Source organism: Elgaria multicarinata, chromosome 13 (assembly GCF_023053635.1).
Source record: "Elgaria multicarinata webbii isolate HBS135686 ecotype San Diego chromosome 13, rElgMul1.1.pri, whole genome shotgun sequence".
Classification (NCBI taxonomy): domain Eukaryota; kingdom Metazoa; phylum Chordata; class Lepidosauria; order Squamata; family Anguidae; genus Elgaria; species Elgaria multicarinata.
In genome coordinates, this window is record NC_086183.1 from 13,385,617 (window position 1) to 13,673,974 (window position 288,358).

The window sequence follows — 288,358 nt, forward strand, 5'->3', positions numbered from 1 at the left end:
TGGGCTCTCCAGCCAGGAAAAATCGCCGTGCCATTGTCAAGACAGTGGGAACCATCCGCAAATATTGAGGGACCCAAAACTGAAAACCCCTTCGTCGTCGTCGTTTTCTGGCAAAACGACGACTTTGAATTTGTGTTATACATCATAACTGCCCCTTACTTTCGTTCCCCAGACTTTAATATCGCCATGACGGCCATTCCTAGGTTTGTTGTATCAGTGTAAATGGCACGAGTGGGTAGTGATGCTCTTGAACTAGATTTCAAGTTCCTTTTATCTTGCACAAAGGGAGTCCTTTGGATGGGGCTAGCAGACAGAGCAGTTGCATGGCATGGGTTAGAATTTTCAACTTCTGAGTCATTCTTAGGATTACAAGGGGTTGAGGTTGGGAGGGTGCCTGAGCATGATGATCTTGGCTCCTGTAGCTTCCCCCTTCGTGACACAGTTGTGACACATGTTCCCTACTCTTGTGTTTTGAAAACTGACATTAGGAAATACACACACGCACAAACACACATCCACGCCCTGCGTGCAGGTGCATCTTTATTTTGACTATTGAAGGATTTTATATTTAGAATCCACAGTGGGGCAATGCCCTTTATTCAATCCAACCAACGTTCCACAAAAATGTGCAAGCTTCCGAGTTCTCCGGAACTCTTCATGGGAGAAAGAAAAAGTCCCCAAATTGGGCCAGGCGCTGCAGCTACGAGGTCTGCAGTTTAGCTAGATCCAGTCTCAAACTGGCGACTGTCTGTCTGAATGAACCAGTTGGCTATAGGTGTTGCAGGTATTGGAATCCACCTAGTGATGCATTTTGGTAAGGTGACCATATGAAAAGAAGGACAGGGCTCCTGTATCTTTAGCAGTTGCATAGAAAAGGGAATTTCAGCAGGTGTCGTTTGTATATATGGGGAACCTGGTGAAATTCCCCCTTCATCACTACAGTTAAAGGTGCAGGAGCTATACTAGAGTGACCAGATTTAAAAGAGGGCAGGGCACCTGCAGCTTTAACTGTTGTGATGAAGAGGAAATTTCCCCAGGTTCTCCATATATACAAATGACACCTGCTGAAATTTCCTTTTCAATGCAAGGAGCCCTGTCCTCCTTTTCATATGGTTACCCTAATTTTGGGATAGAGAAGGAACAACGGATCTCTCTTTCTGAAAGCACAAAGGCCAGCCCGCCCCCTGCTTTGAACGAATCACATGCATACGTGCATGTGACCACACAGACACACACACACACAGAGTTAATATGGGTGTAGCCAGATCAGACCATAGCCCAGGTCAACTTCCAGAAAGATGCTGTGTTAGCCAGCTGCAACAACAACAGTCTTTAAAGATGCACAAATATATAGCTGCATAATAGCTTTCATGGGTCAGAGTCCACTTCAATGCCTGCATGAAGGAAGTTCTAGGAGCTTTGCCAGATGCAATGTTTTGCTCATGTCTGACCATACACTACAGTCATAGCTCTGCAACCATTTTATGTACGCTTGTTCAGAAAAAGATGAATCGGGTGTGGGGACAGAAAATAGCTCTGGAAACTGCCCCATATTCCTCAACCAAATATTTCAGTGTAGGTCTTGCACATCTAGTCAGTGGCTACATTCAGACAAAATGCCAAACTATAGTTTGGCTTGGCATTAATGTCCGAACCTACAAACCATGGTTTGTGGGGAGCTGCCAAACAATGATTTGAAGCTGATTAGCAAACCACCCAGTTTTTATGTCTGAATTCACAAACTATTGATAAAGCAACAGTGAAGGCCTGTGCTCTGCCTTGTGGCGGCTGCACCCTAAAAACAGGAATATGAAGTGGAGTTCTGAGCAGATCAAAAACAGATTCAGGCAAGCAGCTCTGAAGTACTGTTCACCAATGGCAACTTTCCCCAACTTGACACCCTCCAGAGGGGTGTAGACTACAACTCTCTCTGAATCGCTACCGTCTTCTATTTGAAGGGCTGAGCGATCCAAGTCTGGTTTAAAGACAAAAATCATCAGAACTGTTGCCCATCAACAATTAGTACCTGGACAGCAGATGAAACAGGTAGGCCCACAGGTCTCCTGCTCATAGCCTTTCCACTCAATGATGAGATGTAGTGATGGCCACCAATTTGGATGGTTTTAAAAGGGGGGGGGGTGGATAAATTCCTGGAGGCAAAGGCTATCAATGGCTACTAGCCCTGATGGTTGTGTGCTACCTCCAGTATTCGAGGCAGTAAGCCTGTGTGCACCAGTTGCTGGGGAACATATGTGGGAGGGTGCTGTTGCACCATGTCCTGCTTTGTTGGTCCCTGGTTGACAGCTGGTTGACCACTGTGTGAACAGAGTGCTGGACTAGATGGACCCTTGTTCTGATCCAACAAGGCACTTCTTTTGTTCTATTTAAATTACAAAAAAATATTTCTGAAGTTGCCTCTTTACATATAAATTAGCAGATGTGCATTTTATGCAAATTGCTCCCTCTTTTTGTATTCTCCCCCCCCCCCCCCATGGCACATTTCCTCTTTTGTGGAGTGCAGTTCATAAATGGCCTCCTTAGGGCCAGTCCTAATTTTGTATACACTTATCCTGCAACTGAGCAATGGTCTCCATCCCCTCTGGAAGAATGCCAAGGACTTGGAGCACATGGTTTGAGGTGGGAGAGGCGGCTGTAGTACTTCCACGCTAGCTGAGATGCCGACGAAGTCGTGAAGGTATTGGTGGAAGGCTCACTTGCCATTTGAAAGCTGCCCATGGCTTTGGGGGCTCCGTTTCCCAGCAGGCCGGTCCAGAAAATGGCTGCTTGTGTTGACTGGTGCTGGAAGCTGCAGATGATTACAGGGACCAGTTGCAGGTGCCAGCTTGCAAAGATTCTCTGCCCTCATTTCTCTTGGTTGCGGGAGTTGTTCAACACCCATTTCGTAAGCGCTCCTGGGATTACAGACTTTATCAGTGGTGGGCAGCACAGAGAGAGACAGGCCGAGGACGTTCCGTGCTCCAAGGGAAAGCACGGCTGGTGAGCTGCAGATAAGAGCATTGGAACCTCATGTGCAGCCCTGGGGAGGGGGACTGGCTACTGCCCCTTGTGCTACATCTTCTACTTCCCCAGTGCTAGGGTGACCCTATGGAAAGGAGGACAGGGCTCCTGTATCTTTAAATGTTGTACAGAGAAGGGAATTTCAGCTGGTGTCATCTGTATGCATGTAGCACCTGGTGAAATTCCCTCTTCATCACCACAGTTAAAGCTGCAGGAGCCCTGCCCTCTTGACCAGATGCATTGTAGGAGCATCAGAAGCTGTTTTATCCTGCGTTTGTTCTGCACTGTTTTAAAGCCAAAGAGCTTTCGATTTTTGCTTGCTGTTTTATTTATTTATATATTTACAATACTTATATGCCGCTCTCCATTCAAAATTTCGGAGCACTACAAAATAAATAAAAACATAATAAAACACTTTAAAATAGATTTTAGACATTACGTCATCTTTTAGATATACAGCCTCCCAGAGTGGTTTTCAAAGTGTTGGGGGTGGAGGGGGGAAGGTCAGCATGGACAGTCTGAGCTACGTAGACCAAGGCCTGACACCATATAAGGCCTCTTCCTTCTATTCATGATTCTGCATATCTTTCAGCTGCACGCCTGCCTACAATTCTGATTTGTCTTGGCGATCGTGCTGCAAGAGGAGCTGAGCTCTTGCAAGCTTATCTCTTGCTTTTTCTTCGATGCCGTGAATAAACATTTGAACGCTGCAGATGAAATTCATCAGGGCCAAGACGCAAACTTTCGCAGCGATAAGAGCCAAAACGGTGCAGTGCAGGTCATCAAGCAGGTTCACCCGTGAATGTGGCCGTGGTATCATAGTGATAACTGTGTCAACCAGCACAGATAAAATACTGCAGAGAGGGCATTAATATCAATTTCAATGCCGCGGGGAGGGGTGACACTTCTATTTTGGGCCGACTTCTCGGTTCTGCACACCGAGCAGAGTGACAAAATATTGAATGTACTAGATATGTAAATCAAAGACACACATCCATTTGCCTGCAAGAAAAGTCTGATGCTGTTTTATTTTATTTTACTAGCGTAAAGCCTACAGTCCTGCTCCTTTCTCACTTTTTTGGCCCCTCAGTCCCCTCACCACAGAGGGGCTCATGAATAATGAAGATGTGGCTCATGCATAGTGAATCCCCCCCCCCAAATTTGAATGTGCTGTTGTCCCTCCCTCGCACCCCTGGACTGGCTGCCTCTGTACCTTTAAAGCTGCTGGAGCCCTGCTGTCTTTGGTATCTGATCACTCTAGCTAAAGAGGGCAGGGCTCCTGCAGCTTTAACTGTTGTGATGAAGAGGGAATTTCACCAGGTGTTGCATACCTACAAATGACACCTGCTGAAATTCTCTTTTCTATACAACTGCTAAAGATACAGGACCCCAGTCCTCCTTTCCGTAGGGTCACCCTACCTGCATGGTCTTTCTCCCCTTGGCAGAAGTTGGAACGTTTAGTTTAAAATATATATATTTTGATACTCTGTTGTTAGCCTTTCTATCTTTCAATATATGCAGATTTGAAAATAAGTTCTACAATATTGGAGAGAAAGAGAGATGCAAATGTGATATAAATCCATGTCCCCTTTTGCCCATTTTTGGTGATGCATTTCTTCTTTCTGGGGGTCTTGGCTCCATCATCGCCTCTCTCCGGTCACGCACACACGAGATAAGAGTAGTCCACCTCCACTTAGCAATTCATTCAACAAGGGCAGCCTTGTCTCCTGTGGTCAGCGACTGTTTGCATGTGATAAAAAGGTGACTGCTGACAGAGGTTGTACGTGCTGGAAGTCTCAAATATTACCAGAGGACCACCGACTTGTTCTGATCGGCACGTGACTCCACCACTCATCAGCTCTAATGCCATGGGTGCAGGAGGAGGAGGAGGAGGAGAGCACCCCTCTCCATCAATGGACACCTAATCACACGTTGAGCAACGAGACCTATCGGCAGATTGGGATTCAAAGACAGGAGACCTAATCTCAGCCTGAGAATTACTGTTTGCGCTGGCTGATTTCTGCACGTGCGGAACCTTGCATCGTGATGGCTCAAAAGGAGGCTAATAAGCTAGGGTGGCCATGTGCCCTCTTTAACAGAGGACTGCCCTCTATTTGGAGGCGTCTTCTATTTGAGGGCTGTCTGGTCCAAGTCTTCCCCACTAAAAATGTCAAACAAATAAAAATAAAAGAAACAAAGGGGGTGTCTACCTGATACATCAGGTTATCCTTGTCTATTCATTCCCCTTCTATTTATGAGTTATTAGAAAGAGAGCCAACTGGTATACACATTATCAAAAAGAAGAAGAAGAAGAAGATGAAATGCATTCCACAGAAGTGGACAACAGAGGACCCAGATGTGGATAAAACATACATATGCTCAGATCAATAGATAAACAGATAGATAGATGCACATTTCTGACTATTAGTGAGACCACACTTAGAATACTGTGTACAGTTCTGGTCACCACACCTAAAGAAAGAGATTGTAGAGCTGGAAAAAGTGCAGAAAGGGGCAACTAAAATGGACAAGGGGCTGGAGCATCTCCCCTATGAGAGAAGGTTACAACAGCTGGGATTGTTTAGCTTGTGGGGGAAAGGAGGGTAAGGGGGGGGACATGATAGAGGTGTACAAAATTATGCAACGGGTGGAGAATGTGAATAGGGAGGCATTTTTCTTATATTTCTCTCAAAGTACTAGAACCCAGTGGGGTCCTCCCATGAAACTGATTGGTAGGACATTCAGGACAAATAAAAAGAAGTACTTCACACAGTGCACAGTCAAATTATGGAATTTTCTATCATAAGACTTAGTGATGGGCACAAGTTTGGATGGCTTTAAAAGGGGATGGATAAATTCCTGGAGGAGAAGGCTCTCAACGGCTACTAGCCTTAATCACTATGTGATACCTCCAGTATCAGAGGCAGTAAGCCTATATACACCAGTTGCTGGGGAACATGGGGTGTGAGGGTGCTGTTGCACTCATGTCCTGTTTGTGGTTTTCCATCAACAGCTGGTTGGCCACTGTGTGAAGTGAATGCCGGACTAGATGGACCCTTGGTCTGATCCAGCATGACTCTTCTTATTTTCTTTTGTACTGGGTATGGATAGATGAAATCCATTTGTGCAGCTGATGAAGCAGGCCCTACTCCAGCCTTCCCCACCCTGATGGTCTACAGATGTGTTGGACCAAAAGCCCCTTGGAGAGCTTCTTTGAAGTTCTGACTGGCTCTGGCTGAAACCCAGAATGGATTCGCCACCCCACTGACATCAGAGCCGCCAGCCTCCACTGAATCCGCCCACAACTGAGGCCTACTGGGCTTGTCACCTACCAAGCCGTGCTCTTCTTGTTTCTGGGATGCCATCTTCCTAGCCAGGCCTGTTCCACAGCAGCAGGAGAGCACTACCAGCATCCTCTACTGCATGCCAAGGGGAGGAAGGGTGTCTCTTGTTTGCTTCACGCAAGGGAGCTCAAGGCCTCCTTAGCAGCTTGGTTTCCCTATCTCCCTGTTGCCTGGGACGATAAACAGCTTTGAATGAAGGATTGTTTGCCAAGAGTTATCTCCTGTGGGTTACTCATCAATCTTCGGGGAGAGTCCCTGGCAGACCAAAGGGGCAGGTGCGCGAGAAATGTGAGGGGCAGGCAGGGAGGGAGGGGACAAGCTGAGCTTTAGGAAGCTGTTAATTATTCAAGGCACATTGAAACTCTTTGTAAGGGCTGGAGCTCAGTAGTGGAGCACCTGCATTGCATGCACGGCGTCCCAGGTTCAGTCATCAATGTCTCCAGGCACAGCTAGGAACGGCCCTGTCTGAAACTCCGGAGAGCCACTGCCAGTTAGACTAGCCTTTCCCAACTTGCTGCCCACCAGATATTTCGGACTTCAACTCCTCTCAGCCCCAGCCAGCATGGCCAATGTTCAGGAATCCTTAGAGTTGTCATCCAAAACATCAGTAGCGGAGGGCAGCAGGCTGGGTGAGTTTGTTCTAGACTGTGCTGGACTAGGTGGGCCCATGATGTGACGGAAAATAACACATACTCCTATTTAAGTCAGCCCTTGACTCAGATCCATGAGACTGGAGTCTTAGTTTATTTTTAGGGGGGAAATCATAGCTCAGTGGAAGCGCACCTGTTTTGCAAGCAAAAGGTCCCCAGTGAAAATCACATGCCTGGGAATACGCCGGCCTGAAACCCTGGACAGCTACTGCCAGTCAGTGTCAACTATACTGAGCTAGGTGCACTGATGGTCCATCTGAAGTAGGGCTGTGCATGGACACCCCCCCCCCCCAAAACCGCTTCGTGGCCTGATCTGGAACTTTCGGATCAGGCCTGAACTGCTTCGGGTCGATCCGACCCTCCTCCGCTTCACTCCGCGGAGCAAGATCTGGAGGGGCAGATTGAGATTTTGCCCCCTTCCCTACTTACTTGCCTCTGCAGCGGGCGGCGGAGGCAGGTAAGTAGGGAAGGGGGGACAAAATGGGGGCTGAATAAGCCCCCCTGCCCCCTTACCTGGCTTCGCCACCGTCGCTGCACAGACTGCAGCAGCGGAGCCAGGTAAGCCCCCCTCCCCCCCACTTACCTGCCTCCATTGCAGTCCGGCGCAGGCTTCAACTGAGGCCCAGGCCTCAAAGCAGAAGCAGGCTAGTTCAAAATATAGCAGCCAGGTTGATCACCGGTACACCTAGGGGTGACCGTATTACACCAACATTAAAATCACTCCACGGGCTGCGAAATAGTTCCTGGGCAAAGTAGAAAGTGTTGGTTATTACCTTTAAAGTCCTATGTGGTTTGAGTCCAGGTTAGCCGCGGGATGACCTTCCCCCATACAATCTGCCCTCTGGGGAGAATTTACTCCAGTCAGCCAAAACTAGGCTAACAACTGTTACCCAGAGGACCGTTTCTTCTGCTGCCCCCAGACTGTGGAATGGCCTGCTGGAAGAGATTCGTCAACTTAAAGCTCTCTCCAATTTTAAGACAGCCATAAAGACTACTCTCTTCCAGCAGGCCTACCCAGATGAATTTTAAACCTAAGAATTTTAAGATGTTGTGTTTGTTATTTTAATATTGTATTGGTTTCAATCAATCACTTTATTACGGTCTAAGACTAGCTCTTTTAACCAGTTTTATGTATTGTATTGTTGTATTTAATGTTGTTTCCCACATCAATCCAGAGGGAGAGGCAGGTAATAAATAAATAAATTATTATTATTATTATTATTATTATTATTATTATTATTATTATTATTATTATTAAATGGGCAACCTTTCCCTAGCATTGAGTGGAGCAGTTCTCTCTGTTGGTCACCATCCGCTTCACTGATTGTTCCAGCTGTTGATGACTCCCCCTCCCCAATATTTCATGGGAGAAAATAGGGTCATGCCCATAACACCAGTTCTGCCCCATATGCTGCAGAAGGCTCCTTGGCTTCAGCCACCAAAAAGTTGCCTGACTTGAACGGAAAAGTTTGTCCATGTCAAGCCATAACAAAATTCAGTGCAAAATATAGCTAACATGACTGAGTTCCTTGTGATGTGAAAATCCAGGCCACGGAGACCAAATCAGATGGCCTTAACGATCCCCGCCGCCCCCCAGTCCGGTGGAGTGTTTTGAGGTGGTGTGGTTTTTAGCAGCAGTTTTGGCATGTTGGGCAAATGGAAAGTTTGACGCCTACCTTTCCAGGAGTCATGCGTGCTTCTAACAAGGCCACAAAATGTCAGACGTTCTAGAGCGGTGCGGTAAGGATTATGATCAAAACTGAAAGGTCTGCTGCTCCCCGGTTGGGAGGCAATTTATAACTTGGCAGTTCTTAATCTCAGCTAGAGCCTTTGGATGTTAGCGTCATCTCAATATTGGCTGCTAGACCCTCTTAGTAACGGGCCTTTCCTGACTGTTAGGGAATACACAAACAACAGCTGGACAACCATCTGTCAGGTATGCTTTAGGGTGGATTCCTGCATTGAGCAGGGGGTTGGACTTGATGGCCTTATAGGCCCCTTCCAACTCTACTATTCTATGATTCTATGAACACATCCCATGTCCTCCTGGGCTCACAATTAATCTGCCTGATGGGCTTTTGATGTGCACCCACACACATGTGTGTGTTCCAAACCCCTCTGCTTCTGGAAAGAGACAGTGTCATCTGTCCTAGTTGGCCCAGAGACCATCAGCTGCACCTCTAAGAGGATTTAGCTGAACGTCTTGTTCTTTTTCTTGCAATCTAAACAAGTATTCTCAGCAATTAAGGCAGATTTACACTACATGGCAGACACCTTTGCCAGGTGTATGTGTGGGGTAGAATTCGCCGTGGTGAATAACATAACAGCATGTTTTGGTTTTGGCATTGTTGTGTTGTTATACAGATAGGATTTTATGACCCTAAGGTTCTCTTGTTTCTTTTTTTGAGGAGGACCAGGATACTGAATGTTTAAAATGAAACGTTAAATATGGATATGTTACGGGAGTGTGGGTTCCAATAATAATAATAATAATAATAATAATAATAATAATAATAATAACAACAACAACTAGCTGTACCTGGCGTAATATACGCCGTTGTAGCATATCAGCCTTGGGCCGGCCGCCCAGCTCGCATGAGATTAGGCCAGGGCCGGGGCTCGCAGCAGGTGAGCGGCCTCCCACCTGTCCACCAAGGACCCCAGCCATGCCTCACTCATGTTCTGGACCGTGGTGCTGCCCCCTTCATGGGGCGGGGGAGCGAAGAGGCAGAAAGAGGAGTAGGATTACCTTGGAAAGCCCAGAGCCAGAAGGGCTAGAGGGGGCGCAGGCTGCTTGGAGGTCGCAGATACAGTGCCGTCTGGCAGACCTAGGGGGCAGGGACGTTGGAAGGAGGGGGAGCAGGTTTCTGTCAGCCTTGGGCCGCCTGCCCAGCTCGCATGAGATTATGCCAGGTCCTGGGCTCGCAGTAGGCAAGCGGCCTCCCACCCGGCCACCAAGGGCCCCTGTCGTGCCTCGCTCATTCTATGGACCGTGATGCTACCCCCTTCGTGGGGTGGGGGAAGAGAAGAGGCAGAAAGGGAGGTAGGATTACCTTGGAAAGCCCGGAGGGGTCGGGCAACGGGCTTAGCAACCTGTATCAGCTGACGTTACACGTTGTTACTGTTCCTTAGCAACCTGTATCAGCTGAAGCCTTTACGGAAACATACGTAAGCGTTTTATACAGAGAGATAATAATTATTATTATTATTCAGGTGCTTTGTAGTGGGGCTCAGTAGTGCAGCTAGGGCTACATTCACAGTCCAAGGAGCACAGAACATGGCACATCCGTTTCCATGTCCAAAAGCCCGCTGGACTTGGCAGAAGGATCTGTCTTCAACTCCGCTGTTGGGGCAGCATCCTCGACTGCACCAGGAGACATCAAGGTAACAAACTTAGGGGGCGGCACAGCAGGCCTCACAGCACATGGGTTTCTCCTCCAACACACCTTGCTGCTACCTCCCAGCATCTGCTGCCTGAGGTGGCTGCTTCGCTCTGCTTATTGGCAGGACCAGCCCTGATACATAAAGTGACCACACATAAAGTACATGCATGGCCAGGGGGCAGCTGGCCATGCATGTACGTGGTTACACATGCTCATTTTATTATGTTTACTTAGAATAGGTATTACCCTTTTCTGCAACAAAGTGGTGCTTATTCCCAAGTCCATGTGTTTCATACTGGGACAGCAGGAAGAAACTCCATTTGATTCTTGTAGTCATGATGGTTCTTTGATTTCAGTGAGTTTAAAATGTGCAGTTGCACATGCTCAGAGTATTATCAGGATTAGTAAACAGGGTTTGTTTGATTTGTTGCTAAAACAACAACAACAACAATTTGGAATGTAGAAGCGGTTGCAAAACATGGAATGTGGGTGGGGGTTGGGCTGGAGAAAAGAAATAATAGCTGAATGCTTCACAACTGAAATATAACGCATGGCCATCGAAAGACCTCCCCGCTTTAAGGCCATTAAGTCCAGGGCCTTGATGGACTAAATGTCACCACTGGACATTTGCTAGTGTAGTGGTTAAGGCACTGAGCTACGGAATCAAGAACTCCCTGAGTCAAATCTTACCTCTGCCCTGAACTCACTAGGTGATTCTTAGACAAGGCAAGGCAAGACAAAGCATTCACACATCATGGCATGCTATGAATCATGGCTTATGAAACCACTGTTCTCTTCCAGCAGGCCTGCCCAGTTCAATTTTAAGATGCATTTTAAATAATTTCCTGCTTTTAATAATGTATTAGTTTTAAATGTTTTAATTAGTTATATGTATTTTATTGTGTTTGTATTTGTGTTGTACCCCGCCTCGATCCAGAGGGAGAGGCAGGTAACAAATAAATAAATAGATGATGATGATGATGATGTACACAAGCAACAAGCTGGTACATGCATCCTATTCTCTGCCACTTTGCTCCTCTCTTTGAGCGAGCACATAAACAAACCAAGAAGACACAGTTAAGCATTGTTTCCATTACATCTGAATTTGGGACTATCGTTAATTTCTCCAAAACAAACCAGGATCAGAAGCCAGTTTTAAATCTTGGTTTAAAGCCAGCTCATGAGTCCTGGTTTGTTTACCTGCACGCACAAGGGAGGGGGTGAACAGGTCATGTGCGGCACCACGCTGCTTGTGCACATCATGGCTTAACACGCCAGTATTCGTGGCTTGCCGTGATGTACAAATGTAGCCAGTCTCAGTCTCACCACCCCACCCCATCTGCAATAAGGGGCATAATAACACTGACTTCCCTTACCAGGTTGTTGTTAGGATTACAGGTAGAGATTGCATGCGAAGTACTCAGCATATTATTATTATTATTATTATTATTATTATTATTATTATTATTATTATTATTATTTCCATCTGCTTGCGTTTGGATATTATGCCTAAGGTGCTACATGCTGTACTAATTAAAAAGAAATCAAGACCCTACCAAGGTCTGGCCTATAAGGATGAAGAGGGTATACACAATAGGAATGAATGAATATGGGTTCAATCCTATGCATGTTTAGACAGAGAAAAATCCTATCACTGTCCGGCTGCATCATCAGATGAATGAAGTATGTCAAGAAGGTTGGCGGGAGCTGAGATACACTTGAAAAGGGTGTAAACTAAACATGGTAAATGGGATTTGCAACAAAATGTTGCAGCGAGGAGTGGTCCTGTTCACGGTGCCAGCCAGCCAGCCTGTCTGTCTCTTTTCCGAAGGCAGAAAAGGGCAACTCAGTGTGCAATGCTCTGCAAGTTTAGACAGGAAAAAAAGTCCTACAAGCCCCAGCATGCCCCAATCAGCCATGCTAGCTGGTGCATGCTGGGAATTGTGGGGCCTTTTTTCTGTCTAAACATGCATAAGATTGCGCCCTAAAATACGAAGTCATTTTTAAAAGTGTAGCTAACACAGGCGGGGGCCTTGATGAGATCCAGCCAAAGTGATGTAATTGACCAGTCTTTCTGCTGCAGGTCTCTTTGGAAACAGTTTCTGCAGACATGAGGCATTCAGGAATCCGTGAAGCTGATAAGAACGTGCCCTCCTCCATTACTTGCTTGCAGGCTCCAAGGTGCTGTGCGAGATTATCCTTCCTTCTGGGTCAGAGAGGGGCAGACAGCTCTCCCCAAGGACAAAGTCAGGAGTGGTTCCATCATTTAGTGAAGAAGGCCATCCCGGTCGCTGCGTGACTAGAGGGGGGAACCAGTCTTAACACAGCTGTTTGTCCAGGGCTGGCCCAAGACGTTTTGCTCCTGGAAGTGAAAATGCTACCCTGCCCCAGTTCCATATATAGAAGACTGACAGCTGAGTCTTACCTTCAGCACTGGCATTGGGACAGCGTCGGCCACCACTCCTGAAGGCCGGAGGCTAGCGCAGGGGTGCAGGGCAGGCTGCATGACACACACGGCTCTGTCCTAGGGTAGCCTCTTTTCCAGCTCTCTATTGGAGACTGTCAGAGAACTGGCATCCTCGATTTGAAGGCATCCTCAATGCGAAAGGCTATTCTGTTAAATTCTGGTTTAAAGATAGAAGAGAAACGTGAGAACGGTTGCCTATCAAGAGTTTGCACCTGGGCAGCAGATAGGCAAGCACACAGGTCACCTGGATACACTCTTTGAGCACTATGGTGAAATGTACTGTATTTCTATTACAATGATTATTTCTATGTTTGCATCTAGACATATACATTTGCAAATCAGTGTTCTTTTGATGCTGCTGCTGCTGCTGCTGCTGCTGATGATGCATTTCCCTCTTTTGGGGTTATTCATAAGTGGCCACCCTACCTCTAATATCTTGCTGCCAGCATCTCTGCCTAACAGTAGGGCCGGCCCTGTCAGTGTATCTCTGAAGTTTTCAAAAATGAGCAGACAAAGACATTGAGGAACCTGGCTTGAAATACTGAAGTCTATTCTCTATGTCAATGGTGGCCCTCCAGAGGTTCTTGGACTTCAGCTCCCATAGGTGATAGGTGTTGGATCCCAACAACATCTGGAGCAGGCATAGGCATTTTGGGCTACAACTCCTATCAGCATCAGCCAGCCTGGTCTTTGTTGGGATTATGGGAGTTGTAGTCCACCGGGTTGCCTAACCTGCCCTAGATAGTATGAATTCAATAGGTCCTAACTTCTCTGGTATTGCATTCAATATCCTGCTTTATATATTTTAACTCCTTGACCTGTTAGTTTCTTTACTTTAAAGTAGGGGTGTGCACGGACCCCCCGCTCTGCCCCGCGGGCCGATCCAAAAATTTCGGGTCAGCCAGCTCCGCTCCGCGCCGCTCCGCCCATACTCCGCTCCTCTTCGCCGCGGAGCTCCGGCTCCGAATCGGAGCTCCGCAGCGGAGGGGAGTGGCAAGTAAGCCCGGTAAGGGACCAAGGGGGAGGGGGGGCCTTACCTGCCTCCGTCCGCGGTCCGTCAGTGTCTTCAATTGAGCCCGCGGTTCAACCAGGAAGTCCCACAGGCTCAATTGAAGACGCCGACGGACCGCGGACAGAGGCAGGTAAGGGAGAGGAGGGCGGGGGGGGGTTGTTACCGGGTCCTGCCGCCGTCGCTGCCCATGCGGCGACGGCGGCAGAGCCCGGTAAGAGACCAAGGGAGAGGGGGGCCTTACCTGCCTCCGTCCGCGGTCCGTCGGCGTCTTCAATTGAACCCGCGGTTCAACCAGGAAGTCTGGGCCGCAAGACTTCCTGGTTGAACCGCGGGCTCAGTTGAAGACGCCGACGGACCGCGGACGGAGGCAGGTAAGGGAGAGGAGGGCGGGGGGGGGGGTTACCGGGCCCTGCCGCTGTCGCCGCATGGGCAACAGCCACAGCGGCAGGGCTCGGTAAACCCCACTTACCTTTCCGGCGGAGCTCCGGATCGAGGCGAAGGATCCGCCTTCACCTCAATCCTCTTCGCCACGCTCCGCCGGCCCCCCAATCCTCTTCGCCTCCGCCTTAAGGGCAGGCGAAGCCCCCCACTCCGCTTCTAATTTGCCGGTCCGATTAGAAGCGGAGCACATCCCTACTTTAAAGCTTTACCTATTACATTAAAGAATAAAGTCCATTTCAATTTTTGCAGTGTTCACCCTGGGAATGGAGTGGGCCAAGTATATGGCAGCTGCCCCAGGCACCCAAACGGCTAGTTATGGCATCCATGGTGGTGGGGATGTTGTGAGGGTGGGGTGGGGGGAGATGACCAAGCAGCCTGTGTTTGTTGGTTCTCCCTTCCCTAAGACAAGCCTGGCCCAAGACATTTTGCCTGAGGCAAAAGACAATATGGCTTCCCTTCCCATTCCATGCACAAAAGCTGACTGGACTGGCAGTTGAATCATCCTTCAACATCCTCTACCACACCTAAAAGCAACGGAGTAGCTTAGGGGGTGCAGGGCTGGCTGCACAGCCCACAACTCTCTCCTTCAATACTTTGCCTGAGGCAAATGCCTCACTCTGCATAATGGTAGGACTGTCGCTTCCCCCCAGAACCAAGAGCTTTAGAAGATCCAGAGAGATGGACCATTCTTTTATCTATATCTGTCTTGCTGTGGAGTGTGCAGGGTAGGGGTGGGGGCGGAAGTTAATAGACAGGGACGGACCCCCCTTTTGCTGGGGACTTGACAGTATGTGGCTTCTTATTTGACATGGTTTGTTTCTGCATCCCATTTTATAAAAGCAGTTTTGAATCCTGACCAATAGCCAGAGAGCTTCAGCTATTGGGCGGTATGCAGATGAAATAAATAACTACAAAAATAAAATGTAGCTGGGCAAATTCAGTGCTGTTATTCAGGACGCATCTGATGTGAACTCTTTTCTTCAAAGACTCAAGTCCAACCACCATTCTGTGCTGAGCCGCCACACAGGCTTCCATTTCAAGAGGGCTCCAGCAGAGATTCTTTCCATTTTCTAGAACGTCACACTCCAGTGCCATTTCAGATTTCAATGGCGAAAGATTGTAAAGAGATTCCAGGAGCAGTGGCACGGTGGCGGTGCGCGTGCATGTGTGTAATGATATTCACAGCCCAGTTCAAAAGCTGGCTCTTGGATGTACTCAAGGTTGAACTGGGGTGGGTGGGGGGGAAAGCAACAACATATTTTATAGAGCGTTTTTATTGTGTTTACTTTTTGAACCACATTATTACGACAGCAAGGTCATTTGCAGTGCATGACTCAAACACACTTTTTCTTTTGAAGCAAAAAGTTTGCTTTCTCTCTCTTTGGCAAATATACCTAGGGCCCCAATCCAAGAGCAATGCAACAGCCTGAGCTCTGCATGAGTTGTCAGATAAGCTCCTGCCGCCCTTCCGCCACCCCCACTGAAAAGCTGATATGGCACTATCTGCAACTTATTTGACATGGCTAGTTACACAACTCCGGCTTCCAGATCTGTCTGGAGAATTAGGGCTGTGCTCCACTTCGCTTTGGTTCGTAGAATCGATAGTGGAGCGGCCTGATTCGCCTCCAACAAAGGCGGAGACGGATTGGGTCGGGGGAGCTGCGGATTGAGATGAAGCAGATCGAGACCAAGTGGATCCTTTGCCTCGATCCGGAGCTCCGAAAAAAAGGTAAGTGTGGCAGGAGGGGGGCTTGGCGCCACCGCAGTCCGGCGGCGGCTTCAACTGAGACCCAGGCCTCAAACCAGAAGACCAGGCCGCAGCCTGGGCCTCAGTTGAAGCTGCTGGCGGACCGCGAAGGAGGCAGGTAAGTGGTGAGAGGGGAGGGGGGCCTTTGATTTTCAATCCCAAGTCTATGGGGGGGGGGAACACGGAGCTCCGATCCGGATCTGGAGCCCCGCAGAAGATCGGAGCGGAGCATAGGCGGATCAATGCGGGGCGGAGCAGATCCCATTCAGAAGTTGCGGATCGGGGTCCAGAGCGGATCGGGGAGGTCCGTGCACAGCCCTATGGAGAATCACACGTGCAGCATCCAACTGCATTGTCATGAATGGTCCTGCACACGTACGCCTCCCCCCCTTATCTGGATTGAGTCATCAGCCCACTCAATTGTTAATAACAATAGTTGGTTTATAGAAGCACTGAGCCGGCCCCAGCCCCCCAGGTCCCTCCTGATTAAAATTCAAATGGAGCCTGAAACATAAAGGTACCCACCCACCCACCCACCCGAAATGCTGTCCCTGATATCAAATCTTATTTAAGATATCCAATCTTCTTTTCTTTTCTTTAAAAGAAAAAGAAGCTAATGTATTCAAGGAATTTTCCTTAGTGGTGGATAATCAACATTTCAGGTACATAGTTCAAACCAGCAAGAGTTTTTCCCATAAGGAAGCTTTCTCATAGCACAGGTGATACGTTTTATTGGAAAACAAACTATCTGGAATATATATGTAGCCGTTACCTTTCCATTCTGCCCAGTGAAGAATTTTGTGTGACTCAAACTGTTGCATATTCCTGCATCCACAGAATTAAGCAAAGGAAGTAACTTTTTTAAAAATATATTTTACATTAGTCTTTAGTTGAACCAGCATAGAAAACCTCTACTCTGTTCATTTTGGTTGCCCTTTTCTGTGCTTTCACCAGCTCTACAATATCCTTTTGGACCTTCTCTTTGGGCTGGAGTGGGAGGGGGGATGTGCTTTTCACCCGGAAAAAACTGTAGTCCTCGCTTTTCACTCATCAAAACGATATTTCCTTCTAGGGTCACATCATACGATGAAGTGAGCGATTCCTAAGTCCAGCTACGAATAGATCCCAGATGTGAAAAGTGCAGTGCGTTTGCTTCCAGACGGGCAAAGGTCACCAGCTGTAAAGCAATTCAGCTGGTTCCAATCTTGCCATAGATGTGGCAGTGTACAGCGGGTAACAAATGGCTTACGGACAACATATGCAAAAAGCTGCCTTATATTGAAGCCATTGGCACAACTGTCACTTTTAAAAACAGTTGCTGCCTTAGACTGAGTCAGACCATTGGACCATCAACTTCTGTATTGTCGACACTGGCTGGCAGCAGCTCTCCAGGGTTTCAAACAGGAGTCTTGCCAGGAATTGATCATGGGACTTTCTGCAAGCAAAATGCAAAAGAGGCAGGGCCAAAAGATACCTGAGAGAGCACCTTTCCCCTTACCAACCTGAGATCATTGGAGGGCCATGCTCCTAGTGGTTCCACATGAACTTATGGCCCATTCGGAATCCACCCGGAGAAGAGCCTTTACTGTGTTGGCCCCGACTGCGGTATATCATCCCTTTGTTCATGAATGACCCCTAGATGTCTCCATTTCTGCACTGTGTTCAATCCAAAGCTGTACTATGGCAGTATTTGTGCCACAGTTTTTATATTGTGTCTAGGAAAGCAGAGGGAGATTAACTCTGGTTTAACAGTGTCCGTTTAGGAGCTCAGCAGATGACGCAATTGTTAAAAGTCTCTGGCCAGCCTTTGGCAGGGAAGAAGGCAGAATTGCTTTCTCTGAGGCACTGCCTTCAAACCCCCCCCCCAACCTGTACCCGCGCCCCACAGCTGAACCTAAGATACCTATAACTGCAGAGCTGGCTGCAGTATTGGTGGCTGTAAGGTACCCTTGTCTGTACCATAAAATCTGGCTGATAATGAGCAGGGAGCAATAAATCACATTGTTTCTGCAATTACACTCGATAGAAGTGGGACGCCGAGGAGATAACAAAAGATAGGCTCCTCCAGTTGCTGTAATTAAAGGAGAGCATAAAGGCAGGTCACTTGAGTTGTTCAGGATTTTAACCCATCAGGCTGTAATCTGGAAGTTCATGGACTCCGTGCTAATAGGTATTGAGGATTCTAACAACTATATGGGCTTCTGCATTCAAAGCACCGAATTCATTTGGAGACCCGAGATGGAAACCTGGGGGGTGGATCCAGATTTATTCATACTTAAGAGCAGATTCACTGAAACCAATGGGGACTTGATTTCAATGGGTCTACTCTAAGTATGAATAAATCTGGATCAAACCCATGATATCAGGGTTAAAGGAACACAAACTCCTGAGGCTTCTAGCCTATGTTAGAATGAGGAGTATCTCAGCAATGGGGTTAATTAATACTACTAATGCACCTTCAATGTGCCTGGTGTTTTACTAAATCTAAGAGCACAGCTCCCTGCCCTGAGGAGCTTACAATCTCAAGTTCAATTCAAGAGAGACAGCAGAGGAAGTGGAAGGAGATGGAGGTGGGGTAGACAGGGGAAGAATGTGCATTCATTTTAAGTTTCATGAGCTTAGTTACAGTAAGTTAGGGGAGTAAGCAGGGGCAGCCCAAGACATTTTGCTGCCAGAGGTGAAGGACAAGATGGCCTCCCTCTCCTATTCCATGTGAACAAGCTGACTAGACTGGCAGATGGTTCTTCCTTCAACACTGATGATGGGATGCCCTCCGCCACACCTCAGGGCAGCAGGCTAGCTTAGGGGCAGGCTGGCACACATTTCTCTGTCCTCCAACACCTCACCACCCCTCAGCTTCTGCCGCCTGAGGCAGGCACCTCATTCTGCCTAACGACAGGGTCAGACCTGGGCTATAGAGTTCCTGAGAAAAGCAGGCGGAGGCAGGATCAGATGGAAGTAAGAGAGTTTGCGTCACAAAGGCCTAGCTAGACCTAAGGTTTATCCCGGGGTCATCCCTGCCTGCTCCCGGGACATCCTGTGTGTCATTTACAAGAACAGGGATGACCCCGGGACGATCCTGGGATAAACCTTAGGACTAGCTAAGGCCAAAGTTCCAGGCATAAGGGGCAGCCAGGCAGTTGGAGGAGAGGAATTTGAGGGAGGAGATCTCCGGATGGCTGGAAGCAGTGCTGGCTTGAAGTTTTGGGGACCCTTTGGCAAGATATCCTCAATGCCCTCCCTCCCTCAGTGAGTCTATTTCCACACCACCATTGTCACCAGCTGCGTTTGCTCCTCATCCTCTTTCTCAACATTGCTACCACTTGCTTGCTTGGCAGGCAGAGAGCCAGTGAGTGAGTAGGCTGTGGCATCGCCTCCTCCTCCTCCTCCTCCTCCTCCCCCCCACCTCCTTCATTGTCTGGACCAGAGTGAGAGGCAGGTGAACAAGCAGGTTGCAATGGTAAAGAGGAGGAACAGGTCCAAGGGCTTTTGTCAGCAGGTCCCTGCTGGGGTGTAGGTCCCCCTCAGGTGCCAAGCCATGCCTATTCTTGATGCTGACCCTGGCTGGAAATGGCAGAGCTGGAGGAGTGAAAGTCATTGGCAGGGATGTAGCAGGGTATGAGAGTGAAGAGATAAAGAGTGAAAGGAAGGCGGCAGCGGGGGTTCAAGGTACAGAAGAGGATGAGGAACTTGTGGTGGGATCCAGAAGTTGACAAGAAAGCACTGAAGGACTAGCAACACATGACCAGGGCAGAGCCAAGAGACTGGTTTGGGTGTCTACATAGAGGGAAATAAATAAATAAATAAATAAATAAATAAATAAATAAATAAATAAGAACCCTCTGCTTCTCAGGGTTATAATGGAGAGAGATTTGGAAATTTAATGGTTTGGGGAGGGGAGGGGGAGGCCAGAAACCAGAAATAACCTTGACTTGTGGCATAGCCGGCTCCTTTTCCAAAGGATGTTTCAATGCAACCTGGAGTGCTTTGAAGGCTTCTGATGCGATTCTACCCACATTAATTGGAGAAACACCATTCATGCATCAAATGCTGTTTTTGGCTTTGTCAGAAAACACAAGGCACTAAAGGATGAGAGAAGTTGCCACCCAGTGGACTATTGAAGCAAAATGTGGAATATAATCACCCAGCAAAGATGCCAAGAAACTACAGCTAAAGGACAGCTTGTCGTAATCTGGTACTGCCATAACATAGCAATCTAGGACAGAGTCAGACTATTTATCCATTTTACATACAACTGTCTACAATGAGTAGCAGTGGCTCACTGGGGATTCCAAGGGGAATCTTTCTCAGCCTTATCTGGAGATGCCACAGACTGAACCTGAAAGCTTTTGCCTGCAAAGTAGGAGCACTACCACTGAGCTATGTCCTTTCCCTTAAAAATAAAGAAAGGTTCCGGTCCTCATGGTTCAGAATAAAAGGGGTGATTTAAATAGGAATATGGGAAGCTACCTTGTACTGGGTCAGACCACGGGTCCACCTAGCTTAGTAGAATCAGCACCAACCTTCCCCAACCCAGTGCCTTGCAGATGTGTTGGACTACAGCTCCCAGGATTCCTGGCCATTGGCCATGAAGGCTGGGGCTGATGGGACTTGAAATTCAAAACATCTGTAAGGCACCAAGTTAGGGAAGGCTGGTCTACACTGACTGGCTTACCAGGGTCTCATACAGAACCCTTTCTCAACTCAATCTGGAGAGGCCGAGCACTTTTTCCATACATGAACTACAGTCCTTCCCTTGGTTGCAAAAATGCATTTCTTGCTAGTTGCTCAGAGGCTGCTGACTGATTGCTGAATTTCAGGAGAACTGGCCTTTTGAAGCTGTGGAAGCTCTACACAAACCAGTCTGAGCTCTTCTGAGGAAGGGTGCAACTTACATAATAAGCAAACTAATCCTCGTTCTGAGTCAGTTATTTTCTGCAATTGCTTTGCAGCCATTTGAAAAAGGGATGATTCAATAGCTCGTGCATAGTAATCTTCTTCAGTCAGCACTAAGCAATAGGCAAATTGTTAACCTCAAATAAGATGTCTTGATGCAAGACAGAATTAAGCACAAGGTAGAATTAAGGTGCTTTAAGATGCTTTGTTGTTTTAGCTATTCTTGTGGCTTTGGCCTCACAAAGACACCACCTTCCCTGTATAGGCAGGGTAGGCAGACGTCTTTGTTCTTTTGCTAGAACCCCGAAAGCCACCAACCACAGCCTAGTGCAAAAGGCACTGTTTGTTTGTTTGTAGTACTTGAATTTCACTGAGCTCAGTCTTTCCATACGAAGATCCACTCTTGGTAACCTTCAACCCTACCATTCTTTATTTCAGTGTAATATAATTTGGAGCAGGGAATGGGGGGGGGAATCATTTTATTGTTTCCATTGTTAAATCACTGGGAGCCAAAAAACCTTGCCATTCTACTTCAAATCACTACCAGTTGGTTCCAATCTGCCCTTTATCCACACCTGCTGTAAAGTACTGCTCCAGCCCTGCCGTTTTTGTTCACCCCACTCTTTCTAGTATTATTTTTAAGTTCGCCCAAACGTTTATGGTTATACATCCATGGATGGGATGCAGTACCATAGGTCTGGTTTGGAGCTAATTATTACTTTAAGAGCAGGTTATCTTTTTTAAAAAGCCAGGATGAGCCATTTTGCTGCTGGAGTTGAAATACAAGTTTGCTCGCCCAGATGCCGTATGTCAGACGCCTTCTCCAACCTGATGCCGTCCAGATGTGTTGGACTACAACTCCCAGCATGCCCAGTTGTACGCCAAAACATCTGGAAGGCATCAGGTTGGAGAAGGCGTCTGACGTACGTAGTTTCAACCTAATACATACTACCAAGGCGGTCTCTGCTGCTTTTTGGAGGCGCAAAGAGATGACATCACACGGTAAGGCGCTCTTCTGTCGCAACGGAATTCCCTTCATGTAAAGCGCCATGTTTCCCCCTTTCGGGATAAGCTGGAAGACAAACGGGAACTTTCCGTACGGTGACGTCAGAAAAAAAGATGGCGATCCCCATCAACAACTTGAGGGGAAATACGCATGCGCGTATTATCCGGGTTGACGAGAAGCTGTAGCTCGGAAGCAGTGAGGTGAACTGGGCTGCAGGTAATGTGTCTTTTCAGCCTCCTGGAGATTTTCTCTCTCTCTCTCCTGCTTTATATATGGCTTTATTTTCATAGGCCGCGCGCACATCCACCACCTGAAGTGGCTCGTGCAGCCCAGCCGGAGATGAGGATATTGGGCTGCTGGTACTAATTAAGCGCGGGGCTTTTGAGGCCTACACAGAGGGTTGAGACGCACTCTGTTAGGTGATTATAATATTCCTCCATCTCCCAATCCTCCTTGAAGAATGCAGGACTTTACAGGAGATGTTGGAGGTGCCTCTTCCACCCCTGTCTCCATTCTTCCATGAAAAACGTGCTTTTGACACAAAAGGAATCCTTTCTGGGGGTTGAATGTATGTGGGGAGGGGGGTCGCTGGGGCTTACTCGTGAGGAAATACAGAAAGCCCACAAAGTGGGTGCAAATCTAAACAGGCTTCCTTAGCTAGGGTGATCATATGAAAAGGAGGACAGGGCTCCTGTATCTTTAACAGTTCTATTGAAAAGGAAATTTCAGCAGGTGTCATTTGTATATATGGGGAACCTGGGGAAATTTCCTCTTCATCACAACAGCTAAAGCTGCAGGTGCCCTGCCCTCTTTTAAATCTAGTCATTCTAGTATAGCTCCTGCACCTTTAACTGTGGTGATGAAGGGGGAATTTCACCAGGTTCCCCATATATACAAACGACACCTGCTGAAATTCCCTTTTCTATGCAACTACTAAAGATACAGGAGCCCTGTCCTCCTTTTCATATGGTCACCTTACCTTAGCAGAAGGAAATTCCACTGAAATCGCTTGGTTAGGAGTGGCCTGCATATGTGTCACAGACCCCCAAAGCTTGTGATATTCTTGGTGATCTGAACTGAGCAAATTGGCAGCTTGTGGAAATTTCACTGAGGAATTACATGCATACAGACAAATATCCCTGAGTGGGTAAGGACTCCTCAGAACTGCCTTGGGGAATTGGATTTTACGCTGAAGTTCTTATGTCTCTGAGTAGCCATGGCATATGCATATTTTATGAACGGATTTACTTTTGGACGACTCCTAATTTTAAACGACTACTTTATCCCTTATCTGGGTGAGAAAGATGCTTGTAGAGCTCTTCCATAGAATGTCCCTTGCAGTGCATAAGTGGACTGCACCTATATGTCTAAGAGCAGTTCTCCCTGCTAATCTGAGCATGTTAAGTGAGTGATTCATTATTTCCTATATTATTAAAAAACAAAGGTACCCATGTTGAGTACAACCCAAATTCCAAAATCCATATCAGTGTAATACCTTTATTACACCAACCAAAGGATCACCCCCCAAAATGTGCAAGCTTTTGGGAGCTACAGATCTCGTCATCAGCTTGAGTACTGTATTTCTTCAATTCTAAGACGCACACTAATTTCAGTACCACCAACAGGAAAAAAAGCTTTGATTCTAACAAATAATAAACGCATCCGCGATTCTAAGACGTACCCTGTTTTTAGAGATGTTTATATGGGGAAAAAGTGTGTCTTAGAATCGAAGAAATATGGTAGCTTTTTGTAATGGCTTGCCTAGTAAAGCTATTATGCTAATATGGATTTTGGTATATTACTAAAGCAAGGGTTGAGAATGCAGATGCAGTGGGCCCTCAAATGCTGGGGAGGACTGAAGAGAGGATGAAGTAGAGACCCTTACACAAAAATGTTGGGGGACTGAAATACTACCTGCCTCTCCTAATCTGCCTCTAAATGATGGTAGCTGAGGTCTGCGCAACAGCTCTCATGTTGCTAAGGAACATTGGCAGCAGAGAGCAATGTGCATGCACTGCCCTCAACCAGATGGGGCTGGGAGAAAACTAGTTCCTTCCCTTCATCCTGAGCCTGAAAAGGTCAGAAGGCAGGGTAGTCCTCTTCAGAGTTTATAGATCTGCAGGAGATGTGGTAATCTGGCCTCATCTGACCCTACCCGGCGCCTGTTTACACTTCCCTGTGCCTGTTTGCATTCTCCTTCCCTCTTTATTGTTTACTACAACTTATTAGATTGTAAGCCTATGCGGCAGGGTCTTGCTATTTACTGTGTTATCTGTACAGCACCATGTACATTGATGGTGCTATATAAATAAATAATAATAATAATGCTTCACCTGTAAAATCTAGCGCAATGCACACACACTGTTAAACCTGTCATGATGCTGTGCTTTTTTAAAAATAATCTTTTCTCAAGATTCGTTGTCCCATATTTATTTATTATTTATTGCACTTATATCCTGCCTTTTTTCCTCCAAGGAAGAAGTGGTCTTTGCGTGGTATTACAATGTATACAAAAGGCATAAAGGGAAAGGGGACAACAACTGAGTTTAAACTGGGGACACATCCTTGCTCTGTGTTGCAGGTTCAATGATGTTTACCTTGTGGTTGTACCTGAATCACTAGATTCTTTTCTTTGTCGAAACTGCTTTTTGTAGGGAAGGCAAAACCATGGAGGCCCCTCCTGTCACTATGATGCCAGTCACTGGTGGTACTATTAACATGATGGAATATTTACTTCAAGGTAAGTCAGCAGAGCCAAGGATTAGCATGACTGTCTTATATCTGATTCATACAATATGATCTTCTGCCAGAAGAATGTCGGGTTCTTGAGTAGTGCGGATGCATTCCTTTTATAGCTGCAGGATGTTAAAGAAGCAAGGCAATTATTCTAGGCAATGAGGTGGCAATCCTAGAGCTGTTTCACACATTATTATGCAGCAGCAAACTCAGCATGTTACAGGAGATATTCTCAACAGTGAGGTGATCCTGGTTCTTTGAGTATACTTGTTATAATAGCAGTATTAGTAAACATCTGATTTGTATGCACACTATTTTGCTTTTTGGATACACATTTAAAAATGTAATGTGCAAAAATGCCCATGGTGCGAAGAGGAAATCATAGCTGTAACTTTTGTGGTGCTTTGATCATGACCTGCTCTGGGAGGCTTTTGTATCATTTGCATCATTTATTATTTGATGTGTAACCCACCTGCCCACCAAATAAAATGGCGCTCAAGGTGATTAACAGTAAAAACAAACACCAAGTTTAAAACTATCATAAAAACAAATACATTAAACTTAGGGTCCCACAGTTTCCTTGATATTGGCAGGATGTTACTGGGCTGTTTGTGTAGGAGGATGCTTTGCTTTTGTTAATGAGGATGGTACATCTTTGGTCACGTAACTCACCTTGCCTTTCATCCCAAGGTAGTGTTCTGGACCAGAGCCTGGAGAGCCTCCTTCATCGACTCCGTGGCCTATGTGACAACATGGAACCCGAGACCTTTCTGGACCATGAGATGGTGTTCCTCCTGAAGGGACAGCAGGCCAGCCCATTTGTCCTTCGCACACGACGCTCCATAGACAAACCTGGTGCTCCTTGGCACTTGCGGTATCTCGGGCAGCCTGAAATGGGAGACAAAAACCGCCATGCTTTGGTACGGAACTGTGTTGATATTGCTACCTCCGAGAACCTGACGGACTTCCTGGTGGAGATGGGCTTCCGCATGGACCATGAGTTTGTTGCCAAGGGGCACGTATTTCGCAAGGGCATTATGAAGATTGTGGTGTACAAGATCTTCCGCATCCTGATGCCAGGAAATACCGATAACATTGAGCCCTTGTCTCTCTCCTACCTTGTGGAGCTCAGCATTGTAGCACCAGCAGGGCAGGACATGGTATCTGATGACATGAGGAGTTTTGCTGAGCAGCTAAAGCCTTTAGTTCACTTAGAGAAAATTGATCCTAAAAGGCTGATGTGAGTGAGATGGCCTGCAGCTGAAGCTGGATTCTTTCTGGAACAGAGATAAAGGATTTCAGAAACTTTGAACAATGCAGATAGATAGATTTATCTGGGTTGTACCTCCTTTAAGAAAACAAAATTAGGACAACTTGGTTGTCTTGTAATAATTCACAGATGGAGTATTTTCTAGTGATTCGTAATAAACAGCGTGACTATTCCTATTGACATCATTTTACTGGATTCTGCTGGTAGAGCATCTAGCTCTTGAGAAGTGTATTTAAATTTTTCCTCAGGCAAGTTTAATCTTAACTACTCTGGACTCTTTTCTTCTCCCTGTCTTCAGAATCACACAGTTGTGTGGCTCGTGTAACTTGAAATATTTCCTGCTGATCCATTTTTTAGAATGTTTGTTTTGTATACTGAAGCACATTATGCTTGCATTTACTAGAAAGGTTCATTTGAGTTTACTTTGTGTCCTGATAGTCTTTTGTTCAGAAGAGAATAATAGAAGGGTAGAAGCATCAAATATCCCAAAGGTGGGGAATTTTCAGCAATCCTATGTAGTTATTCTTTTTTTCTTTTTACAAGAATCACTGAGCTCCACCAATGTGTGCTAATTTTACAAAGCAAGAGTACATACTTAGGATCAATACGCAGTTAAGGCATAACTAATCCGTGTTAAGTAATCTTGAATAGAAAATCTTGCTTAATTTTATTTATTTAATTAATTTAAAACATTTGTATCCTGCCCTATATCACTAGGATCTCAGGGTGGTGTACAGATAAAATCATACAACATAAAACAATAAATGTACACAGCTAAAAACAAATTAAACCATAAGCAAGAAGTGTGTTATTGGATCAGATTGAAGTCCACTGAAGAATCCAGGCCTGGTGTCAGCAGACAAGATACAACCAAAAGGTGCACAAGGCACACAACTACTATAGTATAGGAAAATACAATCAAAGAAGGGGTGAACAGTTATAACAAAGCAACGTTTTATAACAGGAACAAAAATACGCCGATATAATGACACAAGCAATCATTGGTCATTGATGATTGTAAGAAATAATAGAAAAAGTTAACCCATTGTCTTAATTCAGGCAGGGGAGGTGGAGTGGATCAGCATGGCACCTGGCCAGTAAGGCACAGGGTGGCATGGGAGAACAGGAACAGGTAGCAGGTTCTCCCCAGGTTTCAATCCAATGAGAATGACGGAAGTTCTCACGCTTTCTCCTTACTGTACATTGTTTCAAGATGAGTAGTGATGTCCCGTCTTAAGGTGTTGTCATTGGAATGCAAGTGTTGGTCCAGAGGCACTTTAATGACAGATGACTCTTGGAGAAGCCCTGCTTCTCCAAGGTGAGCTTGCACTCCAGCGTGGCTAGTCGTGTGCTTAATTATTTCATAGGAACAGAATGTAACTTTGCCTGCAGCATCCTTTGTACCACACAGAAGGATTACACTGCTGTTTTCTTGTTATGTCATTGGCGTAAGACTCATCCCTCTCTTTCAGTGTGGACTGTCATCGTTTCATGAAACTCCTTCCATTGTGTTGACACTCATCATAAAACACTCGTGTAATTATAGCTAAGTGGGTGGTGAGTGGTTAATGAAATTTGTTGTGCCAAAAATAAATAAATAAACCCTACCCTTTTTCTAACTGTTCCCAGGTATTTGAAGCATGATTTCCTAGTATCTGTCCATGGGCTGCATGTTACTCTTGAGGATAAAAATCCTGAGAAAATAAAAAGGTCTTCATCTTGTGCCACAAAGATATTAAAGTAGGTACCAGGCGAGGTTTTCTGGAAAGAGCAAAAGGCGGGAGCCACCACTGATGAGGCTCTTTCCAAGGGCCTGTAACTATGATGTCAGAAAGCAGGCAGTATGTGTAGCAGGTATAGCTATAGGAGAGCTGATATGAATCTATCTGTCCACTACAATCAAATCCAAGTGCCTCCTCTGATGGCAACAAAAGAGAAGGCCTTCTTAGTGGCAGCCCCCCAACTGTGGAATGTCCTTCCTACTGAGCCCCACCTGGCGCCAACTTTGTCATCTTCTTGGCACCAAGTTAAGACTTTCCTCTATTCCCCAGGCATTTGATGGCATATGATGGAGCTTTTGAAGTCAGTTGCTTTATCAGGTCCTGGTATTTTATTGTAACTTTTATTCTGTTTTAAATTGTTTTATGTTATATTTTTGTTATTATGTTGTAGTTTGACTTCTCATTTTTGTGAACTGCCCAGAGAGCTTTGGTTATTGGTTGGTATAGAAATGGAATGAATGAATGAATGAATGAATGAGTCAGTTGGTTTGAAGAAGAAGTAGAAGAAGAAGAAACAACTTTAAATGCTGCATGAAACATGAAAGAACTTGGGAATGTTTGTGTAGAACATTCAATAATATTTCTGCATTCTAGTGGCAGGTATGTTACATAACTGCAGTGTGCCATTCATGCCTTTTTGTCACTATAATTGGCAGCAATCAAGAGTCAATTATCCAATTCCTCCTACATCGACTGAGAAGACTGTGGAACCGTGTGAAAGCTGAGCCAGAACTGATTCACAAAACTCTCATCACATTGCAGTGGATGATCCTAAACACCGGGCAATCCTTTGTCCTTTTAAAAAGCAATCATAATTAGAACAGCAGCAAACCATCTAATGATAATTTGTACTAAGCTATACGTCTCTTCATTGTTGTGCATTTGTGATAGGTTGTCTGCTTATGAATCACCCAAAAAGAGCACAGTGTTTTGCAAAAAATCTGTATGTTACTTTATAGATAGAGATGCAAACTTAGAAATAATAATTATAATTTAAACAGAAATATAGTACTTCTCACCATGGTCTGGAAAACTGTGACCAGGGTGACCTGTATACCTGCCTGTTCAGTTTGCTGACCAGGTGCTAACTGTGGATGGACAACAATTCTTACGATTCTGTATCTGGACGAAACAGCACTTCAAACAGAGAACAGTCCTCTGACAGCCCTTCAAATACAGGACTGTGAAAGAGGACACATGGCCACCATGAGTCAGTTGGTGGTGGTTTGGGAGGATCTCAAAGCTTTAAAACTTTAATCTTTTAAATTGTGATGTTTCCTTTCTTCCGGACTTTGGAAGCCATGAATTGGTGGCATCCTTTGTGAGATGTTAGTGCATGTATTTTTCTGGTTTTGTTGTTTATTTGTTCAGTCGCTTCCGACTCTTCATGACTTCTCTCTAAATTTGAATCCGGGTTGCTTGTTCTGGAACTCAGAAGCCAGCACTGAGCACTGCAGTTTTCCACGACATGCTTTTGTCACAGCTGCAGGTTGGCAGGTGAAAAGATGACTTCTGACCATGTGCTGGATGCATTTTCTTTTTTGCATTGTGGAGCTTTTAGCTCAAGGAGGCAGGGTTAAGGGATTTCAGTCTGGTGTGCGCTGCACATAGCTAAAAAGGTTGCCCACTCTTTGCACTAGACAATCAAAATTGTGATGGTTTATGTGATCATGTTGTGAGCCTGATATCGCCCACGTCTGCCAAGAAGCTAATAATTGGGAAAGACACTCAAGCAAACAAATGCACCCTTCTTCAACTTTACCTAATGGGTGCTAACAGGCTTTTCTGTAAGAACCGGTGTGACATGGCTTAGCACTTTCAAAGTAGAATACAAGGTCTCCCCTTGAGAAGACATCCCTCTTCGAAAGCACATTCCTCCATCAAAACGCCTTGAACTTAAGCAACCCGTCTTCTTGGCTTTCCCCGTGTTCCGTTCCCACTGTATTGCTTAAAATTCTGGCACTCTGTTTGCCTCTTATTCTTTAAATAGCTTGGCTGCTTTCTTCAAATCTGGTTAAGCTGACCCTTAGCACTATGTGTTGTCAAGAAAATTGGCCAAACTAGAGGATAGTCTTGCCAGCTCAACAGACACTGGCAATTACAAATCAGAGGAGTCTGAAGTGTGGGAAGGGAGTAGATGGGCGCAGACCACCATGCGTGTACTGGCTGCGGCTGATGGCAGTTGTAGTCCAACACATCTGGAGGGCACCAGGGAAAGCTGTTCAACACAATATTTCCAAGACAGCGGTTTTGTGGGGAAGTCATTAATTAGTTTCTATATGTATGAAACTGACTTAACCTGGCTCAGTTTTGAAATTGACAATGGGTCAGGTAGGCGTGTTTTTCCAGCCCTTCTCTCAGATCCTTTTCAACTAGAGATGTCAGGGACCCCATTGGTGGCCACAATTTTATGATGAGAGGCCCTAGTGGGGTGGGGAGTTACCGCAGAACAACCAGAATATAAATACAGGTCACCTAATGTGTTTAATGTTACTTAAATGTGTTGCTGCTTGATGAGCGTTTGAGTAGCATCTTGCCTGCACACTTCTCAGTACATCCCCACAAGCAAAATCATGCAGAAAGTCCCAGGTAGGGCTGAGAAAGACCCACCTGAAACCCTAGAGAGCCGCTGCTTCTTGGTGCAATCGATCATGAGCCAAAAAGATCAGTATGCCTTTGCATAAGGCAACCTGTTATGCAGAGGTTTTGCAGGTGTTTTATGGGGAACAGCCTTGGCTCAGTGGGTAGAGCACATGCTTTGCGTGGAAAAGATCCCAGGTCCAGCCCCTGGAGAGCCATTGCTGTCCATCAGTGTAGACCAGCTTTCCCCAACCAGGTGACCTCCAGATGTATTGGACTACCAACCCATCACAAAGGGAAGTTGTAGTACAAAACATCTGGTGGCCCTTGTTTGGGGAAGATTGGTGTATACAATACTGAGCTAGGTGGACCAGTCAGGAACAGCTTCCTATGACCTTATTTTATTTATTTATTACATTTCTATACTGCCCAACAGCTGAGGCTCTCTGGGCAGTTCCCAACCATTAAAATCATAAAATACAATATAAGATGCATTATACAAGTTTAAAAACACAAGATAAAATAGAAGTAAAAACAAATAAAACCTAGCAGCAATATAAGGATGTAAAATACAGTAACAGATTTAAAAAAACAAAATCCAAGACTAAAATGTCTTAACTCGGCGCTGAAAGGAACACAATGTAGGCACCAGGTGAGTCTCTCTGGAAAGCTTATTCCACAACCAGGGTGCCACAGCAGAAAAGGCCCTCACCTTAGAAGCCGCCCAACTCTCTGGGAAGGGCTCCTGGAGAAGCCCAGCTGAAGATGATCTTAAAGTCTGGGCAGGTATATATGGGAAGGGACTATCCTTATGTGTGTCAGGTATGTTGTCTGACACGGAACTAGGGACCCTTATGGAATTAGGAGACTGCCACCAATTACAACATGGGACATATTTTCTCTCTCTCTAAGCATGAGAAAATGTTTTTGATTGTTGGGAGAGTGAGGAGGAGGAAATGCCTCAATAAAGATTTTCAGACTGGTGTATGGCCTGCAAACCATGGCTACCCGCAAAGGTTTATGGGTGAATGGCTGCTTCTAAGCTAGCAAACTGTTTCCTCTGTCCGTGGGAAGATGAGTCAAAGCACAGTTCTCATGGAGTATACTAACAAGCTTACATTACAAGGTGGTTCAGTTGAAAAGCTGGCCGTAACACCCATGGAAACCCAATTAGCGGGTCTTGCCCGTGCCAAAGAGATGTCCAGAAGTGCCTTACTATCAGTAGGTTCATTATTACTAATGTTTTTCTATCCTGAGAATGGAATACCTTGTTAGTAAACCTAGTAATCAATCACTTGCTTAACTTGGCAGCAGTGCCAAGTCATGCTGTAATTATTCTTGCAACCCAGAGGTGGGGGTCCAAACTGGTCGAAGGGTCTTCTGTGCAGGAAGCTTTCACAGACTGGTCCACTTTTATTGGGATATGCTTAATGGGCTGTAAAATATGCCAATAAATTAGTCTCCTAAGCAAACTTGTGAGTCTGACTACTTTTGTCTCCTTGGTAACCCTGAAAAAAACTGCAAGCCCATGGCTGGGGCATACAACTGGATAGCAAATGGATGATGAGACATGACAAGATAGAGGGATATCTCACTCTAAACATGGAGTCTGGCTCCATCACTGTGGTCCTCTCTGCAATCCATACCAATGTGGAAGTCTATTGTGTCACATTCCTTTATAGCAGGGGTTGGCAACTTGCGGCCTTCCAGATGTTGTTGAACTGCAATTCCCATTAACCCCAAACAGCATAGCAATTGGGAGGGATGATGGGAGTTATAGGCCGGAACATCTGGAGGGCCACAAGTTGCCCACCCCATGCTTTACAACTAACCTTTGTTAGCATTTATGTCTGAATTCTGCCGGCAAAGTATCTTGGAATTAAATTGTGCTCTTTCCCTTGTGTAGTGCAATAATAGCGCATTATGGCAATACAATACCAGAAAAATATTACGGTTTCTTAAGTCAACAGAGCCACCTTCTGGATGTTGCCAGTACTTCCTTGCAGCCCTCTGAAGTGCATTCATCAAAGTTGCTGTTGTTGGTTTAAATGGTCCTACACCTTTGCTGATGTAAATGGATGCAAGCTTTCAGGTTACATAGAGCTCAACAGGTGTGTGGCAAAGCTCTCTGTGAATGCAAAGACTGCACATAACTGGGGTCCTCAGAAGTGGAGCTGTAGCCAGTTGCTATCTGAACCAGATGCTGTATGCCAGGCATTGAACCTGGGATCTTTACCCTGGCAGCTTTGTCTGCTATTGTGTTTCGTATTGTTGTTTCGTATTATTGTCCTGTCCACACCCCTTAGAGTGTGGACAGGACAATATGGGAGTAGGTGCCCTGTCAGGGACTTGGGTCCCCAACCATTCAGGGCTTTCAAAGTAAGCAATGATGCTTTCAATTTGGTCCAGAAGCAAATAGATGTCCCCAGTTAAGTTCTTTTAAGATTCAGCAACAACCAACATAAAGGCAGAACTCTTTAATAGGTGCTACATTTTGTTATGCAACAACTTTATTGCAGTCAATAGATTGAAGCGATAGGGTCTGAACAAGACGTCCCAGTCAACAATCTGGCAGCTATATTTTGCATTTGAAGAGGCTTCCGAGCCATCTTCTATTGCCTCTCCACCTGTAACACACTGGCAGTGATGCAAATGGGACGTTAGCAGAGCATGGACTATCTTTATCCAGGTGAAGTTTGCACTTGAACCTCAAGTGACCGTGCTGGATATGGGAGGACCCCCCAAGCGGCCATCCTGGTTTTATTTTTTTGCAGAGAAGGTCACCCCATCCAGAACTGACTGAATACCTTCAATCAGGATATTTAAATATTCTTATCCTATGTACTAATAGAAGACTCATTCGCTGAACGCAGATCAAATGAAGCCAAAACAGCACCACCCAAGCAAGAGAGAGCTATCAGCACGCTTAGGGAAATCCCGAAGTTTGTAGGACTACAAAAACTCGTGGTGGTGGTGGGGACCCTAATCCCCCTGTAAAGCAATGGAAAATGGCAGCCATCATCACATCTTGTGGTAGCGAATTCTAATTTAGCTATGCACTGGGTGAAAAGGTTCATCCTTTTTAGCTTTCCTGAATCATTCCTGCTTCATGGAATGATCACGTTGGGTTCTAGTTTTTCTAGGGAGAAAAACATCTCCCTATGCACTTTCTCCACACCATGCATAATTTTGTACATCTCTATTGTGTCCCCCCTTATTCACCCTTTTTCTAAGCTAAACAATCCCAGTTGTTGTAGCCTTTCCTCATAGGGGAGTTGCTCAGTCCCTTGATCATTCTAGGATGCAATCCTATGCATGTTAAAAAAAAAAAAAGTCCTACAACTTGGAGCATGCCCCAACCAGCATGGCTGGCTGGGGCATATAGGACTTTTTTTCTGTCTAAAGATGCATAGGATTGCACCTTTAGTTGCCCTTGGAAAAGAGCCAGACTGGCTGGCTGGCACCCTGAGCATGAGCCCTCTACACTGCAACATTTTGTTGCAGGACCCGCTTGCCCTGTTTAGTTTACAGCCTTTTCAAGTGTCAACCATCATAACCATCTTGATGTACTTCATTTATCTGATGATGCAGCAGGCCAGCATTCTCCAGCCTGGTGGCTTCCAGATGCTGGCTGGTGGGAGTTAAAGTTCAACACATCTGGTGGGCACCAGGTTGGGGGAAGGATATAGTAGACTGTGGCCTCTGGGAGCTCAGTCCACAATCGATCCGTGACCTCCGCAGCATCAGGGCACGCTTCGCCTTTTTGGCGTTCAAGAGTTTCTAAAATGTCCCCACTGCCACACTATTTGCAAAAGTCATCTCACGGCTTTGTGTGTTATGTCTCTCGGTACAACCTGCTGTGCTGTTGTGCAAATCAACAGCATTCTGTTCTGCATGAGCAAGGTCAAATGGTCTGCCTGACTCCTAATTTTGCTAACAGCAGCAGGTTACTCATTGACTTTGTCCTCCAGCGAAAGCTCCTGAATTTTCACTGCTCCCGAAGTTCACCTTTGTTAGTTTTCTGAAGCCAAAGAAGCCTATTTTGTTGTTGTTGTTGTTGTTGAAACCATGTGCTTGTGTGTTGTGGTAGGCATCACCTTGGCTGAGCCTATTCCTCCTGTGAGATAGAAGGGGGGATGCCTCTTCTAAGATGCTCCGTGCCATCTCTGGGATTTAGTTTTGTTTCATGTATTTATGTATTTACTGCATTTCTATACCACCCAATAGCCAAAGCTCTTTGGGCGGCTCACAAAAATTAAAACCATAAAATACAACATAAGTTTAAAATTTAAACCACAATATAAAAGTACAACCAGAATAAAACCAAGCAACAATGCAGAGATATACAATACAGATTTAAAACAGCAAGTAAAAAGACTAGGATGGTAAAATACTGGGAAAATAAAAAGGCGTCGGGAAGAGTATAATGTAGGTGCCAGGCGAACCTCTCTAGGCAGCTCATTCCAATGCCGTGGTGCCACAGTAGAGAAGGCCCTCCTCCTGGTAGCCACCCGCTTCACCTCCTTTGGCAGGGGCTCGTGGAGAAGGACCCCTGAGGATGACCATATGGTACATATGGGAGGAGGCTTTCCTTCAGATAGCCTGGCCCCAAACCGTTTAGGGCTCTGAATATTAATAAAAGCACTTTGAATCAGGCCTGGACCTGGACTGGCAGCCAGTGAAGGTAGAAAAGTACTGGCATAATGTTGTCATTAACAATCTTGCTGCCCTGTTTTGCACCAGCTGAAGTTTCCAGACCGTTTTCAAAGGCAGCCCCATGTATAACTTTGATCCTGCTTTTCTCCATTGAAAGTATTCACAGTGGCTTACAAAATAGAAGGTAAAATACTTGGCAACAAAACAAAAACAAAAAAGAATTAGCATAAGATTTAGTGGCATTTCTTAATATATACTAATTCTTTTTTATTCTTATTTTGTGTGCAAATAATCCAAAATACAAAATCGGGTATTAAAAAAGTCAATCAAAATTCAGAGCCAGCAGAAGCATATTTGGAAACATGGGCAACCTCTGTTTTAAAGGTTTGGTCCTTTCTCTGGCAGCCTCACTGGGCAGGAAGAGGATGGTGAAAGAGAAGGAGGTGGCAGAATTGGGAGCAAAACTAGGGAGCAAAAGAACTAGGGAGCAGAGAGAAAAAAGCAATGCTCCTGCCCTCTGCTAGTATGTGGCCCCACCCACAGCTAGCATCCGGCCTTGTCCACCACCGGACATGCACTTTCCAATAGAAAAATGGTTTCCCACCATGCTTTAAGAGCTATCTGGAACACAAAGGTCTGACATAGTACTGGCCCAGCCAGAGGGGTGAGGGATTTGCTCAGCACAAAAGGTTAAACCCCCTCCTCGTTCTAAATCTAGAACTTTGCAACTAAGAATCTAGTACCTAAATTTTCTTTGCACCCCCCCTTCCCTCCCCTCCCAATCCCCTTTCCTATTTTTTCATGTTTTTTTTAGATTGTAAGCCTGTGGGCAAGGACTGTCTTAAGAATTGTTTTTGTAAGTCGCCTTGAGAGCCTTTTTTGGCTAAAGGGTGGGAGAAAAATACTATAATCAATCAATCAATCCAGATCAGCCTCTTGCACCAGTTGCCTGTATGGCTTCACATCTTGTTTGATCCACAGATCACACTGCACATTACATAGCTAGTAGATAGCCCTGCCTTCCTCAGCCTGGTGTCCTTTAGATGTGTTGAGCTACAACTCCCATCATTCTCAACTGCATCACCCAAATGCCCTGTCACAAATAATCATTCTCTCTGCACATGCTTACAATCTCTCTCTCAGGATGATCAGGGGTCTGGAAACAAAGCCCTATGAAGAGAGACTGAAAGAACTGGGCAAGTTTAGCCTGGAGAAGAGAAGATTGAGGGGGAGACATGATAGCACTCTTCAAACACGTAAAAGGTTGTCACACAGAGGAGGGCCAGGATCTCTTCTCAATCCTCCCAGAGTGCAGGACACGGAATAACAGGCTCAAGTTAAAGGAAGCCAGATTCCAGCTGGACATCAGGAAAAACTTCCTGACTGTTAGAGCAGTACGACAATGGAACCAGCTACCTAGGGAGGTTGTGGGCTCTCCCACACTACAGGCATTCAAGAGGCAGCTGGACAACCATCTGTCAGGGATGCTTTAGGGTGGATTCCTGCATTGAGCAGGGGGTTGGACTCGATGGCCTTGTAGGCCCCTTCCAACTCTGCGATTCTATGATTCCCTCTCCCCAGCTTGGCATTATAAAGCAGCACAGCAGAAGGAACAGGACATCTGTGAAAAATGCTCTTGAGCCTCCAGATCTTCCTCTGAGGAAGACTCCTCCAGTGGGGCCTTGACAGATATGTATAATATTCTTAGTGAATTCATGGCAGAAGCAAAATTCCAAAGGGGAACTTCCTGATTGGTTAGTTTCTTAGACATCAATGCATACTTGCCTTGGAGTAACCCCAATGGAACTCAAAGAGGATAACTTCTGAGTGAACATCCATTGTGCAGTTAGCTACTCTTATACAGAATCATATATCATTTAGACTGCAATCCTGCATATACTTACCTAAAAGTAAAGCTCATTGAACTTAGAAGTCCTACTGAGTAGATATACCTTGGAACTGCATAGCTAAACAGTAGTGCTAAGTACTGTTTAGCTATCATGGCTTGCCGTCTAATCTTTGTTTTTACAGAGAAAAAGAAAGCAAGAAAATGGAAACCCTGAAGGCATCATTGCACCTGAGTCATACACTTTTTAAAATTCACAGTTGGCAATGATTCCTCAGTATTCAAAAGAGAAAGTTCATTTGTAGATTTGTTTGTTGGTTTTTTCTTGGGTGAAGCAACTATGATCCTCCCAACTCAACTGTGGGTGGAAGATGGATAACCTGCGGCTACTTCTTGGAGCATTTCTCACTGAGGACAGGAGTGTATAATTTAAGGCTAGAGTTATAAGCCTTGCAATAGCTTCAAAGAGAGGGAGATGCCCTTTGTCTCCATATATGTATATGACCTTAATCTGGAGGACAATTCATAACCATTATACCACTCAGGCTTCTGTTTTTCTCCTTCTTAGGAATTTTAATAACGCAGCATTCCAATCTGCCCATCTTGGTATTCATTTAACATTGCAGCTATTGATTGGGGCAAAAGCAAAAATGTTAAGTGCTAAATATATTTTGCAATTACTTTGTTGTTAGTCTATCTTTCATACAAACACATTTTAAACAATCAATTCCTGTTATTAGCAACAGGCTAAATTATCCTAAAAAAATTAAAGAAAATGTAGTTGTATTGCGTCAAACAACGTGATCCCCCACCTCCCACCATTTCCCCCTTAAAAACAAATAACCACCTTAAAACATCCCCTTAACTTCTTTATTTAATCCTACGCCCACCGACCTGGGAGTAAGCCCCATTAAACTCCATGGGACCTACTTCCATAAACATACTTGCCAGGGAGAAAGCTCCATTGAATTCTGTAGGAGTAGCTATATAAAGCCTGCAACGCTGCACATATTCATTCATTTGTATCCCACCTTATATCACTGGGATCACAGGGCAGCGTACATAATGGTCTGGGAGGAAGCAGCATTGAACAGCATGAGATTTACTTCAGAGTAAACAGGGATAGCACTGTAATTCATAATCCACTAATAAAGAAATCCTGATGAAGGCATGTTAGGCATTTACAGCAAAAAGAACAATCAGGAGTCCTGTGCTGCGTTGAAGACCAACTTATTAACCGTGGCATAAACTTTCGCCACAACAGGTGCCCACGAAAAGCCTATGCCACAATAAGTTTGCTATAGTTTGGTTTTGTTATAAGACTCTTGGTTGTTTTAACCCATGATGATGATGATGATGATGATGATGATGATGATGATGATGATCTTCTTCTTCTTCTTCTTCTTCTTCTTCTTCTTCTTCCTCCCCTTCCCCTCACCATCACCAACAACAAAGACATATGCAATCTCCAGTGTGAGCCAGTGTGGTGTAGTGACTGGCAGATCTAGGTTCTAGTCCCCACCAGGCCGAGGAAACCCACTGGGTGACTTTCGCCAGCCACTGACTCTCAGCCCAACCCACCTCACGGGGTTGTTGTTGTGAGGATAACATGGAGAGGAGGAGGATATTATGTACACCGCCTTGGGTTCCTTGGAGGAAAAACGCAATAAATGCAATAAATAAATAAATAAATAAACCGCTGTAACGCATCAATAATAAACACATTTCTCTTTCTTTTTCTCGCTCTCGTTTCAGAGTCGGTCCCGTGACGTTTTCGGACAACCCAGTAGCCTTGCAAACACCACCCCCTCCCCTTTCTTACACACGCCGACAAGAAGGCATCCTTCCTCCCAACTCGTCCCTCCTGAGCTCACCTGTCCCCTGCCCCGGGTGCCCCCGCGGGGGGCGTGGCCTCCACGGCCCCCTTCCCCGTGGACTACAAGTCCCGTCAGGCCGCGCGCGGCTACCCTCTCCCAGGAACGGGGCTTCCGGTGGTGGTGGCGGCGGCGGCGGCGAGGACCTTCAGCCCCAGAGGGACTCTCAGAAGCAGCAGCAGCAGGAGGAGACGGTGGCAGCAGCAGCAGCACGACGGCGCGGGGTGAGGTGAGCTGAAGGAGAGAAGGAAGAAGAGGCCGGCCAACCAGGAATCAGCCAGGTGGGGAGGTTCACCTGGTCCCCCCCCCCGCTCAGGTGTGTGACTGGTGAGCAAGTTTAGTCGATAGTTACCTCTCACTAACCCCCCCCTTTCCCTGCCCCCAATACACACAGAGGGGGCTTTCGCAGACCCCCTCCTTTTAGCCTCTTTCCTATTTTAGATTGCCCCTCTCGGGGGGTTCTCACCTACCTACCTGTTCATCCTTTCTTTGCAAGCCACTTTTTGTTCGCTCCCTCCCCTTTCAATTTGCTCCCCCCACGATTTAATACTCTTCCACTCTTTTCCTTCACCACCTTTTCGCCCCCCTTCTCTTTCAATTTGCTCCCCCCCCCCGATTTAATACTCTTCCAGACTCTTTTCCTTCACAACCTTTTCTCCCCCTCCCCTTTTAATTTTCTCCCCCTCCCAGATTTAATACTCTTCCAGACTCTTTTCCTTCACAGCCTTTCACATTCTTGGAAGCCCCCCCCTTTTAATTCCCTCTCTCAACTCTATGCAGCCCCCCCCTCGTTATTTTCGTTTCTTTCGCCACCTCTGTATTTATCTATCCCATCCTCAATTTTGAGGGATGGTATAGCCCCTCAGTGCCTCATTGACATGAGGTGGTCTCCCCTCAACTGACTTCTGGTTGTACAGCTCCCTGATTGCTCTTCTTCCACCACCACCTGAGAACCGCTTTGACTTTGGCTGTTGTATTTATCATCAAGGATATGGGTCGTCCCCCGCCCCCCAAGGACTACCCGATTGAACATTCATCAAAGTGTTACGTGCAGCTGAAGAGTTGCATCCTCTTGGATTTACTTTCGGAATTGTGCGTGTAACTTTGTGTATCCGCTTGTGCGAGATGAGAACCGAACAGAGAAATTACTGTGCAAAGTCTCCCGAGCTGAAATTGCATGGGGTGTGTTGAATGCTGGTTGATCTGTGGTTGTTTTGTCTTTTTTTTTTTTTAAAGCAATCCTTTTGGGGTGGGAAGGGGTGCCTTGATTTTTCCCTTTTCTTTTCTGAGCTAACCTGAGCATGTTTCTAACTCGTAAGTAAATGATGAGATGAACCTTGAAGGGAAGAGTAGTGGCGTGGTTGAACTTAAGTGAAAGAACCTGTCTGAGACAATCAAGTCGCAGGATACTTCCTCTCTGCTTAGAGTAAGGAAGGAGGTTATAAGCTGCCTCAGGCCTTTGGGAGAGGCAGTACATTAATTTTTAAAATAAAATCCCTATAATGTTTGTTCACGAGGGAGTGCTCAGACTGTCGTAAAGTGATTTCCTAGTAAAAAGTTTATTTTGATCTAGTTCTTACATGAAAATCCACGTGTGCAGGTGTATTATGCCCCAACGGGTTTTAGAGAAACCATTATTTTGATCAAGGGATTTCCTTCTGTGGTTTTTTGGAAGGTTCCCTGAGCTGTGAAGGTCTAACCAGTTGTACATCTCTCTCTTTAAATGTTTGGCCTTCTTCTCTGGCTGTGTTTCATCCGCCTTTGCCTAGATCTCCATAAACTCAGAGGTTCCCAACCTTTAGGACTGCTGTATTACCAAAGTAGTCTGCCCAGATCCCAGTCCACAGTTTGGGCATTGCTACTCTTACGTCACTATGGAGGAGCTGTGCCTTCCAGGCATGTGTATCTAAGATTAGTTTCCTGCATTTTTTTCTCTCTACTTGGGGAAGTGTCCTCATTCTCAAAGTGCTGAATTAGGAAGAGTATTCTAAATGTCTAAAATGGGGTCACTTACTATGAGTTACTTGACGTAGCTAAAGTTAAGTTTCTACTTTTCTTAATGCAGTATATTTTGATCCAGTTTTGTTGTTGTTGTTGTAAATGCTCTTATAAATGTATTGCTAGTGACTGTCTTTGTATGCGTTCTTTCTGTCCGCCTGATTATTTCACATCTCATCTGATTAACTTTTACTTCCCCCTCTCCCTGCCTGTTCTACTGGAATTATTCAACTCTTTTTGGAGTACCTAGGGTTGGGTCCATGTACCAGCTGCGAGTTGCACTTGAGGTGTCTCACTTGTGGAGTGGAATGAAAAGGCTGAGCAGTTAGGAAGAATAGAAATAGTGTCAAGGGCCCCCTTTCAGGATACATTGGATATATGTTTCCCCCTGATCCCCACCCCTGGGCTTTCAGCCTATTGCCAAAACATGGGAAGTGAGCCAAAGGAGGGCTAATGCTTACTGTTTTATGGCTTATAACTTTGTGGAAGAGGAAGTAATGGTTTTCTATAAAATGAAGAGAATACTTGTGAAAAAGGTTAAATGGATTGCCCAGCCAGTTCTGAAAATCAAGATTGTAAATTATTGTAGTGATTCTCCAGTGGTTAGTGGAGGCTCATTGTAGTTTTAACTAGTAAGAGAAGGATAGAATCCCAGAGGAACAACTCAATGACAATGTGGATTTTTGCAGAGGAGCTCATCTGGACTGAATACGTTGTGATTGCATCCTTGTTTCTATGCTTTCGGATTAGTAGTCTGTGATTACACAGACTTTCCACTTCATTCAATCACCAAATAAATTAATCCCTACTTTAATTTGGTAATCTTGGGAGGCAAATAATTTCTACTGAGCTAAATAGATCTATGTCTTGGTGGTATGCTGGGGTCACTGCCATTAACGATGTTGATGTGTTAGTCGAATGGTGTTACTCAATTGCTATTAATTTGAGAGAAGTTCCAGAGGGTTATCTGTGTTAAGTCTGTAGCAGCAGAAACAATGAAGAGTCATACAGCATTTTAAAACAAACTGATTTACAGTGGGCCAGCCCAGGGCCCCACTCAGAAGAATGAACAGGAAAAGCCCAAATGCAGCAAGGATGGCTTCTCACATTTTGAAGTAAGTGAAGTAATACACATGACCATCTAAAGGCGGTAAGGCCATTAAGTCCAGAGCCTAAAAATATTTAAGTGCGGATTTATTGTGGCACAGACTTGAGAGAATTCAACTGGTTTTTTTTAGTACTTTGGTAAGAAAGGGTTAAAGTAAAGCTTCTGAGTTGTCTGATTGCTATTGACATAGTGAAATTGATACAAAGCAAGAGGAGAGATAGCATAACATTTATGAGTTGGGCAGTATGCAGAAATAAGGACCTTAGCTTATAAGTTGCAGGAGTTTCCCTTTAAGTCTGCAGGAAGTAATGGATGCTGTGTAAGAAAACCACTGTGAGAGCCGGTATCACATATTTTAGGGTGACCATATGAAAAGGAGGACAAGGCTCCTGTATCTTTAACAGTTGCATAGAAAAGGGAATTTCAGCAGGTGTCGTTTGTATATATGGAGAACCTGATGAAATTCCGTCTTCATCACAGCAGTTAAAGGTGCAGGAGCTATACTAGAGTGACCAGATTTAAAAGAGGGCAAGGCACCTGCAGCTTTCACTGTGATGAAGAGGGAATTTCACCAGGTTCCCCATATATACAGATGACACCTGCTGAAATTTCCTTTTCAATACAACTGTTAAAGATACAGGAGCCCTGTCCTCCTTTTCATATGCTCACCCTAAAGTATTTATTTATTTATTTTAAATTGTTATTCATTTCTATTCCTCCAAAAGGAGCACAGAGCAATTTACAGCATAAATATAACAAGTACCCATAAAACAACCATTAAATTCTGTCACAATAAAACAATGTAACATACAACAATAATAATTTAACCATGTCAGGAGCCAAATGTTTCAGATTGGTTGTCTCGTGTTACGATGACTCCTGTTCTGTGTTAATAACTTTGTCTCATAGCTAATAACTGCTACAATGGCTGTGTAATGGCTAGAGTGTAGTGGCTAGGATCAGAACCTCCCCTCAGCTGTGAAACTCACCTATGAGACCTCGGGCCAGTCATGCACTTTTCGCCATTTTGCGTGGTAGTTCTGACGATAAAATCAGGATGGGAAGAACCATGTCCTTCTTGAAGGAGGGGTGGGACGGAAAAGCAAGATACATAAATTCAAAAGATATGGCCCAAATGAAGCGGAACACTTTGAAGTCTTATTGACTTTACGGGGGAGAGAGATCTCAGCACGTACTCAATTCTTAGGGTGAAATCCATGGGACTTCAAAGTGCTTAACTTCGCCTGGATCATAGCCTCAGGGCTTCTTCTTTTTTAAAGGTCTACCTTAAATGTGATGGAGTCTCTCAGATGCCCTCCACCCCCTGTAAAACTGTACCTCATTCTTTCGTTGGATATGTTTTGAAGCGCATACATGGTAGAAAGTTCTGTGACAACAAGAACTTTCTTTCCCCAGTGTTTATTTTTAGCTGTTAATTAGTAGCACTCACTGATTCATAGTTCTTTGTGATAAGAGTTGTTTTCTGGGTATTGCTGTACAATGATGACACCAGTGGTATCATGAATGACTCAAGCCGTGAGCTGCTTCTTCTTTTTTTAAAATGGGTGTTTGCTTCCTCTCTCTTTCCGAAGGCTCATTCCAAAAAAACTCTTCTCATTCTGGATGAGATGCCTCCCCAAATAATACATAAAATTATATTTAAAATGAAAAAACCCACAAATAATACATTGCATTTGTTGCTTATTTTTCATCCCACCCCCCAAAAAATATTCCACCCCCGCTCCCAGAAAAAAACCATGTTTTTTTCCATAGCCACAAAATTTCAAGAAATTTGGCATCTCTAAACTTGTCTACACAGTGTCACTCCTTCTGCTTCCGAGTGTTCTCTCTGAACCAAACGTGAGACAAGAAATTACAAACCGACCTTATACTGAGTCAGAGCAGTGGGCAGTGTAGCCTAGCGTTCTTTAACAGTGGCACTCTAGTGTCTAGGAGTGAGGTCTTTCTCAGTAGCATGTGATCTGATGGCTGTGACCCCAGGATTCACTGCTAAGGAGGTGCTTGGGTGTGCCTCTTTGATTGTATGGTACAGCTCAGCAAAATATCTTGGGCTGTCCTCACCCTTGGTGCAGGCTATATAAACTAAATTACCACTGCTGGTTGTAATACATGCTCCAACTATTATCATTATTTCTTACATTTATATCCCGCTTTTCCTTCAAGAAGCCTAAGGTGGTGTACATGATCCTCTTCCTCATTTTATCCTTACAATAACCCTGTAAGGTAGGGCAGCCTGAGAGTCAGTAACTGGTCCAAAGTCACCCAGGGAGCTTCATAGCAAAACATCTGGAGAGTGCCAGTTTGAAGAAGGCTGGATTAGATTGTTGCAGCGTGGTGGATTGGGTGGGTGGATGGAAATGCAAAAGCAGGCTGCTTCCTGAGCTCTGGCAAATAACAGCAAGATGCACATTCTATATAGCAATTTTTCACTGGAGATTTTTTTTTATCCCTAAGGGTTCAGCCATCCCTCTCACCTACCTTCCTATCATTAGGGAACTAGCAATATAGGTATGTGTTTCGTGCACTCATATATTGCCCCTTTTTCTTTTGGAAACAAGCTTTTCTTTCCCTTACCTTCACTTCCCACCTTCAGATTTCCAAGTAGTGGGCTAAGAACATAAGTAGAGCCCGGCTGGATCAGGCCAAGAGTCCATCTAGTCCAGTGGTTCCCAAACTTTTTCAGGTCACCGCCCCCTTGGTTCCACAAACTCATGCCTAGCGTCCCCCTACCCTACACTATAAAAATCATTATTCAGAATAGTGGTTTTCAACGACCCACCAAGGAAGATAATAACAATAAAATTCATAACAGTAACAATTAATTGAATACTTTATTCAAAATCCAATTGGTGTGCCCTGCCATGCTGGCTGCAAACAGGCGTTTGCTCTCTTTTCCCTCCCTCCCTCGGCATGCCTGGGGCAGGTGCTTCCCATTTAGAGGGGATTCTAGGAGTTGAAGGACTTTTTTCTGTCTAAACATGCATAAAATTGTGTCTTTAACTTATCATGTCACACTAGCATGAATACAGGAATCAAATAGGATTTCCTTCTTCAGTGGAACACACTTACTTAGGAGTAAGCACCATTTTGTTATAGGAAAGGATAATGTATTTTAATTAAAATTTTAAAATAATTATCTGCCACCTGGTACAGAGTTTTCCTATGGAAAATCTGGCTGGGACTGAAGTAGAGGGGCACTAATTTTACTGTACTTATTGTCTTTAAATATGGTTAAATATCCCACAGTTACCTTGCTATTCTATTTCTACAATTCATTTTCTCCTGTCTTTTCTTCACCCTCTCTTCGTTTTCAGGCTGAATCCTATGCACATTTACTTCAGAGTAAGTTCTATTGATCTCAGTGGGGCTTACTTCTGAGTAGACATACTTAGGATTGTGTTGCAGCTCTGTTTTTATGGTGACACAAGGTACACTCATACCATGTTTACCAAAAGAACGCTTGAAAAAAGGGGGTTGGACACCCTGAAATAAGCAAGGGCAGATAGGAATGGTTTCAGCAAGCATTCTGGAAAAAGGTGCTGCTGAATCTTCTTTAGCCAGGAAGGACCTGGGGGATTGCAATTCTCTTTCCCTCCCCCTTTTCTTTTCTCTCCCAATCCTGATTTTTTGGGGGGTGGGAGCACACACACAGACACACAGCATCTCTCTCTCTCTCTCTCTCCAACGCTCCCTCCCCGCAAGCCTCACAATAGCTGCCGGGCTGATTACGACAGGAGGACAGCAGCTCAGAGGGGAGATGGCCCCAATCTGCAACTCCTGACAGGGGAAGGGAGCCTGGTGATACCTTGCAGCAGCACAAGCAGTCCCACTCCCCACCCAGCCTGCCGGCTGACTGCTGTTCTTGGCAGCTGCTCTGCCACCTGCCATCCTCCACATGCTCCTTCCTCTCCGCCACATGGCTGCTGCTCCCACCTTGTGCAGCAACTATCGCAAGAGGTCTGCCAGGGCAGCTTGTAGGAGGGAGCAGCTCTGGCCGAGGGAGCGAGCGAGCGAGCGGGTGGCAGTGGCTCCACCAGGAAAGAAGCCCTGGGCCCTCCTAGGCAGGAGAAGAGTGGGCAGAGCAGCTGAATTTGCCGCTGTTTCCTGCTCTGCTGCCTCCTGTGGGCGCTTCCCCCACCCCCTACTTCTGGTGGGGCTGCTGTGGGCTTGAGATAGGAGGAGAGAGCGGCTGCGTGAGTGAGAAAGGCCTTCCTGAGCAGGAGCGGTGTGGGGAGAGCAGCTGAATTTGCCGCTCTTTCCTGCTCGGTCCCTGGGTTTTAGGACCTTCTGGAGAGACCACCTTGAGCGCCCCCCCTGCCGCCCCTTTGCCTGTTAGCGTCCCCCTATGCAATCCCACCGCCCCCAAGGGGGCAATACCGCCCACTTTGGGAACCACTGATCTAGTCCACAGTGACCAACGAGCTGCCCACGTGATGCCCAGAAACAGGACATGAGTGCAACAGCACCCTCCTGCCCATGTTTTCCAGCAACTGGTTTACATAGGCATACTGGCTCTGATATAATCATCAGGACTAGTAGCCATGGATAGGCTTCTCCTCCAGGAGTTTGTCTAACCCCCTTTTAAAACTATCCAAATGGGTGGCCATCACTACATCTTGTGGTAGCGAATTCCATACTTTGACTATACACTGTGTGAAGAAGTGCTCCCTTTTACCTGTCCAGAATCTTCCACTAATCAGCTTCATAAGATAATAATAATAATAATAATAATAATAATAATAATAATAAATTTGTTACCCACTTCTCCTGGCTTCTAGTATTATGAGAGAGGGCGAAAACTGTCTCCCTACCCATATTCTCTGTTCCATGCATCGTATATGAGTTTTCAGGCATCAGAGAACAGAAGGGTGGTGGGTAGGCATTCACTTAATAGTTAACTACGTAGAGGTAGCTTAACTCCTCATTTCGAACTCTTTCTGGTAGGGGTTTGAAACCCACAGGTGGAGGCTGAATAAAATCAACATTCTGTTCTTTTTTGTTGCTGTTAAAATTTATTTATTTATTTATTTATTTATTTATTTGAATATTTATATACCGCTCCTCATTGAAAAAATTTCGGAGCGGTGTACAAGGTAAAATGAAAATAAAAACAGAATAAAACAGTTAAAACAAAATTTAAAAAGAAGCAAAACAACAACACAGGAATCCAAGGCTGCATGTTAAAGAAAGGCTTCTTGAAATAAAGATGTTTTCAGGAGGCGCCGAAAGGAGTACAAAGTTGGCGCCTGCCTGACCTCCAGAGGCAGGGAGTTCCACAGGAGGGGCGCCACCACGCTGAAGGCTCTTCCCCTGGTGGATTCCAACCGGAGGATGGATCTAGGTGGAACTACCAGGAGCAGGCCCTCGGATGACCTCAGTGACCGGGCAGGTTGGTAAGGGAGAAGGCGCTCTCTCAGGTATCCTGGTCCCAAGTTGTTTAGGGCTTTGTACACAAGTACAAGAACCTTAAACCTGGCCTGGTAGCGAATAGGCAGCCAGTGCAGTTCCCTCAGCAGAGGAGTTACATGCTGGAAAGGGGCAGCTCCAGACAACAGCCGAGCTGCAGCCATTGAGCCATTGCCCTTTGTTTTGTGAGCAAGCTCTTGATGAGTTCAATTCCATTAAAGGGTTCTTCCTAAGCAGCACTCTAGAAACCTGTAAAAAATAAATAAATCCTCATGCATTCTTCCAGCAATGCTTAAGTGTTGCCTTGGGGCCCCTATCTGGGCTGAAAGGCGACTCGTACATTTATTTACAAAAATAAGAAAATAGAATCCCATTTGCTTACCACATAGTAACTAGCCTTACCTTGCTAATAGATGTTTTGAATCTAAGAGGGTGTTTTTTAATTGTTATTATTGCAGTGATCACTGTAGTAGAGCATTTTTACTCTCTTGAGATTCATTACTACGGTAGACATTCGTGTTGGTAATGGTCTCCATGTCTTAACTAAAGTTATTGTTGCAATGCCATTCAGATCTGCTATCATTAGTACTCGCCCTCCACTCCTAAAGATAAATTAGAGTTGATAAATAGAAGGCACCTCCAGGGCTGGGCAAAGCTGGTAATAGGCCCGGGCCAGATGGGAAATGTAGGCCCCATTTCAAACTGCTCATTAAGTATTTTTTAATCAATTCTAAATACATATGAACTAGAACGATTTATTAAAAAGGTAATGGCAAGTATTTTTATTCAAGCTGTATATAAGACATCACTTCTTCACATTCAGAAATGCTTTACGTGCTTTTCTTTGGGCAAATTCATCATCAACAACAGAAAAATCAAGCAACTTTGCCTTGTCAATGTTAATGTTCAAAACTGCTAATCCATTCAAGCGTTCTTGCAGCATTGCGGACCGAAAGTATGACTTGATTCGTTTTAGGACATTGAAGCTCCTCCCATTAAAGGCCACTGTTGCTGGCAAGGACAGAAAAATGCGCAATGCGATGAGGACGTTTGGGAAAATATTGCCCAATCTCATGTTCAATATTTGACCATAAATTTCCTTCAATGAAACAGTATCGAGTTTGAAATTCACATCAAAATGGAGTCAGTACTGCTCACTCACAGGAGAGCTACTTTGTAACAAATCTTTACCAAAGGGTCCCCATTTGCCTCTACTAGGGGGACTTGGAGTAGGCCCCCTCAAAATCGTAGGCACATGCCAACTGGGGCCCCCTCTGCCCAGCCCTGGCACCTCCCTCCACCTTCCAAACCTCGAGGTTATGGAAAAGAACTGTGGCCATTTCATAGAAAATTATTCTGACTCAGAATGTAGTGTTGTGGTAATTTGAAAAAAACAAAAGGAAAGCAATTAGGGTTTCAGAGGCTATGGACTTTACCTTGACTTCAGCCTGGCTAGAAAACCAAACTGATATGCACCCCTGAGACCTTGCTCAATCCTTATTGACACTATAACCTTTGTTTGAATTGTCTCTATTTGCTAATGAATGTCAATACAGCCCTTCCCAAACTATGCTAGGAGGGAAGCGGGGGGGAACACGCCCCCTCCCTAAGATTTTCCTGATGCTATGAACTAATCTCCATACTTGATCATACGAAGCTGGTTTATACATGCGGCATGGTGACAGAGCAGTGGTCCATCTAGCCAAATATTGACTGGTTCAGACTTAATGGTAAGCTAGAGTACTAGTTGAATCGTGGCTTGTTGTTGAATTGTGGGCTGTCGTTATGTGGGAATTTTGCGCTATGATTTAACTATGGGTTCTTAACTACAAACAACTCAGAGTTTATAACCCAACAACAAACCGTGAGTTCTCTTCCTGGGTGGTTTGTGATTTACAACCCATATTTAAACCACTTAATGACAACACACAATTCAACGGCAACCCCTACTCTGGGTTATTACATGCAAACTAGGCCATTGTTTAATAGATGTTTTCCAAAATTTGGGAGAACTCCCCCCCCCCCAGCAGTTGCTACTTGAGATCCTTTAATTGGACATACCTGGGTATATGCCAAATATCTGCTCTATCACTGAGCTACAACCCATGACCCCTTCATTTTATTTATTTATTATTACATTTATATTCTGCCATTTTTCCTCTTGCAAGGAACCCAGGGTAGTTTACATGATCCTCTTCTCCATTTTATTCTCAGAACAACCCTGTGAGGTAGATCAGGCTGAGAGTTAGTGACTGGCCCAAACTCACCCAATGAGCTTTAACGCTGGCTGGGGATTAGAATCCAAATCTCCTGACTCTTAGTTCAACATCCTAACCACTACGCTATACAGGCTCTTTTTTCTGTATCTAGACTGGATTAGATGCAGTAACATAATTCGAACAGATCAATCCATAAAAGTGACAGTGGTGCTTGTCTATGTGCAAGGCACAAATGGACAGGATGAGGTACAAGAATTTGTTTATTTATTTACTCTTGCTTTTTGTCAAAAAGGGGGGAAAAAGGAACTCAAAGTAGTTCACAATAAAATCCAGATTAAAAACAGAATCTTAATTTAAATATAAAAGTAAAACAGTAAAAGAAATAAATAGCACCAATCCTTCCAGCAACAGACCAGCTTATATGTCAAAGTCTTGTCTGAATTAAAAACATCTTACATTGTGAATAATAGTGTTTTATTGGTGCACAGCTTTGCGTAAGTCTGATGCGGAATTAAGGTAGGTGCTTGGGAACGGAGGAGTGATGGCATCGGATGCAATCTTGTCCATGGTCGTATGTGAACCGCCCAGAGAGCTTCGGCTATTGGGCGGTATAGAAATGAAATAAAATAAATAAATAAATAAATCAGTAGTAGCACAACACTGCAAATGCAAAAAGAGGCCTGCATATTCGTTGAAGTTGCAAATGCCAACGCTCACAAGCTCAAACTAAGTATTGGCTCTTCATCCCTTTCAGCATTCAATATGTACACCCTTTGTCCTGGCCTTTAAAGCTTTGTCATTTCCTTGCTCCACCCCATTTCTGCGTTTATTATCCCTGCCTGTGACCCCCACTGCTCAGCTCTTCTCTGAGGTCTCCTGCTCTCTTAAAAGGTAATATCTCCTCCCATTCTCAGTGATGCCCCCCTTATGGAATAACGGGCTCAAGTTAAAGGAAGCCAGATTCCAGCTGGACATCAGGAAAAACTTCCTGACTGTTAGAGCAGTACGACAATGGAATCAGTTACCTAGGGAGGTTGTGGGCTCTCCCACACTAGAGGCCTTCAAGAGGCAGCTGGACAACCATCTGTCAGGGATGCTTTAGGGTGGATTCCTGCATTGAGCAGGGGGTTGGACTCGATGGCCTTGTAGGCCCCTTCCAACTCTGCTATTCTATGATTCTATGATTCTATGTGTGGGGCTACCTCTTAGTACTGTCTATGTGGTGCCACCTTGTCTTGTCTTTCAGATCCCTACCCAGGGTCTACCATTTTGAGGCAGTCCTTCCTTAATCCCCAATCTTCATTCTTGCTTGCAAAAAGACAATACTGCAATAACATTTAATAGTAGTAATAATGGACCCAGAATAGCTGTTTTTATAAGGATACTGTTGTTTTTATGCTTTTATGTTTTTAAACTTTGTACATTTATTTTTAATGTTTACTGTTTTAAACTTTTGTAAATCGCCCAGAGAGCTTCGGCTATGGGGTGGTATATAAAAGCAATAAATAATAATAATAATAAAAAATAGGGATTGGTGAATTGGTCAAGTGCGATTTTTCTCAGGTTCTCGTTTTTTCTACTGCTAAGTTCATTTTGTCTTGTTTCTGCATCGGATTGTGATTTTTCTTAAGTCTGGATGGGAATTTGAAAAATGCATTTTTCAAAATAGGTGCATGTTTGCAAGCAATTTCCATTGGAAACTGGACATTTCCCCAAACGTACACATTATTGCATGCGCTGTCTCACTGCAAACTTTGGAAGAGTACAGATTTCTGTGTCCAGCTGTATTCTGGTTCAGTTTTAGCTTTGGGAAGTGCAAAGTTGGTAAATTCTTATTGAAATGTGAACTGAACGGTTTTCCCCACCCCTAAATTGCATGCAGATTTGCTTGCACCAGGCCTGGTTGTTGGTTTGTTGAGCGACATCCTCAGCAGCACTGACATTTGGTTTGGGTCTCTTACGCTGAATGGCTAGGTGCTGTCATTAAAATTTCCTGTAATGTCTCCATTGTTGCATAACTCTGGGGCATTGTGGGGAAATTAAAATGGTGGCTTCAGGCTGCCCAGTGTCAATTGCAGTGCCACTAACTGCTACCTCTATCATGGCAGAGGTCTGCTGTGGCCCACCAATGTAAGGGGGGGGATCCCCCAGATGTGATGATGGCCTCCTCAAACCTGGAGCTGGCACCAGTGTAAGTGTTGGTAAAGCGACAGGCCTTGATAGACCCTTGTAGTTTAGAGCTGCTCAATTTTGCAGATGGAAGGCTGTTGGACTGCCTTCACACTTGATGCTGGGAAGGCAGGAAAGATCTGATCCAGCACTTTTGCAAATGTTGTTGTCCTTTTGTGCTTGTGCCATTGGTATGCGGATTATGAAATGCAATTTGCAGTTGCTTAATTAAGACTGGGCATGCTGTCTAGCGCTCGCATTATTATGAGCTAATTGAGCGTGTCTTTCTGGAAGTCGGGAAGCAGTACAGCGCATCCAAGGATGGAGGACAGCCACGGGGAGCTCTGGTATTCTGGCTGGTTTGCAGCCAGTCATAAACAATTACATATATAGGCCGAAAGATTTGAATAGACAAGACCAAATCAAGTTACAAACCCCGATGCAAAGGAGTCATGATACTGCCTGTCTCTTGTTACAGATCAGTGCTTTGCTGACGGTGTGCTAGGTGTTGTACCAGCCAAACTGCAAGTAGCTGGAGGGAAAGGAGAAGTATGTTGGTCACTAGTCAGTGGAAAGAATCCGGTGAGCAGGCAACCCCTCCCATCTCCTGTCCAATCAATGGGTCCAAATAGGAACATTTTTTTTTTACTGGAGTTAGAACAAAGCTGACTGTAACCCCTTTCTATTTTTTTTGCCAAACCCAACCTGGGAGGGTTTGATACTGGGAAAGGTTTGCTGCTGAATGTGGCCGGGGCTGACTCAAAAATCCCAACCTCAACATAGCCAGCCTCACTTGCAGCCTTAGGGCTCATCTACACCAAGCAGGATATTCCACTATTAAAGTGGTATATAAAAGACAGGAGCCACACTGCTTCTTTATAGCTGTATTGAAGTGCACTGACAACTGTTGGGGCCCATTGACACATACCATATACTGCTTTCATCGTGTTATATCCTGCTTGGTGTGGCTCCTGCCTTTTATATACCTCTTTCATACTGCTATATCCTGCTTGGTGTGGCTCCTGCCTTTTATATACCACTTTCATAGTGGAATATCCTGCTTGGTGAAGATGAGCCCTTAGTCGCATCATGGGGAGAGCTCATGCAGGCACCTGTAGATCGGAGGATCTCTCTGGATGGATGTGGCCGGGAAAGGAAAGCCCTGGCAAGCAGGGATGGATGGACCCATCCAGCTCGATTTATTTATTTATTTGCAATATTTCTATACCGTTCCATATCTAAAATAGGTTTTGGAGCAGTGGCCATAGGTATAACCAGTAAAAAGAAAGATTTTTTAAAAAGCAAATGAAAATTGTTCAATTTTAAAACAAAGGGCCAGTAAAAACAGTAGCTAGTCAGTTGAGTTGAGGAATGCTTCTCGAAATAGTTGTTTTCAATTGATTTCACTCAGTTTCTCATTTTTTCACTGTTAAGCTGGTTCCGTCCCGTTTTCGCATCCCTTTGCGATTGTTTAATACGTGTCTGCATGAAAATATGTGTGTGTATTCCTGCGCATTTATTAAAATATATGCCTTTTTCTATGCACGTTTCCAAATATATCAGCCTTCCTCAACCTGGGGCGCTCCAGATGTGTTGGACTGCATCTCCCAGAATGCCCCAGCCAGCTGGCTGGGGCATTCTGGGAGTTGTAGTCCAACACATCTGGAGCACCCCAGGTTGAGGAAGGCTGAAATATATGGTTTGGGAGGGAGGGTTGCAAGCCGTTTTCTTCTAAAATAAAGCCCTTTTATGCCCTTTTTTCTGTAGTGTATGCATTTGTGTGTGTTGCGCGCTTTTTATTTGCGAACTGTATTGCAAAGTTCTGAAAAGTCTTGAATATTGCCGCATACACTGACAGCTCTAGGTTTTTGAGAGCCCTTAGGAATGACAGTGGGGCCCCTTCCACATTGGGTCTACCTTCCCACTGCTATTGTCACTAGCTGAAATGGCTCCTCATCCTCTTTCTCATCATTGCGACCACCTGTTCGCCAGCCAGTGAGCATTGTCATTTCCTCTTCCTCCTCCTCCTCCTCTTCCTCCTCTCTCCCTCCCCCCCCCCCCCCCCCCGTTGTCTTGGCCAGAGCAAGAAGCAAGTGAACAAGCTGGTTGCAATGAAGTAGAAGAGGGCAAATCCAGGAGACGCTTGTCAGTGGGTGCCTGCTTCAGTGTGAGCTCTTCGCAGGTGCCAACCACATGCTTACGTTTGATGCCATATTCCTGGCCGTATAGCTGTGTTCTGGTTCGTGCATAGTTTTGGGAAGTGCACATGTGGTACGTTGTCAGTAACATGTTAACTGGAAGGATTTCTCATGCATCTCTAGTTGGCAAGCCACTTCTGCTACTTGTGAATTGTTTCAGCGGAAGGCGTTGGGAGGCGTATGAAAGGCAATCCTCATTCTAAATAGTCTGGGATGGAGGCTTGTGTCAGGGGAATAAAATAAAATAAAATGCACATCGCCAGTCTGACACTTGCTTTGGAATGACTCTAGATGATTTTATGCATTCGTTTTTCTGGGGTGTTTTTTAGACTACTTTCTCTAGCTTGGAAATTAACTTCTGTGACTTAGGAAGGGGAGAGGGAAGTACATTTTGTAATGGATGAAAGTGACTTGTGATGTTATACTGTGGGTCCCGATGCATATTGAGACTGCTGATCCCTATAGCTGTGATGGAAAACAAGCTGTACTAAATGTCCGGAAAAGTAAGCCACGAAGTGGCTCTAAGGACGGGCGCATTCCCTTTTTGCCTCGATAGCATGCTGAAATCTTTGTCTAGCACTCCCCTAGCTAACTGAATTTGCAGACAGAGCCAGGAGGAAGTCAGAAAGCGTCCACTGCTCAAGCGTAGGAGTGTCAATGTGTGATCTGCTTTGCATTCGAGATGTGCTATCAGTACACTTGCGGGGCCTCTAAACAGGATGATGGCACTAAGCTTAAATGTATTGGCTTCAGCTGAGCAACTTGTACCTTATTGCATGCCTGTGCATTTATTTAATATTTGTGTGGAGAAGTGGCAGACATTAAGAAGCGAAGCTGCTGTTCCTCGCGGTGGTTAGGGACACGAAAATAAATGGAAACCAAGCGTGGAGAAGGCAGCTACCATGGCTGGGCTGACTATTGAATGAAAAAAAGTACAATTTATGCGCATTGCTGTGTGGCTTTTGAGTGACTCGCACCTTATCGTTATTGAGATGTGAGCCAAATTACAGTCTGTGGGTGCAATTTCCACATCCTGCTACCTTCAATTAAAATGGAAGAAAGAGCCAGGCCCTCAACCAGGCCAGTGTGCCTGCAGCCAATACACGAGGAAGCATATTTTAAATAAATGCCAAATGGAGCCGATGTCTTTAAGAAGCATTTCTGGGCAGGTGTGTGAGATCAGTGGAGCATTAAATAAATCATATTACGTTTTCCAGGGGGAATCGCCAGTGTCCAATATACATAATGCTTGCTTTTATACCAACCACATCAGCATTGGAAATGTGTTGCGGAAATGGAGGCAGCAGCTAAGCGTCATTATTTATTTTGTTTATAAAGAATCCCATCTATACCTTGCCTTTCAAAACGACCTCCCAAGATGTCTAACAGATCTTGGTTAAAAAAAAAGCTGGGGAAGAAATCAGACAGATAAAACCAGTTAGAATATTTATTTATTTATTCATTTAAGCATTTTTATGCCGCCATTCAGCCAAAAAAGGCTCTCACGGTGGCTTACAAAAGTATTTCTTGACAGTCCCTGCCCACAGGCTTACAATTTAAAAGACATGACACAAAAGGAAAGGGGATTGGGAGGGAGGAGGAGGGGGGAAAGGAAAGCAAATTCAGGCACTACAATCTTAATTACAAAGTTCAGCAGTGACAGTTGGTAGGAGGAGGGAGGGGGCTCTCAGCTGGAGCTGGACCCAGGCACGATGGAGAGGTGTCTGGCTGCTGCTTCCTCCCTCACTGGTGGTCTTTGCAGAGACAGTTGGTAGCAGGAGGAAGGGGGGCTCTCACCTAAATATAAAGGCTTTAGTTTCTTACAGAAGTCTTTCCCCACCGTGGTGCCCTCCAGATGTGTTGGATTGCAGCTTCCATCATCCCCTGTCAGCATGGCCCTATGAGGGGGCGGGCGCCAGGTTGGGGAACTCTTTCCTATAGCTTCTCTTGAATGGAAGAATCATGACTTACATAGTGGAGGGGCCAGCAGTGACAGAAAATGCGGAAGGCATTCCACCATCCTTCGTAAATGCAGATGTTGATGTTCTCCAAAATAACCAACCCAGAGGTCTCTGGTACCACTAATGCAACTGAGGCAAAGAGACAATCAGTGAACAATGCAACACATGTTTAGACAGAAAAAAGGCCTACAGCTTCCAGCATCCTCTAGCCAGCCAAATATATACAGGATTATGCGTATTGCTGTAAGCCGCCTTGAGAGGGCTTCTGCCATGAAAGGTGCCCGAGAAATATTTTAAATAGCATTTAAATAAATTACACCCTAACAGTATCTAGCACCGTGTGTGTGTGTGTGATGAACATTAGAACAGCCATGCTGGATCAGTCCGAGGGTTCATCTTGTCCAGAATTCTGTTCACACAATGGTCAATCAGCTGCCTAGAGGAAATTGACAAGCAGGACATGAATTAATTTAGGGCACATAAACTGTATCCGTTGCTGCTAGGGTTTTTTTGGTTGACGTTTTTTTTGGTTGACTTTTTTGGTTTTATTTTTATACTGTAGTTTTAAACTTTTACATTTTATATTGTATTTTATGCTGTATTCTCTGACTTTAATTATTGCGAACTGCCCAGACCGCTTTAGCTACATATAGAAATGTGACAAATAAACAGCACCCTTCCACCCATGTTCCCCAGCAGCTGGTATACATAGGCATACTGCCTCTGATACTGGAGGTAGCATATAGCCATCAGGACTAGTAGCCATCAGGACTGGTAGCCATCGATAGCCTTCTTCTCCATGAATTTGTCTAACCGCCTTTTAAAGACATCAAAATTGGTGGCCATCACTACGTCTTGCTTCCTGGTCAGAATATCTGGTCTGGGGAATAGAATCATGGTAAACCAGCCTTCCCCAACTTGCTGTCCTCCAGTTGTTTTTAACTACAACACCTATCAGGCAATGGTCAGGGATGCTTCGAGTTGTGGTATGAAACACCTGGAGGACCCCAGGTTGGGGAAGGCTGTGGTAGACCATGGCAACCTCCTCTTCTTGTCCATTAGGCCTAGGCTGCTGCTCTACTGAGAAATGTGGTGGTTGTAACTGTGAGAATTCAACACCTCTCCCCTTTGTGTGCCCATATCTTGGAAATACACACTATGTCAGTTGCTTATCCAGGATTATATCCTTGATGGAAGTAATTCACCAGTGACTGACCTGGCATTCAGCAACAGCAGCCCTATAAAACCCAAAGGCCTCATGGGAGTTTATTTTTTTAAAAAAACATATATTCTGCCTTTCAACAGGAAGACCCCCAAGGTGACTCACGGCAATTTGTGTGTGTGTGTGTGTGGGTGGGTGTTATTAGCAGTTTATTAGATTATAGTGTAAAGCATGCTCGTTAGTAGTCTTGGTCCTTTCCTGCTTTTTGCCTGTCAGCCCCCTCACCACGGAGGGGCTCATGAATAATGGAAATGTGGATCGTGCATAGAACCCCCCCCCCCAAATTTACTCCCTCCCTCCCCCTGATTGGCTGCTTCCATCTTCTCCCCGCTGGTGGCGACAGCCTAACCGCACGGTTGTGCCTGGGGCCTGCCTTCGTGACACACTGATTGGCGGAGCAGGGCTGTCTGTCATCCCACTGGCAGAGGTACAGCCCTGCCTGTTTGGCATGAAGGAAATTAATTGCTCTTAATGTTCAAGCTTTGAACTTTTTTGAACTTTCAATTTTTTCTGCATGTCTTCAGTGCTCAGGCTTCAGTTTAAAATAAAAATGGGCAAAATCAGTCTGGTAGTTTTTGAGTAATAAGCCTTACGCTACTGTATTCTTATATAAGATTTGATTTTCCAGTACAATAATTCCCCCCCCTCCTGCCACCATTCCCTTCCCATTAAGTTTTCCGTCCCTGCTTTATATCCTCTGTATTTAAAGAGTAACGGTTGCATGTATAAAAGTAAAATTATGAAGCAAAAATTGGATAAGTAAATAGTAACATAGAAAAATAAACTAAACATCAAATAATAAAGTTAAATAAAACTGTTGTGTTGTACAGTACAGGTCTCTTTGGTGACCTGTACTGGATTTTCAGTGGATCATATTACTCTGCATATAATTCAAGACCGCCTGGGGAGCTTTGGCTATTGGGCGGTATAAAAATGCAATAAATAAATAAATAAATAAAATTCCCCCATTTTAATTGGAATTTATTTTCTTTTAATAATTTGGGGGTAACATACCTTTTCATGTGACTAAGGTTAATAGATCTGGAATCCAGTTGTGTGTATTTGGGGTTTTATTTGCTTTCCAGTGTTGTAGACTAATCTGTTTAGCCATTGGAGTGACATTTTAAGTGTAGTGTAGTGGCTAAAATGTTGGACTGGGAGTCGGGAGATCCGGGTTCTAGTCCCCACTCAGCCATGGAAACCCACTGGGTGACTTTGGGCCAGTCACAGACTCTCAGCCCAGTCTACCTCACAGGGTTGTTGTTGTGAGGATAAAATGGAGAGGAGGAGGATTATGTATGCTGTCTTGGGTTCCTTGGAGGAAAAAAGGCAGGATATAAATGTAATAATAAATAAATAAATAAAGTGGAGTAGCTTTATTATGCAGCATGCTCCTCTGCCAAGTCCCATTTGTCCAGAAAGTATCCCATTAGGATATGGGCACTTTTACATTGACCCAGTTCGCATGTAATGGCGGCAAATTAGTTCTTAGGTTAACTTTTGGTTGCTTAACCCACAGTGCCTTGGTTCACATGTCACAGAACAACCTACTATTGGGCCAGTCAGAGTTTGCCTATTCAAAGCGCCAATGGCACACAACCTGGCAAATCATGGGTTAATTAACCCATGATTTGCAGCCGTTATGTGTGAATGGGCCTCTTAAGTAAGACTTGAACCTTTTTTAAAAAAGGGCAATGCACAGGAATAAAATGAACTAATAAATGATACTCTGGGAGACCTAAACTGGGAGAATGATAGCAAAGCTGGTTAGCTCATCTAACTTCCCATCACCCGCACTATCCGTCTCCCGATGGCTTCTGGTTTTGCCCCTTTGGGGAAGACACATGTCAGTCATGGCTGCAGAAGATAATGCCTTTCCAGAGGAGAAGACCAGGAAGAGGCCCGGTAGCAGTTAGACTGTTCTTTGTGGACAGTGTTGCTCTTATCACTACTTGATATTCTGGTTGGGTCTGCAAGGCTGGATGTTGGTCACGTAGGAACAGAGAGGGCAAAAGTCCTTCAAAAGTGTTTAAAGTTACATGTGGCTAACAGATGGCATAAAAGGCCATTACTGGTGGAGAAGCATCAACTTGGCATATGAATTGCAGGTCATAAACAATCTGCATACCCTGAAGTCTTTGGGATAGATGTTGTGTTATGATGGAGAGAGGCCAGAATCCACCATTTATTTATTAGCCGTTACGCTCAGAAAATCAAACATCAATTCTGCAGCCAGAAATCTGAAAGAATCCTTTCCCTCCCTTTTGTAAAAACATAATACAATAAAATGATAATGCCCGTGAATAGGTAAACGAACGGCTTGTCATAAGCTTTGGATATGTTCACATTTCCAGTTTAGCAAACAAGTTATGGATTATCTCTTCCCTTTGAAGGATTTATTCTGATTTGGCGGCATTAACGACGGAGAACTAAAAACCATTTTCGAAAATCCACTTTGCTGCAGTTGAGCCTCTAGGCTGCAAAGCTGTGGTGAGGTCTCTCCACCCGCCTGACTTGGAAGCGGGCCATTATTTATTATTATTATTATTATTATTATTATTATTATTATTATTATTATTTATTATATTTCTATACCGCCCAATAGCTGGAGCTCTCTGGGCGGTTCACAAAAATTAAAAACATTCAAAGTATAAAACAACAGTATAAAACCATAATATAAAAAACAATATAATTGCTTTTATATTTTCATACATGGTGCCTTGCCGGCAGTAAAAGGTGATTGCACTTTTGGACATGAACTGTTTGCTAAATTTTTTTGGAGGCGCCAGGCTAAGGTTTGCCTGTTCTCCCAGGCTTTCAATATCCTTTAAAGTATTTTAAAAATAATTTTGTATTTTTTGTGTTTTATTATCCTAATCTCTGCAATGTGTTTTTTCCTCTTATATCCGATATTTTCTTTATGTATTTATTTATTTACCTTATTTATATACCGCTCCATATCTAAAATAGATTCTGGATAGGTGAATATAGGAATATAGCAGTAAGAACAAAAAAAGATTAAAACAGCATTTTAAAATCCATTAATTTAAAACAGAATACCATATCTATCTATCTATCTATATGCTGTGTTGGCACATTTATTAGTTTTATATTGGGTTTTTTAAAAAATATTTTTTATTGAGTTTTACATTTATAACACTTAGATGTAACATCCAATCACATCAAACATACCACAATAATTAAACATGGCATATCCTTAATACAAACAATCAGCATTGAATCAAATTAATCAGGTGGCACAGTGGACTGATTGTAACTGTATATTTTCAGAGCTAGAGGAAAATATATCAGAACAAATCCCCCTTTAGTTTTATATTGTTGATTTTATTGTGATATCATTGTTGTTATTATTAATATTGTAAAAGCACAGAGAAATTATTTTATGAGGAGTTCAAGAAATTTAATAAATTAACAAAAGTCTCTCTGTAAAATTAAAATTACGTTTCTGCCGCTTGAGATGTTGAGCAGGGATGGGGAACATATTTCGGCTCACAGGCCAAATTGGATCAGAAAAAGATGTAGAGGGGTGTATTATGCCAGTGGCGCTTGGGTCACAGTCCTGACATGCTCCTCCTCCCCCACTGCCCCGGGCGCGCACCATTCATGCATAAGTGCAGGTACATACAATTGTGCCTGCAGACTTGAGACACATTGTAGAGACTGCATTGAAAATATGATGGCAGCAGCATTCAAAAAACAGAAACAGGAAGACGAATAAAAGGAAATTCCACTGGTTCTCAACTTTCACGCTAAGCCCATGAAATCGGTATGTTCCTCCTTGAGGTCGGATGTAAGTTCTCTACATTTGAGTATGTTTCCAAATGATGTGTAAGATGACAGTACAATATGATTAGTCCCTGCTAGTTCGTGACTGGTGCAGAACTTCATATATATATTCACTCTATTATAGCAAACTAATATTTGCACAGTAGTTTGGTTGGTAGACTCAAGCTCAGGATATATTTCCTATGAGGAAATGAATTTGTCATCATGGATTGAATTTCTGTTTTGTGAAGTTGTTCAGGACCACATTGTAGTGAAGACACAGCTACAACTGCATGATGTTAGAAGTAATACCGTATTTCTTCGATTGTAAGATGCCATCGATTGTAAGACGCACACTAATTTCAGTACCACCAACAGAAAAAAAGCGTTGATTCTAAGAATAATATTGCACCCGCGATTCTAAGATGCACGGCGTTTTTAGAGATGTTTATATGGGGAAAAAAGTGTGTCTTAGAATTGAAGAAATACGGTACATAGTCCTGGAGCAAACATATTTACAACTATTGAACAAAAATTACAGAGATATCCTGGCTGTGTTCCATCATGGAATTCGGCACGGTACACAGGGTTTCTAGGCAGTCTTCCATCTAGGCACTGCCTGTTTAGCATCAGCAAGGTTGTTGCATCATATGCCTTCAGAACATGTCAGGGGGCCATCCATCATATATTAACGACAAGCTCGATTCTCTGAGTGCCAGGCCTTGTAGTCAAAATGGAACTGTCCACACCTGTGAGGGAGGTATTAGCCACCTTAGGTTAACCCCAAGATTTGCAAAAAATACATAGAAACTCTAGGGGGGGAAATCCTAAGTGAGGAGACCCAAAACACTCCAATGAGGAGTGAACGCACTCAATGGCTCTGGAATGGTGGCTGACTGGAGGTGGGGGGAGGAGACAGAAAACCAGGTGTGGGAGGATTAATGGAATAGAGTGTTCTGTAAGAGGGCACAGCTGTGTGGAAGAGCACTCCACACTGCAACTTTTTGTTGCAGGTTCCACTTGTATTTGTCTCTAATATTGCGCGAATGATTAAATAGCTGACCTGGGTTGAAAGTTTTTCATTGCCCTACTTCCAAAATGGTTCACATCATTAATTCATGGTAAAGGTGGGTAGGGACTGGACTGGAATAACCCCCCCCCCCAGCAACTGTTGCTACTATCCCATCTGCCTGCCCTGTTGCCTTAACATCTAGAGAGACTGCTTGGGTAGAAACCTGGTGCTTGGAAAATGCAAGTGGGGCCAACTATAACCTATTTATTTATTTATTTATTTCATTTTTATACCGCCAAATAGCCAAAGCTCTCTGGGCGGTTCACAAAAATTATACCTATAGAGGTATAAGGATGAAACTCACCAGGGAGGTTGGAATGTGGCTTTCCTTTTACATACTACTTTCCATCTGTATGGTGCTAGCCCCTGCTAGAATGAGGGATACTGTTTTAAATGCTAGATAGCTGTTTCCAAGGTTTGTCAAAATTGATTGAAAGAAATCCAGGTAGCTTGGAAATATACTCCCAATCATTCATCCTGTTCAGGTTCTTTCTAGTGTGTCCACATAGCTTCAGTCCAGCCTGCCCGCTCCCTCGTTTTCAAAGGGATTCCCATAACATCTGAAGGTATTCGTTTAGGTGCATAGCCTACCTTTATCCACAGAGCCCAGGAGAGATGCATTTATATTTAAATCGTAAACTCTCATTTGGAAAATAAACAAGAAGCAGGCAGGAGCTTATACTGAAAGGACACAAAATCTAGACGATGTAAACATGCTGGAAAGCGGTGCCTGGAACTTTAAGGGTAAAGTCCTGCTAAGTATTGCACTGACACCGTTTCTGGTTGAAGAACATAAAGGAGAGCCTTGCTGAATCACACCAACGGCTCACCCCATCCAACATCTTACTTCTCACAGTGGCCAGCCGCTAGGACAGGAGAAGCAGAAGGTAGATCTCTGGGTATTTTGCGGTAGATTTGCAAATGGTTTAACAATAGCGACAACAAAAAGGTTGCAGAGGTGGGAACCAGGAATGGATTTTTATGTGAAAGGATTGTGAGCTCAGTTCTGATACTGATCACAAATTCTTGGTCTGAGCCATGTGCTCAGAGGCACCCTGTTCCTTCATTGGACTGGGTGCATGTTTGAGCCAGTATTTTGTACTTGACTCCATTCGGTAGACCTTGAAATTGTAGTTAAAAAAGCAAAGTAAATGCCAGAAGCTTGAAGTCTTCCCACTCCTTATCTATGAAACCAGCCAGGGTGGTATGAAAGCAAGAGCCCACCCTTACGGTTGCCCAGGAACTGGTTTTCAATGGCACAATTGCCTCTGAACATGAATGTGCCATCGTAGCTACTAACAGACCTATGCACGCATTAATTACATGCATTAATTGTTTAGTAGCAAGAGCAAGGAGGAATGCTGTCCGCACAAAGGTTGCTCCTTTTTTTCAGGATGGCGCATTGGTGGTGACTGCGCTGAACATTTTTTTAGCAGAAATAGTGTTCTGGTAGCGGCTGATGTTTCATTGCTGCCCATTCAGATGCATCTGTGATACAGGTAGCTGAATCATTCATAATACAACACAAGCCTGTACGTTATTTATATGCAGCAGAAACTTTACCAAGAGGGTGGGGTCCATAGTTCACTGCAGCATGGTTTGAGGAGTGTATGCACAGTTTCATATTTAATTCTGATAAGGGATTTTTATTTTTTTTAAAAAAGGGCAACCTTGAACTCTCCCCTGCAATCATGATCAAATATTTCAACCGTAGTTACTTTCAGACATTCTTGCTTCCCCATTTCTGAATCTTCCAGCAATTATTTCAAGCCGGTGTCATGCTGCTCTGGGTGTTTCCCTCGGAAGCACTGATGTGTACAATGTTTTGTAGTCAAGGAAGCACAAGGAATCTGCAACGGCCGGTCAAATGATGTAGCACTTTCAGGCAGCCTCATAAAGAGCTTTGCTGTGAAACGATCAATTTATTCGGATGTTTTCGTTTTTACCCTTTTAATTTCTGTTAGTGTTCCAGGGATTAAAGGTGGATGGATCCAGGCCAGTATTTATTTAAGGTATTTATATACTGCGTTTTAGATTAGAAGTGCTTGAAGCGGTCTGTGTGAAAACAAGTAAAGAAAATTATCAATAAAAATGATAAGACAAAGCCGTGGGAGGAAAACAAAGCCAGAATGCAGCCGTTAAGCACATTGAAATATACTAAAAGCTAAGGTGAACAGAAAGGTCATCAACTGGTACCAAGAAAATAGTAGAGTCTGTGCTAGGCAAGCATTCCTGGGGAGAGCCTTCTTTGCTGTAACGTCTTGGATTGGAAAAGCCCTGCGTTTAAAGCCACTTTGCCTCAGATGTGTGGCAACATAAGAGCCATCTCGGATCCGACTAAGGGTCCATCTAGTCCAGCACTCTGTACACACAATGGCCAACCAGCTGTTGACTAGAGAACCACAAACAGGACACGAGTACAGGACCCTCCCACCCATGTTCCCCAGCAACTACTGTATACAGGCTTACTGGCTCTGATACTGGAGGTTGCACTTCGCCATCAGGACCAGTGCCAGCTGCAAGTTTTTGATGACCCTTGGGTAAGGCTCCCTCAATGGGCCCCCTCCCTGACTGAGTCTACCTTCTCACCACCATGGTCACCAGCTCCTCACTCTCTCCTCTTGGCTACCACTTCCTTGCTTGACAAGCAGAGAGCCAGTGAGCAAGCAGGCACTGCTCCTCACCACCACCACTGTTGGCTGGGCCAGAGCGAGAGGCAGGTGAGCAATCAGTTTGCAGTGGTGACAAGAAGGAGCAAGTCCATGGCAAGTGCTGGACCATGCCTAATCTTGATGCTGGCCCTGGTTGGGGACCTGCTGAAGACCTTAACACCCAGGCAGGTGGTGTTAGATGAGATGGTCCTTGAGGTGTACTGGTTCACGTTCTGAAGTATCATGTATTAGTCCTGGAAAAAGCCTGTGAGCTAGTGCTTGTTGAGAAATGCTCTGTTACGGGCTTCATTAGAAACTTGAGCTAAGTTTAGAAGGCCGTAGGAAGTCAGGGTGAATTCCTGCTGTGACCCATCTGCACCATTTTATCTTGTTGGCATAGTTTCATGTGTAGGACTGTGTGTATGTGTGCGTTTACGGGCACAGACGTTGTTGGACTGCGAAAAACTGTTTAAAATTCAGTGTCGTTCCTTAAATGATGATGCAAGTGATAACTGTCGGTATTGTTGGCCTTCGATATTGGCACTGGAAACTGAATGTCTTCTGTTCCTTTCCCTGCTCCTCAGATATATTGCTTCTGCACAATGAATCTGAAATGGAGAAAGTCAGGGCTGAGGACTGTGGAAGAGATGTTGTTTTCTGGGTCATATCCTGATTTCCCAGATTACCTAGTCAATTACCCACTTCTTGAGTTATATTTTTTCTAATAGTCCAGCCTTCCCCATTCTGGTGCCCTCCATATATTTTTGAACACCTCCCAGCATTCCGGACCATTGGCCATGTTAGCCGGGGCTGATGGGAGTTGAATTCCAAAGCATCTGGAGGACACCAGGTTGGGGAAGGCTGTGATAGACCAATCCTGTGAACTAATGAACTTGTACAAACAAGAGTTAGGAATCCAAAGCTAGCATAAAACAGAACTGGTCCCGTTGCGCCAGTGCTGGGATCTGACCTTGCAATGGTGCAGCTGATCTTCTCAGGAAGTGAATTCTGTTTTGCACAGAGGGGAAGTGGGGAGCATTCTGGTTTGCTTGCACAGCATATTATGCGCCATAGGAACTGTAAAACTAACTGGGAAGATGCACATCCCTTTCTTTTCTTTTTTTGTTAGCATTTATTTGCCTCCCTATATCAAATACCCAGAATAAAAACAAATGAAAAAAATACATGCTTTAAAACATAACAATAAAACATATTGAAGCAGCATAAGACCAAGTAGCAAAGATAAAACTAACTAAACCTGAGGCAGACGAAGGAAACAACTTTTAATCTTATGTAAACTGCCCAGGGAGCTTCGGCTATGGGGCGGTATACAAATGTAATGAATGAATGAATGAATAAATAAATAAAAAATAACTTTCCATCCACGGTCCTCAGCCCTGATTTTCTCCAGTTCATATTCATCGGACAGAGTCTACCAGAACTAATATATTATTATTATTATTTATTTATATAGCACCATCAGTGTACATGGTGCTGTACAGAGTAAAACAGTAAATAGCAAGACCCTGCCGCATAGGCTTACAATCTAATAAAATCATAGTAAAACAATAAGGAGGGGAAGAGAATGCAAACAGGTACAGGGTAGGGTAAGCAGGCACAGGGTAGGGTAAAACTAACAGTAGAAAGTAACAGTAGAAGTCTGCACAACATCAAGTTTTAAAAGCTTTAGGAAAAAGAAAAGTTTTTAGTTGAGCTTTAAAAGCTGCGGTTGAACTTGTAGTTCTCAAATGTTCTGGAAGAGCGTTCCAGGCGTAAGGGGCAGCAGAAGAGAACGGACGAAGCCGAGCAAGGGAAGTAGAGGCCCTTGAGTAGTAGGGACAGGAACAGAAGACTTTTGAGCAAGGCATTGTGGGTCCCTGGTTGACAGCTGGTTGTCTACTGTGTGAACAGAATGCTGGACTAGATGGACCCTTGGTCTGATCCAGCAGGGCTCTTCTTAGGTTTGTATGTTCTTAGATTAAAAGGCCTTGGAAAATAAGAAGGTGCTTGCCTGGTGCTGGAATGACGTCTGTGACACATAGAAGGTCCCTAGTTCAAGTCATAGCATCTCCAGGTAGGACTTGAAAAATTCCTGCTGGAAACTTTTGGAGAGCTGTTGCCAGTCAGTGTTGACAATACTGAGCTAGATAGACTTCTTGTCTCACCCCATATAAGACAGCTTCCTATGTGTCTTCTGTTCTCGATCCTCCCAGAGTGCAGGACACGGAATAACGAGCTCAAGTTAAAGGAAGCTAGATTCCAACTGGACATCAGGAAAAACTTCCTGACTTTTAGAGCAGTACGACAATGGAATCAGTTACCTAGAGATGTTGTGGGCTCTCCCACACTAGAGTCATTCAAGAGGCAGCTGGACAACCATCTGTCAGGGATGCTTTAGGGTGGATTCCTGCATTGAGCAGGGGGTTGGACTCGATGGTCTTGTAGGCCCCTTCCAACTCTGCTATTCTATGATTCTATGTGTTTCCTGCCAAAGCAAAATCCATCGCCAAGTGTTGCGATTAGGATATTGAGGCAGCTGAAAGGGAGATGTCCTCCCCCTACTCTGCCTAATTAAAATAATAATTATTAATAATAAAAAGTCAACATTATTCAAAATGGAGACCTGCGTTAGCGAGGTGGAGCTGAGGAGCCTTATGATGAAGGTGAAAGAAGAAAGTGCAAAAGCTGGGTTGCAGTTAAACCTCAAAAAAACCAAGATTATGGCAACCAGCTTGATTGATAACTGGCAAATAGAGGGAGAAAACGTGGAGGCAGTGACAGACTTTGTATTTCTGGGCGCAAAGATTACTGCAGACGCTGACTGCAGCCAGGAAATCAGAAGACGTTTACTTCTTGGGAGGAGAGCAATGACAAATCTTGATAAAATAGTTAAGAGCAGAGACACCACACTGACAACAAAGGTCCGCATAGTTAAAGCAATGGTATTCCCCGTAGTAACCTATGGCTGCGAGAGCTGGACCATAAGGAAGGCTGAGCGAAGGAAGATAGATGCTTTTGAACTGTGGTGTTGGAGGAAAATTCTGAGAGTGCCGTGGACTGCAAGAAGATCAAACCAGTCCATACTCCAGGAAATAAAGCCAGACTGCTCACTTGAGGGAATGGTAGTAAAGGCAAAACTGAAGTACTTTGGCCACATAATGAGAAGACAGGATACCCTGGAGAAGAGGCTGATGCTAGGGAAAGTGGAAGGCAAAAGGAGGAGGGGCCGACCAAGGGCAAGATGGATGGATGATATTCTGGAGGTGACAGACTTGACCTTGGGGGAGCTAGGGGTGGCAACGGCTGACAGAAAGCTCTGGCGTGGGCTGGTCCATGAAGTCACAAAGAGTCAGAAGCGACTGAACGAATAAACAACAAAAGAAGTAGAGTAATATGCATGAAGGGAGAAAAAGCAACTCTCTTGCTTATAAGGCTGAAATCTACTAGTGAGTCAGTAGCATTTCAAAGAAGGGGTTAGGGCTTATTGTGCATTATTAGATGAATTAGTCAGCCGCATGGTGCTGTGTCATGAAAGACTAATCACGATGTAGATTGTATTCTGGCTTAAGATGGGAATTCAGGGCCTTTACCTGGTAGCTTGTAGTAAGAACCTTCGCTTAGGCAACTGTGAAGGGCAGCTTTTGTGAATTGGAAGAGTGCTTATGTATACTATCAATACAAGTTAAAATGTTAATATGAAAGGTTTACATTTGAAATCTCATGGCCTCTCTTTGCTGATGTACGCACATGCATGCAACTGGCCCATAGATTATCATACCTTGGCTTAATAAACTGAGATATGAACAAGCCTCATGGCTCTGTACACAGCTGATTTCTCCTTTCAGATGCATGAACAAGCAAGTGAGGAAATCTTCATTTAACTATAGTTTTCTGTTCCATTCGGACCCTGAAAATATGATTAATGACTATTGAGCAAGCCATCATATGATGCCATGGTTTGCAGTTTAATAACTTGGCTTGTTTGGAGGCCATTAACCATAGTTCCTGGTTCAGACACAATGGGAAACTATAGTTAACTGAAGACTTTCTGGCATGTTTTCTCTCTTGTGCGATGGTCCACACTCACGGGAAGAATGCCTGCGAACCCCAATAACAGTCTATGATTGAAATGCATTCTTAATCATACCTTGGAGAGCATGTTTCCCTTCTGAAAAAATAGGACTTGCGTGGTGTGGTCAGGCTTGCTTTGGAGGGCTGAATGGATACATCCAGAGTTTACTCGATCCACCGTTGTCATTTGCAAAAAAGTTGCAAGCATATTGAGTTTTGGCATGGGCAGTGCAGTCACATGATTGCTTCACCATATGCCCAATTTGGGGAACTCGCTGTCATTTGCATATGCGAATCCATTGAAGTGTACACAAGCAGCCCCTGGTAAGCTTTCTGCAACAGATACTGTGAATAAATCCGTCTTGGAACAGCATTGAGGGTGTATTGGGCTTGGGTTTTGAATAGTGGCAGTGTCTAGAATGTAAGCACTTTTAATTTATGAAAAGGCTGTTTGTGTGTAAAGGCCCTGCACTGTAATTTGTACTGTGTCATGTTTGTGCAAATCCTGAATAGGCTTCCTTCTGCAAGTCTCGAGACTGTTTTGATTGTAACTTAATTTTTGTTTCCAGTAAGCAGAATACAAATATATGAACAAAGAAGTTTACACCGACTTAAATTAAGTACTCATTATCTACATTATTTTTTATTGATTTATTAAGACATTTGTACCCCATCCTATATCACAAGGATCTCCTGCATAAATACTACTAAACAAAGAAAAAAAATAAAGAACCCCACTCATCCTAAATAACTACAATTTTTTAAAAAGACACACACTTAATATTCTCTTGATCTAAACTATTCTATATAACTTGGAGGTACACTGAATGTAACGAGGGAGATCTGTTATTTGGATCTACCAATGTATTTATGCTTAAAAGCAGCTGTAAGAGGTGGATTAGCTAGGGCAGCCTTCCTCAACCTGGGGCGCTCCAGATGTGTTGAACTACAACTCCCAGAATTCTGGGAGATGCAGTCCAACACATCTGGAGCGCCCCAGGTTGAGGAAGGCTGAGCTAGGGGTTTAATAGTTCATCTCTCTCTCTCTCTCTCTCTCTCTCTCTCTCTCTCTCTCTCTCTCTCCCTCCCCCCCCCCCCACCACAGGCACCATTTTCCCAATCTGAATTTCCTGCCAATCTTCTGTTTAGAGCAAAATTCACGCCATATGTATTTGGCACATTTGCAACATTTGTGTTTTGCAAAATATGTTGCCCATGTTAACACACAAATTTCAGACTTCTGATCAAGTTGAATGAGCCATTCTACTTAAATAGCACATACAGACCATAGTTCATCTGGACATCTCTCCAGCTTCTTAAAGCTGTTTGAATTTCAGTCAACAAAAACTCACCTTAAAATATCATCTTCTTCTGGGTGACTGGGAATAGGTATGCAGGCATCAGCATTCTTTGATCTTGTTCACATGTAAAGAGAAGCCACTGTGGGTGAATTTTGGGGCAGCTGCAAAAGAGAAGTACAAGGTTTATTTTTAATATGGCCCTTCACATCATCTGCAGTGTGTTCATTTTGAAAGCAGCCTTACCTGTGGATTGGGGTTCCCTTAAGTGTTGCCATCAAAATTGCAAAGATCTCTTGCTTCTTTCATTCCTTATAGCTTGAGAGATTATTTTAATACTGCAACCATCACAGGAGAGAACATTGTGAGTGTGTATATGCACGCATGCATGCTCACCTACACAAAAAGAAGCTATTTGAGATGTACCGACAGCATTCCTGTTTCAGTTATGATGGCACAAGATCTGGCCAACTAGCAGAAGCACATCTTATTTTCAAGGTTTGTCCCTTTTGAAGAAAGAGGGTTTGACCCTAACATTCTTTGGATAAATGTAATTCTGTCTGCAGTATCCTGTGCAGAAGACTTTAAAACTATCTCTTACAGAAGCAGTTTCCATGTATGGAAGTCAGAAATGGAAACTTTCACAGAGATAATTACTTTTATCACATTGCTTACAGAGCAGAGATATATGTGAGTAACATGATATGAACCTTAAATCTTTTGGCCATTGATTCTCAGCCACTGCGGCATTGCTTGTTGAAATTTTTTTAGAACTACCTTTTGGTTTCTGAGCATCAAAGTCTTTTAGTTTCAGGTGCACCTTTAAAACCTTTATGGCTGCCTTCAGATCATGTGGGCTAGCTATCTTAAATGAAATTGAGATCTGAATGGTTATCATATGTCTTGTGGCTTCAGACTTATTGAAGTGTGATTAAACAAAACTGGCAAAGTACCAAGTACCAGCTTACTTGGACGTGGACACTAGATACTGGTGCCTATGAATTCGTACCTGAAACCATGAGTGTAGAATTCCAGTTGCTAGCAGCTATGTCATAATTTCACTCTACAGTCTTGTGTGCCCAAACTTACTAAAGCCACAGCTAGATGGGGCGATATCCTGGGGACGCACAGGGGATCCTGGAATCCCGGGATCATCCCTCCCTTTCCCCGGGATATCGCCCTACCCTTCTGTTGCACATTTTCTGCAGTCTCGGGATGATCCCAAGACCGTGGAACGTGTGGCCGGCGTCACGGTTTGTCCTGGCTCCTTGCAAGTAACTCACCGGTTTTCGGATGAGCTCTCGTGTGCTCCTTCTCCTTTTTTTAAAAAAAAAGGTGGCCGCGATGTTGCACGCCACGTGTAAACCAGGGCGACGATCTCGCGATCATAAAATTTTGAGATTGTCGCCCTCCAAACCCCTCGTCTAGCCATGGCCTAAGTTGTGGTGAGATGTAGCTGTGTGTTTAATTACATCATATCATTTGTCTAGTTTCCAAAAGTGAGCATGGTGTTCTAGCGTACAATTATCCCATGGTGTCAGAGCTAAGATCCTTTAAGACTCGAGACAGAGGCTTTAGCTAGCCGGTCAAGCCTATAAAGCTCCGGGACAGGCAACCTGGCACCCTTCAGATATTTTGGACTATGACACCCCATCAGTCCTAGCCAATGCTTTGGAATCATAGGAGTTGTAGTCCAGATCATCTGGAGGATGCCAGGTTGCCTACACCTGCACTAGAATGTGATGTAATTGGTCCATTTTTAAAAACATGTTATATCATGACTGCTAGGAAGCCATACAGAACTCCTTCTGAATCAGGCTGGTTACCAAAACTGACATTACTTTAAATCTGTGTCTAGCAGCTACATCGTTTGTTCATGTTTGCTCTAGAGGAGGTGCAGCCCCCCCAATCCAGATCCTAACCTCCCACACTAGAATTCTGATCTCAGTTGGACCCCTTGAGCCTACTCTACAGTAAAAAGGAAAAACAACAACATCTCTGATAGATATAGTTTTAAAGTAATGTCTGTTTTGGCCTTAAGATTCTAGTCCTGGCGTTCTGCTGCTGACCAGTCAGTCAGTCAGCCAGGGCTATTATGCTACTTTCAGCTTAATTTACTGTCCTTAGCCCAGGACCCATTTCTTACCCTGCCTATGTTCTTTTTGGATTTTGACTTTAGTGGCTGCCTGTAATTACGGCTTCTAGTTAGACCTGATAATACAACCACCTGCTGCCACTATTTTATTCATTCATTTATTTGAAGCATTTTTATTCTGCTATTCAGTAGAAAGAAAGAAAGAAAGACCACCCCCAGAGCAACTTACAAAGAGGACTAATAATGACTGTTTCTGTCTTTGGGCTTATAATCTAAAAGGCACAGCACAAAAGGAAAGAGGGGATGGGAAGGAAGACGAAGAAAAGCAAACTCGGTTTTTAGTTGTTAAGTTTTTACAATGGCCAGCTGGAATAGAAGCAGTACAAGGAGAAGAGGAGCTGAAAACTGATGGGGTGTCCCTGCTTCCCGTCTCTCCCTCGCCTCAGCCTGACGGGTTGGCTGCTGGCAGGTTACAGCTAACTGAGGAAGGATTGTGTTGACTAGGTAGCCTGGCTCCAGATTCCTGCTGGAAATCAACATTTTGTCCAGCTTGGTTCCTGGTAGTGCTAAGTATTCACTTCAATAAGATGAATTCCCAGGGATCCTGGGATGCCATATGGTTATTTTGAACAGCTGATGTGAATTTGCCAACCAGAAATGTAAGTAGCTATCTCCCTTTCGCTGTCTGCGTTACACTGATGTGAATTGGCAGTGAGGTGAGATTGCTTGCTATGGCAATTGGGTTTACATTCCCTTCTGTTATTGATTTCTCTGTTTCCCTGCAGAAAGCAGCATAAATCACTCCCTAGTTCAATCAATGCTGCAGATGCAGCCTGTGATTTAATTTCTCTTTCTTTTGCCTTGGCAGTGGTTGGCATATATTGAGGTATGGAACTGTCACTAATGTAGGGTTTCTGCTGCAGGAACTGGTATTTGAGTTAGTAGCTATCCTTGGTAGAAAGGTGGGCTTCAAATCCATCAATCCATCAATAAAAACAGATTTATTTTTCTGAACTAGATATCCCATGCAGGATGAGGAATCTGCAGTCTTTACCATGCACAGTGGATATATTGGGGCAAATGCACAGTACATCTGCCTAACGCAAGAAGAATGGTAGTAAGTTGTTGGCATGAGCTGATTTAGTTCAGCCAACACTTCCTCATAAACGGGATCAAAGTGGCTTCCATGGGCCTCCTCCTCTCCAGTGGCTAAAGTGTGGGACTGGGAGTTGGGAGATCCGGGTTTTAGTCCCCACGCAGCCATGGAAACCCACTGGGTGACTCTCAGCCCAACCTACGTCGCAGGGTTGTTGTTGTGAGGATAACATGGAGAGGAGGAGGATTATGTATGCTGCCTTGGGTTCCTTGGAGGGAAAAAGGCAGGATATAAATGAAATAAATAAATAAATAAATAAACCCTATGAGGTAGGTTATGCGGAGAGTTAGCTCACCCAGTGAGCTTCATGGCTGATTGGGGACTAGAACCCGGATCTCCTGAGTCCCAGTCTAACACTCTAACCAATACACCACACTGTTCCTGTCTTTGAATTTATAATCTTTGGGCTTGATCCCAGTTGGCAGTTCTTCCTTTTGTACTCGATGCAAGTAGGTACACATAAATGCCTATCTTGTGGTTGTGTAGGGGAATTGACAACTACTGGCTTGTGTGCAAGCGCGTTGAACTTTCTGATGAAGATTATTGTGCAGGAAGCTGAATCCAACATAATGTCCATATAAATTCTGCCTAGTTGCTGTCAACATCTTGAAGCATAAGCTGAAAAGAATGTGGCTGATTCATGGCACATTTGTTCTGAACAAGTGGTAACCTGCAGAGGCTTTGGCAGTAGCTTTCTAAAGAAGGTCACTTTTAGATCATCTTAAATTGTTGTTTTTCCAAAGGCAGAGCTATTTCTAAAAATTGCATAGTCCTGAATCATTAATAGACTGTCAAGAGAGCACACATTCTCTCTCTGTGTGTGCTTTTGCAAGTGTTGAAATGGCATAGTGCAGCTTGGCTTGCTGGGAATGATGGGAGTTGCAGTCCAACACATTGGAGGGCACCAGATTGGGGAAGTCTGGGTAGTGGTAAGTGTGTTGGATTAGGACTGCGGAGTCATGGGTTTAAATCCACCACCCACCCCAATCCAGGAAGATCCAATAACTCTTTGATACTTTTACATAGTGTACCACCTAAATCTAATCTCTGGCTTTGCCAGTATAAAGACAGTCATGTTTCTTTATATTCGATGGAGGAACACATTCTTTACATTCAGAAGGTCCCAGGTCAACCTCTGGCATGTCCAGGTAGGACTGAAAAAAATTCCTGCCTGATACCTTGGAGACCCGCTGCTGTTGCCAGTCAGTGTCTACAACAGTGAACTAGATGGACCAGTGGTCTGAATTAGTATAAGGCAGCTCTTCCTATGTTCTCTTTACTTCTGCTCTTTGCATATTGAAGAGCCTGAGTGTTTTGCCCAAGGCAAGAGACCGAAATGGGTAACAGCTAGTATGTATGTGTTCAAAGATGGGCATCAGCCATTGCTTCTGGATTCCAGAATCCTAGGCTTAACCTGATACCTGTAGCTAATTAGCAATGGCTAATTAGCTCATTCTGCAGTCCTCATCTTGAGTCTAAACTGCAGGTCTCATGACCACAACAGCTGGCCTTATTTCGACTGCCTGTTTCTTCTTCTGTCTCCTTTTTTTTGTACCACCTTGCCTGATGAAGATACCTGGAGAACCCAGAAACATCGTCTTGTGGCATTTTGGGTTGAGGCTAAAAAAGATATTGCACAGCTGTGGATTTTGGATTTTCTCCTGCTTTGCAGGGTGGGTGTGAGAAGTTAAAGGTGGGAGAAACCAGGTGTGCTGTTTGAGCAACTCGGAGGAGGGGTTGGATATAACAAAGAAGCCCCTACCTGTCTTCCTATCTTGGCCTACGGCTCACTGACTAATTGCAGTATGGTGTGTGTTGATTGACACCACTGGAGACCAAACCTTTGCTTTTCATGGGCTTGTTTCTTTTCTGTCATCCCTCACCTTGAGACCATGGTAATTCTATAGCCCAGCACGACTTCCCTTTGTTCTGCCTCTTCCTCAAGTCAAGGCAGAGCGAGATGGGTAGCCTTTGTTGTTTGTTTTTGCTTTGTCCTATGGGGGCATCTCCACTGGAGCACTCAGTTTGGCAGTATAATCAAACTGGGAGTGTAGAAAATGATGCTGGGGGCAGGTTAAAGTAAAACATGTACAGTTTCATTTGTGAATGGTTTGCAAGTATACGAATTACAGCTTCTGTCTGCACATTCACTCACATGGTTTTGGATTCTTACTTACAATCATAGGATAGTAGAGTTGGAAGGGGCCTATAAGGCCATTGAGTCCAACCCCCTGCTCAGTGCAGGAATCCACCTTAAAGCATTCCTGACAGATGCATCTTGAAGGCCTCTAGGGTGGGAGAGCCCACAACTTCCCTAGGTAACTGGTTCCATTGTCGTACTGCTCTAACAGTCAGGAAGTTTTTCCTGATGTCCAGCCAGAATCTGGCTTCCTGTAACTTGAACCCATTATTCCGTGCATGAGGTCAAAGCTGCAACATGTACAGGAGCACGCCATTAATTCTATGCCAGCCTTCATCAATCTTGCGCACTCCAGATGTTTTGGACTGCAGCTCCTAGCATTCCTGACCATTGACCATGCTGGTTGGGGCTCATGGGACCTGTAAACACTGGGAAGGCACCAGGTTGGGGAAACTGTTCTATGCTTTTGTACTCAGGAATTGGGTTCCAGGCTACAAAAGGTGATGCATAAAGCAGCCCTGAATAGTTTTTTTTACACCTTCCTTAACACATGTTTCTACCAAACTATTTCCTCAAAACAAAGGCATAGAAACCAGCTTTACACCAAGATAAGCCATTGGTCTGTCTAGCTCAGTATTGTTCTCCATTGGCTGGTAGTAATTCTCCAGGTATCAGACAGGACTCTTTCCCAATCCTACCTGGAGATGCTGAGGATTGAACTGGGGATGTTCTGCATGCAGAACATGCACTCCTGCTCTCTCCTCCCATCCCAGCCGGTTGTTCATCTTAAATCTTTGTAATAGTGAAGGAGAAATATCCACTGATCAATTCAATCTGGTTGACTTAACGACAAACTGAGTTTGGGGCTGTACCACTTCAGAGTGCAGGTAGGGGCTCGCAAAACTGAATGCCCCTTCAAGCACAAAAATCCCCACACCTGGAAAAAATGATGTTGGAGAGAAGGGTTCTAGCCTAGCCTCCTGTGTCACATGTTTGGTATGCAGGGAATATTTGTCCATATGACTCAGTCTTGTCAAACCCCATCTGACGTGGTAGAGCCAGCCACACATTTATCACTTCGGTGATAACTAGAGCTGAGATTTTAAGTTAAACTCACGTATGTATTGGTATTGTAAATTTCTCCTGGGAACATACTATTTAGTTAAGAACATAAGAGCCATGTTGGATCAGACCAAGGGTCCATCTAGTCTAGCACTCTGTTTACACAGTGGCCCACCAGCTGTCGACCAGGGACCAACAAAGCAGGGCATGGCGCAACAGCACCCTCCCACCCATGTTCCCAGCAACTGGTGCACACAGGCTTGCTGACTTGATTACTGGAGGTAGCACACAACCATCAGGGCTAGTAGTTATTGATAGCCTTCTCCGGGAACTTATCCAACTCCCTTTTAAAGCCATCCAAATTGTTGGCCATCACTACACCTTGTATTAGGGAATTCCATAATTTAACTATGCTCTATGTGAAGAAGTCCTTCCTTTTATTTGTCCTGAATCTCCCACCCATCAGCTTCATGGGATGACCCCACTGGCTTCTAGTATTTTGAGAGAGCCACAAAGTATTATTACAAAAAAACAAACAAAAGTATGGAGTTTCTGCACAACCATGGCCCAGGGATCACATACGTCCCACCCAAGACCTTAATTGTAGCCACCAAAGGTGTCTTGACCTCCGCCAATGCTACTGCTGTTGCCAAATTTCCTCCCCCAGTGCTCCTGATACAGATAACTTTTTTTCCTTACTGGAAAGAGAGATCTGTATCAGGATCACTGGTGTGTGTGTGTGTGTTCATGTAGCCCCCGAGCCAGCATGACATGTTGCCTTTAGGGCAGAAAAAATTATGCATCCAGGCTCTAAAAAGATTGTTAAGAAAATGTTAATCTGCCCAGGGTTTCATAAATTTTGGTGGGCTGTTGTTGTTGTGGTTTGTAGAGGAAAGAAATTGTGTTCATTTCTTTTATACCCCAGTAATCAGAATGTTTTGGGCTTCCTGTGTACCAAATACCAGCTTTCAAAGACCTTTCTAATCTTCCCTCTTTTTGTTTGCAGGACTTGCTCAGAAACTTAGGATGTCACAGGAAATGGAGGATAGCATTGGTAAGTGTCCCTCTGGTTATTCAAACTCACCATTTGTTATCTCTCCTGTCCCTGATCGTCCTAAATTTTAAATGGGATTCATTCTGTTCGGTTTTTTAGAGCCTTTGTTGTGTTATGCAAATAGTCTTATCACATTTGTCAATGGAATTGTCAGATACTCTCAATCGGCTGCGTACTGTTTTGACATTAGTCAAATATTCTCAAACACTTTTTCAAGCTTATAATGTTAGGATTACTAAAGAGTCTGGTTTCCGCTTAGTAGAACTATTTTTAAAACCTGTTTTTGTTGTTTAATAGTTGGTGTTACTTAGCTTTATTTCTCTTTTTTAATTTCATTGAAAATAAACAAATTCCAAAATTCATATTGTGTAACTTTTCTTATGGCCATCATGGCTGCCTTTTTTAAAAATGTTGCTGTACGCTGACCCTCTTCAGAAGAACTGTTCAGTGAATTTGTTTACAGAAACTATGGCCATAGCTAGACCTAAGGTTTATCCCTGGATCGTCCAGGGGTCAAACCTGTTCATCTAGGTGACACACAGGGGATCCAGTGCTCAGGCAGGGGCGAACCCTGAATGGTCCCAGGATAAACCTTAGGTCTAGCTGTGCCCTATATCTAACACTCTTATAATGCATTGCAGTTGTAAATAAATATAGTCATTGTTCCATAATAAGTTAACTAATATGTTTATTCTAATTAGCAAAAGATTCAAACCTGTTGATGATTTAAATGATCTTTTTTGTGCTAGGAAAGCTTATGTTTTAAACATATTTGATAATGTTTGACGGCATTTTAGTGTTTCATTTTCTGTTGTTTTAAATTTGGTACTGTATTTTAAATCTTTGCACTGTTGTTGGGTTTCGTTTTTTGTTTTATTTTTGTTTATACTGTAGTTTTAAACATTTATAATACATTTTATCATGACTACCCTGTGGTTGGGTCATCACAGCAAATGCTTTGGATACAAAAGGTTCAATTCACAGCTTCTCTATAAAAGACTCCCATCTGAAACCCTGGAGAACATTTGCCAATGTGAACTAGGCAAGTTTTTCCCAGAGTAGTGCCCTCCAAATATTTTGGAGTACAACCCCCAGAATTCCTAACCATTGGCCATGCCGCCTGGAACTGCTGGGAATTGGAACCCAGCAACATCTGCAGGGTACCAAGTTGGAAAAATGGCTGAGCTAGATGAACTGATGGTCTGATGCTATAAGACAGCTTCATGTGTGTTGGTAATGGGAAAAGATTTATTATTTATTGAATTTGTAACTCGCTGCGGGTGCCATACAGATTTAAAAACAGTTTAACAACAACAACAACAACAACAACAACAAATCCCCTACAATATAAACAATACAGCCTAGAAGCAGTATATAACAATCAGCAAAGAGAAATAAGAATTCTAAAAAGGGAAGGCTTGCCAGAATAACAGAGTCTTTAATTTCCACTTAAAAACATCCAAAGAGGTCAGCAGGTGCATTTCAATTGGCTGGTCATGCCACATCTGAAGGACAGCAAAGGAAAAGATCCTCTGATGTCTGGCTTCCATTCTCACATTAGGCAAGTGCAGCAGATAACCCTTGGAGGACTTCTAAGTGGCGGACTGGGACGTAGGGGAGGAGGCACTCCCTGAGATACCTAGGAGTTAGATGATGATGATGATGATTATTATTATTTATTTATTTATTTATTTATATAGCACCATCAATGTACATGGTGCTGTACAGAGTAAAACAGTAAATAGCAAGACCCTGCCGCATAGGCTTACATTCTAATAAAATCATAATAAAACAATAAGGAGGGGAAGAGAATGCAAACAGGCACAGGGTAGGGTAAACAGGCACTGGGTAGGGTAAAACTAACAGTATAAAGTCAGAACAAAATCAAGTTTTAAAAGCTTTAGGAAAAAGAAAAGTTTTTAGCTGAGCTTTAAAAGCTGTGGTCGAACTTGTAGTTCTCAAATGTTCTGGAAGAGCGTTCCAGGCATAAGGGGCAGCAGAAGAAAATGGACGGAGACGAGCAAGGGAAGTAGAGACCCTTGGGCAGGCGAGAAACATGGCATCAGAGGAGCGAAGAGCACGAGCGGGGCAATAGTGTGAGATGAGAGAGGAGAGATAGGAAGGAGCTAGACAGTGAAAAGCTTTGTAGGTCAACAGGAGAAGTTTATATTGGATTCTGAAGACGTCGTAGATGACGTCGTAGATGACATAGATGATTCTGTAGATGACGGCCTCATCTACACCAAGCAGGATATTGCACTATGAAAGTGGTATATAAAAGGCAGGAGCCACACTACTGCTTTATAGCAGTATTGAAGTGCACTGACAACTGTTGGGGCCCATTGACACATGCCATATACTGCTTTCATACCGCTATATCCTGCTTGGCATGGCTTCAGCCTTTTATATACCACTTTCATACTGCTTTCATAGTGCAATATCCTGCTTGGTGTAGATGAGGCCTATGTAGGTTTTAAAGGTAATAACCAGCACCTTATATTTTTCCCAGAAACAAATTGACAGCCAGTGTAAAGATTTTAAACTGGTGTAATATGGTCTTCACGGGATGTCCCGGAAACCAAGCTGGCTGCCATATTTTGCATAAGTTAGGGTTTCCGAACTAGATACACAGGCAGCCCCAAGTACAGCACCTTACAGAAATTAAGCCTATAGGTTACCAGTGCATAACCACATTAGAATTCAGAAGTACTTGTCTCATTTCAAAGCATGCGGTGCTGTGTTGTGTGTTATGTGTGAAAGGAAAACCCAATATTAAACATTGCATTAAAACAGCTACTTAGTGACTTGCCCTGGTCAGATTGGCTTATTTTTAAGTGGCAAGTTAACTAACAAATGAGTAAATCTGGCCTGTTTGAATTTTTTTTGTAAAGCTGCCAGAAAGAAGCATTAATTGGTTTTTCACTGTTTTTTTGCCAAAAGTCTTAATAACGATGCCACCTAATGCATTAGAGTCATCTTTACTGCATAGAAGGCTGTTTGCAAATCTCCCACTGGCCTTTTTAGCATGATGTGTGTGACTCATAGAATCATAGAATCATAGAATAGCAGAGTTGAAAGGGTCCTACAAGGCCATCTAGTCCAACCCCCTGCTCAATGCAGGAATCCACCCTAAAGCATCCCTGACAGATGCTTGTCCAGCTGCCTCTTGAAGGCCTCTAGTGTGGGAGAGCCCACAACCTCCCTAGGTAACTGATTCCACCGTCGCACTGCTCTAACAGTCAGGAGGTTTTTCCTGATGTCCAGCTGGAATCTGGCTTCCTTTAACTTGAGCCCGTTATTCCGTGTCCTGCACTCTGGGAGGATCAAGAAGAGATCCTGGCCCTCCTCTTTGTGACAACCTTTTAAGTATTTGAAGAGTGCTATCATGTCTCCCCTCAATCTTCTCTTCTCCAGGCTAAACATGCCCAGTTCTTTCAGTCTCTCTTCACAGGGCTTTGTTTCTAGACCCCTGATCATCCTGGTTGCCCTCCTCTGAAGACGCTCCAGCTTGTCTGCATCCTTCTTGAATTGTGGAGCCCAGAACTGGACGCAATACTCTAGATGAGGCCTAACCAGGGCCGAATAGAGAGAACCAGTACCTCACGTGATTTGGAAGCTATACTTCTATTAATGCAGCCCAAAATAGCATTTGCCTTTCTTGCAGCCATATCGCACTGTTGGCTCATATTCAGCTTGCGATCTACAACAATTCCAAGATCTTTCTCGTTTGTAGTATTGCTGAGCCAAGTGTCCCCCATCTTGTAACTGTGCATTTGGTTTCTATTCCCTAAATGTAGAACTTGGCATTTATCCCTATTAAATTTCGTTCTGTTGTTTTCAGCCCAGCACTCCAGCCTATCAAGATCACTTTGAAGTTTGTTTCTGTCTTCCAGGGTATTAGCTATCCCACCCAATTTTGTGTCATCTGCAAATTTGATCAGCGTTCCCTGCACCTCCTTGTCCAAATCATTAATAAAAATGTTGAAGAGCACTGGGCCCAAGACTGAGCCCTGTGGCACCCCACTCGTTGCTTCTCCCCAGTTTGAGAAGGTTCCATTGATAAGTACTCTTTGAGTCCGATTCTGTAGCCAACTGTGAATTCACCTAATAGTTGTTCCATCTAGCCCACTTTTAGCTAGTTTGTTAATCAGAATGTCATGTGGTACTTTGTCAAAAGCTTTGCTGAAGTCAAGATATATGACGTCCACAGCATTCCCACAGTCCACAAGGGAGGTTATACTATCAAAAAATGAGATCAAATTAGTCTGACAGGATTTGTTCCTGACAAATCCATGTTGGCTTCTAGTAATCACTGCATTGATTTCAAGGTGTTTACAGATTGACTTCTTTATAATCTGCTCCAGAATTTTCCCAGGGATGGATGTCAGACTGACTGGTCTGTAGTTCCCAGGTTCTTCCTTTTTGCCCTTTTTGAAGATAGGGACAACGTTAGCCCTCCTCCAGTTGTCCAGCACCTCACCTGTCTTTCATGATTTTGCAAAGATAATAGACAAAGGTTCTGAGAGTTCTTCTGCTAGCTCCTTCATTACTCTAGGATGCAGTTCATCGGGCCCTGGAGATTTAAACTCATTCAAGGAAATTAGGTGTTCTTTGACCATTTGTTTATCAATCTCAAACTGCAATCCTGCCCCCTCACCTTAGGCAAGTTAATCTCTGTGCCCCTTAAGTGAAGCGGCCTTCTGTAAGCAGGTGTCTGAATTTCTATTGCTGGCTGACATATATGAGACAAAGTAATCAATCAATTAATCAATCTCTGCATTGGGTTCGTGCCTTTTCATGAAGTGACAGGTCTGAAAGCTTATCTAAATTGGAGAGTTTGTGAGTTGGCATGTGAACAAAATGTTGTGGCCACAAATTTGGAGAACGGGCATTGCTTTGTTGAAGTCCATCAAGGGCCTTGGGAATTGAGAGACACTGTTCTGTGATGCATTGTCTTGAGTGCCCGTAATGGCAGAGGTTTATTATGGAAAGGCCAACTTGGGACACAGTAGAAGGCTGTCTCCAAAGCCCTAATGATTTCGTTGGCATGGCTGCAGCTTCCTGTCTATGCTGGAGTCGGTGCACTGAAATGTCTTCATGCTGGTAGTCCCAATGACAGCACATCTACTATTATGTGCTGTAATTGTTCATTTAATTGAATGTTTCACTGGCAATCCTGCCCTCTTTCCCTTTGAGATTTGATGAGAGCCATACTGCAGACTGATCTTTGGATGAGCTACGCGTTAGCGGTTATATAGGTTCTATCTCGAGATGTATTTAAGATTCCAGAAGCCCCTTTTCGTTTACTGCCTTTGGGGGTTCAGCGATCAAATGTGGAAACTTTTCCTGCTTGACTGATTGTAGAGTTCAAGCTGAAATGCATGCAGCTTTCCATTCAGAGGGTTTAAAAAACATTTTATGTGTTGCTGATCGTCTTTCCAGATAACAATTAAGGACTCACAAGCCATGTTCTCACTATATAACTGTGGTGAGCATACACACAATATGTAAACTTGTGTGTAGCCACTAAAACATCGCTGTGGAGTCTACATTCTTACAAATGTTCATGCATCGGGCTCTCTTTGTGCCGTCAAGAATCTTGCAAGAGTGTCCTAAGTGCATACATTTGTATGTTTGTATGTCGGTCTGAGCCAGGAATTTGGGCTTATTTAAACCACACTTTGCATGAGCTGAGTGCCACATTCGCTCCTGATTTGTACCTCCTGGTCGTGCCAGCAGGGAAACGAGCCAGGGGTCTACAGCTTAATTGCACTCAATTATGGTTTATGGTTTCTTGCACTCAAACGAGTCAGGATTAGTAAAGCGGTTTTAAAAGGGGTCTGTTGTTGGTTTACAGTGTTGGCTTGTTTGGGTGCAGAAAACCCTAATCCCAGATTCAGATGTACCACTAAGGTATCTATGCCTGGGATGTTTACCTGCTCACATGAGGGGGAGGAGAAAAGCAGAAGCAGATGGGGTGTGTGAAATAGCAGAGAGATTTGCTCAGTTCAGACAACACGTTAGTCAACACAGTCTGAAACTCCACTCAACGGTTGAGTTTTTAGGGGGTACTTGCCACATATGTTCTAACTCCAGTGTGTGACTGTGGGCTACCATGGAGTTGAGTAAAATCCATCGTGAAGCTTGATTGACAATTCCTCCACTCTCTCTCCTCCCTGGTCCTCCAATGGTTTCCCATCAGCCATTGCTGCAAAAAACAATCCCGGCGGCTCTCCTAGAGCGGTAGTCCCTCCTTTCGCTGCTCTTGCCAGGGAACTCTGTAGCCAAGTGGGAAAAGTCAACGCAACGCAATGAAAATCTCCATGGAGCCTGCCACACAACGGTTGTGCAGGAACTCTCCTCTGCACAGCGTGGATATTCTGCGTGGAGTGTTTTCCCAAAAAAATTCCACTGTTGCATGGAGTTTTCCCACCAGACAACACATTTCTCAACGGTGGTGTAAAAACTTCACAGTGGAGTTCTAAACCCACTGTTGAGAAACGTGTTGTCTGAACTGAGCCATTGTGTGCATTGTGGTTTAATAAACCGGATTCCTGGCTTAATGTGACATGCAAACGCAGCCATTTAAGCTATGCTTGAAATCCAGGTGTTGTGTGACTGACTCTGTTGAATCTGAGGCTGTCTCTCCTGACATTTATTTCTGTGCATTTCCCAGTCAGGTGAGTTGGCTGATTTCTGCCCTTTGAAATTTGTTTATCTGCAGCTTGCACAGTATGTGTAGAGCTGTTTATGCAACCGTGTGTGGTTTCTGAGTAACATTGTTGTGCACCTTTTTGACCGCTGGGGGATTCCAAGGAAAACAGAATGTCTCTGTGCTGCCTTTACGAGAGATTGAGGAGGCGGTTTTGTTTGGATGTCACAACTAATAGCAAATCTATTGCTTCGCAGAGTAATATGACTGATAGGTAAAATCTAGCGCCCTGTAGGTTACTGTTTGTGTTCTTATGAGAAGAGATAAAAGAAAAAGAAAGAAATGACCACTAGTTGTGCTTTCTAGTTTATACGTTTTTATAGATTTAATTTAAAAAGTCTTAAGTTTAATTTTTTAATGAAATTATAAAGTACAATATACAAGTTTAACAGATTAAAACTGCAGTATAAAATAAAATAACTAAATAAAACCTAGCAGCAGTGTAAAGTATAGTAACAGATTTTAAAGAACAGAAATAGAAAGACATTTGCCTGCGGAAATGAGACTCGGCGCTGAAAAGAGCACAACGTAAATGCCAGACAAGCTTCTCTGGGAATCTCGTTCCACAATCAGGGTGTCACAACAGAAAAGGCCCTCCCCTTAGTAGTCACTCACCTCACTTTCTTTGGCAGGGGCTCCCGGAGAAGGACCACTGAAGATGCTCTTACGGTCTGGCCAGGTATATATTAATGATGTTAGATAGTAAACTGACCTGTGGAGGATATACAATAACTGTGGGGTGGAGGTGGGGGTTGTGAATACAGTGGAGATTAGTGTGAATCAGTATATAAATACAATTACGTATTTATGGGTGGGCTCCCACTGAGAAAAAGAACTGGGGGGAGGCTATAAGGAGGTTCAATGCCTCTTGCCAAACCCACCTTTTACCCTTAAAAGCAGACCTTTCTCTGTAGTGGCACCCACCATCTGAAAAACCCTCTCTCGTGCGGTTCAGGAGGCAGAAAATGTAACACCCTTTAAAAGCCTCCTGAAAACATTTCACACAGGCTTTCCCTGGTCTGTGAAGCATTTGGTTTTATAGCTTATGTTAAGATCTGACTTGCTGTATTTATGGTTTTAACTGAGAACTGCCCAGAGAGCCTCGGCTATTGGGTTGTATAAAAATGTAATAAATAAATAAATAACATTAAAGGGAGACCTCCCGCTCTCATAAAAAAAAAATGGCTCTCAATTCATTCACGACTGGGGCAGAGGCAGAGTTTTGTTAGGCCAACTTGAATGCCAAACTAAATAAAAATGTGAATGTAATAAATAGGTTTGTCATGTGTAGCTTTTCATGTGTAGCTCCCCAGAGAAGTCCGCCTGGCGCCTACACTGTACTCCTTTCGTCGCCAGCTGAAGACCTTTTTATTCTCCCAGTATTTTAACACTTAATTTTAACTTAAATTTAAATTTTGCTGTTGTAACTCTGTATTTTAATTTTATATCAATTTTGCTGCGTGGTTTTTATCCTGGTTGTGCTTTTTATACTGTATTTTGTATTTGTGCTTTCAACCTGTTGGTTGTTTTATTATGGTTTTAATTTTTGTGAACCGCCCAGAGAGCTTCGGCTATTGGGCGGTATAAAAATGTAATAAATAAATAAATAAATAAAAATAAATAAATAGCTTGAGAGATAGTTTGTATTGCAGGCCTTATTTGTGGCAGGTACAAACACAGTTTCTGCTGGCTGTAGTTCACACTTAAATTATTTCAGGTCATGATCTTGCATGGCTATTCACTCCTCAGTCAGAATGCAGTAGTTCCAGTCACACTTGCCTATCTCACAAGCCTGAACTTGGCGTTCATGCCCAATTTTTCTAGTTGTGCCAGTTATTTACAGGTCTCTCATGCATCCATGCATTTTGCAGTCAGGCTATTCTGCTCTAGGGACGCTAGATGGCACACATTACTCAGGGCCTGTTGTTTGTAACAAAACGTTGTTCGAACTCTGATTTGCGCTGTATACAACTTCCCGTTCCTAAAATGTGGTCAGCTTTCAGTTAAGAAAATCTTTTTAGTCATTGCTGCTTGGCAAAATGTTTATCCCCTGGATTTTAGTCTGTGGGAAATTCTTGAAGTTGTAGTGTGTGACTAATGCAATATTGCTAAAATCCAATGAACATTGCAGAAAAATAACAACAATGGTACAAAGCAGTATTAAAGCAGAAGCATTATTTATTTATTTATTTATTTATTTGTAAATATACGAGTCTCATTAAATAGGGTGATTGCCCTCAAGGTGATTAAGAGTTAAAATTTGCAACGATGGCAAAACTTCAAATTTTTAAAAGAACTTTTTGTAAACCGCCCAGAGAGCTTCGGCTATGGGGTGGTATATAAATGTAATAAATAAATAAATAAATAAATAAAACCATTGAAAAACTTTTAAAACAATGGAAAAACTTTTAAAACAGCACCAACAGCAATTGAGAGGAGAGAATCTTAAAAACAGTGTGCAATAATTGTTCAGTAACACCCAGTGAACTCCAAGAGGTGAACTTGTAGAGAATTATCTTTGCCTGGTGCTGAAAGGATGATAAACGTGGAGCACCTTTGGTTTCCTTAAGGAGGAAGTTCTGCCATCTTGGCACCAACACTGAAAAGGTCCTGTATTGCTTGGCCCACCATACATGAGACAGAGGGGACACATGGAACAGTGCCTCTAATAGAGATGTAAAATTTCTGGAAATTTTGAAGCCATGGGGAAAAAAACCCCAGTTTTTTCCGGGGGGGGGGGGGTCGGAAAAAAATGATATTTTCAGAACAATTGAAATAATGTAATATTACCACTTTTTACAGATTGAAAGTCATTTTGCTACTTTAGGAACATAAAATGTAATTATGTCCAAGTTGGTTTGACATAAAATTATTATATTTGGTATATTAAAAATACAGTGTATTGAAACAATTATTACAAACTGAATATACTTCTTCTTATTTTTTTACCTTTTTGGTAACAAATGGAGCTACAAGCTCCTGAATTGTTAGGAACACCTGAACCGTAAGGAACCTCTTTGGTTTTGCCAGTTTATGAGCAGGCAAAAAATTAAAACAACAACAGAGGAAACAATAAATATTAGTGACAAAGAAAATTATTTATGTCTCTGCTAGTCCTCCCCAGTGTCAAGCAGACATAAAGCACCCATTCCCATAAAAAGAACTGAGAAAAAAAGTGGGGGGATGGACACCAAGATTCAATGAATATGCATGAAATTTAATCAGACTCATTTTCTGAGCTATAGCTATCACTATCAGTTTCATCTCTGCTTCAGTGGCAGTGCCCCCTAGAGGCAGAAATGCATCTTGTTCTTGCATTTGAGAATTGTAGTTTAAATTTGCAACCTAGGACTTGCTTGTCCTAGGTGCACAGAAATTGTAATAATCTAATACTGTACATAGTTTTTAGAAATCATTTGGAGAAGTAAATTTTTGAACACCTTGTCTTAAACATTTTATTCATCACGCTAAAATAAAACATGCCATAATCCATTTTTCTTCATTTTTTTCCAATTTTTCGGGGGGCAACCCAAAAAAAGTTTTGGAAAAAACCAGAAAAAAACCCGTTCCCCCTTGAATTTTTCCGTATTTCCCCCCCAAGCCTTCACATCTCTAGTCTCTAAGGTAGGGCCTGCCATCTAGCTAATATCGTATAGGAGAAATCCTCTTGCAAAAACCTTAGGATTTGAGCCAGAGCAAGTTTAGTGCAACCTCCATTGATTTAGAGATGTAAGTAACAGCACATAAAAGTGGTTAACTTCATTGTGTCCATCATATATGAAAATGCATATTGAAATAGAGTGTGACTGGCATTCCACATTGCCATATGCCAGCCTTCCCCAACCTGGTGCCCTCCTACTGTTTTGGATCATTGGCCATGATGGCTGAGAATGATGGGAGTTGCAGTCCAACACATCTGCAGGGCACCAGGTAAGGGAAGTCTGCCTTATGTAGAGTAAGCAGGGCTATGTGAATTTATTCATTTTGTATAAGGCATCTTGAGTGATGATGCGTGTGGTCCCTTCTATGAAAAGGCAAGGATGCTGCATGGCCAAAAAAGCTCTTTGCACAACTGACGTCAGCTTTCAGAATGTAAGCCAGATGTGTAAAGGGCTCCTATGGGCTGTATTCTGAAATCACGACAGCTGGTTGGTCATTGAGTGAACAGAGTGCGGGACTAGATGGACCCTTGGTCTGATCCAGCATGGCTCTTCTTACGTTCTTATTGCTGATGTCCTGCCAACTTTGCAGTCCTTCAAAATACATAATAGTAGTAATAATGAGTGGTAGTAATTAATAATAGACAGATAGTAGTAGTGACAATATACTGGCAGTATACAAATATACTTGTAATTGCTCTGCTGCAAATTATTGTACAACTTGCAGTTTTGGTGGAGAGTCAAGTTATTTCCAAAAGAGAACTGGTATAAAGTTTTCCGTGCCCTCCAATTACTTTGCACTATAAAGGAATAGAAATTTGATCTGAGGACGCTGGGCAAGGTGTTTGGGGTGTGTGTGTGTTTGTCTGAGCGGGAACTTGATTCTAACAAATGGCCGAAACTCTGCAAGAGGGAGTGAGAGAAATCTCCCACCTAAGACATCAGGGCAATGGGAGTTAACTGTACGTTTCAGTGGTTTCGAATGGTATTATGTGGGAAGCTATTTCCGTTGGTTCCAAAATCATTTCATGTTCTTTTACTATTAAATTGGGATTGTTCCTCTGCATATAGTGCAACTAGCACATTATTTGATTTGGTGTGGTTGTGTGGGTGGCTCCCACACAAGGACCAAAATTCACAAGGGGCCTTCCTTTGTCCTCATTCTGCAGTTATTTGTGTTCTGAGATTGTCATCCCGGCAGAGGCATAGTGAGGTACTTGTGTATCTTCAGATATGTGTCTTAAGTTACAGTGTTTGCACATCTGCAATACTTTATAGTATTCACTCATAAATTCATCCTGACTGAGCTTCTAAATATTGTTTCTGTTCTTCTTTTAGTAGTGGTATTTTTGCTTTACTCTGATATTCCTGTATCTGCTTATTTTCTGTATTTTTGTCCTATGTATAAGTCATTGTAATATTTTTGTAATATCTCTCCAATTTCCTTTTGATCATATTTTCTTATCCCTTCCTTTGTATTCAGTGCTAAAATTCTGTTCCTAATCTTCTTCTTTTAACTCTGTTTGCTAACAGCTTCGAACTTTTACCTGAGAACTCATAAAATCTTTGCTTAACATATAGCATATCTATCATTGTTTTATTTATTTCTAGTGCCCCTCTTTCTTTCTTCTGTTTTTCCATTTCTTTCCTAATCCTAACATGCCCAGTTTGTTTATACTGCTCCATTAATCTTTCAATCCCTTGGTCTAGTTTCTCCTTCTTATCTTTCTCCTTTTTCTTTATTATACTTAATTGCTTTATACATACTCCCCTTATTGTTGCTTTATTTGCTTCCCATCTTATAGTTCCTGTTGTGTCCCCTGTTTTGTTTTCTTCAAAATATCTTTCTTATGGTAAAATGCTAACCTGGAAGGAAGTCGAGAGCAGGCCGCTCCATCTGCGACCGGCAGTGGATACTGTATGGCTACAGCGGGGATGATAATGGAGGTGCCTTAGCCTCTTTCTCTGCTACATTGTCATGTTGTGAGCTTTGCCTCTGACCTTGTCGGATAACTTTTAAGGGGATGTTTGTGTAAATACTTGCGCTGAAGGTCTTAAATTGGGTGCCTCCTTCTCGCCCCCCAGTAATCCCTAGATTTTAGGGGGCTTTGGGGGAGGATTAAACCTCCTTCCTGCACCCAATTTGTGCACACACACACCCAGCCCTCCAGCTGACACCTGATGCCACACTCAGGGCTGAAAAGGTTGTGCACCTTTGTTTTAAATGAAGCTTGGAAATGGTCTTTCTTTTTATTCTAATGCCTTCCTTTCATTGCCACAGCCACTGCTGGAAAGAATAGTCTGTGCAGTTAGTTCAATAAAACCTCTGCGTGGTGATGTGTTCAAGTGACTCCCATACTGTAGAGTGTGTGTGTGAATTGGATGTAAGCTAGCCCTTTTAGAATCATAGAATAGTAGAGTTGGAAGGGGCCTATAAGGCCATCAAGTCCAACCCCCTGCTCAATGCAGGAAAGGAGCTGCAGCAATGGCTAAGTGAGGTGGACATCTTCCAACCCTAGTTCATGTCCATCTGCAGGGCACCAGGTTGCCTAACCTTGCTTTAAAGCATATTAGTCTTGTGCAACCTGGCTCCTTCCTTCCCCCTGAAGGTAAATAAAGAGCTTACCTGTTTTTATCCTGGAGGGCATTGAAAGAAAAACATGTCTCCCTTTTTAAGAGTTCCTTTGAGAATCTCTGCTTTCCTTTCATCTTCTGTTCCAGCCATGAGCCTTCCAGGCTACAGCCACACAGGGTTCCTTCACAAGAGTCCCAGAAAATGAGCAGAAGTGGGCAGCCCAGTTTGGAGGATGCAGAATCAGCTGTTGGGTCATCGGCTGTTTCCCGTTTTGGGGTTGGGCATGTTGCAGCTGTCCTCTCACCTTGCCTCCAGGTGCTCCATTACCTTGGAACACGCCACGTCCTCCAGTGCCCTAAGATCTCAGCCACAGGCTCAGTCTGCTTCTGCTTTGCATGCACAAGGTGCACTTTTGAGTGACAGAAAGATTCCCATGGAAAAATGGACATAATTTGCATTTATATTAGTACCTGTCATGCCTATCATCAATTTAAAACTTGAGCTTTTGTTCAGTTTGGCTCTCCGGCATTACAGTTCCTTGGCAGAATGGGGCAGAAAGGAACTAATCACGTCTCGCAGCGCTGTCCAGTAGCTTGGCGTCCGCCCTACACATCTGGGTTGCCAAATCCCAGACATGGGCATTGCCAGTGGCTGTGATGGAAATAGGTGTAGCGATCAAAGCACAAGGAATCCCTCGGTGAGTTAGTGCTGGTATTCAGGAGGCTGCTTGGCCAGCATTTATGCTTCCTGTTAAATTAGTTGGCTGTGCTGCTTTATTCCATGGCTCGAGAATGCTCTGAGAGCAGCATTGGAATAATCCTGAACCATGTGGATTTCGCCACTTAGGCCAGATGGTTTTAGGAGCAAGTTTCTAATTGTAGTGAGTGGGAGGTTGACTCCTTTCCTGTTTAGTTCTTCCTTAGTTTAGGTGTGTTAACACCGCATCCCTGGGATCTGAAATAGGGAAGGTGATCAGGGTGCATGCACACAAATTGAAGGTGCGTTTTGGCACAGAAAATGGCACTGAAGGCACATGGCACCCTTGTGTAACTGAAGTGAAGCAGGTCTGGCCTTGGACGGGAAGCTTGCCTGAAACTATATGAGGCAGGGGTCCCCAGTTCCTTTGGACCTGTTTGGGAATTTGAGCAACTGGGATCTATTATTATTATTATTATTATTATTATTATTATTATTATTATTATTTATCAACCACAAAATGGTTCCCATGGAGGGTGTGGCAAGTCACATAATGGTTGCTGTGGAGGTCTGGCTAGTCAATAGACTAGTAATTCACCCGTGAAACTGAGTACAAGCAGACCCAATACACATCATTGACCCAACAGAAGCATAACAAAATACCCATTTATGGTTACAATCCTTGCTTACATGGAACTCAATGGGAATTATATCTGAGTAGACCTACATAGAATTGGTCTTCTCAGCCTATCAACATGCATAACTTTCCCCAGCCTCAACGGAAAGGAAAATCCTCCCCCGCCCAGGCCCAAAAGGAGAGAAAAAGTTGCCCCCTATCTCGGGCGCTCCATCTCTCACCTGATGCTCCTGCTTTCTTCTCTGCCATCAGAGCCCCCACCTGGGATGGTGCTCTCTCCCTCTCCCTGTGTGTGTGTGGGGGGGGAGAGAGGGGGGGAACAAGTGACAGGGCTGGAAAGGGAGAGAAAAAGAGCAAGGCTAGTGTCTGGAAGGGAGGGGGAAAGAGAGAGAGAAAGAGCAAGTCTATGATAAGTTCCTGGAGGCGAAGGCTATCAATGGCTACTAGCCCTGATGGTTGTGTGCTTCCTCCGGTATTTGAGGCAGTAAGCCTGTGTGCACCAGTTGCTGGGGAACATGGGTGGGAGGGTGCTATTGCACCGTGTCCTGCTTTGTTGATCTCTGGTCAACAGCTGGTTGGCCACTGTGTGAACACAGTGTTGGACTAGATGGACCCTTGGTCTAATCCAGCAGGGCTCTTCTGATGTTCTTATGAGTGAGAAATAGTGGGACTAGAAGCTGGGAGTGAGGGAGAAATGGCAAGGTAGAAGGGAGAGAATGAACAAGGAAAAGGTCTGGGAAGAGAAAGAGAGAGAGAGAAGTTGGGAGTGGAAACAGAGAGAGAGAAAGGAGAAAGGTCTACGTAGGGCGGAAGAAGATTGGATGGGCCCAGGAAGCAGCTCTTTCTTTCTCTTCCTGTCCGCCTAACCACTGAGAAGTGGCAGGTTCAGGAACAGGAAGGCAAAGCTGGGATCCTAACATTTATCAATTATTTTTCTATTAAAAATAATTTTTGAAGACAGGGAGTGGAAAGCTTTGTGGGTGTTTGAAGGCTCCTATGTGTGGACTGGCACCTGCAGGCGCCATGTTAGGGTTACCCAATATAAGCCACTCCAGCCTCTTCTCAGGAAGAGAAAGGGGGCACACCTGCAATCATTTCAATTTTATTTATGAAACACTGGACATGTAGCGCCTTCAGCAACTGTATTGTTTACTTGAAACAAGTGGGAATGCAATCTGAGAAATTCAGATAATGTAACGCAACTGTCGCAGAGGGAAAACTAGTGGGTTAATTGGGGAAGCATTCATATCGAAATATATCTAAAAGGAATGTAACGTCCAACCCCTAGAAAACAAGATCCTCCCCATTATTAACTTCTTTTAACAATTAAACCTGCCACCTTCTAAAAGATGAGCCGTGAGTTTAGAGTAAATGAAGTGCACAGTGCCAAAAGCTTGTAAATGAACTAGTGCAATTGCTGCAGGAGATGTCACCAGTTAACCCAATATGAAGAAAACTTCTTTCCTAATTGTGTGTGATCAGTTGAGACCATGTACATGAAGTAAAACTCATTCATCTGGCCTCGCCAGGATTAAAAGTTAAGTGGGTTGGGAGTCCACACCACACCATCACTTTGAGATTTGGCAGTTCCTGATGTCCTCCACGAGGAGGGAAATGAAACTCAGATTCAAGGTGTGGGAGAAATTCCTTCCTGGTTCCACCAGGCTTTAAGTGGAGAAAGCTCTGTTAACAGATCCCCTAGTAATATTCATTCCTTCTTCATGGTCTCTCTGCATCATACATACAGACTCTGCGTAAATGCACAGATGACCACACAAAGAACTACAGTTGCAGGTAAATAATCTGTTTTAAGACTGCTTTAATGAATCCTACTTTTGAAGCCAGGGGACTATTGCTCCCTGCCCTACCCCTGATTATTCAGGCCTTGGGCAAGACATCTAAAAAGACAGAAGTATATGGTAAACCAGCTCATCAGGGTGGTGTCTGAAGAGGGACAAAGATAAAAACTGTGAAACTATTTCGTTGTGTATAAAAAAGGATTGTAGGCATTATGATGTAACAATGCACCCGTAAGTCTTGTTTGGCTGATAGTAGACTCATGATTAGTCTGTAGTTTCCAGATGAGTTTGGATGGGAGAGGAGTGACGTTATATATTTATTTTTAGAAAACATGTACCTCGCCCTGATGACCAAGGCAGCTAACAACGTAAAATACAAAAGGTAATAATATTAATGTTAAGGAATTGAAAATAATCACATAAAAATAGATAAGAGCCAGCAAGAGATAAAATACCAAAACAACTCATCCAGATAGGTTTTAAAAATGCAACTATGTCTTAAAAGGTGCCACAAACTCATCATAGAGGGCTCCAAGTGCATCTCCAGGAACAAAGAGAGTTCCATAAACTGTAGTGCATAGGATACGTATGAGAATCGTTCCTTTTGTGATTGAAGCACAAATTGGAACAATCTTAGACGTGGAAGAATTATTTGTTTTTCCTTTTAAATGAGTTGGCTTTCAGTTATAAAGACCCATTGCCTGGAACTCAGAGCATTTGAAAGGCTGCCATATGAACAGTTAAGATCTGAAGCTATTCTCCAAATGCCTCCATCCTTAGAAGTTAGGTGGGTGTCTACCTGGGCAAGGCTCTCTTTTGCAGTGATGCTTTTTGCTAAATACATGCACTTGCCCACATTGTTAATATCTTTTAAATGTCCATCCAAGTCTGTCCTGTTTGACCAGGCTTTTAATAGCAAATCTCTGTACCTGTTGTTTACATTTGCCTTAATGGTCCTCTGCCTTACATATTGAAAACATATAGATTACAACTCCCAGGATATCTGACCACTGGTTATGCTGGCTGGGGCTTATGGGAGTTGTAGTCCAAAACATGTGGCGGGCACCAGGTTGGGGAAGGCTGCCTTATGAGATGGGCCATTGTTACTGGGGAGAGACCATAGCTCAGTAGTGAAGCCCTTGTCTTGCAGGCAGGATGTCCCCAAGTTCAATCCTGGACGTCTTCAGTTAAAAGGATCAAGGGGCAGGTGAGAGGAACCGGATGCTGGCTGCTGCCACTGGCAGTCAGAATAGGAAATACTGGGCTCGATAGACAAATATATTTATATTATTATAAGGCAACATTCTGTGTTTCTATCTTCATTGATTTTTTAAAATTTTTAATTTTAATTTGATTTCTTCCATTTTCCACTTTGATTCCCTCCCCCAATTTTAATTATTTTATTGTAAGGCAGCTTCCTATGTCCTGTCTTCATGTTGCATATGGCAGGCGGGTGAGACTTTGGGCTGTCTCAGGCAAGCCGCCATCTCTCAACGAGTTCATGGCTCTACAGTTAGCTCTTTGCTCAGTTCGGCTGTCAGCTTGGCCAGGAGAGATTCCTCACAGACCCAGGGCAGCATGAAATGCTTTCATAGAATCATAGAATAGCAGAGTTGGAAGGGGCCTATAAGGCCATCGAGTCCAACCCCCTGCTCAGTGCAGGAATCCACCTTGAAGCCTACCTGTCCAGCTGCCTCTTGACTCCTTCCAGTGTGGGAAAGCCCACTGCTGCCCTATGTCATTGGTTCTGTTGTCGTACTGCTTTAACAGGGTCACTGTCAGAGTCTCTTCTCTGGGTGTTCCTATTGACAGAGGTGTAGTGGGTAGCGACTGGGAGCAGGGCCTTAACGATGGCACTCCACATCTGGAATGCTGTCTTCAAGCAGGCTTTGCCTGGTACATTTCTGGCGCCAGGTGAACACCTTTCTCAGGTCTTTAAAAGAATGTTTAGCATTGCAATGACTAGGTTTTTAATTTTGATTTTATTTGTTATTTACTTTTTTTTAAACTATTTTTTCTTGAACTTTCTGCAGCTTTCCCCTCGAAAAGCCCTGCTCCTCCCTTTCTGGCGGATGCCACACCTGTTGCTTGCCTGCCTGCCCCGTTGCTTTCTAGCTGTCATAAGGTGTAAGATGAATTTGTAGGCCAACAGCAGAACCCCCCCTCACTAGATGCCCGCTCTTTTGCATTCAGTAAATGCAGAAAAAGAGACTGCCTGCCTTAGAACACCAGAGTTAACTTGCTTGTTCACTTCTGCCACATAGTGCCTGTAACTGCTGGGGAAAAGCTTAAAAAGCCCACTTAACGAAGGATAAAAAAAACCCCACGCCCTCCCCTGTTTGCTAACTCCGGAAACAAGATTCATGAATTTTGTTCTTGTAGAGCTGCAAGCGTGAGATAGAGGATTAGAGGAAAACCAAATAACTCGGGAAGCATGGAAGACCATATCTGGTGAAGGACGACAACGTTTGTAGCAGCTGTTCCTTTCATGATGCAGTGCTACATCTACCTGTTTCGGTCCCTGTTATCGCCTCTTGCCAGCTTCCTTTTATTCTGCAGAAGGCCCTTGACATTGTAAACAGCTGTTATTTTTATTGTCAGAACGGCTGGGCCCACATGATGGCTGGGCCCACATGATGCCGGGCCTTTGTCCTCCTCCACATTGCCAGCATACTTGACAAGCGCTGATCCTCATCAACCTGGCTTAGGCATCAGATTTCTCCATTCGGCTCTGGGGTTAATGCAAACAAGCAAAGCCCTCCTGTCTTGTTTTACCACGGTTTGGCCAGGAGATCTGTTTAACGTCTAGGTTTTGGATTCAGAGTTGTAATTTTAAAAGCACAGAGGATGAACTTGGAACAAGCGATCGCATGGGACAGGGCTACTTGGTTAGTCGTTCCGAGGCTGGGGAACACCTTCCCCTGTGGAGTTTCCTGTCCCCCCCCCCCATGCCCCATGCCATGCTGCAGGGTTGTTGTTTGTGCTTGGACTGGTCATATGTTCTGACTCTCTTTAGAATGATACGATGGAGTAGTTTTGCTGCTATGTTTTTCATTCTAGTTTATTGTTTTATAATGACATACTATTGCTTTTTTGATTCACGGTTGAAAAGCATCGGACAAAATAGTAAAATAAATGAATTGCAAGGTTGTATGTTGAGCCAATATTTCTCAAACTTTGTGGACTTTGAGAAGCCCCTCCCCCTTCTAACGTGTTCTACTTTCTCCAAATTTGCCCCCAACGCTGTGGCAATACCTTGATTTGTACGTTCAGCTGGGAAATAGTGCTGAGGAAGCCTGATGGCAAAGTGGCGTGAGCCCCTCTCCTCCACCATGCAGATAGCAATTCACTGAACCGCCCAGAGAGCTTCAACTACGGAGTGGTATACAGAAGTAATAAATAACAACTGTCCTCTCTGTGCAAGGGCCAAAGGCTCCGTTTTGCACGATTTCTTCTAAGAGAAAGAAATAAAAGATGGGAAAGGGTGATGCATACTAGCCCAGTTCACACTTTTTCCTACCTCAGTGTGGTAGAAGGGAGGGGGAGTTCATACTGCCTCTCCAATGAATATATAGGTGCATAGGAAACTGCCTTAGAATAAGTCGTACTCTTTGTCCATCTCCAAGTGAGTATCGTCTACTCCAGCTTTCTCCAACCTGGAACTCTCCAGATGTGTTGGGCTACAACCTCCATCAACCCCAGCCAGGACTGGCATGGTTCATGAGTATGGTGAGAGTTGTTGTCCATCACATCTGGAGGTTGCCGGGCTGGAGAAGGTTTGTCTATTCTAGTCCCAGTTCTCCCACGTTTTCCCCCATCACCTGGCATGGATGACATGTCTTTTAACTAGAGATGTCGGGTTGAACCTGGGACCTTTTGCATGCAAAACATATGCTGCGTCACTAAGGGCCTTGCTAGACCCTGCCGGATAAGCCGGTGGGGAGGCGGCGCACTAACTTTAACGCGCACCGCCCCACCTCCTAGATGGCTGATGCGCAGGGACTGCGGAAGCCCTATAGCGTCGAAGACTCCGGACAAGGTAGGTGGGTTTTCTTTTAATTAAGCCCCCCCCATCCGCTCCTGATCCCCTCCCATGCCTCCTGCCCACTCTTTCCCCGCCCTCCCTCCCCGTCCCCGTCCCCTGTGTCGCCCTCCGCCCTTCCTCGCCGTCCCCTGTGTCGCCCTCCGCCCTTCCTCGCCATCCCCTGTGTCGCCCTTCGCCCTTCCTCGCCGTCCCCTGTGTCGTGAGTAAGCGAGTAGCCGCAAAAAGCCACGGACCTTGCTAGACGTTCCTCAGGCCGGGGCTGCGGAAAAGGCACGCCATAAGCGACTTCGTTTATGGTGCGTTCAAGGAGGCTTCAGTGCGCCTTGACCCCGGATTCTCCTGTGCGTCGTCTGGACGCACAGCAGGGAAACCAGGCCTCACAGCACGCTAAGGCCTCGTCTAGCAAGGCCCTAAGTTGTGGTACCTCCCAAGTGAACAGGTTCTTTGGCACTGAGTGAGTTGAGCTTCTCATCAATGCTTGAATTATGGAAGGAAAGTTTCCGAGGTGGGGCTGGGGCTTAATAAAACTTCCAAGGTCCACTCCTGACTCCCTTCAGATTTTTGTCAAAATTGTGCTCCCCCATAGCTTTCTAAAAATAGTAGTTAAGGGGGTGGTCACAAAAGGTAACCCTCCAATAATTCAAGCACTGGTTCTCACATACACAAGCATGCATCTTGTTGCTACCCAGCAATGTGTAGATGTAGAGCAGGATAAATGGATCTTTAGGAGAACTGGGGCTAGAGGGCTGTGGCTCAGTGATAGAGCAGCTGCTTTGCATGCAGAAGGTCCCTGGTTCAATCCCCGGCATAGAACCATAGAATAGTAGAGTTGGAAGGGGCCTGCAAGGCTATCAAGTCCAACCCCCTGCTCAAAGCAGGAATCCACCTTAAAACATCCCTGACAGATAGTTGTCCAGCTGCCTCTTGAATGCCTCTAGGGTGGGAGAGACCACAAACTCCCTAGGTAACTGATTCCATTGTCGTACTGCTTTAACAGTCAGGAACTTTTTCCTGGTGTCCAGCTGAAATCTGGCTTCCTGTAACTTGAGCCCGTTATTCCGTGTCCTGCACTCTGGGAGGATCGAGAAGAGATCCTGGCCCTCCTCTGTGTGACAACCTTTCAAGTATTTGAAGAATGCGATCATGTCTCCCCTCAATCTTCTCTTCTTCAGGCTAAACATCTCCAAGTAGGGCTGGAAAAATGTCTGCCTGAAGCCCAGGAGGGCTGTGGTCATTCGGTGTCGACAATACTGGGCTAGATGGACCTATGGACTGACTCAATATAAGGCCGCTTCCTATGCTCCTAAAGGTTGTTCTAGCAAGCGTCCCGCCTTCCTTTCATCATCCTCTTATCTCATAACGTGCCTCACTTGGCTGCTCTAGGCGTCAAGGGACAGGAACTGAGCAGTTCCTTCCTCCGGCTTCTGCTTTCAAAGTTCCCAACCATGGTCATGGGGAAGGAGGCCAGCATTTGATGCTTGCAGTGGCAGGGGGTAACTGCCAGAGTCCAATCCTTTGTAGCTCTGGCATATGTGTCTCATGGCCCCTCTGGTTCCCAACCCACAGTCTGAAAAGAATATATTCAATCCCCTTTGCTACTTGTTGCTGTCAGGCAATACTAGTGTGGCAAGGGACATGACTAAAGACAGTGCTGTCTTTTGGATCAATCTGCAGATTACCTGATTTGCACAGGTCCTCAAGATGTGGAGTTTCCATGCAAGGAGTCAAACTGCGGGTTCTACTGGAGCTTGGAGAGCTGGCATTGGGAAGTGACTCATGACACAAATCAGGGAACCAGATCGGCCCTGAGATGGCACAGTTTAGTAATGTTCGTAATTCTCGGGCAGATGTACTGTTGGGCTTGTCGTGACTTGAACTGGAAGGCTGTTAAACTGGAAGGGTTTCTTCTGAGCTACTGCTGTCTTTGGGCAAACATTTATTCATGAATGATTTCAAAATTTATACTGGTGCAATGTGCAAGGAAGTCAAACCTGTAACTACCTTCAGATCCGTGCTCGTATGGAAGCCGAGCAAATAGCACATTGTGTGTGTCTGGGAGAAGTCAGTAAACTACTGTGAAAGTCCAGAGCCTTTAATGTTCAGAATGAAACGAGGAAAGCATTTTTGTCCCTGAATTCCTCTTTTCAGAATGAAAAAAAAAAAAAAGGTTTCACCAGTCTCTCTTTTGAAAAGTTCTTTTCAATGACTTACTGGTGGTGGCCAAAGTCTTCCCAAAGGGATCAGCTGCTAAGCTTGTGTATGCTTTGCATTTTAACAAGCAGCTTTCTAGTCCAGTTAGAAAATGAAATAGGGCAGGTGCTTGTATATGTTGCTGGTTTCCCAAAAGCTAAACCAAAGAGCTTTTATTCAACTTTACATAGCTAAGCCAAAAGAGCAAACATGGTTGGATTCCCAAACTCTGAATCTCCCTGGACACAATGTGTAGGTGAATTGAGTATTAAGTGAGGATATAGGATAGGATTCATATTGGTGTAAGTAAGATGTGTCAAGCAGTTGAGAGGAGATCTATTGGTGGCTCTTAGGAAATCATGGGTTGCAAAGAGGGACAGTCCTGTGAACACATGCTTCCTCCCAACTCCTCTTCCTCTCTCATTTCGCGATGTTAACCATGGCTTCAAATTCCAGGTGGATGGATGCAAAGTAATGGTCAATATAAACCAGGCTTCCCTTGTAAACCTGCGGCTGAAGCTACCTTCAATCCTGGTTTCAATTCCTGATATTATTATTATTAGCAGCGGTGGTGGTAGTAGTGAGTTGTACTTTAAAATGCCTATAAAACAGATTCTGTCAGTATCATGCTGTTATTTTAAAATAAGACAATAAAATACAAGATCTAAAAAACCACAACAATACAAAGCTAACGCATTAAAAATGCAGATGCAAATACAAAAGCAAACATGATGAAACTACTGTGCAAAGCCAACCTGATAAAATTTGGTTAAAAAAAAAGAGATGAGGTAAGATCTTTCTAATAGCCGCACTCTGGCCTAATCTACACCAAGCAGGATATTACAGTATGAAAGTGGTATATAAAAGGCAGGAGCCACACCAAGCAGGACATAGCGGTCTATGGTATTTGTCAATGGGCCCCAACAGTTGTCAGTGCACTTCATTATTATTATTATTATTTATTTATATAGCACCATCAATGTACATGGTGCTGTACAGATTACACAGTAAATAGCAAGACCCTGCCGCATAGGCTTACAATCTAATAAAGTTGTAGTAAACAATAAGGAGGGAAAGAGAATGCAAACAGGCACAGGGAAGTGTAAACAGGCACTGGGTAGGGTGAAGCTAAACAGTATAGAGTCAGAACAAACTCAATATTTAAAAGCTATAGGGAACAGAAAGGTTTTTAGCTGAGTTTTGAAAGCTGTGATTGAGTTTGTAGTTCTCAAGTGTTCTGGAAGAGCGTTCCAGGCGTAAGGGGCAGCAGAAGAAAAAGGACGAAGCCGAGTAAGGGAAGTAGAGGTCCTTGGGCAGGCGAGAAGCATGGCATCAGAGGAGCGGAGAGCACGAGCGGGGCAATAGTGTGAGATGAGAGAGGAGAGATAGGCAGGAGCTAGGCTGTGAAAAGCTTTGAAGGTCAACAGGAGAAGTTTGTATTGGATTCTGGAGTGAATTGGAAGCCAATGAAGAGATTTCAAAAGTGGAGTGACATGGTCAGAGCAGCGGGCCAAGAAGATGATCTTAGCGGCAGAGTGGTGGACAGAGACCAGCGGACTGATGTGAGACGAAGGAAGGCCAGAGAGAAGAAGGTTGCAGTAGTCCAACCGAGAGATAACCAGTGCGTGAACGAGAGTCTTGGCAGAAGAGACAGACAAAAATGGTCGGATCCTGGCAATATTATACAGGAAGAGCAGTAGTGTGGCTCTTTCATAGTGCAATATCCTGCTTGGTGTAGATTAGGTGTTTGAGCTTTGCTTCAGAGGCAGGCCTCCATAGATTACCCAGGAGGAGAAGGCATTGCTTCCAAGGTTTTAATCTTTCTCCATTTTTTTTAATCCTTTTCTGTATTTGCAAAGTGTCATGGACTCTTGTCGCTTGCCACCTTGCCATGCTGTGGTGGTGTTCCTTGGTCCAGAATAGATAGCTACTTCTCTTTGCGCTGTGCACACTGCCTCCCAGATGTTTAGCTTCTGGAAACACATCTTTGTACCTTCTGATTGACGAAATCTTGGGTGTGGTTTGTCTGACTATCTTGCTCCTCCAGAAGGTTCAGGGAAGCCTTACGAGTTTCCTGCTTGGTAGAGGGCTTATTTCCTCTAAAAAATAAACCCTTGTAATCCATTTGAAGAACGGAATCCAAAAGCCAAGTATTTGGAGGAAAGTACTGTTGAAGAAGGGGCCTAGCAAGCAGGGGGAATTCTTCTCTTGATTTGGGGCCAAGTTAGACACAAACAGAGATTGATACCGTATTAAAATTAACAACCAGTTTGCCATTTGGAAAAACAACACCTGACTGTATATTTAGGACATTAAAATCTGGATTGTGTGTGATTAGATTTTAATCATTATTATATCCGGTAATACTGTCCTATAACCAACCATAGCTTAGATGTAACGTTTCTATTGGATTTTCTTCCCCCATACCTAACTGGGTGGCATGTGTGAATTCAGCCAACCACTTTGAACACTCACTTGCACCTCCTGACTTGCAGATCCTTATTGTATCTCTATTTGACTGTCATTTCCCTGGCCCTGGCAAATGAAAGGTATCTGAAGTTTAGACACTTGTGGCCTTGCAAGAAGAATTACAAGATGGGTATTTTCAATGTAAACATACTTCTGAACAGAAGAATGTGTATGTGATTATATGCACCTCCAGGGACTATCATGTGTGTTTATAAAGTCAATGATCGTTCTGGGTACTCCCATCCTGTGACCTGAGCTAAAGTGCCCAAATGATATCACTTTCTATATTTCAGCCTTGTGTAATTTCAAACTATCCTTCTAGTATGGGTTTTTTTCTCCAGGTCACCATTCTTTATGCTTCCTGGAATCTAGTTCAAAGGTCTCTTTTGCCAGGCTAGAAGCAGTGGTATAAGAACTTGCGGAATCTCAGCCTGGCATTCTTGACGTTTTGAAGCTCATGAATGCAGTCAAAATATTTACCTATGCTCTCTCTGGGATGAGTTGGTGGAAGGGGTATGTGAGACAATGTGCAAGCCTGGCACTCCTACTGTCTACAAAGGTTAAACATCTATATTTTAATGAGACCGAGAAGAGTGTGAGTGTGTGTGTGTGTGTGTGTGTGTGTGTGTGTGTGTGTGTGTTACAAAGCTGTAGCATCTGCAAAAATTTGAAAAGTGCATCTAAGTAAAGCAGTGGTAAGTCTGGTTCACTTCTGCGTTGAATGACTGGTTGTGCTTCAGTTTATTCAGATGGATTTTCTGGTTTCTAGGTGTAAGGAGGGCCAGTGTGGTGTAGTGGTTAAAGTGTTGGACTGGGACATAGGAGATCTGGGTTCTAGTCCCCACTTGGCCATGAAGCTCATAGGGTGACTTTGAGCCAGTTACGGACTCTTAGCCTAACCTACCTCACAGGGTTGTTGTGAGGAAAAAGTGGAGAGGAGGACTGTGTAAGCTACCTTGGGTTCCTTGCAAGAGGGGAAAAGGCAGGATATACATAAATACATAAATAAAAATAACATAAATAAACAAGGGAGCTGAATGTAAAGACTGATCTCTTCCAGCAGGCCTACCCAGATGAATTTTAAACCTAAGAATTTTAAAATGTTATGATTGTTATTTTAATATTGTATCAGTTTTATATGCTCTTTTAACCAGTTTTATGTATTGTATTGTTGTATTTAATGTTGTTCCCTGCATCGATCCAGAGGGAGAAGTGGGTAAGAAATAAATATGCTGTTGATGATGTTGTAGAGATTTGGATCTTTTGATTCATGGGGTAGGCATGTGGACCATTGCCTGCCCCGTAATGCCTGTGTGCAAGGCATGTGCTTACCATTGAAATCAATCTCTGTAAGTCTAGATTTTTACAGTACTGATGGGCCTTAAGCTTGTTTTTGGAAAGCCTCTGTAATAGGGAATGTTTCCTATACCACTATTGATGTAAAAATATTAAAGGCTTTTCTTCAAACATCTAGTAGGTGCTTTTTGCGAAATTTCAAGTTGTGCTGCCCTTAAGAGAAGTTGTCTCTTTCCTTCAGGATCCAAACAAAATACTCTCCGGCTTTTGCAGTATGGCCGCATCCTATTTCTTTAAAGTGGTGATGATGCTGGGGGAGCAGAACAAATAAGTAGAAATGAGTCCATCAGTCATGGGTCTTCTGTAGGAAATAAGCAGAAGCCCCATCTTTCCTCACGTTTCATGTCACATACTCTGTATCAGTGTTCCCCAACCTGGCATCAGGTTAGGGTAGGCTGCTCTATATGTCCACAGGTTGTGTGCAGGTGAATCACGTAATCTGAACATGGGAAGCGGTCCTGTAGCGAAATACAAAAACAAGCAGAAAAGTCTGTGTAGGTTAAAAACCTCATAGTTAGCATTTGCAAGGGAGGTGTGTGCGTGCGCGCAGAACCTGATGAAACAGAGCAAAAGTATTTAAGAATGTTCAGAATGCTATTGCTTCTACCTCTCCAAGCTTTGAGCTTCCTCCAGGAATGTTTATAAATCCAGTGCTGATCCATTCATCTGGACGTTTTTATCTCTTTCCAATTTGGATCTCCTTTTATCTAATTTGTGGGGTCCCTGCAGCCAAGATGGCCGTAAAGCAATTGGCCCATTGTCGCTCATCTGGAACTGACAGCTCTGGATTGGGCGGAGAAAAAACACACGATTCTCCCGCATTCACTCTGCGGTGGTTGATTCATGGACCATGAATTTTCGAGTCACTGAAGATTACGCGTTGCAATGGGGTGGGGGCGAAGAATGTCCGAGTCCATGTTATAGAGAGTAGCAGATACACCAATGATATATTGCGCTTCAAGCATCAAGTGCAACCATGCTGTGGCTTATGCAGCAGTATTTAGCTGAGAATGGAGCCATTGGTTCCAGTCCATGCTCATACAGTACTTGCCTTTTTGCTATTGGGGTAGCGGATTGTGGGGAGAGAGGGCAAGTTGCTGGGGTAAAATTTTGCCTCTAGGCATGGCTAGGCAGAAGGTGGGCCAGTACTTCACAGCTTCCCGTGCTGGGTGATGAGCGTGAGCAATCTTTTGGGGCTCTTGACCCAAGGGCTCATGGAGAGCGTGAAGGTGATGTCAGTGGGATGTAGCTGTGGGCTGGGGCATTGCTGGGCCCATGGAGTCTCCTGCCCCATACCTATTCCACAGAGCCTTCAGTGTCCATTGGTGTCAACAGAAAGGTTCCCCCCCCCCAACAGCTTAATTTCCATTTTTCAAGGGGGATTACAGCTGGGGAGGGAAGTTTTAACTCTCCCCTTTGCATATGCTGCAACACCCCCTCCCCCCAAAATACTTTCCATCCATGGCAATTAAACTTATTAAAAATGTTTTCCATTGGTATGGGATGATCTGGGTCAGAGTGCAATTAATTGAAGAATTTATTTTATTTGAGATAAATTAGCTGGCTTTGTCTCCTGTGGAATTTACATCAATCCTATCCCCCCCCCTAAATTTGGATATATGGATGTAAATTAGCACATGCAGATTTTATGCAGATTTGAGTCCTAAGGACCTGGATATTTTAAGTGCCTAGCAACGCCCCTGGCTGTGGGAATGGGGTATGAATTTGTGTGATCCTGAAGCTGCAAGGCGAGATATTGACCGGAATAGTGAATATGAAGAAGAGCCCCTATTCCTGGATCCTTAGGCATACTGATTGATGGAGCCTGGTACCCAACCATCCCTAAGGACAGTTGGAATGGCCCTTCCTAAGTATCTCTGATCTCACATTATCTCTGATCTCACCTTTCCAGCTATCCTTGGGAATGGATTCCTATGGGAAACAATCGGAGTTTTGTTAGGCATTCAGTTGGAGCAACCAGGGTGGGAGGATTGCCCAGCTTTCTCTGTTGTGCCCCTATACTTTTGAGACAAACTATCCAGGAAGATCTGCCTCAACACAAAACCCAAAGACCTCACCCAAACTATACAAGCTCCCACCCTTTTATTACTTTAGAAAAGCATTCAGAAACCCATTGTAACTTTCCATCGGCTGGGATTATTGTCATGTCTATGCCAGTTCTCTATTTATAGTGAAAATGTTATTTGGATTGTATTTCAAACGGTGTTTGTTTACTTGACTGATGTCTTGAGATGTTGACTTGATGATTAGCTGCCTTCAGCTTCTTGAATGGCAAGGCATAAATTCAGTTTAATAATATTGTAAAGGACTCCATGGAGAACACTTGTATGTGCTTCTAAATTAACGAAGCGATAAGCATCGAAAGTATATGGTACTGTTTCTGTTTTTAAGTCAGTCTTAACTTCTCTTACGTGGTCTTCATTCTGTTAAAAAGGGGTTTTTACAGTTTGCTTATTCTCAGAAAGCATGAGCAGCAGTGCAGAGATTTATACAGATTTAAAATTCAGCTTTAAAACAGCAAAGTTAAAAGACTAAGATGATACACTGTTAAAATACTGGGAAAGTAAAAAGGTCTTCACCTGGCGTCGAAAAGAGTATAACGTAGGTGCCAGGCGAACTTCTCTAGGGAGCTCATTCCAGAGCTGGGGTGCCACAGCAGAGAAGGCCCTTTTCCTGGTAGCCACCTGCCTCACTTCCTTTGGCGGGGGCTCACGGAGAAGGAATACCTGTGTTGGCCTTGATGTCCAAACATGTTACATGAAGAGAGTGATCTTAGTGGTTCCAATAAGATATAGGGAAGAGATTTGGGGCCCAAGTTGTTCTGGATTTCTGAGCATCTTGAAATGTTACCAGAAGGTTATGGAATAAGAGTGCACCCTGTGGCTCTCCAGATAATGTTGGACTACATCTCTCATCAGCTCCAGCCATAGTGGCCAATGGTCATGGGTGGTGGGAGTTTTAGTGCAACAAATCCAGAAGGCTGCAGGTTACCCACTCCAGGGCAGACTTTTGGAGTGCCCACATAATGTGCTGGTTTAGGGCGGACCAGTTCTATGAGGACCATCTCTGCTCTTTGTTGAGTGTAGCTCTTGGAATACTGTTCTTGGCAAGTCTTTCAGATATCTCAGCCAGGCTGCTTCATCGTCGTTTGAAACTTAATATGGCAAAAACTGAACTGCTTGTTTTTCCTCCTAAACCTTCTCCTCACCTCTCATTCTCTCTTACTGTCAACGATGTCACGCTACAAGGAAGCCCGTAGTCTTGGCTTTATATTTGATTCCTCGCTCTCCTTTACTCCTCATATCGAGGCAGTAGCTAAATCCTGTCGCTTCTTCCTGTATAATATTGCCAGGATTCGACCATTTTTGTCTGTCTCTTCTGCCAAGACTCTCGTTCACGCACTGGTTATCTCTCGGTTGGACTACTGCAACCTTCTTCTCTCTGGCCTTCCTTCGTCTCACATCAGTCTGCTGGTCTCTGTCCACCACTCTGCCGCTAAGATCATCTTCTTGGCCCGCCGCTCTGACCATGTCACTCCACTTCTGAAATCTCTTCATTGGCTTCCAATTCACTCCGGAATCCAATATAAACTTCTCCTGTTGACCTTCAAAGCTTTTCACAGTCTAGCTCCTGCCTATCTCTCCTCTCTCCTCTCACACTATTGCCCCGCTCGTGCTCTCCGCTCCTCTGATGCCATGCTTCTCGCCTGCCCCAGGTCCTCCACTTCCCTTACTCGGCTTCGTCCTTTTTCTTCTGCTGCCCCTTACGCCTGGAACGCTCTTCCAGAACACTTGAGAACTACAAACTCAATCACAGGTTTTAAAACTCAGCTAAAAACTTTTCTTTTCCCTATAGCTTTTAAATATTGAGTTTGTTCTAACTCTATACTGTTAGCTTCACCCTACCCAGTGCCTGTTTACACTTCCCTGTGCCTGTTTGCATTCTCCTTCCCTCTTTATTGTTTACTACAACTTATTAGATTGTAAGCTTATGCGGCAGGGTCTTGCTATTTACTGTGTTATCTGTACAGCACCATGTACATTGATGGTGCTATATAAATTAATAATAATAATAATAATAATAATAATAATAATAATAATAATAACTGTTCTTGGGCTGCCCTGCACAGAGTACAAGAACCAAGTTCTGACTTTTTTTTTGTCTCTGTATGCTCAAGGGACGTTTAATTTTACACTGAAGTATTTTTACCTAGATGTCTTTAAAGGTGCAGCCTATCCTTTCCCTGAGGCGTCAGACAGGTAGCAACATTTTCCCCATCTCGTTCGTCGTAACACCTCTTATTGAGGGAGATTGTTGTTATTCCTACCTCAGCTGTTGCAATACGGTGCAGCGAACATGACCGGCCGCCCTATAAATCAAGGGTCCACAATCTGCTGTGCTTGCCCCACTGAATCCCTCCTCTGCTGATTAGCATCACGGCTTCCACACTGCTAATGATGGCACGGAAGAAGCAATGCTAGTCAAGGTCTCAAGGTGGGGGAGGTCACTAAAGCTGTACGAAAGCAGCAATGTCTGTCAAGGTTGCTGGGTGTGTGTGTGAAAGTCTCCTTCCCCCTCCCTGTGATCTGGTGTAGCTGCTTCTGTGCTGCTAATGGCGGCCGAAAGCAGCAATGAAAGGCTGCAATACCCGATGGAGCGCCTCGCCCGGTATGAAACTATTCTACGTTACGATCTTCACCTGAGGCCCTCTTCCAAGTGCCTCCTCTGAGGGAGGCTTAGAGGATGACAAGTAGAGAGACGGCCTTCTTGGTGGTGACCCCCCCCAGCCCCTGCAAAAAAAAAAAAAATATGTCACACTCTCCCCGGCAAGGCCCACCTTGTTATCATTCTTGTGCCAGAACAAGACTTCTTTCTACTTCTAGGCATTTGACAGCATACGATAAGATTTTCAACAGGTCCTGGGATTTTTTTTATTGTTGGTTGTACAAAATTGTTTTATATTTTTGTATGCAAATAGTGTTACATTATGGTACTGCGTTGTATTTTTAAGGGGTTAACCTTTGTAAATTGCCCAGAGCGTTTTGGCTATTGGGCAGTTTAGAAATGTAATGAATGAATGATTGATGGCTGTTTGGATTCCCCCTCCTTCAGCAACCCCCTATACAGCCTCCCACCCCACAACTCCAGCAATTGTGTGTGCATGCGCATGTGGGGATAGGTGCAGCCCCCAGGCCCCCTGCTGACGCCTAATGCAGCTCTCGGGGCCAGAAAGGTTGGGCACCCTGCTATAAACCTATGGCTTAGTTTTGAACCCAGCTCTTCCTGTTTAAATTCCGTGGTCTCTTCGCAACACAGCCGACCTTATTCATGTTTGCTAAGGGGGATTCAAAGGTTGACCTTCCCTGCAGCGCAAGCTGCTCTTGTTCTATTGACCACATTCGACCTTGCTGCTCCTATTGAAATAAATGTGCTTATCCTTCACATCTGAAGTTGAGCCTCATTATTTTAAGCTGCAAGTTATTTTAGGTGGTAATGGAAATTCTATCCTACAGTGCACTTGTGGGAGACCACTCAATATGTCTTTGATTCCCAAAACGTGGGGCTGCCCTTGATATTTGGATATCTGGCAAGGGTAATTTTCTCTCTGGCTCCTCCAAATATACATCACGTTGAACCAGGGGGAGAACTGGTATGTCTGCAATGGGCTTCTACCAGGGCTGCTTCACATCCCAGTAAAATGCAGAGTCCTGCGTTTCCATTGAACCTGGCACTCTCTATGGAGGTGCAGGTGGTATGGGAAGGCAGGAGTGCTTTTGACCACCTTTGGCTGGTTCGTCAGCTGCGGCCCTAGTTCTGGAAAGTAGGCATGGCCTCAGTAGTACATGCTCTGGTTACATCCAGAATGAATTACTGTAATGCACTCTTATGTATGACCACATTTAAAGACTGTTTGGAAACTGTGATTAGTACAGAATATTGGAGCTGGTGGGAACCAAGCATGGGGGACACATTACACCCATTCTACACCAGTTACACTAGCGGCCCGTTTGTTTCTGAGCCCAGCTTAAAGTGCCAGTTTTAGCCTTTAAAGTCCCAAACCAGCCTACTCCAACCTTGCACCCTTCAGATGTTTTAGATTTCAATGCCTGTCAGCCGGACCCAGCATAGTTCATGTTGAGGAATGCTGGGAGATGTAGTCCAAAATATCCAGAGGGTATTTGTGTGTGTGTGTGTCGCTTCGAGGCTACTTTTTGGAGTAGGGAGCAATGCATACATTCAGTAATCGTAACGGTGATGTTTATGATACTGCAGGCTGGATAGTGCTGGGCCCATGGAAATGCATCCCACCTGTTTTGGTGGAGCTTATTTTTGGACTACAATGCCCATCATCCCCAGACAGCATGACCAAAAGTAAGGGTTTATGGAAATTATATCCAAAACAATTGGAGGGCACCAGGTTGCCTGCCCTTCAACTATAGCTTTAACTTGTACCTTAGCAGTGAAAACTTCATTGTGCCTTATGCTAAATAGTGCCCAGTGTTATCTGAGAATGGGCTATTAGACAGTCTTCATCAATTTACTGAGCAGTCATTTATCTTTTTTTTTTAATCATCCCTTTTGGCTGCGGAAATATGCTCTCCTGGACTCTTCCCTAAGTCAGAGAACTGTCTTATCTGCTGACTCACAGAACTTAAGCATTGCTACCTTTGGACTTTGAATCCTTCTGGGGGATGGTGCACTAAAGGCTTTCCCAAATGTTGGGCTCTGAGTGGAAACTCTTGATGAAGCGGAGTGCTTTGCTTGCCCATAATTTGCATTTCTAAGCCTTGTGGAAGCGAGGCGTAGCTGAAGCTGTCACGGAATCTAGAATAGAGATTTTATCCATTTACAAAGTCGGGAATCTCTTCTAGGAGGAAAAGCAAACTCACTCAGCGATTGGAGTACGTTCCGAAGTTAGAGGAGTGGAATTCCCCCTGCCCCCCATATATCTTTTCCACACTTTAACGAACTTAATCTTATGGAGCAATTCACGAAAACACACAGGCCATCTCCTTAGGAGTGTTCAGTGACAGATGCTCGCCCATTGTTTATATCAATGTTTCAGAATGGCGGGAATTAAATTATGGGCAGATCATGGGCAATGGAGTGGCTTCAGGTATCAGGGGAACTCCCGTCTCCCATGTATTACCCTAAGTTGCACAAGGTCTTGATAAACGTGTGCTGTTTTGATGTAACACCACCACATACTGCATTCAAGAGTGAAACTATTCCCTTGGCTAGCCCAATTAATTGAGTTTAAGTTTTGTAAGCTTATGGGCCCAACGGGATTATTATGTACAGCAAACCATGCAAATTAGATATGCCATTCAAGCTCACATTTCCTTTATATATGGTACATGTTATTCACCTCTAGGCTTGTACATAAGAACTAAATGAATGAATCAATGCCACTGTTTAAATAAACCTTTAATTATCACTCTATGCAACCTAACCAAGGTAGAAAACCTTGAATTTTAACATCATTCTTGAGGTTTTGAAACTTTTTTTTTTTCATAAGAGGAATTTATGGAACTGCCCAGAGAGCTTTGGCTATTGGGGGCAGTATAAAAACATTAAATAAATAAATAAATAAATAAAAGTGTCCTTTGTTTTGGATCTGTTTCTGGAACATGCTGCAGTTCATCTGTTTTCCTGGGTGGGTGGGTGGCAACAATCTTTGGGCCTGATTCGCACGTAATGAGCACCCAAAGTATGGTTTGAGTATGGCTTATCATTGAATTGTGAGTTGTTGTTAGTTGTTAATCTTCCACTATAGTTTAACTAAGGGTGGATTCCTGCATTGAGCAGGGGGTTGGACTCGATGGCCTTATAGGCCCCTTCCAACTCTACTGTTCTATGATTCTATGAACTATGGGTGAACCACAAACCACGCAGGAAGAGATCCCATAGGTTGTTGCTAGGTTGTGAACTCTGGGTTATTTGTTTAACAACAATTAAACCATAGTGCAAGGTTTCCACATAACGACAACCCATGATTCAATGACAACCTAGACTTTGGGTTGTCATTACATGTGAACTGGGTCTTGCGAAACCTTACTTTGGTGAAAACCTTTATTAGCACCAACCAAAATGTCAGCAGGCTTTTTGGACCATCTAGCCTGATGAAGAGTTCTGGAGAACTCAAAAGCTTGCACATCTTTGTGGAATTTTGGTCGGCCTTATTAACTTTTTTTCTCATGGACCGGCTTGGCAATCTTTGCCTTTCTATCACCTTTATTTGGTGGTAAATAGGATTGAAGGTAGAGATTTTAAATTTTTTGCATCCCCCTTATTGCATTTATTTATTTATTTATTTTATTTATTGCATTTGTATACCACCCCATAGCCAAAGCTCTCTGGGCAGTTCACATTGTCTTAGAAGTCATAACAAGAAGCTAAAACTGTGCGTTTAAAATTCAGTTGATATTACTCAATTACAACTTTCTCCTTGATTCAACTGTATAAGCGGGGAAAGGCGGTGATGATAATATAAGGGACAGAAAGCGGAGAGACTCAAATAGATCCTGCTTGGGCACATAGAGTATATAGTGCCTGCTGGATTTCATTTCCCAGGCAGAAGACAGATGTGAACAAATCCACATGCGATCATTCTCTGCGTTGATGAGTCTGGAATAAGGAACCACCTCTTGGTTCTGTCTTTGCAACCAGTTAAAGAGGATGAGAATTCTCACCCCTGTGTGTTTTTACCACTCTTTTAGCCGCTGTGATTCAGAATGCAAGGGATAGCTAATCCATTTCAGGTGGTCTCGTGTCTTTCCCCCAAGAAAGCTCAGATTTCTTCTCAAAGAGCGAAAGGACGGCAATTAGTAGCGGCTTGTTTATAAGCTGTCCAGCGTTTGAAGTCTTCCGATCCCTCTCCTGCTTGTTCCAGCCTCTCCCAGCCTTTTAAACGCCTGCTTTTAAAGAGCGAGGGGGTGTTTGATCATTTGGCTTCTGTGACTCGAAGGCTCCTCCCCTTTCCTGAGATCCAGCCCTAAACGGAGTATGCACTGTGGAATGACAGGCATTTCTCCTTGGAGGGAGCTGGCATGGGAGCGTATTTATGAGAATCACACCAAGCGTCCAGGCCGGGGGTACAGGAAATACAGGAGGGGCAGCACAGTGGCCGACACCTCCGGCTGTTTCCTGAGTTCTGACCGTTTTCATCCGGACTCCGGGGAGCCGAGAAACTTTTTTGGGAGTTGACTTGTCACCTTTGGAAGGCTCATGCCTGCTTTCGGAATACGCTCTCCGTTTTTCATTTCCCTTTCCCTGGGCTTCCTTTGAAGGATCTCATAATGGGGCAGACGCGCTACTCCAGACCGGTAAATCCAGCTCCTGCAGGTGAGTAATGGAGGGGTCTAGTTGCGACTGAAGGCAGGGCGAGAACCGCCGGTGAGGTTGAAGCGTGCGTAGGATTGTGTAACCTGCTGCCCCTGAGCTTGGAGGGGCTGCCAGTTCTCACAGGGGCCAAGAATGGATTGTTTTTGTAATCATTTTAAAGAGAAGAAAAAGAGGGCGGGAAAAGATCCTTGGGTTGGAAAACACTTCACTGTGTAACTTGTTGCATTGTAGGGTTCTTTCGGTGCCACATAGTTCGTCTTTTTTGATCTTGCTTATTGCTGCCAAAACGGTCAGATGATGGGAAAAGCTGGCTTAAAAGAGTTCAGTGAAAGGCACAGAGTAACATGTTGTGTGTTTGACTGGCATGAAACATTTCGCTCTAAGGAGCAGGTGCTTGACTAGCTACGCCTCTCAGTAGGACTAATGTTTAGCAGGAGATTTTAATATTTGTTGGCACACGCTCGCTTTCTGTTTTTTTGCTTTTGTTTTAAATTGCATCTGAAACTTTACGTTTTGGAAGTAAAGTACGTGGGTTTATTTGGGAGCGAGGGGGAAGAGAACAAGTTCAAATGTGAAGCAGAGCCGCCCAGAAGGTTTATGGCACCTGGGGCAGAGGGGATGTAGGGGACATCAGCAGGGCTCCCAAGGAGGACCCATATAAGTGTGGGCCTCTGGTGAGCAATGTGGCAGGACCAGAGCAGTACATGAAAAAGCTGAGGCAGCCCCCCTTGATTTTTGGGGACCTGGGGTAAGTTGCCCCCAACCCAGTAGCCTTGGTATCTAGGAAGAAGTGTGTGGCTTGGGATTGGGTTTGGTTTTTTAAAATTTATATGTAAGAGCTAGCAATCCTCTCCCATGTGTTTTATCACTATTCTTCCAATGGGGTGTTGTCAGTTGTCTCTTCCCACTCCTATGGAAATGAGGGCACAGTTGGCAGTCTGTGTATATTAATTAATTACTTTCATTACATTTATATCCTGCCTTTTCCTCCAAGGAGCCCAAGGTGGCATACATGATCCTCCTCTCCATTTTATCCTCACCCTGTGATGTGCTTTAGGCTGAGAGAGAGTCAGGGACTGGCCCAAAGCCATCCAGTGAGCCTCATGGCTGAGTGGAGTCTTGAACTCAAGTCTCTCTAGTCCAACCAACCTGTCACAGGCCAATCTCCTACTATAAGAGTACTGGACCAGGAGGCTGGTAGTTAAGGCTTCCTGTGTAGCTGCCACTAACTTTTCCATAGTAGCTCCAACCTGTTATTAGACTTTCCTTAACTTGATACTGCAGACCTCATTTTACAGATAGTGTATGGCTTTAGTTAAGGTGGCGATTGATGTAGTGGGTGTGACTGTTTGTAGGTTTTAAATAAATATTTTACAGCTTGTCATGCATGAATCCTGTGGCTTCTGTTGTAAATTTTTTTTTTTAAAGAAAAATTCCCTGCATGTACCATCCCATTTTTAAGAAACTTGTCTTCTTTTGTGTGTGTTTTGTGGGAAGTGGGTGTGCCATGTGATTCCTAGCATGGTGGGTTTAGTAGTAATTTCTCTATTTGCAAAGGATACAGGTAGTAAAGTAAAGAGGAATCTAGTAGCACCTTAAGGCAAAGAGATTTATTGTTTGCATCTGAAGTGATCTCTAGTCCATGAAAGCTTAAGCTGCGATAGACCTTGTAGTCTTCAAAGCGCCACGAAATGCTCTTGTTTTGCTGGTTTTTTGCTTTTGCAAACATGGCCATGTAACCCCAAGGATTACATTTTGAAAATCACATTGTGCTTTCACAAGTGATAAAGCCCATTTTTGTCCCTGTTACGTGTATGTGTGTATATAAGTGCAATAAGCGTCTGCAGCATTTGTTGATACGGTTGACATAATATGAAATGTTGAAAACAGCCATTCTCAACCCAAATGTTTAATATCTTTGGAAATATAGCTCTTTAATTTTGTGAACTGCTATTGGGCAGTATAATAATGTAACAAATAAATAAATAAATTTAATTTGGAATGATTTGAAGGAAGTGCCTTTCCCCTGATCTCAGCTGATGCTGCTTGACATTTCTTGTCTCAGAGGCAACAGAGCAGCCTGTTCTCCTTTGGAAGGTGTGTGTGTGTACCAGGTTCCCTGCCAACCAAGCCCAGGGGAGATTTCTTTGGAGGAGGAGGAGGATTTGGATTCCTCAGTAAACCCCACTCCTACGAAAGACATGGGGCAACCTGAGGTCCCAAAGAACTCTTTCAATCCCATCCTTTGCCCACCTGTGGTTCCTGGCTGCCCTCCCTTGTCCTTTTAGGCCATTGGTGGTGATGAACCAAGTGGGACACTCAGAGGTGTTGTTAGAGTGCTTGCCTGGCTTCTAGAAGATCCTTTTGCCCAGGGTTTACTCAGAAGGAAGGTTCTGCTTGAGAGCAAGGGTCTACTTGTATGGAGGAAAACCCAGTTGTAGCCAATAAAGAAGCAGACCCAGGCCTCAGCTAAACGGGGCTTTTTCCCGGGGCGATCCCCGGGATCGTCCCTGTGCATTCATATGACGCACAGGGGATCCCGGGATAAGGGAGGGAGGATCCCTCCCTTGCCCTGGGATATGGCCCTATACTTTAGGCCCGCTTTTTCCGCGGTCTCGGGCTAATCCTGGAACTGCGGAATGTGTGAGTGGGTGTCGCGATTTCTCCCGGCTCCTCACAGTTACTCGTGAGCAGGAAAATAAAAATAAAATAAAAGGCCACTTCCTCTTTAAAAAACAAAATGGCGGGTGCGACGTCCTCTCCCTCTGAGGTCATTGCGCGCCGCATGTAAACAGCTCTTCACCCCTCCATCACCCTAGACCGGTAGGTCTAGCTGAGGCCCCAGTTGCAATGGGTGAATCAAGGACAACAAGTTCATAAGCCTTCAATCTTCTCCTAGACCTTTGCTGGGTTAATAGCTCTGCTTGAGCTTCTTGCTCCTGCTGTATGCTCAGGATAGGGGGATAACCTCCCCTACACTCAAACCATGAGAATATAAACATATGAACATATTTAATGTGACCCGACTTGTGCCATTGTGGAGGGGGTGGGGAAATTCAGAAATGAAATTAATAATCTTTTTTTTTTTTTGGAAGAATCTTTAGCTTTTAGATAAGGGATTCATCCAGCAAGTGCTCCATTTTCTGTGTTGCCTCTGAAAGGAAAGGCCATCCAAGTTCTCTGAGCTTGAACTTCACAGCATAGTTGATAACTGTGGATTAAACTAATGACTCCCCCCCCTCCTATCAGGCTGCTTGTGAGCTGCTCAGAAAGCAATAGAGAGAGAGGAGGTGCAACGTTGATGACTTCAGCCTTCAGTTCACTGTGGCGGAAACATATTAATAGTAGCTTCACCTTGTATATATAAAGTGTTGGAAGGCAGCATCGTTTGATCTCATTTTTTTCACCAGGTCCCAGAGGTCTTGTGTTTCTAAAGAGGGAAGCATGTCTTCAACGTCACAGTTCCAAAACTGACGGGCAACTCTGGTTCTTGTTTGCTTGCCATGCAACTGCTTGACGGCCGCTTAGACTGGGTCAAGGGGTGTGCGAATCTCACTCGAATGGTTAAGCCAGGGTGAACTACCTGAGTTACATGTCTGCTTGTCTTCTAGGATGCCCCCCCCCGCCCCAAAATATTTGGGACGTGTGATCAAACCTTAAGACTGGTGCCTGGTCAGATTTAAAGTTGATCATGTTTGTGAAACGGTGTGAGTAGGGTTTCAAAGATGCAGAACAGCTGTAAAGTCCAGAAACAGCGGTATTCAGGTGGTACGTGTAGGTGGCGGTGGGCGTCTAAAATGGAAGCCATGCTGCCTGCGAGTCATTCATGCCTGAATTAAGTAGGTGTCTCAAAACAGGCTGCTGCTCTTAATCATATGGGAGTTTCAGTTTATGAATGAGAAATAGCCTATTGTCCTTTGCATGCCGCCTTGACGGTATGTTAAGGTGAGTGTGCGCTTTCTTGATGAAAGAGTGAAAAGAGAAGATAGAGGGACAGGCAAGCACCTTTGGTAGTTTTGCAACAAGATTGCTTGGTGGACGCTCATGAAATCACTGCATGAACTGCCCAGAGAGCTTCGGCTATGGGGTGATATATAAATGCAATAAATTATCATCAGCACCCGGCATGGGTCAGACTGATTGTGTTGCATTTTAGTTCCAAGTAGTCTTCAAGCAGTTTAACTACCAATTGGGGTGCAAAGATTGATTACTCTGTATTGGTGAAAACATAGATGAAGTGCAGAACTGGTACTAGCCTGTTCTTGCACCTTTCTTCCTCTCTCACCCCCTGCCCCCTGGCAGTCCCATTGTGACTGGATCATTTTAGCAGTGAAATTGACGGAGTTGTTTGCTGCAAAAGAGTTGTTGATGGCTTCAGCTGAGAGTTAATGCAACCCTAATGCTTTAAGGTGAAATGTTGACAAGCACTCCTTGTTCCTATTTCAGAGTCTGCTGGATTACGGTGCTACGTAACAGGGTTTCACAGATGCCATAATGGGTTGTTCTTGGCTTAGTGACATCAGTCACCTACCTACTGTGCTGGTGTGATGTCCAAAGTTGTCACATGCTACTGGTGCAATGCAGTGTACTCTAAATTTGTACCTAATTTTACTGTCTTAGTATTGAACTTCGAAAGCAATCCACTAGCTACAGAGCAAACGTGCTTCATATTTTATCAGAGTATATAGCTCCGCATTTGTAACAATCATTTTTTAATCACTTCGAAATGCATAACCCGATACATAGAATGGAGCTTTGAGACTCCTTAAAGACTACTTGATTTATGATGATGATGATGGTGACGACGATTATATTTATTTGTCGCCCGCCTTTTGTTCAATATTATGGCATTCAAGAGCTAGAGCCTTCTTCATCCAATGCAGGAAGTGTTATCTCCACTTGGCAGACGCACATGTGTGTGTGTTCACACACATCTGTCTGCTAGCTGAGGTTCTGGTATCCAAAGTAGTCACGCCATAGGAGTCCCTTCTGTGTTTGTAGTCACATACGTTTTTACCCCTTGGAATATATATATAATTTAGTTAGAGTGGGGGTGGGGAATGTGTGGTCCTTCAGTTGCTGTTGGATTGCAATTCCCATTAGCCCTAGCTAATGGTGAGGGGTGATTTGAGCTGTAGTCCAACAGCAACTGGAGGGCCACATGTTTCCTGTGTGTGTGTGACAGGAAACACCTTGTGCCAAGAGCTTGGTTATAAAATAGTAATAGGACACCCATGGAATCTTTTTTGATAAGTGGTGATGTGGGATGCACAATCCATGCTCATGAAGTCTTTGGTGGTAAGTGGTGCAGGGTTACTTGTCTGACAGCGGCACCAGGTCCTGCCATCCAGCCTTGGAGAATAAAACCTTGGCATCCTTATTAAGCCATGAGAGAGAGAGAGAGAGAGAGAGAGAGAGAGAAGCTATTTTCCTTGACCGAATCAGTTGCGTTGGCTCATTCAACTTACTGTATTTAACAACCATTGAAATGATATTTCCACTATTTGCTGGTGACTGCATTCACTTCACGCTAGCGTTATGCCATTACTTCAGAGCGATTACATCATTGTACATTTCTCCTGAATTGCCTCTTTAGAACCATGAATCAACGGGACGTGTTCCATGTCCTCCTTGCCTAGCAGTTAAGGGAAAGTGAATACAGTAATTGGGGAAGTAGTAGATGTCATTAGAAGGACATTCCTTGCTGTGAAAGGGGTAGGTGCTCCAGAGATATGTCTTTCTCAAAATGAGCAAAAAGCACAACTGCTATTAAATATAGCACTTGAGAGAAGAGCTGTCCTTGGCTTTTTCCTAACGAGGAAGGGAATACAGGAATACTTGTCATGTTTAACTGTGCTGCTGTTGCCCGAGTGTTTGCAAATGAAATTCTAAGGAATTTCAACTTTTTATTTAGTAAAATACGAAGGATGGTCTTAGAATACTTAGAAAGCATACTTTATTTTATTACATTCATATCTTGCCTTTCTTCCATCATGGAATTAAAGATGTTGTACACAGGGCAGCATTTGCCAAACAAGAGCCCTCCAGATGTGTTGGATTGCAACTCCCATGGCCATGCTGGCTGGGAATGATGGGATTTGCATTTCAACACAACTGGAGGACACCATGTTGGGGAAAGCAGGCTTTGGGTTCCCAGGTAGTTTCTCATCTAAGGCATTGGCCAGACCCAGACTTAGCCTCCGCAAGACTAATGCTTTATTTATTTATTTATTACATTTATATACCGCCCCACAGCCGAAGCTCTCTGGGCGGTTCACAAAGGTTAAAACAGTAAACATTAAAAAGTATACAAAATTTACAAACCATCAGAAACATAAAAACAACTGTATAAAAACATCAGTATCCATTTAAAAAGCAACAGTTCTGGGGTCCATTAGAAAACAAACTTAGCGTTGTTAAATGCTGTTAAATGCCCGGGAGAAGAGAAAAGTCTTGACCTGGCGCCTGAAAGATAACAGTGTGGGCGCCAGGCGAGCCTCATCAGGGAGATAATTCCACAGTCGGGGGGCCATAACGAAAAAGGCCCTCTCCCTTGTTGCCATCCTCCAAGCTTCATGTGCTTTCAGACCATAGAGCCTACGTATTTTTTTAATTTACAAATAGTTATAAACCACCTACAGATTTCAAGATGTGGTGTCAAGATTATAAGAGCATAAAGATATAAAAACCAGTACATAGAATATACCATGTTTACATATCCATAAGAATAAAAAGAGTTGGGAGGTTCAGCTACACCGTGAAATCTTGCATCGACAGGCGTGTCTTCAGCATGTGCCAAAAAAGTAAGAATTGCTGGCACATGTCTGATGTCAGGAGGAAGTCTATTTCACACAGCGGCTGCCATCATGTTAAATAGCCTTCTCCAAACAAGTATGGAATGGACCTCAGAAGCACTGGGCGGCACTGAGAGGCCTTACCCTTCTCAAGGATTGAATGTGTCTATAACTGTCAAAATACGTTCTTAAAAAAAATCAGTAGTATTGTTGGAACTTTCTATCTCATAATGGATCCTTAAAAATCACTCATCCCTATAATCCAGAATGCTGCAGCTCGTCTGTTGTCTGGAGCTACCCCTTTCCAGCATGTAACTCCTCTGCTGAGGGAACTGCACTGGCTTCCTATTCGCTACCGGGCCAGGTTTAAGGTTCTTGTACTTGTGTACAAAGCCCTAAACAACTTGGGACCAGGATACCTGAGAGAGCGCCTCCTCTCCTACCAACCTGCCCGGTCACTGAGGTCATCTGAGGGCATGCTCCTGGTGGTTCCACAGAGAACCACCCTCTGATTGGAGTCTACCAGGGGAAGAGCCTTCAGTATGGTGGCTCCCCTCCTATGGAATTCCCTGCTTCTGGAGGTCAGGCAGGTGCCAACTTTGTATCCCTTTCGGCGCCTCCTGAAAATGTCATTGTTCCAGGAAGTCCTTAATGACTTCCTGGAACTTAATGACCAGCCACGGTTCACCGTACATTTTGCTTTTGCTTCTTTTAAAATCTATTTTAAGGTGTTTTATTCTGCTTTTTTATTCTGCTTATTTTATCTTGTACACCGCTCTGAAATTTTCAATGGGGAGCGGTATATAAATATTGTAAATAAATAAATCTTCATTAACTGATGGGGCCTATACAAACAACGACTTTGTACACTGCACCATGTACACTGATGGTGCTATATAAATAAATAATAATAATAATAATAACGACTGACAACCCTTGCGGACAACCCCTCTTTATCATCCTTTTAGCCATGTCAAATGTGTTGCCATTCCTCCCTCTATTAATTAATGAACTCAGGTGGTGAGGTAGGGTGGGGGCGAAAACATGATGCCCTGCTTGAATTCTCTACAGCTTCTATTATCCTGGAGGAAGGCATGGCTGGCTGGAACTCTGCACAGGAGATGAGGATATACTGCATCATTTTTTAATTTTGTGTGTGCAGATGTTGCTTCCTTATTTTACAGATGTCGAACTGAAAGAATGTAGCCTCCTCCTCCTCCCTCCCAATCCTCTTTCCTTTTGTGTCATGTCTTTTAGATTGTAAGCCTGTGGGCAGGGACGGTCAAGAAATACTTTTGTAAGCCGCCGTGAGAGCCCTTTTTTGGCTGAAGGGCGGGATAAAAATCCTTAAATAAATAAATAAATAAATAAAAGTCTTTTGCTGAATCCTTGGCTAAGTGGGATTTTGAAGCTAAGTCTCCCCAAATCCATCAGTTATCCAGTGGGCCACACTGGCCCCGTTCAGAAGACACCTTAAACTATGGTTTTAACCACAGTCTTTAAGCCAGAAAGCCAGGCTGTGTTCAGAAGACACCTTAAACCATGGCTTTAACCATGGTGAGTAAAGCAAAAGGCCTTAACCACTGTGGTTAAAGCCATGGTTTAAGGTGTCTTCTTCTGAACAGGCCCACTGTCTCCCAAATTGCTTCTCTTCTTCAGATTGTCTGTGCAAATGAGGTTGAGATTTAAGTGCCAGTTCACATATAATTCATTGACTGTAGCATCAATTTGCATGTGCGAAAGCTGTCACAAAATAGTTACTTCAGATAGAACTTCCAGATCAACCATGGTCAAGAATCTTGTAGTTGGCTCATCTGATTGTGTCTCGTGAATCAGCCCATAGATAGTTCTGCTGCTTATTGTCCTGGTAGCTGAGTTCTCTAAATTTGTGCATTTAAGAATATGTGCAGGCATATTTAGGTTATGAAATTGTTTTAGATAATTTGATGGAAATCCACTGTGCATTAGCTTTATAAGGCTACGTTTGTGTTGTTTGATCTGGTAACCCGAAGGCCAAATGTAATGAAAAGCTTCACACCTCTTGCAAATTGAAGTCACTTCTTGAGAGTAAAACAGCACCTGACTTGCTTGCTGGGTTGGAGGCAGTTCATTCCCCTCAGTTAATCTCTCCCCCCCTCCACCTTCATTCAATAAAATAAAATAACATAATTACAGGCAGGCAGTGGTGTAGTTAAGGCTGCATCTTGGAGTCAAAGTCTAGGACCTCTACCCGAAATAACCGGCCAGAGAGCAGCAGGTGATGAGGACAGCAGAAGAAGCAAACTCCATTTTATTCCCTTTCTCTTGGAGTGAATGTGAATTTCTGCCTCTTTTTTTTTTTTAGTCTTCCTGAAAGCACTGATTTGTGTATTCCTGTCCAGACCTTTTCCCAATGTTGTGACTCAAAACAGGAAATTGGCGTGTTCTCTCTCCAGAACCCTTTCTTGTGCAGCAAAGCTTAACCCTTGCTGTGCCGCTGTAGCGAAAAGGGGCTCTTTGTCCAAGAACCCCCCCTCCCATTTTAAAAAAAGAACCCAGAATCTAGTCCTGAAGTGTCACCCCACGACTGTTAACCTTGGGTTAAAACGTGCTTTGTCGGAACCCTGCCCAAAACTTAGGTTTGTTCTTGCAGATTTGAAAGGAACACGACCCCTCCCCTCCCAGTGCGTGAGCCAACTCTGAGTAACACAATTACCTGAAATGCCTCCTTCTTAAAGTATACTAGTAGCAGCTGATCCACCCACTAATTAAGCATGCGGAACAAACAGAATACATGGTTGCTTCATAAGACGGACCTTTCAGTGTTCTTCTTTCCCATGGAATGTTTCCTTTTAGAATCTGCTTCCCCTGTAGACATTGCAATGGTGGCCCTATGCTGGCTCCAGGTTTTCAAGAGCCCATGGGCAAAACACTCACAATGCCCCCCTCCCTAAAGGAGTCTACCTTCTCACTGCCACTGTCACCCAATGCTGTTGCTCCTCCGCCTCTATCTCATCACTGGTACCATTTGTTTGCTTGAGAGGCGGGGAGAAAGTTGGCAGTGAGCAGGTTATCTTCTCCTGCTCCTCCATCGCACCACCTCCATTGCCTGGGCCAAAGCAAGAGGCAGGTGAACAAGCAGGTGGCCATGGAGAAGAAAGAGGAGCAAGCCCAGGGAGCTCTGGCCCATGGGCCCCTGCTGGGATGTGGGCCCTTGGCCAGTGCCCAACCATGCCTACCCATGATGCCCGGCCCTACATTTACATCACTATGTTTTCTCAAGTAGATTGTACATTCACTGCTTTAATGGCCGCGTTGGCTTTTTTCGTGTGTTTTGTTGTTGCGTGGCACCTTGGGAGGGCTCCTACACTGAAAGGCAGCCAAGAAATATTTAAAATATACAACGCCTTCTCCCTTCCCAACCTGCCCGGTCACTGAGGTCATCCGAGGGCCTGGTCCTGGTGGTTCCACACAGATCCATCCTCCAATCGGAATCCACCCAGGGGAAGAGCCTTCAGCGTGGTGGCCCCCCTCCTGTGGAACTCCCTGCCTCTGGAGGTCAGGCAGGCGCCAACCTTGTATTCCTTTTGGTGCCTCCTGAAAACATCTTTATTCCAAGAAGCCTTTCCTTAATATGCAGTCTTGAATCAGTTTTTGCTTCTTTTAAATTTTGTTTTAACTGTTTTATTCTGTTTTTATTTTCATTTTATCTTGTACACCGCTCCGAAATTTTTCAATGGGGAGCGGTATATAAATATTCTAAATAAATAAATAAAATATAATAAATAATGCATCTTGTGGGCAGAGAAATACGGAGGTTACATTAACTGGGATTGTTTAGCTTGGAAAAGAGGAGGCTACGGGGAGACATGATAGAGGTGTACAAAATTATGCATGGCATGGAGAATGTGGATAGGGGGACATTTTTCTCCCTTTCTCAAAATACTAGAACCCAATGGGGTCATCCCATGAAACTGATTAATGGGAGATCCAGGACAAATAAAAGGAAGTACTTCTTCACACAGCATATAGTGAAACTATGGCAATCGCTACCACAAGATGTAGTGATGGCCACCAATCTGGATGGCTTTAAAAGGGGGTTGGATGAATTCCTGGAGGCAAAGGCTATCAATGGCTACCAGCCCTGATGGTTGTGTGCTACCTCCAGTATCAGAGGCAGTAAGCCTGTGTGCACCAGTTGCTGGGGAACTTGGGCGGGAGGGTGCTGTTGCACCATGTGCTGCTTGTTCATCCCTGGCCGAGGGCTGGTTGGCCACTGTGTGAACAGAGTGCTGGACTAGATGGACCCTTGGTCTGATCCAGCATCAGGGCACTTCTTAGGTTCTTATGTTTTTATGGGCAGGCCAATGGATTCCCAATGGACAAACAGCCATGAGATGGGCAATCCATGATCTTCTGCCTTTTTTTTTAAACCAAAAAGCAGCTGTGTGGTGTGTACTTGTGTGTGTGTGTGTGTGTGTGTGTGTGTGTGTGTGTTTGTTGGTTCAGGGCAGCCGTCTTTTCCCTCCAACTGTTTTCCTGAGGTCAAGTTGCATTTATTCATATGCTACTTTCTCACAGTGAATTGTATCCAAAGCGGCTCACAGTACCCATCAACTTACCAAAATACAACTTTACAGTTGAAAAACAACGATTTGTTACAAAACACAACAATTTCAAATAAGGCAAAATCCCAAATTCAATAAACAAATTCAAGATGACAATGAAATAACCTAAACTAAATGTGTAAGTACAAAGCGGCATTGACATTAGCAAGGTAAAACAAACCAAAGAGCTAACACAACCTTCATGACACTCAATGTCCAGGTGTAGAGTTGATCTTTAAGTTTCTGCTGAGTCCTCTGTTCCTCCAGATCCTCAGCAATTAACAAATCAATGGAAAACATAACCAGGATCCATTCCAGGATCCAACAACTAGATCTTACTGTGCTCTGAGGGACCACAGCAAATCTGGCTTAAATACAGTCTATGACCATGGAGGCTCAGTCTTTTCACCAGCCTAGATGGTTCACAGCTGGCTTCCTCATCCAAAGGACACTGGTAGCAGGAAGAGGGAAATGCTTGGGAGGGGGCCGTGGTGTGAAGTCTTCTTTCTCAGCCTCCCAGATGTTCCAGCTGTCATACCTACTGAAGCAAAAGTCATCATTGCTGTCTGTTTTGTTTTCTTCTCTAATGGGGTGATCGCATCGATGATAACTTTGATGGCCTTCCACCAGTGGGCAAAAACTTTGTTTTGCTTAGTTTGAACAAGGAGTTTGGACTATTGGGTTGATTTATTTTTTTCTTGTTGTTGATCTCTGTTAATCTGTTGCTTTATTTTAATTTGTTTTTAACTGGCTGCCATTTTTTAATATACTCCTATCTGGTTTTCAGGTGTTTAATTAACCCACGATTTGCTGTGGCGTGCGCTGGGTGTGCGCTGCCACCATTTTGAGTACACAACCTCCGGTTGGCTCGATCGAAGGTTGCTCCGTGATGTCTGAACCCAGACACTGTGCGTTAATCGTGGGTAAAACAACCCACAGCTAACCTACAATTAGTCCTGCTCTTTCTGTTTGTGGAAAGAAACATGGTCTTACACAGAGCACTTAATGGAGCTTGTGTTTGGATCGAGGTTGTTGGCGTCTGCATTGCAGAGAATGTTTATAGGTCAGAGGGCAGACGGTTTGGAGGTGATAAATTCTGGGAGTGCTTTTATTTCCTCATTTCCTTCCTGGCCATTCCAGCATATTTCAGAGAAGGGTTAGGCTTATGCAAGGGCACCTGATGAATTTTTGTTCTCTCTGTACAATGTATTTGGAAAGTCTGGTTTTCCTTGCGCAATCTTCCAATTCCAGTGTGTTTGTCACAGCCTTGCCCTGCACTTTTCTCCAGTTGCCTCTTCCTCACCTAGGCTGTCCACTTGCGAATTGTCAAAAGAAGGCACCTATTTGCATAAAATTTACACATGCTAAGTTCTAGGCACAGATGCAAATTAGAAATCATTATTATAATTTAAATAGAAATATACATCTTACCATAGTGGGGAAAGCTGTGATCAGGCGACCCGTGTGCCTTGCTGTCATTGAATGGCAACCTCAGGGTCCAGCTCTTCTTTCCGATGGCTCTTCATCTTTGTACAAGACTTGCACAGGACAACCCTTCAGAGAGAGGTTGCCTTCAAAATAGAGGACTCTCTTCTGTAAAAGGGGACACCTGGCTACCCTATTATCACCAAGGAATCATGATCTTGGATCCAAGCATCTTTTTTTTATTTTTCATCTGGAACTTTTGACAGCTAGAGGTAACTTCAGCAATATTTGCCACTACGGTATACAAATGTCAGGCATCCTAAAGGACTAGAGTGGGGCAGTTGGTAAAAAAAGGAATCATAGAATAGTAGAGTTGGAAGGAGCCTATAAGGCTATCGCGTCCAAACCCCTGCTCAATGCAGGAATCCACCTTAAAGCATCCCTGACAGATGGTTGTCCAGCTGCCTCTTGAATGCCTCTAGTGTGGGAGAGCCCACATACTCCCTAGGTACTGTCGTACTACTCTAACAGTCAGTCAGTTTTTCCTGATGTCCAGCCGGAATCTGGCTTCCTGTAACTTGAGCCCATTATTCTGTGTCCTGCACTCTGGGATAATCGAAAAGAGATCCTGGCCCTCATCTGTCTTTTTCTTTAGCAGTATTCAGTGTGCAGATTGGTTCACAATTATCAGTGGTCTTGCAATGAAGTTGATTGTTGGGCAATTCAGGATGGATAAAAGGATGGACATATTTACACAGCACGTAGTTAAACTATGGAATTCACTACCATAAGGTGTAGTGATGGCCACCAATTTGGATGGCATCATCATCATCATCATAATTCTTACCCGCCTCTCCATCCTGATTGTGGAGTATAAAATACATAAAATATTGATTAAAAACATAGTATACATTGTTGAAACTTTCTAAAAAAACATACTAAAAGCATCCTTTAAAAGGGAGTTGGATAAATTCCTGGAGAAGAAGGCTAACGATGGCTACTAGTCCAGATGGCTGTATGCTATCTCCAGTATTAGAGGCAGTTAGACTATATACATCAGTTGCTGGGGAACATGGGCGGTAGGGTGCTGTTGTACCCATGTCCTGCTTGTGGGTCCCCAATCGACAGCTGGTCGGCCACTGTGTGAACAGAGTGGAGGACTAGATGGACCCACGGGCTGATCTAGCATGGCTCCTCTTATGTTCTCATGGTTTAAGTGGGATTTTGAACTTCAGTTTACAATGGTCAGACCCAGTACTGCACTGTACTGGCATTGTTCAAACCAGTCACTTGAATAACCAACAGATTTGGAAAGTATAGTCGCCTAAATAAACGAGGTGACTTGGTTAATGGTGCCTAATGCCCACTAATTTTCCAAACTAATTTTACGGTCAAACATGGCAATATGAGGAAATAAACAGTACTCTCTTCCTAGGGCTTCATGCCCTTTGTCTCACTTCTGGTACCTTAATCCAGGGGACAGTCTGCCAAGGAAATTATGATAGTTGGACTCCTCCAGTATCATGATTTATTTACTTTAAATATGTATACATTTTTCCTGATTTTTTGCAACGTTAAAAGAAAACCGCCCCCCCCCCAGCAAACCCACTTCAAAAATCCATAGTGACTGAAATCGTACAATAGGAGAAGGGAGGTTGATGGCTTTTCTGAGGAGAAAAGTTTCCCAAGGTCCCTTAAAAGTATACATACACATCTGAGTCTTCCTGGGTGGGGAATCGTATGGAAATCGTCCCAGAAACCGAAATCTCCTGCTCCTAATGTTCCCAGGTGATAGGCACAGGTCCTTAGGGAGTCCTGCACCTATGTTTAAAACTAAGGGAAGAAGAGGCGGGTAATTAGTAAATTCCTTCCTTAGTCTTGTTTGGGTAAGATGAATTTCAGTTTGGTTCTCTTCTAGTGGCGTCTTTTAAATTGGTTTCTGCAAATAAATGAGTGTCAGCATGGCCAGTTCACAGAAGATCTGGTAATCTTCAGAGAGATAACTGTTGCCCAGAAGCATCCCCTTGAATTTCTGGAATTGTTTCAGGGTGATTGCATTTTGTACATAATCCCTCCTAATAGTGAACTCAGGTGGTGAGTGCTGACAGAAATAGACCCAAAATGAGGCCATTGAGAAATAGGAGAGGGAGTTTTCAGCATGGTCAGGGGAACGGCTGAGGTTTGCAGAAATGGGACATTGGGGTGGGGGTGGGGAGCTGAAACAAAAACCAACAAAAAAAGCCTGAAAGGTCAAAAACCTCCCAAACCAGTCAAATGAGAACTGAGCATGCTCAGTAGCCATGGAATGTATATTGGTTAGAAAGGAAAAAATTAACGTTTTTGGGGGTGGGTGGGAGGGGTGCAAATGGCCTGCTGGAGGAGGGCATGGGTGATTGACTAGAACTTTAAATAGGAGCACACCTATTAGGAACATTTCAAACTTACATTGCAGGTCCCACTTCTATTCTACTCTACATAGAATAGAAATTCATGTCGCTATGTGCTTCTTGCGATCAGTTAGCACTTGACTGTCAAACCTAAAACAAAGTTCTTCTGCGGGGGACATGCAAAGCTGTACCCAAGAACAAAAGGAGAGTGAGAAGCAGTGAACGGAAAAGAGGGTGGATGTTAACAGCTTGGAACCAGGGTAGCTTGGGACCAAGGTAGCTGAAGGACCATCGGGTTCAGCACGGATCTGTCCGTGTGTGAAGTCTTCACCAGATGCTGTGCTTCCAGACGTCTCACATTCGGAGGTCAGGGTGGTGACCAGGGATGGGCGGTCCAGAAGTCGATATGGGTGTCTTTTCAATTGTGGAATGTTCTTCCCAGGGATACTTGCCTGGCCTGGCTCCCACTTTATTATCTTGTAGGTGCCAAATGGTGACAATATTCTCCCTAGCGTTGAGGGGGTAATATTTTAATAAATGCCCAAACTGGATCGTTCATGCCTGCTGGTTGTTTTATGCTGGGTCTCTTGATTTTTTCATTAATTTTTTTTAAATTTTTTATATATTATAGGCTATATATATAGGCTTTAATTTTCTATATTTTAACTAATGTTAGATACTTTGGAGGGTTTTACTGAAACAGGGTCGAAATGTATTAGATTTTTTTTGAATGCAATTAAAAATAAATAAAAGTTAATAAACAGAGGCAGGAACACCTATTTATTGGCAAATCTGAGGTCGATGAAATAGGATTCTGCTTGCTGTTGGAGCTATTCATGTGTCCGACACGCTGCCTTGCCATCATTTAATCTATGTTTCCAGGAGTTCCTCCCACCCACAGCCATTCTCTGCAGTGTAACAACCGAAGTGCCATATTGACTGCAGAGAACTTCAAATTCCAGGCTCACTATTGCTGTCTGCCTTCCGTTTGCTTTGCAGAACACATTTTTGTTGTTTAAATTTCAGGAATATTTTCCCACAGGTCAACACTCTCTCCTCCTGTGCTCTTATTCTTTATGAAAATGTTTGGAGAATGCCAGAACAGTAGGTGGAGTAGAAGGCTGTTATTGTGTTTGCTTCCTGGGATTGTTACCCTTGGCCCAGAATACCTTCTTTTCTTTTCTTTTTAGTAGGAAGGAAAGGCAAAATAACCTAGTTTTTCAGAAGGGGTAGATAATTCCAGCTGTTTCTGCTACAGATTATATTGTACAACAAAATATTTTATATTTGTGTGATGTAGATGCCAGTAAAATATTTCTTAACATGTTCTACTGTGAGTTCCAAATAAGTTGCTCTGATTTGACACTGCTTTGTTATGTGAAGATTTCAGAGTCATCTTGTATAGCTTTGCATCTGTGCATTTTCCTGCGACTTAAATTATGTTCCCACTAGTCACAGTCAGCTGGAGGAATAGCAAGAGGGATCTGCAAATGTCATCTTGTAATTCCATGCTCCTGTCTTCTCATTGCGTGTAGCTGAGGAGGTGGATCAGCCGTCACTCGACGCTGGGATGGGGGCTGATCTGGAATCTGGTGACACGACTCCTCCCTCCAAGAGAAAAAGCAAGTTTGCAGGATTTGGCAAGATCTTTAAACCTTGGAAGTGGAGGAAAAAGAAAGCCAGTGGGAAGTTTAAGGAGACTTCAGAAGGTAAGACACTGGATTTCAATGATAATTCTCTTCTTTCCAAGCCCATGAGTATTCTTTGTTTTGGAATGGCATTGTTCCTGTCTGATTCCATCTTTCTCTGCTCCTATAGCAAAAGAAACCGGAATTTGCACATCTTAAAGCTAAATAATAATGGTGATGATTATACCATCTGCAGTCATATATGAGAACAGCTTATTTCTGATCTCCTTCCACAACTGGCTCTCTGAAGTTCTACTTGCCATATGATGAGTCATGGAAGCCTAGTGCCTCCCTCACTAGCCATTGAGGGAGGCAAGGAATGGAAAGGACCATTGTCCATCTTCCAATTTGTAGAGTACTATGTATATTTAGCTGTCAGAGGCTGGTATTCCCTTTTCCCAATGAAGCATGGCTTGGCGGGTGGGGAATAGCCTTTTTGTATTTCTAGTATTTAGATAATGGCAAACAGTCCAGAATCTATGGGCAGTATCCAATGGGAAGTCCTACTTAGGTTAGGTCATAGAATCATAGAATAGTAGAGTTGGAAGGGGCCTATAAGGCCATCGAGTCCAACCCCATTCACTTCAATGGGTCTGCCCTATGTAGGAGTACCATTGGATACTGCTGTATATTTTAACAATCATCCCTAAAGAAACACAGTCACTTTAGGGACCGCGTACGGTATCTTAAAGGATTATTTTATCCAAACCTCCAACTTGCCCTGTATTCTGAGTGCTGGTGTTTTTTTTTGTTGTTGTTTTTTCCCCATTTATTGTCAGTTTTGGAACGAAAGATTTCAATGCGAAAGCCCAGAGAGGAGCTCATAAAAAGAGGGGTTCTGTTGGAAGACCCTGAACAGGGTGAGTTTACCCCCTTGTCTTCCTCTGTGTACCCTCCATTGCCAATTCCGACTCTCCGATAAACCCCACCTTTGGCATCCCATGCTTGTGTGCACGCACACAGACACCCCCCCCACTCAGTCTGCCCCATCCCTCCTTCCTCCCCCTTTGTTAAATGTGATCCTGTCCTTGTCTGCCCTTTGAACGTTTTCACGATGGGCTCTGCGTCTTCCTGGGGGTGGAGGTGGAAAAAGAGGTGTTATTGGTTTCCTTCCCTTCCTCTGCCAAGATACTATGTGGTACTTAGGCTGAGATAAATAATAATAATAATAATAATAATAATAATAATAATAATAATAATAATAATAATAATTTTGTACCCGCCTCTTCCTTTGGATCGAGGTGGGGAACAACATTAGTACAGGAATCAACACATCTTAAAAAACTCTTGATTTTTCATTGTCTGGGTAGGCCTGCCGGAAAAGGCTAGTCTTCAAAGCTGCCTTAAAATCACATAGAGAGTTAATTTTACGAATCTTGTCCAGCAGGCCATTCCACAATCCAGGGGCGACAGAAGAAAAGGTCCTCTGGGAAACTGATGTCAGCCTAGTTTTGGTGATGACTTGATGACTTGCCACCTGGTGGAACTTTGTGGCTGAGGCTTCAGCTTGATTTCCCCATGTACAAGGCAGTGCAGAAGAGCAGTAATTTAGTGCTGGAGCACATGTTTTGCATGTGGAAGGTGCCATGTTGAATACCCGGCGTTGCTGGGTTGCTCTGGGGACCCCCCCCCCCCCCCGCCAATCAGTATAGACCAGGAGTGTTGAACCTCTTTCACCTCGAGGGCCAAATTCTGTTTTGGACAAGCTCTCGGGGCCCCGCATTCCAATGGTGGAAGAAGCAGGGCCAAAATACCTAAAATAACCAGCATATTTTAGCTTCAAGCTCTATCTGCCAGTAACTAAAGCCATCGAAGAGGTATTTCAAGCCTCTTGAACTGCACAAAAGATGGGAAAACCACCAAACAGTTAGTGGTGGTTGGGGGGAAAGGGTGGGGGGAAAGGGGTGGGGCGTTTTCGGGGACCTTGGACCTTTGCATTTGGGCCCCCCGGACCTGAGATTCTACACCCCTGGTGTAGACAGTGCTGAACTAGATGGTTCATTGGTCTGACTCCTGTAAGGCAACTTCTTGCGTTCTAAGCCAGATGCTCTAGGCCACTGTTCCCAGTGATGGCTACTTGGCTGCAACACTGCCTTAGTGGTGATCAGCTTATTGGAGGCAGAATGTTCTGAAGCCAACAGGACTAGAAAAAGCTTAGCCTCCTGCCCCCAGCCCCCCCCCCCCCCAAATCCTAGACTGAAGGACAATCCAAGGAGGAAGCTATGTAGAGTTGTATTCTGGGAGTCCTCACTCATACCTGCAAACTCTAGTTTTTCATCTACCATCACTTTCTCCCACCCCCACCAACTCCCCCTCCCGGCTCAGGCAGATGTGTCCCCATGCACCCAGCCCCCCTGTTGCTAGTTCTCTTTACCTTTACAATCGTCTGCAGGAAATACATCACGCTGCTGGCTGGGCTCACCGTGTTATTGCTTTTCCTCCAGCTGGAAATTGTCACCTCTGTCCTGTGCCAAGGGGAAAAGACATCCTGTTCGGAGATGAGTGGAATTTTGCAAGGAGCGAGCTGGGGGGGTATTTTGCACACGATCGGGGAGCTGAATTGAAGCAGTTGCCCCTGGCACCCCGTAGAGTACTTAGCATAATGGTTCATCCACCCCTGCCCACAGGAAAAAAGTAGAGGAGGAAATTCCCTTTCTTCTCTGCTCCCCAGCAGGCTCAGCCCTCAATCTTCCTTCTCGTCTTATTAGTTTATTATTTATTTATTTATTTATTTAAAATTTGTACATCCTGTCTTTTTGCCTAAGGCTTTGTTCCTTAGCTCTAAGCGAAAATATGCTGGTATTTTGGCCTCCAAGTTTGCTGACAGTAAATAAAAATAAACACAAGATTATTGCTGTGTCGTTGTCGTTTTTAACACAGCAGAGGCTTAAGAAGCCTCTAGGCTGGACAAGGATGGAAAATGTCTAGTGCCCGGATCTTAGTTGTTGCTGTCTGTCTATCCTCTCATACTGAAGTAGAGCTGGCTGGAGGGGAAGAAAGATCGTGGTGATGTCACTGATGGGGCTGAGCGCGCCGTTCCTGCTGGGTTTGCTCCCACCCTGCCTGTAGATGCAACTGAGTGCATGAACAGCATTTGGCAAATTGGGAGGCTCAGAAGCAGAGTTTCCTTGGCACTTCATGGCCTCATCATCTCTTAGCCTTTGTACTGCAGGCCCCTCCTGGCAATCCAGTTTGAGAGGGATGCTAAATGTGGCAAGGGAGGAGACCTTTGAGTGGAACTCTCTCTAACGTTCACCATGAGCCTCTTTGCATTGAGGGGAAGGGGTGGGATCGCATTGAGCCTCTCCAATCCAGAGACCAGTGTAGCTGCTGTGACCTGGCAGGTGTCTCTTACATTCCCTTGCCTTAGGACAGAGGTGTGCTGCCTTTTTGGCCCTGAGGGCCACATGGGGGTGGGGCTTCCACATGCACACCCATCCATGCGTATCCATGCACATGCAGTCAACGTACACTCGCATGTGCATGCATGCCTGGGATTTCTGTTGCTGGCGCAAGCAAGGGAATCCCAGAGACTGAGGATAGGGAAGGGATTCCCTTGCTAGCCGTAGTGCCCGTGTGGGAAATCCAAGCAATGCCACTGTACTTTTTCCAGTGGCAGAAAATGCAGTGGAGGCGGGATCTGGTGGGCTGCCAGAAATGGCTTGGTAGGTTTGCCTGTCGGAGGACCTCATTTTCCTTCTGTAGGAATAAAAGTTGTTATATTTTGTGTGAAGGGAATGGGCTTGAAGCCTTCCCAGATCTGCAATTGCCTGGCTAATGTGGCAGACTATGGCTGGGTTCCCACAACACGCTAACCCACACTCAGTGGTTGAGTGTGGGTTGTTGTTGAACTATTGATCGTTGTGGAATCTTGGGGGTTTTGTGTTGCCTGAACGCAGTGCATTTTCCGCAGGGTGGCTTGTTAACCACCCCGAACAACTTGACAACAAGCCGTGGGTTCTCAAGGTGGCTTGTCTGCGAAAAATAAAACACACTGCATGGTTGACAAGATACCCTGCGGAAAATGTGCTACATTCAGACAACATAACTCACAGTTCAACAACCAGCCACTCTCAACTTCTGAGTGTGGGTTAGTGTGTTGTGCGAACCTAGGCTGTGACTGCTTCCAGACATGTGGCTCTTAAGCAATACCCAATAATCACTCTTCTGTTGTAAGCTACAAGAGGAATTGCAATTGACTTTCCACACTGTCATTCCAGACATGCATTCTGTGTTCAGTCACAAAGCTGGGATAAGGAGGGCACTTTGTACTCCTTCCTGCTTTGAACTTATTTATTTTATTTATTTATTTAAAACATGTGTATCCCGCCCTATATCATTAAGATCTCAGGGTGGCGTACAGATAAAAGCATACAGTATAAAACAGTAAATATACGCAGCTAAAAACAAATTAAACCATGAACCAAGTTAAAACCATATATAATTTAAAAGGAGTAAAAACAATTAGTTAAAACTATGTGCCATCTTAGTGAATTTAACCATTAAGGACTTTGTTAAAAAGCCATGTTTTCACTTGGCACCGGAATAAAATCGGCGTTGGTGCTAGTTGGGCCTCCAAGGGGAGGGAATTTCACAGTCGGGGTGCCACAATAGAGAAAGCCCTCTCCCTTGTCCCATCATAGTGTATGTGTCGTGCTGGTGGGATGCGGAGAAGGGCTCCTCCAACAGATCTCAAGTCTTGGGCAGGCAACTTATCTTCCAGTGCACTTTCCCGGGTACTGCCATGTTCCTTCATCCTATTCATGTTGGTTTTAATCTGCCAAAGAAAGGAAAGGAACCTCTCGTGCAAGTACTGAGTCATTACTGACTCTTGGAGGGACGCCAGCTTTCGCTGACATTTTCTTGGCAGGCTTTATAGCGGGGTGGTTTGCCGTTGCCTTCCCTGGCCATTATTACCTTTCCCCCAGCTAATTGGGTACTCATTTTACCGACCTCAGGAGGATGGAAGGCTGAGTCGACCCGAGCCGGCTGCCTGAGAACCAGCTTCCGCTGGGATCGAACTCAGGCCGTGGGGAGAGTTTCAGCTGCAGAAACTGCTGCTTTACCGCTCTGCGCCACACGAGGCTATGCTTAATCTGCCAAGAACATATTAATTGACTGTTTCCTACCCCTAATAATAATTTCAAATGCTCATTTCTTCTAGCTCTCTCACCAGCTTTCAGTTTTAGAACCCATCAAATGTCAGAGGCTTTTTGCTCTGTATTTGCAGGGCACTACATCAAAAAGCCACTGCCTTTATATCTTGCCAAGATAACTGACTGAACTGCTGCCTTCATTTCCTCCTTAAACAGAAGGATGCTGACAAATTGGAAGCAGGGGGAAAAAGTGCTGTGTAACGAAACAACCCCAAAACAGCCAGCCCAGAGCAGCAGCTGATGAAAATGGTTGCTAGTGAAAATTACAAACTGCTCATGTTTGCAGACTTGCATGATAACATTTGATAGCTAGGTTAAGGAGAGAAAGGTGAGCAAGGGCAAACCATTTTTAAACAGTTCAGATCTCCCAGACACTAGCACAGGGCCGGCCCTTCCATGAAGTAGGGTCAAGGTACTTGTCTCAGGTGGCAGAGCGGGAAGCGTGGCAAATTGCACGTAACCTCATGTGCGTGGGGACACATCAAGATCAGAAGAAGATAGCAACTTCAACCCTCCTCCCCACTCTCCTGCATGAGTCTGGGCATTTATTTATTTTCAATGGAGGAAGTTGAGAAGAAAAGGAAAACGAGACAGAAGGAAGGAAGCAATGTATGCATTCTTCAGTTTTGCTAGCTGGTGTCCCTGAATGTGTACTGCTTTTACTTAGAATAGTTGATGGCTCCTAGTCTTTTACTTAGAATAATGGAAGACTCCTAGGCTCTGTGGCTACATTAATCATGGTGTGACTACATTCCTTTGCGGTGTCCTATGTTGGTTCTTAATAAGCCAGGCCCTTGGCCTTTTGACTGTGTTGGAGAAAAATAGAGAATATGCCATACCAGCTTGGTTTGATATATTGTTAATTTCAAGGTATTATCCTTGCCCTGGACTTTTTTTTAAAAATGAGCCTCATAGAATTTTTGAGTTAGAAGGGACCTTAGAGATCATATATTCCAACCCCCTGCTTAATGCAGGAATCTCAGCTACAGCAATCCTGATAACCATCCAGCCTCTGTTTAAATTCCCCCAGGGAAGGGAAACCCACCACCTCTTGAGACTGATGCTTCCACTGTCAGCTCTTACTGTTAGGATGTTTCTCCTAATTTTTAGACAAAATCCCCTTCCCTGCATTTTCCACCCATCGGTTCTAGTCCTGCCTTTCTAATCCAGAGAAAAGAAAGCCAGGATACCCAACCATGTCTGTGTAGTTTACTTCCCAAACTGCAAATTAACCAGAAGCAAAGAGTTGTCCCTATGATGGGGAAATCATCCTGCCTGTCTTTCATCAGTCTTTATGAAATTGCATGCTTCTGTACTAAATAACCAAAGCTGCAACCCTAAATTCACTCTTTGGGGAAAAGTCTCGCTGTTCTATGCAATTTACTGAGTAGACTTGTGTAGGATGGCACTGAGACATTAAATCCAGCCCATGCATGGACCCTTAAGGCAGCTTACAAATCAAGACAAACTTTTATTATATATAGTATTTATTTATTTATTACATTTTTATACCATCCAATAGCCGAAGCTCTCTGGGCGGTTCACAAAAATTAAAACCAGGAAGAGCATAGTAAAACAACCAACAATCTAAAAACACAAATACAAAATACAATATAAAAAGCACAGCCAGGGTAAAACCACACAACAGAAATTGATATAGGTTAAAATACGGAATTAAAACAGCAAAGTTTAAATTTAAGTTAAATTAGGTGTTAAAATACTGAGAAAATAAAAAGGTCTTCAGCTGGCGACAGAAGGAGTACAGTGTAGGCGCCAGGCGAACCTCTCTGGGGAGCTCGTTCCACAGCCAGGGTGCCACTGCAGAGAAGGCCCTCCTCCTAGTAGCCACCTGCCTCACTTCCTTTGGCAGGGGCTCACGGAGAAGGACCTCTGTGGTCTACCAACCTGGTAACCCATCCACGCCGATGTGTTGAGCTGCAACTCCAACCATTATCCCCATTCACCTTGGCCAGTGCCCATGTGGTTGTGGAGTGATGGGAGTTGTAGTCCCAACACATTTGGAGGGCACCACGTTGGTTAATGCTGAGTTATCATGGAGGGAACGCAGGGATTGTAACGTGCTTCATTTTAATCCCTGTACAGATGGATCAGAAGTATTTCCCCCTTAACGGCACAACATAATATTTCAACATCATATTTAATAAACAGGAGGCGGTGGCTTCTTAGAACCTCAAGCCTCAGCCGTGATATTAGGAGGCCGGCCCTCAGCCGCAGCCTCAATGCTTTGGTTGGCAGGCCTGTTACTTCGTGGTACGTGCATAATTCTCCCTCTCTCCCTCTCTTCCTTCCTGGCCAGTTTTCCAACTTGATCTTCAGGTTTGTGCTTTGTTTGACATGTTCTTATTGAATTCTCTCTCTCTCTCTCTCTCCCGCCTCAACCCAAACAGACGGAGAAGAGCAAGACAAATTAAGCCACACTGCCTTGAAAAATGGGCATACTATTCCCATTGACTGTTCTGGGATCGGCAGCCTTGGACCTCTGGAGGAAGAGGCTGGGAAAAGATCAAGCCTTAGGAAGCCTGTTCCAGCAGAGGAGCCGAAGAGATGGCAAGGTGAGAAACTGAGCGGCAGGAGCGGGGTCTGTCTGAGAAATGTATTTTCCTAGCCGTCGGCTTCTTGTCACGAAGGCCCTGTCTTCAGTGCATACCCATCCACGGGGATTTCCTCACTCTAACACAAGCTCCTCACATCTTCTCTTCCAAAGGCCTGGCCCCACCCAGCTTATCTCTCCCATCACCAACCGGGCTGTCTCTTCCTGCCCACGCTGTGCTGGTGAATGCCAGACTTCATCTTGAACTCTGCCTTGGGAATCGGTACAAACGTCTTCATGATCTTTCTCCCATGCAATGAATAAAGTATCTGCCAAGACTTTCAGGACAAGGTCCCCACCTTTCAGTCCCACCCTATTTCCATGGAGAATGGTTTCATGAGAAATCAGGAACCTCTGGAATATGGGGCTCTTGGTCGGTGGAAACAGGGACTGGGAGCTGTGGAGAAGCTCCGCTTCTGGACCACCAGAAGCCACTTTGAAACCATCATAGTATAGTTGAGTTGGAAGGGGCCTATAACGCCACTGAGTCCAACCCCCTGCTCAATGCAGGAACCCACCTTAAAGCATACCTGATACATGGCCTCTTGAAGGACTCTAGGGTGGGAGAGCCCACGACCTCCCTAGGTTATTGGTTCCATTGCCATACTGCTCTAACAATCAGTTAGTTTTTCCTGATGTCCATCCGGAATTGGGCTTCCTGTAACTTGAGCCCGTTATTCCGTGTCTTGTACTCTGGGATGATCGAGAAGATGTCCTGGCCCTCCTCTGGGTGACAACCTTTCAAGTCCTTAAAAGAGTGCTATCATGTCTCCCCCTCTGTCTTCTCTGGGCTAAACATGCCCAGTTCTTTCAGTCTCTCCTCATAGGGCTTTGTTTCCGGACCCTTGATCATCCTCGTTGCCCTCCTCTGAACAGGCTCCCTTCCAAACTCAGAACCTTTAGCAGACTGTACATGTTCTCTTAAAATATGCTTCAAGTGCAGCCATCTATTTCAAATGGAAGGGGCTGTGGCTCAGTGTGACAGAGCACCTGCTTTGTATACAGAACCCCCAAGTTCAATCCCCGGCATCTCCAGGTAGGGCTGGAAAAAAAATCCGGTCTGAAATTCTGGAAAGTCACTTCCAGTTAGTGTCAACAATATTGGGCTAGATCAGGGGTAGACAACATGCAGCCCATTGCCTTCCGCTGTGGCCCCTACTACCCCAAATTCGGGGGGGGGGGAATTTCCCTGAAAACCAGGGTGCCTGGAGTGGCTACAGAGTGTCAAAAGGGCCAAAAGTAGTTTGATTGCAAGCTAAATTTCACCCTTTTAGCGCTCCATTGCAAGCTGCTTTTTCAGCCTCCGCTTGCTCTGGCTCAGAAAATAGTGTGGTGAGAAGGACGCCCAGTATGTGCCACTGCTTGCTTACTCACTGACTCGCCGCCTGTCAAGCAAGCAGGAGCACTGATGAGAAAGAGAAGGAAGAGGAAGAGCAGCTGGTGACGATGGCAGTGAGAATGTAGATTCACTGATGGAGGGGGACCATGGGGGGGGTGTCTTTTCCAAAGGCCCTCAAAAACCTGGCGCTGTCCATCTCTTTCTTCTACCAGCCCTTTCACTCACCTGCATGGAACTCCTTGTCGCCTCTGGCTACCAGGCTGTTTTATAAAATCAGAGAACTCCTGCTTACATTAAGAACATCAGAACATCAGGGGTGCCCTGCTGGATCAGGCCAAGGGTCCATCTAGTCCAGCACTCTGTTTGCACAGTAGCCAATCAGCCATCGGCCAGGGATGAACAAGCAGGACATGGTGCAACAGCACCCTCCCGCCCATGTTCCCCAGCAACTGGTGCTGTGGTACCCGTTCCGAAAGGGTAGCCATGTTAAGGTACTAAATGCAGGAGCTGGATCCTGTTACCGCTTGAGATCCCTGTCATATAGACATGAGAACATAAGAGGAGCCCGGCTGGATCAGTCCAAGGGTCCATCTAGTCCAGCGTTCCGTTCACACAGTGGCCAACCAACTCTTGACAAGGAACCCACAAACAGATGGAACAGCAGCCTCCCTCCCATGTTCCCCAGCAGCTGGAGGATATAGGCTTACTGCCTCTGATACTGGAGGTAGCACATAGCCATCTGGACTAATAGCCATCGATAGCCTTCTCCGCCAAGAATTTATCCACCCCCCATTTAAAGCCATCCAAATTGGTGGCCTTCACTACGTCAGACCTGCAGGGCGTTTCAGCCTTTACTGGTCCCCGCTGTTCCATATGGCTGGCAGAGACCACTGAGGATGGTGACAGCTAGACCGTCTGTGCTGGCTTCCCAAGCTCCCTGTAGAACCATCCTGGGCACCTCCTTTCCCCTTGGAACTTAGCAGTGCCTGGTCAGGAGTACAAATGCTGCCATCTGAAGATGCAGCTTAGTCTGTGGTGTGTGACACCTTACGATTATCTGGTTTATAATGGTGTAAGCTTTTGTAGACACTCCTCTATTTTGTTAGAGACAGAAAGTCATAATATATAATTAGTTAGTTATGGCAGGAACCTTCATAGGCAATGGGTGCTGCGGACCTCTCTTCATAGGCTTGTAATGAAGCACAGTGAATTATCTACAAGGGGCACAGGAAAGTACTTCATAAAACATCTGGCTCGTCTAAAAATACAATGGTCTGGGGAACCTCTGGGGGTCCAGGAGCCACAATACCTGACGGAACGCCTCTCCCGACATGAACCTATCCGTACACTGCGCTCAATATCTAAGGTCCTCCTCTGAGTGCCTCCTCCGAGGGAAGCTCGGAGGATGGCAACAAGGGAGAGAGGGCTTTTTTAGTGGTGGCCCCCCAATTCTGGAATGATCTCCCCAATGAGGCTCGCCTGGCACCAACACTCTTATTTTTTCAGCGCCAGGTCAAGACTTTTCTCACAGGCATTTAAGAGCATTTAACAACGCTGAGTTTGTTTGTTTTTATGTTTTTGATGGTTTTAAATTTTGTATACTTTTTTAATGTTCACTGTTTTTAACTTTTGTAAACCGCCCAGAGAGCTTTGGCCATGGGGCGGCATATAAATGTAATAAATAAATAAATAAATAAATAAATAAATAAATAAATAAATAAATAAATAAATAAATTTCCCGCTCTCCCTGGAATCTGCTGGGGATTGCACCCCCTGCCACCACAATTGCTGCTGCCATGCCACCAAAATTTGGTGGTGCGGTGGTGACCCCTTGCATTTTCCCTTTCAAGCAAGGTGTGCCTTGTTTTAAAGGAGATGTGTGCGTTTTTGATGCTCCTGCTGCATCACTTAACTTTCAGTGGCAAATTGTGTGTGTGTGTGTGTGTGTGTCGGGGGGGGGGATGGCATCAGCAGGGGCTGCAAAAAAGTCTGGGTGGCTGATATGCGGCCTGTGGGTTGCTTGCCCCTGATCCTAGTGGAAGGAAGGGTGCCCTGATAGTCTGCTCTAGGCGTTGCCGTAATACTGTTTCCTTGAAATGTTTCTTCGCAGGCACCTCCAGTTCAGAAGTGGAGCATCATCCCGATCCCCATGCTCCGAAGCAGCCTTTGCTTCCTCCCAAACGGCCTTTGTCGTCCTCTTCCCAGGAGACGAGCGAGGTGCAGCCGAGGGATCTTGGCCCTGCCGGCCACGCTGCTAGGACAGTGCCTTCCTCCACAGCTGCAGCTTCCCCTGGCACAGCGAAAGGGGTCAATTTTTCCACTGCTCCCTCTCCAGCCCCCAGGACTGTGCCCTCTGCTCTCATGAATGCTCACACTACTGCTGCCCCAAATGCCGCCCACGTGACGTCTGCCAAGCAGCCCCCTGTCCCGCCTCCCAAGCCAGTGAACAGGAATAGCAACCCTTTAATGGGTAAGTGGCTCTTCTTTGCATCATTTCTTTGCCAAGTCTTTCCTTAATTACTTCTTTAAATGATATCAGAGGCCCTTCTCTTGGGCCCACCACTATCACAGTGGGAACGCGGGAGAGGGCTTTCTCGGTGGCTGCCCCAGGGCTCTGGAACTCCCTTCCCAGGGAAACTAGACGGGCTCCCTCCGTGGTGTGTTTCCAGAGGCAAGCTCAAATATTTATTCCGGCAGGCCTTTGGGGAGTACTCTGGACCTTTGTTAATTCATTGTTTATATATTGGGTTGTTTTTAATTATTCATATTTTAAATGTTTTTTTAAATGTTTTTTAAGCTTGTTTAATTATAGTTTTAATTTTTGTATATCTCTATTTGGTTTAACTGTACATGTTTTAATTTGTAAGGCTGCCTTGAGTCCCAGTTTTGGGGAAAAGGTGGGAAATAATAATAATAATAAGAAGAAGTAGTTCAGTGTGGATTGGGAAGGATGTCTAAAGGCATTTTCACAATTGACCTCAAAAATGGCTTGATCAATTTTCCACTTAATACTAGTGCATTATTTATTTTTTATTTATTTATTGCATTTCTATACCGCCCAATAGCCAAAACTCCCTGGGTGGTTCACAAAAACTAAAACCATTCAAAGTATAAAAGAAACAATATAAAAACATGATATAAAATACACATTAAAAACTGATTAAAAACATACCATACATGATTAAAACATCCTTAAAACATTCTAAAAATTCACTGGATAGGCCTGCCGGAATAGATCAGTCTTTATTGCTTTTTTAAATTCTAAAAGACTGTCATGTTGACGAATCTCCTCCGGCAGGCCATTCCACAGTCTGGGAGCAGTGGAAGAAAAGGTCCTCTGGGTAATTTTTTTAGAATGTAAGCCTGAGGGTAGGGACTGTCTTCTTTATTGATACATTGTGAGCCGCTCCGAGAGCCTTTTGGCTGAGGTGCAGGATAAAAATAAAAATAAAAAAATAAATAAAACAATTGTTAATCTAGATTTTGCTAGCTGAAGTAGATTCTTCCCAGAGGACCTGAGTGTGCAGGGTGGATTGTACAGGAGAATGGGATCCCACAGGTAGCCTGGACCCAAACCATGTAGGGCTTTAAAAGTAATAACCAACACTTTGTACTTCGCCTGGAAACTAATCGGCAGCCAGTGAAGAGATTTTTAAACTGGTGTAATGTGGTCACCCCTAGCTGTACCAGTGACCAGCCTGGCTGCCATATTTTGGACTAATTGAAGTTTCTGGACTAGGCACAGAGGTAGCCCCATGTAGAGCGCATTGCAGAAGTCGAGCCTCGAAGTTACCAGCATGTGCACTACCGTTTTTAGGTCTTCCAACTCTAGGAAGGGGCGCAGCTGGCATATCATGTCTGTTAGTTCGTAAGTATCCACCCATCTGCTGCTGTTATGAGAAGTCAAGTATTCATCAACTCTGTGGTCATGATAGAAAATTGTGGAGTGGGGGGTCAGTGGTAATGGGCTTCAGAGCATGGAGAAGGTGCATCAATTAGTACATTCCAAATGACATTTAAGGATCCACTTCCTTCTGGAACCTCAGTTCAGTGTATGCAATAGATTATATTACAGTAGTCCACAAATGCTGCCAAAGAGGCTGAAAGGCGTTCTTAACATCCTTTGTGAAAACATTCCAAGGGCCAATTTTTATTTTTAGCAGATTTCTCTTGGATTGTTGCCCAAGAGCAAGTCTCATATATATATCGATGACAAATCAGCGGACGGGTTGCAGCAAAACCAGAGTCCTTTTGCACTAACATATTTGCTGTGGCTTAAGCTTTTGTGAGCCAAGAGTCCACTTTATCAGATGCATGAAGGGTTGTGAGGCTGAGTTACAGGAAGTGCTTTGCCTATTCAAAACTAATTGGGAGTAAACCGATTTACTTTTCTGAATGGATCTGGTTTGCATTTGTGCCCTGCATAGTCATGGGTCACACCCTCTATTTATTTATTTACAACAAAATCTATGATTTTGGAGCAGTGAACAGCAGATAGGATAAAAGAAAAAAAACCCCTCTATATTAAAATAATTACTGTTTTTAAAAAAGAAAACCAAATTCTGATACAACCACGGCTGGTCACTCAAGGAAGTCTTCCTGAAATAACAGTGTTTTCAGGAGGTGCCGGGAACAATACAACGTTGGTACCTGCCTGGCAGCCAAAGGCAGGGCATTCCATCTCTCATTTTGCTGGGCCTTCCAAGCTTCCTTACTTCTATCTGTACCTCTGTTGTAAATATTTTAGGAGACATTTCCAAAACCAACTTTAACACAGTACTGAAATGGTTAAATTGGAGTGTGTAAGACCCATCATGGTTTATAAAGTGTGTGTGTGTGTGAGAGAGAGAGAGAGAGTCTAAAGCCTCCAAGGCCTGTATTCTTCAATAGGTGGCCCTCCAGGGCAACGTTAGGACTATTGAGCCGCTGTAATTGGCCACATGTGATGCTCCTTCCATGCCATACAACAGAGGTTTCCTGTAGGAACTCTCAGAGAATCATAGAATAGCAGAGATGGAAGGGGCCTATAAGGCCACCGAGTCCAACCCCCTGCTCAATGCAGGAATCCACCCTAAAGCATCCCTGACAGATGTTTGTCCAGCTGCCTCTTGAAGGCCTCTAGCGTGGGAGAGCCCACAACCTCCTTAGGTTACGGGTTCCATTGTCATACTGCTCTAACAGTCAGGAAGTTTTTTCTGATGTCCAGCTGGAATCTGGCTTCTTGTAACTTGAGTCCATTATTCCGTGTCCTGCACTCTGGGAGGATCGAGAAGAGATCCTGGCCCTCCTCTGTGTGACAGCCTTTTAAGTATTTGAAGAGTGCTCTCATGTCTCCCCTCAATTTTCTCTTCTCCAGGCTAAACATGCCCAGTTCTTTCAGTCTCTCTTCATAGGGCTTTGTTTCCAGACCCTGATCATCCTGGTTGCCCTCCTCTGAACACGCTCCAGCTTGTCTGCATCCTTCTTGAATTGTGGAGCCCAGAACTGGATGCAATACTCTAGATGAGGCCTAACCAGGCCGAATAGAGAGTAACCAGTACCTCATGTGATTTGGAAGCTATACTTCTATTAATGCAGCCCAAAATAGCATTTGCCTTTCTTGCAGCCACATCACACTGTTGGCTCATATTCAACTTGCAATCTACAACAATTCCAAGATCCTTCTCGTTTGTTGTATTGCTGAGCGAAGTATCCCCCATCTTGTAACTGTACATTTGGTTTCTATTTCCTAGATGTATTAAATTTCATTCTGTTGTTTTCAGCCCAACACTTCAGCCTATCAAGATCACTTTGAACTTTTTTTCTGTCTTCCAGGGTATTAGCTATCCCACCCAATTTTGTGTCATCTGCAAATTTGATAAGCGTTCCCTGCATCTCCTCATCCAAATCATTAATACAAATGTTGAATAGCACTGGGCCCAGGACTGAGCCCTGCGGTACCCCACTTGTTACCTCTCCCCAGTTTGAGAAGGTTCCATTGATAAGCACTCTTTGTGTCCGATTCTGTAGCCAACTGTGAATCCACCTAATAGTTGTTCCATCTAGCCCACTTTTAGCTAGTTCGTTAATCAGAATGTCATGTGGTACTTTGTCAAAAGCTTTGCTGAAGTCAAGATATATGACGTCCACAGCATTCCCACAGTCCACAAGGGAGGTTACCCGATCAAAAAATGAGATCAAATTAGTCTGACGCGATTTGTTCCTGACAAATCCATGTTGGCTTCTAGTAATCACTGCATTGATTTCAAGGTGTTTACAGATTGTCTTCTTTATAATCTGTTCCAGAATTTTCCCAGGGTTGGATGTCAGACTGACTGGTCTGTAGTTCCCAGGTTCCTCCTTTTTACCCTTTTTGAAGATAGGGACAACGTTAGCCCTCCTCCAGTTGTCCAGCACCTCACCTGTCTTTCATGATTTTACAAAGATAATAGACAAAGGTTCTGAGAGTTCTTCCGCTAGCTCCTTCATTACTCTAGGATGCAGTTCATCGGGCCCTGGAGATTTGAACTCATTCAAGGAAATTAGGTGTTCTCAAACTGCAATCCTGCCCCCTCAACTTCTGCTTCACTTTTTCCAGGGGGTCATAGACCAGCTTTTGGGAGAAGACTGAGCCAAATGTGGATGTGTGTGCCCTGTGCACAGCACCATTTGTCACAGGCTTGGTCTGGTCATGGAACAAAAGTACTGTTTTAACCCATAGGTTGTTCTCAGGTTGACATTCTTGAGTTGTTTCTCCCTCAACAACCCAGAGTCCGGCTTTGGATGTCTTGGAGAACAACCCAGAAACAGCTCGCTCACTTTTGTGCATTCCCAAACAACCCAAGGTTAATAAACCGTGGGTTGCTTAAACATGTGAACTGAGTCACTGTAAAATAGATTAATTGGATGCACAATCCATGTAACCTGTAAAATGCAAACATGACATGCGTAGTTCTCCCCCCTTCCCCCCCCCCCCCCCCGGTCTTCAATATGTCACATTGCAAGAATCTGCATTTGGCCCTGGGCCTCTTCTACGGCTAAACGTTGTGCATACACACTTCCCAAAGAAAAGTGTGTATCACTGTCATGTTGCAGGTACATGCAGGATGTATTCACTAATTAATGTAGTGCAAGAAGCAGCCGTTCATCTTGCAGGGTATTGAAGCTAAGAGTTTCATTTGACCTGGTGGCCTTTTATAGTTCCAGTTTCTGGTATTGATGGCTAGTTGGCAAAGGATCAGAATTCTAGTGTTTGAAAGTAGCTTGAGTCTTACCTTGTCCTTCTGTAATCATTTTAATCAGCTTCTAAAATTATGGTCTGCCCACATAACAATAATTACTTCCTCGGTTACATCGGACTTTATATAATGTAATATGATTAAATTTATGGTAAGTAGCTTGTCAGCGAAAATTATCTTGTACTCTTAACAACTGGCAGAAATAAACAGAGTCACTACACTGTGCAGTCGCAAAGCCATTTTAGCCACTGAGGACATGCTCAGTAGAGAGCTGCAGTCTAATCCTATATTCCAGTATGATACACACGTGCAAATACCTGTTTGATACATTCACACATTACATTTTTTAAGTGTACCCACAAGATGCTTTAAGCACACTCCCAAAAATGTGGCATGTCGAGCAAGTGTCCCTGATTTCGGGCGCTGTGCATTTCTATATTTGCTTTTAGGTTAGATCTGTTGGTTTGTGTCTGTTTGCTTTCAGCATGTGAAAAGGCAGACTTAGCTGATGGCAGATTTGATTTGATTTGATTGAGCTGCATCGGTGCCTCTTTAAACCACATCCTTCTGGGCCTTAATAGCATGGGATTGCAATGATTTGGGGGAAGAGGTTCAGAGTAAGGCTGTGTGAATCTGTCAAGGCTGATCTTGTTCGGGATAGAAGTGCTAGAAGTGTACAAAGTTATGCATGGTGTGGAGAATGTGGATAGGGAGACATCTTTTTTCCTCTCAAAATACTAGAACCTGATGGGGTCATCCCATGAAGCTGATTGGTGGGAGATCCAGGACAAATAAAAGGGAGGATTTCTTCACATAGCGCACAGTTAAATTATGGAACTCACTACCACAAGCTGTAGTGATGGCCACCAGTTTGGATGGCTTTAAAAGGGGGTTGGATAATTTCCTGGAAGAGAAGGCTATCCATGGCTACTAGTCCTGATGGCTATGTGCTACCTCCAGTATGAGAGGCAATAAGTCTAAATGCACCAACTGCCGGGGAACATGGGTGGGAGGGTGCTGCTGCACCATGTCCTGCTTTGTTGGTCCCTGGCCGACAGCTGCTTGATGAACAGAGTGCTGGACTAGATGGACCCTTGGTCTGATCCAGCAGGGCTCTTCTTAGGTTCTGAGATCTCCACCACTAGGCTTGTTCTGCCCTGGTTCCATGCGAGTTTTCCTCCCCGCACCCCAACTTTTGTACATGTGTTTGTGTGCCGTTCTCAAAATGTGTGCATTTTTGCTTTGTTCTGCGACGTACATCGCAAACTCAGAAATGTATGGATTTCCAATAGCAAATTTTGTTCAGGTCCACATTCAAGTTCTGGGAGGAACTATCAATGGCTACCTCCAGTATCAGAGGCAGTATGCTTATGTATACCAGTTGCTGGGGAACATGGGCAAGAGGGTGTTGCTGCTCTCATACCATGCTTGTGGGTTTCCCATAGGCAGCTGGTTGGCCCCTGCGTGAACATAACACTGGACTAGATGGACCCTTGGTCTGGTCCAGCAGGGCTCTTCTTATGTTCTTATTTATTTATTTATTTATTACGTTTATATACCACCCCACAGCTGAAGCTCTCTGGGTGGTTCACAAAAGTTAAAACAGTAAACATTAAAAAGTATACAAAATTTACAAACCATCAGAAACATAAAAACAAGAGTATAAAAACAACAGTATCCATTTTAAAAAACAACAGTTCTGGGGTCCATTAGAAAGCAAACTTAGCGTTGTCAAATGCTGTTAAATGCCTGGGAGAAGAGAAAAAGGCTTGACCTGGCGCCTGAAAGATAACAGCGTTGGCGCCAGGTGAGCCTCATCGGGGAGATCATTCCACAATTGGGGGGCCACCGCCGAAAAGGCCCTCTCCCTTGTTGCCATCCTCCAAGCTTCCCTCGGAGTAGGCACTCGGAGGAGGACCTTAGATGTTGAGCGCAGTGTATGGGTCGGTTCATGTCGGGAGAGACGTTCCGTCAGGTATTGTGGTCTCAAGCCATGTAGGGCTTTATAGGTTAAAACCAGCACCTTGAATTGGGCTCGGAAACGTATAGGCAGCCATTGCAAGCGGGCCATGAGGTGCAAATTGGCTAATCCCATATGAAAAACCAATGAATTTCTCATCCATCCCTAATTCAGGGCAGTGCTTGGGAGAAAGTATTGTAGCACAGGTCTGCTTTCTGCCATGTCACAAGTCTTCTTTCTGTCGGGCTATTAACTGTGGAGCTCGAACCAGGGCGGCACTGGCTACTGTTGTCTCTTTGCTCAGTTCAAAAGATCTACGAACTAAGCTGCTTCCCTGGTCTAATTGGAAATGCAACACCGTGGAGGAAAGAAAGGGAATGTAACCAATGACAGCAAGTTGCCATAAGGGCTTTAGGAAAGAATGTCTGTCGCCCTCGCGGCCTGGCAATGTGTAGGGAAGGGCCTCGCATGACACCTGTGGTTTGAGGGTGTGGAGACAAGGAGGAGTAAAATTGTAAGTGGATCTTGTGTGCCTGCACCTGTTTCTGCTCACCTGCTGAGAATCTGCAGTGGGAGCGTGATGTAGATTTCGCAATTTGCAACCCTTAGCGCTCATGTGCTTACATTGCAAAGTCTAGAGCGTGTTTGTTTCTGAACAAACAAGGCGACGAGAGGAGAAAGTTCTACACTGTCACATTTGCAGAGCTTTACCATATGATCGCGTAAGGGGTGGAGGGCATACATCTAAAGTAGCGAGAAGGAACTTGACAAGATAGCAGCCGCGATAGGTGTGTGTGTGTGTGTGTTTTGGGGGGCGAGGGATGGTGTTAAAATAGAACTCAAGAGATCAGAACAGATGGGTTCATCAAGGATCATGTGTATAATGATTGATCTTATTAAGAGATTTATAAACTGCCTTCCTGGGCACATTATCCTTACAAGGTGGTGTAAATAATAATAATAATAATAATAATAATAATAATAATAATAATAATAATAATAATAATAATATATTTCTTCCCCGCCTCTCCGATTGGATCGAGGCGGGGAACAACAGCAAGCATAAAATACATAAAATACTGATTAAAAACATGGTATACACTGTTTAAAACATCCTAAAAGCATCCTAAAAACATACTAAAATATCCTAAAATTCTACTGGATAGGCCTGCCAGAAGAGATCAGTCTTGATAGCTTTCTATCAATGCACAACAATCGTAATACATAAAACCATCAGAGCCATTAAAACGTCATTAAGATACTATAATTAATAAAAGGCGGACTGAAATAAAGATGTGTTGAGAGGTCTTTTGAAAACCAGCAGTGATGGGGCCATATGTACATCCTGGGGAAGGGCGTTACGCAAGTGCAGGGGCCACCACTGAAAAGGCACCTCGGAGCCCATTCCTACAAAATGGAGGATGGACTGGAGTGGGTGGTGAACGCAGGTTGGTTGGGAGCAGCCTGAACTCCTCCATTTTGTGGTTCAGAGCATCCAGTGCTTTCCTGAGCCTTTGCCGCAAGCGCTGCAACACCAGATCTTGACCAAGGCTTTGCGCGTTCTTCAGAGCAGCAAAACCAATCTTGCGCCCTTTAAACAGAGGACTCCTGCGATTTATTTTACCTTGATTTCGAGGTTAGTTGCAAGTGGAACAACCCACTCGGTTCCTATACAGCTGCTGCACGTTCTGATTAGGATACGGCCACGCTTTGCTGCCATGGCTTTTCTTGGGTCCTAGCTATGTTTCCAAGGGCAGACGGTGGCAAAAGATTATTATTATTATTATTATTTATTTATATAGCACCATCAATGTACATGGTGCTGTACAGATAACACAGTACATAGCAAGACCCTGCCGCATAGGCTTACAATCTAATAAGTTGTAGTAAACAATAAAGAGGGAAGGAGAATGCAAACAGGCACAGGGAAGTGTAAACAGGCACCGGGTAGGGTAAAGCTAACAGTATAGAGTCAGAACAAACTCAATATTTGAAGGCTATAGGGAAAAGAAAAGTTTTTAGCTGAGTTTTAAAAGCAGTGATTGAGTTTGTAGTTCTCAAGTGTTCTGGAAGAGCGTTCCAGGCGTAAGGGGCAGCAGAAGAAAAAGGACGAAGCCGAGTAAGGGAAGTGGAGGTCCTTGGGCAGGCGAGAAGCATGGCATCAGAGGAGCGGAGAGCCCGAGAACCTAGATAATCGCCCATGCTGCTGTGAGCGATGGACAGTCGCTGAGAGCTAGCAGAAACATCCCCCCCCAAAAGAATTGTGCAAGAAGAATCTAGAAATTCAAAGCAGCTAGAAATGCACCCACTTTTCTGCCTACTGGAGAACTCGTCCATCTCCCCGTCTTGCTTCCCCTTGTGGCCTGCGGCAGTATTGCCCCCCGTGCCCCCCATTTCTAGGGAGAAAATTGTGTGTTGGTAGAAATGTGTAATTGTTCCCATAACAAGTCTTCCCAGCCGGTCAAGACTCAAACTGGTTGAGCTTCCCAAGTGCAACTTGGGTAAAAGAAAGGTGACTCAGCCCACGGGAAGAAGCATGGCGCGTCCGTGGGTGGAACCGACAGGAAGTTAAACACTCCCTAAGAAAAACACCTCCTCACAAACAAAACAAACCAGGCAGCTGCTCCGTTCGCTCCTGGTGCCACCAGACCAACATTGCAAGTGACCTAGACTTCCTTGTTAAACGTGCAAAGTGCATGCATCCATATTGAGATATTGGGGTGGGATACAAGGTGTGCACGTAAAATCAACAAAGGGCATTGTGACAACTTAAAGGCTAACAAAATGTATTATGCCATAAGCTTTCATGGGTCTGGAATGTCATCCTGAGTTGGCAGATACATATAATACATATATAATCTAGGTGAGTCAGTACATACACAAAACTCAAAGAAGGGAATGGGAGAGTCAGGAAACAGCCTGTCCTTCCTTTAGTGAAACCTTCCCCCAAATCAAAGAATCACAGAATAGTAGAGTTGGAAGGGAGGCCGTCAAGTCAATGCAGGAATCCACCTTAAAGCATCCCTGACAGATGGTTGTTGAGCTGCCTCTTGAAGGCCTCTAGTGTGGGAGAGCTCATGACCTGCCTAGGTGATTGGTTCCATTGCCAGGATCCTCCTGATGTTTTGGACTACACCTCCCATCAGCCTCAGCCAGCATGACCAATAGTTGGCTGATGGGAGTTGTAGTCAGAACATCCGGAGGGCACCAAATTGACGAAGGATGCTATAGAAGCTGTTTGGAGTGGCACAACAAGGAACACCTCCCACTGTGATAAAAAGGCCCATCCAGGTCAGGAAACTGGGATTGCTCAGTGCTAAAGAAAGAAAGAAAAAAAAAGATTAATTCATTTCGTTGAACATTCCGAATTTATTTGTGTGGCTACTATTTTTATGGCTTTCTCCGCTGTGGCACCCCGGCTGTGGAATGAGCTCCCCCGAGAGGTCCGCCTGGCGCCTACATTGTACTCTTTTCGTCGCCAGCTGAAGGCCTTTTTATTCTCTCAGTATTTTAACACTTAATTTTAACTTAAATTTAAATTTGACTGTTCTAACTCTGTATTTTAATCTTATATCAATTTTGCTGCGTAGTTTTTATCCTGGTTGTGCTTTTTATACTGTATTTTGTATTTGTGTTTTTAACCTGTTGGTTGTTTTATGATGGTTTTAATTTTTGTGAACCGCCCAGAAAGCTTCGGCTATAAAATGTAATTGCGGTATAAAAATGTAATAAATAAATAAATAAATAAATAAATATGAATGAATGAATGAAAAGATGCCCACAGGGGTTGCCTTGGAAGGATCAGGACAAACGCCTCAGAGCAAGACATTTGTTCCTCCTCCATTAATCTTCTGCTTCGCTGCCATTGATGTAGCCTTACGTTTTGGGCTCCCTGCTATGTTCAGGGGAGTTCTGTGAAACTAGAAACTTTGCTTATACCTACAGAAGGTTCTCTAATTGAAGCTACAATCTTGCTTGAGCTGTTTCCCTTTGCTCATGACCTGTAGGGGCCTTGCAGATTTCTGCTCAAGACCTGTAGGGCCCTAGCAAATGTGCTTTTCCATTGGATAAGCTTGCCTGGGGGTAATGGGAATTGTAGTCCAACACATTCAGAGGGCCCCAGGTTGGGGAAGGGTGGCGTAAGATTTTGAAAGGCCCTGTTGGCTTGCTCCAGTCGTTGGGGCTGGATATAATAATCTGTTGGTGTTCGCTCTAATGTCTCTGTGTCTCTCTTCCAGCCGAATTGTCTCAGGCTCTCAGCAGCGGCACGGCTTTGTCGAAGCCCTCTCCGCCTTTGCCTCCCAAAAGAGGCATCCCGTTGAACGTGTCTTCGTCCCTCGAATCAGCCACGACTCCCAAGTCGCCCGTGGACAGGGTCATGTCGTCGTCGTACCCTTCCTCGCGACCGGGGCACATGATGCCGCCCCACCCGCCCTCCTCGCCTTCACCCCCTCTGCCTTGCCACCTTCCCCCGGAGCCCCCACATGGCTCACGGCCCACCTCCACCCATGGGGCAGAGCCTCCCCTTCACACAGAACTGCGGACGGAGGCCCCGCATGACGGGTTTCCGGCGCTGGAGGCGGCCAGGAGGAACGCTGAGCAGGGCTACGGCGAGCCCCGCCCGCCTTTGCGGCTGCCTCAACTTCCGCTGCACATCCGCATCCAACAGGCGCTGACGAGCCCCCTGCCAGCAACCCCGCCGGCCGAAGGCTCACACAGGGCTCACTCGCTGCTCTTTGAGAACGACGGCTCCTACGAAGACAGCGCTGGCAGAACGAGGTCGCTGCCGGTGACCCTTGAGCTGCTGAAAGTGTGAGTCGCTTCCTTGGGAGTCGTGAACGGTGTGCGAATCGGCTCAGTCTGCTCTTTGTTCTTGCTGCTCCGACGACGTCTTGAGTTCTAAACTGAGGAAGCCAGCTTAATGCACTGTATAAAACAGGCCATTTTTTCTCATGTGCCCTGCAACAGTTCACACGCCACCTGGTTTTTTGGGGGAATGGTAGAGGAGCACATTGATTTATGTATCATTTTTTAAAAATTTATTATAGCACTTTTATCCTGCCCTTTAGCCAAAAAAGGCTCTCAAGGAGGCTTACAAAAATAATTCTTAGGACAGTCCCTGCCCATGGGCTTACAGTCTAAAAATCATGACACAAAAGGAAAGGGAGTTGGGAGGGAGGAGGAATCTCTCCACTCAGGCCTTAGCTAGACCTAAGGTTTATCCCGGGATCGTCCTGGGGTCATCCCTGTTCATGTAAATGACACACGAGATATCCCGGGAGCAGGCAGGGATGACCCCGGGATGATCCCGGGATAAACTTTAGGTCTAGCTAAGGCCTCAGAATGTTTCTTGGGCTATTCAACCTTACAGGTATTACTTCCTGAGGGTTTATATACATGGCGTGTAGAGCTGGTGTTCAGGTCTTCATGAGCAGTGGCGTGTTAGAAAACCAAACTTGGCAACCTGTAAAACAGGGTTGCAGAACTACAGGCTCGGGGGTCAAATCCAGCTCTCCTGGGGGTCCCAATCCGGCCCCCCAGGCTTCCCTAGACAGCTATGTCCCATTCCTGTAGCCCTACTCCCTTTCCCCCAACCGCAATCATTTGTTGATTACCTGGCTTTTGTGCAGTTCTCCCCCCCCCCCCCCATTTTGAAAGGTTTGAAATGCCTCTCATAAGGACTGGGTTCGGACAACACAATAACTAACGGTGGGTTAAATAGTCAACGGTTGGTTATTGTGTCACCTGTTGGGACTTTTTTCACACCCTGGTAGGTTATTTGGCCGAAATAACCAACGCAAATTACCAACACTGTGCAGAGTTGATTATCTGAACAAGCGTTGGTTTTTGTATCAAGTGTTGACTATTGACCATTGACTATTTCGGCACGTACAGTTGGTTATTTCCGGTGACTGCAGAGTCCCCTGGCAAGAGCGACCAAAGTGGCGGCTGCCGCTCTAGTCCAGCTGGCAGAACTTGCAATGGCTGATGGGATACCAGTGGGAGGGCTGGGGAGGGGGGGATGTGTCAGACACACCATTGACTAATAATTAACTTGATGCTGGCCTTCCACACCATGGTTGATTATAAGCATGTCATGTGGGAGTGCCTTCTTGATAAACAACTGTGGAGTTGACTATTAACCCTCCATTGGCTATTGTGTTGTTCGAACGCAGCCAAGGTTTACCTGGAGCTGAAATATGCCGCCTCTTTTGCCTTTGGCCGTAACCCCGAGAACTTCCCCAAAATAGAATCTGGCCCTCGGGCTGAAAAGAGGTCCAGCAACCTTGCTGTATAAAGTATGCAAAATAAAACATTTGCTTATTTTTGCATCATTCCGCTTTTGCTAGCCATGGGTGGGGCAGGCGGCAGGGAAATAGATCATCCTTCCACTCCTGTGTCCCTCACTGCACTTTCGTGCTGAGATTTCACCAGGGATCGTCTGCGCTTGTAAGTTCATAACCTGAAAAGCTTGGATCTCAAGCTGCTGAGTTCTCTGTCCGTTACCAGTTCATGTGCGTGCGCGGGACTGACTGCAGAATGCATACAGCCCTGCTGGTAAGCATAGCTCCCTAAAAGAGCCCAAAGACCTCTCACTGATCCTTCCCTGATCTCTAGAAATGAAGGCCAGTTAACCCAATTAAAACCAAAACCAAAGAATAACTGTGTGCCTTTTTGTTAGTCCAGACGATGATGAAGAGGAAGAAGACGGCCAAGGAGACGTGCATCATTCCAATTCGCGCGTTTACATTGGGGAGGCCCCGAGCGTTACGATCATTCCCAGGCTCATCCTCCAGACGGTGCAGGATGAAGAGGAGGGACCAAGTGACTCGGACTCTGAGGGACCCATTCTGTACAAGGAGGAAGAGGAGGAGGAAGATGACGAAGATGAAAGCCATAACAGTAAGGCTCCTACCTTGGGACGGAACTCACACTGAGTTGCAGAATTGTTGGGTTGGCTGGAATGAAAACAAGTTGGCCTATGTCTGTACAACAGGGATGCAGAACCTCAGGCCCGCGGGCCACATTTGGCCCTTTCGGGTTCCGCAGATAGCCCTGCCACCTTTGCTCTGACTGTCAATCATTTGGTAGTTTCCCAGCGTTTGAGCAGGTCCCGCCTGCCCCATTCTAAAAGGTTGGAAATGCCTCCCCTAAGACATTTTCTCCTTCTCTCATAATTCTAGAACCCAACGGGGTCATCCCATGAAGCTAATGGGTGGGACATTCAGGACAAATAAAAGGAAGGACTTCTTCACACAGAGCATTGTTTAATGATGGAATTCGCTACCATGAGATGTAGTGATGGCCACCCATTTGGATGGCTTTAAAAGGGGGGTTGGATAAATTCCTGGAGGCGAAGGCTATCAATGGCTACCAGCACTGATGGTTGTGTGCTACCTCCAGTATCTGAGGCAGTAAGCCTGTCTGCACCAGTTGCTGGGGAACATGGGTGGGAGGGTGCTGTTGCACCATGTCCTGCTTTGTGGGTTCCTGGTTGACCACTGACTGGCCACTGTGTGAGCAGATTGCTGGACTAGATGGGCCCTTGGTCTGATCCAGCATGGCTCTTCTTATTTTATTTATTTATTTATTACTGCATTTATATCCTGCCTTTTTTCCTCCAAGGAACCCAAGGCAGCATACATAATCTTCCCCCTCTCCATTTCTATCCTCACAGCAACAGCCCTGTGAGGAAGGTTGGGCTGAGAGTCTGTGACCAGCCCAAAGTCACCCAGTGGGTTTCCATGGCCGAGTGGGGACTAGAACCCAGATCTCCCGACTCCCAGTCTAGCACTTTAGCCACTACACACCACGCTGGCTTCTTATTTTCTGAGTTCCTGGCAGTAAGACCTTTTGTAGCTAAACCATGCTGGTATGTTTTGGTATTTTGGCCCCGCCCCATTTTGCCTGTGGCTCTGCCCACCACTGGCATGCGGCCCCTGGGAGCTTCTCTGAAATTGAATCTGGCCCTCGAGCTGAAAGGGGTTCAACACCCCTGCTGAACCTGCATTCCCCACGTTGGGAGATGGATGCCCCTTTGCTGCAGTGGCCCATCGCTCTTGCTTTGTGACTTACCACTGAAAGCGGGGGAAATAGTTGGCTGAGAAGCAGCCACCGTTGCATGCTGGGTAACGATGACTTCTTCCTTCCTTTCCAAAGCGGCGCTAGCCAACAAAGTCAAGAGGAAAGATACCCTTGCCATGAAACTGGGCAACATGGCCTCCCGGCAGGAGTTACTGGAACAAAACACGTTTCCTCGGAAGAGCAAGGAAGAGTGGAATGAAATCCGGCAGCAGATAGGAACGACGCTGATCAGGTAGGAAAGGGCGGAAGCAAGTGTGCCTTGAACCCACTTGAGGATTGTGTTGTGCATCTGGGAGTATGGGAAATGTCCCAGGAATACACAGGCACTTTCTCCTGCTTGACCACATTGCAATTTTCATAGGCGCTAATTGCAATTGCCTAGCCTGCATATCTGGGGTGAGTGAATTGAAGGTAGATCAGGATCTTCTGGTAGATCTCTGGGTGATCAGCTTTAGATTGGTTTCGGAGTCCCAATTGCTTAACGATAGCAGCAACAAGAAATCCTTTCCCTTTTTTGTTCGTAAAATTAGGCTGTTGAAATGCTTGTTGGGGGGTGGGGAACCAGAAGTGGATTTTTGTGTGAAAGGACCGTGGACTGCCAGGGCAAACAGACAGCTGGGCTGAGCGCTCTATTCCTTCGTTGTAAGTTTTGGTCTCCTTCTCCCGCTGCCCACCATTTTCCATGGCTCAGGTCGATAGATCTTGGGGTTGGAGTAAAAACACAGAGGGCCTGTTCAGACAACATGCTGAGCCCTGGTTAGGCCACTAACCCTTTTGCAGCAAATGATTAGTGCGCGTGTTTAAACCATGTTCATGTAGCCACCATGGTTAGGAATGGTTTGCACGACATGCCGAAGTCATGGTTCACACGACACACTAAGCCGTAATGTTGAGCTCAAAAGGCTTAACCACCTTGGCTTAGTGTGTGGTCTGAACAGGGTCATTGTAGACCCTGCCAGCCTGACATTTGCCCGGCTCTGTTTTATAGCATAATTATTATTATTATTATTATTATATTTATTTGTATCCCGCCTTTTGCCCAATGCTGGGCCTCAAGGCGGCCTTACAAAGTTTAAAATATACATGGGGGAGGGGAGGGAAACAAAACCATAAACAATTAAAAAATACACAACAAAATTATAAAACATTAACATAGATGGAGGGCTGGATTATTCTCCAAAGGCCTGCTTGAACAAAAAAGTTTTAGCCTGCTTCCGAAAGCCCATCAAGGAGGGAGCCAGCCTAGCTTCCCCGGGAAGAGAGTTCCAGAGCACCGGAGCAGCCAACGAGAAGGCCCTCTGCCATGTTCCCACCAAGCGTGCCTGTGAAGAAGGTGGGACTAAAAGAAGGGCCTCTCCAGAAGATCTCAAAGCACGGGCAGGCTCATAAGGGAGAATACGTTCTTTCAAATAACCTGGACCCGAACCATATAGAGCTTTATAGGTCATAACACGGTGCAAAGCTTTTCTTAGGGGTATTTAAACCCCTTTCTTTGAGGCTTTCATTTCAGTGTGAAGGATGGAGAAAGGCATGACTTTTGTCCCGGGGGAAAAATATGACGCATTTCCCTTTCTTTTTAAATTAGGCGATTAAGTCAGAGACCAACAGCAGAAGAACTGGAGCAGAGAAATATACTTCAGCGTGAGTAACAGCTGCTTGAAGCTCTGTGCATGCTTATTTTCTAAATAGTCCCCACCAGCTTTGCCCAACCGGGCGCTCTCCAGATGTGTTGGATTCCAGTGCCCATGCTGGCTGGGAGCACTCCGACACTTCTGGAGGGCTCCCAGTTGGGGAAGGCTGGTCGACACTCTTTGCATTTGTTCATTGTGCTCTAGCTGCAAGGCTTTTGTTTTGGCCGCTGCCCCAAACTCTGAGCAGAAGCTCCACTTGCTGCTCCTGCTGTGCAGCATTCTTGCCCCCGTACCTGTCGCTTGCTTGGGAAGCGTCGTTTCAATTCCCAGGGAGCTCAGGGCTACAGCAGGCGATTGCTGCTAATGAATGAGCTTTGCCACTTCGCCATGGCCATGGCAGAAGCGTCTTTTGTCGGGAGGGGTCGGAGGAGAGGGTTCAAAACACTTCTGCTGCGCATGGAAGGAAGGGACTCTGCCCCACTGCAAGCACTGTTTGGCTTTCTGTTTCTCAGAGAGTTGCAGGGGGCAAAGGGAAAATGCATAGTTTGTTGATAGGCGGAGACAGAGAATCCTGTTTGAGGGATGAATGAGATGTCATGTGAGCCTGGAATAGGGGGTGATACACGGATGGGCTGCCTGTACAGCGGTAGATCCACATCTCCAATCTGTGGATCACTGATAGAAGAAAAGGTGTGAGCAAGGGAGATGGGCTTGCTGGTGTAGCTTTGGCAAGACGGCGATACAGCCCCTCATTAGGGGACTGGACAACGCCAGCATCGTTGAACTCCTTCTTCTTCTTCTTCTTGGCAGAAAAAAATGAGGCTGACCGGCAGGCCGAAAAGCGGGAAATAAAACGGAGGCTCACCAGAAAGGTATTGGAAACACCGTACATCTTGTTCCCATCTGCCAGAGCCCTCTGTGGGTGGTGACCCACTGAAGCATGCTCTGTGTGGGTAGGACGTCGTAAGGTTTATTCTGGGGTTCTGTCCAGGAATATGGTGGCAACGGCTTTGGCCTTTGGTGTGTTGTGGATCAGCAGGGTGTTGAATTCTCTCTGTGTGCATATCTATATATCTATATACACACATATATAAAAGTTCTACAATAGGAAAAAAAAACATACTATGTAGAGTTGGCATAAAACAACTTAATGTACATACTCCGTTCTCGTCATAGGGTTGTTGGGTTTGGGGGTTTGCGGGGGTGGGGGTTGCTCCTGGCCCTCCTACAACAACCCTGTGAGGTAGGTTGGGCTGAGAGTCCGTGACCGGCCCAGAGTCACCCAGGGAGGTTCCATGGTCGAGTGAGGACTAGAACCCAGATCTCCCGACTCCCAGTCCGACATTCTAGCCACTACACCACACTGGCTGTCAATGTTCACCAGCCTTCCCCCAACCTAGTGACTTCCACAATACGTTGGGACTACAACTCCTACAATCCTGGAGAGGATCATGGGAGTTGTAGTCCAACACACTTGAAAAGCACCAGTTTGCGGAAAACCGGTGAATATTTATTTATTTATTTATTTACTGCACTTCTATACCGCCCCCATAGCCAGGGCTCTCTGGGCAGTTCACAGAAATTCTAAAATTAAGATAAAAACGAGTACACAAAATTTAAAATTCTAAAATACAGAACATACACACACATAAAGCATTAAAAAACGAAACATGTGGGTCATTAAGATATGCCGCTATATGCCTGGGCAAAGAGGAAAGTCTTAACCTGGCGCTGGAAAGATAGCAGGGTTTAAATATTGAGCGAAAACTCATTTCTGTGCTCAGAAATCGCAATACATGAGATTGTTCCGCCTGAAAGGGATGAGACAGTTGACACCCCCGGTCCTGTGGTTGCTGCTTGACCCCACCTTTTTTTCATTACTATTGTTTTGCCCCAGTGCAAGGCAGCCCGCATCCTGCAGTAACGACTGGGCTGTGGCACTTGGTACTTGTGGCTTTTTCAGTTAATGCTTACCATTTGATGTTTGCAAGCCTACAGTGGTACGAAGCACATCTCTGGTCTCGTGGTGACCTAAGTGGGATGACGCTCCTTGTATCCGCTGCTCTGTCCTGTCCACGCCACGCCCTCCTGGCTGTCTGCCTCTGATTATTGATGTGGGGACCTTACACAGGACACTGCGCCAGTGGAGTCTCACTGTCCTGAGTTACTGCACCTGGACATACCGCTGCCACACTGGGGTGTGTGGCATGGTAGCGGTAGTGAATCATGGAATCATAGGATAGTAGAGTTGGAAGGGGCCTATAAGGCCATCGAGTCCAACCCCCTGCTCAATGCAGGAATCCACCTTAAAGCATCCCTGACAGGTGGCTGTCCAGCTGCCTCTTGAAGGCCTTTAGTGTGATAGAGTTCCATTGTCGTACTGCTCTAACAGTCAGGAAGTTTTTCCTGATGTCCAGCCGGAATCTGCCGTCCTGTAACTTGAGCCCGTTATTCTGTCTCCAGTGGTGGAAGAGGCAGGCCATGTTCCACTTTTGCCTCGCATAGCCGATCATGAGAATGGCTTATTAAGACAGAATCTCTCTCTCTCTCTCTCTCTCTCTCTCTCTCTCTCTCTCTGTGCCTTTCAGCTTAGTCAAAGGCCTACTGTGGCTGAACTGCAAGCGAGGAAGATCCTGAGGTTTAATGAATACGTGGAGGTGACGGATGCCCAGGACTATGACAGGCGAGCAGACAAGCCATGGACAAAATTAACCCCTGCTGACAAGGTGAGAGGACAGTGTTCAGTGCCCTTTCTCTCTCCCCCGCCCCTCCCTCCTATCCCAATGCCTTTGCCCCTTATTCCTCCAGCTCCGCCACCAACTGCTCCTTCAAAGGCCTCCCGTCTTTCCTCCCTTGATGTCCCTTACGCTAGGAGCTGCCTTTCAGGATACTTGCATAATGTCACACGTCAATGGCTACTAGGCCTGCTGGCTGTGTGCTGCTTCCAGTAGCAGAGGCAGTAACCCTTTGTATACCAGTTGTTGGGGAACATGGGTGGGAGGCTGCTGTTTCACTTGTGTCTTGCTTGTGGGTTCGTGGTCAATCGTTGGTTGGCCCCTGTGTGAACAAAGCATTGGACTAGATGGACCCTTGGTCTGATCCAGCAGGGCCCTTCTTATGTTCTTTAAAACAGACCTTTTTCCTGGTTTAGTCCAGCCTTCCCCAACCTGGTACCCTCCTTCCAGAAGTCTTGGACTACAGCTCCCATCAGCCCCGTCAACCTGACCAGTGGTCAGGAATCCTGGGAGTTGGAGTCTGAAACATCTGATGGGCAATGAAGGCTGCCTTCATCTCCACCGTAACGAAGCCCAAGTAGGCGGGACTGAAATAAAGGCGCTCCTTCCCCATGTCCACACCGGCTTCTATCTCTCTTCCCTTCCTCTGCTTTCCCCTCTCTCAGATTTTAGATCCCCTGCCCCCAATCTGGTGCCCTCCAGATGTGTCGGATGGCAACATCCATCATTCATGGCAGGCCTATGCATCTGGAGGGTACCAAGTTGGGAGAGGCTGGTTTAGATTAGAAGCTTCTCAGGGTAAGAGCTTATCCGTTTGTGCTTTGCAAAATGCCGTGCGCGTTGATGGGGTTGTAGGAATGGCAGTAACATGCTTAAAAGTGGCGCCTTGCATGTGTGCATCATGTTGAGAGACTTTTTCTCTAGTTCTTCTCTAGTTCCCCCATCCTCTGAGGTGTGAGGGCCTTCCTCCTTGCTGCATCGCATGACTCCCGCAATGCCGTGCATCCTCCCACTCACCTCTGTGTACCGAAGCTTCCTGCGCTAAGCCAGTGTGGTGTAGTGGCTAAGGTGTTGGACTGGCAGCTGGGAGATCCGGGTTCTAGTCCCCACTCGGCCATGGAAACCCACTGGGTGACTTTGGGCCAGTCACAGACTCTCAGCCCAACCCACCTAGCAGGGTTGTTGTTGTGAGGATAACATGGAGAGGAGGAGCATTATGTACGGTCGCCTTGGGTTCCTTGGAGGAAAAAAGGCGGGATATAAATGCAATAAATAAATAAATAAATAAACAAACCCAGGGCAGCCAAATGCTGTAACGACCACAAAAACGCTGAATATAGCCTAGTAGAGGTACATACTCATCTCTCACCACCTGCAAACACACAACATTAGATAGATAGACCAGACTGAAACCTTCTCTTCCTCCCCCCCCCCGCCCCCCCTACAATAAGTCATGAAGCTGGGCACAAATCCAGGGCTTCCTGCCAGCTGCTTCCCCCATCCTGCAACAAGGCCCTTCTTTGCTCCAGACCAGATTTTTTCCTTTCTTGCTTTTGATTCTGGCTGCCGATCAGAGAGCTGACAAAGAGGAAACGCTGCACAATGCCGAAAGAGGGTGGATCCTGATGGGGATGAAACTGGAAGTTAAAGGCAGACACATTCGGCTGGAGCAGCAGCTATATTGGGAGCCCGGGAGCTTGGCAGCTCTGGACATAGTTGGGGCCGGTGTGCGTGTGTTGCATGCGTGTGGCAACCGGGTGGAATTTGAGCTGACCGGATTTCCCTCCTCCCTCCCCGATAGGCTGCCATCCGGAAGGAGCTGAACGAGTTCAAAAGCTCTGAAATGGAAGTCCACGAAGATAGCAAGCAGTTCACACGGTACGTAACAGGAGGCCAGTAATGACTTTCCCATAGGACAGGGTGGTGGTGGTGGTGGTGGTAGTGGTGGGAATCTAGGCCCCCTTCCAGAGATTCTCAGACTCCATCTCCCATCAGCCTCAGTCCGCATGGCCAATGGTCAGGGGTGATGGGAGTTGTAATGCAACATCTTTCGGAGGGAACCCCGCAATCATAAGACCTCCAGTGTGGTAAAGTGGCTAAAGTGTTGGACTGGGAGTCGGGAGATCCGGGTTCTAGTCCCCACTCAGCCATGGAAACCCACTGGGTGACTTTGGGCCAGTCACAGACTCTCAGCCCAACCTATCTCTCAGGGTGGTTGTTGTTGTGAGGATAACATGGAGAGGAGGAGGATTATGTACACCGCCTTGGGTTCCTAGGAGGAAGACAGGCGGGATATAAATGTAATAATAAATAAATAAAAGGCTTGGAGTGTTCCTACTACTCCTTATTGATTGATTTCTTGCGTTTCTATAATGACCAATAGCCAAAGCTCTCTGGGCAGTTCACAAAAATCAAAACCATCAGTACAATTTCAAGTATAAACAGTACTGTTAATGGTTTTCAACGCTCAGAGCCTCTTCCCATGACAGCTCTACTGTGTGGAGGCTGCAGGAAAAGACGCTTGCCCATATAGATGCCCCTGCCTGTAGCCAATGGATCATTTTTTTATTTTTTTATTTATTACGTTTTTATACTGCCCAATAGCCGAAGCTCTCATAGGAGCAGCGGAAGCTGCTTTATACCGAGTTCAGACCCTTGGTCCAGTGTTGCGGCTTTCCAGGGTTTCAGGTTGGATCCTTTCTTTAATCTCTGTAAACTGCCCAGAGAGCTTCAGCTATTGGGCAGTATATAAATGTAAATAATAATAATAATAATAATAATAATAATAATAATAATAATAATAATAATAATAATAATATAATACACCACTGGCGATGGAAGTCAAAGAACTATGGCAACAGGAAAAGGTCACAATTATTCAATTAATCACATCATGTTTAGCCTGGAGAAGAGAAGATTGAGGGGAGACATGATAGCACTCTTCAAATAAAAAGGTTGCCACACAGAGGAGGGCTAGGATCTCTTCTCGATCATCCCAGAGTGTAGGACACGGAATAATGGGCTGAAGTTCCAGGAAGCCAGATTCCGGATGGACATCAGGAAAAACTCCCTGACTGTTAGAGCAGTACGACAATGGAACCAGTGACCTAGGGAGGTTGTGGGCTCTCCCACCTTAGAGGCCTTCAAGATGAGGCTGAACAGCCATCTGTCAGGGATGCTTTAAGGTGGATTCCTGCATTGAGCAGGGGGTTGGACTCAATGGCCTTATAGGTTCCTTCCAACTCTACTGTTCTATTATTCTATGATGTATGTATGTATGTATTTTACTTTACATGGCTTCGAGGGCCCTGGTGGGGCAGAAAAGCACTATATAAATACTTCTAATAAATAAAGAGAAAAAGAGACACCCATATCCACTTCCATGCCCCCAATACGACGCGATTCTCTCAATCCCTGTTGCAGGTTTCATCGGCCATGAAGCCTTTTAAAGAACGCAGTCGGTATGCCGGCGTTGGGAGAGGATTTGCAACATTTGTGGCTTCATTCTCCCACCTTCGTTCTCCTGAAGAGGAACCTTGAGGCGTGTCCAAGATTTTGCCTTCATAACATATCCAAGAAATGACTTTCACCTCTAAGGAATGGAGAAGAACTGGGGTCGGACCTTGTCCAAACGCAGCATTTCATTGGAAGGGGGTTGTCTCAAGTGCCATCAGATCATATGGGGGGGGGGGAAACACACAAAAACACTATACCTCAGATGATATAGCAATACACCCTGCTTGCTTGTAGACAGATGCACTGGCTCATGTCAATTGCGGACAGCTCCAGCATATGAGTGGACAAGGCTCCATTTCTTCCTGTTCTGCTGTAAATAATATATTCAGGTCTGTTTAATATCCCTTTTTCAAGGAAGAGAGATAATATTGGAGCAGGCTTTGGAGCTAGTGAGCGGGAAGCTCGTGTGTGTGTCTGTGTCTGTGTGTAAACTTTCTGTCCTAGCAGGAAACTGACACATTGCAGGAGAGGTTTGTGTTTTTTTTTTTGCTTATGTCTTTTTTATGTACTTAATATGCAGAATCACTACTGACCAATTTTATGTCATCCTGCAGAGGAATTGTATAGTTCTTTAATTGCATATGCTGAATCTTGGGGTGGGGGGGGAAAGTGTTCTTTTTTCCCATCCCCCAAGCCCTGCAAACTTGCTGTTAAATTAAGAGACCTCTGTGTGTGTGTATGCGTGTGTGTGTGTGTGTGTGTTCGGTATATTTAGGGCCTGTTTAACAGGAACTGCAAAGCCTGAAATGAATTGCCTTCAGGAAGCAGTGGTGTAGAATATATTGTATTTTTTTAATCGTGGCTTCCTCTTTTTTTTTTTTTTTAAAAAAAAAGATCTTTCTGAAAAAATAGTGGAACTTGCCTTTTTTTTTAGACATGTAGCAAAACTTACTGAAAGTTCTAAATCTAATATGCTTGAAAAGGGCTTAAACCTAACTTTAAAAAGAAACAAAAATGAGAAAATATGACGTCCCTTTTATCAGTTTTTTATGGAATGGTTCAGTATAGTGTAACAAGTCACACATGGTGTGTGATACTAGGGTGAGAGCATGGGAGGAGGAGAGAGATAAACTGAGGATTTCGGGGGGCATTGGGGTGGGTGTTAATATAGGTGACTCTGTTTGACCACTGGTTTGGCTTAGACGTCACTTCTAACCTCTGTTGTAAAAGGTCACACTTGTAGAACGTGACGCCTTATCAGCAGCTATCTGGTGCCCATACAGCTGAAGATGACGTCCCATAAAATTTTGTGCTTCCTCACCTTGAGAAAAAGGCCTTCATGCGTTTGTACTGTCACTGCCTCTCCCATTGCTAAACCTTCTGGTGGCCAGATGCAGGGTTCTCATATCTTTAACAGTTGCACAAAAGAAGGAATTTCAGCAGGCACTGGGTAGGATCCAGACACTGCAGTTAGTTAGGACTTAAGTACCACCGGTTTCAACAGGGGCTACGGCTGCGATCCTGCACACACATAGACAGGAAAAAAAGTCCTACAACTAATGCTGGGACTTAGGCCTTTTTTTCTGTCTGACTGTGCATAGAATTGTGCCCTAAGAGCGTCTAGCTTAGTCTGGATTCTACCCACTACTACTTTCAGACACAGGTGAAAAGTGTGTCATTGCTGGAATCCTCTTTTCTGCACGATTTCCCACTGGCTACTTTACTAGGGAGCCCGGGGTATAAGGTATGGCAAACTCAATTGCTGCCTTTATAGCTCCCTACTCTTCTTACACCTCTATCCCGCGTGGCTTTTGCTCCCTCTCCCTGACCACCTCCGTGTACTTGAGCTGTGTCTTGGTAAGGATGTTTTCTGTGGGGTGAGGGAGTGGAGTTTGGCCTTGTCCCGCTAATAGCAATTCCTAATAATGGTGCAAGGAGAGAAACTAGCCTTGTCAACAAGGGCGGGTGCACTCTCGGGTTGAACTGCTTTTTCATGGTGTATAAAATCTCTGTAGAGGAAATCATTGCGTTGTATATCTGTCTTCCTATCAACAAGATTTTATGGAATAAATTTTTTTTAGAAAACAGTTTGCTCTCCTCCTCTTGCGCAATCGATTTCAGAGTGAAAATCCGAGCTTGGTTTGGGTGAGGAAGAATGATCCAGGGTGCATATAGGCATACCAGGAAACAGGTCAGGAGCAGGTATTGGATGCTTCAGCTACAAAGCATGCTCTACTTCGATTCCATCCTTCTCGACTTAATATTTATTATTTATTTTAAAAAGATGGAGCTACATAGATTTGAATATATCTATTTCAATGCATCCATGTGAAACGTGTATTTTAAAGCATGCATATGAAATGAGTCGGCTAATTGATGGAGGTGTAACACAGCAAATGCTTCGTTTAAGCATACGTTTTGGCAATGCTCATTGCCTTTTTGGGAGGAGGTTATTACACAGATAAACTTTGTAATGGAACACTCCTTAATATTTACTGATGTACATGTGCTTTTAAATTATCTACCTGCTTCCTGGAAGTAAATGCATGGTCAGCACAAATGGATTCTCTGCACTCTCCTGACGAGTAAAAGTCTAATATTACATTGGAAGGAGAAACATGCACCTCCTATAATGCAATGGATTGAAGACCTTCCAATGCTTTTAGCATTTGAATGGGGCTGTTGACCACAGAATGCTGGGCTAGATGGATCCTTGGTCAGATCCAGCATGGCTCTTCTTATGTTCTTAGTACAGGATGAGGCTGCTAGAACTTTAGTGGATGCAACCAGGTGGGATCACGTTACACTGATACACGGGTTGCTTAAGGCCCCAATTCAAGAGGCTGGTGCTTACCTATGAAGTCCTCAACATCTTGGACCCCAAATACCTGAAGGAACACTTTTCTCTATACCAGCCTGCCTATATCTTAAGATCTGCAGGGGATGCTCTCCTACTGTGAGTAGGGGAAGAGTATTTTCTGTAGTGGCACCCAATTGGTGGAACACCTTCCCTGTGACACCAACCCTGAAGTCATTTTGGGACCACACCCTTCCCCCCCCCCCCCTTTGCTCAGGCATTTTAAGATTGCCATTCATTCTTATTGCAATGTTTCGTTGCAGGTCCCACTTGTTAACTACTACAAAGGTGCAAATCCTATGCGTGTTTAGGGATAAAAAAGTCCTACAATTCGCAGCATGCTCCAACCAGCAAGGTTAGCTGGGGAATGCTGGAAGTTGTAGGACTTCCCCCCCCCCCCCCCATCTAAACATGCATAGGATTGCATCCTAAAAAACTTTGTTGTTGAAAACACTGAAAAAAACACATATTGTATTACCATTGTTTTTTGTTAGTACTTTACGCTTCCATTGTTTGCTGCCTCGTACAGCCCTGGTCCATAAAGGCAGCTTATAAATATTTGAGTAAAAATAAATAAAATGTGGTAACTTCAAGTGCCTCTTGAAAACTTATTTGTTTACACAGGCTTTGGCTGACCTGCAATGACACTGTTCTGTTTCTTTGCTGTTTTTACTGCGATCTTTCAAATTATTTATTATTTTATATTACATATATGCATTTTAATGTGAACTGCTTGAGGATTTTATTATCTAATTGAACAGTATAGAAGTATATTATTATTAACAACAACTTTATGAAAAACGGGGCAACATGTTTAAAATATGAAGGTTCAATAAAGATCGTAAACGTAGCCGTGTTAAGAAAAAAAACCAAGAAAAGTACAAGTTACACGTTAAAACTGCTGTGTGAACACAAAAACACGTGTTCCTCTTCTCTCGCTCGGCCCTCATCGCTCGGGAGGCTATCGACCATTTTCGGTCGGTAGAGGGCGCGCTTGCCGGCGCCGCTCGGTCGTTTGCCCTCTTGAAATCTTCCCTTCCATCTCAAGGACCTACACTGCGCCTGCGCGAGGCTTTCTTTCTCCGCTACAACGCATGATGTCCCCAGGAGATGTAGTCTTTATGAAGATGTGGTAAAACGTTCGGCTCCCAATTGCAGCGGATAGGATCTTCCATATGCGGGGCAACGGCGGTGATACCATGAACGAAGGTTGAATAAAAATACGGCTTCAGTGCGTTGCTTTGAAGTAATCATGAAGCAATTCAAAAAGGCACTGACCTTTTCTGCTGTTTGATTTTTGGCTTTGATATTATTCTATTCCGCTACCCACTTACCCCGCAGCTCAGGTTTCTAATAGGAACCAGAAGTGAAGGCTGATTGGAACTCTTTGCAATCGTACATCCCCTTGTCTTTTACTCCACCCTCTCCAGGGGACATCACTTAGCGCATGCGCCTTGTAGCTCAATGGCGGGCTTTTTCCCGTCAGCCTCTGCGTGGTATAAATAACCGAGTCCGGCGCGTCTGGTTCTTTTTCCGGCGCGTGGTGCAGAGAGGTAAGTCGAGCACGTTAGAGGCGGCTTCTGGGCGGGATCCCTTTTTAAGCAGGGAAAGGCTGAGGTAGGAGCTCCGCCCAAAAGCAGAGGAAATACCTTTAGAAAACACAATGCTGCTACTTACATTTATTTTTTTAATATATATATTATTTTAATAACTAAAAGCTAAATGGAGCAGACCGGCTCAGAGGCTTCCTTGCAGTGATTTCAAAGGGTCGCAAACTCTTCCACCCATCACCAAAATACAAGAAACTTGGGTGGGCATGCTTTTATCCGCTTTGCAGGGCTCCTTGTCCTTTTAATGCGATTTGTGACGGGCAGAAATTCACCAGGTGAAGATGCGATGATGGAGGCTTTACCTATTGAATTTCTAGCCACTTTTGAAAAGCTACAGACCCGGAAGGGTCTCTGTTGCAGTGCTTTGAAAGCATTGCAGTGCCTGGTCGAAAATTATCTGCAAAGGGTTGTAAATCTATTCTGGGAATGAGGCAGGGTTTTTGTCTCTTAAAAGGCTGTGGCAATGGGAAAAAATCTAACAGGGGCAGCATGCTAAAAACAACTCCCTTTACCCTTTATGTTTGGGGGCAGGGTGGCTTTTATGGCTCAAGATTCTAACTCCAGGTGGGGAGAGAACAGTAGCCATTACTTGGTTTGTAGCACACTTCTTTAGGCTTGTGCCTAGAAGTGGGCTTGTAGAGGGGATATAGTTGCATTCGTTACCATGCACTGCTCTTCGATTGCCTGTGGGTCATCATGTACACATATTTGTATCCCGCTATTCCAAACCCCTCCACTTCTCTGTGTCTTGTTCCTGCCTGTTTGTATACACTTCCCCTACAATGGATGACTGAAGAGGCAAAGTGTGGCCCTCTCTCTTCCCTTTCAAGTTGCTACCTCGTGGCTTCTATTTATTGAGCCTCTGAAAACCGGACTGGACTTCGGCAAAACACGGCACAAGCCACAATGCCTATTTGCTTTTACAAAGTGTCATCTCTGCTTCCTGGTGCCCTTTCACAGTATTCGCATGTACATGTCAAAAAGGAGTGCCAAGAAGCATCTCTGGGGTGTGTGTTTTATGCTGCTTCCTTCCTTTTGCTGCCTTCCTGCGCTTCTTCCAAGAAAGTCCTAGCATTTGGTAGAGGAGCCTCTTAAAACCATATTTGGTATTTTAGAGAAGAGGCCAGGAAGGGCCAAGAGACTATCCCTATACGTACACTTTCATCTACCAAATTGTAGCTTTTCTCATATTATTGAGCCTTGGAAAATGGCTTAAGAGTAGGTATTTGTGTACCTTTTGGCATGGCGTGCATTTTATAATGTCTTGTCTCACTCCATGCTATCTGCTGTACGGAGAGGCAACCTGATATGTCCTCCAGATATTTTGGCTATTTGCGAAAAAGGCTACACCAGCTTTCCTCCAGCCTGGAGTGAGATTGGGAGACGTTTTTCCTCCCTCTCACAAAATACAAGAACCTGGCGTCATCCCATGATGCTGATGGGTGGGAGAATCAGGATAAATAAAAGGAAGGATTTCTTCATACAGTGCATAGTTAAAACTATGGTATTCACTTTCGCAAGATGTGGTGATGGCCACCAATTTGGATGGCTTTAAAAAAGGGGGTTGGATAAATTCCTGGAGGAGAAGGCGGCTACCCCTAGTATTTGAAGCAGTAAGCCTGTGTGCACCAGTTGCTGGGGAACATGGGTGGGAGGGTGCTGTTGCTCATCCCAGGACGACAGCTGCTTGGCCACTCTGTGAACAGAGTGCTGGACTAGATGGACCCTTGGTTTGATCCAGCAGGGCTCTTATATTCTTATGGAATCCTCCCGTGGACCACAACTCGCTTTATTCCCAGCCAGCCTAGCAGTCCAACACCTCTAGAGGGCATCATTGTTAATGTAGGGCGCTTACAGATGAGGCTTTTCATATACATTGTCTGTCCTGTCTGGGGCCGATGGGAGTTGTAGTCTAAAACATCTGAAGAGGCATCAAGTTTGGGAAGGCTGCTGTTCTGTATGCAGTTGGAATAACCTAACGTGCAACACTTTTTTGCAGATGAAGAGCATCGAGGCCTTTGTGCTGTTCAAGAGGTTGCTTGATCCAAACATGAAGATGTGTTCTGTTTGGGATCCTCAAGGTATTGAACGGGATTCCCTTCTTTTGCTTTTGTCTGTTTGGAAGAACCTTTCCAATCCATGCTGTTTTGGGCTGTGCTGGGAGTTGTTGGCCAGCACCTCTGGAGGAAAGTGGTTAGAGAACAGCTAGTTTTGGAGAATGGCTTCATGATCTCTCAACTATGGGCCTCAGCTGTTCGCCTGCCCAGCATGACTACCTATGACAATCATATGGCCGTTTTGATGGAAACTCCCAGCGTTCCCCAGCCAACATGGGAGTTGGAGAGGACTTTTTTCTGTCTAAACATGCATAGGACACTTGTAATTCAACATCCCTTGACCCAACGGGGATACCTGGAGAGGTCGCTCTCTCTCAGCTCTGTCCGAGTGGCGTACGGGAGCGTAGCCCTTCCGGGCTCTGTAACGTATAGTCCCCTTCCACACCGTTGGAGAGCAAGCCGGGCCCCCGAGGTCTGCAGCCTGCATATTCCTACTGCTTCTCTGAGTCTTCGGACGGTGACTGAGGAGATAAACCATGCAGGAGACATTGCTTAGCTGGGATATTTATTTCTGTGTTCACTGCTTTGTGCTGGTGGGAACATAACAATCCTCCGCCCTTTTGAAGTGGGCCCATTTGTATAATTGCTTTATATCTTTTGAGCCTTGCTTTCCCCTTCTAAGATAGCAAATGTTAGGATGTTGCATCAGTAGTTCACACTAAGCAAGCATATATTGTTTGCCCTTTTTTCAGTCTTATTTATTTATTACATTTATATACCGCCCCATAGCTGAAGCTCTCTGAGCAGTTTACAGAAGTTAAAATCAGTGAACATTAAAAAGTATACAAAATTTTAAACTTAACAAAAACAACGGTAGCCATTTAATATAGGCGTGAGAGTGTGTAGATCAGCGGTTTGTATTTGAATAAAATTGAAGCATGACATCGAGGGAGGGAAGCAGTCTGGCTCTTAAGGAGTCCTCACAACAGTACTGGTGATCAGAGAGCCCTTGGAAATAAGGGGGAAAGCCAGGAATACCTTCAGGCGCAACAGTTTGAGAGGCCCTGTGTTAATCTATCATGCAATGCTGTTCTTGCCTTCCAGGAGCCTTGAAAGCCCATCACTTGTGGTCAGAGGAGCCCATTTATTTCTGAAATGAGTGTGCAGCGGCATTCCAGAAGTTCAAGGTATTCGAAGCAGTACTTTTTCCCTCTCCTATTTGCTTTGCATGCTCTGTATTAGAGCAGGTTGTGAGGTGTTGACTTTAAGGCCTGATTGACCATAACAGCTGTTCTATTCCTGGATTTAGGCTAAAATTGCATTAGGGAACAATACTATGCATATTTAGAAAGAAAAAAGTCCTATAGCTCCCAGGATTCCCCAGCCAGCCATGCCAGCTTGGGAATACTGGGAATTGTAGGCCTTATTTCTGTCTAAACATGCATAGGATTGTATCCAGAAAGTATAAAATAGGCTTACTTGGTGCACCCCTCCCCTAGCTGAAAAGCTAACATCTACATCGCATCCCTTGACCCAACGGGGATACCTGGAGAGGTCGCTCTCTCTCAGCTCTGTCCGAGTGGCATATGGGAGCGTAGCCCTTCCGGGCTCTGACGTAAAGTCCCCTTCCACGCCGTTGGAGAGCAAGCCGGGCCCCCGAGGTCTGCAGCCTGCATATTCCTACTGCTTCTCTGAGTCTTCGGACAGTGACTGAGGAGATAAACCATGCAGGAGACACTTGCTATCCAGGAGCTTTGTTCAGCACATTTTCAAAGCAATCATAAGTTACCCGGTTATAGCAGCTGCTGGTCCCTTGTGTGAGATGCCTGCGAATGCTCTTGACATTGTTGGCAGTGTCCAGCTGTGTTCTCCCCATGAGTGAATGGAGAACATAAGTAGGGCCATGTGGAATTACACCAAGGAGCCATCTAGTCCAGCATTTTGTTAACACAGTTGCCAAGCAGCTGTTGATGGTTACCCCACAAGCGGGACATGTGTACAACAGCACCCTCCCACCCATGTTGCCCAGCAACTGGTGTACTTTGGCATACTGCCTCTGATACTGGAGGCAGCCCATAGCCTTCACGATTGGTATCCATTGATAGCCTTCCCCTCCAGAAATTTGTCTAATCCCCTTTTAAACCCATCCAAATTGGCAGTCATCTGTGCATCTTGTGGTAACGAATTCCATAGTTTAACTATGGAATTCGTTGCGTCAAGGGATGAAGAAGTCCTTCCTTCTATCTGTCCTGAATCTCCCACCCATCAGCTTCAATGGATGACCCCATTGGGTTCTAGTAATATGGGAGAGGGAGAAAAATGTCCCCATATCTTCTTTCTCTGCACCATGCATAATTCCTTGTAATTTGTGAGAGTTGGTGATTTACAAGGAGAGGCAGGCTGATGTTGTGCAGTGGTGGACAGAATAAAAACATGTTTTTTGTTTGTGTTTGATTAGAACCCCCAGATATAGCAACCAGAGCCTCGTGCAAAATACATGCAGTCAGAATGAAAGAATTCTGACCCCCAAAATTTGTTTTTTTGTGGGGGTTTTTTTTTAGCATGAGAACAGACCTCTGGCCTTCCACATTACACACCTGGCTATTCCAAGCTTCCTTTATTTTAGCTGTAGAATTTAGAGCAAGAGGGACTCATTTTGTGGGTGCTGTTGTTAAAGCAATTGGGATTCAGAAACCCTTACTGGTCTTGTGCAAATCACCCAAAGATCTCCCAAAACATCCAGATCTGTCCACCCCTGTAGTGGCTAAGAGTGCCACTGCCTAGGACTAAGGAAGGCCCCGTGTTCAGGTCTTCACTTGGCCACAAAAGGGTGATCTTGGGCCAGTCACCATTTCTCCGCCTAGCATGGTTCTTGTGAGGTTGAAATGGGTGGGAGAGTCGCATATGCAGCTGAGAGTTTCTTGAAGAGGTAACAGCATAATAAATAAGAAAAGGCACATTGTTTTTAACTGCTACTGTCTGAACAACAACGGGTGGGTAAGAATAATCACTTCATATGGTAGAATGGGTATTAGGTGTTGCGTGTGCATGCAGAACTGTTCAGGACTGCTCATCGAATGTTTACTCAAGTAAATGCCGTCTGACTTGAGAAGGTCCGATTCTTAAACATACTCTTCTATTCTTTGCAGCAGGTATTGTGGCGTTTCCCGTGTCCGGCTGCTAGTTGGGTATTCCGTCCTGGCCCGTGAGTGACAGTGAGGTGCTGCCACTCTTGGGGAGACTTGCTGTCAGGAATGGTGAGCAACAGACTTTTGGACGTCATGAACAGTAGAGCTCATTTATAAATGTCCACGTCACCTTTCATTGCATGGAGGCTTACGATTCAAACTTAAAACATTTTAAAAGCTTTCCAAATGTTACCAACGGTAAAAAAATGAACACACACCACAACAGCCTAAAAAAAAAAAAATTGAAAACCTCACTACCAGGAGAATGAAGAGCAGGAGAGAACCTTAAAAACCAGAGTCCAGAGTGTATACGTTTAAAAAGCCACGTGGAGCAAAAGAACAACCAAAAAAGAGTTTAAACAGCTCTCCTAACACAGAACATAGAAAGTGTGTGGCTGCACAATGCTGGGATTGTAGGGCTTTTTCCTGTATAAACATGCATAGGATTGTGCCCTAAGACACTTGTAATTCAACATACCTTGACCCAACGGGGATACCTGGAGAGGTCGCTCTCTCTCAGCTCTGTCCGAGTGGCGTACGGGAGCGTGGCCCTTTCGGGCTCTGTGACGTATAGTCCCCTTCCACGCCGTTGGAGAGCAAGCCGGGCCCCCCGTGGTCTGCAGCCTGCATATTCCTACTGCTTCTCTGAGTCTTCGGACGGTGATTGAGGAGATAAACCATGCAGGAGACATTGCTTAGCTGGGATATTTATTTCTGTGTTCACTGCTTTGTGCTGGTGGGATCATAAAATGTGCCCGTCCAATGTTCAGCCCTTTGAAGTGGGCCCATTTGTATAATTGCTTTAGCTTTTGAACCTTACTTCCCCCTTCTAAGATAGCAAATGTTAGGATGTTGTGTTGTTGAACACACTTAGTAGTTCACACTAAGCAAGCCTATATCGTTCACCCTATTTTCAGTCTTAATATAGGCCTGAGAGCGTGTAGATCAGCGGTTTGTATTTGAATAAAATTGAAGCATGACATCGAGGGAGGGAAGCAGCCTGGCTCTGAAGGAGGCCTCACAACAGTACTGGTGATCAGAGAGCCCTTGGAAATAAGAGGGAAAGCCAGGAACACCTTCAGGCGCAACAGTTTGAGAGGCCCTGTGTTAATCCATCATGCAATGCTGTTCTTGCCTTCCAGGAGCCTCGAAAGCCCATCGCTTGTGGTTAGAGGGGCCTGTTTATTCCTGAAATGAGTGTGCAGCGGCATTCCAGAAGTTCACGGTATTTGCAGCAGTACTTTTTCCCTCCTATTTTCTTTGCATGCTCTGTATTAGAGCAGGTTGTGAGGTGTTGACTTTAAGGCCTGATTGACCATAACAGCTGTTCTATTCCTGGATTTAGGCTAAAAATGCATTAGGGAACAAAGCTATGCATGTTTAGGTAGAAAAAAGTCCTATATCTCCCAGGATTCCCCAGCCAGCCGTGCCAGCTTGGGAATGCTGGCAGTTGTAGGAGTTATTTCTGTCTAAACATGCACAGGATTGCATCCTAAAAGTATAAAATAGGCTGACTTGGTGCACCCTTCCCCTAGCCAAAACGCCAACATCAGCATCGCATCCCTTGACCCAACGGGGATACCTGGAGAGGTCGCTCTCTCTCAGCTCTGTCCAAGTGGCGTACGGGAGTGTGGCCCTTTCAGGCTCTGTGACGTATAGTCCCCTTCCACGCCGTTGGAGAGCAAGTCGGGGCCCCCGTGGTCCGCAGCCTGCATATTCCTACTGCTTCTCTGAGTCTTCGGACGGTGATTGAGGAGATAAACCATGCAGGAGACATTTCTTTCCTTTATGTGTTTAATTAATAAAGCGGTTTTTATCAACTTCTAGGTCCTTGGATCATATTAGAATGCTAACACTTTGTCTTTTACTTTTAAGAATTAACATTAATGCTGCAGTCTCTTTTGGGTTATATAATTTCTAAACCGTTTGCAGCTAGGGCCAGTATTGAAGAGCTAGCTCTTCAATGCTCTTACTATAGCCCTGAAGAGCTAGCTGGATATTCCTAGCTATGCTTATCTGTTTGCAAATTTCAAGTTCCAAGTAATTGATACATACAATTCCTTTCTCTGTCACTGTCTTTGCATGCTCCATCTTGCTGTGTGATTGTTATGTGATGAACTCTTTGTGCATAACAAAAATTTCTGCACTGGCAACCTAAATGCCGTCTTAAGGGCGGGCAGACTTTGCAAATGTTTAAGCCTCCAAGTGACTTTATTTCGGATAAGGCGGCTTTTTCTTAGGGAAGGAACTAACTGCTGTTTCTCCACTTGAGTTGAAAATCTGTTTTTGTGACACTCGCCAAGTCTATATTTTTGAGCCTCTCTCTGCATCCAAAATTACTAGAAGCTTGAGTTTTTGGGGGTAAAAAGTTGAGCTTGGGATGCTGAAGTCTACCTAGTATGAAATTACCTTCTGCTGAATATATACATTCCTGCATTGAGTGTGGACTCTGCAGGTATTCTTAACTCATCAGTGGTAAACCGTAGCCGTTCAATATTATCTTTGGATAATAGAGCAGGGTAACGTGGCTAGTTGGAAAAAAATCACTACTGGCATGTACAGGAGGATTGACTTTTTTACATGGTGTTGGGTGTACATAACAGTAATCCTGCATTGAAAATTAGATGGGTTTTTGTATCGCTGTGTAACATCCATCTCTAAGACTACTGTTTTAGGTCTGTCTACCAAATGATAGATCCTTTGGTCTCTGATACCTACTGTTTCTTTTGAACCTTCAGACTAATACTTGAAAGTAAAGCATTCAAGAGAAATGGGGCCATACTCCTTGCAGTGTCAAATGTAGGCCCATCGATACAAAGGCCCAGAGGCTGTGCTAACGCTTCACTCTTCTTTCTAGCTTTATGTATCGTGTCAGACTGGATATTAAAAGTTGGAGCAGTTAACTGCATGGAAATAGATTTTTTCAAGCACATACATTTATTTTCACACACTGATATTTCATAACTGTTAATAAGCACAAGAATGTGCACTAAAGGGTTAAACCTTGATATGCACGCTGAGCCTCCTTGGGGTAAAGCAGTGAAAGAGCAGGATTCATGATTGGATACAAACTGATAGAAGCTGCAGGTATGTGGTTCTTGCAGTCAACATCCAGTTTTCATCCTTACCTATCCTAATGTTATAATTCTGCACTTTTGCTTCAGAGTTTCCAGTTGGTCTTAACGTAGATGCTCCTAATTCTATGGTTCATGTCAGCTTTCCCTAGCCACTTTGAGGCCCAGCATTGGGCAAAAGGCAGGATACAAATAAAATAGCCTGGTACCTGACAGATGTTTTGGACTACAACTCCCAGCATTCCTGACCATTGGCCATGCTAACTGTGACTGATGGAAGTTGATGTCCAAAACACCTGTGAGGAAGGCTGCATTCTGTGTTGACCAGATCTGCGATTTAGCACAGCATCTGAATTTTTAACTTTGGTTTGATGGGGTTCCTGCTTCTTGTGAATGCACGCTTCTTATTTCTCTAAAGCTCAAATCAAAGACAGTCTGTGTTAATTATAGATTCAGGGGAAATGAACCAAAACAGCCTGTTTATATTTTTGTTTTTCTCTTTGTCACTTTAAAGGAAGAAAATGGAGGAAAAAATTGGGAAGATGGTCAGAAGAGAACCAAGTTGTACTCATCAACAGAATAGACCTGGAGAGATAAAGGTGTAGAATAGAACAAGTAGCAACGTTTTGGCATCTTGGCATTAATTTAAGAGAAACTACATTGGTGCAGGACTGACCGTTAAGTCCCTAATGATCTAAGGTGGAGAATGATCACCTGGAATATTTTACTGAGGTTCCACTCTCTAAGAGTCCCATCAACAACCATAGTAGTGGTAGCAAAACAGTCAAATTTGTGATGCACTGTTAGTGATGTGTGTGTGTGTCAATAAAATTTAAGTGTTTCTTTTATCGTTGACTTACACCATCAACTGCGGTTGGTATTGTCATTATTAGAGAAGAGTACACAATTCACGAGACATGAATCTGTTGCTCCACTGGGTTGCAAGGGTGCCTGGCTGACTTTAAAATGGATCCTGAAGCTATGGGTGTGTTTGAAGCAGCAAGGTTGGGCAGGTGTTTACAGTACCAGCTATTTGGAGGTAAACAGCTGTTGAGCAAGTCACTTTGCAGAGAATTTGTCTTAATTCTTCATGTCCAGTGATTTGGTCATAATCAGGAACTCCTGCGAGTTTTTTTTTAAACTTGCTTGTTGAAAAAAGCAGGAAATGGACCTAGATTTAGTTTTCTGCCTCTACATAAATGGCTTGTTGCTGGTTATATGATTATTTCCTCTTCTCCCCCCCCCCCCACCCCCCGGCCACATTCTGTATGAGGTCAATGTGCTGTTTTCATCTGGCTTATTCAAAAGTCCTCTGAAACTCCCTTTTAGCATAACATGGTCTCCAGGGGGGTTTGTGGGGTGGGAGATGGGTGAGTTTTCAGAGGCTATGAGGAAAAGAAGAGGCTGGCTCTGGTGCTATATAAAATATGAAAGGTTTTCTTTATTTTCCTTATCCAAAAAGAAAAAATTCCCAAAGCTTTCAACTAAACTTGTACGAACGCTCAGCATTTCGGATCTGGAGATCCTTCGTCAGGAGCTATAAAACATTCAAATAAAATATATACTAAGTCATATTGCATTATAAACAAATTCAACCAACTTACAATTCAACAACATTCATAGTCTGATACAATGTATAGACACTGAATTGTCACTGGTTGTGATATAATCACTACCAGTTGCATTAGAGGCAGCACCCATAATTTACTGAGTTTGTATTTTTTACTATTATTACAGCAAGTCTAATTATATTAATATTAACTCTGCATCCACCACCACTCCCTAAATCTGTTACTGGCTGTATAGTCATCATCTTCATTGTACTCTGTTAAGTTTTAAGACAACATTTCTTATCTAATCAGTTTTTTTAGTTCCTACGCCTTCATTAACCAACTGAACTCACCTGTACAACAAAATGAATTCCTCTTTGAAGCAGTTATCAATTTAAAACCTTTTAGGTATTTTTAAGTAGTCAAACAGTTCTGTATTAGGATCTTCATAACGTGTTATTTATCCGCCTTGATTGTGAAAGTGCGAATGGTGCGTCTATATGCAAAATACTTTGTCTGCACAACAACCCTATGAGGGTTGAGTGAGACTATCCCAAGATTTAAATCTATGCCTCTGCCCTCCAATCCAGTATTCTCATGATGACACTGCTGCTGAAGTCAAGCTGGAAACAAGCATGCTTTAAGGCAGTGGTCTTCAACTGGTGTGTGGTGACCCAAAAGTGGGTTACGATATCAGTCCAGATGGGTCGCAGCAAAACTTGTTGCCATGTTGGGCATGGAGAAAATTGTGAAAGTGGGTCCCATGTTGCGGGTTGGGAGTCTGAGATGGGTCTCTGGTCTGAACCAGTTGAAGACCGCTGCTTTTAGGGCAAGTCGTTCCTAGTAAATTCAGTAGGACTTGGAGTAAATTGGTCTTCAGAGGAGGCTTAGTTAGTCTGTAGCTGCCTCTTATTAACACCTGTAGGCAAAGATACCACTTTGACACAATTGGGGTGATTTTAGTACAAATCTTGAAAGGTTTGGTTCTGTAAGGTTGCAATCAATGCCAGATAAATAGCAAGCTAAACTGCACATAAACATGTTATTTATTTATTTTTTTTAAAAAAAACCTTGTCCAATAAAAGTGATACTTCGTGCTTATCAAATGCTTAGTGGAGTTCAGGATGATAGTCAACAGATTGTACAACCAGTGCTTGCTGCCAAGGGCATTAAGGACGCTATATATAATGCTAGCCATTTTGCTTTCTGGTGAGGTGTAGTCTTACACGTGACTCCTTGAAAAACCTGCTTTTATCAGGTTTTGAACTGCCCAGAGAGCTTTGGCTATTGGGTGGTACAGAAATGCAATTAAATAAACCAACTACCCTCTCTGATCACCTGTTCAAACAGCAATTGCTACAGGCTCTCTGATACACAGTTATGCAAGGGTGGAGATGCTGCTATATAGTGTGATTTCTAAGGCCCTGACGGAACTGCCAACTTTTCCTCTGCCGTATTCCAGGGTTGAGCATTTTTTTGCCCCCTTGGCTCTTGGGACCTTGTAACACCGCAATGTATCACATCCCCCATCCCATTGGATCCAGCAAGGTCCTCCTTAGGTCATGGATTATGGGAGTTCTAGACCAAAACATTGGTGGGCTACCCAATCCCCATCTGTTCTGTGGAATGGAGGAAGGTGGAAATGCCATATATATGGCAGTGAGGGGGGAGGGTGAAGGAGTAATTGACTAGAGTAGGGGACTCCAACGCAGTGCCCGTGGGCACCTCCAATGGCGCCCACAAAGCTCTCCCCTCCTTGCCCTGTTCAAAAATGTTTTAAATACAAAATTTGGAAAGCGAGCAGTCTTCTTTCTCCCTTTGTAGCCTTGCCCTTTCTCTTCCCCTCTACTGTCTGTATTTCTGGTGTAACCTTGCTATTCCCTCCCACCTCTTATGATCGTTCCTCCCCCTCCTAGCCTTGCTCTTTATCCTTTTACCTTGCCCTTTCCTCCTCCCTCCTAGCCTCTAGCTACTGTATTTCTCTCCCCCACCACACAGCTTTTTAGCTCACTTTTGACCAGCCCTGCCCGCACGGTGTGACTAGCCACATCCTCCGTGGGAGCCATTTTGTGGTGGTGCCCGCAGCAGTTTCACAAATTCCCAAATATGCCCACGGATCGACAAAGGATGGGGATGTCTGAACTAAGAGGGCAATGACCCCTCTATGTGCTTCCTCCAGGGAATTTGTTTCCTTGTATGACGATGTGGATGCCGGGGTGGAAGTCAGTGCAAATTCCAGTAACTTTAGACGGTACTGAATCTGGCCAGTAAGGAAGCAGTTTTGCAGAAGAGGCTGCAATCCTAAACATCAGGAGTGAGGAACGTAGGAGCTGCCAGACGTTGCACTTGCAAACCCCTCGTCCGCTGCCATGAAGAAAAAAAGTCCTACAGTAGAGTTTTTTTTTTTTAAGAATGGCTGGCCGGGAATGTTGGGCGTGTAGGCTTTTCTCTGCCTAAACAAGCACGGGATCGCGCCCTTAGTCATACAAAAATCAATGGCAGACATGTTGACCATAAGCAAAATTCCAGAACCCATACTAGTGCCCTACTTTTATTAGGTCAACCCTGCCCCCCCCACCCTAAGGTGCAAGCTTTCGAGATCTCCGGATCTCTTCGTCAAGCAAGATGTTAGGACAAGCGGGTTCGATGGGGGGAAATGGGAAAGGAGGAAAACGGAACCAAAATCAGGCTTGTTTATAACGCATGGGGAAGGGAAAAGTAATTTCCTCCTCTTCTTCTCTCCCCCCCCCCGCTTTTTTCTTTCTCCCCGTGGCGGCCTGCAGGCGGCGCTGGAGAGTAAATCGGTTTCCTCCTTTCTCGCTAGCCAATGGCATCTGCGCCGGGGGAGCCTCGGTGCGCATGCTCCGGCGGATCCGGACTTTGGGTGTGAGGGGGGTAATTGAGACACAGAGAGAGAGAGAGAGGAGAAGACTTGGCTGACTTGGAAGTGGCGGGGCGGTGAATAGGCAAATAAACCAGGTGAGTCTCCCGGCGGCTTTACGGGGTGGGTAGGGGCGGGGCGGGGCGGGGGGGTCGCCCAGGACTAGTTAGCCTAAGGGGGTGGGTGGGCCAGGTACGAGCTCCCGCCGCCAATACTTTCCCCTTGGGTCGTTGGGCTAAGTTCGCCCAGAAGGGCCCGGCCTGGGCGCCACGTGGCTCAGGGGCTGGGGGAAGTCGCGGCTGTCCGAACGTTCCATGGATGGAACGCGAAGTAGCAAGCTCGCGTTCCAAAGGGGGGGGGGGGTAAGAGCGCGCGCTCCGAACGTTCCCCGGGAGGAGGAGATCGCGGCATCTCGCGCGTGTCTCCTGCCCGGCCAGCCGCTCGCCCGCTCTGTCCTTCGCGGAGAGGGAAGGGAAAGGAAAGGAAGGGTCAGCGCGGGAGATTCAAATCCGAGCTGCTTTCTTCAAAGGGATTGGGAAAGGGAAAGGGGGGGGGAGTGGACTTTTTGCGTGTATTATTTATTATTATATTTATATACCAGCCCATAGCCGAAGCTCTCTGGGCGAAGGTTTACGAATTTGTTAAAAACAAATATCCAAAATTTAAAGCCTTCAAAAGCATAAAATACAAACAAAAAACAGACATTAAAACAACTATTCTGGGGTCAGTTAAAAAAAACTTTTCCCCTCCTCCTCCTCCCTCCCAATCCCCTTTCCTTTTGTGTCATGTCTTTTAGATTGTAAGCCTGTGGGCAGGGACTGTCAAGAAATACTTCTGTAAGCCGCCGTGAGAGCCTTTTTTGGCTGAATGGCGGCATAAAAATGCTTAAATAAATATGCTGTTAAATGCCTGGGAGAAGAGGAAAGTCTTGACCCAGCACAGAAAAGACAACAATATTGGCGCCAGGCGGGCCTCGTCAGGGAGATCAATCCATAATTGGGGGGCCACCACTGAGAAGGCCCTGTCCCTTGTTGCCATCCTCCGAGCTTCCCTCGGAGTAGGCATCCTGAGGAGGACCTTAGATGTTGAACGCAGTGTACGGGTAGGTTCATGTCGGAAGAGGTGTTCCATCAGGTATTGTGGTCCTGAGCCATGTAAGGCTTTACAGGTTTCCTTTATTTTGGCTGTAGAATTTTACCTTGTTGCAGCCATGGGATTGAATCCGATGTGGACCTTGCAGGGTTGGTGTTCGTCTTTTTATTTTATTTTAATTACTTATTTTAAAAGGTGAGGAAAAGGGGCAATCTGATGCAGACTGACCCGGCTGATGAAGTGGGCTAGAGGCAACAAAGGGCTCAATCCTAGGAATGTTAAAAGAGAGAAAGAAAAGTCATACAACTCCCATCGTGCCCTGGCTGGGGCGTGCTGAGAGCTGTAGGGCTTTCTCTCTCTCTCTTAAACATGCATAGGATTGCACCTGAAGAAATTTAATTACATGATGATGATGATGCAACTTCTTCAGCATCAGCATCAATTTCTTTTCTCAAAAAAAGAAAGAAGAGAATTCAAGGCGATTTAAAGCGGAACTAAAAGGTATCGGAATATTTATGCCAGAAGTACATGTGTAGGAAGAGAAAAGTCCTACAGTTCCCAGCAGCTAGTTGGGGAATGCTGGGAGTTGTAGGACTTCCCCCCACCTGTCTAATCATGGATAGGATTGCACCTTAAATTTGATAGTCTTTAAGGGCCTAATCTACACCACATAGGATATTGCACTATGAAAGTGGTATGGAAGAGGTATATAAAAGCCAGGAGCCACACGACTGCTTTATAGCGGTACTGAAGTGGACTGACAACTGTTGGGGCCCATTGACACATACCATAGACTGCTTTCATACTGCTATATCCTGCTTGGTGTGGCTCCTGCCTTTTATATACCACTTTCATAGTGCAATATCCTGCTTGGTGTAGCAGTGCCGCTCCAAGGTGCTGTGAAGTTCTTTGTTGCTTTTGTGCCATAGACTGACAAGGCTATACCCGGTAAGAATTTCTCCGAAGTGAGTGCCGTTGAGTTCAGTGGAGCATACTCCAAGGTAAATGGTTAGATGCAGGATTGCAGTCCAAGCAGCGAACAAGAATCCCCCAGCCCTGTAATGGAGTTGATGAGGAGATCTGCACAGGGAGGGGGTCTTGGGGTACAGTTTTTGCGCTCTCAGCCTTGTGGCAGAGGCTTCGTGTGCTCTCTCCTGCAGAATCTCCAGGTCAAAGGATTTCAGAGATCAGGCTCTGGAAAAGATCTGTGAGAACCCGTGTGGTGCAGGGTGTTAGACTCGGAGTACCAGGGAGACCTGGGTTCAGATCCCTCTTCCTGCCCTAAAGATCACTGGATAGCCTTGAGCCAGTTGCTGTCTCTCAGCCTAACCTACATCACAGGGTGGATGTGAGGATAAACTAAACTTGGGGGAGAAGCCAAGCTCCATTTGGAGACAGAAGAACATCAGAAGAGCCCTGCTGGATCAGACCAAGGGTCCATCTAGTCCAGCACTCTGTTCACACAGTGGCCAACCAGCCGTCGGCCAGGGACTGACAAAGCAGGACATGGTGCAACAACACCCGCCGCCCATGTTCCCCAGCACCTGGTGAACACAGGCCTACTGCCTCGAATACCGGAGATAGCACACAACTATCAGGGCTAGTAGCCACTGAGAGTGGGCTAAAAATGCAATGGACAATAATAATCTGAGAACTCAGAAAATTTCTGTTAGCCAGAATATTATTTATTATCATTATTTATATATTAAAACATTTGCATCCCGCCCTGTATCATTGGGCCCTCAGGGCGGATAAAAATCAAACAGTATGAAACCATCAATAATGTATTTATTACATTTCTATACCACCCCATAGCTGAAGCTCTTTGGGCGGTTTAAAAAAAATCACTATTAAAAAGAACAGACTGTATTTTGGCTAGAGCCCTACGCGGGCATTCCCTTGGCACACTTGGTGGGCTAAAACTCTGGGGGTGGGGACACATGCATGCCCGCCCCTCTCCCCAAATGTTCAGGGTCCTCTCAAAACTTTTGCATGTTTAGTGTTTCGACTGAATGCTCTCAGAAGCCTCTGGGTGGTGAGGGACTGGTCAATTTATTTATTTATTCATTTATTGCATTTTTATACTGCCCAACAGCTGAAGCTCTCTGAGCGGTTTACAAAAATTAAAACCATGAAGTCCATTAAAAATATAAAACAAACCGTATAAAAGCATAGTACAAAATGCAAGATAAAAACACAACCAGGATAAAACCAAGCCTCAATGTAGAAATTAATACAGATTTAAAACAGCAAAATTAAGTTGATAGACTGTTAAAATACTGAGAAAATAAAAAACATCTTTAGCTGGAGTCTAAAAGAGTATAATGTAGGTGCCTGGCGAACCTCTCTAGGGAGCTCGTTCCACAGCCAGGGTGCCACAACAGAGAAGGCCCTCCTCCTGGTAGCCACCTGCCTCACTTCCTTATTATAGTTAGCATATTATTATTCCATATTATTGTTGGCAAGTACATGCCAACAATAATACCCAATATGTTGGGTATTCAGAGCATTTTGCTGATGTTGTTTCAGTAATCCTTACAACAACCCTGCAAGGTTTATTTTGCACTTTGTTGCTTTTAAGAATGTATTTTTATTGTGTTTCCAATCAGTTTTTATTCTATTTTGTTTTGTCCACCACTCCGAAATTCTGAATGAGGAGCGGTATATAAATATTGTAAATTAATAAATAAATTGTAGATACAGTGTATTTATAATCCCTGTTTTTCAGACAGGAAAATAGAGGCTGAAAGAGGAGTGAGGTATCTATCTCTGCCTTCTAATTTGTGACAGAAGCTGAGTTTTGAATCCAGGGGCATGGATCCTTCTTTCTGATCTCTCGCTTCTCAGACTCTTATGATGCAATCCTGTGCATGTCAACTCAAAATAAGTTCTATTGTGTTCAATGGGGGGGGGGGGCGGTGCTCCCAGGAAAGCGTGCATAGGATGGCAGCGTTAGCGTCACTATCTACTACTATCAGGGCTGGCCTTTGTTGGTTTCCTGGCAGGGCTCTTGTGCCTTCAACAGCTGGCCGACAGGTGGAACTCCTAACAGCTGTGGCGTTCCTTGGCATAGATGTTCCTCCTGCCCTGTATTTCTTTAGTATTTTGATGCCTGCATGGAATGCCGTTGTGCAAGTTCCGAAGGGAATAAACTAGGTATTTATTGATTTATTGCATTTCTATACCACCCAATAGCAGAAGCTCTCTGGGCGGTTCACAAAAATTAAGACCATTCGAAGTATAAAACAACAGTATAAAACCATAATATAAAATACAATATAAAAGCTCAACCAGATAAAAACAGCAGCAATGCAAAATTACAAATTTAAAACACCATGTTAAAATGTATTTATAGATTGTTAAAATGTTGGGAGAATAAAAAGGTCTTCACCTGGCGTCTAAAAGCATATAATGTAGGTGCCAAGCGAACCTCCTTAGGGAGCTCATTCCACAGCCGGGGTGCCACAGCAGAGAAGGCCGTCCTCCTGGTAGCCACCTGCCTCACTTCCTTTGGCAGGGGCTCACGATATTATTGCGTGCAATATAACTCATTGCAAGATGTATTTGTTTATTTGATCGGTGGACACAGGTCACTCAGCTGGCCCCTGAATGCCTCCCTGCCCTCAAATAACGCACACAAAAAGTTTCTTGTGTGTTGTTTACCGTAGAGCTCCCCATGCAGAAACTTTCATCTAGTGGTAAAAGTGTGGTTTTTGCATGCAAAAGATTCCAAGTCCCAATTCTTAAGTTGCTGGAAAAGGTATGCTTTCAGTAGGTGCTGAAAAGCCAGAAAGGTTGGTGTCTGTCTAGTTTGTACAAGTAAAGAGTTCCAGAGGGTGGATGCTAAAGGCCCTATCCCAAGCCATAATGGAGCGAACCTCCATAACCTTGGCCACCAGTAGGAGTATTGTGTCCAGTTGTGGGCACCACACTTCAAGAAGGATGCAGACAAGCTGGAGGGGGTTCAGAGGAGAGCAACGAGGATGATCAGGGGGTCTGGAAACAAAGCCCTATGAGGAGAGACTGAAAGAACTGAGCATGTTTAGCTTGGAGAAGAGAAGACTAAGGGGAGACTTGATAGCACTCTTCAAGGACTTGAAAGGTTGTCACATAGAGGAGGGCCAGGATCCTCCCAGAGTGCAGGACATGGAATAATGGGCTCAAGTTCCAGGAAGCCGGATTCCGGCAGGACATCAGGAAAAACTTCCTGACTGTTAGAGCAGGACGACAATGGAACCAATGACCTAGGGAGGTCGTGGCCTCTCCCATACTAGAGGCATTCAAGAAGCATGTAGTCAACCATCCATCAGATATGCTTTAGGGTGGATTCCTGCATTGAGCAGGGGGTTGGACTCGATGGCCTTGTAGGCCCCTTCCAACTCTACTATTCTATGAAATACTAGTGATGCTTCTATGATCTGTGCAGCAGCTGAGCAGGCTGGGAAGGGTTCAGGTCATCTCTTACGTCTCCTAGTCTTGAGTCGTTAGGGCTTTGTGAACAAGTACCGCAACCTTAAACCTGGCCAGGCAACGCAGCCAGTGCAGTTCTTTCTGCATCGGTGTGACGTGCTAGCGATAAGTCACTCCTGTTCGCAACCTGGCATTCTGCGCCACCTAAAGCGCATTGAAGCCATCCAGTGTTGAGGTTGCCAGTGCATGAACCACAGTGGTCAAGCGTTCCCTGCCCAGGAATTGCCGTAATCGTCTTACCTGCTAGGGGCTGGGAAAACGGACTTGTAGCCTCTGAAGACACCTGTGCTTTCAGTGGCACTGCTGGATGCATGAATACCCCCAGCCCACGCACCTGCTCCGTTGGGGTCATGGTGTAGCCCCATTCACATGCTTTGTATGTCAAGGGTGCCAGGTTCAATCTATAGTTAAAAGGATCTGGGTGCAAGTGAAGTGAAGGGCCTCTGGCGTGATCTGGAAAAGTTGCTGCCGACCAGAGTTGACGATGCTAAGGTAAATGGATCGAGGGGCTCGCAGGAGTATTGTACAAAGTAGTCTCCCCCACCTTTGTCCCCTCCAGTTGTGTTGGTCCACAAGTCCCATCATCCCCTGACAGCAGGGCCTGGTGTTTGGAGAGGATGGGCAGTGTAGTCCGACACATTTGGAGGGTGCCTGGTTGATGCAAAGTGAGTACTACAGATTTAAACTGTTTTAATAGTCACTTCTTATTCCCAATGAGTTATGAGAATTGTAGCTATGAAAGAATTATCAGTGGTTCAGTAAATTAAATTTCCCAGCTGCCTTTGAGGGACGCCACAGTACCCACATGTTAAACCAGGCTTGCAAAACCTCCGCTCCACCGTCCTAATCTGGCCTGCGGAGGTTTCATATTTTGGGTTCTTCCAGGGAGTGGGACTTGCCTAAATCTGCCCTGGATCAATGAAGTGATCCTAAGTACGTTTAATCAATGGTGTAATCCTATGTACATTTTTCTGCCTAAACATGTATAGGATTGCACCCTAAATTGATTAAAATGATGTAAATTGGTAATGAAGATTTGACGCAAGGCAAACGTAGATGTGGTTCATTTATTCGTTAATCTCTTCACTGGCTGCCAATTAGTTTACGGGCGAAGTATAAAGTGTTGGTTATCATCTTTAAAGCCCTACATGGTTTGGGTCCAGGCTACCTGCGGGATCGCCTTCTCCCATACAATCCGCCCCGCACACTCAGGTCATAGAATCATAGAGTTGGAAGGGGCCTACAAGGCCATCGAGTCCAACCCCCTGCTCAATGCAGGAATCAATGTACATGGGGTTCTCTGGTAGTCACCCTTCCAGAAACTGACCAGGCCTAGACCTGCTTAGCTTCATCAGGGTTGCAGCATCCCATGCCATCACACCAGATGAGCTGGTCCACTGGGAAGAATTTACTCCAGCCAACAAAAACAAGGCTGACAACTATTACCCAGAGGACCTTCTCTTCTGCTGCTCCCAGACTGTGGAATGGCCTGCTGGAGGAGACTCTTCAACTTGACAGTCTATTAGGATTCAAGAAAGCTATCAAGACTCATCTCTCCTGGCAGGCCTATCCAGGGGAATTTTAGGATGCTTTTAGGATGTTTTAACAACATATATTATGTTCTTAATTCAGTTTTATGAATTTTATATTTACTGTTGTTCCCCGCCTTGATCAAAATGGAGAGGCGGGTAAGAAATAAATTTTATTATTATTATTATTATTATATTATTGTGGAGAGATCCCTACAAGTCTATCTGATACCTCCACCCCACATAATTTGCAGTGAGGAATCTATCCTGGTACAATAACTCCTGTGGCTCTCGTGCTTATTCCTCTGAGTTAGAAACTTCTTTTTAAAAACTGGACAAATCGCCTTGTCTGCTAATGCCCGGGAATTAAAGAGAACCAGGCACACACAGCTTCCCGTTATCATTTTCGCATTAAGATTGGATTAAGAAACTGCATTCTGTTTTCCGTAACAGCGCAAGCCAAGCAGAAGTGGTAGATAATGGCGTGTTTTGCCTAAGCCAGAATTTGGGTTGAGGAGGACGGGTTTGCAGTCAACTTTCTGCTTTGGTAAGAATGCAAATGTTAGTGAACTTGATTCCCTGCATTCTGCCAGGTTCATCAAGTGAAATTCTTGCTCCGTCAGACTTGATTTTTCTCCTCTCGTCAGGTTATTCACACATGACCGCTGTTTGCTGGATTTGGAAAAAAAAATATGTTTATGTAATCATCCCCGAAGGCAACAATATATGAAGCATTGAAGTGTTTTTCTAATATTCCTTGCTTTATAAATAGCAATTGCCCTTTTTGAATTCTCTCTGAAGCTTTTTGAGGCGTGTCTGGACCACTGAGAGGATTGAACAGGTGGTTGTGGGCCAGCAATGCGCTCTCTGTGTGTGTAATAATGGCTGTTTCTTTTGTCAAGCGCCACAGCAAATGTTATTGGGAGGAGATATGAAACAACGGAGTGCTTTGACTTTTGAAATTGCTTCAGTTACGGCCCATTCCCCAATCCAATGGCTGACTGGGGAATACTGGGAGTTGCAGGAAGTCGTCCCCCCCCCCCGGGGTCTAAACATGCATAGGATTGGGCCCTTAGGCTCATAAACTGAGTGGCCAAAACAGCAATGTCCAATACGGGAAGGGGCTTTCTGCATTGGCCCTGGGTTCTTGTTCTGACCCAGCAGGGGTGCTCTTAACGTTCTCAAGAACCCTGCTCACATTTGGCTGCAACTGAGGAACAGAAGAAGCGGTTGACTTGGAGCAATGGTTAGAGATGTAAGGGGCTGGGGGGCGGGGAAATGGGGAAAAGGCTGTGGGGGTGAAGTGGAAACATACCAGAAAATGTGGGGAAAAAACTCTAGTCATTGATTTTTTTGAAACTTAGCACTTAAGGAGCATTCCACTGAAACAGGGACAAAACACCTGAAATTTCAAAATGAAAAATTAAATATTTTGTATTGTATTAGTTATATATAGTGGAAAGAGGGTATTTTGATGATGAAAGATAATTTTTTTGCTATTATTGCACAACCTGGTTTTCAAAATGGCTACCATTGTCAAGATCACATGCTAAATGAGGTTACATTTGATTAAGTGTTAGCATTGTATTGTACAGTGAATTAAGTGTTGTTTTCATTCTGATAGTAAAGGTAAGGTCCTAAATTAGCTGCCTACATGTTAAAACATTAGAAACTGTGTGTTTATTAGCAGATATATAGCTAGTTATGCATATAGTTTTGCTGTCCCATATGTGACATGAAAAAGAGCACTTTTTAGGTTATATATGTTATTTGTAGCATTTAAAATGTAGTAAAGCAGATTTAAAACAAAGATAATGTTGTCCACAATGAAATATTTTCTTAATGTTAATTTTGTATTTTAAACAGTTTATACGTCCCTTTATTCATTGTCCCATACGTGACACTTATTATGCAGATAATGCACAATGAATGTGTCAACTGAAAATAAAAAGAGCACTAGTGCTGAAAGAATGAAGAAAATGAGACTAAAGAAGAAGATGGAGGATCCAGAATTTCAAAAAAAGGAAAACGAAAGGTTAAAAGAACTGAGAAGAAAGAAAAATATGTCTATGAGTAGCAGAGAGAAGTTGCAGAGGAAGAAGTATGAAAGAGATCGAAAGAGGTTGCAGAGAGCATGCAAGAAAAAAACTATTGCTGACAGTGATGCAGAAAAATATATAATAGTAAGTCCTTTCCAGAGCAGACGGAGCTATGGAAAAGCTGTGAATAGAACTGTAAAGTCATTGCCAAAATCACCAAGAAAACCGATCGCTGTAGTCAGTGGTTTAGCACAAAGAGTAGGTATTAAACTAGTTAATCAAATGCATAGTTCCTTCTCACAAGGGTGTGGTATGTTAAAGGAAGACATAAACGTTGTTAAGAGCTTCTTTTTTCGCAATGATATTGTATATACAGCTCCTGGATTGAAGGACTGCATAACTATTTGGGAAGAAGGAAAGAAACTTAGACTTCAAAAACATTTTCTCACTATGCTTTTAAGAGAGGCATTTTTTGTGTTTAAAAACAGCCACCCTGAAGTTAAAATGAGTTTTGCAAAATTTTGTAGTCTACGTCCAAAAAATGTTCTTCTACTGAAGGATACTCCAGTGGATCAGCGTCGATGTAAAATCCGTGGAAATTTTAAACTCAAGTTAAAGGGCCTTAGAATTGGAGGGGACCCAGGATTTTTAAAGTCTGTTTTATGTGATGACAATTTAATTTCCAACTGTTGGCTAAATGCATGTGAAAAATGTTCCAGTGGAAAAAATATTCCATTTCCTGAAGAGCCAGCAAAGCACGTCACATGGAAGCAGTGGGAAAAGGATGCTGATGGAAGACTAGTGTTAAGCATGAAAGATGGTTGTGCTGGTGAATTACATGAAGATATTGTTTCAAGTTATGAAAACTTCCTGGGTCATGTTCACATAAAAAGAATACAAGCAAGTGCTTTCTTAAGTGATCAAAAACTGGAAAATGTAAGAGTGCTGCAAATTGATTTTGCTATGTCTTATAGCTGTGAGTATCAGAACGAGATTCAGCGTGCCCTTTGGTCTTGAGCAAGTGTAACGCTTTTCACTGCAGCTGTTTTGGATCTTGTAGAACCTTCCTCTTGTGCTCAGATATAACACAGAAGGACAAACACACTGTGTATGTAATGCTGATGAAACTATGAGATAATGAGTGAAGAAACTGGTGTTTCTCAGGACATCATTTGGAGCGATGGACCTGCATCCGAGTTCAAGAACAAATATATGGGGCATGTGCTGAAGCTTCTAGCAAAAAAAATACCAAAGAAAGTTCAGTTGGAAATATTTTGCCACCTCAAATGGCAAAGGAATAGTTGATGGTGTGGTAGGCAGTGTGAAAAGGCTTGTACGACAAAAGACCATGAGCCAAGGCAATGTCAGTGTCGTACAGAATGCAGTGGAGTCTGCACAGTTAGCAAATGAACTTGCTCCCTCAACATGCACTCTGTACGTTTCCCAGAGTGAAATACATTCCCAAGTAGAGAAAGACAAGCCTTGGGAAGGAACTATCACTGTGCCTGGGATAGCATCATATCATATTGTGCAGGCTAAACCAAACGGTCTAATTTCCTTCAAACACTATGCCCTGGAGAGTGAAGAATCTGTTCCTGTTACTAGGCCTACTTCATATGTAAAACTCAATATAGGTGTTTGGTGCTTGGTTAGTTATAATAAAGTGGCCTACCCAGGCAGTGTTATGGAGGTCTGTGGCATGGATGGAGTTAAAGTGAGTGTAATGGTTCCTGCCAACAAACATCATTATAAGTGGCCCCACACTCTTGATTGTATTACATACTCCTTTAAGGATGTGATTAGGAAGATTGACCCACCAACTGTGGCATCGAAGTCACGTCGCTGCACCATGTATAAATTTTCAGAATTATTCTAATGTAAAGGAACTTTTCAAATATCAATGCTTAAACTCTCTAACTACATTATTCGTTGATGCTAGTGTCTTAAATCAATTAATAATTCATATTTAGTAGTCCTAAGTGAGTTTCTATATTGTAGTGCAGACAGTGTCCCATACGTGACAGAGAATGTCCCATACGTGACATCAAAAAACATTTTTTTGACTGAGCTAAAATGTAAAAATTGAGCCTAACATGGATATAAATGTGAGGTGATATCTCAGGAATTATCAGAAAAAAGTTGAATTAGTTTCAAGTTCACAGAAATGTTTAATTGAAGATAACCACGTGCAAAAAGATGGAAATTCTTGTGTCCCATACGTGACACAATATTAATAGTATCTAAGTAAATGGTTTCTTGCTGAATTTAAAGTTACTAACCCTGTTCTGCTAGTAATGACCATTGTATTCATATGCTGCAAAATAAATCGTTTCACTTTAAACATTAGTATATGCAAAAGATTCTTTGTCCTGAACTAGAGTATAAATGTCCCATATGTGACATTGGAATGCTCCTTAAGAGGTAAAGGGTTGATTCTGTGTACATAAATTTGCAAAGGAACCATGGGATTGTGATCTCTGCAGACACAAATTCACAGTTTTGAGAACTGTAAAACCAAGCATCTGTGATAAGATCTTCCAGATAGAAAAATTGCCCAATAATCTTACAGAAACCTCTGGAAGAGCATGACATTGTGAATGGATTCATGGAATTCATTTACCCCAAAATTTAAACATTGCATGAATATACAGCCTCATGCTACATAATTAAAAATGAATCCTTACCTTTGGACTATAATGTGTCTTAAATAGAAAACTATCTTTAGATAGATTTTTGCTCAAAAAGCATTTTATTAAAAAAAATCCGATTTAAATAAAAAAAAATCTGTTTTTTTTTTTAAATACTGATTTTTATTCACCCTTTTAGGCCGCCTGTGTGGCATAACTTCCTCACTGTCTGGCAAGTGTTATTCCTTGGCCTTCCTCCTTAGGTTTTACTCAAACCTGTGTTTTCATTCCACCTATTTCTTTCTTTCCTCCTCCCCCAGCTTTCAAGAAACATGCCAAGAAAACGGGTGCTGGAAAAAGACGACGCTGTCAAAGTGAAGCGGACTAAAGGTGATCCGGCGCGCGGCCTTTCGCGCCAACCTGCTGTGGATAGTCTGCTTCCATCTGTCTTCAGTGCTTATTCTCCTTCCTTTTCTTCTCTTTACCTTTGGAGCATTAAGATGCTCTTCTTGTTGTGTCGCTTGCGAAGCGAACGTCTGCTGAGACTGACTTGAGCGCGTGGGATAGGCTGGGAGGCGGTACAGACTCCCAGAGTTGGCAAATTCTTCTTAGGACTCAACTACACTCTGTTAAATGTGTGTACTGTGTATCACAGAATCATAGAATAGTAGAGTTGGAAGGGGCCTATAAGGCCATCGAGTCGAACCCCCTGCTCAATGCAGGAATCCGCCCTAAAGCATCCTTGATAGATGGTTGTCCAGCTGCCTCTTGAAGACCTCTAGTGTGGGAGAGCCCACAACCTCCCTAGGAAACTGATTCCATTGTCGTACTGCTCTAAGAGTCAGGAAGTTTTTCCTGATGTCCAGCTGGGATCTGGCTTCCTTTAACTTGAGCCCGTTATTCCGTGTCCTGCACTCTGGGAGGATCGAGAAGAGATCCTGGCCCTCCTCTGTGTGATAACATAATCATAGAATCATAGAATAGCAGAGTTGGAAGGGGCCTACAAGGCCATCGGGTCCAACCCTCTGCTCAATGCAGGAATCCACCCTAAAGCATCCCTGACCGATGGTTGTCCAGCTGCCTCTTGAAGGCCTCTAGTGTGGGAGAGCCCACAACCTCTCTAGGTAACTGGTCCCATTGTCATACTGCTCTAACAGTGTAGGTGATGGCAACTTCGTATTTTACTTTTGTGTAGATGTCCCCGTCCCCCTTGATCTGGATGGGGACTGCTGTTCCAGGATAAGGGATGTGTTAGGCTGTCTCACTTAGCTCCCTTTTTTAACCCCCCACCCCAAAACACAGGGGCAAAGGAAAGAAAGAAAGAAAGAAAGACTCCATTGCCTCTTAAGTAACTAAGGGCAACATCCCAGGCATGTTTAGGCAGAAAAAAGTCCTACAACTCCCAGTATTCCCCAGCAAGCAGTCTTAGCTTGGGAATACTGGGAATTAAAGGGCTTTTTTTCATTTAAACATGCATAGGATGATGCCGTAAGCCTTCAGAGAGGCATTCCAATTCGGGAGCAAACTGCACCAAAGAGAAGAAATCATCAAATGATAAATGGAAAGAAAGTGGGGCTATGGAAGGGGTATCATGGTTGTTGTTGTTATTATTATTATTATATAGTAATAATAAAAACAGTAGTGCCCAGAGATCCAAAGCAGGTTTCGTCCCATCCTGCTTGAATGTTCTGCCCTTGGTCCATCAAAGCATCCCTCTTGAACTTTCCGGTCTCTGACTTTCGGGGTGGCTCTCTAAGGAGGCATTTGCTTAACTAGTTTAGATAGCCTTTGGCTGTTTCCAGCCCTTAGCTGATCTGTTTTTTATAACTCGATTGTTGTTCTCATCTTCTGTTTATTGGGATTTTTCAGATCGATTTCAATCATGTCGCTCTTGGCTGGCTTGCTGCCTTGAGTTCCCTTTGGGGGAAATAGGCGGGATATAAGCTTTTCTTAAAACTGGAAGGAAAATAACGTTGGAGAAAATGTGGGTGGGCTTGGGACGGGTGCTCACTCTCTCCTGCCTTGCCTGTTGAACATTGCCTTCTCTTTCTGATTCCTTCCTCCTGCCCTCGATGCAGTTAGCCATCAGTCACACCGCACAGAGCCCGGGCTGGTCTTGACCCTGGGCCAGGGCGATCTCGGGCAGCTGGGCCTGGGACCGGACGTGCTGGCACGGAAGAGGCCTGCCGTGCTGCAGCTCCCTGAGAAAATCATCCAGGCCGAAGCCGGAGGGGTCCACACCGTGTGCCTCACCGAGACGGGCAAAGTGAGTCTGGATGGGCCGTCCCTGTTGGCTTTCACTGTTTCTGTCGGGCTCCGAAACTACCAAATGTTTTATAGCAGGGACAGGCAGCCTGGCGTCCCAATAACGTCAACTCCCATCCTCACCAGCCACTGGGGACGTTGGGAATTGTAGTCCAAAACATGTAGCAGGTGCCAGATTTGCCTGTTCCTGCTCTAGAGTGCTTGAAATGATGGCGTGACCTGGTTTGTTGTCGAATTGGTCACCATGTCAGAGGGAAGGGAAATAGTCAAATGTGAACGAGGTGGGGAGACAAATCAAAGGAGCAGGTGGTGCTAAGAGTTTATTTTTATTTATTTTATTTGAAGTATTTTGAAGCCGCTCCCCAGTCGGAAAGGCTCCCGTATTCTCAGTAAAAGAAGATCGTCCCTGCTCACAGGCTTACAATCTTAAAAAGTCACGGCACACAAGGAAAGAGGAACGGGGAGGGAAGAGGGGGCAAAGATAGTTCATTCAGCAGGGTTGGTAGAATGGCCCTGCTTCACTTCTTATCTCCCTCTGTGCAGTCTGCTAGAATGGCTGGTGGTGGAGATCGTTGAAGGAGGGGGATTTGAGCCAAAACTTGGAATCTAGCACCTGGAATCAGCCTACAGATAATCTGCAAGTGGGGATATACCAATTTAAGCACACACCCCCCCATGATTTTTTAAAATTTGAAGCCCCAATGACTCCATGAACGCAGATCGGGAGGGAGAAGGGGTCTACTCCAAGGGTGTGAATTGTGAGCCGCACGTGGCCCACCAGATGACCCCCCCCCCCCCAATCTACTTGGGTTTTCCCACGCTAGCAAGGGGATCCATTCCTTATCTCTGACCTCTGGCGAGAAAAGGAAGAGATTCCCTTGCTAGCTCTGGCAAGGGAATCCCCAGGTGCGTGTGCGTCTTTGTGCGAGCCTGCCTGCATACATGCCATCCCTTGGTGTTGCGCCCCTCAGGGACCAAAGGGGTTGTGCGCCCCTGGTCTAATCAAACACTTTGCCATTGCGCTGGTGTGAAGCGTTGAAAAATGAGATTTTCAATCCCCCCCTTTCAGTCTGAAGTGGCACGCTCCATTTTAGCAAAGACATGGTTTTTAAGCAAAGCCTTCGATGGCTAAACTCACCAAGCTTGCACGTTGTTCTAATTTTTGTGAACCGCCCAGGGAGCTTCGGCTATTGGGCGGTACAAAAATGCAATAAATAAATAAATTGTTTAAACTGTTTTAATTGGTTTTACTGCTTTTAAATTCTATACTGCTTTTAGCTTGATTAACGGTTTAATTTGTTTCTAGGCGTGTATATTTATTGTTTTACACTGTTGTATAATTTTATCTGTACGCCGCTTTGACATCCTAGTGATATACAGCGGGATACAAATGTTTTAATAAATAAAATGTTACACGGCCCATTGACACCTCCTTTTGCTGTGCATGGAAACCACGCCCGTGTTAATGCGTGGCCCAGTTCCGGGTGCCAGATTGCACCATATTTCTGCAGAAAGGCGCATGGAGCCTGCAGCCGCTTTTGCAACTCTGCTTACTCACAGCAAGCTTTTCCTTTTGCATTGTCCTTCCTGGTAGCCACATAGTAGCCTTCATCCTCTCTGGTAGCCACATGGTAGCCTCCATCCTTTCTCAGAACCAGGGCCAACCTTCAACCATCTCCCGGAACATGGGCTTTATTTTTCATGTTTGGATTTTTATTTTATTTTTAGCCATTTCAAATGTATATTCATTCAGGGCCCAATTCTATGTATGTTTATCAACGCTGGCTGAGGAATGCTGGGAGTTGTAGGGCTTTTTTCTGTCCAAACATGCATAGGGTTGGGCCTTTAGTTGCTTTTTAGGGCAACGCCCCTTACAAAGTGAAGCACAACCGTGACGAAAGCCAGGAAACAGAAATAGAAATGGCCGCACCAGGAGGAAGCAGACAGGCTACCCTGAGAAGCAGCTCTTGGATACGTCAGCTAATTGCAATCTCATATTAAAGGCAGCACTGAAGAACAAGAAGGCCTTGGAGTCTTGGCTGAATGAAAGGGCAAGTCAGTAGGAAGGGAGTTCCAGAGTTTTGGGGCTGTCACAAAGAAGGCCCTATCTCTTGCGTATGCCAGACTAAACAATCTTAATGGTTATCTTCCTGCCCACCATCTTGCTTTGCTCCCTAGGGCAGAGGTTTGGCAACCCAATCCCTTCCCGATGTTTTGGACTACAACTCCCATAGTCCCTGACCATTGGCTGTGCTGGCTGGGGATGATGGGAGTTGGCGTCCATAATTCAAGGTGCTGTTTTTAACCTACAAAGCCTTACATGGCTTGGGACCGCAATACCTGATGGAACGCCTCTCCCGACATGAACCTACCCCATACACTATGTTCAACATCTAAAGTCCTCCTCCAGGTGCCTACCCCGAGGGAAGCTCGGAGGATGGCAGCAAGGGAGAGGGCCTTTTCAGTGGTGGCCCCTCAATTATGGAATGATCTCCCCGACGAGGCTCGCCTGGCACCAACATTGTTATCTTTTCGGCGCCAGGTCAAGACTTTACTCCCAGGCATTTAACGGCATATGCTGAGTTTTTTAACTGACCCCAGAACTGTTGTTTTTAAATGGATATTGTCTGTTTTTGTTTGCATTTTATGCTTTTGATGGTTTTAGATTTTGTATATTTCTTTTTAATGTTCACTGTTTTTAACTGTTGTAAACCGCCCAGAGAGCTTTGGCTATGGGGTGGTATATAAATGTAATAAATAATAATTAATAATAAAACATCTGGCGCGTCTCAAGTTGCCCTGTTCTAAGCAAACAAAACCAATGGGGAGGGTGGTGGTGGTGGTGATTGCACGGCTGCGTCACCCCCCACTTGCACATTTCAGCCCACCTGTCGAAGGCCTGCGGCGAAAGCTGCGTGGCGGATGCCGAAGGGCTCCCCTCACTGTCCTGTCTCGGCCCGGCAGTTGGAAAACGCAGTGATCATGTCTTTCCTCAAGCTGCCCTTTTTCACAGCATAGCCCTTCTGCACCCCCAGATCTACACCTTTGGCTGCAACGACGAGGGAGCCCTGGGGAGAGACACGTCAGAGGAAGGCTCCGATTCTGTGCCAGGCCTCGTCGATCTGAAGGAGAAGGTGGTCCAGGTGTCGGCCGGGGACAGTCACACGGCAGCTTTGACGGAGGACGGGCGCGTTTTCATCTGGGGCGCTTTCCGGGTACGTGGGCTGCTTCTGCTTTGCAGTAGACATGCACTTCCTCCCTCTCTCTCTCTCAGGTTGCCAGTTGACTGTACAAAATTATGCATGGGGTGGAGAGAGAGACGTTTTTCTCCCTCTCCCATAATACTAGAAGCAAAGGGGGTCTTCCCATGAAGCTGATTGGCCATAGATTCAGGCCAGATAAAAGGAAGGACTTCTTCACACAGCGCAGAGTTAAAGTATGGCATTGGGATAACATGCATATGTGGAAGGCCTGAGTTCTGTTCTGTGGCTCAGAACAAATTCTGGGACTCAGGATTCTGTCATTCTGGGTTCAGACAACACGCTGAACCCACCATGGGTAGTCGTGTTGTCGGAACGCAGTACGTTTTCCGCAAGGTGGCTTGTTAACCATGCGGTGTGGTTTATTTTTCTCGAACAAGCCACCTTGAGAACCTGTGGCTTGTTGTTGGGCTGTTCAGAATGGTTAACGAGCCACAAGCATGGTTAACAAGCGACTCTGCCGAAAATGCACTGCACTCAGACAACACGATAACTCACGGCTCAACAACGACCCCCCACTGGCAGGGTTTAGCATGTTGTGTGAACTCAGCCAGTGCCTTTTGCACTGGGTTCCGACTGGTGTATCTGGGGGTTCTAGTCAAAAACAAAGAAAAACCTGTTTTAGTCTGCGTGGCATCACGCTGCCTTTCCTTGTATATCACCAACTCTCACAGATGACTGGGAATTATGCATGGCGTGGAAAAACTGGATAGGGAGACATTTTTCTCCCACTCTCATAATACTAGAACCCAATGGGGTCATCCCATGAAACTGATTGGTGGAGACTCAGGACAGATAAAAGGAAGGACTTTTCACACAGCGCAGAGTTAAACTATGGAATTCGCTACCACATGATGTGATAGTCACCAATTTGGATGGCTTTAAAGGGGGATTGGAGAAATTCCTTGAGGAATATCAATGGCTAATAGTCCTGATTATTATTATTTATTATTATTATTAACATTTATATACCGCCCCATAGCCGAAGCTCTTTGGGCAGATTGCAAAGATTAAAATGTTGAACATTAAAAATTAATATACAGAATTTAAAAGCATAAAAACAGACGACATACAAGGGCAAGATATATTTAAAACAACTGTGAACTCTCAGCCAGGCCAAAATATAGATCTGGAGTCAATTAAAAACTCAGAATATGCTGTTAAATGCCTGGGAGAAAAGTCTTGACCTGGCGCTGAAAAGGTAACAATGTTGGTGCCAGGCGGGCCATGTTGGGGAGATCATTCTATAATTGGAGGGCCACCATTGAGAAGGCTCTCCAAGGCCCTCTCCCTTGTTGCCATCCTCCGAGCTCTGTTCGGAGTAGACACCCGAGGAGGACCTTAGATGGCTCTGTACTGCCTCCAGTATCAGAGACAGTATACCTGTGTACACCAGTTGCTGGGGAACATGGGTTGGAGGGTGGTGTTGCATCCGTGTTCTGCTTGTGAGTTCCTGGTGGACAGTTGGTTGGCCACTATGTGTGCAGAACGTTGGACTAGATGGACTCTTGGTTTGATCCAGTTTGGCTCTTCTGATGTTCTTATGACTCTTTCTCTTGTGCTTCTGCCAACCTCAGGATGAGAACGGTGTCATTGGCTTACTGGCTCCTCTGAAGGGCGAAGAGAATTTGGAGTCTGCAAATGGCAGCGCCCTTCCAGTGGAGTTGCAGCTGGATGTGCCGATCGTGAAAATTGCTTCAGGTGAGTGGTGGGTAGCTTGAGTTTTGAAACTTCTTAGGAGCCCTTGGTCCATCTCGGTCGATATTGGCTTCAACAGCCTTCTCCAACCTGGTACCTTCTAGATGTTTTGCACTTCAACTCCCATCACCTGCAGCCAACATGGTAAATGGACACAGGATGAGGGCTGTGTGTTCTCACAGCATCAGAGAACCGAAGGTTGGGAAATCCTGGTCCATCCCAATTGGTAGCAGGGTGTCAGGCAATCTTGTCCCCCAGCTCTGCTTGGAGTTTGTGGGGATTGATCTGATAAAAAAGTGTTATCTTAAACCAAAAACAAACCAAAGAACAAAATAGGTTTAAGGAAACTGATTGGAAACGATGTGCCAAATTCAAGTGTTAAATTAAAATCATGTGTCCGTCGAAAATATACTTAATCATAAAACAAATATATGCACTTAAAATTTGAACAGAATGGTCCACAAACAATAATCCCAAACAAGAATTTCCAATAGGACCAAAAATTGGCTCCTATAAATCTTTGAAGATATACCAGAGAAGATGGGGGACTTGGCGTTCCCGCCTGTCCCCAAGAAACTTGACTGCCAAGTTGTATCTGAAGCGTAAATAATGTCTTTTGTTCGTGCAGGCTTGTAAAAAGCACTGCCTTGGAAAGTAGATGCACGAAGCCTGGGCCCTTCTGCATGCAAAGTGTGTGCCCTGCTACTGAGTTTTTTTGCCCTGCTCTCGGATCATGGAAGGTTGAGATCTAGGGCTGTGGCGGCTGGTGGTTCCAATGTCAGTGGAGCGGTGAATCCGGTCCGGGTTTCAGTCAGAACTCTAAAGGAGCCTTTAGAGTTCTGACTGAAACCCGGACCGGATTCACCGCCCCACTGACATCGGCACCTCCAGCTTCCACTGGCCCACGGATGGCTTTCATAATGGATGCCCAAAAGTATTGAATGGCGAAGCCGTTCCTTTCTCGGGGACGGAAATGGTTACCCCAGGTTGGCTTTGGAAAGTAGTAAGGGGGGGGGAGATTTTCTTGTCCTCTTTTGCTCTTCTTGACGCCATTTCACGCCTCCTCTCCCGTGGGTCGGTGGTGTAACCTGTGACGGTAGTTAGAATTACCCCCTGTCCATTCCTGAATTCTGTTTCTAATTTGGCTGTTCTTCAGCCTCCCATCCCAAGCGACCAAAATTGGGATGGGACCTAAATACCTCACCCAAAATGGCCAGCGGTTAGGTTTGCTGCAGAATGGAATCCCCCCAAATGTTGGCGGGTGGAGAATAAAACATGAAAACTCTTGAGCCTTTGCTTTCCCTTCTCAGGTAGCCATCACCTAGCGTTAGTGTCCTTGGCAGGCAACCTTTACACCTGCGGTTGTGGAGACAACGGTCAGCTGGGCCGGGTGCCCCAGGTCTTCACCGCCAGAGGAGGAAGGAGAGGACTGGGTGAGTTGCTTGGGATTAGATCCCATGAGTGTTGTGCTGGGCTGGGGGGAAGGAATGGCTAGACGTGATTGGCTCAGGGAGGCTGCGGGGGTTAGAGACATGATGTGCGGGATGCACAGCAGAGCACGGATCTAGCAGGGAACCCCAGTGGGAGGTGAGAGAATTCATTCATTGGTCCGTTCCGTTTGTTACTTTTCTATACCTCCCAAGAGCCAAACTCTCTGGGCGATTTACAAAGATTAAAACCTTTAAAAGACGTTATCAAAACCATCTACATAGAAATATATAAGAAGACTGCACACACAAAGACACACTCATCTATGTAAAACCATTTTAAACAGGTCAGCAATGAGAAAAACCCAGGACCCGATTAAAACCTCATTGTATGTTGCCCAATGTCTGAGAGAAAAGGAAAGATAACAGTGTTGGTGCCAGGTGGACCTCATCAGGGAGATCATGCCATAACTGGGGGGCCACCACCGAGAAGGTTTGGGGGCAGGAGAAGGGGTGTGGCCATCTAGGGAGCCCTGGAGGGCTGGATTTGGCCCTTAGAAGGGCCAGATTTGACTCCCTGGCCTGAGGTTCGCCAACCCTGCTGAACAAGGACGTCAGAATAGCTTGACGAGAGGGAACCCAGGCAGAGGAACCCTTTGGGCTTCGTATCTAAAAGATGCCATGGCTGTCTAGGACGTTACCCCCTCTCTCCCCGATTGGACCGATTCCTCCTAAACCTCTTCCTGTCCCCCTCCCAGAACGGTTGCTGCTCCCCCAAGCGGTCACCATCAAGCAGAGAGGCTGTAAGACCAAGGGCCACATCCGGGACGTCTTCTGTGGCTCCTACTCGACCATCGCCATCACCCACGAGGGCCACGTCATCGGATTCGGCCTCTCCAATTATTACCAGCTGGGTGAGTCGTGGTCTGTGTGGATGCAGGTGCTCGGGGTGCCCCAGGCGCCCTCCACGTGAGGCGGAGGGGTGGATCCTCCGTCAGAATCCCATTTCAGAGACGCTCTGGGGTGGGGTCAGATTCTGGCGGTGGGCGGGGCCAGGGCCAAAGGGGCAGGGCCCAAAATGCCAGCCTATTTTAGCTTAGAAGTTCTTCTTTGTCACGACGCCTTAGGAGAGGGATTTTGATCTTTTGGAATGGAGGGGGGAAGGAACACCCTGCCAAAGCCAGGAAGCCAACCCACAAAGGGTGCTCAGTGGTGGAAAGTGGACCGGCCCAAGGGAGGTGTGTTTGGCCTCCTGGCGAATCCCCGGAGGGCCAGATTAAGATTCACAGCACCCCTGTTGTAAGAGGAGCCCATCTCCAACGGATATACGGCCCTAAACCCAAGAGGTGGGGAGGAAAGATGGCTTGATGGTTTCTCTTTTGCTTTATAAACAGCAATGGAAGGGAATGGCTCTCAGCAGCTGTTTTGTATGGTGGAGAAAAATATATATACGGAGGGGTCTCTACCCCAGATTCAGGTCTTCTACCCCAGGTCGATCAACAACCTGGCCTCCCCTCCCCAATGCAGTGGACTACATATCCCATCATCTCCCCAATGCAGTGGACTACATATCCCATCGTCCTCAGTCGGCTTGGCCAGGAACGATGGGGGTTGTAGTCCAACAGCATCTGGAGGTCGCTGAGTGATACAGAACGTCCTCTCCTTGAACCTTAGACGTCGATGGTGCTGTGTCTGCTCCAGCACCTTCTCTTGGAAGAATCTGCTAGAGAAATTGTCCCACTCACCCCCCCGATGCCCCACAGGGCCACGAGAGTAATAGTTCCCCCACGGCCCAGCCCAGCCACCTTTAACTGCACAAGTTAATTCCTGTGTAGCCTGTACGAACACGAATTCCTCCTTGTAAACAAACCCACTGTCGCGGTTTCACACCCTCCCGCTGGAGAGCGGAACGCTGAAGAAGGTCTGCCAAGCAATCCTCAACGCTTTATTCCATAAATAAACACCGGTCTGCACCGCCAGAGAGTTTAAACCGAGGGACCTTCCTCTAGGCTAACACTTGGCTCAACTAAGCGAGGCTGTTCTTTCAACGAAGGCGGTGGTCTTTTCATAGAATCGTGGAATAGTCGAGTTGGAAGGGGCCTATAAGGCCATCGAGTCCAACCCCCTGCTCAATGCCGGCATCCACCCTAAAGCATAGAATCCCTGAGTCCCTTTCACTTCAAGGAGGATTTCTTTGAAGAAGCCTTTGGTGAAAGGCTCGCCGAGCTGACCGCCTCTCGCCTACCTTTAGCTCCGCCCGTTTGAACCTACGCTGTACTCTGGGATTGGTCAGCTCTGAAGTCCCCCCCGCCACCTCAGAGGAGTCCTGAGTTCCCACAGACTGTGTGTTGCTAATGTTCTCACTGATAAGGACCTGTGAAGATTCATCCTTGGCAGGTGAAGAGCCTGGGAGAATCACCTCCCCCATTCCCTGTGTAAGGTGGGACGTTTCTAGTCCTGTTTCTTCAGCTTCAGAATCTGATGGATAGCCTGAAACGCCTTCCCCCACGCCAAGGGGAACAGGCCTGGTCATGTCACCCACAGTCGTTACTAGCCTGCGCATACAGTATGTGTTACTGGCTTGCTGGAGCTGGCGAAGGAGTGGCTCCGCTGCGTTTCGATTCCGGGTGAGGAAGAGGGAGCTTCCTTCTTCTAGCACCCTGTCTGTTTTCTGCGAGAGACTTCAAGAAGGGATGCTGAGCTCCGTCACTCCCGTGCCAGCCCCCTCGCTCGCCTCTGTGCAATTCCTGATCGCCTGTGGCGACCGGGCGAATGCTTCGACACAAAGCCGTGCCAATTATATCCCCCCTCCCGGAATTTGCTAACGAAGGCCAGTATATAAGTATTTAAAATACCAATAAATAAGCATTTTATTGATCCTTCATCTGCTTGGGTTTCCTTGCCTGTCTCCCCACTTCTGCCCTGCCCCCTCCCCAGGTTCGCAAGGAATTGACACCTACTATTCCCCAAAGATTCTGACGGCATTCAAGAACTCCACCAGATCCTGGGTCGGTTTCTCTGCCGGGCAGCATCACACGGTGTGCCTGGACTCGGAAGGTGAGCTGCCCTGGGTCCTGTGTTGCTTTGGGTGAGCTGGAGGAGAAGAGCGGGAAGGTTGCTACCAAAAGGGGGCACCAGCAGGCGCAACAATGTCATGTCTGCCTTCTCTCCAGGGCCGGGGCCAAGGGTAGGCATGATTGGGCAGTTGCTCAGGGCCCCACATCCCAGCAGGGGCCCACTGACCAGAACCCCCTGGAATTGGTCCTCCTCTTCACTATGGCAGCCTGTTTGGCCCAGGCAATGGAGGTGGTGAGATGGGGGAGAGGGACATGATAGCCTGCTGACTTACTCCCTGGCTCTCTTTCCACGTTGGCGGCAGGGTGAGAACTCTTCCAAAGTGCCGTTCTTCATTGGCATCCTGAATTGGTTTGGCCTTTGCCATATCGCTGGATGTTTCTTGGCTGAATTTCTCCTAACAGAGCCATCTGTCTGTGCTCTCTCTCTCTCTGTCCTGTCTCCCGATTTCAAACAGGAACCGTGTATAGTCTGGGCAGGGCCGACTACGGCATGTTGGGACTGGGAGAAGGAGTCCCAGAGAAGAGCACACCCACCGCCATCCCGGGGCTACCCAAAGTATCTTCAGTAGCCTGCGGGGAGCGGGTTGGCTACTCGGTCACGGAAGACGGTGAGACTGAACACAGCGCCAGGCTCCTGGGCGTCAAATCCATAGGCTGTGTGAAACGCCGCTCAGGAATGCGTATTACCACCGGGCAGTAGGGACTGCCTTTGGAGAGTAGACCTAAGTTTCTAGACCTCAAGAGGGGTTGAGGAAAAAAGGGCTCACATTCTGGGCTGCATTAGAAGAAGTATTGTATCAAAGAGGCATGAAGTCCTTATTCCTTTGTACTCGGCACTAGTGAGACCACACACAGAGTGTTGTGTACGATTCTGGGCACCACATTTCCGAAGGACATTGATAAGTTGGAACAGGTTCAGAGGAGGGCAACAAAGATCATACAGGGACTTGAGGACAGGCCCTGTGAGGACAGGCTGAAAGAACTTGGGATTTTCAGTTTGGATAAGGGAAGACAGGGGAGAGAAGTGAACAGTGTTCAGGTACATTGAAGGGTGCCACAGGGAGGATGCTCAACTATTTTCCATGGCCATAGAAATTAGGATTCGAAATAACGGGTAGAAGTTACAGCTGCCTAGATTCCAATTAAATATAAGGGAAAACTTTCTGCCGGTAAGAGCTGTGCAACAGTGGAACAGTCTACCTACGGAGGTTGTGGGTTCTCCATCTCTGGAGTTTTTTAAGAAGAGGCCTGACAGCCCCCCTCTCATAGATGGTTAAATTGGTTTTCCTGCAATTGCAGAGGGTTGGACTAAATGACCCTTGTGGTCCCTTCCAACTCCACAGTTCTATGATTCTGTGATTTTATGACGAGGCAAAGTTTGGGACGTTAGAGATGCCAACAGCTTTTAAGTCAGATGTTTGAACACCTGTGCTAATACTGTTAGATCCGCCCACTCCAGTACTCTGGCAGAATGGGTGCAGAACTCCGTTCATTGCTTTGTGACCTGCTTTGAGTTTTGGAAGGAAGTGGGATCTATATCCGTAAAATGAACTTTGAATTGGTAGAGATTTGTTGCTAAGGATTGGAACGATTCTATTAAAATCCCACTTCCCCAAAATTCTGGTGGCATCTAGACCAGGTTATGAATGATACCGTGCTGGATGAAGCTTTGTGTATCTAGGACCATTCAAAAGGGTTGATATTTCTGTCCTTGTCACTTCATGTGTTGCCTCATGCTTGGCAAATTGGTGGAACTGACATCTCATTGTTATTCTTGAAGACCTACATATTTGTTTTAAATATATATATATATATTTTGGCTTGTTATCCCACCTTTCTGCAATTGTACTCAGTTGGGCTAACAATGGCAATAATGCAGAATAAGCAGGTCTCAACAGGGTAACAGCTGAAAATATTAGAGACAAGCCAAGCCATGAATTTAAACAAGAAATAATAAAGTTGCAATCCTATGCGTGTTTAGACAGGGGGGGGAAAGGTCCTACAACTCCCAGCATTTCCCAGCATGAATTTCCTGTCCAGCTAGGGGAGTATCGCAGGGTTCTTTTTAACCTTCCCGCTGTTCGTTCCTTCCTGCATTTCTAGGTCGGGCATTTGCCTGGGGCATGGGCTCCAACCTCCAGCTAGCCACAGGTGATGAAGAGGACGCTTGGAGCCCCGTCCAGATGTCGGGCCAGCAGCTGGAGAACCGCACTGTTCTCTCCGTGACCGGCGGCGGGCAGCACACTGTCTTACTTGTCAAGGAACGGCAGAGTTGACTAAGTCTTCCCGCCGTCCCCGCGAGGGCCGTCTCCAGGGCTCCAGCTTCCTGAGTCGTTCAGGGCGGGGCTTGGAAGGCGGGCTCCCGACAGCTTCCCGTGCGGCGGAGGGGGAGAAGCAAACTTTCCGACTATTTCTGTGGAGGAGAAAATTAGCTGATATAAAAATTACTCTCTCAGAGGCTGGGATTTGTTTAACTTCAAAATGGCTCCCCTCGTGGCTCTCAAAGGTATTGGTGGCTGGGAGGACAAGGCCTTCATTTGTTTTAAAACTTTAAATTAATCGACAGATTTCTCCTCGAGAGAGAGACGCTCCGCTGTCCCGCGTCCTTCGGCTTTTTGCTCAGTGTTTTCCCAGTTTCGGCCCTCCGTTCGGCATCCTTCGCCATCGGACCCGGGCTTTTCCCCTGCTGGGCACTTGACTTCTTTATTTCCTCTTTCTTTTTTTGCGCTTTCGTTTTTAAAGGCCTTTGTTCACCCAATCAGCGCAGGGGGTTATCGCTTCTCCGGCTTGACGGAGAAGCCAGCGCCTCTTTCTCCTGGGTGACGAGAGAAACGTATATCCTTCCGAGGGGGAATCCCTTCTGTTTTTAATTCTGGCGTAGCTCAGGCTGCTAGCTGCTTCCAATGCCTCTACCATCCTGGCCAAAGAAGACGGGGAATTTCGGAGCCGAGAGAGAGAATTGAGGTGGGGTGTGTGGGACACGGATGCCTTTTGTTGAGTCTCCCATCCGGTTGCTTTCTGAACGGGGCTTGAGTGTGACACGGCCCCACGCTGCTTCAATGTGGGTGCCTTAAAGCTGTCATCCCCAACATGACGCCCCATGCAGGCATGGCGGACTACAACTCCCATCATCCCCAGCTCCACGGGGCTGGCTATGATGGGGAGTTGTAGCCCATCACACCTGGAGAGGGGCGCTAGGTTGGGGAATTCAACTGGGGTACTGCAGCAAGATGGACGGTCACCCATTGAGCGTGGCGGTATCTTGAAAAGGGTCGGTACCGCCATCCTTTCGAAAGTTCTGAATTCCTCAGGGGAGGGTCAGGATGGCCACGGTGATTGGAGTGGAGCTGCCGGGTATACTGGCCAGAAAGGAGCAGAGGCAGAATTTTCCCCCTTTCTGGATATGTCCCGTAATTGTGGTCGTAACCGTGTTGTGGGGAGCTGTGACCACCGCTCCCCGGCACACGGTTCATCGTAACGTCTACCTGCTACGTGGAGAGTTGGTCCACGCGAACGTGGACTCCCCTCCTCATCGCCCTGAGCCTCCTCTGTTATCGCGTTGTCCGCATTAGCCTGGACCCCTGTTTTCCACTTGGAAAGAAAACCGCTCTGCCCGTGTTCAGTTGGAAAATTAGAACCTTGTGTGTCTCCCAGACTGGCGTCATATTCTCTCTCTGTCCCTGGTGTTCCTTCGCTCGCCCCCTGGCCCAGACAGCTGATCTGTTTCTCCAGCGTCCTCAAACACGCGTAGGCAAGAAGCAGACGGGGACTAGCTGGCTTCTACGCGTGTGGCCCCTCCCTGGTTAGGGTCGCAAGTTTTTAAAGGTTTTGGCCTCTCTAGGCTACAGATGTGCGCTTGCTTGTCCCGCCTCCATCCCCCCCCCCCCCCAGCGTGCTAGTTTAAGGCCTCGGCAAGGACGACGGAGGAAGGCAAGCCTGAATTCCAGCCACGCGGCCACCAATTTGGGATGGAGACACTCTTACCCTCTGATCTCCCTCAGCCATGTTTGGAAGGTCCTGACAGTCCTGTGAAAGGGCTCTTTGATTTGAAAAGCAACAGGCCTGGGGTTGGGGGGGTTGGAGAGGTACGGGAAGGAAAACAAAAATATTTTGGCGGTGTTTGCAGAAGAGACGCGAATCTGTAAAATTCTAACGTTTGAAATAAATTGAGTTTTGATAGCTCTTGCGTGTTGGTCTTCTACAGGGCAGCTATTGATGCCTTTGATTGCCTAAGGCAGAGGGTAAGGAGGCTTTCCCCTTCCAGATGTTGGACTATGACTCCCAATGGTCCTTATTTCATTTATTTATTTATTACATTTATATACCGCCCCATAGCCAAAGCTCTCTGGGCGGTTTACAAAAGTTAAAAACGGTGAACATTAAAAAGTGCAAAATTTTAAACCATCAAAAATATAAAAACAACAGTATAAAACAACAACAGTTCTGGGATCCATTAAAAAACAACACTTCGCATATGCTGTTAAAGTTTGTGAACCGCCCAGAGAGCTACGGCTATTGGGCGGTATAGAAATGTAATAAATGAATGAATGAATGAATGAATGAATGCCTAGGAGAAGAGAAAAGTCTTGACCTGGTGCCGAAAAGTTAACAAAGTTAACAATGATATTATTATTATTATTATTATTATTAATAATAATAATAATAATAATAATAATAATAATAATTTTTGTTGGTGCCAGGCAAGCCTCATTGGAGAGATCATTCCATAATTGGGGGGCCGCCACTGAAAAGGCCCTCTCCCTTGTTGCCTTCCTCCGAGCTTCCCTCCGAGTAGGCACTCGGAGGAGGACCTTAGCTGTTGAGCACAGATCCTTGATATTTGTCCAGTGGAGGCTTGTGGCACCAATGTCTATAGGGCAGAGAATCTGCCCCGGGTTTCAGTTTGCTCTAAAGCAGCTATCCAATGTGCTGAACTAGCTGCTTTAGGTTTCTGGCTGAAACCCGGAGCGGATTCACCACCCCACTGACATATGAGCCACCAGCCTCCACTACCATTGTCTTTTGCCTGGGGCTGGTGGTCGTTGGAGTCCAACATCTGGAAGGCCACGGGTTCTTCACTGCTGGCATAAGAGGAACCGTGGACCCTTTGTATTACTGTTCTCCAACCAGGGAATGCAGCTTGCAGATGCACTGAAAATAAGGCTTACTCAATTATGACGATAATAGTTGCTCCATTGAGGTAGCAAGAGGGATTAAGGAGCTGTAAAAAGCATCCAGTTGGAAACGAACAAAAACAAAACAGCTTGTACGGAAAGAAAAACACACCCAAACCTGGATCTTTTGGGGGGCAATGCTGGGAGTTGTAATACTCTTTCCTGTCTCAGCATGCATAGGATTGCACCGTTATTACATCTAAATTCTTGCTTCCCCAGCCCCCAAGAGGCTCAAAGTGTCATACATGGTTCTCCCATTTTTCTTCACAACAACCGTGCGAGGTGGTGACAAGGTAGAGGTAGTGCGAGGTAGAGACAAGTGCGAGGTAGAACAAGAGGGAGTGACTTGCCCAGGTTCGGCCAGTGGTCTTAATGGCAGAGTGGGGATTTGCACCTAGATCTTCCCATTCCTGGTCAAGCAATGTCCATCACTGCCTGACGGTGCTGGTTTACTTTTGAGGTCAGTCTTCAGCGGCATCCTTCCTGGATTTTGTGGTTTTACGGTCCGACCACAAGATGGCAGCAACAAGCAGCGCTTTGGGAGACCCTGGTAGAAAAATACTTTTAAGTGACAGATCAAAGCATCTAAAAAGAAATTAATAAAGCAAGGGCAAGAGAGGAGCATGCTGGTTTGGGGTGTGTGTGTGTGTGTTAGAATAAAGCAATTTTCTGCTCCTCTTGCAAAGTGATTTAGAGATGCACCAGCTCTCTAAAAGCTCTTCTTGTATAAACCTCTAAGATGAACAGGATCTTTCTTTGCAAGAAATCTATTCCTTTTTGTTTCTTTGTTCTTGAGCACGTTTGGTGGGGAAGAAACTTGCCTGATTGAAATGGATGGCACGAGGAGAAGTGCTTTGGATTGAGGGCACCAGAAATTTGACAGGTGTAACCTGGCCCTTTGCCCTAGCATCTCCATGCAGAGAGAATCCCATTGACTGAAAAACAAATAACTACAATGAGCAAGTTTTCTGCTTTTGTGTTGGGGATAGAAGTAAATGCTGGTTTTCTGTTTTTAAACTGCTCTCCCATCGATTTGTTTCCTCAGCCACAAAGTCTCTTGGAATTGATTATACATGATCAGTTAAATGAGAAGATCCGTGCTTGCAGTCTAAAAAGTCACAACATGCAAGGAAAAGGGGTGGGGAGGGCAGAGGAAAAAAAATAAAATCTTTCAGTAGGGCTGCTCAAATGGCCCTGTTCCCCCCTCCCTCAGTACAGATTGCTGGAATCTGAGTTTTCCACCCTGTTTCTCTCCCTTTCCTCTCTGGTTGCCCCCTCCCCATTTTCTTTTTCTTTGTCCAAGTAGCTCATGCTGCAATCTGGAATCTGTTTTGGTCTAAGAATACAATCCTATGGACAGAGTAAATCTTATTAGACTGGATGGGACTGATTTTGCACTAAACTTGCGTAAGATAAGCATGTCCGGCTGAGGAATACTGGGAGTTGTAGGACCTTTTTTCCTGACTTAAACATGCACAGGATTGCACACTCAAGCTAAAATGGGCTGATATTTTGATCTCACCCCTTTTCCTTTGGCTCCGCCTCATGTTGTCTTTGGCCCCGCCCACTACTGGCATGTGACACCCCCCCCCCCCAGAGCTTCATCAAAATGGGGTGCGGCCCTTGGACTGAAAGAGATTGAACACCTCTGTTAAAAAGGGGGTTGGGAGGATAAAAAATGGGAGAGCAGAGGCACATCAGAAGCTGCCACATAACAGGTCAGACAATTTGCGCATCCAGCCTAGCACTGCATACTCTAAACAGAAGCAGCTCCCCAGGTCATGGGCAGAGATCTTTTCCATCACTGGCTACTTTTTCCAGCTTCATTGGCTGCCAGTCCAGGTCCGGGCCCGATTCAAAGTGCTGGTATTAACATTTAAAGCCCTAAATGGCTTGGGTCCAGGCTATCTGAAGGAACGCGTCCTCCCATATGTACCTGCCCGGACCCTAAGGTCATCCTCAGGGGGTCCTTCTCCATGAGCCCCTGCCAAAGGAAGTGAGGCAGGTGGCTACCAGGAGGAGGGCCTTCTCTGCTGTGGCACCCCAGCTGTAGAATGAGCTCCCTAAGGAGGTTCGCTTGGCACCTATGTTATATGCTTTTAGATGCCAGGTGAAGACCTTTTTATTCTCCCAGCATTTTAACAGTCTATAAATAAATTTTAACTTGGTGTTTTAAATTTGTAATTTTGCACTGCTGCAAAAATCTGGTTGAGCTTTTATATTGTATTTTATATTATGGTTTTATACTGTTGTTTTATACTTTGAATGTTTTTAATTTTTGTGAACCGCCCAGAGAGCTCCAGCTATTGGGCGGTATAGAAATGTAATAAATAAATAAATACCTGGATCCCTCCCTCTTTTTAACTTGAGATCAGCGGAAGCTGGTGGCTCAGGTCTTGGTGGTGCTGAGTCACTTATGGGTTTCAGTCAGAACCAGCCAGAACTCTAAAAGAGCTATGCAAGGTGCTGAACATATTTTGAGGATAGTGTTTGACACCTCAGGTAGCTCCTTTGGCATTCTAGCAGGTTCTGACTAAAACCCAGAATTGGATTCATAGCCCCACCAAAATCTGAGCCACCAGCCTCCAGTGCTTGAGCTACCATAGGCTCTGGGACCTTTTAAATGCAAAGTCTGTCTTCTGCACAGAGCTATAGTCCTTCCATGCCACCCTGAGGTCCCTGGAGCAAAGGCAGAATATAAGTAACTACGATAGATATTTATTACCCTGCTGGTTTAGCTTGGATTTTTTTTATGACTACATCCATATTGTGACTTGCAATTTTCATTGTGTTCTTATTTATTTTATTTTATTTTATTTTATTTTATTTTATTTTATTTTATTTTATTTTATTTTATTACATTTATATACCGCCCCACAGCCGAAGCTCTCTGGGCGGTTTACAACAATTAAAAATAGTAAACTTTAAAAGTATACAAAAATTTAAAAAACATAAAAACAGTATAAAAACAACAATATCCATGATACTGGAGCCAACATTAACACAGGTTGAGGATCATTGATCTGATTGGAATGATGGTGGCTGAAACAGTATTCAGCACAGAGTTCTTTGACAGTAGCCTGGTTTGCACGTAACACTCACCATGGGTTGTTGTGATGTGTGAATGCAGCCGCATCAACAAACCGTGGTTTGTTAACCATGGACAACCCAGAAAGACAACCCATGGTTTGTTGTTGGGTGGTGAACTTTGGGTTCTTTTGACTGTGGGTGGTTACGTGTAAACCCCAAACGCATGTTCAGAGGGATGTTGCGGGAATCCACAGGGTATGTGCGTGGAGTCTGATGGGGTCTTCCCTCCAGACCTCTCCTTGCTTGCTGCCACCTATTGGAGCCATTTGCATGGTTCATGACATCCTGGCGACCACTCGTCCCCGTTTTGCTTACAAATGGCAGCTCATGTTTTCCGGAATTCTAATGTTACATAAACGCTGGCCATAAAGGGGCCATTTACGCAACATTGTAGGCATAAATGGTCCATTGCCAAAACCTGTGTTTAAAAGAAGCTTTAGCTGTATTGCTCCACCAGCAACAAACCAAATTGGACAATCCCTTATTAAAGCGACGTTGTGGTGTCCAATAAACATGAAACATGTTTTTGCTAAGACACAGATGCGTCAGCTAGACACCAACGTGCCTCGTGTGGCACAGAGTGGTAAAGCATCAGTTTCTGCAGCTGAAACTCTCCCCACGGCCTGAGTTCGATCCCAGCGGAAGCTGGTTCTCAGGCAGCTGGCTCGGGTCGACTCAGCCTTCCATCCTCCCGAGGGCGGTAAAATGAGTACCCGGGGGAAAGGGAATAACGGCTGGGGAAGGCAACGGCAAACCACCCCGCTATAAGGCCTGCCGAGAAAACGTCAGCAAAAGCTGGCGTCCCTCCAAGAGTCAGTAATGACTCAGTGCTTGCACGAGAGGTTCCTTTCCTTTTCCTTAGCTGTATTGCTCCACCAGCAACAAACCAAATTGGACAATCCCTTATTAAAGCGACGTTGCGGTGTCCAATAAACATGAAACATGTTTTTGCTAAATAAGACACAGATGCGTCAGCTAGACACCAACGTGCCGTTCCATTGATTAGGCATTTTGTGGTGATGCCGACAACGGACGCCCAATTTCCCAGGTGTGCTTCTGGGTCCCAAAAGGTTGAGGACTCCTGTGACAGAGGGAAGTTCAGGTTTTATTTTGGCCTCCAGGGGCCTCTAAAGTTGATTTGTTTCTTCAGTCTTCCGATACAGCCCTGTTTTGAACTTTTGTACAAATGAGGAACTGGGAACTAGTTCCTAGCTTTGGGGTTGTTTCTGTTGGCCTCCTTTTTCCTCATGCGTTTGACGAAGTCATCAGGTCTTATTATTTTGCCACCTCAATTAAAGACCTGCGAACTCAGGTCGGGTGGCAGAGTCCTGAGGCGCCCCAAATGACAGGCTCGCCCCATTGCCTCGCACTGATGCGGTGGTGGGGTTAGTGATTTCAGTGCAGCCTCCTGGCTGGTGCTAATTTTAAAAGGGGGGTGCTAATGAGGAAGAAGGTGTTTATTGGCATTCCAATTCGCAGCCAAGATCATGTCGCTAATTTCTTCCACTTCCAGTGGCAGCTTGAATTTTTTTGCTGCCATTTGAAGGAGCAGCCGCATGTCCCACTCTGGGGGGGGGGAGAGTGTTAAATTTAGGGGAGGTTATTAAAAGAAAAGAGGTACCTGAGCAAGCAGGTGGTTTTTCTGGGCACTGAAAAGCAGGGGGCAGCTGGAGGAGGGACAGCTTTCGATTAGAGGAAGCAGAGGAGAATGGCTTGGAAAGCCAGGTGGGGAAGTTGCGGCCAATCCAGATTTTGTTGGCCTCCAACTCCCATTAGCCTCAGCCAGCATGACCTGTGGTTAGGAGTGATAGGAGTTGTAGTCCAACGACATCTGGAGGCTTCCAAGTCCTCCAGCCCTGCTTAAAAGGTTCAAGGTGGATGTAAGAGTCTTTTTGAATCAGAACAAAAGTCCATCTCCCCAAGCATCACGGAACCTGCAAGGAAGGCATGAAATCATTAGCCTGTCTCTGCTTTAGCTCCCCTCCAGCTGGCATTCAGAGATACACTGCCTCTGACTCTGGAGGTTCTATTTAGCTATCATGGCTAACAGACAATCAGTGTGTCTAAACAGGGCTGGCCCTAGGCATCGTGAGGCAGTTTTCTCAGGCGGTAGATGCCAGGAGGCGGCAGCAAGGTGTTGGGAGGAAAAAGCTGTGTGCGAAAGGACTGCTCTGCACCCACCCCCACTAAGTTAGCCTGCTGACTTCAGGTGCAGTGGAAGACGCTGTCCTATCATCTGCATCAAAGCCAGATAATCTGCCAATCCAGCTGGCTTTATACACGGAATGGGAGGGACGCCATCTTGTTCTTTGCCTCAGGCAGCAAAATACCGTGGGCAGCCCCAAGATCTTGTCGAATTCCTTTTTAAAGCCATTTAAGCTGGTGGGCATCATTCCCTCTTGTGGCAGTGAGTTCCATAAATAAATGCTGCCTTTTCTCAGGGCCCTTCCGCACAGGGTTTAGCCCCTTTGCTTTTCCTAATTCTGCCTTCTTTCCTTACAGCCAGCCCACGAGCAACCAAGGATATACATTCCCCCACCTCTGTGGCTTTTCTGCTTTGCAGCTTCACAGCTTTTGCTTGCTTTAAATCCTGCCTTTCCGCTTGGGCTGCCCATGGCAGCCAACAATAAAAAGCATAATGACCTATTAAAACAACAGAACTATCAAACAATGACAGATTTTTTAAAAAATCAAAATCATGCAGCCACCGCCAGGGAAAAGCAAATTAAGATGCAGTTTTTAAAAAGGAGGTTAAAAGACAGAGCGGCAGCAGAAAAGAATGCTGCAATCTTAAATCCGCTGACCTGGGAGGAATTCCCATTGAACTCCGTGGGACTTACATCAGAGTAGGCAAGTGTAGGTTTGGGCTGTCCTTCAGAGCAATTGGTCAAAAGACTGAATAAAAAGGGTTTTAGCTCCTTGCAGGAGGATGTCAACAAGACAGGCTTACTGGGGCTTCCCTGGAAGGGAGTTTTAGGCCATGTCTACACCAGCCTGATAGTCCGGGCTGGTCATGGCCGAGTCCCTGTGCATCCAAATGACACACAGGGACTCTCGAGTTCAGGGGGACGGGCACGGGTTTTACCAGGGATAAAGAAACCCTGGGAAAACCCAATTCTTTCCCCTTGGCCTTGGGAGGTGTGGGCACCATAAATGGGCATAGAGCTGTGTGGCTCCATGCCCATCAGGGGAGGGTGTGGCAGTAATTTTGCTACCCCTGGGATGGCAGGGTGGGGGTTGGGGGGGGGTTGAGGATCTTGGAACCCTACCATAAGGTGCAGTGGAGCACCCTTAAACTGGCCTGCTGCCCTCTGATGCAGCCGAAGACACTGTCTTAAAACCAGCCAGTGTGTTAATTGACTCCTAAACTTAAAAATAAAGAGGCTTGAATACCTGGGGCCTTCTTTACTTTAAGAGTTTCAGCCTCAATCAATCTCGCTCCAATAATGATCAAATAGTACGTGAGTTCACAATTAGATGATTCAACTGTATCTTTAATTAGGTCCAGTGGTTTCATTAAGTTGTATCCAATTACTGGAACTGCTCTCAGGCCATAGATCGTCCAATTCTGCTACAGAAGGAAGGTAAAAGCATCAGCCGCAGGTTCAGGCTAAACTTCCGCCAGCAGATGGCGCTGTAGGGAGTGTTTGAACATCAGCTACTATGGCATTGAACGTTTTGAAAAGAGTACAAAACTCTTTCACCCTGGGCAGCATAGTAAAATAAACTCTGCAAACTTTATGGTGGTGTGAGTGGACTTTACAAAAATTTGAGGTTTCTTTCTTTAGAAAATAGGTTAGTATGGTGCCCACCAGATGTTTGAGTGACAGCTGACCATGCTAGCTGGAGCTGATGAGAATTGTAATCCAAAACATCTGGAGGGCACCATGTTGGGGAAAGCCAGTGAGTAGGCGTTTGAGCTGCAGTTTGCTAAAGTGTAGCCTGCACAAAAGGATGATATTCAAGTATGGCTGGCTCTGGCTGGGGGATGCTGGGATTTGTAGAAGACAAATCTAGAAGACATTGGGTTGGGAAGTGTGGTGTAGTGGTTAGAATTTTGGACTGGGACTTAGGAGATCCTAGTCCCCACTAGGCAGTAAAGCTCACTGGGTGACTGTGAGCCAGACGCTGACTCTCAGCCTAACCTTCCTCACAGGGTTGTTGTGGGAAGGACCATGTAAGCTGCCTTGTGTTCCTTGCGAGTGGGAGAAAGGTGAGATAAAAATGTAATAATAATAATAATAATAATAATAATAATAATAATAATAATAATAATAATAATAATAATTCAGAATCAGTAAAAGACAGCATGACATGGCAAAGCCCATCATGTCTATCACGAAAAACTGCCTTGAGTAAGAAAAGAATGATGATGACGACAACAATAATAAAATCTAATTGTATTTAAGAGAGAAAAAGGTGGTGACACACACACAAACCTGATTTTCAGGTGTAATTAAAAGGAAGAAAGAGCTGCCATTGCCAAAGCAAGCAGTTCTTTTAGGGTTTTTAAAAAATATATAAAATAAAATGGAGGGGAGAGGGGGGGAGAGGGAGGGACGGAGGGAGAAAATTCAATGAAGCTGCAGCCAGGTATTGCAATAAGCTTATCACCCCCCCCAATCTTTGGGGCAATGTGTCTGTCTTGACAAACACAGCAACATGGCACCCTTAATTCACCTCCTGCAAATGGTGAACTGATGTCTGTATCTGAAACCTGAAGAATTCTGGTGCATCCTACATGGATTTTCTAAAGGAACCCTTGTATGGGGCAGGATTGCACCATTCTGAAGGGGGTGAGGGGATTTCTCTCCGTAGTCACCGTGAAGCCCCCCCCCCCAGCAAGAAGCAGTTTGAACAGCCACACAACCACCAGCTACATCTAATGCCTGGGGAGTGGATATTTTACATCCTTCCACCCCCTCTATCGCCCCCGAGCTTCTGTAATCACCATTGCCTTGTTTATTATGTGACAATTAAGGGCCCAAATACAGCTTAATGCTTCATTAGCAACTTGGTCTGGTCCTCCACCTCTTTGGTTAATTTTTGATGTTCTCCCCACAGTGATTTTCATGCAACCCTTACCTCTCCAGCCATGATCCCAATGAAAATTGCTTGCCTCGCCTGCAGCATTATTATACAGACATTGGAGGGCATGGGTGCTGCGCCTTCCTGGTTTCCCTGCTGTCCCCCAGTTCCTGCAAATTGCTGGGATCCACCTCCATTGTCTTGTGTCCACTTTTATCTGTTGTGGACACAAGTATCTCTGTAATGCTTGGTTCAGTAGTTATCGTTGGGCATTTGCCACCCATCTTTGGTTATGAGTGATTGCTATGTTTATGATGTGCAGTGTCACTCATAAACTAACAGTGAACTGGATTCTTATAGTGCCAATACTTACGAAGTCCAAAGTGTACCGTCCTTGTATCAGCAGGCTTAGTGAAACTAGGGTGACCATATTTGGGAAACCAAAAAAGAGGACACCTAGTGTGTGTGTGGGGAAGCAGCTTTCTGAGTCCTGCAGAAAGTACGTTATTCCCCCGCCACCTTAAAGAACCCGATTGGAGTGGAGGAGGGGAAAGGATTTCATTCTGCACCACCACCATCCACTCCAATTGGGGCCTTTTCTATAATGTCCACGAATGACCCACTTTCCCCTTTAAGACCTCAATTGGAGCTCAGGGTGGGGGAATGATGTGCCTCAAGAAAGCATGTCACTCCCTCCTGCCATGCTAATGGCAGCCTTAAAGAGGAAGGTGTGTCATTCCAGGACATTATTGAAAATTATAGAAAATCCCCCCTGACACCATGGAAAGAACAAAAACCAGGACAAATCCGGGGAAATCCTGACAGTTGGTCATCCTAGTGAAACCCAAAAGGTTGCAGAACCTCACACAAAAAATCTTTACAGGGAAAAAACACCTAAGGAGCAAGCAAACACACACACACGGAGAGGGAGAGGCGTGGGTAGAACACCCCACCCACCCACAAACAGCCTAATGAGAACTGAGCATGCTTAGGAGGCATAGAATGATGGCCGACTGTTGAAGGGGGCAGGGGGAATGGAATGGAATATCTTGAGAAAGGATGTGGCTGGCTGAAACCTATCACACATTGCAACATTGTTTTTCCTCTGACTTGGGAACCTTTTGTACAGAAAGGAATAATAATAACATTAATAATAATGATAATGATGTCAATAAGAACTACAACACCACAGACTTAATGCAGGCAAGACAGAAGTATTATGGGCAGGGTAATCGACCAATCTGGATAGAGGAATACATCTGGTCTAAATGGGGCTGCACTCCCCCTGAAGAGGTGCTAGATGGGTGTGCTCCTGGATTTGCTGCTGCTGCTAATGGGGGAAGATCGGGTGGTGGCAGTAGCCAGGAGTACTTTTTACTTGCTTAGGCTGGTATGCCAATGGCAACTACCTGGAAGGAGGATCTTGCTTTGGTCAATCAGGCTCTGGTGACATCCAGGCTGGACTACTGTAATGTGCTCTACATGGGGCTACCTTTAAGGGTGGTTCAGAAACTTCAGCTGCTGTGGAATGCAGCCACCCAGATATTGCTGGCAGCTAGGCAGTCTGCTCACGTGACACCGATACCGTGCCAGCTACATTGCGTTTCTAAGCCCCATTTAAAATGCTGGTTTTAACCTCTAAAGCCTTAAATGGTTTGGACCCAAGTTCCTTGAAGGACCGCTTTCTCTCGTATCAACCTGCCCAGAATCTGAGGTCATCAGCAGACGCCTGCGTGGCACTAAAGACAGTCTGAAAAGTACAAGGCAGAGGACCTTCTCAGTGGCAGCCCTACACTTCTAGAGTCACCTTCTACCAGGCCTTTTCTTTGCAGGTTTTCAACTGTAGCTTAGTGGTAGAGCACATCCTTTGCGTGCAGAAAGTCCCAGGTTCAATCTCCACTGTCTCCAAGTAGGGCTGGAAAAAACTGCCTAAAATAGGGTGACCATATTTTGGAAACCAAAAAGGAGGACAACATGGTCGCCCCAAGGGGGCGTGTCCAGTACCAGGGGGGCGTGCCCACCCAAACATAGCCTTGGTCACATGTCTGATTTTACAGCACACATTTAAGACAAATCTGTTCTACATAACATCTTAATGTTAAAATCACTGAAATAAAGAACAGTGAGAGATTCAATATATCTGAAATTAACTTCACTCACTCCTACTTTTGTAGGTTTTGCTGTACTTTGAAGCTTTTGCTATAATCTGTGTGTTACATTCTCCCCTTCTCTCAAATATCTTTTCTGACTGTATCTTCACTCATTGCAAGCTGCTGTTGTTGTTAACAGGGTTTGCTACTGGCCCCAGATCTGTTTCAAATTTGGTATGGCTAAAGTTCTACCTGAAAGCTATCATGGTGCCAACTTTCAGCTCTTTATCTTTAAAAATGACAGTTTTAAAAATAATATTTTTAAAACCTCATTTTTTAAAAAAATCCTAAAAAATCAATGGATGAACGGATCTGTTTCAAATTTGGTGTGGCTAAAGCTCTACCTAAATCCTATCATGGTACAAAGTTTCATCTCTTTATCTTTAAAAATGACGATTTAAAAAATAATTTTAAAACCTCAATTTTAAAATAATTCCTAAAAAATCAATGGATGAACGGATCTGTTTCAAATTTGGTGTGGCTAAAGCTCTACCTAAATCCTTTCATGGTGCAAAGTTTCATCTCTTTATCTTTAAAAATGATGATTTAAAAATAATAATTTTAAAACCTCAATTTTTTAAAAATTCCTAAAAAATCAATGGATGAACGGATCTGTTTCAAATTTGGTATGACTAAAGCCCTCCCTAAGAGCTACCATTGTGCCAAGTTTCATGTCTTTATCTTAAAAAATGATGGAGTTATAAGCATTTTTGTTAATTCCCATTAGAGCTGCCCTTTGGAGAAAAAAAATTCCGAATTCCCCCTCCCCCTCCCGGATTTGCCAACAAAAATCCGGGCAGATCCGGTCATATGGTCACCCTACCTAAAACCCTGGAGAGCCGCTGCTGCCAGTCAGTGTCAACAATACTGGGCTTAGATGGACCAGTGGCCTGACTTAGTATAATGCAGCTTCCTCTATTCCTAAGTCCCTCTTGTGTCCATTGGCCTTTCCATAGCCGGTGGGCTGCAGGTTTTATAGGCGTGATCTGTTTTCCTAGTACTGAATATTTATCATTTGTTTTTGGCATATTTAAGGTTTTTTCTCTCTCTTGTACCTTGAGAAGGTTTTACCCTTAAAGCCAGCCTAAAAATCATATCAAATGAATAAAATAATCTCCCTAAAGGCAGGAGTATGGACAAAATAGTGACAGTTTCTGAATCCCCGGTCTTGTAGGGGGAAAGTATTCATGTAGAGCATATATAGTGCTCCACCAGCTGCTGAACTCGCCTCTCACAGCAGCCTCACGGCCTAGCAAGGCACCCAGCTGAATGTGCACCCACACAGCCCATATTGACAATACTGGGTGAATGCAACAGGCTGTCTATAAGAGGAAGTTATCCCACTCAGCAGCTGCAAATGCAGAGCCCACATTCATCTTTTGTGAAAGTGTTAATGTCAGACTGATGCTTTGGTTTCATAACATTGTTCTAGATGAAAATAGTTTAATTCATTTTTTTCCTCCAGGGAAAATTATTTTCTGCCTCTTCTTTCATTATTACTTGCTTGTTCTGAGATGCCTAAAGGAAAAACTGTACCCCTGAAAGCTGTACCGTCTCCTCCGGCTATGGGATGTAGGGTGACCATGTTCACTCTTTTATGGTGGACCAGCCTCTCTTTGAAGGCATTCTCTATTTCAAGGGCTGTCCTGTTCATTTCTGGTTGAAAGGAAAAGGCTTCTCTACATTAGACTTTTATTGTCGTGATTGGTCACTCACGGAGGTTCACAGGTCGTTTACACAACATTGTCAACCTCCAGGGTCTCTCTTGTGCTTTATGACCTTCATCCCGCTTTTTAAAGATTGTGGAAAGAGCAGCATTTTCTCTAGAAGTGCAATGAAGCACTTTAATGGCTGCCTGAACTTCTACAATTGTGCTATACCACAGCGCCATCTATACAACTTGCAGAGGAAGAACCCCCCTGGGGAAAAAAGCCCATGTAAAGTAACCAATCTTAATCTCACAAAGAATCCGGACGCAGAAGTCCCGGAAAAGTTGCGTGTTAAAACCCTGGCGCAGAGAAGCCCAAAGAACCATTTAGGACTGTTGTCCATCTACACTGAGTACCTGGTCAGCAAACTGAACAGGAAGACATGCAGGCAGCTAGTCATGGTCTTGCCCACAATGGCGGGATGTATTGTATTTGTTGTGAAGTAAGCTCCTCTGCAACTTCCTTTTGCCAATGTGGTGACCTCCAAAGATTTGGACTACAACCCCCAGCATTCCTGACCATTGGCCACACTGGCTGGGATTGATGGATGTTGCTGTCCAAAACATCTAGAGGGCACCAGGTTGCAAAACGCTACCGTAGGACTGTGTGTTGCTGGGATGAATCTGGAACCAGTTTTCTGTTATATGAAAGTATGGTGAGCATCTGGCAGTGCAGATAGGCCTTCGCTGTCCTCCTTAACCTCATGCTGTGACTGAGGGAGAGAGAGGCATCCAAATCAGCCATTCAGCTGCCTGTGACTCATGCAACATAATGACACTGGAGCCGATTCAGGATGCCTCAAGCTTCAGTCATCTTGGGATGACTTTCTCCTTCTCCCAGCCAGCGCGAGTAGACTAAGCCAAGCAGTTTGATTATTTGCTGGAAGCTGGAGCCTCTGGTTTCCATCCAGAAATCGAGCCGAGTCTGGGAATCAGTGGTGGATTCTTCTCACCCGAAGCAGCCAACAGCCAGACAGCGGAGGAAAGTATTGAAATTCAGTGGCTGCTTTCAGCCCAAATCTCTTGATGCTTGGCCTTTGATGCTTGGTCCAGCTTTATCCATAGCAGCAATGGATCAATCTACAGCTTCATCTTAAGGGGTATTTATTTTTCTTACACTTATCCAATAAAACAGCCTCCCTCTGCCAGGTGCCTTCCAGATACTTTGGTCTTCAACTCCCATCAGCCCCAGCTGGCTTGGCCAATGGTTAGGAATGCTGGGAGTTGTAGTCCAAAACATCTTGAGGGCACCAAATTTGTAAAGGCTGCCGTAGAATTATTATTGAAAATTAATAATAATTAACCAATTATTCTACCCAACACCTGCACTCTGCAGTAGGGTTGGGCAGATAGTAGATCTCAAGATGTTCTGGTCTTCAGCTCCCAGCATTCCTGATCCTCGACCATGCTGGCATGGATTTCTCTGAGTTAAAGTCCCAAATATCTTGAGATCTACTCTGTATCAGCCCTTATTTTCAAAGTTGGCACAATGCCATCACTTGCACATAACCCCTTAAACCCTACACAACTCTCACTCTGTAAGTGGATCCTAGAGGTCTTTTGGGAGCACTTTTAAATTTTGTTTCAGTGGTGAAGTAGCCCAGGCAGATCTGGTATTGAGAATGGTGTTTTGATAACCAAAGGTTTGCAAGTACTAAGGGTAAGAACAAAACAGCTTTTAACCTTGCGCGGATCTGTTGATTGGGAAAGAGTTTGCTTTCCATTAGGTCTTTGAATGGTCAGGGGAAGAGTCCTTTCTTGGGATGGATGATCTACAAGGCATTCATTCATTCATTCCACTTCTACACTGCCCAACAGCTAAAACTCTTTGACCGCTTTAAAAAGATTACAACCCCCAAAATACAATCTAATGTAATATAGAACCATTTACATACAAAAATATAAAACAATGTTATGGACTCAACAACAAAAATTCCATGATCTTTTTTTTTTTAATATATATGTTGTCAAATGTCTGGGAGAAGAATCATAGAGTTGGAAGGAGCCATTTAGGGCATCAAGTTCAACCCTGTGCTCAGTGCAGAAATCCTAGCACCCTTGACAGGTGGCTGCCCAATCTCTGCTTGAACACCAGCAATAGAGAGCTCCTCCCTAGGATGGAGGGAGGCTTCCGATCTCAGAACCCTCTGCAATATGTGTTAGAAACTCATAGGATTGCTCTAGAAATAAGTAAGTAAATAAACAAACAATCACATCACACCTGTTCAGATGACACACTAAGCCATAGTGGCTAAACATGTTGAGCTAAACATGATGGCTTAGTGTGTCATGTGAACCATGACTTAGCACATGGTGTGAATCATTCCAAATTATGGTGGCTACATAACCACGGTTTAATCATGTTCAGTAACCATTTGCTGCAAAAGGAGTAGAGGCCTAACCATGGCTTAACGTGTTATCTGAACAGACCTATCTTTGCAAATACTTAGCATGCATTTGAAGTATTTTGATGCCACTCCTCAGTCAAAAGAGGTGTAATCAATTAAAGCCCCTGCTCAAAGGCTTACAGTCTAAAAAGACACAGCGTGAAAGGAAAGAGGAATGGGGCAGGAAGAGGAGTAAAAATCAATTCTTTCAGCAAGGCTGGTAGAATGGACCAGCTTCCCCTTCTCTCACACACACCCTCTGTGCAGCCTGATGGAATGGCTGCTGCTGGTGACAGCTAAAGGAGAAGGAACCTTCGTGAAGGAGATCTTCAGCAGGGCTGGTGAAATAACTCTGCCCACCCTCTCAGTTTAGCCTGTTGGAGGGTCATGCAGTGCTGTTTTTTTAAAAATACAAATAGCATCTGCTGGTGATGGTGGTGGTGGCAGCAGCTGATCAAGATCACAGGAGGCACGGATGGGGAATTTAATCCTCCCCACACCCCTGCTGTGGTCTGGAAGGAAATCTCTTCACTTGAAGGCACTATTTGCATCAGGAGGCGGGCTGCCACTGACGCCTTGCTGTTGACTTTTGGATCTTATAACAGGATCGTAGGATTTTTGTTGTGAACTGCCTTGGGGGAGGGTATTACCTTGCAAGCAGGAAATGAAACACACGAATCGGTCTGTTGTACTGTGTGTATATATAACTGTAGAGTCTTTCCATTTCACCAAGGGATTGAGCATTCTGATCAAATCAATTCATCATATGCACAATTTATAGCAATAGCTTTACAACCCGTCGCTCTAATCTTTTTGGCTGTAGTTGGAAATAAAGTCACTGGCTTAGTTACATAAGAATCTGTATCCCCAAGCAATTGTGATCAGAGTGTCCTACTGTGGGATTGTATCAGACATGCTTATCAGCCAAGGTACAAGAACTCTTTTCCTGGGGCTGTCATAGAAATCATGCAAATAAAATAAAAACACAATGAATACTGTTCCTTCTTTGTATACAAAGATGCTGAGAATGTTTGCAGACCTCCCATCCAGATATGGAGCAGCCATCAGCTGGAAACGTAGTTGTCATGACCACCAGACCTCAGGTCTCCCAGCGTGTAACAGAGGATCCTGATGGAGATGAGGAACAGGCTATGTCCTTGGGGATAGGACAATCAATGCCTTATTCCGAGACCTCCTGGGCAGAGGACACAGGCTTGCCTTCGTCCTCTTGCTCAGAAAATGAGTCTCCATCAGAAATCCCATCTCCCCAGCCTTGCAGAAGTCTCAGGCTACAACATCTGGCAAGGGCCCTTTAACAATCCAGTCAGTTCTTCCAGGAGGGGTTGCTTTGACTACACTACAGGTCATGTCAGCCTTCATAAGGCTTCAGTTGGCTTTAGCTCCCTACTGAGACAACAGGCTCCTCTAAGTGAGCTAGTATTTATTGCATGCTCATCATTGTCCACTCATGGAAGTTTTCGGGTTGATTTCATGATGTCACCAACATCAGGAAATCTTCAGTTATTATTAGAGCTGTGCACAAATGGCCTCTCAGAATTCTCCCTATTTGTCTGCTATGGCCTTTTATTTGTAGTAAAGAAAAAGAAAAAGTATCAGAGCTTTTCTGAGAAAAATGTCTTCTAAGAAATGTTGGCTCAGCTTTTGTTGCAATTTTTCATTCAGCACCTTTCCCAGGTTTCTCCCAAATGTTAAATTTTTGAAGGGTAACAGTGGCTATATCTTATCTCTAATATGGATAACCCCAAACCCAACCTATGAGTTTTTCTCTGAAATTTTCTTCTCCTTTGAATTCCTTTTGAAAGCATTTCCCCCCCTATCAAATTGAATGAAAATGGAGAGAAAATGTAGAAGTCATTTTCAGTGCAGCATTGATGATGATGATGATGATGATGATGATGAACTGATTATATAGAAGATGGGTCAATAATCAAAGTCTAGAGAGAGGGAGACTTTGGGTTCACACAACATACTTACTCACATTCAGTGTGGGTTGTTTTGAACTGTGGATTGTTTGTTGAACCATGGCTTAGCGTGTTGTCCAAAGCCAGGTTATTTCCCACAGTTTCGCTTGTCCATGCAGTGTGGCTTATTTTTTCTCAAACAAGCCACTTTGGGAGTCCATGGTTTGTGCTTGGGTTGTTCAGGGCGGTTAACAAGCCATCCTGCAGAAAATATCCTGGGTTCAGGCAATATGGTTCAATAACAACCCTGAGTGTGGGTGAATTGTTGTGTGAACTCAGCCAGTGAACACGTTTTGATTTTTGTTGGGGTTTTTTTCACTGTTCAAGTGGAAACAGGGTAAAAGAGGGATCTCTTCTCACAACGTGCATCCCACATCGGCCTTTGATAAAATGGCTTCTGCGCATTCTTCCAACCCATCCATGCAGAACCGGTTTGAGCAGAGGCTGACAGTGGGACGGAAGAAAGATGTGCACACACCATGGGATATGTTGGTCCTCTCAAACTGCTTTCAGTTCCCTCAAAAGCAATCATCTTTTCCCGGCCCAAAATGAAACTCGATTACGAATACAAGGCTCAGATCAAGTAATCTAGAATAATCCCATAAAATCAATGGGATTATTCCAAAGTGCTTTGAGTACTGTGTGGCCTTGACTGATAAGCATTAACTGCTAACGTATAAGAAGAATCCTTTAAGATCATGCTGTAATACAGTGATTCATTTCAGAGGAGGGGAAGCCCATTAAATACAGACTTAAGCTAGATAGTTGGGCTAGTTTAATACAGAAAAAACACACACCAAGCTTTGGTCACCTGGAGTTTATTGCACCAAAGAATAAATGATTCTACTGCTCCTGCTGAGCTATCAATTAGCCACTGACCTGGGCTTGAATAAGAAATATCAGTCAATCAATAAGGGCTGCACATGTAAATGCCCCAGGACACTGTAACCCATTGGCCAGACTGCTCTAAATGCCATCCAGAATGTTCAGCTGCTTAACCGTACTTTCTCAGTAGGGTCACCTCTCAAAACCAGGTCAGACTAACAGCAGCAGTCCGTAGGTGTTGCCCCTGTGGTGCTGTTTCACAAAGTGCTAATGTGATTCCTGAATGGATAAACAAGGAGGTTCATAAGATTAGAGCTGTAATTTATTTATTTTAAAACTTGCAAAACCTACTGAGAGTGTTAATGGGATACATGTCTAGTTTGGTTGGTGAGATTTTTTTATTTATTTGTTTTTAGGAGAAGCAAATATACTTAGGAGCTGGCAAACAAGTCTTTGGGCTTCTTTAAATGAGCATTTTATATGACTGTCAACTCATGGGTGTTTGACGACATTGTGAGCCTCCTGCATTTCTTCCGCCTCATTTACCAGTTTTAAAAATAAGCCTCAGAAAACTCGACTCTTCTGAAATCTGACAGGATATGTCGGGATTTCCTGCCGTGTGCAAGCGAAGTTGCTCTATAAAACGCCCACTAGAGGTCAGTGTTCCATTGAATTGTATGGGCAATGTGGTTGTTACTCTCTTCCTCATGTAATTTCAACTTGTTTCAAATGTGTAAAAGAAGCAGGAAGCGGAGTGATGGTAAGGAAATGCGATTTCCCTTCTGAAAATCCCCTGTCTATGAGACTTAAAACCAGTTCAGGTGTGTGTGTGTGTGAAGAGGCTAACTCAGCCACTGTGGAAGCTCCTTCAAAGTGTGAAAGAAAATTCTTTGTATTGGAATGAAAGAATAAGATTCATGCTACAATCCTTAAAAGTTAAGTAAGCAGGTTAATAAATAACTGTACAAATCTTGTACAATTTTACCTGGAAGTCAGTGCTATTCAATCCAGTGGGACTTGCTGATGTATAGACACACATAGGATTGCATTGTCAGAAGCTGGAATGGTTGTTATTTTATGGGATAAAGTGGAGATTTGGGGATATCTTTGCATGATCTGTCCTTGGTATCACAGATGATTCATTTCAGCTTGAAAAACAACAGCTCCACTTGAACCTTAATCTTATAGGGCCACTGAAATGTTTAAGGAAGGTGCCAAAGCTTAGTAATAGAGAACATGCTTTGCATGGTCAACTAAAAAGAGGAGTTTAAGTAGCAAGGCTGGGTAAGGAGGGGCTGTAGCCCAGTGGTAGAGCCTATGCTTTGCGTGCCAAACGTCTCTGGTTTGATCCCTGACATTTCCAGGTAGGGCTGGAAAAATTCATGCCTGAAACCCTGGAGAGCTATTGCTGCCAGTTAGTGCTGACCATACTGGGCTAAATAGACCCATGATGTGATTCAGGATAAGGCAGCATCCGATGTTCCTATAAAGGCCCTTGCATGAGATCTTGGAGAGTTGCTGCCAGAGTAAGCAGCATTGGTCTCAGGGCCGGCCCAACCGTAAGGCAAGGGGTGCCTCATGGATCAGGCGGCAGATTGGGAGAGGGGTGGGGTGGCTTCCCCCGAGCTGCCTCCTCCTCCACCTCTTCCAATAAATTATTTTATTCCCCTTTGCTGCCACCTCCTCTTCCTCCTCCTCCTTGCCCTATGTCTTTTCTTGGTCTCTTGTCTCAGGGAGGGGACGGATGACCTCCATAAACCCCACACTTGCTCCTTGGCATGGGGATTATATGGCACAACCCTGTAGGAGCGAAAGCACAGGATTTTGGGGAAACGTGGCACCAACTCGGCACCATGAAGAGAGCCCCCAACAGATCTGTCATGGCAAAAGCCTTGGTAAACTAGAACCCACTTCCTTCCAGGGGGAAGGCTGCAAGGAAAGTCTGAGCAGACAAATTGACCGGAAAGGCTTGCTGTTGGTGTCCTCATCATGACAATGTCTGATGCTTGGGTCCTGCTCCCACTGTCCTCGCTTGCCAAGGTGACACCGGCTTGAATGACAAAGAAAAGAGAAGCTTCTCTAAGAAAGCCAAACGGCATTAGCATCCAAATTATAACTGGCAACTTTTGTCATGTTGACTCTCCATTGTTCAGTGCAGCTGTAGATTGACTGTGATTGAAGATTCGGAGTGGGTTCCCCCCCCTTCTGTCTCCAGCCCCAAACCCTGTAATTTCATTTCTGACATGCCAGTCTTTGTGCGTACACAATGGCTTTTTTGCATCTCTGAATAACAAACAATGGAACACTGGTGCGTCAATCCAAAGAACAGAGAACGGGACAAGGTCCCAGCTGTAAAAGTCCCAGAGTGCATCCCTTTGTGGCTGCCCTATCAAACTGGGAGGTAGTTCTGAATGGGGAAATAAATGTGCCACACTTATGGATGGCACTGTGACGAGGACAAAACATGCCCCCACCCCTGGGATTGGGCTGGTCTGATCCCTCACAGACAGGCACACCCAGCTGGCCCTAAAATAACCCCCAGTACATACTGTTATAATTGTATGCATTATGCTATAGGTCAAGTAAGGGTGGGCCTGTTCAGACATCACACTAAGCCATGGTTAGGCCACTAACTGTTTTGCAGCAAGTGGTAAGTGAGCATGTTTAAACCATGGTTATGTATGTAGCCACCATGGTTAGAATGGTTCACATGACAAACTAAGTCCTGGTTCACACCACATGCTAGGCCATAATGTTTAGCTCAAAACGATTGAGCATCAAGGTTTAGTGTGTGTTGTCTGAACAGGGCTGATACGTGCAAAATGTATTATTATTATTATTATTATTATTATTATTATTATTATTATTTTATTTATTACATTTTTATACTGCCCAATAGCCGAAGCTCTCTGGGCGGTTCACAAAAATTAAAACCAATGTACGCCCACACTGGTTATTCAGAAGCTCTGATCCCCTGATCCCCTGTGTGCATACGTGCACTGGCCCAATTTTACACTTTGTTAAGAGAAGAGGGATAGAAGAAGCAAGGAAAAGGAGGAAGAGGCAGGCGAGTGACTTCAGAAGTTGGGATGGATGGGCACACCTGTCAGTTCTGCTTTCTCCTGCATTCAGTTTTTGGAGAATTCGAATGCAGGAGAACGTGTGTTCTTCAGAAAGAACTTAAATGAAGTTCCTTCCCTCTCTCATATGAAGAGCCCTGTGAATTTTGGTAAATACTTATCAAAAACAAACTGAAACAAAATCCTTGCCCACCTGCACTAGCCAAATCCATTGGGTACGCTGGCCAAATCCAATAGGAGCATTCCCCCCAGCATGGAGAGCAACATTTTGTAGCTGCCTGCCATATAACTGGTGAAAGGTGAAGAGCCTATCAGCCAAAAGAGGTGGTAACGCTAATTCAGTAGCACTAACATGGTTGAAGGCAGAGGGAGTCAAAGCCAGACTTCTAAGAGCTAAGCACTCCTGGGCCTGGATGGACGGATCTACACAAGAAGGATCCCTGCTGGATCAGACCAAGGCTCTATCTAGTCCAGCATCCTGTGTTCACACAGTGGCCAACCAACTGTCGACCAAAATATATGGGTTTTGGTTTCTTCCGGATTTGCTTTGCTTATGCTGTCTGAGGATTATTATTATTATTATTATTATTATTTTATTTATTACATTTTATACTGCCCAATAGCCGAAGCTCTCTGGGCGGTTCACAAAAATTAAAACCAATGTACGCCCACACTGGTTATTCAGAAGCTCTGATCCCCTGATCCCCTGTGTGCATACGTGCACTGGCCCAATTTTACACTTTGTTAAGAGAAGAGGGATAGAAGAAGCAAGGAAAAGGAGGAAGAGGCAGGCGAGTGACTTCAGAAGTTGGGATGGATGGGCACACCTGTCAGTTCTGCTTTCTCCTGCATTCAGTTTTTGGAGAATTCGAATGCAGGAGAACGTGTGTTCTTCAGAAAGAACTTAAATGAAGTTCCTTCCCTCTCTCATATGAAGAGCCCTGTGAATTTTGGTAAATACTTATCAAAAACAAACTGAAACAAAATCCTTGCCCACCTGCACTAGCCAAATCCATTGGGTACGCTGGCCAAATCCAATAGGAGCATTCCCCCCAGCATGGAGAGCAACATTTTGTAGCTGCCTGCCATATAACTGGTGAAAGGTGAAGAGCCTATCAGCCAAAAGAGGTGGTAACGCTAATTCAGTAGCACTAACATGGTTGAAGGCAGAGGGAGTCAAAGCCAGACTTCTAAGAGCTAAGCACTCCTGGGCCTGGATGGACGGATCTACACAAGAAGGATCCCTGCTGGATCAGACCAAGGCTCTATCTAGTCCAGCATCCTGTGTTCACACAGTGGCCAACCAACTGTCGACCAAAATATATGGGTTTTGGTTTCTTCCGGATTTGCTTTGCTTATGCTGTCTGAGGATTATGGGAGTTGCAGTTGAGCACACCTGGAGGGCACCACTTTGGGGAAGGCTGATCTATAGACTGGAAGGGATGGAGGTCAGAATGCATCTCTCTCTTCTTTCATCCCTGTTCCTTGCACAAGCATCCGTACCCGTCTCCCAGATCTCTTCTGCAAGCGCAACATTTTCCCCGTGACGATCTCTTAGAGTTAATACAATCTTCCTGAGTTCATGGGCATGATTTTAATAGGTTCCTCTCTTAGAGTCTTGGCTTGAGCATCAGCAGATAAGGAAGACTTCTTGGTGTGTGTGTTTTTTGGTATGTGCTCTTATCACAATGACCAACACACGAAGATGCTGCCTTCCTAATTCTGATGGTTTAGCAAACGGACCTTTAGAGATATGTGCATGACTAATTGAGGAAGAATGGAAGCCCTGAATGCCTAGATGGGGGGGGGGAGTAAATGGTAATGGGTGGGGGGAGAAGGAATGAGGTGCCTAGCCCATTAAAATAGCTTTTGATGTTTGATAGGAGATAAACACAGTTTTGCTATTTTTGATCTATAGAAAACCACTGGAATTCTATCTGGCTGGTAGCTTAATGGCTTCTCCATAGCAAATGCGGATTATACTAAAGTCTGTAAGATAGCTGATGCCCTTTTTCTCAAAAGAAGCTTTGCATTTGCTCTTTGTCTTAGTTATATGATGGTATTTAGTATGAAACACTAGAATAGCCGGATTTTTGGAGGAGGCAGGAGAAGCAACTATTGTTCATGGTCCCACATTTTGAATGTATCTTGCTGCTTGTATGAAGTCTGAAGGCCAAATGACATGTTACATTATTCACACTTTTTGGTTTTTGACGTGCTTCAATGGAGCATTTTTTTTATTTTGAAGAAAAAACAGTCGCACAAGATCTCAATCAGGAAGGTGCTTCTGCTCTCGATTGGGGGCCTGTGCTAGATTCCTGCCCCAAATCACCCACCAACACCAGCACTCCCAGGGCTGTTTTACCCCCAAAGGTGCTGTTTGCAGTCAATATCTACCTTGCTTGTGTCCCCTTGGTAGAAGGTATTGGTGGTGTGGAGGCTGCTGGCTCTGATTCCGGTGGGGCTGTGATTCCATTCTGGGTTTTCATCAGAACCAACTAGAACTCCAAAGGAGCTATCCAAAGTGCTGCACCTAACCCCAAAATGTGTTCAGCACCTTGGATAGTTCCTTCAGAATTCTGTCTATGACTGAAACCCAGAATGGATTCGCAGCCCCACTGAAATCAGAGCCACAACCCTCCACTGGGTGGCAGTATTGAGGGACGTTTTCGTCTGAATGACATAAGGTAGCCATGTGTCCCTTGGACAGAGGACAGTTCTCTCTTTTGAAAGCATCCTTTATCTGAAAGGCTATCTAGTCCAAATCTGGTTTAAAGGCAAAGAACCAAAATAGCTGTTTCCCATCAACCATTAGCACCTTAACAGCAGGCACACACATCTCCTGCTCACAGTCTTCCACACTATGGTGAGATGTACTGTATTTCCTTTTAAATTATGGCCACCATTATTTCCAAGTTTGCACCATATGCAAATTTGATGCAGATGGCTGTCCTCTTACGTCCTCTTTTTCGGCCATGCGTTTCCCCTGCTTTGGTGAAAAGGGATAGCTGGTGCCTGCCATCCCTCCCCCAGCAATCCACATTGTGTGGCACTGCTACATCAGTCAGAGGGTGCCCTGTGGAGCCCACAGGCTAAAACCAGGGGAGGCTGGTGGCTCCAACATCAGTGGGGTCGTGAATCTGCTCCGGGTTTCAGTCAGAACCATCCAGAGCTCTAAAGGAGCTATCCAAGGTGCGGAATAGGTCCTTTAGAGGAGGCACCTACTGATGTCAGAGTCGCCAGCCTCCACTGGCTAAAATACCTTTGCTGCTGCCCCTGCTGGACTGGCAACACATGCGACCAAAGTAGTGGTGAATCAATGATTCCTCCAGCAGCTACTGGTTTCTGCCCGGGCCCAGTCTTCCAGGGGGCAAGAGCAGCAGCTGCCTATGGATACTGCCCTCTGATGCCAGCTCTACTAAGACCCTACCTGCTAGACCACCCTTTCTCCCTACTGAGGACATCTTGAAAAAATGCGGTGTCAGGCTAGATCCTGCTGCCTTCCCAACCCCCTCTAGAAAGAGACACATCCTTTGCCAAGGGGATTGAGGGAATGGTTGTCGAGGAGGCTGTGACAGCCCTGCTCATGTCGTACCAGCAATTGATTGGGATCTCTGGAGAAAGGAGGCTGTGGCCAAATGCAGCTGCTCAGAAGCTCCATGCCTGCGTGGGAGGGCAACTCATTGATCATCGAGGTGGCTCTCGAGTGCCTCGTTAATGGCCAAGCCCTCTGCTGCCATCCCATGTTCTCGGTAGGCGTGAACCTCTTGGTGCTTTGAGCGGATGCTTTCCCCCCACGCACTGCTGATTGCAAAGCTTCAAGGGCCAGCCCTTTCTGCCGCCAGGCCGTGAGTTTCTGACTCTGAGCATTCCACAGATTTCGTTTGGGACCCTGCATTCCCAACTGAGCAAAAATAAATATGGCTTGAAATTGGGCCGGCACCCAATGGAGGCTGTTGGCTCCGATTTCAGTGGGTCTGGGTTTCGGTCAAAATCAGCCAGAAGGAGATTTAAAGGAGACTTCCAAGGTGCTGAACCCAGTTTGGGGGTGGAGTTCAGCACCTTGGAGAGGTCCTTTAGACTTCTGGCTGGTTCTGACTGAAACCCAGAATGGATTCACAGGCTGTCCGAAATCAGAGTCACCAGCCTCCACTGTTGGCATGGTGTGCGACCTGGCAAAGCAAACAGATAGAGTTTTGGACATTTCAGGGCAGGGGGAGGGGTGATCGTGGCCCTTCATTGGAGCTGTCATTTTTTTTGGCATCCACCATTTTGTTTCCCCCAGAATTCCCTAGATCGATGCAAAGACTGGGGCATTGTGGGAAAAACAAAATGGCGGATGCCTTGGGAGACGTCTTTCTACACAGCATGTTTTTTGTTTTTAAAGACTACAGCTCTGCCACAGCATAAGGCAAACCCATCCTGCAAAACTTAGATGGACCTGCCCATATAAGAGGAGATCTGTCAGAGTCCACTTTGGTGAGCACCCCCTCATTCCTGGGGCCAGCCCTGGCTGGGGGGCAGCATTTAGCTTGTAGTGATGCAGAAATTATGCAGACCTGTAGCAGTTGCTTCAGTAGTGGGATATTAAATATCCCAGTAGTGGGATATTAAAAATGGCAACTGTGCCGGGAAATGAGAAGTAACCTAGTCTGGTTGGTTTCCATTTGGCTGGACTTCATATCCATGCAATGACTTTATGTATTAATTAATTAATTAAATTTATATACCACCCCATAACTGAAGCTCTCTGAGCAGTTTACAGAAGTTAAAAACAGTATATATATATATATATATATATATATATATATATATATAATTTAAAACCATAAAAAGCATAAGATACTAACAAAAACAGACACTATCCATTTTAAACAACAGTTCTGGGGTCAGTTAAAAAACTCAGCATATGCTGTTAAATGCCTGGGAGAAGAGAAAAGTCTTGACCTGGCGCCGAAAGGATAACAACGTTGGTGCCAGGCGAGCCTCGTCAGGGAGATCATTCCATAATTGAGGGGCCACCACTGAAAAGGCCCTCTCCCTGGTTGCCACTCTCTGAGCTTCCCTTGGGGTAGGCACCCGGAGGAGGACCTTAGATGTTGAGTGTAGTGTATGGGTAGGTTCATGTCAGGAGAGGCGTTCAGTCAGGTATTGTGGTCCCAAGCTGTATAAGGCTTTATAAGTTAAAACCAGCACCTTGAATTGGGCTTGGAAACATATAGGCAGCCAATGCAAGCGGGCCAGGGTCAGTCTTATATGCTCGAACCTTCTGGTTCCAGTTATCAATCTGGCCGCTGCATTTATGATGTCTTCCTCTTCTTCTGACAACATTTCCATATGCCAAGAGGAATTCCCTTCCATCTGTGAACGCTGTGAAAACTCCACCTGAGTCTCTTGTCTTGTCAAGGATCCATCTGGCTTCATGGCCTGGCAAGGAGGGCCTGGTGGTCACGGAGCTGAAAAATTACAGAAGACTTCAGTTGCGCCATTAGGGAATTGTTGGGTTTGCACTATATACTTTCCCTCACTAATGGAAAACCATCAACCTCCCCAGATAGTAAAACCCTTGAAAACAACAACAAGACATAGGTAAGGCACTGCCTCCTTCTCTCATCATTGCTGTATATGTTCTGGTTATCTACAACTATAGTTTCTGCATATGAGATTTAGTATTTAGATTACTGTAAACTCCTTAGAGCAAAGAGCGGTGTGCTCTTAGACACTGGAAAGTCCATGAACGTTGATGGCTTCATATAATAAATAAATGAATTAATAAATGTCTGGTTCAGAAAATATGAGTTTTCATTTCCTTTGTTTTTAGAAGAGCAAGTTTTACAGGAACATTCCCTATACCATCTGTAGCGGTTTACTTATTAGCAGGGCCGGATTTAAACTTGTTGTGGCGCTCAACTATAATAATAATAATAATAATAATAATAATAATAATAATAATAATAATAAATTTCTTACCCACCTCTCCGATTGGATCAAGGTGGGGAACAACAGCAATCATAAAATACATAAAATAATGATTAAAAACATAGCATACTGTTAAAAAACATCCTAAAAACATCCTAAAAGTATCCTAAAATTCCACTGGATAGGCTTGCCGGAAGAGATCAGTCTTTATAGCTTTCTGGAATGCTAGTAGACTGTTAAGTTGACGAGTCTCCTCCAGCAGGCCATTCCACAGTCTGGGAGCAGCAGAAGAGAAGGTCCTCTGGGTAACAGTTGTTAATCTAGTCTTTGCTGACTGAAGTAGATTCTTCCCAGAGGACCTGAGTTTGCGGGGCGGATTGTACGGGAGAAGGCGATCCCGCAGGTAGCCTGGACCCAAACCATGTAGGGCTTTAAAGGTGATAACCAACACTTTGTACTTCGCTCGGAAACTAATTGGCAGCCAATGAAGCTATAACACGAGTGAGGCCCTTCCCTCTTAAACAAATAATATAATTTTAAATGCAAAATACAGGCTGAACAATTAAACGGAATTTGATAGTTGTGTAAGTAACAGAGTTGAGGGAAATGCTCAATCTCTTTGCGATCAAAGGCACTGAGTAAGGGACCCCTGGAGATAATTTAGACTGACCCAACCACATAACACTATTCCCCCTTCTGAAGCGGACTTTGTTTTGAATGATGTTTATGGTTTCCCAGTGGCAATGTTGTAAATGTGTTTTTTCTTTCTTTCTTTCTTTCTAACGTGAGGCCCCTCGTAACGTGAGGCCGTAAGCTGTAGCTTGTTTAGCTTGTACGTAAATCTGGCCCTGCTTACTGGTACTAGTACTGAAATCTGTCCTCTTATTTCCCAATAGAGTCCTTCCCCCATGAAAGAGGCTCCTGTTTTTCTGCCTTGTTTTCAGGGCACTTTAGAATTTCATTTGATTGTGCACTTGAGGTTCTCATTGCAAAGTGTTCTATTACCTTTCTATTATGGATCTCTCCAGAACTGGCTGCCCACACTTCCTGATCGAAAAAAGCACTGTGGGGGAGTAGTTACCTCATGATCTCTTCCTAGAGATGTAAACTTTCTGGAAATGTGGAAGCCATTAGATTTTGGGGGGGAAATTTGAGAACGATTAAAAAATGCGCAATACTTATTTTTAGTGCTCTTTATAGATCTAAGCCCACATAATTACTTTAAGAACATAAAATACATTACACATAACATGGTTTGCTCATGAAGATTACTGAAATTAAAAACATTTAAAAGGAAACTTGGTAATTGTTTAATTGTCCGAATAAACTGTTCTTTTAAATTTAATATAACATACACAACAATTTTATGAGCAGACCATATTATACACAATACATGGTAGGTTCCTCTTTTATGACTGGATAGAGGGAATTTTAACAAGTAGTCTCTAAAACCTCTGAATCACCCTAGAAGGCAGAAGAAGCAGGAAGTGCTGGAGACAGAGGAAAACTGATGTACAGCATGTGTTCCTGTTTGTGAGAAAGTTTAGGGCAAGTCTTATACCTGTTCTGTGGGGTGAAGTTTATGGAAATCTGGTCTGAAGGGAAAGCTATTCAAAACATATTTACCTGGGGAAGAATCTGTTACCTATTAGGAATAGTAACCAAGCATATTTAGTTTAAGAACTTTTAAGCAATCTCAGCCTATTTGAAGAGTGACAGGTTATTCCCTTTTGTAAATTATTCCCCTTATTAAACATCTTAATTCTTGTTCATTTGCTATCTATGCAGTTGTTGTGTCAATCCCAGGCCTATGCCATAGGAACCAGGCTACTGGTTTTCTTTTGGGTAGAGAAGATTTATTTTGGTGGCAGTGGTTAAAGGTATTCTAACTGCAGCAGCATTCCCTAACAGCAAAGTCTAATAGGGAACTTTATTTAAAAAACTGTGACAGTGCATTCCATAGACCTAAGTGTCAAAGTTACTTTTTTTTTTTAACAAACAAACGTAGTTGGGATAGCCCACACATTGTTCCATTGTGTGGTGGCTATGGCAAAATAACCTACAATTTTTCTTTCACATGTGGGTTTTAGAATGATATTCATTGACTCCTGCAACATCTAACTGGAACAAACTCAGAAACACAAGAATCTCTAGAACAAAACTCAAACTGTGGCCATAGCTAGACCTAAGGTTTATCCCTGGATCATCCAGGGGTCAAACCTGTTCATCTAGGTGACACACAGGGGATCCAGTGCTCAGGCAGGGGCGAACCCTGGATGGTCCCAGGATAAACCTTAAGTCTAGCTGTGGCCTGTGAAGAATGTGTAATGCGTTAATCTTTCTGTATATATTATGTTTTGTTGATTCTAATCCCATGTTGGGGATCTGACTGTGATTTAAAGCATCCCTAAATGTCTATCAGTCAAAGATATATTAGTTCAATTATTTTAATGTTAGACATAACTGTGTTGGGAATCTTACAGAAGGGATTAAAAAAAACCTTTGTCCTTCTTTTCAAAACTCTCCATGGCTGGACCAATTGCATTGAGGGAAACAGTAGAGCAATCAGAGTATTTGCTAGAAGTGATTTCTTGGGAACTCTTTACTCTTGCAAACTTCCGAAGGGGGGGGGGGGTCGGAATCAGGCCAAATTTATAATGGAGCAATCAGGGAACAGACACTTAGGGTATTCTCACTTGTCTTTAGGCCAAGCTCATACAGGGCATACTTGAGGCTGCTGCCTGAAAGCATACTTCAGGGTGGGTGTCAAATCATGTCTGACCTGTGACTCACTGTACCACCCTCTCCTAAGGGTCTCAGAAATGAGGGGAAGGTGTGTGTGTGTGTGTGTGTGTGTGTGTGTGTGTGTGAGAGAGAGAGAGAGAGAGAGAGAGAGAGAGAGAGAGAAACACTTGGCTTCCTCCCTTTCCATCTCACATCTCACTGCAGCTTGCACCTCCTCACTGGCCTCCACTTGCCACCCTTTGAAATGAGCATGGCACACGACGCTTGTGCCTCAGCCGCTCCCAAGGCAATCCAGGGTTTGGTGAAATGGCACCTTGTCAATGTGACAACATGGCAACTTATTTATTTATTGAAAACATATTTAGCCCGCTTTTTGATGAAAAGGTACCCAGAGCGTCATCGATGATGATGATGATGATGATAATAATAATGATGATGATAACCACAAGACATGCCCTGCCCTCAGGCTTCCAACTTAGAAGACATGGCACAAAAGGAAAAAGGGAGGAGGAGGGAAGAGGAAAAAAGAAGCAAACTCAAGCAGCAGCTACTAAAAGTTACCGAGTTCTTAATGACAACCAGCTGGGATGTAATAAATGATTGAGGAAGAGGAAGAGGAAGAAGGATGCAGACAAGCTGGAGCGTGTTCAGAGGAGGGCAACCAGGAAGATCAGGGGTCTGGAAACAAAGCCCTATGAAGAGAGACTGAAAGAACTGGGCATGTTTAGCCTGGAGAAGAGAAGATTGAGGGGAGACATGACAGCACTCTTCAAATACTTAAAAGGTTGTCACAAAGAGGAAGGTCAGGATCTCTTCTTGATCCTCCCAGAGTACAGGACATGGAATAACGGGCTCAAGTTAAAGGAAGCCAGATTCCAGCTGGACATCAGGAAAAACTTCCTGACTGTTAGAGCAGTACGACAATGGAATCAGTTGCCTGGTGAGGTTGTGGCCTCTCCCACACTAGAGGCTTCAAGAGGCAGCTGGACAACCATATGTCAGGGATGCTTTAGGGTGGATTCCTGCATTGAGCAGGGGGTTGGACTCGATGGCCTTGTTAGGCCCCTTCCAACTCTGCTATTCTATGATTCTATGAAGAGCTAAAAGGAGGTGGTCTCTCAGCAATGGCCCAATTTGCCTTTTCTCAAGTGGAGGCTGGTGGCTCCGATTTCAGTGGGGTTATGAATCCCTTCTGGATTTTAGTCAGAACCAGTCAGAACTCCAGATGAGCTATTCAAAGTGCTGAACCCTGGCACTATGTTCATTTCAACCCACGACCCTTGCTTTAAACATTGTGTTGAAGAATGTCTAACTGTATTAGATTAACATCACCTTTTGAACCTTCATTTTTTGCACCTTTGCCTGAAGAAGAGTTCTGTGTAACTCGAAAGCTTGCTTCCAGCATTTTAAATGTTTAGTTTGTCTAGTTAGGAAGGATGTCTCTTCTAGACCACTGTACGATTACCGTAATGCGCCGGCATTACATCTAAATATTTCATTTCCTGTTTTAAAACCTCCTTTAGTTCCCTCCTCTTTCCCTAAGGTCCATTAAGAAATCCCCTCCCCAAATAATTAAGTACAGAGGCCACAGCTGAGGCACTGCAAGTTTCTAACAAGCTGGGATTAATTGATTAGCTTTGACACTTCTGTCAGAATAGGAATCTGATCCAATTAAATGTCATGTTCCGTGTACTACAGGGTGACTAAAAGGAATAATTAATGTCTATTTCCATGGCAAGCATCTCCCCAAATTTCTTGGTGTAGATAGAAGGAGATTGACAGGTTGGAGGCCCAGCCAACTTCCACAGAAAAGGCAGGGATGCAAGCAGCAAAATGTTGGAGTGATCTTTGGGATGGTACGAACTCTTTTGACCACGTTTGGCTCTTTGATATTTATGAGACAGTTGGGGCTGCTAGCCCTAGACCTTGACGTCCGGCTGGTCTAATTATCTGTCATTTGGAATTCCTCTTTGTAATGCTGACCTTTGCTATGCACTAATTAAAAGTTGCTACGCTGAAGGCTATAGGAAGACAGGGGAAGAAGGATGAGGAAAACAGAGGCTGAACAGCTGGCTGGTGACCATAGACAATGAGAACATCCAGTTGATGCTTTTGTCTGTGGCAGGGTCCGGCTCCAGGGCACCAGGTTCCTGTTTGTCCAAGAAGCGGAATCATGATTCAAAAGAGGCAGGAGCTGAGAAACAACAAAGCTCAGGAGGGCCAGCAGCAGGGATGGAGCCAGAGAGAGCACAAAGCCAGGCAGAATTCAAACGCCTCTCCCGACATGAACCTACCCGTACATTACGCTCAACATCTAAGGTCCTCCTTCGGGTGCCTACTCCGAGGGAAGCTTGGAGGATGGCAACAAGGGAGAGGGCCTTTTCAGTGGTGGCCCCCCAATTATGGAAATGATATCTCTGATGAGGTTCACCTGGTGCCAACATTGTTATCTTTTCGGCGCCAGGTCAAGACTTTTCTCTTCTCCCAGACATTTAACAGCGTATGCTGAGTTTTTTAAACTGACCCCAGAATAGTTTTAAATGGATATTGCCTGTTTTTTCTTTGTATTTTATGCTTTTTATGCTTTTAAATTTTGTGTATTTGTTTTTAATGTTCACTGTTTTTAACTTTTGTAAACTGCCCAGAGAGCTTCGGCTATGGGTGGTATATAAATGTAAGAAATCATCATCATCATCTTCCAAGGCTGTAGAAGCTAGGCAGACTCTGTACAGTGGAGACAAGTTGCTCAGACAGAGAAACCAATTTTGGGGCCAGGGCTTCATAAGGACTGGTGTGCTGGGATTGGCTCTCATGGGGGTCACGTGACTGGATGCTAAAGCAGGCAGGTAGTGCAGCCTAGGTGGTGCCCTTGAGGCACAGAGTCCCGTCTGCCGAACTTGCAGAAGGAGCAGAGCTTTGGTGGTGTAGCAAGCCCGGTAACCCCCCCGCCCTCCTCTCCCGGCCTTACCTGGCACCACTCCCCTCCACTGCGGAGCTCCGATTCAGAGCCAGAGCTCCGCGGCAAAGAGGAGCGGAGTATGGGCGGAGCGGCGTGGAGCGGGCCGATCCGAAATTTTCGGATCGCCCGTGGGGCGGAGCGGGGGGTCCGTGCACACCCCTAATTTTTATACCACCCAATAGCTGAAGCTCTCTGGGCGGTTTACAAAAATTAAAGCCATAGAAACCGTTCAAAATATAAAGCAAACAGTATAAAAGCATAATATAAAATACAATATGAAACCACAGCCAGGATAAAATCAAGCAGCAACGCAGAAATTAAAACAGATTTAAAATACAAATTTAAAACAGCCAAGTTAAAATTAATTTGATAGACTGTTAAAATGCTGAGAAAAAAAAAGGTCATAGAATCATAGAATAGTAGAGTTGGAAGGGGCCTAAAAGGCCATCGAGTCCAACCCCCTGCTCAATGCAGGAATCCACCCTAAAGCATCCCTGACAGATGGTTGTCCAGCTGCCTCTTCACCTGGTGTCTGAAAGAATAGAGTGTAGGTGCCAGGCGAATCTCTTTAGGAAGCTCATTCTACAGCCAGGGTGCCACAGCAGAGAAGGCCCTCCTCTTGGTTACCACCTTCCTCACTTCCTTTGGCAGGGGCTCACGGAGAATAGGCTGACCATATGAAAAGGAGGACAGGGTTCCTGTATCTTTAACAGTTGTATTGAAAAGGGAATTTCAGCATTGCTATTTGAATATATGGAGAACCTGGTGAAATTCCCTCTTCATCACCACAGTTAAAGCTGCAGGTGCCCTGCCCTCTTTTAAATCTGGTCACTCTAGTACAGCTCCTGCAGCTTTAACTGTTGTGATGAAGGAGGAATTTCACCAGGTTCTCCATATATACAAATGACACCTGCTGAAATTCCCTTTTCTATGCAACTGTTAAAGATACAGGAGCCCTGTCCTACTTTTCATATGGTCACCCTAACGGAGAAGGACCCCTGAGAATGACCTTAGGGTTCAGGCAGATACATATGGGGTGAGGCATTCCTTCAGATAGCCTGTCCCCAAGCTGTTTAGTGCTTTGAATGTAATACCAGCACTTTGAATCAGGCCCGGACCTGGACTGGCAGCCAATGAAGCTAGACAAGGACTGGCGTGATGTAGTCTCGTTGGCCAGTCCCTGTTACTTTGGAACACAGTGGGTTGGCTCCTTGCTGGATGAGACCAAATGCCTATCTAGTCTAGCACAGTGGTGGCTGGTGGCTCCAATTTCTGTGGGGCTGGAAATCCCCAACCAGAGCCAGAAAGTTGAGCACCTTGGATAGCTCCTTTGGAGTTCTGGCTTGTTCTGTGTTCAGCTTCATGAGATGACCCTGGTTCTAGTATGATGAAAGAGGGAGACTTTTCCCCACGCTACACCTTTATAACTACAGTTTGGGTACTGGGGCGCTTTTGCCACACAGACTTAAAAGGCCTATTAATTTTTTATAACCACAGATCTTGTAGCTAGTTAATCTTACACAAATCTAAGAGAAGAACAAATTAAGAAAAGCAAAAGTGGTGGTTTTTTTTTTTAAAAAAAGATGTACTGAGAAGCATGTTTTTTAAACATGAGAATTAAAGCCCTCCCCCTTAATTTAGAGTTGAAGGTGTAGCAGCGGTAACCTAACAGCAATCAGTTACAATACAGGGGAAGCATCAGGGTTTTGTCTTGGTCAACGAGTCCATGGATTTGTTGATAACCAGATGATTTGCAGCATCATGTTCGGAGGCAGATGTAGCGGATAGTTTAAGCACTCATCTGCCAGAGTGAGTCTCAACATCCCCCTCCTTTCAGGTTGTAGATGCTGTAAAACTCGAAAGCTCAATACAACACTGGCCACTGACAATAGAGGCTGATAGATGATCCCTGTGAAATTAATTCAGAACATCCCATTCTTCTGAAAGAGGCGATGATGCGTGAGTATGGCAAGAAACCAATTATGAACAGGAAGATTGACGATTTGTAAGGTGTGTGTGTGGGAATTCAGTGGAAGTTGGGCTGGCTTCTCTGACTCCAGGGCTTTAAGGCTGCGAGCCTATGCATTTACTAGGGCGCAAGTCCCACTGAACACAGTGAGATTTAAGTGCCCGTTATCCCACTCTCCCAATTGTGTAAGAGGACTGTACCTGTAATAATGCCTGGACCCTCGGTCTAATCCTGGACTCTCGGTCTGATCCAGCATGGCACTTCTTATATTCTTATACAAGATGTAGTGAGGGCCACCCATTTGGATGGTTTTAAAAGGGGGTTGGATAAATGGCTACTGGCCCTGATGGTTGAGTGCCATCTCCAGTATATGAGGCAGTAAGCCTGTGTGCACCAGTTGCTGGGGAACATGGGTGGGAGGGTGCTGTTGCACCAGGTCATGCCTTGTTGGTCCCTGGACGATGGCTGGTTGGCCACTGTGTGAACAGAGTGATGGACTAGATGGACCCTTGGTCTGATCCAGCAGGGCTCTTCTGATGTTCTTATGAAATAATCCACTCTTATGGATAGGGCTGATTTCATGGGCTTTTCCTTACTTCTGAGCAGTGGAGGCTGGTGGCTTCAATGTCAGTGGAGCAGTGAATCCGCTCTGAGTTTCAGTCAGAACTACCCACAACTCTAAAGGATCTATCCAAAGTGCTTCCACACCTTGGACAGCACCTTTAGAGCCCTGACTGGTTCTGACTGAAACCCAGAGTGGATTCACTGCCCTATGACATCGGAACCAACATCATCTACTGCTTCTGAGGAAATATCCATAGGTTCAGGGCAGATGTATCTATACTTTCCTTACTGGTAACTTCAAGCATCCATTGAATGATTTAGGGTATTTTAAAAGCACACACCCATGTCACCTTTTAAAAATATATTTATTTATTTGTATTTACCTTGCCTTTCTATAAAATATTTAAGGTGGATCACAATTAGGATGGCCGTGTCTCCTACTTTGCAGAAGGCCTTCCGCTATTCAAAGAGCTGTTTCTCGAACAGGTAGGCCATAGCTAGATGGGGCTTTATCCCAGGGCGATCCCTGGGATCACCCCTGTGTATTCACATGATGCACAGGGGATCCCGGGATCAGAGAGGGATGATCCCTCTTTTGCCACGGGATCTCGCCCTCGCCTTTGAGCCCACTTTTTCCGCGGTCTCGGGCTGATCCCAAGACTACGGAATGTGTGTGTGGATGTCGCGGTTTGTCCCGGCTACTCGTGAGGAGCCGGGACTCGTCCTCAGGTGGGGGGAGCGGGGGAAAATAAAAATTAAAAAACTTACCTTTTGCGCACGAGCATTTGTGCACTCTACCCCTTTAAGAAAAAAACAAAATGGCGGCCGCGAGTCCTCTCCCTCCAAGGTCATTGCGTGCCATGTTGCGTGCCATGAAAATATCGCGAGATCTTCACCTCTCCGTTGCACTAGACCACGTAAGTCTAGCTGAGGCAAATTGTGTGAATTCCATGCAAGTGTGAAAGGGGCAGGAGCCTTGTCCCATTTTACATCTGAAAAACAAAACAAAACAAAAAGGAGGATAGCATCCAAAACTGGTCAGAAAAAAGAGAAAACCGACTCTCTTTTTTCTAACCTATTTTGCATCCGGTCATCTTTGTAAAACAACAAAAACAGCAGCAACAACATGGCCACTGTGCTACAAAACCATGGCTTGCTACATGAATTTAAAGCTTGGTAACAGTTGGGAGGAACTAGGATTAAGGAAATAATCTTCTGCGTCTCTTGAACTCATCTAATAGTGCAACTGGTAACAATAGGGTGACCATATTTGGGAAACCAGAAAAGAGGACACCTAGTGTGTGTGTGGGGAAGCAGCTTTCTGAGTCCTGCAGAAAGTACTTTATTCCCCCGCCACCTTAAAGAACCCGATTGGAGTGGAGGAGGGGAAAGGATTTCATTCTGCACCACCACCATCCACTCCAATGGGGGCCTTTTCTATAATGTCCACGAATGACCCACTTTCCCCTTTAAGACCTCAATTGGAGCTCAGGGTGGGGGAATGATGTGCCTCAAGAAAGCATGTCATTCCCTCCTGCCATGCTAATGGCAGCCTTGAAGGGGAAGGTGTGTCATTCCAGGACATTATTGAAAATTATAGAAAATCCCCCCTGACACCATGGAAAGAACAAAAAACAGGACAAATCCGGGGAAATCCTGACAGTTGGTCACCCTAGGTAACAAGGCTACCCTCTGTCTCTCCTTATGGGCCTTGTTGCTCCATCAGCCCTTCTGCTGCCTTTTGCTCCATCCAGTTTGTTTTTCTGGCTGTCTTTGATCTCGGTTGATTCGTGAACAGGACAGAGGAGCATTTTTGCCTTGTTTTCAGGCAAGCGTGTTGCTGGCATTGCGGTCCATCAAATTATGTCATATAAATAAATAAATAAATAAATAAGACCTCCATAAATAGTAATCACATAATACATGGACAGAAAGAGGATAGTTAGTGTGGGGCTGGAAAATATCTGGGCTCTATTCCCAGCTCTGATTCACTTCGTTGGAAGAATTGCAAGAAACCCTGGGTCGTTCAGAGAGAAATGATATTTGGGGTATTTTTTGTTTTGGTTTTGCAGTTGGGAAGGATTAGGTGGACCAGAAAACGCTTGACATCCTCCAGAGGGGGTGTCCCCCACACCTCTCTTTGTTCATGACACACACCGTGAATTCCATGGATCATTGCCCAGAATGCAAGATGGTGGCAGCAGAAGGATTTGTAGGGGAGAATTGGCAGGCAGAAGTGGGTGTTTTACTCCTTCCTGTATTACTCTTTTCTGCAAATGACTCCTCAACCCCCCCTCCAGCAAGGGCTTATTTCTAGTCCCTTTTAAGACCCCCCTTGCAACAATTCTCCCCTTCAAATGTCTACATTACCATGACAGTGTATTTGGAAACCCCAAGTCTGTCTTGGAACAGGCATTTCAATCATAGTCGTTCCTTGTTTCCAAGAGCTTCTTCTTAGTTATCTTCATTGTTTCTATTTGCTGCCAACTGAGCAAGCCTGCGGGATACCTTTTGAGACACTTCCAAAGGCAAACACACGGCCAATTAGTATCCCTGCAGGGGTGGCTGTGGATTTGAATTGTGCAAGATAGTCAATGGCTATGTTCCTTTCGTCTTCTTTTCTCTGGCTGTGTGATCCCAGCTTCTTCTGCTTGCTTATCCTCTGCCTCCTTAATGGAGGTAACAGAGGGCAGAGAAGACAAGTAATTAATGAAGGATACTCAGCCTTCTCAGGAGCTAAGGGAGGTCAGCAAAATGATCCTTGGAAAAGAACACTTGAGGGCCGTGGAGTGGACTACCTTATGCTAAAAAATCAGATCATAACCCAGCTGTGGCTTGGCAGAAGCATTCCCTAGTGTTCTTATCAATGGATTAAAATGCTCTTAAAGATGTGGAGAGTCAGGAATATGGAGTGTGGAGGGCTGAAACTTTAAAAACGTGATGGCCTCAGGGACTGAGATGAAGTAGTCCAATGCTAGAACGGGGAAGTTGTTACGTGGTCAGCAGGCTTGGCTGAACATCTGAACGAACTTTCATTCATGGAACGCATGACCTCCTCAACCTGGTGCCCTCCAGATGTTTTAGATATCAATTTTAGATATCAATTCCTATCAGCCCCAGCCAGCATGGTGAGTGGTTGGAAATGCTGGAAGTCGTAGTACAAAAGATCTGGAGGTACCAGGTTGAGGAAGAGTGAGGACGTGAGGACGTGCCTCGAGTGCTGTTTAAACAACGTTTTAACAATGTATATTATGTTCTTAATTCAGTTTTATGTATTTTACATTTACTGTTGTTCCCCGCCCCGATCAAAATGGAGAGGCGGGTAAGATATTATTATTATTATTATTATTATTATTATTATTATTATTATTGTATTCCTTTTATGACACCGCAAGAATCATTAATACCTCCAAAGGGCCCCTTTCACCTGGCCGTTGAGGATAAAGCTGAGGAAGCTACATTGAACTGGAACTTTTTAAACTACCAAAAAAAGCACAGCGTCTTCCATTTTTTAAAATTAATGAGCTGCTTCCATTTTATATTAGCCTCTTCTATTTTAATGATTTAGCTTTATTATTTCAGTTGCATCGCTGTGTCCAGTGACTGATTAATCACTGCTCTGCTTCACACCGTCCTAATAACAGAGACTCAGAGAAGCAGCATCCCAACTCATGGAAAATGCAACTCCAATTCAAGTGGATCTTTTTCTCACCTTAAAATGCAACTCAGGGGGAATCCGCACGTCGTTCTCAGGGCGCTTCTAAGCGACCCCAGTGCGGCCCCAAAGCGATCGTGTAACTTACCTGGAGAAGAGCCGAGGAAGAGATGTCCTTGCCGCTGCCGCTGCCACCCAACTCCCTCGCCGGCCAGCGAGGAGAGCTCGGCGGAAGAAGGCGGAGTGGAGAGCGGAAGAAGCTCTCCACCCCGCCTTCTTCCCCCGAGCTCTCCGAGCCGGCTGGCGAGGAGGGAGTTGGGTGGCGGCAGTGGCAGCGGCAAGGACGTCTCTTCCTTGGCTCTTCTCCAGGTAAGTTACACGATCGCTTTGGGGCCACACTGGGGTCGCTTAGAAGCGCCCTGAGAACGACATGCGGATTCCCCCTCAAAATGTGAAGTGCAAATGTGGCCCTGTTGTCTTCACATGGAAATCCTGCATTCATGGAAAGCGTGGAGACGTGTGGGGCGTAGGATCGTCATGGCAGATTCTGTACCCAGCTTCTATGTGTTCAGTTGAAGGGGTGCATCGAGGCCAATGTTTACACGTCGGGTAGACATGCAGCTTATTAGATGCTCAGCTTACGTTCTTGGCCATTTGAGACTACCGCCACAGCTAGTGTTAGAGTTGCACCCGAGGAAGCCTCCTCAGATGAGGAGGAGGCAAACTTACAAGAAGTAGAGGGTGTTTCCTCCCCCACAGCCAGACCAGAGACCAGTGCACAGTTGGTAGGGAGTCATTCCATGGAGGAGAATGCAGGTCCCGTGGAGGAGCCACGGGCCAGTCAGTTGCTTCCTCTGCCTGTTGCTCCTGAGGCTGAGTCAGAGACGGAGGTGGTTCGACCACCCAGCCCCCGCGAAAGGAGACGAAGGAGAAGGGCAGAACAAATGCAGGTGGTGAGGCGAAGTATGCGCCTGCAGAACAGGCAGGGAAAAGACGCTGAACTGTAGGAGGGGGTTGGGTCAAAAGGTGGAGGAATGAGGCACAGCTGGGATCTGGGTGGGGTCATGCTGGCAGGGTTTGAAAAGGGAGAACCTGACCGCTGGTCTGGTGTAGCAAACACCTTTCGTTCTTCCGGTTGCTACTGTACCCTGACGCCTTGCCTTGTGACTGTGATTCTGGATTGCTGACCTGGACCGGCTTGATTGACTCCGCTTGAACGTGTATCCCTGGGACTCTGGACGACTGACTCGGCTATTGATTTAGGACTGGACTGGACCTTCGCTTACTCCTGGCTTCTTGACGCCCACACCCTCTGTTTTGGTGCTTCGACCCGGACCGGTAGGCTGACGCTGCAGAACGTGCCTCTGGCTAAGAACTCTTGGACTCTGTGTAAAAGACTGGGCTGTTCTTAAAACAGCAGCAGCTCACTCCTGCATTCTTGGCCAGAGATTTATGGCCGGGTAATTGACCGTAAAACCCTAAAGCAATAAAACTATTTAGAGGAACGCTTGACTAGCGGCTGGTCACTGAAAGCTAGACCTACTGTTCTAGTGCGACGGAGGGGTGAAGATTTCGCGATATTTTTATCATGAGACCTCCCCCCTCTGTTTACACGTGGTGCTTGATGACCTCAGAGGGAGAGGACGTCGCGCCCGCCATTTTGTTTTGTTTATTTAAAGAGGAAGGAGCGCATGAGTGCAAAGGGTAAGTGTTTTTTATTTTAATTTCTTTTTCTTGCTCCCTCCACTCCACCCCTGATGGGCGCAGAGCTCCTGAGGAGCTCTGTGCGCAGGTCCCAGTTCCTTGTGAGTAACTGCAAGGAGCCGGGACAAACCGTAATGCCCGCCCACACTTTCCACGGTCTTGGGATCAGCTCGAGACCATCGAAAAAGCGGGCCTAAAGTATAGGGCCATATCCCGGGGCAAGGGAGGGATCATCCCTCCCTGATCCCAGGATCCCCTGTGCGTCATGTGAATGCACAGGGATGATCACGGGGATCACCCCGGGATAAAGCCCCATCTAGCTATGGCCTACATCTCATTATCCCAGAGTCATTGCAACAATAAAGACTTTACTCTGTCAATTCCAAGGTATGTATGTATAGTATAGAAACATCCATGTTCAGACCACAGCCAAGATCCACAGGGCTTTTTTTGATGTGTTTAAAGGATTGGGCACACCCAACAAGATTTTCTGATATTCCTGGAAGAGAAGGCTATCAATGACTACTAAGTCCTGATGGTTTTATGCTACCTCCAGTATCAGAGGAAGTATGCCTATGCACCCCAGTTGCTGGGGAACATTGGCAGGAGAGTGCTGTTGCATTCGTGTCCTGCTTGGGGTTTTCCCTTGGGCAGCTGGTGGCCACTGTGTGAAGAGAATGCTGGACTGGATGGAGCCTTGGTCTGATCCAGCAGGGCTTTTCTTATGTTCTTATTGTGAAATTTTGAAGGATGACATTAACCTGATCAGAAATCTGGTTACAGGAAGCCAGATTCTGGCTGGACATCAGGAAAAACTTCCTGACTGTTAGAGCAGTACGACAATGGAACCAGTTACCTAGGGAGGTCGTGGGCTCTCCCACACTAGAGGCCTTCAAGAGGCAGCTGGACAGAATGCCAGCATCTGTCAGGGATGCTTTAAGGTGGATTCCTGCATTGAGCAGGGGGTTGGACTCGATGGCCTTATAGGCCCTTTCCAACTCTACTATTCTATGAAAACAGGGCAGGCTCCAGGTTCTTAGGGGCCCTGGGCAAGACACCCTCAAGGCGCCATCTTCCTCAGTGAGTCGACTTTCTCATCACCATTGTCACCTGCTGCTTTTGCTCCTCATCCTCCCCGCTATATCAGTTTCTTGTATTCTCATATTTCTTAGGCTCTTCTTATGACTGCCACCGCCCCTTACAACCATTTCAACGTCAGCCAGGGGATATTCAGAGACGCTTAGAGTTTATGAATTAAGAACCCAACTTGGCACTCTCTATTTCCAAAGACCTAGGCTTAAAACTTTAGACAGTAGCAATAACCAATAGGAAAGCTCTGGTCCTCCTGCAAATTTCTCTGCGTTTCCTTCGGTCTCTGCGGATGAACTGTCTACAATACTGCGCTCTTCGAAGCCTTCCACTTGTTCTCGTGATCCGATTCCTTCTCGCGTCTTTATTAATCTTATTCCTGCTATCCTCCCTTCCTTGCTACATATTATTAATCTTTCTCTGTCCTCTGGTTCATTTCCTTCTGCTTTTAAACATGCTACAGTCTCTCCCATTCTCAAGAAACCTACTCTTGATAGGCTATCTCTGTCTAACTACCGACCTGTCTCTTTGTTGCCGTTTGTTTCAAAGATCCTGGAGCGTGCGGTCTACTCTCGCTGTCTTGACTTTCTTTCTAGTAACTCTGCTTTGGATGCACTTCAATCTGGATTCCGTCCTCTGCATTCCACCGAAACAGCCCTTACTAAGATCACCAATGATCTCCTTATTGCCAAGTCTAAAGGCCATTATTCCGTTCTTATTCTCCTTGATCTAACTGCAGCCTTTGACACGGTTGATCATGATCTTCTCTTAGATTCCCTTCATGACCTTGGATTTTGTGGCTCTGTCTATAACTGGTTTGCCTCCTATCTAGCGGGTCACTCTTTCAGCGTGTTGACTAATGGCAGCTCGTCTTCCTCCTTTCCCCTTTCAGTAGGGGTTCCGCAAGGCTCGGTGCTTGGCCCGTTGTTGTTTTCCTTATACATGTTGCCCTTGGGCAAGCTTATTCAATCTCATGGCCTCCAATATCATCTGTACGCCGATGATACACAACTATATCTGTCATCTCCGGAACTTTCTCCTGATGTTCACGATCGTATCTCGGCATGTCTTTCAGATATCTCAGCTTGGCTGCTTCATCGTCGCTTGAAGCTTAACATGGCAAAGACTGAATTGCTTGTTTTTCCTCCTAAACCTTCTCCTCATCTCTCATTCTCTCTTACTGTCAATGATGTTACGCTTACTCCGGTCAAGGAAGCTCGTAGCCTTGGCTTTATCTTCGACTCCTCGCTCTCCTTTATTCCTCATATTGAGGCAGTAGCTAAATCTTGTTGATTTTTCCTGTATAATATTGCCAGGATTCGATCATTTTTGTCTGTCTCTTCTGCCAAGACGCTTGTTCATGCACTGGTTATTTCACGGTTGGACTACTGCAACCTTCTTCTCTCTGGCCTTCCTTCTTCTCACATCAGTCCGTTGGTTTCTGTTCACCACTCTGCCGCAAAGATCATCTTCTTAGCTCGCCGCTCTGACCATGTTACTCCGCTTCTGAAATCTCTTCATTGGCTTCCAATTCACTTCAGAATCCAATATAAACTTCTCCTGTTAACCTTCAAAGCTTTTCACGGTCTAGCTCCTTCCTATCTCTCCTCTCTCATCTCACACTATTGCCCCGCTCGTGCTCTTCGCTCCTCTGATGCCATGTTTCTCGCCTGCCCAAGGGCCTCTACTTCCCTTGCTCAGCTTCGTCCATTTTCGTCTGCTGCCCCTTACGCCTGGAACACTCTTCCAGAACATTTGAGAACTACAAGTTCAACCACAGCTTTTAAAGCTCAACTAAAAACTTTTCTTTTTCCTAAAGCTTTTAAAACTTGATGTTGTGCAGACTTCTACTGTTACTTTCTACTGTTAGTTTTTCCCTACCCTGTGCCTGCTTACCCTACCCTGTACCTGTTTGCATTCTCTTCCCCTCCTTATTGTTTTACTATGATTTTATTAGATTGTAAGCCTATGCGGCAGGGTCTTGCTATTTACTGTTTTACTCTGTACAGCACCATGTACATTGATGGTGCTATATAAATAAATAAATAATAATAATAATAATAATAATAATAATAATATGGTCTGACTACTTTCCAATTGTGGGTGGGGCCAAAGGAGAAAAGGGGTGGGCCCAAAATGCCAGCCTATTTAATCTTAAAGATCTTCATTGTAAAAGGCTGAAAAGCTTTAGGAAAGGCATTTCAGCCTTTTACAATGAAGAAAAATGGCTCAAAAGCTGAGATACCACCCAATGTTTGGTGTGGGGGCGGGGCGGAAAGGGAGTAGTAGAAAGGGCATGGCCATTTGGGGAAACCGAGAGGGCCAGATTTGGGACACCAGGTGGGCCAAGTCCATTTTAAAAATCTGACACTTCTCCCATTCTGTATAGAAAGACCATTGCGGGATTCTGATCCAAAAACGAACTGAGACAAAATTCTCACCTGCCCCAATTCAGAAGCAGAAAGAAGCCAGCTCTATGACTGCCCCCTTGCAATGGCCAGCAAAGCCTTAATAAATAGCCTTTCTCTTCTGCCCTCCAATATATGTCTCAATTGGCTGTAAATGGCCTGAGGAGCACCGGATCACTTAAAGGACGGAGCAGGTTTGGGTCCTCCTGCTGAGATGCGGCCGGCAGGGTCTGCTTGTAAAGGTTGATTGAGCACATTAAGTTCCCTGCAGCTTGCAGCCCGCGAGGAAGAAGGAAAACGATGTTGCCGTGGGGCGAATGGCAAAGTGATCAGTGGCTTGTGCTATGCTGGAGCTGGGAAAGCTAGGCTTAATCATTGCCCTTGTGAGCCATCATTTTTTAAGGGCGTTCTTGTATGTGCTATGAAAAATGGATGGATTCCAGCAGTGTGAACACAGCGGCACCAGGGGAGGCCGGCCGGCTGGCCGGGTGTGTGTGTTCTTCTGGCTTTAAAAGAGCCAGAGCAAAGAGAGGTGCAGCAGGATCATAGAAATAGAGAATAGGAGAATAGTAGAGTTGGAAGGGGCCTATAAGGCCATCACGTCCAACCCCCTGAGGTGCGCAGACGTCGTCCTAGTCCCTTCAAAGCCAAATGGCAGGAAAGAGCCGTAGAGCTAGGATCCCAGGCAGGGCTGTCGTCAGGGGCTGGTACTGTTGGACACCTGGGGGCATGGCCGGTGAGCATCCAAGGCAAACTCAAAGAGAGCATGGTCTCAGGATGCTGAAAATGAATTTATTGGAGGAAAACCCGGCACATTTCAGCCCCTTGCTTTTTATTAGTGCTGTGTTGAAATTTCGATTATTCCCTTTTTTGGCATTTCATGGGGTGGGTGGATGGGTGGGTGTGGGGGACAAAATGAAAACGTTAGTGAAAGAAATGGGGAGAGGTGAGAATGTCAGAGAATGGTGAAAAGTCCAGGGGTCCTGTCATCTTTGACATCTGGCTGATGTAAAATCTAGAATGTCCATTTCTCCCATCCCGCAGACATACATTCAGACACGCGTGTACACGCAAGCACCCACTCACGCACCCCCCCCCCAGGAACATGCATAGGGACACCTGGGAAGAGTAAAGGGATGCACAAGGCAAGGAGATTGGAGTGGCCAGATGCCCCCAGTAAGAACTCCATTTACCCCCATGCAAGCAGCACATAGGCACACTTCAAGCCCCTTAGCCTTGTCAGCTCCAGGGGACTCTGATTAAGTTAATCCTGCCGAATCCACTCCACTGGGTAGCTGCCCAGACATCGCTTAGCCATATCACCAATAGGGGAGGGGCTATAGGTGCAAAGCACACCTGGGAACAAGGAAGTAAAGCACATGGCAATGCCGGCTGAATAATCTCAGCTGCAATTCTCCTTCTGACCACTGCATGGAAGTATATAAGCTATTGTCTTGCCTCAGCGCCGTGTGACTCTGATTTAGCAGAGTGAGTGCCAGGAGGTCACCTTATTCTCGAGAATAAACGTTTGGAGCCCAACGCCTTGCCTGTGATCTTTCGCGAATGTTTCGATATTGGACTTGGATACACTTGGATTAGGCATAATTTATACAACATGGCCATCCTAATGAATACTTTCTTCTCTTCTCCCCTTTGGGTCTGTCTAGTTACTAAGGTCTCCATGGCATTCCCCCAACATTTGAGTTGTGTTTGCTTGGCACATGGAGAGGATCTTCTCTGTGGTTGTGCCTAGACCAGGGGTACATAATCTGTCCCCCCCTAGGCCTTTACTGTGCCCCTCTAAGTATGCCCTTCTCCTGCCTGCAAATTCCCACCACCACCTGTACTCTCCACTCCCTCCCCCTAGGAGATCCCTCCCCACAAGAGATCATTATATAAATTGCCACTGCTAGCAGCAAAGAAGGAACTGCAGCAGGATTGTGTGTGTGCATGTATGCAGGTGCCCCCCCCCGCCCCAGAATTGCATGGGTCAAAAAGTTTGTCCATTCCTTGGTTTAGCCCCTTTGAATCCCTTCCCTAGAGAGACCCTCTCTGATCGCCCTACAGGTTTACTTTTTCAGCAAGTATTTTGATCTGTCGCTTCATTAAGTTTCTTTCCTGGGCATTTCAATCTACCTGCCGTCTTACTGTTGTATCTGTTTGATTGCTATTTTTATTGCACGATCGTGTTGAAAGTTGTCCCCCTGGGCTTTTTTTTTTTTTAAGTTGGAAAGGAGGGGTGGAAAGAGTTTTAATTAATCAATAAAAGCCAATCTGGGTTGTGAAACAGCAGAGAAACGTGGCTGTGTTTGTGCCCCAGCTCTTCTCTTCATGCCGTCTTCTGCTTGGCTACTGGGATGACTCATATGCAAGGAATCGATGCTAACAGCAACAGAGAGGCAGCTGGAAGTAGCAAGAAGGAGCTGGGTGGGTTGGGATATACAGATTTTGTTCAATCCGTTCTGTCTGTAAGCTCCATCACACCTGAACATTTACCTTTGTATTATCCCCCTCCGTTTACTTAGCGTTTGAAAGCCTTACGCTCCATTTATCTTCACACCTCTCCCCCGAATCGCTGTTTCCCCACCCCACCCCACCCCGCAGAACTCATTGGTGCCTCCCCTTACAGTCTATTGGTTGTTTGCAGGGACACCTCGCCCTGGCACGCCCCCTCCCTTTCATCAGCAATGCCGCCCTCCCTCAGAACATCGGATTGTGTACGATGAGATAAAAATATATGTAGAGGGTCAAGCACATTGCTGGAAAAGACGTTCCTTCCCCGCACTTGGGGGGCAGGGGAGAGGCGGGATCAGGGCAGGACATGGATGGCGTCATCTGAGTCCTTTGTATGCAATGCACTGTGACAGCGGGCTTTAATACTGGGGTGATGGAGCTCTGTGTTTTGTGGATTGTCTCGAATCTTTCGGCTCGTTGAGCTCCATCCGACGAGCATTTTACTGGGCACTCGTTACTGGGCACTCACAGATTGCTTGCATGTCATTGTCTGCCCCTTCTGCCCCTTCTGGCCTTCCTTGCACCGCAACACCCCCCCCCCCCCGGAAAAAGTCTGGTTGCTGCTCTCTCCTGCCGGACTGAATGGGCCTTGTTACTTCCTGTTTTCAGGAAGCGACGTTGTAGCGACGAGAGAAGCGACAGAAGCTGCGCGTTTCTACCTAGATGTGACGGAGCTCGTTGTCTGCTTATGGATGGAACTGGATTTCCCCCCCTTTGGAAAAGTCCACCGCAATTTGTGGAACTTTCACATTTTGCATATTTTTATTTTAGCTCGGCATACCATCAATGAGCAGAGTGCACAAAAAAAGAGTGGTACAGGGTGGAGGCTGAAGAGAGATCAAATATCACACAATTCCAAAAGGCGAACAACAACAACAACAACAAACAGTCTGCAAGTCAGTAGAATCCATGTAAGTTGGAAAAATGCCTGTCCACTGTGGAATTCACGAGTTGGATTCATAGAAATCCGAAGTCATTTGAATCCATTTTGGATTTCTCCAATATCCCCAGTGCCCGGTGGGGAGAAGTTTTCGATATGCAGCCGTCTCTGGTCTTGTCAGGGCCTTTCCTACACTACCAGGCTGAGTGCTCTTTTGCCACATGTTAAGCCCTTCAACGCGAACAACGATGTGCCATCTGTTCTTAATAGAAAATTCCATGCCATGCTATGGAAGGCAAGGCTGACCCTACCCTTTGGCAAAGCAGGGCAGCAGATTCTGGGAGGTGGGGAGCAATGGTGAGTAGGGATGGATGGGCTTAGCACTGTCCACCCCACTGGGTGCTCACTGAGCCGCCACTGCCACTTCCGCCTCTGTTCAGCTCCCTGAACTCCACCCTCCCCTCTTGGACTCCTACGATGTCCCTAACGGTGAGGTGCTGGAGGGCAGAGCAAGGCTACAGTTGGACACCCCAGGCTTAATGGTAGGGTTGGCCCTAAGCAAGATAACTCCAAAAGTGCATAGTTGAACTATGGAATCCACTACCACTAGATTTCGTGATGGCCACCAATTTGGATGGCTTAAAAGGGGGGTGGGGTGGATGAATTCCTGGAGGAGAAGTCTATCAATGGCTACTAGCCCTGATGGCTATGTGCTACCTCCAGAATCAAAGGCAGCAAGCTGATGTACACCAGATGCTAGGGCTGTGCACTGCTCAGATCCGAATCCGAAGCAGATCGGGGTGATTCGGACCTCGGAATCACTGATCCGAGGCAGTTCGGGTGAGAGCCAATGAAGCCCGAAGCCAAAGCCAATTGGATCCGAAGCTTCGGGCTGCCTCAGCGCTTCAGAGCTGCCCACGTCGCTGCTGCCCTCTTGGTTCTGGCGCCGCCGCTAGAAATGAAAGGGAGTAGGCCTCGCGATTTTAAGATATCGTGCGGACTCTGCTGTGATTAGTACTTCTATGGCCACAAACTATGGTGGCCATAGAGGTACTAAGCAGAGGCCACGCAATATCTTAAAATCACGTGGCCTACTTCTGGTAATTTCCAGTGGCAACGGAAGCCACCAGAAGAAAGATGGTGGCAGCAATGGAGGCAGCAGGTAAGGAGACTGGGGGTACGGTGGGGGTGGGCGGGGGAACCTTTTTTGGGTGCCGGCTGTGCAGCATGGCTGCGCAGCCAGCACCCAGAAAAATCCGAGTTGCTTCAGAGGGCCTGAATCTCACCTCGGCTTAGGCACCAAGGTGGGTTGGGAAATTCCCGAGCCAGCCCCGAGGTGGACTGGGACTGCTTCGGGGGCTCCGGATCAGCCTCCGAGGCGGATTGGGGGTGGCTGCACAGCCCTACCAGATGCTGAGGAACATGGGTGGCAGGGTGCAGTTGCACCATGTCCTGCTTGTGGGTTCCTGGTTGACAGCTGGTCAGCAACTGTGTGAACAAAGTACTGGACTAGATGGCCCCTCGGTCTGATCCAGCGTGGTTCTTCTCATGTTGTTATGTAAAGGGAGGCTTCAACATGGGAGCTTCACTCTAAGGAGTAAACAGTTCCAACGGCAACTCTAGGTAACCCTGTATCCTTCTTGCTCCTTGGACGCCGCTTCTCTTCCAAAAGACCACCAGTCATAAACTTTGGATATTAATAGCCGGTGTCCCAGCCGCAGCTATCTATTTATGGCCCTGTGCACCATTGTGGAGACAAGCATCTGCCTTCTGTCAATGACGCAGCGGGCCGCCCGGGGAAGGGCCGAACCCAAGCAAATTAGCAGCACTGTTGAGACAAGAGTAACAAGCTCATCTCTTTGATTTCTTCAGGAGGAAGGGAATTGATTGCCGGTTTGCTGTCCTCCCCTCCACCCCCTGCCTTTCTCTCACTTTTAACCACTTGCCCTTTTCAAACAGTGGAAATAACCTTCATGTTTAGTTGTTTTGATGTGGGCTTCTTGCCGCACAGTTTCCCTTTATGTTAACTCCTTCAATGCCTAAAAAAGAAAAGAAAAGACAAAAAAGAGGGGGAAGGTTAAGGACACAACCATATGGATGTTTAGACTAGGGATGTGCTCCGCTTCTAATCGGACCGGAGAAGCAGTAGCGGAGCGGGGGGCTTCGCCTGCCCTTAAGGCGGAGGCGAAGAGGATTGGGGGGCCGGCGGAGCGTGGCGAAGAGGATCGAGGTGAAGGCGGATCCTTCGCCTCGATCCGGAGCTCCGCCGGAAAGGTAAGTGGGGTTTACCGGGCCCTGCCGCTGTCGCTGTCGCCCATGCGGTGACAGCAGCAGGGCCCGGTAACGCCCCCCGCCCTCCTCTCCCTTACCTGCCTCCGTCCGCGGTCCGTCAGCGTCTCCAATTGAGCCCGTGGTTCCACCAGGAAGTCTGGGCCGCGGCCCAGACTTCCTGGTGGAACCACGGGCTCAATTGGAGACGCTGACGGACCGCGGACGGAGGCAGGTAAGGCCCCCCTCCTCCTTACCGGGCTCTGCCGCCGTCGCTGCATGGGCGGCGATGGCGGCAGGGCCCGGTAACCCCCCCTATGGGGGGGGACCGGAGCTCCGATCCGGATCCGGAGCTCCGAGCGGAGCGGAGTGGGCACAGGCGGAGTGGGGGCGGGGCGGAGTGGGCCGATCCGAAAATGGCGGATCTTAAAGTGAAGCAGAGTGGGGGGTCCGTGCACACCCCTAGTTTAGACAGGGAAAAAAAAAAAAGTCCTACGACTCTCAGCTTTCTCCAGCCAGCCCCCAAAGGGACGGATTTCCCAACAATCAACTTCCCCATGTGTTCCTTGCTGGAACCTGTTCTAAACTTTGTTTCAGAGGAATCCAAGGCTTAGGTTAAAAGGATCCAGAGGCTTCTAAGTAGAGACAGTTGTCTCCTGTGTGTTTTGTTGCGGTTTCAAGGAACTGTGAGTCAGCCCAGTTTTTTCTTTAGGCTTGGTGATCATTTATTCATGATATCTATGCAATGTTCTTGGCTGTTTCTGAGTGTTGTTCTTTTAACACCGCCTCTGTAATTTGCGCTAACTCCTAGATCTTCACTTGGCACAGTGCAGAGCCAGCTCCAGGTTTTTGAGGGCCCTCTCCATGGGTCCCCTCCCTCAGTGAGTCTTCCAATCACCATTGTCAGCACCTATTATTGCTTCTCATTCTCTTTTTTATTTATTTCTTTAATAAAGAAATAAATTTATTTATAAATTAAATTTAAAATTTATAAATAAATAAATAAATTTTATTTATTTCAGGAAAGCTGAGCGAAGGAAGATAGATGGTTTTGAACTGTGGTGTTGGAGGGAAATTCTGAGCGTGCCTTGGACTGCAAGAAGATCAAACCAGTCCGTACTCCAGGAAATAAAGCCAGACTGCTCACTTGAGGGAATGGTATTAAAGGCAAAACTGAAGTACTTTGGCCACATAATGAGAAGACAGGATACCCTGGAGAAGAGGCTGATGCTAGGGAAAGTGGAAGGCAAAAGGAAGAGGGGCCGACCAAGGGCAAGATGGATGGATGATATTCTGGAGGAAATAAAGCCACTCACTTGAGAGAATGGTATTAAAGGCAAAACTGAAGTACTTTGGCCACATAATGAGAAGACAGGATACCCTGGAGAAGAGGCTGATGCTAGGGAAAGTGGAAGGCAAAAGGAAGAGGGGCCGACCAAGGGCAAGATGGATGGATGATATTCTGGAGGAAATAAAGCCACTCACTTGAGAGAATGGTATTAAAGGCAAAACTGAAGTACTTTGGCCACATAATGAGAAGACAGGATACCCTGGAGAAGAGGCTGATGCTAGGGAAAGTGGAAGGCAAAAGGAAGAGGGGCCGACCAAGGGCAAGATGGATGGATGATATTCTGGAGGAAATAAAGCCACTCACTTGAGAGAATGGTATTAAAGGCAAAACTGAAGTACTTTGGCCACATAATGAGAAGACAGGATACCCTGGAGAAGAGGCTGATGCTAGGGAAAGTGGAAGGCAAAAGGAAGAGGGGCCGACCAAGGGCAAGATGGATGGATGATATTCTGCAGGTGACAGACTTGACCTTGGGGGAGCTAGGGGTGGCGACAGCCAACAGAAAGCTCTGGTGTGGGCTGGTCCCTGAAGTCACGAAGAGTCGGAAGCGACTGAACGAATAAACAACAACAACTCAATGGGTCCCCTCCCTCAGAGAGTCTTCCAATCACCATTGTCAGCAGCTATTATTGCTTCTCATTCTCTTTTTTATTTCTTTCTTTATGAACTTATATCCTGCCTTTTTTCCTCCCATGAACCCAAGGCAGCATACATAATGCTCCTCCTTTCCATTTTATCCTCACAACGACAACCCTGTGAGTTAGATTGGGCTGAGAACCTGTGACTGGCCCAAAGTCACCCAGTGGGTTTTCATGGCTGAGTGGGGACTAGAACCCAGGTCTCCTGACTCCCAGTCCAACACGCTAACCACTACACCACACTGGCTCTCTTTCTCAGCATTGCTCCCACTTGCTTGCTTGACAAGCAGAGAGGCAGTGAGCAAGCAGGTTGGAATGGTGAAGGAGAGGAGAAACCCCAGGGAGCTGTTGTCAGTAGGCCTTCACTGGGGTATGGTCCCTTTGCAGTGCTCAACCACACCTACCCTAGCCCTGGCGCACTGTCTAATTTTGTTTGAACTGAACTGGAGGAGACCTGTACATCCCTGTTAGACTACATGAAACAAAGCAAGCAAGCAGCGTGTTTACTTGCAGTCCAGTTCTCTCTGTGGACAGGCTTTTCCAGTGTTAGACTAGTACATATGGACTTCCAATATTCTATGACTGATCCTTCACTTCTCAGTAGTTCACAACATTTATGAACATTCTGTGACATCACAGAAAGTTCAGCCAAATGGTTAGTGTGGATTTAGTGTGGGTCACAGTCAATGTTTAGTCTGCTATCCTATAATAACTCTATCCTGTAGACCCTTGCTTGTCTTACTGGGTCACTGCCTGTCCTTGTCTCTTCTCCCCTGAGGCAAATACCCTCATACAGGAATAGGCCACAGTTTTGAAGAAGTTTACATTCTAGAACTTTATTTCAACAGTTTCAAAGTGTGTCCTCCTTGACTTAAGTCAATTTCATCTCTTTGGCTATTGAGCTGATCTGTTTCCCCAACAGAGATCACCAAGTCCTGACACACTTACTTCACAGTTCTTGATTCCTGGATCACTCCCTATCTCAGCATTGGAAGGAAGCAGGATGAATAATGGTAGAATGTGAGTTGTTTTGAACTAACATGATGAGTCAGAATGGTTATGGGTAATGGCCATGCACTTGCTGCAGAAATGAGCAAATAGGAATAGGAATTCAGGCTAAATACTGCGTTGTATGCCTCCTGATCATCAAATTTTGGCAGCTGTTCGGAAATATGCCATGCTCCTGATGAATTTGAATCACACTTACATGATCAAGTTCTTTATTTTTCCCATGAAAAGAATTCCAGTTCTTAAAATACATGATGCCCTGGTTTGCACATCACAACATCCCATGGTGGGTTATTGAAAATAAAGTGGGAGCATGTTCCCACCTGGCTGGTTGCTCCCGTTGTGATAAGCAACCCTGGGATGATTTATTCCTGGGTTTAGTGAGACATTGGAATGCTGGGTTGCTGGGGGAGACACAACCTAGAGTTGGAACCCATAGTTAAACCATGAATTCCAACTTTGGCTTGTCTCTTCCCAAGCAACCCATATTCTGGGTTCAGACATCACAATAAGGATGTGACGATTAGCTACGTATAGGAAGGGGTTTGCAGGAAACGGGGAAAGAGTTTGTTGGGAAACATGTCTGTTTGTTCATTGCTCAACCATCTGAGGTCTCTGATCCTGGTTAAGACTCTTCCCCCCTCCCTGCACCTCCCCACCAGGTAAATTAAAGGCTAAGCGCTTGAGCCAAGGAAGTTGGGAAAGAGTTTGTGGTAAAGAGTGTATGTATGCTTGCTGGGCTGCAGCAGAAGTAGGAGTGTACAAGAATTTTATTTCTGTTTGCAAACCATGTAAACATGCCCTGTTTGCAATCCCAAACACAAAGAGGAATGTTTTTTGTTTTGTTTTGAGAAATGTTCGCAAATTCTCGAAATTGCGATTGTGTTTTGAAAAATGTGGAGTTTTTTTATACACCCTTTGAAATGCACCTTTTAAACAGCAGCTACACTTTAGACAATTGGGGGAAAGTATGCACTGTCGAAACATGCATACAGAAATGTGTTCTTTTTCTGTTTGAACGAACTGAAAAACAGGACAAAAACAAAAACGTGAGCAAGTCAAAGCGAGCTTGGAAGTGATTTCTGGAGAACCCAGGTGAGCTCCAAAATTGCTGGTTCTTCCATCCCTAAGAATGCATAGGTAGCTGGGAACCAGGGGGCTCCCTTGCTCCCTCTTAAATCAATCAAATCAAATTTTATTTGCACCAAGCCAATGGCCATTGCAATTTATAACAGTAAAACAAACATAAATCAGAGATTAAATGTCCAGTATTTTTTTTAAAAAATCCTTAACACAAATATAATCAGTATAACCAAGCAAATGAAAACACTGAATACAGTTAGGACTAAAATTATACAATTTTAAACTCAGGATGCAATTGTGGCCTTCAATTTAATGGTAGTTGCTAAAAATTTCACAGTTTTTGCTGTGACCACTTCATTCAACAATGGCTGGTTAACCATGGGCTCTTAAGACATATGACCCTTGTCAATGAATCAATAGAATAACAGTCTAAATGGGAAGTTTCGACAGACGACTGCGCCTTAAATCAATATTTAAGCAAAGTAAGGGAGGCATATGCTATGCTACCAAGTTGTCATGTCAATATTTACTAGTACACCAACACAAATAATTTCTGAGTAAAACACTAAAATTCTGTTAATAAAGCATTTATATTGCATTAAAACAACAATACCAAACATACTTGCATGAATCTCTTATGGCAACTAGAAGGCGTTACTTTTGAGTAAACATGTTTAAGATGGCACTGCAAGTGTGATTTATTGGTGTGTGTTTTTCATGATCAAAGATTTCATTTTTTTGACAGCAGGATTTTTTTTTTTGGAGATCTTTAACATGATATACATATATAATGTGTCGGAGTAATGTACATCAAATAAATATGCTAAATGAGGTCTCAATCTCCTTTTGGCCTCAGAAAACTTTCTGGAAAACTCACATCACCATTTGAAGTGTACTTACTGTTTTTCCATGTAGGGCCGGGTGGGGGGACACACAACTGAGAACAACGAACCACTTAAGTAGCCTTAAAACGACAAACACCATGGTGCAGTGCGATCATGAGAAATGGATGTCTTGGCAGAAAGTTGTCAGGCTGCTCATATTGAATGTATTGACATGCTAATGAAAGCTGCCAGAAATGGGAGATACATTTTCTATGGGAAACTACAACTTAGGAATCAAATGCGGAACTGAACAATGGATTTACATCAATGCTCTGCACACAAGTTCATTGGTAGCACACTTCATCCTTGACTGAACAATAAAAGAGTAACAGAGGAGCAGAACGTATGAGAACATCTTGTTACTGCTTGAGCAGGCAGTGACCTATGTAGGTGATGGATACTAGTAATTTGAACACCTCAACTTCCACTCATGGAGTGGGCCAAAACAGTGAAGGGGAGTCAGTGGTGGGAATGCAACGAAGTGGTACATGATCAGGACTTGCCAGCACCTGGAGCTGGAATTGCACAAAAAGAATTGACCATGGGTTCCAGCATGAACATGGACCAGAGGAGTCAGGACACCCAGGGCAGTGGAGGTTGGTGGCTTTGTTGTGACTAGGGTGGTGAATCCTCTCCAGGGTTCTTTCAGAATAAGGCCATGGCTAGACCTGCCGATATCCCGGGGATCACCCCTGTGCATTCACATGATGCACAGGGGATCCTGGGAGCAGGGAGGGATAATCTCTCCCTTTCCCCAGGATTCAGCATAGCCCTTTAGCCCACTTTTCCCACTGTCTCATGATGATCTGTGGAATGTGAGGGTGGGCATTGCAGCTCCTCGCAAGTAACCGGGCATTGGGGTGGGGTGAGTGGGGAGCTCCAGAAATTTCATATGTGTAAAGTTGTGTAAATGGTGGCTGTAAAGGCCCCATTTACACAACATTAAAGGCTTGAATGGAGCAGTTCCACAACTTGGGAAATATGCAATTTCAGGAGCTGCCATAGTTCATAGAATCATAGAATAGTAGAATTGAAAGGGGCCTATAAGGCCATTGAGTCCAAACCCCTGCTCAATGCAGGAATCTACCTGAAAGCATACCCGACAGGTGGTTGTCCAGCTGCCTCTTGAATGCCTCTAGTGTGGGAGAGCCCACGACCTCCCTAGGTAACTGGTTCCATTGTCGTACTGCTCTAATAGTCAGGAAGTTTTTCCTGATGTCCAGCCGGAATTTGCCTTCCTGTAACTTGAGCCCATTATTCCGTGTCCTGCACTCTGGGAGGATTGAGAAGAGATCCTGGCCCTCCTCTGTGTGACAACCTTTTAAGTATTTGAAGAGTGCTAGTATGTCTCCTTTCACTTTTCTCTTCTCCAGGCTAAACATGCCCAGTTCTTTTAGTCTCTCTTCATAGGGCTTTGTTTCCAGACCCTTGATCATCCTCGTTGCCCTCCCCTGAACCCCCTCCAGCTTGTCTGCATCCTTCTTGAAGTGTGGTCCCCAGAACGGGATGCAATACTCAAGATGAGGCCTAACTAAGGCTGAACAGAGGGGAACCAGTACCTTGTGCAATTTGGAAGCTATACTTCTATTAATGCATCCCAAAATAGCATTTGCTTTTTTCCCCAACCACATCACACTGTTGGTTCATATTCATTGTTGCGCACAATGGAGGCTCCAAGGGCAGGCAGTTGCCAGATGGTTGCCAACCCATAGGCACTCAAATAGTGGGCTGGTGAACGGGCCTCAGCTCAGCGAGCTGGCTCCAGGGGGACAGGTGTGGAGGAGTCCGTCAGACTCCTGGACTGAGTTGGGTATCCATGACATCCCTAGCACCCATGCACATTCTTCTGGTTTTGCCGCCCTTTGCTGCTACCTCCCTCTTGTGTCTGGGCGGCGCCATTTTGGCTCTCTAAGGAATAAGTTTGGCACAAGTAGAATACCTGCAACCATCAAATCACTTCAACAATTTCAAAAAGTCCAAAGAGTTCACGTTTCAAGAAGGCTTTGCTAAAATGTAAGAACATGAGAAGTGCCCTGATGCTGGATCAGACCAAGGGTCCATCTAGTCCAGCACTCTGTTCACACAGTGGCCAACCAGCCATCGACCAGGGATGAACAAGCAGGACATGGTGCAACAGCACCCTCCCACCCATGTTCCCCAGCAACTGGTGCACACAGGCTTATTGCCTCGAATACTGGAGATAGCACACAACCATCAGGGCTAGTAGCCATTGATAGCCACAGATTTGAAACGCTTCATGCAAAATTGAGCAACTTCGAAATTTCACAATCTGCTCTATTTCCAGAACTATTCCAGTTCCAGAAAACATACTACATACTAGGGATGTGCTCCGCTTCTCCTCGAACCAGAGAAGCAGGAAAGGAGCGGGGGGCTTCGCCTACCCTTAAGGCGGAGGCGAAGAGGATTGGGGGGCCGGCGGATTGAGGCGAAGAGGATCACCTCCATCCGGAGCTTTGCCTGAAGGTAAGTGGGGGGGAGGGGGACTAATCTGGCGCTGCCGGCACCACCATCCATGCGCCGGCGGTGCCGGCGGCGCCAGGTAAGGGAGCAGGGAGGAGGGATGCTTACCTTCCTCCGTCGCCGGCTTCAATTGAGGTCCTGGTTGAAGCTGGAAGTGAAGGCCGAGGCCTCTTCCGGCTTCAACCAGGGCCTCAATTGAATCCCGCGACGGAGGAAGGTAAGGGGGCGGGGTGGGTGGGTGGTTTCTCTGGTGCCGCCGCCGCCGCCGCCAGCGATATAGTGATGGCGGCGAAGCCGGATCTCGCTCTGCAGAGCAGAGCGGGAGACGGGCGGAGCGGCATGAAGAGGATCGGGCCCGATCCGGATTTTCTGGATCGGGCCACAAAGCGGATTGGGGGGTCCGTGCACACCCCTACTACATACACAGGTCACAAAATCTAAAAGCAGAGTAAGAATTTAAATAAAATAAAATAAAATAAAATAAGTAAAACCTCACCATATTTCAAAAGTACATTGTTGGTGCTAAATAAATAAATAAATAAATAAATAAATAATAATAATTCAAAACTATCTCGATATAGCAATCCCTGGTTCAATACTTTTGAATATTCATTTTGACAGTACTGTATTTTCAGCAGTACAGAACTGAGCATATGGAATTGATTTAAAATCCCAAGCAGCTGCAATTCGGAGGTGGGGGCGGAGTTGTGTGTGCGGCGTCTTATTGAAAAGAACAATGAAAACACTGCCGAAATGTACAATGGTGGGTTAAAATTAACACAGCAGATGAATCAGCTTCATTGTCTTGGTAGCGCCCATGACGACTTCACGGGTTGTTGCAAGAACCAGTGCGTACTTACGACGTTGGGGCGGGGGTGCTGCTGAAATAATTGCTACTTAATTGGAAAAAGGGAAACATCTTATTAAAAGCAATTGCTTGACAGTATTTCCAGGTAGGGGAAGTGAAGTAATACTATGGGGGGTGGGGGTGGGGGTGGGGAGAAGAATTTTAATTTGCAGTTATGAAATGTAAAGGAAATTAATGAAGGGAAGGGACCACCTCCTCCCATGTGTGCCACATGGCCTGCTCTGCACACCCCAACCTCAAACTAGCCTGCTGCTTTCAGATCCAGTGGAGGGTACTGTTCTATCGTCAGTGTCATAAGAGCATAAGAACATTAGAAGATCCATGCTGGATCAGACCAAGGTCCATGTAGTCCACCAGTCAGCTGTCGACCAGGGACCTACAAGCAGGACAAGGTGCAACAGCACCTACCTACCCATGTTCCCAGCAACTGGTGTATATAGGCTTACTGCCTAGGGTGACCATATGAAAAGGAGGACAGGGCTCCGGTATCTTTAACAGTTGTATTGAAAAGGAAATTTCAGCAGGTGTCGTTTGTATATACGGGAAACCTGGTGAAATTTCCTCTTCATCACACCAGTTAAAGCTGCAGGTGCCTTGCCCTCTTTTAAATCTGGTCACTCTAGTATAGCTCCTGCAGCTTTAACTGTTGTGATGAAGACGGAATTTCACCAGGTTCTCCATATATACAAATGACACCTGCTGAAATTCCCTTTTCTATGCAACTGTTAAAGATACAGGAGCCCTGTCCTCCTTTTCATATGGTCACCCTATTACTGCCTCTGATACTGGAGGTAGCACATAGCCATCAGGACTAGTAGCCATTGATAGCCTTCTCCTCCAGGAATTTATCCAACCCCCTTTATCCAAATTGGTGGCCCTCACTACATCTTCTAGTAGTGAATTGCATAGTTTAACTGTAAGTGTGATGTGAAGAAGTGCTTCCTTCAAAAACAGATTGATCTATCAGCCCAGTTGCCTATTTGTTCACAAAACAGGAGGGAAGCCATCTTGTTCTTTTCCTCAGGCAGCAAAATATCTTGGGTTGGCCCTGCTTGTTAGTCATGATGGCATATATGCGATCTCCCAGTTAAGAACCAGCATGCCTCCCGCTGCCAGAGGTGGGATAATCCCGCATTCTTCCTGTAGGCCTCTGGAAAACGTCTGGTCAGCCTGTTGGACTACAACTCTCATCATCCCCAGCCACGATGGCCAAGGATGGTGGGAATTGTAGTCCAATAGATCTGGATGGCAACTGCTCGGGAAAGGCTGGGCTAGGGATGGACCTTTGGTCTGATCCAGCAGGGCTGTCCTTACACTTGGTGTGTTCTGCCCTGCTTATTTATTTATTTATTTATTTATTTATTACATTTTTATACCGCCCAATAGCCGAAGCTCTCTGGGCGGTTCACAAAGGAAGGTGGGGGCAGAGGTGCTGTATGGAAATTCCTCCCCCTTCATCACCCAGCTTCCTTGTGCCTGGCTTTGTTTTAAGGCACATCCGCTTAAGTCAACCCTCGGATCCAAACAGGGCTTGTGCCATTTTGCTTTGCACAGTTCCTTCTGTCAAGTGCGCCCCCACCCCACCACTTTGATTTCAAGCTGTAACCAAAAGCCTTCCCTCCCCCCCCCGCCCCCCGCTCTCCGCTCCTGCTCCCATTCTGCGCCTTCAGCAAGTGAAAAGTAGCACCAAAGATTGCTCAGAATTCAAAGCACGAAAGAGCATGGCATGGGGGAGACAGGGTGGGCAAAAAACAAAGTTGATTATTTGAACAGGCGGCGGCAGGAGCGACAAATAATTAAGGATGGTAATGCCTTGCTGAATTAAATTCCCTCTAGATGAACACGAGTATGTGCACAACTAGATTATTTTCAGCTGTTGGTTGGTACTGTTTCCAAATGGCTTTTCAAATGTGAATGTGTGATATTTTACCTCCGGGGGTGGGGTGGGGAGGGATTTTTGAGATGCTTTCCAGCCTTAGAGGCTATCTTCACGGCTCTGCGTTCCCCCAAAACCCCACGCTTTCGCTCCTGCGGGATTGCACCAGATAATCCCCATGCCAAGGAGCAAGTGCAGGGTTTATGGCGGTCATCCCCCATCCCTCCAAAAGAGACAAGAAAAGACATAGGGCGAGGAGGAGGAAGAGGAAGTGGTGGTGGCAGCTCGGGGAAAGAAAAGAATTTATTTCCCCTAAACTCTTCTTCCCATGGCAAGGCAGTGCAGGGCATTCTGGCAGCCATTCCGCTCACCGGCCAGCCCCCTGTCCTGGGTGGAAGGTGACCAATCAGGGGTTGCCATCCACCAGGTATGTCCCCAGAGGAGCTACGTAGCAGCTCCTGAGTGAGGACAGACCAGTGGAAGAGCTGGGCTGCCCTTGCTCTGGCTGGAAAAGTCGGGGTAAGTCCTTGACTTTTTAGCCACATATCTTCAGCTCTTTGCTCTGCGGTGGCTTTGAATCCATGGCTACGTCATCTAACCAACACCATGCAGATTCTGAGCCACCCCAGGACAAAGAAGACATCAAGACGGACCCTTAGTCTACTTTGTCAGGCTCATATATTGTTTCATCAAAATTCCTAATGCAGGGTGACTGTTTCTATTAGAGACATATAGGACTCCTTCAAGTAGAAGGACATGCTCACAGTATTATTATTTTTGAGCAAATATTTGTTGTTCTCTTCAGGTATGTGGAAGCATAGAATAGTGGTGGTGGTGGTGGGAGAAGAGAAATGTTAATGATGTGTGTTGCACACTGGAGTAATATCCATGGCTGTCCAAAGGTGGCCTCCATAAGATCATTAAGGCCTGGACCTAAAACTACCTGGCTGCAGTCAGAAGCTGATTCTGGGTGTCATGGGAAGGCCCCAAATTGTTACTTATTTCATTTGTTCTGATTGTCCTTTTACTGCCAGGACAGGGATGATAAGCTTCAAATGCCAAACGCACTGCTTTGCCTTAGGTCAAGGGTGGGCAAATGGTGGCCTTCTAGATGTTTTGGCCTACAACTTCCATCCAGCCTAGCCACATAGCCAATGGTGAAGGATGTTGGGAGTTGTAGGCCCAAACAGCTGGAAGGTCCCCCTGCTAGGCACTAAAGGTGGAATCCAAGTAAAGTCAGGAGTAACTTGTCCCATTAATTTCAATGGGTCTACTCTACCTAGGACTTGGATTCTACCCTAAGTACCATGACTTGGAGGGAGGGGTGCCATGGGCTATTCCTTCTTAGGCTGCAAATTGTGTTGGGCTGTCCTAGCCCAGCTCTACTTCTGCACATACCCCATCAGAATGGATTTGGGGGCAATTTAGAACAATAGAAAAGAACAAGTACAAAATTAAAATACAGCTCAAACAAGCAAAACAGCAGTTAAGACAGGAAAAAAAGGCAAAAAGAATAGTATTTAAAATGCCTCAGTGAATGAAAGATTTTTGATCATCACTTAACAGACAAGCATGTTGGCACTAGATATAGGCTTACCACTTCAATAGCAATTCGTTTTTCTGTCTAAGTTAAATGCACCCAAAGCAGTTAAGAAAGTAAATTAAAAATATATATCAGTGCAATTATATTCCCATTAAAATATATATAAAAAAATCAAATAAAGAAAATTAGGACAGTAAATACAGCCATCATTAACATGAGAACTACAAAATTTCACACATAATTGGTCATTGTGAGTTGTTTATTTAATTTTTGACTGTGCGAGAGAAGGGGGGATGGTCTGATCACGATCAACCACATCACAAGTGGAGTTTTTTTTAACCCGTTGTTCTCATGCCATGATCCCGACAAAATCCTCTCCCCCTCCCCCAGCTGTTATATAAATTGAGAGGGAAAATACCATTTGGTACTAGATCTGCAGCAGTGATGACAGCCTGGGAAAGAGTGTCCCCCCCACACACACACATTTAGCCATTTAATACTTATATGCAACTATTCAAGTTTAGTGTCACTAAGGGTTCAATCCTATGCATGTTTAGACAGAAAAAAATCCTACGGTTCCCAGCATCCTGGGAATTGTAGGGTTTTTTTGTGAACCGCCCAGAGAGCTTCGGCTATTGGGCGGTATAAAAATGTAATAAATAAATAAATAAATAAATAAATAAATAAATAAATTTTTTCCTGGGCAGTATCCAACAGTGTCATTCCACTAGTTCAAATGATGTTGCGTTGGTGGAAACTAAGTTCCGAACCATGCGCCAGAGGAGGTTCCCACTAAAGTTACATTTGCGCAAATGTGGTGGCTCATTTTGTGCAACCATTGACGTATTGGACTTGTGCATTAAGTTTGCACCCCCATTGCATAATAGGCTTGCACAACCCATTGTGCAACCCACTGTGCAATCCTTTGAACAAGCAGAATGCGCAACCATGTGTACAACTGAAAGATTTGGCGAAGCTCCGCTGGCGCTATTCGAGTTTGCGGAATGACACCATTGGTTACCACTTTCTGTCTAAACATGCATAGAATTGCTCCTTAAGCTGGCTTTGCCAGGCCTACGTGAACACACAAGCTCACCGAGAGCATAAAACCTTGATCAATGGCAACAGGAAAGGATCAATACCAGCATGTGAGAAAGTTTAACCCATCGCTTGACTACCTATTGATCGGATCCCAGGCAGAAAATAAATCTTCAGTCGTTACTAACAAGGTTCTCCTCTGACCAAAGACATTTATAGTGGGGAACCCAGTGACCCACAGCAGAAAATCCAGTCTTAAATCCAAGATGTTCTTTGGCACTAAGCTGGGTTTTCTTCTGCTCACGTTTCAAGTGTAGATAGTAAAAAGAGAGCATAAAGTAGCCTGCTCCAACCTGGTACCCTCTAGATTTTTTGTACCACAACTGCCAGGATTCCAGATGTTTGGCCATACTGTCTAGGGCTTCTGGGAGTTGAAATCCAAAACATCCCTGATCTATAGAAAAACTGGCTTGCAAGAGTTGTGTGAATAAGCCTTTAGAAGGAGGTAGTTGGTTTTTCTCTTGCTGAAAGCTATGAGAGCCTGGGTTGACTGCTGTTGGAATTAGCAGTGCCTGCTGGCCACTTACGCTCAGTGTGCTCATTTTAAAATAGATATGCCTGGAATCCTAGACACATCTACTCAGAAGTAAGCCCTGTTGCGCTCCATGGGACTTATTCCCAGGTCAGTGCCAGAGATGGAGGAACTTCTATCCTGTGAGCTGGATGTGACCCATAACATCTTTGGATCTGGCTATCAATCAGTGTCCATCACCACATATTGTGGAAGTGAGTTCCATAAAGCCATTATGCAAAAAATAAAACAAAACAAAAAAACATTTCCTTTTCTTTCTTGAGGCTTCTACCAAAGAAGCTTCATTGGATGGCCACAAGTTCTAGGTGAAAAATCTTCATCTTTTCACCTTCTGCTGCACACCATCTTGGAACGCCTTGCTGCTTGGGGCATCTTAACACCACGCAAACTGTGATCCCAAGGCACTACCAAATAAAAAATCCTTTGGCCCCTTATCCATGGGGACAGTCTTCATGTAAATGCAAGAGGGGGAGAATCATTTTCAGCATAAGGGCAGAACTGGTCCCAGGAGGAAATGTCAGGAACCACATGTCAGTAGTGGGATGGTGGAAATAGTGCTGACATGTGCCTCCTTACATTTACACACCGTGACATATTCACACAGGGGGACACACTCCCAATTTGCAAAAGGGCATACATATCATGGACACACACACACACATATATATACACACCCTCCCCAGTCCTACCCCCTCAGCTCCATGCAGCTGAGGGCTGCATTTTCCCTGCCCAGTGGTGAGGGAGACTCCCTTTCTCAGCACTGAGCAGGGAAAAGGGCTTCTCTCTACCCTCATATTAATGAGATATAACCCCTTGTCCTGCAATAATAATAATAATAATAATAATAATAATAATAATAATAATAATAATAATAATAATAATACATTTATTTGTTACCCACCTCTCCCTCTGGATCGAGGCAGGGTACAACACCAATACAAACACCATAAAATACATATAACTAATTAAAACATTTTAAAATAACACATTATTAAAAGCAGCACATTATTAAAAGGCGTCTTAAAATTCAACTGGGTAGGCCTGCCAGAAGTGATCCATCTTTATGGCTTTCTTAAATTCCAGAAGACTGTGAAGTTGACGAATCTCTCCCGGCAAGCCATTCCACAAACTGGGAGCGGCAGAAGAAAAGGTCCTCTGGGTAATAGTTGTCAGCCTTGTTTTTGCTGGCTGGAGTAAATTCTTCCCAGAGGACCTGAGTGTGCGGGGCGGATTGTACGGGAGAAGGTGGATTGATGAGAGAAGACTGATCACTGAGAGAGGGAAAAGGGCTTATTGATTAAAAATATTTCTCAGATACCTTTCAGGGCAGAAGCCCTCCCAAGGTGGCATACAACAATGAAGCACATTCAATGATATAGTATTAAACGTGATAAACCAGTAGGAACATAATAAAAAAAACAGCATTAAAAAGAGCAACACAGCTAGGTAGAACAATCATATCCGAAGAAAGCCAGAGTAAAATAATCTGTTTTCAAGACCCTCTTAAAGGCCTGTAATGATGGAGGATGGTGGACCCTGATGGCAATTTATTCCAGAGGTGTGTGGCCACCACGAAAAGCCCCTCTCACATGTGGTCATCCACCTAACTGCCCTCACAGGTGGGCAAGTGAGAAGGGCCTCTCTTGCTGATCTTCAAGTGCAGGCAGGCTGAGAGGGTTGAAGTTGGTCCTTCAAGTCATGTAGTTGTAAACTGTTTGTATCAGTCCTGCTGCATATTATTATTATTATTATTATTATTATTATTATTATTATTATTTAATTTATTTATTTATATAGCACCATCAATGTACATGGTGCTGTACAGAGTAAAACAGTAAATAGCAAGACCCTGCCGCATAGGCTTACATTCTAATAAAATCATAATAAAACAATAAGGAGGGGAAGAGAATGCACCAAACAGGCACAGGGTAGGGTAAAACTAGCAGTATAAAAGTCAGAACAAAATCAAGTTTTGAAAGCTTTAGGAAAAAGAAAAGTTTTTAGCTGAGCTTTAAAAGCTGCGATTGAACTTGTAGTTCTCAAATGTTCTGGAAGAGCGTTCCAGGCGTAAGGGGCAGCAGAAGAAAATGGATGAAGCCGAGCAAGGGAAGTAGAGACCCTTGGGCAGGTGAGAAACATGGCATCAGAGGAGCGAAGAGCACGAGTGGGGCAATAGTGTGAGATGAGAGAGGAAAGATCAGAGTTAAGCCTTTTCCCCTCTTTCAGCACTGAGGCAGGGGAAAGAGGCAGGGTCTAGGAGAAAGAGTGGGGCCTGAGGAAGAAGACTGACTGGCAAGCAGAATGGGGATCATCTGCCCCATGGAGCCTGAAAAATGGTAACAGTAAATAAATGAAGTGGTCTGATATCAGCAGGGAGGCCACCAATGAATTGCCAGAAAAAGAGAGGAAATGCATCACACACACCCCAAAAATGGGAAAAATGGGACGGTGATTTGCATAAGATTTGCATATGTTAATTTCTTTGTATAGATGCAAATGTATCTATACAGATAAAAATTTAGCACAAACCAAAGTAAGGCACCAGCTGTACAAGTACAAAAAACAAAATAATGCTAATAAAGTACACAACTTTTTAATTACAGACAACTGTTTTTGTGTGACTTAGATTAGTTTCTAGTTGTGTGTCTTGTTAGCATTGGTTGATTTTAGATTAATTTTTTTTTGAAATAATTATTGTACGTTGAAATTGAAATACGACACAGCTCACCACGGTGCAGACGGTCGTGACCAGCGTACCTGCTTGTTCAGTCCTCTGGCCAGGTGCTAACTGTGAATGTGCAGCAATTCCTAGGGTTCTTTTTCTTTAAACTGGAATTGGACATGGCAGCCATTGAAAGAGAAGATGCCTTTAAACAGCAAGCAGCCCTTCAAATCCAGCAGCCCTTCAAACAGAGAACGGTCCTCTGTATTTATTTATTTTATTTATTTATTGCACTTATATACTGCTCCCATAGCCAGGGCTCTCCGGGCGGTTTACAGAAATTCTAAAATTAAGATAAAATGATTATACAAAATTTTAAATCCTAAAACACAGAACATACACACATAAAGCATTAAAAACCATTTAAAAAAAAGCTAAACATGTGGGTGATTAAGATGTGCCGCCATATGCCTGGGCAAAGAGGAAAGTCTTAACCTGGCGCTGGAAAGATAGCAGTGTTGGTGCCAGGCGAGCCTCATCAGGGAGATCATTCCACAGTCTGGGGGCCACCACCGAAAAGGCCCTGTCCCTCGTTGCCACACTCCGAGCCTCTCTCGGAGTAGGCACCCGGAGGAGGACCTTAGATGTTCAACGTAGTGACCGGGTATATTCACGTCAGGAGAGGCGTTCCATCAGGTATTGTGGTCCCAAGGCATGTAAAAGAGGAGACATGGCCATCTAGGTCTCAGTGACGGTGGGCACCTTGGGGCCCTGGCATTTGTATGACCATGCTGAGTGCTGACCACCATGGGAAAAGTCTTCCTGTCTGGTTGCAGACTGGAAGTTTGAAACAGGACATTAGAGGTTCTTCCACACTGCTACAAGGTGGATGGAAAAGCCCTTGACCCATTTCAAGCTGTGACTCAGGGCTCCACTAAATGAGGAATTTATTGCACGCTCACAGAAGTTTGCAAGTCCATTACACAACGTCACCAATGACCAGGACATCTCCTACAGTATCCCCTGGATATCCCGCTATTAAAAGAACCACTTTTAATGTGGTAATATCTAGAAAAAAGCAGGATATTTCACCACTAGATGGTGCTGTCCCAATTGAAATGAAAAGAGGTGAAGTATTCAATTCAAACTACATGGTCACACCTCTCCACCTGTGTAATGCAGGCCATAAGAATCACACCAAAACAGCAGAAAGCACAAAGCCTCGGGTAAGCAATGTGATTCCCCTTAATGTAGAGAGGCTTTCTGCGGAAAGGGAATACAGGAAGCTGGCCATTCTCACTGGCCACTTGTTTGCTCCTGTATTAGGCAGTTGAACTGGCAAGCATTTCAGAAATTCATATGGTACTTTCCACCCCTGCTGTTTTTTGGAATTCAGATCTTTGGCCATCTGGCTAATTTTGACCCTGGCAAATGGCAATTAGAAGCTTGAAGCTGCATAGTCAAAACTGAGTATTTTGCTGTAAACATCTGAGCACTTATCCCCCCCCAACCCCAAACCCCCCCAATAAAAAACACACACAGCATGACAGACTACTGATGTAAACAGCTTTGCCACACATACAATCTCCTTTTTTAGGGTCTTTTCTCTTAAAAGGTAATATTCGAAAATGCATTTATCTCGTATGTCAGGGCATCACTAGTACATAGAATATGATAGATAACAAGCTACCTTTTAGGGCATGTGGGATGAGTATCAAGGTTGTTAACGCCAGGTTGGAGAAGGCTGCAACAGGGGATGTTGTGGACTGAATGCAGGCATGGTGAAGATGTGGCTCAAATGGTTATATTCACATATGCAGTGGGTTCCCTTTTTCTCTGCACTTAACAATTCTACCCTCTGTCCAAGACACTCCATTCTTTGGCTGTGCTTTCGGCAGACAATGGGCTTTCAGTTTACCTACAAAAGTTGCTTGAAAGGTGTGATTTTTAGCTTTATCTGATGGAGGATGAACTATCACAGGGTGTCTTTCTCTTTCTCTCTTGTCAAACACAATGTTTTCTTGTGCTCATCAAATGAATGGCTTTAATAGGCTTTCTACATGGGAAGGGATGGTTTTTATTTTATATGGATTTCCTAAAGGATTAGATAATCTGTTCAGCCACACGTAATTGGGGGTGGGTAGGTTGTTTATGCCTGAATAACTTGCTGAAAACACAGTCTTCAGGACTCTTTTGGGAACATTCTGTAGTCTTTCTCCTGACTTGATGGAAATGCCTCTGTGTGTGTGTGTGTGTGTGTGTGTGTGTATTGTAAATAAATTCATACAATGATGTGCAATCTGCTGATATTTTCCTCCCTAGAGGAGTTGCACTACTTCTATAGGAACATTTAATTCTTTGGCAAGCTAAGAATTAACCATTCCAAATCAAGATTTATACATCTTGCACCCTGTCTTTGCATGATGTGAGCCTAGCATACAGAACCGGAATGTGATGAGCCCTCCGTGGACCAGACGACCTCAGTGGGTGTTAGGGATGTTAGGATTTTGTGAAATGTCATGGATTGTGCAGTGTTGTCCGCTCCGGTGTCTGTTCATAGATGGATTCAATCCCCCCCCTTGTTATGTGGAAAAATACACTAATAATCAATGAGGATGATCAGGGGTCTGGAAACAAAGCCCTATGAGGAGAGAATGAAAGAACTGGGCATGTTTAGTCTGGAGAAGAGAAGATTGAGGGGAGCCATGAGAGCACTCTTCAAACACTTAAAAGTTTGTCACACAGAGGAGGGCCAGGATCTCTTCTTGATCCTCCCAGAGTGCAGGACACAGAATAATGGGCCCAAGTTACAGGAAGCCAGATTATTGCTGGACATCAGGAAATGACTGTTAGAGCAGTACGACAATGGAACCAACGACCTAGGGAGGTTGTGGGCTCTCCCACACTACAGGCATTCAAGAGGCAGCTGGACAGCCACCTGTCAGGGATGCTTTAAGGTAGATTCCTGCAATGAGCAGGGAGTTGGACTCGATGGCCTTGTAGTCCCCTTCCAATTCTACTATTCTATGATTCTATGAATTCCATAAAAAACCTTGTGACAATTTATATAATTTCTGATAGTATGTAACGTTTAGAGTATTGTCCCCCATTCCATTTGACTTTTCCCTGCATATATTTTCCAACATGGCATACGTCTTGGCAGAAATTTCTGTGTAAATTTGGGGAAAGTTTTTTTAAAAAAAATCTCAGAAATTTGAACACATTTTTGTCCATCTTGAATTTCTCCAGCATCAGCTTTGGGTGTGACCCCGTTCACCAGTGCCATCTCTTGCCCTGGCCCCTATCCATTTAACCTTCCTCTATGCTGAGAGAGGCATGGCATTCCATGCCCCGTTCAGTGCAGAGAAAAGGACATGGTCAGCATTGGAGAAGCAGCCACTTTCCCTACCACTGGCCATGGTGCATGCCACCCCCATAGGGTCCACTGTCATTTCTGACATGAGACATAACACTGGGGATGCTTGCAGTTGGGGACTTTGGCAGAAGAATGAGCCTTCTTCTCAGCGCTGCCCAATTTACTTTGCAAGCATACGAAGTGGCTATGCTGTGCAAGGCCATTCTGCCAAAGTCCCCCTCTGTTGGCATCTCAGGTCAAAGATAAAGGCGGGGATTCCTCCAGGAGGTGTGGCTTGGAGGCCAAGCCCCTCCCCTTGGAGGAACTCAAGGAAGCTCTGAGGGCCAGATAAAGAACCTCCACAAGCTGGACATTCTGCAACCTTGGTGGGAGCCTCCCTCTAAACAAACTTTGCATGCACACCAGGAAATCAAGAATGGACCAGTTGGGTTGGACCAGTTCCCTCTCTAGATTCCAATCTGTGTGGGAAAAGCTTGCCAAAATCTCAGTGTCCAGAATGGTGGCTGAATACAATTTGCCATGGACGGGATGGTCCTTAATAGCTTTCTGCTCCTCCCCATGCCCTAAAGCACCAGCCCAAAGTCGGCAAAAGTATTTGAAACAGCAGCAGAAATGTTATGCAAAATGCCATCTGCCAGATTATTCTCGACTGGCATAATTTAAGGAGGTGGTAGAATTTGAGTTTACATTGATACAGCACATTTACAAATGCAGACTACACACGGCCCTACGCATTCTGGCGACCTCCGGAGGGGTGATGTGTTAGTGGCCATGGAATGGAGACCGGGCTGGTTCCGAGACTAGGGTGCCTCCTTCCATATCAGCAAAAAAGAGGACAAAAGAGGACACCGATTTGCATAATGTTGATGAATGTTTTTAATTACACTTTTTTACACCTGGGGAAAATAGCACACTTTTAGAAATGCATTTTTTTTCCGATTGAAAAAAGAAAGAGGCACTTATTATTATTTATTTATTTATTTATTTATTTATATAGCACCATCAGTGTACATGGTGCTGTACAGATTACACAGTAAATAGCAAGACCCTGCCACATAGGCTTACAATCTAATAAAGTTGTAGTAAACAATAAGGAGGGAAAGAGAATGCAAACAGGCACAGGGAAGTGTAAACAGGCACTGGGTAGGATGAAGCTAAACAGTGCTCGGGGGTCACATAACTTATATTTGGACACTTATATTTGGACATGCAAATGAAGCAAAACAAGCTTCAGGGAAATTTTTTGGAGAACCTCAACAAACTTGAATATTGCATCTTCCCCCATTCCTAGCTCGCGTCTCTCTCTCTCTGTCTCTGTCTGTCTCTGTCTCTCTCTCTGTGTCTCTGTCTCTCTCTGTCTCTGTATGTGTATGTGTTTGTTTGTGTGCAAAAGGTTAGGCATGGCCAAACCTCTGATTTAATGCTGCAGTTGTCCTTCAGCTGGCAGCTGATAAGGTGGCTTATCAAGAATTGTCCTGACCACAAGCTTTCAGTTTGCCTAAAGCTGCTATATGGTTTAAGGACCTTGTAAATTCCATGCCGCATTAACTTGCATCAGCCACTCAACTAAACTGCAAGGGGAAACCATAATATAATATGACTCATGTTTAAAATAAAATGGGCTAGTTGCAAATATAGCATCTAGGAGATAGATAGATAGATAGATAGAGAGAGAGAGTCACCTTGAATGGTCAGTCAAGTTTCCTTCCCACCTGGCAGATTTGGATGCCAATAGACACATATATTGTGTTCCAGTGAAAAATAGTTCTTTTTTTCTTTGATCCATTGCTCACATAAATAGAATCATGTGAAAAGAAAGGATCAATGATAATCTAGTTTCACCCACTTGGCACCTTGGTGTTCATACTGGGAGAAGGTAAGAAGGTGGAAGAGCTCATTGCCTGTATTTCAGCATGGAAGAAAGTGCCATAATGGCTTGAGGTGATGGTCCTTCTTCAAGGGTTATGCTGGAGGCCCGATGGAAAGCTCTGATTCAATTCTCACCACCGCCACCATCACCAAGAGCTTCTCTGAAATTAAATCTGGCCCTTGGTTGGGTTGAAAGAGGTTTAACAACCAGTCATACATTCTCTGAACATTGAGGTTCTGTTTACCTAGCTTGCCCAATAGCTGTTGATGGACTTCTCTTCCTCCATGAGTTTGTCTTATAGTCTTGCGAAGCCATCTATAAGCTAGCAGCCACCCCCAGATCTTGCACTAGTGAATTCAATATATTATTGTCCATTGTCCTTGGGGAAGGGCTGCAGTTCGGTGATAGAGCTTTGCATATAGAAGGTTCCAATTCTATCTCCCAACATCTCCAGATAGGTCTAGGGAAGACTTCTCTCTCAAACCTTGTAGAGTCACTGTTGTGACCCTGAATCTGGAGGAGCAGCATCACTCTAAAGAGGATGTCCAGCAAAACACTGGTCACCCCACTACAAAGAGGGCCCTTAGGAACCCCCAGACCCAAGGATTCGGCCTTCTTATCAACCTCAGTCTCCAAGAATGACTGTCACAAAGTCTCTCAGATCCATCAGCCACATAAGAGCTGAAGGGTACAGAAATGAGCAGGCTTTAAGATTGCAGCTGGTACCCAGTGAGAGATGGAGCTTCTAAGAGACCTGAGTTTAAGCCTTCAGTTGCTGCTGGTCCCTTGCTGGAACAAGGGACCTTGTTCCACCAGTTTCCTTCATGAGGAGCTATCCAGCCTCCCAGCTCCTCCTGCATAGCGCTGTCCAAGGTGCTATTAGTCTCTGCCTTGCTGTGTTCCAGTTTACCTGACTGACATAACTGCTGACCAAACGTGAACCTTGCCTCACCACTCATAGCTTCCTACCACCAGAGTCTCCTCGAGTGCTTCATTGTCCAGCTGCTTCCCAAATGGACCAACCCAAGCCAGGACAGCCAGTGCCAAACAGTGTCGGCCAGCTTTCCCCAACTCAACCTCATCACCTCCAGATCTATAACTCTCAGGATTCCTGCCCATTGGCCATGGTGACTGGGGATGCTGAGAGTTGAAGTCCAAAATGTCTGCAGGGGATCAGGTTGGGATAGGCTGGTGTAGACAATATTGGGATAGATGGACCTATGGATGGACTCAGTATGAGGCAACTTGCTCTGCTCCAAGTGACATTGATTTGCCAAAGGGGGGGGGGACATTGACTGTAAGGAAAGAAGGTGGCACACTGTGAATTCAGTTCTAATACTCAAGACAAATGGATTCGTTAATCCAAAGTGTAAGTACTTTGCTCCTGGCTCGAGTTGATGGATTTTGGGGTCCTAGTCTTCCCACCTCTGATCTAGTCACTGAAATATTAAATAGGTTTGGGATCTGTCATATTCTTCACTCATTCTGTTTTCTTATTATTACATTTCACACTGAAAATCAATGCCTTGGGTTAATTTACACCAACTTTCCTTTTTTAGTTTAATTTCGTGCTAAGTGCAGGAATGTTTGGATTAGTTAGTTTTGCTTTTTCCGCATATCTGATTTTTAAAATCCCATTTATGAAAAAAATTGTGAATTTGTGTGTGTGTGTATACACACACACACACACACACACACACTTTTCACCCATCTGCACTGGCCAAATAAAATGGGTTGAATCCAGATTTAAGCACGAAGAGCCATCTGCCTGGAAGGATGGAACGGGCCATTTCACTTCCACTACCCCCATTAGAACATTTTAAATCTCAAGTTCTTTCTGCCCCATTTATGAAGACGTTCATGAAGTTTGGGAAGTTCTTATAAAGACACACTCACATGAACTAAACAAAATTCTCACCCCATTCCAAGCTAGGAGGTAGATCCCTAACGTTAAAGTAAAACTGATGCAAATTGAGGAGGAGTTTTAAGCTTTGTTCATCTCCAAGATTAAAAATGCATCTTCTACTCAGATAAATGTCCTATCAGTTCAAATCCTTCCTGAGTACAAATGGCTGGTTGCCTCCAACTCTTCAGCCAACTTGTGTAGGTTCAGATACATATTTTCCAGCGTGATACCAATAGTGACTCTGCAATATGTACATGGATGCCTTTTCATCTTCATCTTAATCCGATGGACCATGAAGTCATTTTCTTAGCTTCAGGCTAAAACTCCTTCTGAGCCAGCCAGAATCCTTATCCTTGAACAAGCCCTTGTAATTAGTTATTGTGCTGTTTCAAACTGATTCATCGTTAGTCTAGTTACAGCTCCTTTGGTGTTGTGAGAGGCTCTGAAACCATTTTCCCCTCCCAAGAAAGGAGAGTTTGAGCCACAGCCAAGATAGTCATAACAAGCCATTTGCCATGTACATAATAACGCAATTATGAAGTCACTTCAGATCTGAGATTCAGCTAAAGGAACAGGCGGGTGTATAATTAATTATTGTGATGGGAGAACAAAGGCTTCTGCATTCAAATGAGCTCTTAGGTGCCTTAATTAACAAAGAGTATTATGTACATCAGTAATTACCTCTTATACAAATATTTAGAGGCATGCATTATACTTTGTGTTTAGCTTGTTCAAAGTGTGTCAAAGTTAACTGGTAAGCCTTACGACAACCATGCGAGGTAGATCAGTGCCTCTCCTTCCCAGGATTTCCCACTCCTTGCTGCTCAGGAAGGAGCAGTGGTGAAGAGGGAGCTGTGTATGAATGAATGTGTGTGTGTATGTGAGCGAATGTGTGTGTGCATATAGAATCATAGAATAGTAGAGTTGGAAGGGGCCCATAAGGCCGTCGAGTCCAACCCCCGGCTCAGTGCAGGAATCCACCCTAAAGCATAGTTGTCCATCTGCCTCTTGAATGCCTCTAGTGTGGGAGAGCCCACAACCTCCCTAGGTAACTGGTTCCATTGTTGTACCGCTCTAACAGTCAGGAAGTTTTTCCTGATGTCCAGCCAGAATCTGGCTTCTTGTAACTTGAGCCCGTTATTCCGTGTCCTGCACTCTGGGATGATCAAGAAGAGATCCTGGCTTTCCACTGTGTGACAACCTTTTAATTATTTGAAGAGAGAGGCTGGCAGCTCACCTACTTTTACATTTGGCTTCACCCAATAATGTAATGCCTTCCAGGGAGGAAGGTGGACCTCCAGCTGAAGTTCCCCATCCATGGTCTATGGCAACCTGGGAAGTCCAAGGCAGAGGAAGACTCGAGCTGGGGATTTAAATATGTGTCTCTGTGTTAGTGATTAAATTCAGACTTGACTGGTATATCTGGACTAAAGCCAGCCACCTCCTGCAACCACATTATTTTGATTCATTTAACAATGAAAATGTATGGATTTTTTTTTAATGATCAAATAAGAATACTGCTTATGTGTGTTTTTATAGGCAATCCAGCTGTTTTCATAAAACTGGCCCATATTTAGCAAAGAATTTTTTTTCTCAGCATTAAAGCAAAAACCGAGACATGCAATCCATTTAACACAGTCAGCCTAGACACCAGGAGCGGATCTACCCATAAGTGGATCAACCACTTATAAACGTTTTTAATGGCATTTTCCGTCTTATTCCGCCACATGATGCTTGGCTTTTTTCATTTTATCGCTTACCCTTCCTGTCGTATTATTTTATGATGTTATTCTTATAGGTCGTAGTGTGATCTGTTATGTGCCTGATTGTATCATTCCTAAGCGTTCTTTCTTTTTCTATTTTTTTTTAAAAAGCCAATCGGCTTCCTAGGGTCGTGTTCCTTTTCTTTCTGCGCCCAAAGTTGCAGCTGTTTTTTCAGTCTTGCCTCATGTTCCTCTTTGCAGCCACAACCTCCCTCCCCCTTCCATGTATGGGCATTGTTCTATATGTGTTTACTCAGAAGCAAGACTCTCTCTGTTCAATGGGCTTTCCTCAAAGGTAAGCCAGCATGTGATGGTAGCAGTTGAAATCAATGGGATTTACTTTTGAGTAAGGGAACCCGCACACCTGTAGTTCATGAACTTGAAGATGCAAGCATGCATGGAGGGAGCCTCCAGGCAGGGTTAGTGGATTTATTTTACTCAAAAGTAAATCCCATTGATTTCAGCTGCTAACATTGCATGCTGCCCCTTGGTCTGTGCTTAGGAAAAGGGCGCAGAAAGAGGGGAAATCTTTCCAGCCCCCCTCTCTCAGTTTCTCTCCCCTCCAAGCCCAGACTAAGGAGCAGCAGGTCACGTTAGCAGTTGAAATCAATAGGATTTACTTCTGAGTAAAGTAAATCCCCTAACCCTGCCTGGAGGCTCCCTCCCTCCATGGCTCCAGTTTAGGAAAAGCTCCCAGGTGTGGAAAGAGGGCAAATCTCTTGGAGGAGGAAGAAAAGAGGAAGTGGGAGGAAGAATAAGCGGACGGGGACTTGAGAAAAAAACAATAAAAAATATATTGTGTGGCCCAGATCAGCGGATATCTACGGACAACCCAATGGTAAGAAACATATTAATAAATATATGTGCCCGGGGATGTATAAAATCGTAATAAAATAATACGTTTAATGACTCAAAAAACTACATTTCATATATCTGTGTAGAACCGCTCCAGGAGAATACAGCCAACGTGCAAAGAAGGGGTGTTATCCATTGAAATCAGTTGGTATTTTGCCATTGACTCAAGTAAAAAATGTCTCCAAAGGTAGCTTCAGGCGTGGTGGATTTTCATTCACAATCCTTCAGCCTGACATGGAATCTTAAGATGCGTGAGGAACCAAACCAGGGAGGGGACAGACTAATTTCTGTACTGCTCTATCGCAAAAGCACTCTGGGCAGTTCACATAACAATATCAGAAGAGCCCTGCTGGATCAGATCAAAGGTCCATCTAGACCAGCACTCTGTTCACACAGTAGCCAACTAGTTGTTGACCACAGCACCCTCAACCCATCTTCACCAACAACTAGTGTATACTGCCTCTGATGCTGGAGGTAGCACACAACCATCAGGGCTAGGAGCCATGGATAGCCTTCTCCTCCAGGAATTTATCCACCTCCGTTTGAGAGCTGTCCAAATTGGTGGCCATCTCTACATCTTGCATAGTTTAACTATGCACTGACTTTTTAGCCTTTACAAAGGCTAGAAACCTTTAAAATATATGAAGTGTAAAACCATTTAAAAAAATGTAAGCGGACAGCACACGTAGACAACATCTATCTAAAAACAATTTTAAACCATCAACCAACATGGCAATACTAGTCAGATTCACTTTTTTAAATTTATGTTTGCACTTCATTTGTGTAATTTTGTGCAGCCGCTTTTGCCTTCTACTAAAAGCAGAGAGGGAAAATGTAATGGCCAACTTCCTTATTTGACCATTTTTTCATTGTCAGAAGAGATGTGCTTTTTTAGTTTCCCAGGCTTTTAAAACTTTTATACTAATGCTGTGGTTTTAGTAAAATTGTTGAATCTCAGTGGTTTTTTTAAAAAAATCCTCTCTATTCTGATCATTACTGTAATGTTTTGATCTCTATTTTAAACTGATTTGTTTGGATTTTATAGCTGTTGTATTTTCTTATTTTCAGTTTGTCTTAGTGGAAATGTGACATTCATTTGTTTTTACTTTGTATATTAAGCTACTCATTTATTTTTTATTAATGTTATGGGTGATGTACATCTCCCAGAGAACATTTGAAAAGAGAACTCCCAAGAACTTATTTGGTGGTTGATAAACTGAATGAACAAATGAATAAATAAAGCTGCCCTTCTTCTCTTATAATACCAAAACACATACTACTTGCATTTGGATGCAGCCAATAATACTCCGTTACATGGAGTATCATGGACAGTGCATTACATGGACAGTGAAGAGTCTAAAAATCTTCTTCCTTAATTAAGATGACAGTACAAATTCTACAGTCCAGTTTCGATCCTTTGCCCTGTTGTATGAAAAATATTTTATCTGCACAGCCTAAACTAGGCCAGCTGGAAAAAAAGAGGCTGCTACGTATTTCTCATAGTCAGTAGGGATGGGGGGGGGGGGGGAGTTGGTCTGCTTTTTCCAGCAAACCAATATAATATGGATACAGTCCTGGACTAATGTTTAGATCTGAAAACTCTTATCCTTCAGATATAGGCCCAGCCCTTCCATGATGCAGGCTGAATCATCTGCTTCAGGTGTTGGATCCTGAAGGGTGGCAGATCTTCTGCGACCTGGGCTGTTGCTACCAGGGAACTGAGCCTTCTACCTGGTGCTCCAGAAAACTGTGCTGGCTACTCCTAAGCTGCAATAAATGTAGCAGTGGAGTGGCTGACACAACTCTCTGGAGTGTCACCCATCTGATGCCTCATTTTGAGGACCCTTTAGATCACAGCATCAGATGGGTAGACTTTCTGGAAAGCCCTGCCAGCTGCTCAGAAGAGAAAGTGGTTGGTGAGGCTCTCCAGAGAGACCCAGGCCAAATGCCTCACTCTTACAGCTAATCTCCAGGCCACTTCTCTGCAATGCCTCACTCTTGAGGTAGGACCACAGTGAGACATCTAGGGAGATGCCTGCAGTGCACTACCACCACCACTGGAGAATGATGTTGGTGGCCACCACTGCCATCACTATATAATTGTCAGGGAAAGGGGCACAACCACCATTACTACAGGATGGGGCAAAAGACAGGGCAGGTGATGGGAGGTTTTGCACCACTTCTGCTCAGATGGATTGGAAGCTGCAGCTAGTCCCTGGCAGCTGGTAGGAGTGGTTAGGAGGGATCACATTAACGTATCCTGTGGCCATCTGGATCAGGATCCCAGAAAGGTTGAATTTGGCTCCTGGTCCTGAAATCCCCCATCTCTGGTTTAAAAGATCCTTATACTCATAATTCATACTTCCTGTGTTGGCGTGTTTAAGGCTGTCACCTGTGCAACATTTTCTTGAAAGCAAGCCCCTTGAACTCAGTGGGACTTGCTTTTGAGTAGACACCACCCAGAAGTTCACAATAAGGTGCAGGCACAGATGTGGCACCTCCAGAAATCCATGCTCTACAAGAAGTTTCCAGCGTGAACTTCAGCAATGTGCCTAAGCCATGCACACATGAACCAGAGAGATTGATTTATTTCATTATCTCGAATTAGTTTTCTAATTGAGTTGAATTGCTGAACACCATGTGCCTTCACCTCATGGTGAGTTACTGGGTTTGGGTGTTGTTGTTTTTGCTTGTTCATTAAGGATCATTTCTTTTTCCAGTAGAAGGTCAGGACTTTTCGATTCTTCAGCAATCATTTTTAATACAGATGCAAAAGCTTATATTCAGCTGAATGCCTAAACGTTGTCAAAGGCTGATGGTACAAAACATTTTTATTTAAATAGGTACCTGGCTCGCTCCTCCGCTGATTTGTTTTTCTTCCTAACGCTCTGTGTTTTAATCTGTATTTTTTAATTTCATTTTGTTTTCAAGTGGTTTCCATTTTCTTTTAATGGAATAAAGAGACGAAGCCTCAGGACGTTGAAAAAAAAATAGATGTGGTTTTATTCCAAGATGTAGCCCTACATATTTCGGCCCTTTGTATGCGCCTCCTTTAGGGATGCCAACAGAGTTCTCCAAAAAAGATTGAGCTTCTCTACACACAGGAAAAATCCCGCCCCTTGGCTTTCTTCCTCTCAGTCATCCCTCCAATCACAACATGGTCCTTCACATGCAACCACATGATTTGTTGCATGTGAAAAAACCTTGGAAAAAAGGAGACTAAGGTGAGACATGATGGAGTTGTACAAAATTATGCATGGTATGGAGAATGTGGATAGGGAGACATTTTCCTCCCTCTCTCAAAATACTAGAACCCGGGGTCATCCCATGAAACTGATGGGTGGGAGATCCAGGACAAATAAAAGGAAGGACTTCTTCACGCAGTGCATAGTTAAATTATGGAACTCACTACCACAAGTTGTAGTGATGGCCACCAATTTGGATGGCTTTAAAAGGGGGTTGGATAAATTCCTGGAGGAGAAGGCTATCAATGGCTACTAGCCCTGATGGTTGTGTGCTATCTCCAGTATTCGAGGCAGTAAGCCTGTGTGCACCAGTTGCTGGGGAACATGGGTGGGAGGGTACCGTTGTACCATGCTTGTTCATCCTTGGCCGAGGGCTGGTTGGCCACTGTGTGAACAGAGTGCTGGACTAGATGGACCCTTGGTCTGATCCAGCAGGGCTCTTCTTATGTTCTTTTTTTCCCTTCTCAGAAAGGCCCATTGTGTTTTAACAAGACAGTGCCATCTAGTGGTGGAGAGTTCCTACTTTTTCTGGATATTACCACGTTATCTGTG

General features: G+C 45.0%; 3 protein-coding genes, 1 long non-coding RNA gene and 4 other non-coding genes across 16 annotated transcripts; all 8 read left to right on the top strand.

The window, feature by feature from the left end:
- Nucleotides 1-15,858: 15,858 nt before the first annotated feature.
- Nucleotides 15,859-27,594, top strand: MED18 (mediator complex subunit 18). 5 transcript variants are annotated; one of them, XM_063139893.1, is made up of 3 exons: nt 15,859-16,044; nt 24,619-24,704; nt 25,391-27,594. In XM_063139893.1, the coding sequence occupies exons 2-3, from the start codon at nt 24,632-24,634 to the stop codon at nt 25,942-25,944; spliced, it is 627 nt and encodes a 208-aa protein (XP_062995963.1). In that variant the 5' UTR covers nt 15,859-16,044; nt 24,619-24,631; the 3' UTR covers nt 25,945-27,594. The 5 variants fall into 5 exon arrangements, with proteins under 5 accessions (XP_062995963.1, XP_062995960.1, XP_062995961.1 ...); XM_063139890.1 differs by lacking the exon at nt 15,859-16,044 and adding an exon at nt 21,446-22,180; XM_063139891.1 differs by lacking the exon at nt 15,859-16,044 and adding an exon at nt 21,446-22,169 and having other exon boundaries at nt 24,607-24,704.
- Nucleotides 27,595-38,827: 11,233 nt separating this feature from the next.
- Nucleotides 38,828-166,058, top strand: PHACTR4 (phosphatase and actin regulator 4). 5 transcript variants are annotated; one of them, XM_063140237.1, is made up of 14 exons: nt 38,828-39,034; nt 77,347-77,394; nt 129,626-129,799; nt 130,558-130,638; nt 137,343-137,507; nt 140,995-141,354; nt 152,300-152,873; nt 154,744-154,964; nt 156,222-156,378; nt 157,732-157,787; nt 158,588-158,649; nt 160,366-160,503; nt 162,314-162,390; nt 163,936-166,058. In XM_063140237.1, the coding sequence occupies exons 2-14, from the start codon at nt 77,367-77,369 to the stop codon at nt 163,949-163,951; spliced, it is 2,109 nt and encodes a 702-aa protein (XP_062996307.1). In that variant the 5' UTR covers nt 38,828-39,034; nt 77,347-77,366; the 3' UTR covers nt 163,952-166,058. The 5 variants fall into 5 exon arrangements, with proteins under 5 accessions (XP_062996307.1, XP_062996309.1, XP_062996308.1 ...); XM_063140239.1 differs by having other exon boundaries at nt 38,828-39,025; XM_063140238.1 differs by having other exon boundaries at nt 38,828-38,988.
- Nucleotides 166,059-168,359: 2,301 nt separating this feature from the next.
- LOC134407905 (uncharacterized) lies at nt 168,360-177,602 on the top strand. Its single transcript, XR_010026069.1, has 6 exons — nt 168,360-168,378; nt 170,435-170,516; nt 171,597-171,679; nt 173,642-173,749; nt 174,823-174,905; nt 177,269-177,602. It is a non-coding gene; the product is annotated as an uncharacterized LOC134407905 (long non-coding RNA).
- On the top strand, nt 170,835-171,043 carry LOC134408532 (small nucleolar RNA SNORA73 family). Its single transcript, XR_010026106.1, has one exon. It is a non-coding gene; the product is annotated as a small nucleolar RNA SNORA73 family (small nucleolar RNA).
- LOC134408535 (small nucleolar RNA SNORA73 family) lies at nt 172,026-172,232 on the top strand. The gene has a single exon (XR_010026108.1). It is a non-coding gene; the product is annotated as a small nucleolar RNA SNORA73 family (small nucleolar RNA).
- On the top strand, nt 174,165-174,374 carry LOC134408533 (small nucleolar RNA SNORA73 family). The gene has a single exon (XR_010026107.1). It is a non-coding gene; the product is annotated as a small nucleolar RNA SNORA73 family (small nucleolar RNA).
- Nucleotides 175,250-175,459, top strand: LOC134408536 (small nucleolar RNA SNORA73 family). The gene has a single exon (XR_010026109.1). It is a non-coding gene; the product is annotated as a small nucleolar RNA SNORA73 family (small nucleolar RNA).
- Nucleotides 177,603-181,178: 3,576 nt separating the features above from the next.
- Nucleotides 181,179-208,809, top strand: RCC1 (regulator of chromosome condensation 1). The gene is made up of 10 exons (XM_063140241.1): nt 181,179-181,283; nt 193,263-193,332; nt 195,021-195,208; nt 198,243-198,422; nt 200,045-200,168; nt 201,476-201,598; nt 202,351-202,506; nt 204,530-204,649; nt 205,125-205,277; nt 206,773-208,809. The coding sequence occupies exons 2-10, from the start codon at nt 193,275-193,277 to the stop codon at nt 206,943-206,945; spliced, it is 1,275 nt and encodes a 424-aa protein (XP_062996311.1). The 5' UTR covers nt 181,179-181,283; nt 193,263-193,274; the 3' UTR covers nt 206,946-208,809.
- Nucleotides 208,810-288,358: the final 79,549 nt, after the last annotated feature.

Bases quoted from the DNA above. Each gene is read 5' to 3' on its own strand.
- MED18 (XM_063139893.1), top strand. From the start codon at position 24,632: ATGGAGGCCCCTCCTGTCACTATGATGCCAGTCACTGGTGGTACTATT. The intron at 24,705-25,390 runs GTAAGTCAGCAG...TTTCATCCCAAG, and splicing joins GATGGAATATTTACTTCAAG to GTAGTGTTCTGGACCAGAGC.
- PHACTR4 (XM_063140236.1), top strand. From the start codon at position 112,853: ATGGGGCAGACGCGCTACTCCAGACCGGTAAATCCAGCTCCTGCAG. The intron at 137,508-140,994 runs GTGAGAAACTGA...GTTTCTTCGCAG, and splicing joins GGAGCCGAAGAGATGGCAAG to GCACCTCCAGTTCAGAAGTG. The intron at 152,874-154,743 runs GTGAGTCGCTTC...CCTTTTTGTTAG, and splicing joins ACCCTTGAGCTGCTGAAAGT to TCCAGACGATGATGAAGAGG.
- RCC1 (XM_063140241.1), top strand. From the start codon at position 193,275: ATGCCAAGAAAACGGGTGCTGGAAAAAGACGACGCTGTCAAAGTGAAG. The intron at 201,599-202,350 runs GTGAGTTGCTTG...TCCCCCTCCCAG, and splicing joins AGGAGGAAGGAGAGGACTGG to AACGGTTGCTGCTCCCCCAA. The intron at 202,507-204,529 runs GTGAGTCGTGGT...CCCCCTCCCCAG, and splicing joins CTCCAATTATTACCAGCTGG to GTTCGCAAGGAATTGACACC.